Consider the following 257,181-nt stretch of genomic DNA (forward strand, 5'->3'; position numbering starts at 1 on the left):
AGAAGACTGGAGTGAGTTGCCATTCTGTTCATAGGGTATCTTCCCAACCCAGGGATTGTATCTGGGTCCCTGCACTGCAGGAAGCTTCTTTACTGTCTGAGCCACCAAGATTGCCACACATAATTAGGAAAAGGTTGAACTATTTCAAGAATTACCAACATGTGACACAGAGACACGAAGTGAACAAATGCCAATGGAGAAATGGCTAGGATAGACTCACTTGACGTGGGGCACAGACCTTCCATTTGTACAAAACGCAGCAAAACCAAGTGCGGTGAGGTGAGGTACATGTGTGTGGTCAACTTGGGCAGAAAGGGGAGACCAGGTAAGTCAGCCTGATGGGGAGGCAGTATGGGAGCTACAGCTCCTCCACTCGAAGCCAAACACGTTCCTCCCTTTTCAGGAAAGGGCTGGCTGTCTCCCCAGCAGTGAGCACCAGGAAGGCAGCTGCTGGCGGGCTTCTCTTCTGTGTGCTAACACTTGGACTCAGATCACACTGGGCTGAGGCCTGTCGATGCTTTCATTCCTTTTGGCTCATCCCTCACATAACATAATCGCCTGCTGTTTAAGGTTCTTAGGATTCTCCAAAATGTCCACGTTCCTTCTCAAATGCAGAGCCCAGGCCGCCATCCACAGCCAGTCCACTCCAGACTTCTCACCCTTATTTGTCAGACTTTTAATTCTGCCTTGGGACACTGCTTGTGTTCAGTTGATGGCTTCCAGGGAACAATATGCCTTTCTCAGCAGTCTAGGAACTGAAACCTTTCTACCGCCTTTCTTATCTGGGTGGATTTTTCTCCTCACTTAATTAAACTGGTGTACGTCAGATAGCGTTCCAAATTTCCCCAGCTGTGCTTCTCAGAGCAGGAGTACTATCATATGCTCCTGGCTCACTGATCAAATAAGTTCAGTTCAGTCAATTCAGTCGCTCAGTCGTGTCCGACTCTTTGCGACCCCATGAATCGCAGCACGCCAGGCCTCCATGTCCATCACCAACTCCCGGAGTTCACTCAGACTCACGTCCATCGAGTCGGTGATGCCATCCAACCATCTCATCCTCTGTCGTCCCCTTCTCCTCCTGCCCCCAATCCCTCCCAGCATCAGAGTCTTTTCCAATGAGTCAACTCTTCCCATGAGGTGGCCAAAGTACTGGAGTTTCAGCTTCAGCATCATTCCCTCCAAAGAAATCCCAGGGCTGATCTCCTTCAGAATGGACTGGTTGGATCTCCTTGCAGTCCAAGGGACTCTCAAGAGTCTTCTCCAACACCACAGTTCAAAAGCATCAATTCTTCGGTGCTCAGCTTTCTTCACAGTCCAACTCTCACATCCATACATGACCCCAGGAAAAACCATAGCCTTGACTAGATGGACCTTTGTTGGCAAAGTAATGTCTCTGCTTTTCAATATGCTATCTAGGTTGGTCATAACTTTTCTTCCAAGGAGTAAGCGTCTTTTTTTTCATGGCTGCAGTCACCATCTGCAGTGATTTTGGAGCCCAAAAAAATAAAGTCTGACACTGTTTCCACTGTTTCCCCATCTATTTCCCATGAAGTGATGGGACCAGATGCCATGATCTTCGTTTTCTGAATGCTGAGCTTTAAGCCAACTTTTTCACTCTCCACTTTCAGTTTCATCAAGAGGCTTTTTAGTTCCTCTTTACTTTTTTAACAGCCAGCATCAATTTCTGACCTCCCAAGAGTGAGGGCTGTCCTGGTGGTAGATTAACCCTTTCACACGCACATCTTCCTAAGTCCCCAACATGGCAAAATAACAACCTCCCACCCATGTGACTGATGACAAGTGTCAGGCTTTTTTTGTCCCCTAAATGAAATGTCTTTAATTGCTTTTTATGAGTATTGCTATTATTACAAATATTTTCACTCTTATTATAAATTACATATTAATTACAGACAACATAAAGAAAAGAACCTAAAACACCTGCTTTCTCAAGGAAAACCACTGTTGACATTTCCTTCTAGATTTTTCTGTGTATTGATATATATACATAATATCAACACATGCACTTCTGTGTTTTTTAATGAGATCATATCATAATGTATTTTTATACACATAAATTGGTAACATCTTTCCACATCAATAGTTACATTTCTGTAATGTTATTTTAATAGCCACATAGGATTCTTTTGTATGGCTGCACCACAATTTATTTAATTAATCCCCTATGGTAAGACATTCATATTGTTTCCAGCTTTCGTTTATTCCAAACAGCACTGTGGTAAATATATTTAGCATTAAATCCTTGCATGTTTTCTTAGTTATTTCCTTAGAATAGATTTCCAGAAGTAGAATCATAATGTTCCTTTTAACATGGGGCTAAGATCACTGGTGTACACCAAGAATGGGTAGGTTTCAGGGTTAGTAACCTGCAGCATTCACCACTCCCATCTTTTAGGTATGCTCAAATGCCTCGGAATGGTTCTAACTAGTTTCCTGTGACTGCTGCAACAAACCTGGAGGCTTGTGCGCAACAGGAATTTACCCTCTCAATTCTGGAGGGCAGAGGTCCAAAATCAAGGGGTCACCAGGGCAAGGTTCCCCTGAAGTCTCCAGGGGAGAGAATCAATTGATTCCTTGTCTCTTCCAGCTTCTGGAGGTCAGGCATCCCTGAGCTTGTGGCTGCATCACTCCTGTCTCTGCCTCTGTCTTTTCATGGCTTTCTCCTCTGCTCTCTGCATCTGTCGTCTCTTCTGTCTTTTGTAAGGATAGTTGTCCCTGGATTTAGAGTCCACCCAGACAATCCAAGATACTCTCATCTCCAGATTCTTAATTATTTCTGCTAAGATGCTTTATCCAAATAAGTTCACATCACAGGATCCAGAGGTTAAGGCAAGGGCATAGGTTTTTTGGGGGGGTCATCATTCAATCCATTGCAATGTTCTTCCAGACCATAAGGAGTGGTCTCCAAATTGGCACACACATTCAGTTAGCACTGAACTATTATCCTCCTAACCCTGTTGGTGGCGAGGTAAGTTGGTGCGCCACTGTGGAAAACAGAATGGAAGTTTCTCAGAAAACTGCAAGCAGAGCTACCATAGGACCCAGCAACCCACTCCTGGGCATAAGTCCAGACAAAACTCCAATTTAAAAAGATACATGCAGCCCTACATTCATAGCAAAGCTATTCGCAATAGCCAAGACGTGCAACAACCTAAATATCCCTGGACAGATGAATGGGTAAAGAAGATGTGGTGCATACATAGAATGGAATACTACTCAGCCATAAAAAAACAATAAAGCCATTTGCAGCAACATGGAGGAGGCTAGAGATGACCATACTAAGTGAAGTATGTCAGAAAGAGAGCAAACACCATATGATATCACTTACCTGTGGGATCTAAAATATGACACTAATGAACCTGCCTGTGAAACGGAAGCAGAATCATGGACACAGACAAGAGACTGGTGACTGCCTGTTGGGAAGGAGTAAGGGGAGGGATGGCGTGGGAGACCGGGGTTAGCAAACGTCAGCTCTTGTGTATAGAATGTATAAACAACAAGGTCTTACTGTATAGCACAGAGAACTATATTCAATGACCTATCTGACACCATCCTTATGGCAGAAAGTGAAGAGGAACTAAAAAGCCTCTTGATGAAAGAGAAAGTGGAGAGTGAAAAAGTTGGCTTAAAGCTCAACAATCAGAAAACGAAGATCATGGCATCTGGTCCCATCGCTTCACGGGAAATAGATGGGGAAACAGTGGAAACAGTGTCAGACTTTATTTTGGGGGGCTCCAAAATCACTGCAGATGGTGACTGCAGCCATGAAAAAAAAGACGCTTACTCCTTGGAAGAAAAGTTATGACCAACCTAGATAGCATATTGAAAAGCAGAGACATGACTTTGCCAACAAAGGTCCGTCTAGTCAAGGCTATGGTTTTTCCTGTGGTCATGTATGGATATGAGAGTTGGACTGTGAAGAAAGCTGAGCACCGAAGAATTGATGCTTTTGAACTGTGGTGTTGGAGAAGACTCTTGAGAGTCCCTTGGACTGCAAGGAAATCCAACCAGTCCATTCTGAAGGAGATCAGCCCTGGGATTTCTTTGGAGGGAATGATGCTGAAGCTGAAACTCCAGTACTTTGGCCACCTCATGGGAAGAATTGATTCATTGGAAAAGACTCTGATGCTGGGAGGGATTGGGGGCAGGATTAGAAGGGGACAACAGAGGATGAGATGGCTGGATGGAATCACTGACTCAATGGACGTGAGTCTGACTGAACTCCGGGAGTTGGTGATGGACAGGGAGGCCTGGCATGCTGCCATTCATGGGGTTGCAAAGAGTCGGACACGACTGAGCAACTGAACTGGACTGATGGTAAACCATGATGGGAAAGAATATTTTTTTTAAAAAAAAGAATGTATATATGCATGTCTAAGTCACTATGCTGTAGAGCATAAATTAATACAACATTGTAAATCAACTATGCTTCAATTAAAAATTGATTTAAAAATGCAATCTTATGTGGAACCTCAATGTGTAATGTTCATTGGAAGGACTGATGCTGAAGTGAAGCCCCAATATTTTGACCATTTAATGCAAAGAGGTGACTCATTGGAAAAGACCCTGATGCTGGGAAAGATTGACAGCAGGAGGAGAAGGGGACGACAGGAGATGAGATGGTTCTGTGACATCACTGACTCAATGTACATGAATTTGAGCAAACTCAGGGAGATAATGAAGGACAGCGAAGCCTGGCGTGCTGCAGTTCAAGGGGGCGGGGCAAAGAGTCGGACACAATTTAGCGACTGAACAACAATAATATGTAAAGCGACGAAATTGAGCTGTGGGGCCAAGGTGGGTGCCGGGAGGTGAACTGCAAGGACACACACTGCTTCAGGAACGCAGTGGACTGTAGGTTCAAGAACTCAAGCTCTTGCTGTCTCTTCAAGGAGGTCAGAGAGAGCACCAAGTCATACTTGCTTTTCTAGGGGAAGCCTCTTCACACCCTCCCTCTCTGGGTCTGGGTCCTAACCTATGCAGGCCCTGTCTGCTTCTCCCCTACCGAAGGAGACTCAGGCCCCAGAGAACCCCTGTGCGTGATGAGCTGCTCTTGTGCGAGAATCACATGGAGGTCCTGATTGACAGTTCTTTGAAAAGCAAATCATTCACTATCTCAGCAAAAGTCCTCCAAGGACATTCCTGAGTTTCAGTGGGAGGAAAAATGAGTTGCTTTATGAGCTCTTTCAGCATGTTTCTGAGCTGTTGAATGTTACAATATGCTGCAAAGTTATAGCCTTATCTATGAATTGGGCCTGAGAGTCAAAGACAGGCTGTTCCTAAACTCACAAATGATCGTGTTCCCAAAGTTCACTTGCAGGTGAGTTATTAGCAATTCAGGATGCCTTTTATCCATGTAGGCTGGGCTAGAGCTCCCAAAGCATATTGATTCTTACCATAAGCAAGACAGAACTCTGGTCGCTTCCTGAACTTGACCCTGGACCTCAGAGACCTCCCAAACTCTGAGTCCTGAGCTCTATTGTGCCTGAGAGCAGGACTGGAAGGAGAGGAAGAAACCTGGCGTAGAGTCTCCCAGGGGTTCAGCAGCCATGGGCAATGCTGGGGGTGTGGGGCCACCACGGACCAGAGCATCTGGGAATGAGATTGTCACCATATGGGTGGCTTTAGAGGGCCACAGATACCAACTGGCCAGACACAGCCTGTAAGGCAGGCCTATCTATATTATTGCTATCTGACTAGTAATGATTCAGAGACAATAAACAATTCAGAGGCCACGAATTTTTGAAAGGTGTATTAAACACCCAGGCCGGCTGTCACAAGTACACAAACTAGGTGGCTTAACACAACAGAATTTTATTTTTATTTTTTGACCATACCATGTGACATGTGGGACCTTAATTCCCTGACCAGGGACCAAACCCTTGCCCTCTGCATTGAAAGGTGGAGTGCTAACCACTGGACAACCAGGGAAGTCCCAAAACAACAGAACTGTGTTCTCTTACAGCTCTCAAGGCTAGAAGTTTGAGATCAAGATATTGGCAGAACTGACTGTTGCCTGTAATCTTGGCCTTCCTTGGCTTGTAGCTGCATACCCCCCGTTTCTGCTTCGGCTGTCATTTAGCCTTCTTCCTGCTAAGCATCTGTGTCTTCACACAGCCTTCTCAGTCTCTGCTGCTGTCTCTTCTTTATAAACCATAACGTGATTGGAACCATTAGATTATGGTTCACCCTAATGACCTCATCTTAATTTTTTAAATTTTCATTTATTAATTTTATTTCATTTTGGCTGCACTGGGCCTTCATTGCTCTATGAGAGCTTTCTCTAGTTTCGGAGAGCATGGGCTTCAGCGGTTATGGTGCACAGACTTAGCTGCCTCACAGCATGTGGGATCTTCATGGACCAGGGATCAAATCCACATCCCCTGAGTTGGCAGACAGATTCTTAACCACTAGACCACCAAGGAAGTCCCTCATCTTAATTTGATTACATCTGCAAAAAGCTTACTTCCAAATAAGGACATATTTACAGGTACCAGCAGTTAAGACTTCAACACATCTTAAAAAAAGAAAAGACATCAACATATCTTTGCGGGGGGAGCGCATAATTCAACCTATACTAAAAGGCATATACTCTATCATCCCATCCCCCCAAAATGTCTTCTCCACAGCGCAGGATACATAACATAAAGCCTCTGCTTAAACTCTGCCACTGACAGACAGGCAATCCATTCTATTTTCAGGTTACCTCAGTCATGAGTAACTTCATTCCTTAATATGATCCAAAATGTCTTCCAGACTTTCATCTATTGATTCCAGTTTTCCCTTAGGAAACTACATAGAATAAATCCAATCACTCTTGACAGAATCCTTTTATATCTACTAAGCCCTGCCAGTTGGCCTCCATATATTTTCTTAAGGCTAAATTCTCCAGATCTTCACATAACATGGGTTTAGTCTGTTCTTAGCATCATAGCCATGGAACTCTGTACCTGGTCATTGATCTCAGCCCATCTTACAGGCTTTCAAATGGACTTCCCTGGTGGTCCAGTGGAGAAGGCAATGGCAACCCACTCCAGTACTCTTGCCTGGAAAATCCCATGGATGGAGGAGCCTGGTAGGCTGCAGTCCATGGGGTCTCTATGAGTCGGACATGACTGAGCGACTTCACTTTCACTTTTCACTTTCATGCATTGGAGAAGGAAATGGCAACCCACTCCAGTGTTCTTGCCTGGAGAATCCCAGGGATGGGGGAGCCTGGTGGGCTGCCGTCTATGGGGTCACACAGAGTCGGACATGACTGAAGTGACTTAGCAGCAGCAGCAGCAGGTGGTCCAGTGATTAGGATTCCACACTCTTACTGCTAAGGGCTCAGGTTCAATTCCTGGTCAGGGAATTAAGATCCCACAAGCCATGATGCCTGGCCAAAAAGAAAGAAAGAATAGGCTTTCTTGACCAAAAGCGCATAATACAGATATAGGAGTCAATGGGTTCATTTACCCTCCAAGATCTGAGTATTACACATCTGTTGTTGTTGTTTAGTTGCTAAGTTGTATCTGATTCTTTTGTGACCCCCATGGACTGTAGTCCACCAAGCTCCTCTGTCCATGGAGTTTCCCAGGCAAGAATACTGACATGGGTTGCCATTTCTTTCTCCAGGGGATTTTCCCAACCCAGCGATCGAATTCATCTCTCCTGCATTGCAGTCAGATTCTTTATCACTGGGCCACCAGGAAAGCCCATTACATGTATACTGAAACTCAGAATTGTGTTGAGATTTCTGTTTTGTCCTAGCTGGTTTGGATTTTATTTGCTTATTTGTTTTGCAGAAGGACATAGAGCTTAGGGACCAAGTTAGACTATTGACTCAGATCAAGTTTGCAGTCAGCTGAACCCTCTGAGCTTTTTCATAACAGCACATTTCTCACTCTTTACTGCATTGCTTCCTCCTGAACATCCTGCGTATTGATTCCTGTTAACTTTCCTCTTAATTCTCTTGTTTCTTCAACACAGCACATTTAGACCTTTGCAAATTTTGATCTGTTTTTCCCACATTAACTACCCAACCCAGCTCTGGGTTGTCTGCCCTCCAGCAGAAAAGGAGAAAAAGGAAAGACAACTAATATTTATAATATTTATCAAGACCCTGCTAAGCTGGACTAGACAGTTGTTTCTTTTTCATTGACGTCAACACACACATAGAAAAGCACACAAACATAAATACACAGTTCAATGAATTATCACAAAGCAAATGCCTGTGTAACCACCCATGTCAAGAAGGAGAGCATTAAGCTGGAAGTGTTTTAAGAAGCACTTTTCTCTTTAAATCCTCAGGCCTATTTGGTAATTTTTAGTAAACCTGGTTTACAAATGATAAAACAGACTCAGAAAGGTGAAGCAGCATGCCAGCCTCCCACGGCTGGGAAGTAATGAAGCACAGAATGGCTCCCCACAATTGCTCTTCCCACAGTAGGTGGTGGACTTGAAGAACGAGGGATGTGACCAAACACTCACACAGGGCAGGCAGAGGAGCATCTCGGGCAGGAAAAACCAGGAGACAAAGACGGGTGGGAGGAGACATGCCCTGAGTCAGACAGTGCAATGTTCCCGGAGCACAGGCTCCTTCCTGGTGGGAGAACAGTGGCTGGAAATAGGCATGTTGGTTGATAGACTCACAAATCTGGATGCTATTTTGCATCAGTGAAAAAGCCACTAAAGCTTTTCAGAACTCTGTTTTAGGATAAAATAGTTCATTTTGCAGAGCTTTGTCATATTGGCAGGCTATATTGCTCAATCAGATTTCTTGAAGTCTTGAAAAGCTGAGATCCAAATTTTAGGGGATCCCATATTTAAGGGTTAAAGCCAGCAGAAAGAAACAACAGGACAAGCCCTTAGGAGACTGGCCAAAAAGGCTGCCTAAGGGTCTATAGAAGGTGCCCGTGGAATTTTTGCCTCCTTCCTGGAAGAACAGAGCTGTGACAAAATGGACTAGAAGATCCCTTTAGTGATCTGGGGCAGCTGACCATTTATCTATAGGCTGGTTTGAAGATTAGTCATTTTCTGGGTAGGTTGGGGAACTGATTTTTGAAAGGAAAGAAATAAAAAGGCATTTCTTTGAATATACTAAAAATAGAGACCAGTGATACAATTGGGTATTTGTGAGTGTTTAACAATTTCACAAATTGTGGAAGTAGCCAATCAAATAAGAAAAGTGGGGACTTCTTTGGTGGTCCAGTGGTTAAGACTCTGAACTTCCAGTGCAGTGGGTGCAGGTTTGATCCCTGGTGATGGAACTAGGATCTCACATGCTATATGGTATGGCAAAAAAAAAAAAAAAGAATGAGTAAATAAGAAAAGCAAAAGAAAGCAAAGGCTATTTATTAAGAGCTTGCTATGCCAAAAGAATCGGCCACCATCACTTACATTTGGCAGAGACTCAAAGGCAGGCAGAAGAGGAGGAAGGCTTCAGTTGTGCCCTGGTGGAGACTTTTGTTCCAAAGAAGTTGTAGGTGGCTAACTAGAGCCGGGCATCCGTGTGGTCAGCTAGGAGTACGTATTTGGTTGTTTCTAGTAGATCCTAAGCCGGAAGTGGAAAAAAAGTTAAAGATGCTATCAATCATCACTGAAGTCCTGGCCCCTCGGGGTCCATTGTTAAGAAGTTATTGTTCAACTCCCTGAATTGTCACTAGAGATGACACTTGAGTTTCCTACAAGTTTGACTTACAGCAGGGTGGCTTCCTGGCCAAGCTGTTGAGACAAAGTGTTGGTTTCCTGAGCAGGTTGCTACAGGTGCTGGGTCAGGGTTCTTGTTTTAGACTCTTATCTGGCCGTTGTGCGTTTGTCTCTTGAAATGAAAGGTGAAGAAACGAACTATTAAAAATGAGAGTGGGCAAAGCAATAAAGGCAGAAGAATAAGACAAAGGAAAACTGAAAGAGGAGGGGCGGGAACCGTCTTGGAGAAATGAGATCACAGCTTTTTAAAAGAAAAGCCCATCATCCACTGTGACCAGAGTACAGGAAGGGAGGAGAGGTGATGATGATAAAGAGAGGCTGAATCACCAAGGACCTTGAACAAAAGACCACGGAGTTAGGAGCTGATGTCCAAGACAGTGGAGAACCACCCAGAGCTTTCAAACAGGGCTGGCAGAGGTTCTGAAGTGTGGTTCCAAAAGAAAGTCTGGTAATAAATCTAAAACACCACTCTATTTGTTTTATTCCCCTGCTTACATTGTCTAGAATATCCTCTCCCTTCTTCCCTCTCTGAGAAACTCATCTTAATCCTAAATTCAGCTTCATTTTCTCTGGGAAGCTTTCCGAGTCCATCTAAGGTTGAGTCAACCAGTCTCACTTTGGGGTCCTCAGGGTACTTCCTATTCTCCTGGTTAGAGCACCGATCTCATGAACAGAATCTGATTTCCTGGATCATTTCCCGCACTAAAGAGTTGTCCTGAGAGGAGGGATATGTTTGATTCATCTTTGAGCTTCCGCTGATTGGCAGAGTGTCGGGGGAAAGTAGGCATTTAAATGCATGTGTTGTCATGGATGACTGGGTTAGACGGTGGATCTACATGGGCATGTGGGGCTAGAGCAGTGGGGGCTAAAAGAGGGTAGTAGCAGTGTGAATGGAGCTATTTAGGACTAAATCCTGGGAGTCACCTGGTCACCTAGGAAATGTACTTTTTAAATTTATTTTTATTTCAGCTGGACCGGATCTTCATTGCGGTGCCCGGGTGCTTCATTGCAGCATGCAAGTTTTCTCTCCTTGAGGCACATGCAAGCTCTCTAGTTGTGGCTTCTCTTGTTTCAGAGCAGCATGTGGAATCTTAGATCCCCAACCAGGGATCGAACCCTCGTTGCCTGCATTGCAAGGTGGATTCTTAACCACTGGAGCCCCAGGGAAGTCCCAGGAAACGTACTTTAAAAGCAGATCTTCAGGACACTTCTAGATCTGCTGACTCAGAGTCTCCAGAAATAAGACTTCAAATCTAAATTCATTTAACACTCAACCAAGTTTGGGAACCACTGATACAGGCAGTATCATGGACCAAATTCTGGCGACTCACAGAAGACAGGGGGAGGGGAAAGAGTTGTCTCAGCCTTGGACTTGATGTTCAAGGAAGACAATAAACCCATGTGAGGGAAGGATTCCTGGAGAAGGCAGAGAGTTATGTTGCTTTTGCACAAGTTGGGTGTGGGGTGTCCACTTGGATCCAGATGAAAATGTCCTTTCAGCAGCTGGGATTCAGGTATGGTGCTTGCTGGAGACATCTGTCACTTATGATCTTGAGAATTTGACTTTGGCAGGGAAATGATCATGCTGCCATAATCACTGGTCTTGGTTGTTTGGCAGAAGGAGGTTAAACTTGCTTTTCAGTTCAGTTCAGTCGCTCAGTCATGTCCGACTCTTTGTGACCCCATGAGTTGCATCACGCCAGGCCTCCCTGTCCATCACCAACTCCCGGAGTTCACTCAAAGTCACGTCCATCGAGTCGGTGATACCATCCAGCCATCTCATCCTCTGTCGTCCCATTCTCCTCCTGCCCCCAATCCCTCCCAGCATCAGAGTCTTTTCCAATGAGTCAACTCTTCGCATGAGGTGGCCAAAGTACTGGAGTTTCAGCTTTAGCATCATTCCTTCCAAAAAAATCCCAGGGCTGATCTCCCTCAGAATGGACTGGTTGGATCTCCTTGCAGTCCAAGGGACTCTCAAGAGTCTTCTCCAACACCACAGTTCAAAAGCATCAAACTTGCTTTTACCTTTTATAATTGATTTAGCCAAAAAACCAGTATTGATAATCTAGGAGGAAGCAATACATTCAGTGTGCTCTCTATAGTCCAGGAGTGAATTGGCATTTGTATAGCTGCTTATTTCTCACAGTTTAAAGCTTTAAAAGGAATTAAAGGAAAGATATCTTTGCTAAAATAGACTTTAAAAGAGATGGCTTTAAAACTCTAGTGAGTGTTACTAATTGACTTGAAACTTTATTTTTACAAATAAATCTTGGATGCATAAATTGATATTAAAATGCCACCTCGACCGTAAAAGGACAAAAACCATGTATGCAAAGACATGTGACCTAATCAATTTTCAAATTCACCTGAAATTATTATTTGAATTCAGATTTTGTAAATGTCATGGGTCCTTGCCCCAGGGCACAGATAGAAATCTGATCTACTGAATGACATGAAATAGATAATGGAGTCATTTCTCTGGTGAATATGAACCAGCATTGGGACCCATCTGGATAATTTACATAAAAATTGGACTTTCCTGTCTTGAATTATCTTTTACAGTGGACATCTGTAATACCTCTGCTTGGTCCCATTCTCCACTTGTCCATATCTACATGGCTACCACAGGAACTACCTTATTTTTATCGAGACTCCATCCCACAGATCAAAGTTCATTGGTCCACGGCAAGGCACCCCTGTCCCCATGGGCAGTTGCCTCTCTCCTGCAGGGTGTCTGACCCTGACATCCAGCCCTGAAGTCAGTCCTTTCTAGTGCTAAAAAGTTGAAGGGTAAAACTTAAAAACAGACAGCAGCCATGTTACCTACCATGTGAGCAATACTTTTAATGGAAAGAATGAAACCCAAAGTAGAGAAGAAAAGAAATCCCCATGCATTCTAGCCCCTTCTTCCAGTAGCTTCTGAGATGGAACTGGAACTCTGACCTCTCACAGTCTGGTTGGTTCAGTCTTCTTTCATCTCTATAAGCCAAGAATTCCTTTCAGCCTAATCTAGAGGAAGATAGGTTTCAAGAGTAGAAGATAATACAAACTTCCTGCAAGTTTACTCCCCAGCTCAACATCAGAGACGCTAACTTCCCTTAGAAACAAACAGCTGTAAAGGTTGGTGAGAAGATATGGCCTCTGTTATGGGTTGAATTGTATCCCCCAAAAGATGCGAGCTCAGCTGTGTCCAACTCTCTGTGACCCTAAGGGCTGCAGCCCTCCAGGCTCCTCTGTCCATGGGATTTTCCAGGCAAGAATCCTGAAGAAGGTAGCTATTTCCCCCTTCAGGGGTATTCCTGACGCAGAGATCAAAACCATGTCTGACTTTTGCATTGCAGGCAGATTCTTCGCCTCTGAGCCACTGAGGAATCCCCCAAAGATGTCAAGTCCTAACACACAGTATCTCAAAATTTGACTTTCTTTGGAAATAAGATCTTTGCAAATGAGTTAAGATGAGGTGATTATGGAGGAATAGTAGACCCTTAATCCAATACAATTCAAGTATTTGAGTTTCCCAGGCAACACTAGTGGTAGAGAACCCACCTGTCAATGCAGGAGACCCAGGAGAAACAGGTTCAATTCTTGGGTCAGGAAGATCCCTCGAGAAGGAAATAGCAACCCACACCAGTATTCTTGCCCAGAGAATCCCACAGACAGAGGAGCCTGGTGGGTTACGGTCCATGGGGTCGCAAAGAGTCAGACACGACTAAAGCAACTGCACACAAGCATAAGCCAGAGACACACAAGGGAGGAGATGGCACGTGATCACAGAGGCAGAGAGCAGAGCGAGATGTGCACAAGTCAAAGAACGCCAAGGGTTGCTGTTGTTCCAGAAGGCAGAGGAGAGGCAAGAAAGGATGCTCCCCTGCAGGTTTCAGAGAGACTATACCCAGAATCGTAATTTCAGATTTCTAACTTCAAGATCTATGAAACAAAAATTTCTGTTAAATCATCCAGTTTGTTTGGCAGCTCTAGGAAACTTGTAGTCTCTGAGATACTTCCTGTCTAAATTCCACTGCTTCTGTGCTACTATGAGGTTGAGAAGGGGCAAAAGGTACCAAGTTCTTTCCTTTTCCACGTTCAGGAACTGAAGAGCTAAATCAATAGGGCTGGAAGGGAGCAATGTTGAGGGAGGGGAACAAGACTGTGGGATTATAGACTTTTCTAATAATGCCTTATACCTGGGAGGTGCCAAATAGAGCTTGTGTACTAACACCTAGCTAGGGGGTACTTCACACAGTACCCGACATGGAACAGACCTCAAAAAAGATTATTCTCCTAGATACATATACTATACCAGGAACAGAAAAAGTACATTCAAATGATTTCTATGAGCTTTACCTCCAACCCCATCTCACCCCCCAGCCCCAAGGATTCCACTTCTTTTTTGGATTTTTGGCCAAAGTTTCAGGATACTGAGGCCTCCTCCTTAAGAAACATTTATTCAGAATGTCTCACTTTACCCCCAAACACAAATCCTTCTTTCTGTCTTAATCAGAAGAAAAATTAATTGGCAATAAATGAATAGATAGATAAAATCCTCTTTGGCCTCCATAGCTGCCACACTGCCCCACAAAGGGGCAATTCTTCACATGTTTTCCAGTGTTGAGAGACTGTGTGTGCTTGCAAGTAGGTTTTCACACAGCTATAAGGTGAGAGTGCAGTGGTTTATCTTCCTGTGAGCAATTTCTCAAATTCATGCCTTGTCATTCACTCTAACGTAAAAAGTCAATTGTATTTATACAGGATAAATCTGTGTGTTTCAGAAAACTTTAAAATGTTCATTCCAGTTGAAAGTGGGTGTGTCAGAAATATAGATCTCCAAAAAAATGGGGGAATAGATGAGTAAAGGTGCTAAAAGTTTTAAAATATTTTAAAATAAAATATAAAAATATTTCAAATATTTTCATTGAGATATGGAGTTTTACTTATACCAGAAAACTATCAAATGCTTTAGCTGTATTTTAATAGCACCAAAACAAACAAGCAAATAAATGCACTTCTTGTTCTATGCTTGCTATTTGTTATAAATTTGTTCATTTAATAAATATTTAAAGGACATATACAATATATAATAGTGAAGTCGCTCAGTCGTGTCTGACTCTTTGCAACACCATGGACTGTAGCCTACCAAGCTCCTCTGTCAATGGGATTTTCCAGGCAATAGCACTGGAGTGGATTGCCATTTCCTTCTCCAGGGGATCTTCCCGACCCAAGGATCGAACCCAGGTCTCCCGAATTGTAGACAGACGCTTTACTGTCTGAGCCACCAGGGAAGTCTATTTAAAACACTATGTTGCAATAGATATAAATTTAAGGTTCTTGCTCTCAAAGTGCTTATAATCTAATTTGAAATTTCAAGGCAAGACTTGGGTAGTCAGAGACAATACAGAGCTTATTTGACTTACAGTGGGGTTATATTACCATAAGCCCACCATAATGTGATAATACCATTAAGTTGAAAATGTATTTAATACATTTAACCTACCGAACAGGGCTTCCCTAGTGGTTCAGTGGTAAAGAATCTACCTGCAATACAGGAGACAAGGTTTGACCCTTGAATCAGGAAGATCCCCTGGAGAAGGAAATGGCAACCTACTCCAGTATTTTTGCCTGGAAAATCCTATGGACAGAGGAACCTGGTGGGCTGCAGTCTATGGGATCACACAAGAGTCAGACACAACGGTAGTGACTCAACAACAACAAACACTGAATATCATAGCTTAGCCTCACCACTTTAAACGTGCTCAGAGCACTTCCATTAGCCTACAGTTGGACAAAATCATCTAACACAAAACCTATGTGTTAAAATATCCGTGCAATTTATGGAATGCTGTCCTGCAAGGGAAAAGCAGCATGGCTGAATGGATACAGGATGGTTCCAAGTGTGTTGGCTGTTTCCCTTCGTGATCACCTGGCTGACAGCTGTGGCCGCCACTGCCCAGCAACACAGAAGGGGATCTATCACACCTCTCTAGATAAGGAAAAGATCCAAATTCAAAATTCAAAGTACAGTTTCTACTGAAGGCATATCGCTTTTGCATCCCTGTAAAGCTGAAAAATGGTAAGTGGAGCCAGGATAAGTTGGGGACTGTCTGTGTATCACTAGATGCCAAAGCAAGGGAGGGCCTACCAGCAGCTCTGGAGAGGCTGGGTGAGGAGCAACAGAGGGGCATGAGCTGGACTAGGGGGCAGGCTCAGCTCACATCTGGAGGGGCACCCTCTTCAGGCCGGAAGAACACTCCTAGCAAAGGCAGAGGCAAGACGGCTCCAAGCTTTTATGAGATGGCAGAAGCAAGACTTTTGGGATCTTAACATATTGACTGGATCAGTAATTCTTCAAATAGTGTTAAATCACAGGATCCTTTATTTAACTGAAAGAGTATTTGCTTAGTCGTTAAGTCATGTCTGACTATTTTGCGACCCCATGGACTGTAGCCCACCAGGTTCCCCTGCCCACGGGGTTCTCCAGGCAAGAATACTGGAGTGGGTTGCCATTTCCGTCTCCTTGTTATCAGATTAATGTATAGCTTTCACGCCATTTCAACTCAAATCTCAATGGAAGTTTTGTACAACTGTATCTTTTCTTTTTTTTTTTTAGAAAGAAGAGTATAAAATTAGGGGAATAACTCTAACACTTAAAATATATTGTAAAGCTGTAATAATTTTCATTCTATAGACTTTATAACACTACAATGCTTTATAATACAAAGCTATTAGATTTTATTACCTAGAAAGTATGATAATGGCATTCAACTGAACAGACAGACTAAAAGAATATTACATAAAGTCCCATGATAAACTTTAAATATCTGGTAAAAAAAAATTGTCAAAAAAATCATTGGGAAAGAGAAAGATAGGGTTTTCTTTGGGAGTAATTGGTAAGTCATTTGGGAAAAAAATTATATTAGCTATGGTATATACAAGTTTGCTCAAAAATAAATTCTGGGTGATTTATGATTTTAACATATTTAAAACATAAAATATAATAAAATAGAATTAATTAGATAGTAAACATCTGGATAGAAAAATGACATTCCATACTGAGAAGCAGTTTTTAAAAAATCAAAAGATGAACAAATTTTACAAGATATAACGTTAAATTGCAATGAAAAGTGAAAAAATGAAAGTCGCTCAGTCATGTCTGACTCTTTGTAACTGTTTAGTCCATGGAATTCTCCAGGCCAGAATACTGGGGTGGGTAGCCGTTGCCTTCTCCAGGGGATCTTTCCAACCCAGGGATAGAACCCAGGTCTCCCGCACTGCAGGTGGATTCTTTACCAGCTAAGCCACAAGGGAAGCCCCATAAATAGGTCAAAAATAAAACACCAACAGGCTGGAAAACATAAATAACAAATGTGACACAAAGTTAATAGCTGTTTTATACAAGTTCATAAATAGATAAAAGAAAAATCACTAACACATTACCACTAAAAATAAATGGACAATTTAGAAGATAAAATTAGTAAGCACATATGTGAAAAGATAATCAAACATATTAGTAGTCACACATAAACTTAATCTTTTTCTTTCTAGTCAATTAACCTTTTTATAAAAATTAATATGAAGCTCCATCTACATGAAAATTAAAATAAATAATGCTAAAACTTGAGAATAGCTTGATGCACAAATTCAGACTTAAATTGGAGAAAGTAGGGAAAACCACTAGACCATTCAGGTATGAACTAAATCAAATCCCTTATGATTATACAGTGGAAGTGAGGAATAGATTTAAGGGACTAGATCTGATAGACAGAGTGCCTGATGAACTATGGATGGAGGTTCGTGACATTGTACAAGAGACAGGGATCAAGACCATCCCCATGGAAAAGAAATGCAAAAAAGCAAAATGTCTGTCTGAGGAGACCTTACAAATAGCTGTGAAAAGAAGAGAAATGAAAAGCAAAGGAGAAAAGGAAAGATATACCCATTTGCAGAGTTCCAAAGAGTAGCAAAGAGAGATAAGAAAGCCTTCCTTAGCAATCAATGCAAATAGAGGAAAACAATAGAATGGGAAAGACTAGAGATCTCTTCAAGAAAATTAGAGATACCAAGGGAATATTTCATGAAAAGATCAGCTCGATAAAGGACAGAAATGGTATGGACTTAACAGAAGCAGAAGATGTTAAGAAGAGGTGGCAAGAATACACAGAAGAACTGTACAAAAAGATCTTCATGACCCAGATAACCACGATGGTGTGATCACTCATCTAGAGCCAGACATCCTGGAATGTGAAGTCAACTGGGCCTCAGGTACCATCACTATGAACAAAGCTAGTAGAAGTGATGGAATTCTAGTTGAGCTATTTCAAATCCTAAAAGATGATGCTGTGAAAGTGCTGCACTCAATATGTCAGCAAATTTGGAAAACTCAGCAGTGGCCACAGGGCTGAAAAATGTCAGTTTTCATTCCAATCCCAAAGAATGCCATTCTTTGGCAATGCCAAAGAATGCTCAAACTACTACACAATTGCACTCATCTCACATGCTAGTAAAGTAATGCTCAAAATTCTCCAAGCCAGGCTTTAGCAATACATGAACCGTGAACTTCCTGATGTTCAAGCTGGTTTTAGAAACGGCACAGGAGTCAGAGATCAAATTGCCAACATCTGCTGGATCATGGAAAAAGCAAGAGAGTTCCAGAAAAACATCCATTTCTGCTTTCTTGACTATGCCAAAGCCTTTGACTGTGTGGATCACAATCAACTGTGGAAAATTCTGACAGAGATGGGAATACGAGACCACCTGACCTGCCTCTTGAGAAACCTGTATGCAGGTCAGGAAGCAACAGTTAGAACTGGGCATGGAACAACAGACTGGTTCCAAATAGGAAAAGGAGTACGTCAAGGCTATATATTGTCACCCTGCTTATTTAAGTTCTATGCAGACTACTGGGCTGGAAGAAGCACAAGCTGGAATCAAGATTGCCGGGAGAAATATCAATAACCTCAGATATGCAGATGACACCACCGTTATGGCAAAAAGTGAAGAGGAACTAAAAAGCCTCTTGATGAAAGTGAAAGAGGAGAGTGAAAAAGTTGGCTTAAAGATCAGCATTCAGAAAACGAAGATCATGGCATCTGGTCCCATCACTTCATGGCAAATAGATGAGGAAACAGTGGAAATAGACTTTATTTTTGGGGCTCCAAAATCACTGCAGATGGTGACTGCAGCCATGAAATTAAAAGACGCTTACTCCTTGGAAGAAAAGTTATAACCAACATAGACAGCATATTAAAAAGTAGAGACATCACTTTGTCAAAAAAGGTCCATCTACTCAAGGCTATGGTTTTTCCAGTGGTCATGTATGGATGTGAGGGTTGGACTGTGAAGAAAGCTGAGTGCAGAAGAATTGATGCTTTTGAACTGTGGTGTTGGAGAAAATTCTTGAGAGTCCCTTGGACTGCAAGGAGATCCAACTAGTCCATCCTAAAGGAGATTAGTCCTGGGTGTTCATTGGAGGGACTAATGTTGAAGCTGAAACTCCAATACTTTGGCCACCTGATGTGAAGAGCTGACTCATTTGAAAAGACCCTGATGCTGGGAAAGATTGAGGGCAGGAGGAGAAGGGGATGACAGAGGATGAGATGGTTTGATGGCATCAGTTTGGGTAGGCTCTAGGAGTTGGTGATGGTCAGGGAGGCCTGGCGTGCTGTGGTACATGGGGTCACAAAGAGTCAGAGACGACTGAGTGACTGAATTGAACTGATGCACAAAGACATTCAAGGCAATGTTATTTACAATAGCAAAAAAATCAAATATGTAAATAAATGAATAAATTAACTCACAAGCGAAGATTAAGTAAAATGGAATATACCAACTTGATGCAGATCATGCATTCATTTAAATTGTTAAACTAAATTAAATTTATTTACATTATATAAATTTAAATTTATATAATGTGCAAAACTGGACTGTAAAGAAGGCAGAATGCCAAAGAATTGATACCTTCAAACTGTGGTGCTGGAGAAGGCTCCTGAAAGTCCCTTGCACAGCAAGAAGATCAAACCAGTCCATCTTAAGGGAGATCAACCCTGAATATTCACTGGAAGGACTGATTCTAAACTTTCAGTATTTTGGTCATCTGATGCGAACAGATGGCTCATTAGAAAAGACCCTGATGCTGGGAAAGACTGAGGGCAGGAGGAGAAAATAGTATCAGAGGGTGAGATGAGTGGACAGCACCACCGATCCAATGAACATGAACTTGGGCAAACTCCAGGAGATGGTGAGGGACGGGGAAGCCTGGTATGCTGCAGTTCATGGGGTTGCAAAGAGTCGGACATGACTGGGAGATAGAACATATAGTGTACTAAAAACGTGGTAAGCTCCTTTTGGGCTTCCCAGGTGGTCAGTGGTAAAGAATCTACCCATCAGTACAGAAGACACAGGTTGGATCCCTGGGTCAGAAAGATCCCCTGGAGAAGGAAATGGTAACCCTTTCCAATATTCTTGCCTGGGAAATCCCATGGACAGAGGACCCTGGTGGGCTACAGTCCACGGGATCGCAAAAGAGGCAACATGACTCAGTGACTAAACAACACAACATGAAAATGTAGTAAATAATGATTTTATATTTAATGGCAGCAAAGTTAATGGTGTATGTTCCTAGCATATTCCTTAACATAGTGCCTAATCCACAGTAGGAATTCAACCCAAATTTGGTAAATGAAGGAAAACTGTACACGGTATGATTTCTGGCTATGTGAAATAAAAACCTACTTAGAAAAACAAAAAAGAAAAGCAATATAAATAATGGCAGGAGCATTGGCTCTTTTCTCTATAAAAAAGAGAACAGGTGATGTCTCCAAACTGCATGAGATATACTTATATTGTTTATCAAACTTCAGATTTAACTGAATATCCTGCATTTCAATTTGCTATATCTGGCAACCCTAGGAGACATCATATTTCATATCTTTAGTTACTTTTTTTAGAGTTAATTTTTAAAGTCTGTTGAACAGAGCAGTCCTTTTGATGAACACTTAATTGAAAGTAGGTGGTTATTCTTTTCTCATATATCATATGTGTATATGCACATTTTTCTGCATAGGAAAATATAAAGAGAGAAAAAAAATCACCCCAAGTTTCGCAATGTAGTGATAATCTCCACTTACATTTAATATATTCTATACATATATGTTCATACGGATGTACATATGTAATTTTACATACATGTGGAATGATACTATATATGCTTTCCTATTATCCTGCTTTTTTGCAGCTTATGCTTTTCTTGACTGCCAATTTCACTGCCTATCCAAAAGTCCGACTTCCATAAATTCTCATTTAGTTACCATCCCCAGGAGGCCAATATATATGGGCTGCATATGCAGATGATTAACTAGTAGTTTGTTATCTTTATGGCAAGCCACACAGTGCAGGCTCATAGAGAAGCCCCAGTAGGGAGGGCAAGTCCAGAACCTATTATCTAAGCCCTCGAGGAGTCACAAAAAAAGACACAGTTTTGTGAGAAACACATTCACTATGATTGGCATTTACTAAGCTTTACTTCATCTCTCTTTACTAATTTTAATCTAAAACTTACTAAATAGCTATGAAAACATGAGACAATGAAGATGGATATTTGGGAGAGTTGTTTATGACCCAGTGTGATCTTAACAGCTGAGTTCAATAGTTATTGAATAGCTATGACCAGCAAGGCCCGAGGGTTAGTCATTCAAAGATTATAAAGGCCAAGGAAATTCACTCCTGTCCAGGAGGAAGCTTAAAATTACGAAACAGGAAATGAAATAGACATCCATCCATGATTCTACCACTCAGAAATACTACTGTTCACATTTCAGTGTATGTCTTTCCAGATGCAATAGTTATAATAGTTAACTCTACTGAAGCGCTTATTGTGTGCTGGCTTTGTTCTAAGAGTTTTGCTATTCACTCATTTAATTTTCCTTTTTTTTTTTTTTTTTGCTATGCCGTGTCTTTGTTGCTGTGCACAGGCTTTTCTGTAGTTGCAGCAAGTGGGGGCTACTCTCTAGTCGAGGTATGCGGGCTTCTCATTGCAGCAGCCTGTGGGGCACAGGCTCTGGACTGCAGTTCCGTTCAGTTTCAGTTCAGTCACTCAGTCATGTCTGACTCTTTGTGACTCCATGGACTGCAGCACGCCAGGCCTCCCTGTCCATCACCAACTCCTGGAGCTTACTCAAACTCATGTCCATTGAGCCAATGATGCCATCCAGCCATCTCATCCTCTGTCATCCCCTTCTCCTTTCACCTCAGTCTTTCAAGGTCTTTTCAAATGAGTCAACTCTGCATGAGGTGGCCAAAGTATTGGAGTTTCAGCTTCAGCATCAGTCCTTCCAATGAACACCCAGGACGGATCTCCTTTAGGAGGGACTGATTGGATCTCCTTGCAGTCCAAGGGACTTTCAAGAGTCTTCTCCAACACCACAGTTCAAAAGCATCAATTCTCTGGTGCTCAGCTTTCTTTATAGTCCAACTCTCACATCCATACATGCTACTGGAAAAAGCATAGCTTTGACTAGATGGACCTTTGTTGGCAAAGTAATGCCTCTGCTTTTTAATATGCTGTCTAGGGTGCACAGGCTCCAGTAGTTTTGGCGTCTGGGCTTAGTTGCCCCAAGGCGTGTGGAATCTTCCCAGACCAGGGGTGGAGCCACTGTCCCCTGCACTATAAGGTGGATTCTTAACCTCTGGACCATCAGGGAAGCCCTTCACTCATTTACTCTCAAGACAGTATTCTTACGCTGCAAATGAAGACACCTACAGCAAGATTGTTTAACCTGCCTGAAATTACATGGCTAGAAAGTGGCAGGACCAGGATTCAAATACAGTGTCTCTCAATAGATCATGATAGATAAATAGGTCAGATCATGTTGTTTTGGAAAACAGATTTTGAAACAAATTGTATATAACATTTATTATGTGCCAATCTGCCAGCAATGTGGGACACCTGGGTTCAATCCCAGGGAACATTCGCTGGAGAAGGGAAAGGCTACCCACTCCAGTACAGCCTGGAGAATTCCATGGGCTATATATAGTCCATGGGGTCGCAAAGAGTCGGACACGACTGAGTGACTTTCACTTCACTTCATTTCAATCATGCTTCTACATATATTGATCCTACATGTGTTGATACATTTTGTATATAATGGTTCCCATATGTTGATTTATTTTATCCATCAAGTCAGCACATTTTCTTCATGCAGACATTTTGAGGGATGGCAAGTGACAGAATGCCAAGGAAACCTGGGGCTGCCCTGCATTTCATTAAAGTTTCTATCAGTAAGTTCAGAGAGTTCTGCCTCACCTGAAAAGCAAAGCTGCTTCAATAAAGCTATTTGAGTCTGCTTTCTCAAGCTAGAATTTCATGATCATATCTCAGTTCAGTTCAGTTCAGTTCAGTTCAGTCACTCAGTCATGTCCAACTCTGCGACCCCATGAATCCCAGCACTCCAGGCCTCCCTGTCCATCACCAACTCCCGGAGTTCACTCAGACACATTGAGTCAGTGATGCCATCCAGCCATCTCATCCTCTGTCGTCCCCTTCTCTTCCTGCCCTCAATCCCTCCCAGCATCAGAGTCTTTTCCAATGAGTCAACTCTTCGCATGAGGTGGCCAAAGTACTGGAGTTTCAGCTTCATCATCATTCCCTCCAAAGAAATCCCAGGGCTGATCTCCTCTGAATGAGTTTATTTCTGAACCCATCTCCAAGAAGTCTCCTGCACAACTGATAAATGCCCACAACTCGGGTGAGTGATAGTCCCAGACCTTTAGATATAGCGTTTCATCCAGAGATCTGAAAAACGTGAAAAATTTTGCTCCAAGCCATGAGATAGTTTCATGTTAGCAGACTCTCAGTTGTTGATGAGCCAAGAACCTTTGAAAATAAGATCATCAGCCTCCAGAGAAATGAGCACGCTCTCAGAGAAGAACTGACCAGTGAGGGGGCGCTGTCTTGACCACAGGAATCCATGTACATCAGCAGTCTTGACTGAGGCTCCACCGCACGGTCCATTGTGCCAGGGCACAACTTTAATTTCCTCTCATCCTTTTCCTTCCTCTTGGGCAAAATGAATCTTAAAGTTTATATTCACTGTAGTATATACATTTTAAATACACTCCATAAAGCCATAGGCGTAATGAATTCAAGATGCCCACATCATAGAAATTCTGCATACAAGCTGTGTTTTATGCTTTTGACCCAGGCTTCCTAGGATTTTCAATAGGGGCAGACTTCAGACTCCCAGGGACAGGAACAACAATGATAGGGAGCTTCAAATGACTGCTAAGTTTCAAACACCAGTGTCCCTGTGCCCGGGGCATTGTAACTGGTCCCCGGAGCATGTGGCCCTGTGCATATTTCTTAGCTTCTGGGGAAGCCCCACCCTGCAGGTGCCAGAGAAACATTCTTCAGAGAGGACGGACTGGCCAGAAGTCCTGCTCATTATTGAAGAAAGAGGAGTGCCTTTGGGAAGAATTCCAGCGTGCAAAGGTGCTTTCAAAACACAGTGAGCTCAGGTTGCTTACCACCACTTACCATCTCGACCCCCACCCATGCCCCAATTCTTCCTCTGGGAAAATTTTCCAACCAGGCCGGCTGGGACCGTTCACTGTGAACCCAGAGCACCAGCCCTCAGAACTTCTTTGCTCGCACCAAAGTGGGGTTCACTTATTCTGTTTCAAGCAGCAGGACCATCTCCAGTCTAGGGGAGCCTTTAAGAAGTGGGGGCAGGGTGGGGTCACATTTTCAGCCTGGCTCTGGCTCTGCAGCTTTCTCATGAATGCAGACCAATTGTGCACAAATGTGGCCAGGACACATGCAGAATATTCACATGAAATGTAAGGATCTCTTGTTCTCTGTAACATTAGCCGAGGTTTCAAAACAGAGAATCCAGGCTGGAACCGCCAGGCCAGCAGCGGGAGGCAGGCTGTCTTAGAAGCAGATGGAACAAAAGATTGGGTTCCCGAGTTCCTAGGGTGAGGCAAAGGGCAAGATGTCAACCCAGGACCACCCAGGCAAAATTAAATACAGATCAACCCTTGATGGCTTATGTTAACAGAGGGGAGATGAAGTTTTGATTTGGGGAAAAGCAACATGGTAAGTTGTACCCGGAATTGCTGTTTACAACACGCCTGCTCCACTGCAAAGGAGCCACAAACGCACAAGTGGATGGAGGCTTCTGTCTCTTCCTTCCAGCATCCAGCCTGTCCTCCGAGGGCTGGAGAATAGGGTGTAACACCAAAAGGAGGAGGAGCCTTGGGATTTTCCAGCCTTTGGACAAATAGGAGAAGATGGATCCCACGGGGGTCAGCTCCTCCTTCTCAGCTTCAGGTTGGGGCCAGAGGCCACCCTGACTCCGTCTAGGAATGGGGGCAGCCCACCCACCTCCATCAGATGTGCTCCCACCCAACCTACCTGCTGCCACAGCCGTGTCACCCTGGGCTCTTATTTCCCTGGGATTGCAGATGGAATCAACCTTTTAAACTCTACTCTTAACCCCAATCTTTTGTCAGCTGTTATTTTTTAAAATTTAGATATTACGAAAAATGTCAAACCTACTCAGTAGAGAGTACATTGCAACAAACCCCAGACAGATTAGCAATTATCAAGATCTGTACATTTCCTCATCTAGTCCGTTTTTCCTGGGTTTGTTTTGCTTTTGTTTTGTTTTGTTTTTACATCAAATCCTTTTGGTTCTTCATACTCCAGGAAATATCTTTCAAAATACAGACATTCTGTACATAACTATACCATTGTCACTCTTAAAAAAAAATACCATTAATTCCTCAGTATCATCAAAATCACAGTTCATGTAGATTTCCCTTGTTCCACAAAACTGTCTTTTCTGTTACTTTGTTTGACTCAGTAGCCAAAAAAGAGCCAAATAGTTCATCTAATTGTTATGCCTCTTAAGACTCTTTTGATCTATAGCAGCTCCTCTTGCCTTTTTCTTTCTTTTTAAATATATATTTATTTTTCTGGCTGTGCCGAGTCTTAGTTGTACCTTAGTTCCCTGACCAAAGATAAAACCCACATCCCTTGCATTGGAAGGCAGATTCTTAACCACTGGCCCACCAGGGAAGTCCCATCCCTTGATTTTTCCTTAAATGCCATTGCTGCAGAAATCAGGAGAGCTGGCCCTCAGCCTGAATCCTTTGGTCTATCTCTGTGATCTCTACCCCGAACTTCTACCTCTGACAGGTGGTTGGACTTGAACAAGAAGATGTTATTAGCACTGGGTGCAGACACAGCTTCTCCAGTTGAGAAACTTGGCAAATCTGGCCCCAACTTACCTTTTCCAATATATGTCCCAAAATAACCTATATGTAGACCTTCCAATTTAACCAAGTAGGATTATTTAACATTTCTCGCCCACCCTTTACATTTTCCCACCTCTTTTCCTCTGCTTTTCCCATTTCCCTCACTTGAGAGCTACTTAGCACTTGCTTATGTGAATATATGATGGTTTTTTATGGCAAGGCCTTCAAATTTCACACTTTTGGAACTCGCCCTTGGACCAGAAGCAGAATTTCATTTCACTCTGCTCTCCCACCACCCACCCTCTTAAACCAAATCCAGAGCTCTTGCTGTTCATGGCCTCGGTTTCCCCCCTTACCTGGCTGCTCCAGCTCTTGCTCCCTTCTCCTCCTAGCACCATTTTGCTTGTTGCTGTCTAGCCCTCAGCTCCAGAGCCTCTAGTCCATCTGTTACACACAGTATACAATCCAGGATCTATTCACCCATCTATCTTCTCTGCTCCTACTACAGGCTGCTTCGAGAAAAGAGAGAAGCACACAGATGGCTGCCACTGGAAGTTCATAGTTGCTGGTCCCAGCTAGGCCTCATTATTCCCCATTGATCCTCTGACTTGCCCCTGGTCAGCTCTTTTTGTCCCTTCTCTCATTAGCTCCTCCTTAGAAATATACAGAGAGGTGGTTGTTGTTCAGTAGCTACGTCGTGTCCAACTCTGCAACCCCATGGACTGCAGCATGCCAGGCTTTCCTGTGCTTCACTACCTCCTAGAGCTTGCTCGAACTCATGTCCGTTGAGTCGGTGATGCCATCCAACCATCTCATCCTCTGTCACCCCCTTCTCCTTTGCCTTCAATATTTCCCAGCATCAGAGTCTTTTCCAATGAGCTGCTTCTTTGCATGAGATGGCCAGAGTACTGGGGTGTCAGCTTCAGCTTCAGTCTTTACAATAAATATTCAGGGTACTGGTCAGGTACTCATAGAAAGTCCCCCAATTGGAATTTATCTGATGTTTTTCTTATGATTAAACTGGAGTTATGTGTCTTGGGGGAGGAAGGTCACAGCAATAAAATGGCATTTTTTTTTTTATCACATCCAAGCAAGAGTACATACTATCAACGTAACTTACTGCTGTTGATGTTGACCTTGATCATTCAGCTGCAGTGGTATGTGTCAGGTTTCTCTAAAACCACTCCCCACCCCTTTACTCTTGGGCGGAAGCCATGATCATGCAGCCAATGGTGAAAGTTACATCCTACCTCCTTGAAGGCAGAATTTCTGTATAAATTACTTGGAATTTTTCTGGGTGGAAATTTGTCTCTTCGTCCTATTTATTTATTGACTTACTTATATCAATATGGACTCATGGATGTTTATGTCGTACTCTAGGTTATAATTCCAACAGTATTTTATTTATTTTATAACTCAGGTTGTTCAAGTTTTGGAAACTCTTTCCATTGGCTCTTCTGTCCCTTTGATGTTAAGTGTGGAATACCATCAAATGATCTTCCATAAATGTTTTACTCATGTATATTCCCACAAGTAATACATGTGATAGTGTCTTTTTCCTGATCCCTTGCCAACACAACGGTTGCCAAATTTTATACCTCTGTCAGTTGAAGCTAAGCCATGCCATCTCATTTTAGTTTCCCATGGATATCTCACATTATGAATCAGGTAACGCATAGTTTCACGGTTTAGAATCCTGTGCGTTTCCTTTTCCGGGGCTTGTCTCTTAATAGCCCTTGCAACCTTTTCACTGGGAGGTTAGTCTTTTGCATTGATTTATAGAGATTCTTTATACATGAAGGAAATATTCTTTATACATGAAGGAAATATTCATGTATATATTCTATCTACTGTAGGTCTGCCCCTCCAAGACCCTGAGACATTCTGCTTCCCTGGGTGGTTGAATCCAACAGAGACATGGAGGTCAGCACAGTGCCAGATTACCAACGTTTAAAGAAATCAACCATTTATTTTAACTGTGCCTGATCTTAGTTGTGGCAAATGGGATCTGGTTCCCTTGCCTATCTGCTTCCCCTACTCAAGTATTATCTCTGGAGTCAAGAACTGTTCCACACATGTTTTTGGTCTCAGCCAAAGCAAAGAGCTTGGCAGGTGATCTCTGGTCAAGAAATATTCCTCTTTGAAAAGCTCTCATGTATCTTGGGTTTTCATCATAAGGAAAACAAAGCTGCACGCATTTTCTCATTTGGACACCAAAGGAATAGGAAATATTGGGCTTCGGGCTTCTGAGGAGAGCAAAAGGCAGAACTCGTGCCTACACTCTAGGGTGATTATTGGTTCTTGGTGGAGTGTAATTTTTAAAAGCATCTTCGACATACCACTTGCTTTCCTTTTTCCTTATACACACCAAAGAAGGAAAGTACAAAGAAAGGTTGTTTTCTTGGTGAATAGATAAGTTTTAGGGGCTTCCCTGGTGGCTCAAACAGTAAAGAATCAGCCTGCAATTCTGGAGACCTGGGTTTGAGCCCTGGGTCTGGAAGATTCCCTGGAGGAGGGCATGGCAACCCACTTCAGTATTCTTGCCTGGAGAATCCCCCTGGACAGAGGAGCCTGGAGGGCTACAGTCCATGGAGTCACAAAGAGTTAGACATGACTGAGTGACTAAGCACAGCACATTTAAGTTTTAGACAAAACAAAGTATAGAAACTGCTCTAGGCCAAATTTTAATCCTTTTCTCTTTCTTTTTGTTTTAGATTTTCTTATATGTGGACCATTTTTAAAGTCTTTATTGAGTTTGTTACAATATTGTTTCTGCTTTATACTTTGGTTTTTTGGCCACAACGTATGTGGAATCTCACCTCCCTGACCAGGTAACAAACCCACACCCTCTGCAATGGAAGGCAAAATCTTAACCCCTGGACCACCAGGAAAGTCCTTTTTTCCCCTTTCTTAGTGCTTCTTAATCTTTTGTGGTTACAACCCCCTAGAAAATTTGACGAAACTTGTAAACTCTCTCTCCAGAAATGTTTGCATGAGATGAAAAACTTCACATGCAATTTCATGGAGTTTGCAGGAACTCTGAAGCCCACCCATAGATGATCTGAATAAGGATTCCTAATTTGAGGAAATGGACAGTTTGTGGAAAGGCTGCTGCTCACTTCCTGTACAGCTTTGCGTGAGTTTTGTATCAATAATAAAATTGATAGCAATAATGTTATGGTTTCATAGGACTGTTGTGAGAATCAAATGAGACCATATACACAGACTCCTAGTCCAGTGCCCGGTCAGGAGGCCACTAACTTCATGACTATCATTTGTGAATTTCTAGGTCAGCAAGAAAAGAGATGATTACAGTTCACAAGCACATCTTCAAAGAATCTTAGTCTAGGAAAATCATCATGATCCAAGTGGACCACACTCCTCACCAACTACTGCAAATTGCCTGTCATATTTAGCCCAAGGGGATTTATCTCCTCTTTACTCTTTGGCAAGACCCAGGCAGACATGATCAATCTTTACCAGGGCCATATTTCAGATTCCAGTATTCACTGTTCATCTTTGCTGTCTCTCTCTCCCAAATTCATCAAACAAATCAAGTTTGCAGTCAAGTTTCCTTGAAAAAGAGACCTTTCCAAGCCAATCCTGAGATGGTTTTCTTCACCAGCTTCCTAAACAGGTTGGTGAGACGCAACCAGAAAAGATGATTTCAAATTCCTTTGACACCACCCAACTGGCAGAGCATCTGAAAATGGGGTTTTTGAGCCAGAATGCTATAGAATAATATTGCTTGTGGGTGTCATTAGGGAGAACATTCTAGACACAGAGGTTCAGCAGACCATCCATGCTGCCTGCTCTGCTTCACCAAGGCAAAGTGTGCATAAACTCAAAGGCCATTGCATAAATATTAATATATATTCTATCTACTGTAGGTCTGCCCCTCCAAGACCCTGAGACATTCTGCTTCCCTGGGTGGTTGAATCCAACAGAGACATGGAGGTCAGCACAGTGCCAGATTACCAACGTTTAAAGAAATCAACCATTTATTTTAACTGTGCCTGATCTTAGTTGTGGCAAATGGGATCTGGTTCCCGGACCAGAGATTGAACCTGGGCCCCCTGCATTGGGAGTGCAGAGTCTTAACTGCCGGACCACCAGGGAAGTCCCTATCAGCTATGCATTTGTTAAAGTGAGAATTATTCATTCATTTATTTCCAGATTTTTATTAAGCACCTCAGATTCCAAGTAAGCTCTAGTTACCCAGTAAACAAGACAGATGACATTTTCTGTCTCATGGAACTTACATTCTAACTGGAGAAAACAGAAAATCTAAAAAACCAAACAAAAAATACTCAAAATAATGGCAACTAATGATGAATTCTGAAAGAGAGGGAAGCATCACTTTAAATGAGAAGGTAAAGCAAATCTCCTCTAAGGGAATATAATCCAAGCAGACACTTAAATGACAAGAAAGAATCAGCTGGGAATTCCCCGATGGCCTAGTGGTTAGGACTCCATAGTCTCACTGCCGAGAGCCTGGGTTCAATCCCTGGTCAGGAAACTGAGGATTCCACAAACCACACAGAGAAGCCAAAGGAAAAAAATTAGCTGAATCTGTATCTGGGGAGAGGGCCTTCCAAGCAGGCCAACAGCTGGCACAAATGCAGGACTGAGCTCAATGTGTCCTGGGAACAGAAGACTCAACACCTAGTACCCTGAGAGAAAGAGAGGCTGTGCCAGATGATGTCACAGGTGGGCGGGGCCTGCTCGTCTCAGCCTGATGGACTTCTAGAGTGTCATTCAGTCTGAGCTCAGTAGGAAGCCATAGCAGGCTTTCAGCAGAGTTCAGGTCTGTAGGGTTTGAGCTGTAGGTGGTAGCTATATTGGTCAAGATGGGGAAGATGAAGAAAAAACTTGTTTGTGAGTGGGGCAGTTAAGATGGGGAAAAAGTTCTTTTTTTAGATCTCTTAAATTTGAGATGCGTATCAAATGGTCTTGGAGAAATTCAGTCGGCCACTGAATTTATGAGTCTGGTGTTCAAGAGAAAGGTCAAGACTAGAGTTATAAATTTGAAGTCATCAGCTTATGAATGGCATTTACAGCTGTGACGCAGGATGAGATCATTGAGGGCAAAAATATAGAATAGAAAATGAGCTTCAAACTTTAGAATACCAGAGAAGCAGTCAGCAAAGGAGATCGAGAGAGAATGTCAAAGCCAGGAGAAGACACCAAAGGAGCCAAGAAAAGATGGTGTGTCAAGAGGAAGTGGTCACCACTAGACGCCAGAGTGAGGCCAAGGAAGGTGGGCACTGACCCTTGGTCTGAGCAAAGGGGGAATCACTGGTCCTCTTGACACCAGTCATTTCAGCTGTGTGGTGGTGAGGGAGGCCAGATGGCAGTGGTCAAGGACAGAGTTGAGTAGAAACAGGACAGGCAGTTCTGAGTTGGGGCAGTTTCTGGAGGAAAATATGGCTTCAAGGTTTTTTGTTTGTTTGGTTAGTTGGTTGGTTTTCTTAATGATGAGGCCCTCATGGGTCTGTGGTTGGGAAAATAGAGAGGGGGACCCTGATGACAACAGAGACAGAAAGGAAACTCTTGGAACTGAGTCTCGCTTTGCAACCTCTTTCAAGGATCTTTAAGAACAACTTTCTCCAAAGTAAGAATAAATTAAATATATGGAGGTGTCCTGGAGCATCAGTTATTACCTAAGAGCCAAGAGCGGGGAATGCGGGGGGTTGGGAGGGTGAGGTTAGAGAAGGAAGAGAAACTAGCATTTATTGGGAGAATCACTGTGTCAGGCAGACGAGGGAAAATTGTGGCAATTTTAAGTTTTGAGTATTACATTGCCTTTTATTTTGTTTTTGGTTTTGATTGTGGCAAAATATACATAACACAAAATTTGCCGTTTTAGCTACTGTAGGTGTGTAGTTTGGAGGCAATAAGTACTTCACAATGCTGTACAGATATCACAAAAAATAAAGTTTTTTTCATTTTCATCACGCTAAACAAAAGCTCTGAACCAGTTTTTTTCAAGGCAAAAGCACTAGTATAGCCAGCTCAATTCTTTTTTTTTCCTAAATATCTATTTTTATTGATGTATTTGGCTGCCCCTGGTCTTAGTTGCGGCATGCAGTGTCTTTTAATTGCAGCGTTCAAGATCTCATTTTTAGTTGCTGCGTGCAAAATTTTAGCAGCACCATTTGGACTCTTAGTTGTGGCATATGTGATCTAGTTCCCCAACCAGGGATCAAACCCAGGCCCCCTCCACTGGGAGCATGGAGCCTTAGCCACTGGACCACCAGGTTAGTCCCAGCTTTGTACATTAAACAGTAATGCCCCATTATGCACTCCTCACAGTCCTTTCTCTACTTTTTGCTATGAATTTGCCTCTTCTAGGTACCTCATATGGGCTTCCCTTGTGGCTGAGACAGTAAAGAGTCTGCCCACAGTGCAGGAGACTCAGGTTTGATCCCTGGGTTGGGAAGATCCCCTGGAGAAGGAAATGGCAACCCACTCCAGTACTCTTGCCTGGAAAATTCCTCAGACAGAGGAACCTGGCAGCCTGGCGGGCTGCAGTCCACGGGGTCGCGATGGAATCATAGTCATCCTTTTGCATTTGGCTTATTTTGCTTAGTGTGTTTCCCAGGTTCACCCACAACAGTTAGATCAGAATCTCATTCTCTTTGGACGGCGAGATGACACTCCATGTGTACATCTACCGTGACTTGTATATTCACGTGTCTGTTGACAGACGTTTAGATTGTTTCCACTATTTGGCCCGCGGGAAGAGCCCTGCTATGAACATGGGTGTTCAAGTGTCTGTTGAGTCCCTGCTTTCAGTTCTTTGGGGCCTAGATCTAGAAGTAGTCCCATTGATTTTTTGTTTAAGACTTACCGTAACCCAGAGAGAGAGAGACTGGGGCTGATTTCCTTTCTGAGAACCCTCAGTGGGGATCTGTATGCTCCCAGCTCCTGTGACAATCCTCCAAACTGAACATTGGCCAGTGCTTTTGCTCTCAGTCAGGCTCAGCTTCCAGGTAAACTCTAGTCCTCAGTCCCCATCTCTTAAGCTCTATTTCTGCAGAAGAGAATCCATTCAACACATTCTGGTGGAGAAGGACAGGGAGGCAGGCCACCTCTCTCCATCTTCCCATAGGGACCGCAGTCAGGGCTGGGGTGTAGACTTACTGCTCTGGAGTGGTTTGGTATAAATTCTCAACGCACATGCTTGTAAATGACCTTCTGTCTCATTCTTCAGACCTTTTTAAATTGGAAAGAGCATTCTCTCTTAAAATTGTGCTCCTTTCTTTCTTCTTCTTTTTCTTTTTTCTTTTTTTTTGGCCACACAGTGTGACTTGCGGGATCTTAGTTCCCCAGTCAGGGTTTGAACCCAGGACCCAGCAGTGGAAGTGCCGAGTTCTGACCACTGGACCATCAGGGAATGCCCCTGGGCTCCTTCTTTAAAAAGCTAAAACCTGACTCTTCCAAGGAAAAACAAGTCCTCTGATAGCAAGCAAGTCACAATACTATAGCCATTGGTATATTTTAGACATGTTAAAGCTTAACACTTTATCCACCAGAAGATAAATTATCATCGTATCATGATAATAGACTGAGCTGAGAAAATTATTTGTAGAAAATAAGTAAAACAATAGAATTGTAACAATTTTTAATAGCTAGTGTTTCCCATCAGGGGCTATACAGGAAACAGAATAGTCTCTCCTTAAAGATATGAAAGTATTTTGTGATCCAAAAATAGCTGGTCTCTGCATTGTTTCAGCAAGTTTCCCTTAAAATAGAATTTCACTTTCCTTTTAAAATGTTATGATCTGCTTGATTCTACAGAGCTTAGTTCTGTCCAAACAAATCGTCCTGGAGGGAAGGGCAGCTTAGTGGCCCAAGGGGTAGGGATGGTGAGGGAAGTTTACGTTTTTTGTTAGTGGTTCTGGCTCCCTTCTGGATTGCAACATGCTAGTGAGGACCCTGGGGAAAGTCCCAGTGCTGGGGGAGAGGAGGAGGGGTCAGGAGTTGGGATTTGAATCTCAGAGACCGGACACCCCAGCATCGCTTTCTCACACATCAGCAGGTGTGGTGCACTTGGATACACAATTCCTTTTTTGTTGTTGTTAGGGGCTTGGTAGAGTGGCTTTCTCTTCTTTATTTTCTCTGTATTTATTTCAGTCTTTTCTCATAAATTTCAAACTGATCCTGAATGTATTTTTTCTCTCCTAAAACAGTTTTGATATGCTCTGTTTCTTTGATATACTCTGTTTGATATACACCTGTTTATCATTTACAGGTGAGATATTTTCCCCATAGTTTTGTGGGGTTTTGTATATTTTGGTTATTGTTTGTTTGGTAACTCTTGTTGGACTCTATCTATAGCTTTTTCTGACTCTGATTTTTTTTTGGCAGGTTTCCCAATGATCTTTCTAAAGTACTCTATTGAAGGTATATTTTTACTTTTTCTCCCATTCCTTTTGAATATTTTAGCTTTCATGTTATATATACATATTTTTTTTCAGGTTGTATTTTCTTGAAATTACTGCTGGATTGAACCCACATCTACTGTGTCTCCTGCATTGCAGGCAGATTCTTTATCCACTGAGCTATTCTTCAGAGCATAAAGACTAAATCAGTCTTTAGATAATCATTGGCTTTATATTTCCATTCCAACTGTCAATCCTTTAGAAAATCTGTGGTGAAGATTATAATTGTAAAATAATTTGTTACACCCTTGTCTGGATCCATCCATTTACTTAGACAGATCTTTTATTAATTCTGTAAATGTCTTCTTTGTTTTGGGGGGGAACCCAAATCACATAAGAAAAAGGGTAGAAAAGATTCATTTTATAACATTTTGAAAATGTTTAAGTAGAAGAGCTTCTTGGATTTCCCTGGTGGTACAGCGGATAAGAATCTGCCTGCCACTGCAGGGGACATAGGTTCGATCCCTGGCCCATGAAGATGCCACATGCCACGGAGTGACTACGCCCATGGGCAACAACTACAGAAGCCTGTGTGGGCCAAGAGCCCGTGCTCTGCAACGAGGGAAGCCGCTGCAGCGAGAAGCCGCCGCACCAGTGAGCCTCAGCGCATCGCACTAGAGAAAGCCTTCACAAAGAAATGAAGACCCAGCTCAGTGAAGAAGCAAATAAATAAACAAGCTTAACTTTTTAAAAAAAGAAGAGCTTCTTAATATTATGCGGATAGTTCTTATAATCCCCTAGAAATTAGAATCATTAGTATTTACATTTTTACAGCCGCAAGTTAATAGGTACATAGACGTAAGCAAAATGACCTCTTTTCTCTAGATGCTACTGTCATAAATTAGCACAACACACCCCTAATATGTTCTTTCCTGCTGGAGTCAGGACTAAAGCAAGAATGGTCCCTGCCGCTTATTACTCAATACCCTTGTAATCCTGGAAAATGAAATCAGACCGAGGAAGCAAAGGCGCCTAAATATTCAAAAGTAAGAGTGATGAGGGACAGATAATAGGGACACAGACCCTGATGCCCAATTCTAAACCCTCAGAAGTTCCAAAATACAAAATTATTTAAAGACTCACTTGTTGGCAAACCTTGACCCATAATAATATGAGGTTATTCAGTCCTCATTTACTCCCATCAGTGTTAATATCACATGCAAATATAGCACTGCATTTAGTCACAAGAAACTTCCTGAGACCCCCTGGGGACTTTGATGCCCTGTGTCACCTTTCTAAAATTGGAAATATTCTGAATTCTGAAACACAAATGACCCCCAAGACTTTGGATAAGGGATTTTGTATCTGCAATATACTGGGCAGTGTCCAGGGACACAGAAAAGATAGAAACATTCATGTTGTGATTCAAGAGCTCCCAGTCAAAACTGAGATGGCAAGATACATGCGTAAGAAAAGCTTTAAAGCTTTCAAATTTGACTTGAAACAAATACATGGTCCTAGTCTGGCTCATGGAGAAGGCAATGGCACCCCACTCCAGTACTCTTGCCTGGAATATCCCATGGATGGAGGAGCCTCGTAGGCTGCAGTCCATGGGGTCGCTAAGAGTTGGATACGACTGAGCGACTTCACTTTCACTTTTCACTTTCATGCATTGGAGAAGGAAATGGCAACCCACTCCAATGTTCTTGCCTGGAGAATCTCAGGGACAGGGGAGCCTGGTGGGCTGCCGTCTATGGGGTCACACAGAGTCGGACATGACTGAAGCGACTTAGCAGCAGCAGCAGTCTGGCTCAGGGGTTGGTTGAAGTGAAGAGATGCACAAGACTGCTTGTGAATATTTGTTCATTATTTCAGTGCCCCAACATTGTACCAGCCTGTGTTTGGTGGATAAAGCCTTGGCCCCAAGTATGGAAGAGATGTGCTTAACAAAGAGGGGAAAGATGATTTTAAGCCGTATATTTTAGAGTTTTCCTGTCATAAACATCAGAAACTTTTCTTAAAGTCCAGGCTTGAGTGAACCTCCTGCTGGTCGCTGAGCTCTCTCCTGCCTCTCTGAGCTGGCTTCCTTCTCCATTATTTCACTCTCAGGCAAGCTCTTTCTGCACAGTGGGAAAGATGGCCACTGGAGGTGTTCATTTGTGATCCCTCCAGACTGCAATCCCAAAAGAGAAGAGAGAGGTAGTCATTCCTCCTGCATCCGTCTCAGTCCCTCATAATGATCTAGTCTAATCATGTTGGCATTTCGACCCAGACACTTTTCTCCTAGCCTGGAGTAACCCTGATCTGCTGACTTAGACACTCACAAAGCTGGATAGCATCGAGCTGTAGCGAACCCTCAAGCTGGTATCACTTGCTGAAGATTAAAGAGCGGAGTGAATGAAACCCATCATGTGCTGGGCATTATAAATCATCTTTGGAATTCTCACAACACTGAAAGGGAGGTATCACAGTTCCCACTATAGATAGGCAAAATAAGCTTTTCCATAATCTTCCAGCTCACGAGGACACTGACCAGCTTGAATCACATCTTAGGCTTTTTTTTGTTTGTTTGTTTACATCTTAGGCTTTGTAATTGACAACCACACTATAGTCATGAGCCTGTCCAGTCTCCCTTGGATGACCCCTCCCAGCCCCTGTAGCAGTGGACGCAGACGGCAGACCTGACTGCCTGGGAGGGGTGATGCTGCAGACCAGCCATGCTGGCCATATGCCAGCTGGCCCACCTGCCCACCGTGGTGCCCGACCCGTGCCCAGAAGTGCTGAAGGGCTCAGCCCCTTTAGACCCTGAGGCATGTCCCTTCACAACTTCCGTCTTTCTATCTGGAGCATGTGTCCTACCCAAAGCCATGGAAGGTATGTCTGTACACCACACTCCAAAATGTTGTTTGGTTTTTTTTTAAATAAAGGAAAGAAACATTAAAAAAAAAATACATTACATGATAGTATAGGCTTAAGCAATTACAAAAGCAAGGGATGCATGCTGCTTGAAACCTCTGAAGATGAAATATACTAAAATTTAAAACTTCAGAAGAATACAGAGCCAAGACAATGGCTGCTGTTCCATTCATGCCCAATACATTTCCTCCTATTGAGAATGCAAAAAAACAGCAAGGAGTGCTGGGGCAGATTAATGTCTTAAAAAGGAATAGATGTGTGCAGTCACCCTAGAGTCTTTCTCCTAAACAGGACTCCTTTGCTTTGCTGAGGAGGATAAGCAGGCAGGAAGGGGGGCCTGAACTGGAGCAGGGTCACAGCATGACAACAGAGGAGGAAGGGTGTCAAGGAGCCTGCTGACTCTCTGGTCACAGGTGTTGATGTCTGTATATCTAAAACAGGGACAGTATTTACCGGTGGATGTCAGACAGGAAGCTTAGGATGCAAGCTCGGGAAGGAGCTTTAAAAGTGAGTGCTTCATGATAAGTTAACAGACGCTTAAGATGGGCTTTCCTGGTGGCTCAGACAGTAAAGAATCTGCCTGCAATGCAGAAGACCTGGGCTCAATCCCTGGGTAGGAAAGATCCCCTGGAGAAGGGAATGGCAACCCACTCCAGTATTCTTGCCTGAAGAATTCCTCAGACAGAGGGACCTGGCGGGCTACAGTCCATGGGGTCGCAAAGAGTCAGACACAACTGAACACACACAGATATTTAAAGGAAAGAAGAGAAGTGCCTTGCTAAAAATAATGAAACAGAGTATTATAGGTAGAAGGTGTAACATTTATTTGGATGAAATATTTTGCTCCTGCTGAGTCTGGGTTGGAACATCCTTCCCATCAGTAGGTGCTTGCTTTTTCCTTCTAAATATAAGAAATGTCTGGGTCCCTTCTGAACTGAGGTAAGTGTGTGAAGACAGGCTTATGCTTGATGGCTATTCAGTCATGTCCTACTATTTGTGACCCCGTGGACTGTAGCCCACCAGGCTCCTCTGTCCATGGGATTCTCCAGGCAAGAATACTGGAGTGGGTAGCCATTCTGTTCTCCAGGGGATCTTCCCCACGCAGGGATCCATCTCCACATTCCAGGCAGATTCTTTACCATCTGAGCCACCAGGGAAGCCCTTAAAGGCTATGGTCCTGCCCTAAAATACAGGAGAGATGTAGGTGAAAAGGGGGAAGATATCATTTATAATTCTTATGTATCAAACCCTTACAGTTGCAAACCTCAGAAACTGAACTTAATATGAAAAAAAAAAAAAACTGGACTTAATATAAGCAAAAAATTGACCTATTGGCTCATTTAGAGAAATATTTTAAAAAAGCAGACTATAGGCATTTTCTGATCAGTTGATCCTTTAGCAAATATGATATTTTGGGACCAAGTATCCTATATCCAAGTTGGAATAACCTTCTAAATAACTTGCTGAAAGTCGCCCAAGGATTGATTTGTCAGTGTTCCAGAAGAGGGAGGTACAAAGGCAAAGGAGCTGTGCCTGGAACTTCTCTGAATAATTAAGTTACAGTTGCTATTTGCAAGTCACTGCAGAGAAAATCGTCCAAAAGATGCTATTTATTCAGCCATGTGTGCAAGCCTAGATACTTCTTATATTAACATTGTAATTATATTTTGAATCTTCCTTTGTTGTGCTCTTCAAGGACAAAGATTGAGTCTTAAATGCAGAAGTCAGAGAAAGAAAAGGCACTTTTCTCCTGGCGGGAGTAATCTTGAGCTGCTGACTTAGACATATACAAAGCTGGATAGCCTCCAGCTGTAACCAACCCCCAAGCCATTATCACTTACTGAAGATTAAAGAGAGGAGTGAATGAAACCCATAATGTGCTGGGTATTTTACATAAATCATCTTGGAATTCTCGCAACACTGAAGGGAAGGTGTCACAATTCCTATTTTAATAAATAAGCAAAATAAGACACAGAGTCCTTTACTCGCTTTTCCATGAACTTCAGCTCACAGGAAGTAAAGCCAGGATTCTAAAACTGAACTGTCTGATTTCAAAGCCTGGGCAAGACTGTAGACTTGACTTCTTGCTGGGTGATGTCTTTGAGGAATAATTAAGCTGTATAACACATAGCTTTTTGTTTCCTGTTAACAAATCCTTCTCTCCTTACAATATATCTATGAATGATTATCATGCTGCTGCTGCTGCTGCTAAGTCGCTTCAGTCATGTCCGACTCTGTGCGACCCCATAGACGGAAGCCCACCAGGCTCCCCCGTCCCTGGGATTCTCCAGGCAAGAACACTGGAGTGGGTTGCCATTTCCTTCTCCAATGCATGAGAGTAAAAAGTGAAAGTGAATTCATTCAGTTGTGTCTGACTCTTCGCGACCCCATGGACTGCAGCCTACCAGGCTCCTCTGTCCATGGAATTTTCCAGGCAAGAGTACTACTGGAGTGGGGTACCATTGCCTTCTCCGATGATCATCATGATATACTGTAAAAAGCTCAATCCTAGGAGCCAGAGATGCAAAGAATTGAATACAACTTTAGCCCATGGAGAGCTCACAAACTATCTGGGGAAATGGAACCCAAATATGAAGCAATAGACAACAACCTAGGGGTGGGACTGGGCTGAACAACCGGTGAGCAGAAAAGACTTAGAGGACGTGACCAAGGCTGGAATTACTCCTCAGCGTCCATTTCCCCTTCCTTGGTAAGACAGCTCTGCCCCCTACTAGCTGGGACTACAGCCATCCAGTATGTAGACTACATTTCCCAGTCTCTCTTGCAGCTTAGTGTGACTAAATTCTGTCCAATGGGACAAAGGCAGAAATGACAGGTGCAACTTCTGCCAGGGATTCTTAAAGGGAAAAACAACCTCCTCTCCTCCTCCCTGCCTGCAGGTGCTTCAGCAGCCATCCCGCCTCATGAAGCAGGTTTGGGAGGAAGTCACTGGTGGCAGAGCTACAAGAGGGGAGAGGCAGAGGTCTGGCTCTCCTAGTGGTGCCTCTACTCCAGACGGCCAGCCTTCACTCTTTCACGCGAAAGAGAAGGAAAGTCCTGTTTCATTTATGTCACAGTTATTTGATTTAGGTCATACTTGAATGGTCTAGAGGTTTTCCCTACTTTCTTCAATTTCAGTCTGAATTTGGCAATAAGGAGTTCATGATCTGAGCCACAGTCAGCTCCTGGTCTTGTTTTTGTTGACTGTATAGAGCTTCTCCATCTTTGGCTGCAAAGAATATAATCAATCTGATTTCGGTGTTGACCATCTGGTCATGTGTAGAGTCTTCTCTTGTGTTGTTGGAAGAGGGTGTTTGCTATGACCAGTGCATTATCTTGGCAAAACTCTATTAGTCTTTGCCCTGCTTCATTCCGCATTCTAAGGCCAAATTTGCCTGTTACTCCAGGTGTTTCTTGATTTCCTACTTTTGCATTCCAGTCCCCTATAATGAAAAGGAAGTCTTTTTTGGGTGTTAGTTCTAAAAGGTTTTGTAGGTCTTCATAGAACCGTTCAACCTCAGCTTCTTCAGCGTTACTGGTTGGGGCATAGACTTGGATTACTGTGATATTGAATGGTTTGCCTTGGAAACGAACAGAGATCATTCTGTCGTTTTTGAGATTGCATCCAAATACTGCATTTTGGACCCTTTTGTGGACCATGATGGCTACTCCATTTCTTCTGAGGGATTCCTGCCTGTAGTAGTAGATATAATGGTCATCTGAGTTAAATTCACCCATTCCAGTCCATTTTAGTTCGCTGATTCCAAGAATGTCGATGTTCACTCTTGCCATCTCTTGTTTGACCACTTAAATTGAAGAAAGTAGGGAAAACCACTCGACCATTCAGGTATGACCTAAATCAAATCCCTTATGATTATACAGTGGAAGTGAGAAAGAGATTTAAGGGCCTAGATCTGATAGATAGAGTACCTGATGAACTATGGAATGAGGTTCATGACATTGTACAGGAGACAGGGATCAAGACCATCCCCATGGAAAAGAAATGCAAAAAAGCAAAATGGCTGTCTGGGGAGGCCTTACAAATAGCTGTGAAAAGAAGAGAAGCAAAAAGCAAAGGAGAAAAAGAAAGATATAAGCATCTGAATGCAGAGTTCCAAAGAATAGCAAGGAGAGATAAGAAAGCCTTCCTCAGTGATCAATGCAAAGAAATAGAGGAAAACAACAGAATGGGAAAGACTAGAGATCTCTTCAAGAAAATTAGAGATACCAAGGGAACATTTCATGCAAAAATGAGCTCGATAAAGGACAGAAATGGTATGGACCTAACAGAAGCAGAAGATATTAAGAAGAGGTGGCAAGAATACAGAACTATACAAAAAAGATCTTCATGACCCAGAAAATCACAATGGTGTGATCACTCACCTAGAGCCAGACATCCTGGAATGTGAAGTCAAGTGGGCCTTAGAAAGCATCACTATGAACAAAGCTAGTGGAAGTGATGGAATTCCAGTTGAGCTATTTCAAATACTGTAAGATGATGCTGTGAAAGTGCTGCACTCAATATGTCAGCAAATTTGGAAAACTCAGCAGTGGCCACAGGACTGGAAAGGGTCAGTTTTCATTCCAATCCCAAAGAAAGGGAATGCCAAAGAATGCTCAAACTACCACACAATTGCACTCATCTCACATGCTAGTAAAGTAATGCTCAAAATTCTCCAATCCAGGCCTCAGCAATACATAAACCGTGAACTTCCAGATGTTCAAGCTGGTTTTAGAAAGGGCAGAGGAACCAGAGATCAAATTGCAAACATCCACTGGCTCATCGAAAAAGCAAGAGAGTTCCAGAAAAACATCCATTTCTGCTTTATTGATTATGCCAAAATATTTGACTGTGTGGATCACAATAAACTGTGGAAAATTCTGACAGAGATGGGAATACCAGACCACCTGACCTGCCTCTTGAGAAACCTATATGCAGGTCAGGAAGCAACAGTTAGAACTGGATATATAACAACAGACTGGTTCCAAATAGGAAAAGGAGTATGTCAAGACTGTATATTGTCACCCTGCTTATTTAACTGATACACAGAGTACATCATGAGAAATGCTGGGCTGGAAGAAGCACAAGCTGGAATCAAGATTGCTGAGAGAAATATCAATCACCTCAGATATGCAGATGACACCACACTTATGGCAGAAAGTGAAGAGGAACTAAAAAGCCTCTTGATGAAAGTGAAAGAGGAGAGTGAAAAAGTTGGCTTAAAGCTCAACATTCAGAAAATGAAGATCATGGCATCTGGTCCCATCACTTCATGGGAAATAGATGGGGAAACAGTGGAAACAGTGTCAGACTTAATTTTTTTGGGCTCCAAAATCACTGCAGATCGTGATTGCAGCCATGAAATTAAAAGACGCTTACTCCTTGGAAGAAAAGTTATGACCAACCTAAACATCATATTCAAAAGCAGAGACATTACTTTGCCAACAAAGGTCCATCTAGTCAAGGCTATGGTTTTCCCCGTGGTCATGTATGGATGTGAATGTTGGACTGTGAAGAAAGCTGAGTGCCGAAGAATTGATGGTTTTGAACTGTAGTGTTGGAGAAGACTCTTGAGAGTCCCTTGGACTGCAAGGAGATCCAACCAGTCCATTCTGAAGGAGATCAGCCTTGGGATATCTTTGGAAGGAATGATGCTAAAGCTGAAACTCCAGTACTTAGGCCACCTCGTGTGAAGAGTTGACTCATTGGAAAAGACTCTGATGCTGGGAGGGATTGGGGGCAGGAGGAGAAGGGGACAATAGAGGATGAGATGGCTGGATTGCATGACTGACTCAATGGACGTGAGTCTGAGTGAACTCCGGGAGCTGGTGATGGACAGGGAGGCCTGGCGTGCTGCGATTCATGGGGTCGCAAAGAGTCGGACACGACTGAGGGACTGAACTCACTGAACTGACAGTTATTTGGGGCTTTTGTCATTGTAGGCAAATTTAATTCTAATTGCTAAAAGAGCACAGTGGGCAGCCACAGTCACCAACACCCCCCAAATCCTACTATGTACCCTTTAGCAAGTCACTTCGTTTCCTGGGGGGCCTGGGAGAATCCAAAGAGAATAACCAATGAGAGAGCAGGAGAAAGCACTTGGGGGTTTTTAGAGGGTCTGTTGTGATACAGTACAGCTGGGTGGGGAGGGATGAGGCTGCGGTCCATAGGGTTGCAAAGAGTTGGATACAACTGAAGCGACTTAGCATGCACACACACCACTAATCACCTCACTATTTTCCTGAGTCTTTTTTTTTTTTTTTTGGCTGCACCACACAAAATGTAGGATCTTTGGATGGATGGAACCTGCGCCCCTTGCAGTGGAAGCGTGGAGTCTTAACCATTGGACTGCCGGGGGCAGTCCAAGAATTAGTCCAGTTTAGTTTGTAAGTCTTGACTCTCTTAGCTACAAGTTAAAAAAACTCAATTCAACCCTGCTTTTAAAAAAAAAAAAAAGTGGGCAGGGTGAGCTTTCGTGGTTGGTTCATGTAATTAAAGAGGCAAGAAATAAGCTCAAGGAAGTCTGGATCAAGATCAGATGATGTCATTAGGATGTGGTCTCAGCCCTGCTTCCCTGAGCTCACTGCATTGTCATAAAGCTGCTGCTGCTGCTGCTGCTGCTAAGTCGATTCAATCATAAGGCAAGTGGTGACCTCTGGCAGAATGAATTCTCAGCCTAGCCACTTCACAGCCCAGGTGGAAAACATCTCCTCTCTTAGGGCTGCAGAGAATCCCTCAACCTACCTGCCTCCCTGTGACTCCGCTTCTGCAGATCTGTATGTCCCCATCTCTGGACTGGGTGGGGATTCTGCCCCAAACTGTGTGGATTGAGAGTTTGAGAAGGGTGGTTGTTTTGGGTTTTTTTTTTTTTTTTTGCCATGTCATTCAGTATATGGAATTTTAGTTTCCTGACCAGGGTCCAAACTCGTGCCCCCTGCATTGGAAGCACACAGTCTTAATCACCCAATTCCCAGGGAAATCCCAAGAAGGGTAATTGTTTAAAGAAAAAGTGAGGTGCAACTGTCAGTAGTAGATAAACGGATGCTGGGGAAAAATTTTAGGGCAGAGAAGAGAAATAGCAAAGATGTGAAGTCTGAAATGAGTGAGACAGGATGGACTGAATAGAAAAGTCCTGTAGGCAGGAAATGTGTTGCAGGGGCCTCTGTTCATTTTTGCTGTATTAGTTCGCTGTACTGTGTTGTGCTTAGTCACTCAGCTGTGTCTGACTCTTTCAACCCCACGGACTGTAGCCCGCCAGGCTCCTCTGTCCTTGGAATTTCCCAGATAAGAATACTGGAGGGGGTTGCCATGTCCTCCTCCGGGGGATCTTCCCAACCCAGGGACTGAACCTAGGTCTCCCGCATGGCAGGCAGATTCTTTACCAGCTGAGCTAGCCTTAACAAAGCAGATGGCTTAAATAACAGAACTTGATTTTCTCACAGGTCTGGAGGCTGGAAGTCCAAAATCAAGAGCTGGCAGAGCCTGCTTCTCCCAAGGCTCTCTCCTTGGCCTGGCGGTGGCTGTGCTCCTCCTGCCATCTTTGCCCATGGCCATCCCCCTGTTCACTGACCCCACTGTGCTGAAGCCAGATCCCCACTGTGACTGTATTGAGAGATGAGGCTTTAGAGCCGTACTTTATTCTGCCCTCATGAATGGGATTATTGCTCGTATGAGAGAGGCCCCAGAGAGCACCTTTGCCCGCCTGCCACGTGAGCACACAGCAAGAAGATGGCCATCTGTGATCCAGGAAGCAGGCTTTCACCAGACACTGAATCTACTGATGCCTTGATCTTGGACTTCCCAGGCTTTAGAGCTGTGAGGTGTAAATTTCTGTTGTTTATAAGCCCCTGGGTCTAGGGGCTTCCCTGGTGGTACAGATGGTAAAGAATACACTTGCAGTGCAGGAGACTTGGTTTCAATCCCTGGGTCTAGACAATCCCTGGAAAAAGAAATGGCAACCCACTCCAGTATTCTTGCCTGGGATAATCCCATGGACAGAGAAGCCTGGCAGGCTACGTTGCATGGGGTTGTGAAGAGTCAGCCACAACTGAGAGACTAACACTTTCAGGCTATGGGGAGTCTATTATAAAGCCAGAGCAGACTAAGATAGGCCAGTACATAGCCAAAACCAAGCAAGTAAACAGAAGAATCCAACCAAGAGACTCACAAATCTAGGTGCAATAGCACAAATTATTTGCAACTAGATGGTTACCTGTGGGGAAGGACCTTGATACTCCAAGCCTTACTAGGAAATGCCAAATGTGTCGAGTAGGGTGGAATGGAAGACCCAGCACCTAATAAAGTGTTCTGTCCAGAGAAGACACACAGGTAGTAATGGCTAGACTGAAGTACAAAAAAGAACAGGAAGAGAAAGAACATTTATGATTTCGATGAGTTGCCTTTATTCTAACTACAGCCTTAGAACAAAAAACCCTCAACATCTACGGCAGTTATATGGGAGAGAAGGGGCAAAAGCTACTTTCAACTTCATTCAGAAGCCCTTGAAGCCCTAGGCATGAAATAAGATCACCCCAGAATCTATCCAGAGAGGAGTAGACGTGGGAGGAGGAACAGGCAATGGATTATATTCATTGGTTATCAATCAAAACTAGTTCTCCCCCAGGCCTCATTTATGTACCTATTATCTCCCCAACCTATTTAGTTTTTTCTTAGTACTCATCACTATACGAAATCGTCTTATATAATTGTTCGATTACTTTTTTTAATAGTCTACCAACACCACCTCCAGAATATAAGCTCTAAAACAGAAGGAGCTTTTTGTGGTCCTTGCTGTGTCTTCAGTACCCAAGAAAGTACCTAGCACATACTAGGTGTTCAAAAAACATTGTTGAATGAATAAAGGAGAAAGAGTAAAGGATCTGAGGGTTTTAAATAAAATAAAGATATCAGAGATTTAAAAATAAAAGTGACTTCAGTTCAGTTCAGTCACTCAGTCATGTCCGACTCTTTGCTACTCCATGAACTGCAGCACGCCAGGCCTCCCTGTCCATCACCAACTCCCGGAGTCCACCCAACCATCGAGTCAGTGATGCCATCCAACCATCTCATCCTCTGTCATCCCCTTCTCCTCCTGCCTTCAATCTCTCCCAGCATCAGGGTCTTTTCCAATTAGTCAGCTGTTTGCATCAGGTGGCCAAACTATTGGAGTTTCAGCTTCAACATTAGTCCTTCCAATGAACACCCAGGACTGATCTCCTTTAGGATGGACTTGTTGGATCTCCTTGCAGTACAAGGGACTCTCAAAGTGAGTACAGCCAAGGTAATAACTTCATAGAAGCTGGGCAATTCAGAATGCTTCATTCCATAAAGATTATGCACAATCATGGGACTTTCCTTGTGGTCCAGTGGTTAAGACTTTGTACTCCCAACGCAGGGGTCATGGCTTTGGTTCCTGGTCAGGAACTAGCTCCCACATGCTGCAAGTAAGAATCTGCATGCCGCAACTAAAGCTCTTATGTTCAACAACTAAGACCCAATTTTTTTCTAAGAAAAAAATTATGCTTTTAGGTCAGAAAATCTGTGGTTGCATCATGAAAAATCAGCTTTAGTTGTTTCTCTGTTCTTTTGCAAAAGCAACAGTAAAAGCATAATCTCTTAAGTGACTTTATTTTTAGTGTATACTATATACTAACCATGGTTTTAATTTCCGTGTTCTGATGTTTTGACATCTGGGTCCTTGCTGATCCTGGAGGGACTGCTCCTTCAGGGTGAAGCAGTTCCTGGAGACAGTAAACAGCTTACTTGTAAGTGTGCTTTTTAAATGCAAAACAACCAATCCAGAATTCACACCCCAACACCTGCTTTATCAGGCCCTCACACTCCAGGTCACAATCTATTGCCATGAGTACCTCAGGTCCAAGTACCCAACACCTACAGACAGCTGCTGTGCTCCAGGGCCCCCTGAAACTATTCACACTAACCACGCTGACCTAAGTAAGCCCATGTGCTGCTTGAGCGGCTGACCATGCCTCACCTGTTCCTCCCACAGACACCATGATAAAGGCCCCTGTTCACCCCTCCCTCTCTGGTCCTGACCAATCCTGGTGCTTCCCCAAGTGGACCCTCCAGGGGTGGCATGTCCCTTTCTCTTGGGAATTGTGAGTAACAAATTATATGTTCATGGCCACCACTTGATCTCCCAATCTTACTAACCCTCAGATTTTCTATGATTATATTGTATTTAAAACAATATCTCAGTAAAGATGCTTTCATCTGTAAGTAACAGAAAAGCCAATTCAAACTATGCCTTCAGTCTTAAAGGAGATGAGCTGTGAGTGGAAAGTCAGAACAGCCTCCGATAGCCTCCGGGTTGGTTTTATTTCAGTCTCTGATGATGTCCGAGGGCTCAGGGTCCTCCAGTCTCTCACCCACGCTCTGCAGCACTAGGTTCATCCATCTATAGTCAGTCCCACAGGCTTCCTAGTTTAAGTAGAGGGGAAGGGACCAGATCTCTTCTAGAATCTTTCTCAGGAGAATGGGGCAGCTTTATCCCCAAGAGTCCCTGCAAACCTCTTTGCAAAATTGGGGCGTGTGTCTCTCCCTGGCAGAGAATGAGATTCTGTAGATGAGTTTGGACCTGAGCCTCTTGTTCTTCCTAGATTCCGGAGGGCTCAGGGTCCGGGAAGCACATGAACCGTATCGGGGCGAGGTGGGCCCTGAGCAGTGTCGTTACAGGAAACAGAGTGAATGCCGAGTGGTTCCACCAAGTCCAGTGCAGTAACCTGATAGCAACTGAAACACGAAAAATAAAGAAGTAACTTAAGGTGACAATCTGCATGGGGGTCAGCGGTGGTTTAAGAAGACGGAATGCAACTGAACACAGCTGCTGTAGGTCACACATTTGCAAGAAAAACCTTCTATCCTTGGTGGCTTTTACTGAGATGAGGAGAGAACTTCACTTCTTATGAGATATGATTCTGATTCTGAGATGGCTGTATAAAGAAAAAAGTCATTAAATTTCTATGTTTCATTTCATTCTTACATTGGCCTGTCTTATCTTGTAGGCTGCAAACTTGATGGGGAAAGAGATTATATATTTTATAGCACAGTGGTATTTAAAATGTCAAGAAGTGGGAAAAAAAAAAAACAAACGCCAGGGTACCTTTTAGCCTGAGAATTTTAATGTCCGCTCAGTGCTTTTCTTCAACAGTTTCTCTCATTTTACACATGCGCACAGATATGACTGCCCCTGCACGCCCTGCCCCCAGACACACACAGTCTGAGAAAGATGTGACATCAAAACAGTAGCACAATTCTTTATAAGAGCATCAGGGTTAAGAGAGCTAATTTAATTAATGTCTAGTCTGGAATGAAAAAAAAAAAAAGGCATCTGTAATGTAGAAAGGTTATTTGTGATCTGCTTCTTGAAAAAATGTCTGCCTGATTTGTGTCTTTCAGCAGCTTGCAACAATGGAGGTTTGCTCCCAGTCTCTGCAACAGACACATTTCCAATCACCAGGCTTCTGTGGATTTATGCCCTCTTCCTGACTTAAACAGCAGCTCTCAGAAAGCAATAGCTTTCTGCTTTGAGAGCTGGAGGGTTTTTTAGACATTCTGCAAGCATATATCAGATGTATCACCAAATTAGAGATAATTGTGAGCAAAGAAGAAAAATTCTCAAATTCACAAATTATGCAACTGATTACCCCAACGACAATTATTTTTAATACATGCATTTTGCCTTGATTTTTGCATTTGGGGGAAGTAATATATAGTATGAAAACAAGACTAGCAAGCAACATTTCATTTGTTCCTTCTTATGAAGCAGAATGAGGAAATGCATCCGAAACCACTTTGTGAGTCCTAATGCACATGCAGATGTGAGTTTCTGTTGCTGATTTCATTATACTAATAGGTTAAACTTTACTTACAGGGAAAAAAGCAAAGTGTTCTTTTGAACGGCATAAGGTACTTTTACTGGATGAAATTCTAAATGCATTCAAATGATCTATTTTACTTTCTAAGCATTTTAACACCATTCAGATGGAAAATCCCACTGTAATGAATGTTTTCACAGTTCAAAAAGCGATCTGCTTCCAATCCAGTTCTTTAAATGGGCAAAAGGCTTGAACAGGCATTTCACAAAAGAAGTCAAGCAGGGATTTCCCTGGTGGCCCAGTGGCTAAGACTCTATGCTTCCAATTCAGGGGGCACAGGTTCAATCCTTGGTCAGGAAACTAGATCCCACATGCCACAACTAAGTCTGAGCATGCCCAGCTAGAGGCTCCCACGTTGCCACTAAGCTCAGGTGCAAGCTGATAAATACATAAGTATTTAAAACTAGACAAACAAACAAGCCTCAGGATATGTCATTTGACCCCTAGCCTCAGTTTATAAAGAAAAAAGAAAAATAATACAAACTACTGTGTATAATGTTGTAGTGCATAGCACATGGAACGTAAGCAAAAAATATATATATACCATTCTCTTTCCCCAAAGATGTCTCCTAATCTTGGGAACCCAAGACAATATTACCTTACACAGTAAAAGGTAAATTGCAGATATGATTAAGGTTACAGACCTTGAGATGGGAAGACTGAAAAAAAAAAAAAAAAACGTGAAAGCGTTAATCCCTCAGTTGTGTCCAACTCTTTGGGACCCCGTTGACTGTAGCCCACCAGGCTCCTCCATCTATGGAATTCTCCAGGTAGGAATACTGGAGTGGGTAGCCATTCCCTTCTCTAAGCGATCTTCCCAACCCAGGGATTGAACCCAGGTCTCCTGCATTGCAGGCAGATTCTTTACCATCTGAGCCACCAGGGAAGCCAATGGGAAGATTAACCTGTATTAAATGGGTGGAACCAATCTAATCATGTCAATCCTTAAAACTCAGAAACCTTTCCCATTGTGGTTGGAGAGAGCTGCCTGACAGAGACACAGAACAGGAGAAAGGTCAGAAGCCACCGTTGTGGTTTTTGAAGATGGAGAGTCATGAGGCAAGGAAGGCAGAGGCGTCTAGATGCTGGGAATGACTCAGCTGAAAGCCAGCAAGAAAATGGGGACCTCAGTTCTCCAGCAGCAAGAAACTGAGCTCGGCCTACAGCCCGAATGAGCTGTAGATAATGGATGATGGATCCCCACCTCCATAAAAGAAGAAGTCCTGCTGACATCTTGATTTCAGCCTGGTGAGGTCCACACCAGACTTGTGACCTCCAGAGCTAAATGATAATAAATGTGTGTTGCTCAGTGCTGAGCACTTTGTGGTAATTTGTTCCAGCAGCGATAAAAACGAATTCAATACCCAATGGAAATGTGTCTGTCTGTGCAGCAGTAACTGTGTACGATGATGTTCACATCAAGAGCCCCAGTGTGGAAGTAGCCCATGCGGCCTTTAACAGGATAGATGAATGAAGTGGCCTGGGCACACGGTGGGCTTGGGGAGCAGTGGAGATAAGATGGTGATGGTCTCACAGCATGAGGGGTGTCGAGCGTGGGTGGAGACAGCCTGCGTGGTTCCATGGATGGCAAGTTCACAACTGGGGAGAACAGTATTCCCCTTACAGAGGTCAGAAGAGTGGTTGTCTTTGCGGAGGGGGAAAAGACTGAGATACCTTATCTTAGTTTGGGGAGTGCTGGAACATTCCATGTCTTGATCTAGGTGCTGTTTACAGGGTGTGTTTACTTAAATGATGAGTGAGTTTTTCTTTATGCATTTTGTACTTCAGTTAAAAAGTTCACGTAGTAAGAAGTGGTCTGTTTGGATTAGTAAATGTTTACAAAGTTTACGCTGAAGACCACTTTGTAATGGTTATCTTTTTTCTCTCATTTACTTTTTGGCTTCCCTCTGATTTTTCATCACAGAATATTTTCCTTAGTCCACGAGAGTAGAAAAATCCAGTGAAATGCCACTAAACCTCATGGCATACTTGGATGAATTTAAACATACATACCTTCACACATTCTGAAATTTCATTTATTTATTAGTTGTTTGATCATTATTTAATTGAAGATCATCAGTTTCTTCTCCCTGGAAGCAAATATTGTAATTTATTCTATTTCTTTTCAGAAATTTTTATCACATTGTGTGTGTTTGAGTTCATGTGTATGTGTAAAGTTTTTCTGTTTTTTCATGAATGACAGCAAACTATACGCATGAGTCTGTCCTTGCTTTTCTCAAACATGGACCAAAGTTATAATTTTTAATAGCTGAGTAGATATTTGGACTTCCCCAGTAGCTCAGACAGTAAAGAATCCTCCTGCAATGCAGGAGACCTGGGTTTGATCTCTGGGTTGGAAAGATTCCCTGGAGAAGGAAATGGCAACCTACTCCAGTATGCTTGCCTGGAGAATTCCATGGACAGAGGAGCCTGGCAGGTTATAGTTCGTGGGGTCGCAAAGAGTTGGATGCGACTGAGTGACTAAGCACAGCACAGATACAGAATGATCAGTCATTTGACTAATTCCCCTGTAAATGGACATATAGGTTATTGCCAGTCTTTTGCTAGTGTAACAGTGCTGCAATAAATCTCTCTAAATGCCTGTCATTTTGCACAATCACAATTTACTTTTCAGTAATTTACTTCAGATCAGTAAGTGTTGATGGTTACTTATAGATTTGAGACAATGGCAGATGTTAACATTTTTTTACTGAGAAGAATACTCAGTTCAGTTCAGTTCAGTTCAGTTCAGTCGCTCAGTCGTGTCTGACTCTTTGCAACCCCATGAATCGCAGCACTCCAGGCCTCCTTGTCTATCACCAACTCCTGGAGTTCACTCAGACTCACGTCCATCGAGTCAGTCATGCCATCCAGCCATCTCATCCTCTATTGTCCCCTTCTCCTCCTGCCTCCAATCTCTCCCAGCATCAGAGTCTTTTCCAATAAGTCAACTCGGCCAAAGCACAGGAGTTTCAGCTTGAGCATCATTCCTTCCAAAGAAATCCCAGGGCTGATCTCCTTCAGAATGGACTGGTTGGATCTCCTTGCAGTCCAAGGGACTCTCAAGAGTCTTCTCCAACACCACAGTTCAAAAGCATCAATTCTTCAGCACTCAGCCTTCTTCACAGTTCAACTCTCACATCTATACATGACCACAGGAAAAACCATAGCCTTGATTAGACAGACCTTAGTCGGCAAAGTAATGTCTCTGCTTTTGAATATACTATCTAGGTTGGTCATAACTTTTCTTCCAAGGAGTAAGCTTCTTTTAATTTCATGGCTGCAATCACCATCTGCAGTGATTTTGGAGCCCAGAAAAATAAAGTCTGACACTGTTTCCACTGTTTCCCCATCTATTTCCCATGAAGTGATGGGACCGGATGAATACTCAGGGCTCAGTAATTGCAGCTCCCGGGTTCTAGGGCACAGGCTCAGTAACTGTTGCGCATGGGTTAGTTGCACACAGAATACTCCCGGACCAGGGATCTATCTCGTGTCTCCTACATTGGCAGGTAGATTCTTTACCACTGAGTTACCAGGGAAGCCCCAAGGATGTATTTTTTTCTTAATGGTTTTTGTTTCCTAGGGCTGCTATAACAGTACCATGGACTAGGTAGCTTCAAACAGCCTAAATTTGTCATCTGATAGTTCTGGAGGTTAGAAGTCCAAAATCAGAATGTTGTCAGAGCCATGGTCTCTCTCCAAAGGCTCTAAGGACACATCTTTTTATTTTGCCTCTTCCTGCTTCTGGTGGTGCCCAGCAATCATGGCATTACTTGGTTTATAGATACATCACTACAATCTCTGCCTCCGTCTTCACATGGCTATCTCCCTGTGTCTCTGTTTTCACATGTCTATTTTCTCATAAGAACACCAGTCATATTGGATTAAGGGGCATCCTTCTCCCCCATATAACATCTTCTCTTTTCTTTTTTTGACTGCGCTATGTGGCATGAGGGATCTTAGTTTCCCAACCAGGAATTGAACTCATGACCCCTATAGTGAAAGCATGTAGCCTTAACCACTGAACGCCAGGGAAGTCCCAGAGGCAACTATTAAACAGTTGAATGCAGGTACCGAGAAGGCAAGCAGGAATCTGGAATCAAGGGCAGCCAGTCTGGCTAGAAATACACACTTTGAAGTCATTAGGCTTATGAAGAGAATTTAAAGCCACAGACTGTAGAAATCATGTAGGCAGTGAGCACAGGTTAAAAAAGGAAAGTGAATCTGGTTCCTGAGTTTGAGAAACTCATGACGCATCCAGGTGGAGACTTAAAATACTTGGAAGAGCAATCTGCCTGAAAATATAGATTTGGAAGACATCAGCAAATAGGCAGTAGTTGAAACAACGAAGTGAACGGTCAGAAAAGTAGTGAGTAGAGAGCTCGTGTCGTGGGTAGAGAGCCAGGAAGTTCAGACTTGGGAGTGGACCGGGAAGGAAGGGAGATGAGGGGCCAGAAAAAGTTTCCCGAAGGAGAAAAGTATAATTCTTCAGAAAGGTAGGTGGGATGCAAACTGAATGGGGACCACTGACTTTGGTAAGGAGGAGGTCTTGTTGACTTTAGAAGTCCAATTGCAGTGGATGGAGGAATGGATGGGAAGTGAGCAGGGTAATATCATCTGAAAGGAAAATAAACTTCATCTTCTGGCTTAATAATACGTTTCAGGTTGATAAATCACGGTGCTGACCTCTTTTCCCCTCCTGCTGTTTGGAGACGTCTGGGCCCTCATTTAGTGCTTCCTTTCGGAGGACACTGGGCCTTCCAGGACTGTGTGACCCACACAGCATGGTTGCTGATCTGCGCTCCTGAAATGACCTTATCCTTCACAGGTTTAAACACTACTCATGGCTCAGGTCCCAGCTAATCCCCTCCTGAAAGTCTTCCCCAGTCTCCCCAGCTGCAAATTATCTTCTGTTCCTCAGAATCTCTACAATGTTTATCTGATCATCTCTCTCTCTTTTAAAAAAAAAATAATTTATTTTGTTTTATTTTTGGCTGCACTGAGTCTCTGTTGCTGTGTGCACTTTTCTCTAGATGTGGTGAGCAGGGGCCCCTCTTCCTTGGGGTGAGCAGGCTTCTCATTGCAGTGGCTTCTCTTGTAGAGCACAGATTCTAGGGTGAATGAGTTTCAGTAGTTGCATCATTTGGGCTCAGGAGTTACAGATCCTGGGCTGTAGAGCACAGGCTCAATAGTCATAGCTCAGTTGGTAGAGAATCTGTCTGCAATGCAGGAGACCCCAGTTCAATTCCTGGGTCAGGCAGATCTGCTAAAGAAGGGATAGGCTACCCACTCCAGTGTTGTTGAGCTTCCCCTGTGGCTCTGCTGGTAGAGAATCTGCCTGTGTTGTGAGAGACCTGGATTGGGAAGATTCCCTGGAGAAGGGAAAGGCTACCCACTCCAGTATTCCAGCCTGGAGAATGCCATGGATTGTATAGTCCATGGGGTTGCAAAGAGTCAGACATGACTGAGTGACTTTCACCTCAGTAACTGAGGCTTGAGCTTAGTTGTGCCACCGTATAGGGGATCTTCCCAGATCAGGGATTGAACCTGTGTTTTCTGCATTGGCAGGCGGATTGTTTACCACTGAGTCACCAGGGAAGCCCTATCTGTATATCTCTTAAAGTACAGAGAAATATTCCCAGGTGGCTCAGTGGTGAAGAATCCATCTGCAATGTATGAAACGTGGGTTCGATCTCTGGTCTGGGAAGATCCCCTGGAGAAGGAAATGGCAACCCACTCCAGTATTCTTGTCTGGGAAATCCCATGGACAGAGTAGCCTGGCAGAGTACAGTCCATGGGGTCGCAAGAGTCAGACACAATTTAGCAACTAGACAACAAGTCTTAAAATGCACTTTGCTTTAACGTTTATTCCTCTTATTATAACTATTGGGTTATAGTTTCTTCACTAGATGAAAAGTTTTCATCTAGTGATGAAAAGTTTCTCATGGTTCTCAAGATCAAGGTGTCAAGAGATTGGATTCCTCTGAGACCTCTGGCTTGCAGGTGGCCACATTCTCACTAGATGAAAAGCGTCAGGCAGGATTCACAGCTGATTCACCTTGATATTTCCAAGAATATCGTGTTTCTTCATTTTTACACTAGATGTTCATGTTTAACACACGCAGACTGTTCAATAAATATTTTAGTGTGTTAATAAAAGGAGGCTCACTGGACCCAACGAATGACATGTAATGGAGTCCTACAATGCGACGCAATGTGCATATCTTTAGTTTACATGCTCTTTGCGTTTGCAGATGAAAACAGCAATTTTGAAGTCAGCAGAAGCAAAGTGTTAAAAGCCAAATATCAAGCCCAATCTGAAGCATCCAAAATCCAGGAGGATAACTGTCAGCCAAGGGTGGAATTGCTGTAGTAAATCACATTATAGGCTGAATTGTGTCCCTTTGAAATTCATGTGTAGAAACCATAACCCCAGGTACCTGGGAAAATGACTGTATTTGGAAATATTGATTTTGAAGAGGTCACTGAGTTAAAATGAGGCAGTTAGGGTAGGTGCTGAGTGGTACTATTATAAGAGGAGATTAAACACACAGCTGGTAAAGAATCCACTTGTCATGCAGGAGAACCCCGTTCGATTCCTGAGTTGGGAAGATCCCTTGGAGAAGAGATAGGCTATCCACTTCTTGGGCTTCCCTGGTGGCTTAGACAGTAAAGAATCCACCTGCAATGCAGGAGACCTGGGTTCCATCCCTGGATCAGGAAGATCTTCTGGAGAAGAGAATAGCAACCCACTCCAATATTCTTGCCTGGAGAATCCCAAAGACAGAGGGGCCTGGAGGGTTACAGTCCACAGGGTCGCAAAGAGTCAGACACGACTGAGTGACACAGCACAGCACAGACACCCAGAGACACCAAGGATGTGTGTCCAGAGAGCAAAGACCATATGAGGACTGGTGAGAATGTGGCCACACGCAAGCCAGAGGTCTCAGAGGAATCCAGTCTCCTGACACCTTGATCTTGAGAACCATGAGAAAACAATCGCTGTTGTTTAGTTGCTGAGTCATGTCTGACTCTACTGCGACCCCATGGACTGTGGCCCACCAGGCTTTTCTGTCCATGGGATTTCCCAGGCAAGAATCCTGGAGTGTGTTGCCATTACCTTCTCCAGGGGGATCTTCCCAACCCAGGGATCCAACCTGTATCTGTTGTTTAAGCAACACAGTCTATGGTATTGTGTTATGTCAGCCTAAGCAGACTAATCACCATGGCAGTAAAATGCCATGTTGCATAGAAAGAAATAATGGCTTTGCAGTGGAACAGACCAAGACTTGGTCTACTACTTTCTATGTGACTTGGGGCATGTAGCATTGCCTCTCTGAGCCACTTCTCATATCACTACACTAGAAATAATAATTCCTCCCTGTTGCTATGAGGAATATGTGTAATATATATAGTACCTGAAACAGAAGGAACACTCAAGAAAGGATAACTTTTAATTGTCACAGATGTAATATTCCTTAAGTATGAAAATTATTATTCTGGGGACTACCCTGGTGGTCCAGTGCTTAAGAACCTGCCTTCCAATGCAGGGGATGTGGGTTCCATCCCTGGTCAGGGAATGGAGATCCCACATGCCACAGGGCAACTAAGACAGCGAGCCATGACTACTGAACCTATGTGCTCTAGACCTGGTACTCTGCAACAAGAGAAGCCCACGTGCCGCAACTAGAGGAAAAAGTCCATATGCCGCAATGAAGACCCAGCACTGCCAATTTAAAAAAAAAATTTTTTTTAATGATCGCTCTGTATAAAATAGATAACTAATAAGGACCTACTATATAGCACAGTGCACTCTACTCAATACTCTGTAATGACCTACATGGGAAATGTGAAGTCGCTCAGTCGTGTCCAACTCTTTGTGACCCCATGGACTGTAGCCTACTAGGCTCCTCTGTCCATGGGACTTTCCAAACAATAGTACTGGAGTGGATTGCCATTTCCTTCTCCAAGGGATCTTCCCAACCCAGGGATCAAACCCGGGTCTCCCACATCGTAGACAGATGCTTTACCGTCCGAGCCATCAGAGAAAAGAATCTACTAATAAAAAAGAGTGGATATATGCATATTCATAACTGATTCACTTTGTTGCACACCTGAAACTAACAAAGCATTGTAAATCAACTGTACCCCAAGAAAAAATTTTTCTAAAATGATTACTCTGAATACCGTGTAGCAGGATACCTTTATATTTTTACTGACTAGTTACTGTTAATGTATTAAGATATTTAATGATTTTAAGATATTTAAATATTTAATGTATTTAATATATTAATGTACCAAATATAATAATATTAATTTTTAAACATATCAAAATTTCATAACTGTTAAATACTGGAGTGAGTAGCCTTTCCCTTCTCCATGGGGTCTTCCCAACCCAGGGGTCGAACCCAGGTCTCCCACATTGCAGGTGTATTCTTTACCAGCTGAGCCATAAGGAAAGCCCATCAACACTGAAGTGGGTAGCCTATCCCTTCTCCAGGGGATCTTTCCCACCCAGGAATTGAACCAGGGTCTCCTGCTTTGCAAGCAGATTCTTTACGAAATGAGCTGATATCAGGGAAGCCCTAAGTAAGAGAAAGCAAGATAAAAATTATATAAAGCTTCGCTAGTTACAACTGTATAAAAATTATGCATACTTGTTGACAAGGTAGAGAGGCAATGTGTAAGTAAGAATGTAATTTTTAATGTTAAATCAGTAGAGACCCTTTTTTACAAGGGGAAAAAAACTGAACTTGAGGTAACTTAGGCCACAACTGAAATTTATTTGCTCCCAGATCCCAAGGAAAGATTGAGCAATGGAGCTGTAGAAGAACAAGAATCCAGCTGGTCCCTTGGAACAACTGGGACCAAAAGTTTCAACATCTTCAGGACTCTCTTTCAATCCCTAGGTCCTCTGTTGGCCTCATTCCTATTCCCCACAATTAGCTGTGTCTACATGCAGAAAACATGGCTTCCCAAGTAACGCTCAACAACTTCTGCCTCTGAAGAGGGACTCCCCATCTTCCCTAGTCTCAAACTGGGCTGTTGTGCAGCCAGCATGCCCTGGTTTTGGATACTCACGATCATCCCTGGAATTAGTTTCAAATATCCCAGGGAAGGGAATCGTTGGTGTTACCTTTCATTCAATAAACTACAGGCAGGGGGCCAGGTTCCTTAAGAGCATGGCTGCTCCCACAAGCATCACAGGTTTGATGTGATGGAAGATACACTTCCCAAGAATAAGGGTTGGTACTGGGAAGATGTCTTCTATATGTGCAGTTCTGGCTTTAATCTTCCAAAATGGTAAAATACAGTAACTTTTCAAAGGAAAAGAATAAATTGAGGGTGCTCAAAATCATCTTTCTTTCTCAATTTTATTCCTACTCTGTCTCCATTAGAATGCATTTCAGCGTGTGTGTGCTAAGTCACTTCAGTTATGTCCAACTTTGTGTGACCCTACAGACTGCAGCCTGCCAGGCGCCTCTGGCCATGGGATTTTCCAGGCAAGAATCCTGGAGTAGGTTGCCATGCCCTCCTCCAGGGAATCTTCCTGACCCAGGGATCAAATCCACCTTTCTAATGTCTACCTGCATTGGCAGGCATGTTCCTTACCTCTGGCGTGTCCTCGTTAGAATGCATTTCAGCATCTCTGTCTAATTCATGGTTGAATATTGTCACTATGTATTGGAAATCCTTGCAGAAAAAGGGGGTGATTGATATCCACCTTAGGGTCACTTTTAGTTCTCTCCTGGTTGAATATCAAAATAATTCATTTGTTTGATGATAGAACAGGTTCATATATTATATTCAGTTTCCTCCAAGATTTTCAGCATTTGAATCAAACTTCATTCAACCTTATACCCACACATTAATTTCCCCAAAGCACCAACCAGAAGAAAAACAGGCCCCCAGTTTGCCGTATACACGCACCTAGGCATCGTCATCTTCTCCCTCAGCGTATGCAGATAAAATTTTAAAGAGAAATTTGCATATAAATGCAATAACGTGTTTTAAGGTCTTATGTAAAGTCTTTTAGAAGAGCTTCCGAATTCTTCTCTTGAATATTCCCCTAGTAGCAGGAGATGATTTGACTCCTGTGATATTCACAGAAGAAATAAGAAAAAAATGATTAATTTCCAGACGTGTTTAATTTCATACAGTCTTAGGCTCATAATCGAGTGGTTGATTTCCAGTTCTTCCAGGTGCAACCACACCATGGAGAAATGATTTTAAAAGATGAAGCATTAGTGAGAACCTAATAAATTTTTCAGGTCAGCCTTCAAGATTCTCTCAATTTCCTAGGTACTATTAAAGCGTAACACGTCTAGTGGTTAGAATGCTCTTAGTGCACCTGGGGACCGAAATGACTGGATAACACAATAGGATCTGCCTAAGTGTCCAAACAGCAAGCAAATAAAAGCAGAAATGAAAATCGGCTGAACCGAACAATCCCAGGGGAATAGCCCTGACCCACAGTAAGCCACTGCCGTGGGGACAAAACGATCACAGAAATTTCCAAAGGGTGCTCAGTGCACATCCCCAGCAGAAATCCTTGAGCTCTCTGTGGTTTGCTTCTTTCCTTGACTCATGGTGTTTGTGATAGACTGCATCCCCAGGCTCAAGGGTCTTCTGCCTATCCATAGGGCACAGCATGGCAGAGAAAGCATCCTATTGCACACTGCTAGTTTTAAATGGGACTTCCCAGGTGGCACAGTTGGTAAAGAATCCCCCTGCCAATACAAGAGACACAAGAGATGTGGGTTCAATTACTGGGTCAGGAAGATCCCCTGGAGGAAGAAATGGCAACCCACTCCAGTATTCTTGTCTGGAAAATTCCGTGGACAGGGGAGCCTGGTGGGCTACAGTTCATGGGGTTGCAAACAGTTGGACATGACTGAGCACAGCACACACACACAGAGTTCTAAATGAAGGCTATCCTGGGACTTCCCTGGCAGGCCAGTGGATAGGGCTTGGCACGTTCCCTGGTGTGGCCCCAGGTTCAGTCCCTGGCTGGAAAAGTAAAATGCCACAAGCTCTGTGGCATGGCCAAAAAAAAAAATGAAGACTCTTCTAAAAAACATACTAAGAAGCAAAAATTGGAAATAGGTGCAATTGAACCTGCCAGAGAAATGGGACCATAAATGTAACGAAGAGTTATAAAATAGGGTCATTTTATAAACACTGAAAATTTCATTCAGAGCGAACTAATTTAAGATTTTTATAAGGTTCCCTCAACACTTGTGTTTTACACTGTACTGGTACCTAATTCTCCTTGGGGAAAGGTGACTTGATCTTTCATGAGCTGAAAGCACATACGATATAGATTTCTAGTCAATACTCCAGAACGTTGCCTGAACACTCTAATTCTCCTAAGTGTTTGGGAATTAAAGTCATTAATCTTTTTCTTTTTTTTTTTTGGTTTTGAATCACAGGGGCCCTACTGGCATAGTAATTAGCAATTGTAGCCTAAAAAAAAAAAAGAAGTTTAGCACAGCTGCAAAAAAAAAGAGAGAGAGAGACAAACAGAACAGCTGGAAAGACCTGGTCTATTTTTATTTTCCATTTAGTTGGCAAAACAAAATTCCCTCTTGGAAAGAATTCCCCCACTCTCCCTGCCTAAGTTCACTTTATTCCACTACATATTTCCTCTCTCTTTTCCTATATTTTTAATTTAATTTTATTTCCTTAATGTTGCTGTCTTTCTATTTCCTAGGCATTTCCTTTTTTTTTTTTTTTAATCCGTTTAACAAATACCCATTGCATGCCCAGTACTGCTGAAGTATTGTGCTGGGCACCCTTTGGCCATACAAAGATAAATTAAACATGAGTATTGACATCAGAAAGTTTGTTCTGCTAGTAAAGCATGTGAATGGTACACAAATAAGGTGTAAAAGATGGTAAGGAACAAAATAAATATAAAGTGACTTAGAAACTCCGAAGGAGAGACATTTCCTTCCAACTTGAAGGTTCAGTGAAAGTTCACAGAAGAGGTGTGTAGACAGAGTATTCTTTTTTTAAGAATATTTTTTGATGTGGATCATTTTTAAGATTAATTTATTTTTTATTGAAGGATAATTGCTTTACAGAATTTTGCTGTTTTCTGTCAAACCTCAACATGAATCAGCCATAGGTATACATATGTCCCCTCCCTTTTGAACCTCCCTCCCCAACCCACCCCTCTAGGTTGATACAGAGATGTGGACCATTTTTTAAAGTCTTTATTGAATTTGTTACAATAGTGCTTCTGTTTTATGTTTCAGGTTGTTTTTTTTTTTTCTTTTTTTGGCCCAGAGGCATGTAGGATTTTAGCTCCCCAGTTCAGTTTAGTTCAGTTGCTTAGTCGTGTCCGACTCTTTGCGACCCCATAGAATGCAGCATGCAGGGCCTCCCTGTCCATCACCAACTCCCAGAGCTTGCTCAAACTCACGTCCATCGAGTTGGTGATACCATCCAACCATCTCATCCTCTCTTGTCCCCTTCTCTTCCTGTCTTATCTCCCCAACCGGGGATCAAATCCAATGCTCTGCATTGGAAGGCAAAATCTTAACCACTGAACCGCCAGGGAAGTCCCTGAAGGATATTCTGGGGAAAGAAGAACCGCATGAGGAAAGTTGTGATGGCATGACAGTAATTCCTAAAAAAACATGAAGGGATTGAGTCTGATAGAGAAACAGTCCTCAAGGTGTGGTCCTCAGGCTATCCGCATCAGTAGTTCCTGAGAAATTGCTAGACTCAGCAATCCTCAAGATCCAGACTTATTCCATTGAAAACCCTGTTCGGAACTCAGCAAGCTTTGGTGTTACAGGCTCTCCCGGTGATTCTGAGGCATGTTTGAGAGTCATGGCATAAAGTTGGGTGTGCCTAGGGGTGCATGAGGTGAGAAACTAGCTTTAAATGTAAGATTGGAGGACTTCTCTGGTGGCCCAGTGGTTATGACTCCACATTTCCACTGCAAGGGGGCGTGGTTTCGATCCCTGGTCAAGGAAGTTCTGTATATGCAGCAGTATACCCCAAAAGGTCCGTCTAGTCAAGGCTATGGTTCTTCCAGTGGTCATGTATGGATGTGAGAGTTGGACTGTGAAGAAGGCTGAGCGCCGAAGAATTGATGCTTTTGAACTATGGTGTTGGAGAAGACTCTTGAGAGTCCCTTGGACTGCAAGGAGATCCAACCAGTCCATTCTGAAGGAGATCAGCCCTGGGATTTCTTTGGAAGGAATGATGCTCAAGCTGAAACTCCAGTACTTTGGCCACCTCATGCGAAGAGTTGACTCATTGGAAAAGACTCTGATGCTGGGAGGGATTGGGGGCAGGAGGGGAAGGGGACGACAGAGGATGAGATGGCTGGGTGGCATCACGGACTTGATGGACGTGAGTTTGAGTGAACTTCGGGAGATGGTGATGGACAGGGAGGCCTGGCATGCTGCGATTCATGGGGTGGCAAAGAGTCGGACATGACTGAGCGACTGAACTGAACTGAACCCCAAAACAAAACAAAACCAAAAAAAGTAAAATTGAAAAAAATGGGACTATATCAAATTCAAAATTTTTGGTGTGTCAAATAATGCAGTCAATGGAGGGTAACAGCAACTTATGAATTGGAAGAAAACATTTGCAAATCATATATTGGATAAAGAGTTAACATCCAGAATGTATAAAGGATTCCACAAGTCAACAACAAAAAATCACATAATCTGATTTAAAAATAGGCAAAGGACTTGAATAGACATTTTTTCCAAAGGTGATGTGTAAATGACAAACAAGTATATGAAAAGATGGTTAACGTTAGTATCAGAGAAGTGAAAATCAAAATCAACAATAAAATATAACCTCACACTCATTAGGCTGGCTAACTGAATCTGAGTCTCCTACACTGCAGGTGAATTCTTTACCACTGAGCCACCTGGGAAGCCTAGGATGGCTACTATCAACTAAAAAAGAGAGATGGAAAGGGAGACAATAACATGTTAGTGAGTGTGTGGAGACATGAGAACGCTTGTGTACTATTCACAGGATTATAAAGTAGTGCAACACCTATGGAAAGCAGTGTAGAGGGTCTTCAAAAAATGAAAAACAGAGGTACCACAGCATTCAGCAATTCTAATTCTGAATATAGATCCAAAAGTGTTGAGAACAGGATCTGGAAGAGATTTTTGCACACTGCTGTTCATTGCAACACTACTTACAATAGCCAAGAGGTAGAAGCAACCCAGATACCTATTGTTGGATAAATGAATAAACAAGATGTCGTATACACATACAAAGAAATATTATTCAGCCTTAAAAATCTTAGGATACTCTGGGCTTCCCTGGTGGCTCAATGGTAAAGAATCCAACGCAGGAGACAGGTTCGATCTCTGGTCCAGAAAGATCCGATGTGCTGTGGGACAGCTAAGCCCATGCACCACAGCTGCTGAAGCCCACACACTCTAGAGTCCATGTTCTAAGTGAAAGTGAAGTCGCCCAGTCCTGTCCGACTCTTTGTGACCCCACGGACTGTAGCCTACCAGGTTCCTCCATCCATGGGATTTTCCAGGCAAGAATACTGCAGTGGGTTTCCATTTCCTTCTCCAGGAGATGTTCCCGACCCAGGGATTGAACATGGGTCTCCCACATTGTAGGCAGATGCTTTACCATCTGAGCTAGCAGGGAAGTCCATGTTCTGCAAGAGAAGTCTGTGCACTGAGAAGCCTTCTCCCTTCAACTAGAGAGTATCCCACACTCGCAGTAATTAGAGAAGCCTGAGCAGCAAAAAAGCCAAAATAAATGAATAATAAACATTTTTTAAAAATCTAGGATATCCTGTGTTTTAGTCACTTAGTTGTGTCCAACTCTTTGCGACCCCATGGACTGTTGCCTGCCAGGCTCCTCTGTCCGTGGGATTCTCCAAACAAGAATACTGGAGTGAGTTGCCATTTCCTTCTCCAGGGAGCCTTCCTGACCCAGAAATCAAACCCAGGCAGATCTGCATTGCAGGCAGATTCTCTACCATCTGAGCTACCAGGGAAGCCCGAAGGATATCCCACCACATGCTATAATATGGATGAAACTTGAGGACATTATGCTAAATGAAGTAAACGATCAAATAGACAAATGTTGTATAATTCCTTTTATGTGAGATATTTCTAAAAGTAGTCAAATTCATAGGAACAGAAAGTTGAATGGTAGTTGCCAGGGGAGGGGAGGAAAAGGAGTTTTTAATGTGTATAGAATTCCAGATTTGGAAAATGAGCATTTTCTGGAGCTCTGTTTCACAATAACATAAATATATTTAACACTACTGACTCTACACTTAAAATTGATTAAGATGGTAAATTTTATGCATTTTTCATCATAGTTTTGTTTTTTAAAAGGGAGTTTAGGATAATTGAGGACTTAAATTCTCCCTCCTTTTCCTTCCTTTGGTCTATTATGAGTCTGTTACCCTTTCGTTAGAAAAAAAAAAATAGTAGTTGTGAACTCTTGTTACTATGACCCTTCACAGCCTGTGTTAAAACCATCTCTTGGCTGCATTGTCATTAATCTAGGTTTCTTTGGTCAGCTTTCTCGTCTCTTAGTCCCTTTATTCTACTTTTGATGATCCTTTGCCCTCTTCTGTGCTTCTCTTTCTTCCATCTCTTCCTGTGTGTATTAATTGATGTGTTTTGTAGGTCACTGTGTTATTAAGGTCAAGGTCTGTGTCTCTGGAACTTGGATTCAGCTGTCAGCCCTCAGCCTCTAAGACAATTCCCGCCTGAGCTGAAGCTACACCCAGAGGCTGAAAGACTGCAAGGGAGACAAAGACTGGACCGGGACAACTGGGGCAGCTGGAGACAACAGAAACGGTTTCTTTAGGCCTATTTTCCCCAGGTCAAGAAAAATGGGAAGTCAGGTAGGGTAAGGAGTGTTCAGAAATAACTTGTAAACACCAGCCTTGCACAACATAAAACATGGGTCAGGAGATGCTGAGTCTATTTCATTATTTTTCACAAAAGGTTCCCCCAGACTTTTCAGTCTCTTGCTAATAGATGCCTTGTCCTAAATTCCATTCATTCGCTCTGCATTTGTTTAGTTTTCATTATCTCCTCCACCCGATTGATTACCCTCTTAATTGCCATATCCCTTTTTCTTGCTGGTTCCCTCCGCATTTTTCTGACTCGTTAGTCTTGTCCTCATTACAGACCTTTCAAGGTCATTTATTTGATTGTAACGGAAAGAATGAGATTTGGAATCTAAAGATTCAGCCCCTGGGAGATGCACAACTTTGAACCAGTAACAATGGGCCTAGTTCACAGTTACCTCCCTGAGTTGTCAGAAAGATGAGAAATTCTTATGCATATGCAAAACTGGAACATAATAACAAGTCAAAAAATGATAGCTATTATTGCCGTTTTATAAAACTCATGCATTTAACTTGTCTATTTCTTTTATTGGGTTCCATGAGGTTATTTGGCTATAAATAAGGACAACTAAGCCTCATTAGGCTTTCCTAGAAGCTCAGTGGTAAAGAATTTGCTGGCCAGTGCTGGAGACACAGGTTCAATCCTTGGTCCTGTAAGATCCCCTGGAGAAGGAAACCTGCTCCAGTACTCTTGCCTGAGAAATCCCATGGACGGAGGAGCCTGGCGGGCTACAGTCCATGGCGTCACAAAAGAGTCAGACACGACTTAGCAACTGAACAATAGTAAAAGCCCTTAGTCAGCGATGCTTGCTCTTGAAGTTATTTTTCAAGAATAAGGATGGGCTGGACTGAATTGGTCACACTCGCCATTTTCTTCACGACCATTGACCAGCATTGTGAGAATGGAGATTTAGATTATTTGTGGCAAAAATCAGGGCCAAACTAGCCAGATACTGTAGGGTCTTATCCAACTTAACATAAAGATTTCCAGCAGAGCTGTTTTCTGTTTGGTTTGTTTTTTTTAATAACTCATGCCCAGAGAGTCTGTGATTTGGGCCTCTGGCAAGGCTCAGTCACCTACATTTTTAAAGGCTCCTGAGTGATTCTAGTTGCTTAGTCAGCTTTCCCAAATTAGGTAACTCGAATTAGATAACCCCATTCCCAGATGTCAGGCTTCCATCCCATTCTCCCCTTAGAGTTTGTGCACATTCTTCCCTTTAGATGAACTGGTTATCTACTCCAGACTAGCATGCTCCTGATGCCAGAGTGAAACTGTTGTCCCTCCCAGTTGATAATCTGCAAAGTAAGTGGTTCCACCTGGAAGACAGTGTTTTTCTTAAAGGAAAGATTTTGCATCAAGTGTTCAGCCACTTCCTCCTCCAGGAAGCCATCCCTGATAGCCAGGGCTCAGCTCAGGGCCCTTCTTGCATTCTTTGGAAAATGTCCAGTACGCATCTCTGGTTTAGCACTTGTCACAGTTCTATGAAAATCAGCCGCTTTCAGAGCTGACTCTTTAGGGTCAGGGACCGTGATATTTTCATCTCTGTGCCTCCAGCACTAACCGGTGCCTGAGACACATGAGGTTCCTGGTTTGTGCCCTTTGTTGAGCCTCTGCTGTGTGCTACGAGCACATTTCCATCCTTACATGAACGGCTTCCATAGTGAGGCCAAAACTGGGCCTCTGACGTGATTTGCATCATGCCCCTCTTCCAGCGTTCTCTCATTTGTAATCCTAATTATCTTTCAAACCGGAAATCTGGGCTTCATCCGGGACTTGTCTTTCTCCCTCCAGCTCATATCCAATTACTCATTCATGCCCTGCTCATTTTCCCTCTTGAAATCTCTCTACCTGTCCCCTTTTATCCTGACCTCGTGGCCACTGTCTTAGTTTCCTGAAATAGTTCCCTTTCCTGAGAGCGAAAAACTCTTCAATGAAATGTCCTTCTCTGCAGGATGGAGAAACAAACTGTTCTATGTGCGTACAATGGAACACTACCCAGAGATAAACAGGAAAAAGTACTGACATGTAGGGTGACTCGGAGGAATCTCAAAGACATTTGGGCTGAATAAAAGAAGCCAGTCCTGCAAATGTGTATGCTGTAAGATTCCATGTCTAGGGCATTCTCAAAAAGACAAAACTACAGTGATGGAGAACAGATCCATCTCTGCTGCCTCCAGCACGTAGCTGCTGGTGGCTGGGGTGGGGAATGGGTGTGCCTACAAAAGGGGTAACACAGGGATTTCGGAGTGTGTGTAATAGAACTCTTCTTAGCTTGACTGTGGTGATGATTACATGAAGCTCTATGTGTGTTGAAATCCATAACACCATACATCCCCCGAAAGATCCATTTTGGATATTATAATTTAAAAAAATAAAAATAAACAATTATAATAAAAATCCAACCCAAGAATTTATTTAGTTATTTGGCTGTGTCGGGTCTTAGCTGTGGCAGGCAGGATCTTCGATCTTTGCTGCAGCATGTGGGATCTAGTTCTCTGACCAGGGATCAAACTCAGGCCCTTTGAATTGGGAGCACAGAGTCTTAGCCATCGGACTACCAGGGAAGTCCCTGAAAATCCTATTTGTTACTCAATTAACGAATGAAATACATGCATTAAAAATCCTTACAAGTGCAAAAAATACAAAACAGAAACTTTTCAGTAACTCCTTAAAGGCCATCTGAAAATATCCTAACCTTTATAAGATCCCTTGGGTGTAACCCTGGCTTGCCTCTGGGGCCACCCCTCTAACACCATATTCAGCCTTTACCCTAAACACTCCCAGAACAAGCCCTGTGTGCTCCAGTCCTGCCAGTCTGCCTGAAGCTCTGAGATGCCCCAAGCGCTCTCTCATTCGCTCGTACCTTTGTCCACACTCGTCCCTACGTGGGTGCCCTCCCTCGTGGCCGTGCCGCTGTCACTGACTTACCCCTCACCCTATGACCATTCTGGATTCAGCCTGCAACCTGGCCAGGCCCACTTGCCCTGACCCACCCTCCTCCGCCCTTCCTCAGAAATCAGGGGTACCCCAGGCCTGTCTCCAGCTATTTGTATTGTAATCTTCTCCTTCTGCCTACTCCCCACGGATGGTAAACTTCCAGGGGGCAGAAGCTGTGGCTTATCATGATACTTCCAGTGTTTCACCCGAGGCATGGGAGGAGTAAACTGTTATAGCTTGAGGAATGAATGAATAAATGATCTACCCTCATCAGTTCAGTTCAATCCCTCAGTCATGTCCGACTCTTTGCAACCCTAGACTGCAGCACGCCAGGCCTCCCTGTCCATCACCAGGTCCCAGCATTTACTCAAACTCATGTCCATTGAGTCAGTGATATTATCCAACCATCCCATCCTCTGTCGTCCCCTTCACCTCTTGCCTTCAATCTTTCCCAGCATTAGGGTATTTTCAAATGACCTTCAAATGACCTTCAAATGGCCATCCATTTCACATCAGGTGATCAAAGTATTGGAGTTTCAACTTCAACATCAGTCCTTCCAATGAACATTCAGGACTGATTTCCTTTAGGATGGACTGGTTGGATCTCCTTGCTGTCCAAGGGACTCTCAAGAGACTTTTCCAACACTACAGTTCAAAAGCATCAATTCTTCAGCACTCAGCTTTCTTTGTAGTCCAACTCTCACATCCATACATGACTACTGGAAAAACCATAGCCTTGACTAGACAGTCTTTGTTGGCAAAGAAATGTCTCTGCTTTTGAATATGCCATCTAGGTTGGTCATAAATTTTCTTCCAAGGAGTAAGTGTCTTTTAATTTCATGGCTGCAGTCACCATCTGCAGTGATTTTGGAGCCTCCCCAAAATAAACTCTGCCACTGTTTCTCCATCTATTTGCCATGAAGTGACAGGACCAGATGCCATGATCTTCGTTTTCTGAATGTTGAGTTTTAAGCCAACTTTTTCACTTTCCTCTTTCACTTTCATCAAGAGGCTCTTTAGTTCTTCTTCACTTTCTGGCATAAGGGTGGTATCATCTGCATATCTGAGGTTATTGATATTTCTCCTGGCAATCTTGATTCCAGCTTGTGCTTCATCCAGCCCAGTGTTTCTCATGATGTACTCTGCATGTAAGTTAAGTAAGCAGGGTGACAATACACAGCCTTGACGTACTCCTTTTCCTATTTGGAACCCTTATGGATATGAGCAAAACACTTTATCAGGAAATTTGAAAATAGTGTTTAAAGTATTCCATGGCCAGTCCATTTATAAGGTTCCAAATACAATGGCTACCAATTCTAGGTAATTCCAAAAATTTAGGCAGAATTCCATCTAATTCTGAGTCCACAGAAGGATCAGGGTGGGAAGAAGGGATCAAGACTGACTAATCACATGCTATGAGTCAGGCACTCGGCTCGTACACTAGTCTCTCCATTCATTCTCACGGTGACCCCAGAAGCAGGTATTAACAGCTCCAGCATGCATGTGTGGAACCAAGTTTCCTGCTGGCTTACCCAGCCTTCCAGAGTCAGTAAGTGCTGCAGCTGGTGTTGCAATAATAATAGCAGCTAATGTTTATCTACTGGACTTAAAAGCCTTGCACACTTTATCTCATGGAATCCTTTGAACGATCTTGTGTGAATTGGGTTTTATATCCCAGTTTCACACGTGAGGACACAAAAAATGAAGACTTAGAGACAAGAAGCAGTTCTTCTGAGAGCACACAGTGATAGCACTGGGTCTGACAGCAAAGGCTGTGCTCTGGGCCCCCGTGTGACAGTGTTAGGGGAGACACTGACTGAAACTGCCCACCCTGGCCAGCCACCGCAGCAATCGTTTGCATGAGTTATTTTAGAACAAGAGGTCCTGGTAAGGAACACGGACCTGACAAGCTAACACCAACTGAAAGAATTTGGAAAAGGTCAAAATGAGACACCAGTCCATATGTCCTACCAACCTCCCTGAATTCTTCTTGCTAGAATCTATATTGGCTAAGCAATGAGCACACCACTAGGAAGGAGCGTGAGTCAGAATTGGCCAGAGACAACCCAGAAACTAAGCTGATCACCATAAAACCCGATGCTGTGAGCCACACGACCGAGCAGTTCTCCTGGGTTTCCTTACCCTACTTCTTTCTGCTGGGACACCTCTTCCCAATAAAGTCTGCTGCTTTGGCAGCACATGTTTCTCCTTGGACAATTCATTTTCAAGTGTTAGACAAGAGCCATTGTATGTACCTGCCACCCCCTTAAGACTCAGCTGCCTTGTCTCACACTGCTGTTCTTTCTGCCCTCTGACTAATGAGACACAACCAACCTGAACAGGAAAATCCCAGAAAAATCTCATGAATTCACATCACTGTTTTTACTGATGAAGAAAGAACGCTTTCCACAAAGGGGATCATAAGCAAAGTTGCTGGCATGCTCAGTTGCTCAGTCATGTCTGACTCTTTGTGACCCCATGGACTGTAGCCCAGAAAGATCCTATGTCCATGAAATTTTTCAGGCAAGAATATTGGAGTGGATTGCCATATCCTCCTCCAGGGGATCTTCCCAACCCAAGGGATCAAACCCACGTCTCCTGAGTCTCCTGCATTGGCAGGTGGATTTTTTACCACTGAGTCACTAGTTAATTTACCTATGGGGACACATTCCTGTTGGTTTCTGAACATTTTCATTTAGAAATTACACTAATTTAAAGGGAGTGTTTATAGTCATTGAAACCACAGAGCGAGGCCTTGAATGTGTTGGTAGATGTGAGTTTCAGTTATTCTACACATTTTGCGGGGAAAAGCTTTACCCAGTTTGAATTCAAGAGGCAAAAAAAAAATAACACCCCATAGCTACTTAGGGTAATCAGTAAGAAAAGGAGTTCAGACTTTCTAAAACAAAGAAATCCAGTTTTGACCTCCTTTTACCCTCTGCTAGTCATCTTAATAATGGCAGTGCTTTGCCAGCTCCCAGCAAGCTTTTGCTTATATGAATTAGCCATATTTTATTATGTCCAAAACACATGCTAATAAAGACTGCAGAGCAAAAGGTAAAAATCAAGAGATAAAAGAGGAAGAAGAGACAGTCACGTGTTATAGGCAGAGATGTCTTTTAATGTCTACTCCAGATTGGGTTGGGAAAAACCATGACTAAGAATAGCTACACAGCAGGGCTTGGTCAGAAGAGCCTGCAGGCGTTGGAAGATGAGGAGGTTGCCTTCTGTTTTAAGTTTCCCTCTTGTGGCTGACACTTAACTGTAATTGAGACTGAGTTCAGGTTTATTTTTTGCTCGTTCCCTGCATCTCGCCCTTGTTCTTGATGAGCTCTGCCCCCACCCAGTGCCCATCTCACCCTCCTCTCCCAAGGAGCCCGGCTACCCTGCAATCTGGTTCCGTTCCAGCAGGACATCTGCTCAACGCCTCTCTGTCACTGGCAAATCAGCTTGCAGGCCACAGGTAGGTTTCTGGAGGATCAGATGAGGATGCTACGACTTTGCACAGCTGGGGGAATGTTCATCAGGTAAGGCACCTCTTGTTCTCGTGTGAAGCTTTATGGCAAAAAGTCCTTCCCTTTCTCATTGGAAATCAGCTGCCAACACAAGTCCTTTAAGAATATTAGTATTGACTTCATCAAGATTCCATTCTGGATCTTTCTGCTGTTATTAAATCAAATCCCCAAAGTGTTGCTTACTCACAGTTCCAGTTTTATATAAGTTCCTAAGAAGCGACTTTCACTGAAGCATAAATGAATGGAGACTCTAGAATCAAATGCTTTTCCAGAACTAAAGAGAGGTCATGTGAACATCAGCTTTTTTGTGTTGGTTCAGCTCAGTGTGTCCCCAGCAAAATATCCTTATAGTTTCTGCAATTAACTTTCCTCCCTTTTGTGGCTATATACGCTCCTCTTGAAGAAATTATTAGCAATCTATTTCTGCTTTTAAAATTCTTTCATGAAGCTCTGGAACGGCATGGACTGACCATCCCACTCTCCATGTGGCAGTTCTTCTAATGTGTGGGTGGGGCTGACTTCACCCCAGGAAAAGGTAGTCCTGCAGCCCTGGTAGCCTGGTCAAGACTCAATTGACTGTAAAAGAGTTTTCAGACTGGCCCCCAGGACCAAGGTGCGGCTGCTCAATTGCTTCTCAGGGGGAAAGGGAGGCAGGAACCAGACCAGTTCAAGAATGAAGGAAGTTCCCCCGGATCTCTGTCTCTCTTCAAGGCTGGCCCAGGGTCTCTGTGTCTCTCTGTTGTGTCTAATTCATCATTTTCTTGAGGCAAAGGTGGTGATTTCATTGCTGCCAAAATTACTGTGGAATAAGGTAAAATTCCAGGCACAAATGCTGTCATCTTAGGCCAAGACTTGGTGCCTCCTGAACTTGGCTGTGTTCTCTGAAATAACCAGAGTGCAGTGGCAGGAAGAGCTTTTCAGGCAGAATAAATGCACGTGCAGAAGTACGAAGGTAAGAAAGACAAGAGCGAATTCCAGGGTTGGTATGTTAAGGTTGGAATTTGGCCTAATGGGTGGGGTCCAGTGTGAAGGTAGAGAAGAGAAGGGAAAAGAAGTCAGGGCAGACCTGGAAAGGCCTGTGTGCCTGGCTAGGAGTTGAGGGTTCACGCTGCCAATAGTGGGTGGGGGAAGGGGAAGGGTCCATGGCAAACTGTTGAGTAAGAAATGTCATGACCTGATTTGCATCTTAGGAAGATTTCCTGCAAAACTTCAAGGCCTCCAAGGCTGAGAGACAGTCAAGAACTATAAGTCTCCTCCCCCAAGCTCACATCAGATTGTATGTGACAGTGAAAGCAGCTTCCCCAGAGCTCTAAATAGGCACAGACGCTACCGTGTAGCACAGGGAACTATACGATGTGTTGTAGTAATCTATTAGAGCAAAGAATCTGAAAATACATATAAATATACATATATACATATATATATGGGGCTTCCCTGGGGAACTATACTCTCAGTGTTTTGTAATAATCTATAAGAGAAAAGAATCTGAAAATACATATCCATCCATATATATATATATATATATATATACATACACAGGGCTTCCCTGGTGGCTCAGTAGTAGAGAATCTACCTGCCAGTGCAGCAGACGTGGGTTCAATCCCGGGGTCAAAATCCCCTGGAGAAGGAAATAGCAACCCACTCCAGTATTCTTGCCTGGAGAATCCCAGGCACAGAGGACAGTCCATAGGGTCGCAAAGAGTCGGACACGACTGAAGTGACAACATGCAGGCATATACATTCTTTTTCAAATTCTTTTATCATAGGATATTGAATATAGTTCCCTCTGCTATAGAGTAGGACCTTGTTGTTTATCCATCCTATGTATAACAGTTCACACAGACTGAGGTATTTGAGGTGTCTTCTGGACGTAGACTTCTGGTTAGGGCTTTTTTTCCTCCACTTTTAAAATTTGTGTATTTAAAACATACAAATACCACCGACCATTTTAACCATTTTAAAACCATTCATAACCGTTCAGTGGCATTGAGTCCTTCATAATGTTGTTCAACCATCACCACTATCCATTTCCAGAATTTTTTCATCATCCCAAACTGAAACTCTGTGCTCACTAAGCAAGACCTCCACTCCCCTCCACCCCTCAGCCCTGTATCATTCTAACATCAAACATCCACTAACTGATTCACTTTGCTGTACAGCAGAAACAAACACAACATTGTAAAGCAGCTCTATGCCAATAAAAATTAATTTAAAAAGAATAAAAAGATAAGCATCCACTATGTCTAGAATGTAGAGTAACATTAATTTTCACAAACATGCAAATATCCAACTGTGTGTGGCTCTGCCGAAAATGGACATTAGGGCAATTGAACAGGATAGAATGGAAAGAACCTAAATGATAAGGGCATAAGTGATAACCAGTGAAATGCTGGAGGTGAACAAGTACTAAACTCTCCCAGGAGGCAGAAGTCATCAAGTTTGGTTATTGGATGAGGGGATGGGAAGACAGTGCAAGTTTGCTTGACTCACAGCTTTCTGGCTTGATGAACCAGTAAGCTATGAAATACAAGAAAAATATGAACTTTTCAGGAAAGAGAAGTTAGATCGTTTCGAAGTACAGGCATACCTTGTTTCACTGCCTTTCAGGGAGATTTCATTTGTACAGAAGGAAGGTCTGTGGCACCCCTGTGTCCAGCAAGTCTGCTGGCACCATTTTCCCAACAGCTTGTGCTTGCTTCTGTGTCTCTGTGTCACATTGCAGTAATTCTTGTAATATTTCAGTTTTCTTTATTGTTATGTTTGTTACAGTGATCTGTGAACAGTGATCTTAGATATTATTATTGCAAAAAGAGCATGCTGAAGGCTCAGGTGATGGTAGCAGTTTCAGCAATAAGGTATTTTTATTTATTTATTGTTTTATCTTTGGCTGCACTGGGTCTTTGCTGCTGTGCCAGGGCTTTCCCTAGTTGTGGCAGATGGGGGCTACTCTTAGTTGTGTTTGCGTGGGCTCCTCATTGCTGTGATTTCTCTTGTTGTGGGCCACAGGCTCTAGGTATGTGGGCTTCAGTAGTTGCGGTGCCTGGCCTTAGCTGCTCTGTGGCATGTGGGATCTTCCCGAAGCAGGGTTCAAACCCATGCCCGCTGCATTGGCAGACAGATTCTTAACCACTGGACCACCAGGGAAGTCTAATAAGGTGTTTTTTTTTTTTTTCCCAAAAAATCTTTATTGAATTTGCGACAATGTTGTTTCTATTTTATGCTTTGTTTTTTTGGCCACGAGGCATGTGGGATTTTAGTTCCCTGACCAGGGATGGAACCACCTGCATTGGAAGGTGAAGTCTTCACCCCTGGACCACCAGGGAAGTCCCCCAATAAGATATTTTAAATTAAAGTATGTACATGTCATTTTTTAAAAGACATAATGCTATCACACACTTCATAAACAGTGTAGCATAAACATAACTTTTATAGGCACTGGAAAGCCAAAAGAAGCATGCGATTCATTTTATGGTGATATTCGTTTCATTGCGGTGATCTGGAATAGAGCCCAGGATATCTCCATGGTCTGACTGTACTTGTTGATGTACCAAATGGCAGTCAGATCATCTGTCCTGGATCACAGAAAGGGCCTGGGCTTAGGGCCTCATTCTGACGTGAAGAGGCCACTAAAGCCGTGGGTGGACTGAGGCACTCAGGACAGAGTGGTGTGTGAGACAAGATCAGGAAAACCCAGCAGAGGCCTGGGGCGGGCCTGGAGGAGCAGCTGCATAGGACAGCGGTCCAAAGTATCTCTGCAGGAGACCAACACGCAGTGGCCTGAGAAAAAACGCCGGGAGGCCACAGAAGAAGAGATTTCCCAAGGGGGTGGGGCGGGGGGCAGTCAACAGTGTCAAATTGTACTATGGGAACAAAGATAGGGGCTGAGGTCTGGTCTCTGCGGCAGGCGACCAGGACAAGCAGAGAGCAGCCCGCTGCCATGGTGGGGACAGACGCCAGATGGCAGAGAGTTGAGGAATGAGGGAGAGTATGGTGATGAGGAATGTGCTATAGAGACTGTTCTTCCAAGAAAGTGGATTGTGCAAGAAAGGCCACGTCTCAGGGCATTGAGCAAAGCTTAGAGGTTGTTTTAAGTGTCAAGTAGATTTAAACATTTGTATAAAAGGAGAAGTCAACAGAGGGAAGAGAATTCAGATATGCTGGGGCGGGGGAGGGGTACTGTGTGTGGAACCCACAGAGTGGATTATAGTGAAAGTGTTAGTCGCTCAGTCGCATCTGACTCTTTGCAACCCCATGGACTGCAGCCCACCAGGCTCCTCTGTCCGTGGGATTATCCAGGCAAGAATACTGGAGTGGGTAGCCATTCCCTTCACCAGGGGAATCTTCCCAACCTAGGAATCGAACCTGGGTCTCCTGCATTGCAGGCAGATTCTTTACCATCTGAGCCACCTAGTGTTCAAATAGGAGCCTCTGTCATCTCCCTCTGCTAGGATGCTGGGAGGAGGTGCCCAAACAGCTTAGTTGGAGAATTAACGGAATCTCCATGACGAGGAAGGATAGGAGATGCTGTTTTGGGGAGGGGGAAAATAGGAAAACTCTGATTCTTTTGCAATACATTAACAGTCCCCACCTGGGGAAGTAGTGTTGGACATACACAAGACACACACCTCCTTTGGTGGGTGGGCACCAGGGTGGTCCATAGGCAGTTCACGGGGGCAGCAGGGACCATGGCCTCCTCATCACAGCTATCTACTGTAGGGGATGCAACAGGAGACAAAAGCACAAGGTCCAATGTTTACAAATGAAAATAGCAGTTTCATGTCAGAAACTTACTATTTAATTTTGCTGTGAGAATCAAAATGTGGGTCATCTATTATTAAAGATCACAATGCCCAGTAAGGTCATATCATAGAATCATGGTCTTTGTTAAATTAAAATTGAATATGATTGATATCTCCCATTTAGGGAATTTCCTGGCGGTCCTGTGGTTAGGACTCTGTACTTCCATGGCAAGGGGCAGGGGTTCAATCCCTGGTCAGGGAACTAAGATCCCACAAGCCACTTGGGAAAGAGAAAAAATAAATCTCATATTGGGGTGGGGGTGGTGGGAGCCAGAGATGTTGAAAATCACTCCTTTCAATGAAAAGAAAGGAGCCTGCACATTTCCACCTAGACCTGGGAGACCTACTTGAATCATCTTCAAGTCAACTTATTGTGTTTTACAAATATTGATTTTACTTGCTGCACATATACTGCTTCGTAGTTCTATCCATGTGGAATAAATGAGCAGCTTCTGCTTGGCCTTCTTGGCAATATCACCCCTTTCACAGCAGACTCCTTACCTTTCCTGATAGCTACTCCATACGCCTCCTATACCTCCAGGAGAACACTTCGGATCTAAGGCTAGTCCACGTTAGAATTGGGTCCTAAAGTGCTGTGCTTAGTCACTCAGTCATGTCCAACTCTTTGTGATCCTGTGGACTGTAGCCCACCTGGCTCCTCTGTCCATGGGGATTCTCCAGGCAAGAATACTGGAGTGGGTTGTCATGCCCTCCTCCAGGGGATCTTTCTGACCCAGGGATCGAACCCAGGTCTCCTTCACTGTAGGCAGATTCTTTACCATTTGAGCCACCAGGGAAGCCCTCAAATATTTGATTTCTCTTTTTCTGTCTGACTCCTCGCGATCCCGTGGACTGTAGCCCGCCTACGAGGCTCCCCAGTCCTTGGTATTCTCCAAGCAAGAGTACTGGAGTGAAAGTAAATTGGGTATTTACTTGCTTACTTTAATTTTTAAACTAAGTTGTAGTTATTTGCAACATTATATTAGTTTCAGGTGTACAACAGAGATTTGAAATTTTTTTAGAGATTATATTCCATTTAAAGTCATTATAATTAAGAGGTTGGGGTTGGGGGCTTCCCTGGTGACTCAGTAGTAAAGAATGCACCTGCCAATGCAGGAGACATGGGTTGGATCCTGATCTGGTAAGATCCACACGTCTCCCGTGCACCGCAACTATTGAGCTTGTGCTCTAGAGCCTGAGAGCCATAACCACTGAGCCCAGGTACCATAACTACTGAAGCCCGAGAGCCTGTGCTCCACAAGAGGGCAGTCCCTCTTGCCACAACTGGAGAAAGCCCTCACAGCAACAAAGACCCAGCATAGCCAAAAATAAATAAATAAATACAATTATTTTTTTAAGAGGTTGGGATCAACGTATATACACACTACTATATATAAAATAGATACGCCACAAGGACTTACTGTGTAGCACGAGGAACTATACTCAGTATTTTGTAATAACCTATAAGGAAAAAAAACAGATATATATGTATGTATAACTGAATCACTTTGCTGTACACCTGAAACTAACACAACATTGTCAATCAACTATGCTTTAATAAAAAAATAATTAAAAACTATTATAAAATATTGGCTATGTTTCTTGTGAGTACACTGAATCTTTGTAGTTTATTTGTTTTATATGTACTAGTTTGTACCTCTTAATCCTCTACCCCTATCTTGCCTCCATGTTATTTAAATGCACATATATTTTCACTCCACTATGAGGTCTTAGGAGAAGGCAATGGCACCCCACTCCAGTACTCTTGCCTGGAAAATCCCATGGACGGAGGAGCCTGGTAGGCTGCAGTCCATGGGGTCGCTAAGAGTCAGGCACGACTGAGCGACTTCACTTTCGCTTTCCACTTTCATGCATTGGAGAAGGAAATGGCAACCCACTCCAGTGTTCTTGCCTGGAGAATCCCAGAGACAGTGGGTCCCCGTCTATGGGGTTGCACAGAGTCGGACACGACTGAAGCAACTTAGCAGCAGCAGCAGCATAAGATCTGAAAATAGGTATTGTTTAAGTGTCATCTTATAAAATTCTGGAGCCTCTCAAACAGCCCCTGGGTATAAGAAAAAGGCCATTATACCTGCAGTACTATGTCAGTTGGTTTGAAATGAGCATTGTTTTTTATTTGCACAGGGAATGAGCACAGCTGATCCTGCCTCTGTGGCCACTGCACAGGTCCGCTCTGCAGCCACATCTTTGTTGGGAAATTTTTCTGGAACTCTGCCTGCAATTTGATAAGCTCATTTCCTGGTTGTACATCTGCCTCTGAGAGTTCAAGCTAGATTTTATTCAGAAACTAAATGACGTGGCAGCCTTGTAGAGTGTGGCCGTCACCAAATCGTGACATGAGAAACACTGAGGCCTCAACTCAGGTAGATCAAGTGATCACTAGGAATATACATTTGTTAAAAATCCTAAGTATCTACCATCTTCTCGTATAAGCATCTAAAAATTCGTGAGCTTGCCAATTCAAATTTAGTTTATTTGGGACTTCCCTAGCGGTCCAGTAGTTAAGACTCTGTGCTTCCACTGCATGTGGTGAGGGTTTGATCCTTGGTTGGGGAACTAAGATCCTGCATGCCACACTGTGCCACCAAAAGAAAAAAGGAAAATGTAATTTGTCCTTTATTCACATAGTATTTTTTAACACCTTAAAGCAAGACATTCATTATTTCCTACCGTTTCTGAGGATCAGGAACCTGGAAATGGCTTAACTGTGTGGTTCTGGCTCAGAGTCTCTCGTGAGGTCACGTTGAGGCTGTTGGTCAGGGTTGTCTTCATCCCCAATCTCATAGGAAGCTGAAGAATCCACTTTCAGCACCCTCTCTTGGTAACTGGTTAGCATCTTCAGTTCTTAGCCAGTGACTGGCACAAGACTTCAGTCCCTCAATTCAGGGACCCTCCATTGGGCTGTTCACAAGATGGTGGTCTTCTTTCCTCAAACTGAGACTTGAGAGAAACTGACTGAACAAGAGGGTGGGAGCCGGTAGACGTCCACGATGGAAGCCAAGGTTTCTCATACACTAAATCTAAGGAGCGACACCTTCACTTCTGTCATATGCTACCAGGCATGCAGTCCAATCATGGTGAAACTGCAAATAGCATTTTGCCTTGTAGTACTAGTGCTCCAAAGTGGTGATTAATAGAAAGAATATAAAGATTAAAATATTTAAATAAATAATGTGCATGTATATTGAAACTGAATGCTTTTTTTAAATGTAATTGATAAGAGTATAATCAAAAAGCCTGGGCCAGGGGTAGGGGGTAAGGGGGTGGAAAGGGCTGGAGATCACTGTACCAGAAAAGAAGAAATCCTGCTTTGGAAATATTTCCCAGGTGCCGTTGTTCTTAGTCTATTATATGTATCCCCACAATTACTCTTTATGACCCTATAAGTCAGGAATTAGTATTATTCACACTGTAGAGCTGAGCAAAGCAAAGCAGAGAGGTTAAATAACTTTTCTAATGTCACACAGCTACCAAGTCTTGCTGCTGCTGCTGAGTCGCTTCAGTCGTGTCCGACTCTGTGCGACCCCATAGACAGCAGCCCACCAGGCAAGTGTTGAACAAGACGCAAATCCAAGTAAACTAAGTTAAGAAAATTCTCCTCCTCTCCATTCTTCTCAATCTCCTCTAACAACCCAGTTTTCTCTCCCATTAACTATTCTCTTAGACTTTCTTGGGTGATGATAAGTCATGGGGAAACAAAAAGGTATAAAATGTGGTCTCATTCTTGGGGAGCTTGTGTGATGTGTGAATGAATTAATAACCAGCCATTTAATGCCAGTTATGAATTTCTAGTTATAAAGCACAAGTCACTTTCTATGGACTTAACTGAAGAAAACTGATTTTCCTTACCTTTGTCAAAGAGGTCTCCAGTCTTTTTGATTGTATGTGTGCTTGTGTGCTTAATCGCTTCAGTCATGTCTGACTCTTTGTGACCCTAAGGACTGTAGCCTGTTAGGCTTCTCTGTCCATGGGATTCTCCAGGCAAGAATACCATGCCCTCCTCCAGGGGATCTCCCCGACCCAGGAATCGAACCCACATCTCTTTTGTCTTCTGCATTGCAGGCAGATTCTTTTAACCACTGAGCCACCAGGGAAGCCCTCTTGATTGTGTACTCCATCAATTTTTAAAACTTGCACATTCAGATTCGATATATTATACACATTTATACTAATTCATAAATATTACACTTACATTGCTATAGAACTTATATGTTAGGTATTTCATATCGTGTACTCAAATTAATAATTTAGATAGGGTGAGCTTAAATATATGTAAATAGAGGTCTCTCTGTTTTCTTCCTGCACTTCATGAGTCCTGAGAACCCGCCTGTTAAGGGCAGGCCTCAGAGATGCATGTTTGTGTCACTCTGAACAGTTGCTCACGGAAGATTCCTGAAGAATCTCAGTCACAGAATTCCCGAATTTGTAACAGGAGGGAAAGGGGCAGGGCGAAACTTTTGAAAGAAAGACAGAGCCCAAGGACACAACATAAACGGATTAGAATCAAATGGGACTAAGTTGGCAGACAAAACTAGACCTTGATCCTCAATCAGCAAGTGAAAAGACCCACCAGAGGTGCCATGACAGTTCAAAGGCACTGTTAAAAGACAAAAGTGTGGGCAGTGGCCCAAGCCTGGAAATCCCCACCCCTTCCCCAAAATAGTTGCAATAATCCTCCTACTCATTCAGTTCAGTTCAGTCACTCAGTCGTGTCCAACTCAGTGACTCCGTGGACTGCCGCTCGCCAGTCCCACTCATTAGCATATGAAATTACCCAGCTTATAAAAACTAACCGCGCCAAATTTCAGGGCACACTCACCCTCTTCGATGGCCCACACTCTGTGGAGTGTGCTTCTCTCTGAATCTGAATAAATCCACTTCTTACCTATTACTTTGTCTCTCACTGAATTCTTTCTGTGATGAGACATCAAGAACCTGAGCTTCATTAGGTCCTGGAACCAGGTACTGTGGGTTTTGGCTGGGTCTGAGTCCCAGCCATGTGGGTTCAAGTCCCAATCTGAGGTAAACAGTTTCAAGTCTGTGGGAAATTATGACTCTAAGGTTCACCTGGAAGAGAGAATCTGAAATGAAGGTGCCCTAATGATCAGATCCTTAAGATTACTTTCCAAGTAGTTCTCCTCATTCTCTTGGTCTTAAGGGCAGTTTCAGTTTGTTTATTACTATTGTTTCTGTCAATGCTTCCTCTGGAAAAAAAAGTCCTCCACGTGGAAGCCTGTAATACAATTGATCTCATTCTTGTTCGTCTGTTACTGCTCCACAGACAAAATTGCCACCTACAGTTGGTCAAGACAGCTTTTTTTGACCCTACAATGGTTGGTGAAATAAATCACTTTCATTTTTTTATTTTTCAAATGTCTGCTTATTTATGTACTTATTTGGTTGTGCCAGGTGTTAGTTGCAGCATGCTAGATTTTTAGCTGTGGCATGTGGGATCTAGCTCCCTGAGCAGGGATCGAACCTGGACCCCCTGCATGGGGAGCCCAGAGTTTTAGCCACTGAACCACTAGGAAAGTCCATAAATCACTTGAAACAAAAAACCAGGGGAAAAGCCAGATGTGCCAGTTTATGTGTCAGATTTATCAAAAGTATAATTTCATTATCCTTGGGCCCTGCCCAGGTCAGCCCCTTCTCCTCTCTAAGCTCCCCACTTCACCCCCTCCAAAGAGACCCATCATTGTGCTTGCTTCTCTGAGAGACTAGGGGTTCCAGGACACTTGGCTCAGGCTGCTGGAGGTGCCAGGAAGAGTGAGGAATCCTAGGTAAGTCTCCCCCCAGTGAAGTCCCTCCCCGTCCTTGGATTCCCTGGGCTGGCAGAGGAATTCTGGAGAACACCAGAGAGGGGAGCTCATGGGGTGGGGCCGGATGGGGACAGATAAGGGACTTCAAATCAGAACAGCAGTTTCTACAGTGAATTATGAACCAGACCAAAGAAAGTTATAAAGAGGGAGTGACAGGACACAAACTGGAACTGCAGTTTAGGAAAGAACTCAGATCTCAGAGCCAAGGCCAAACATTTTTATCAGCTCCACCCACTTTCGCTTCCACTGTGGCTTGGGTGGGAGGGAAGAGACTCCCATTTAGCTCTCTGCTTGGCTTTGACTTTTATCTGATAATGCAGTTAAAAGGAGTTGCTTTTGCAACTTACGCTGAGAAAAATCAGTAACGGATTATCTAATAAAAGCAATCAGTCTTCGACTCAATGGCTAATTTGTTCAGACCAAACCCATCTCCCGGAAATCAAAGAAGCCTGGGAGTCAAGGGCCAACTGGAAATTAGCTCCTTGAGCCGTTTCTCTTCAGGAATAGGGTAAGTTCAGTGTCTTCCTTCCCACACTGGCAAAGGAACTATTCAAACTGTCCAAATCTTTAAAAATCCTCTTACCTCTTCTCTCAGCCACCAAATTTAGGCATACCATTATTACGAAAAGAGGTTAAGATGGGATTTTTCTTTGCAAATCTCCAAAGTGTCCAGAAACCATTTCGCTTGAATACAATGAAATGTAGGAAATAAAAAGTCTCAATTGGACGTTTCTGGGATAAGTCTAGCTCCACTGCAAGGGTCTGAGTCTTACTCTGCTAAAGAAATCAGCTTCAAATATTTGTGGCTGTCATGTGTTGGCTGAGAGCTTTACCATTACTGGTGCTTTTAAAAGATATGATTCTAAAGGGTTATTAATTTCTTAATCTTAGGGAGTGTTTTGTTGCATTGCCTTGCATGTTGCAAATGTTTATACAAAAGCAAATATATAATGTATAATAGTATTTTTAAAATATAGGCCAAAGAAGGGTGTGGATTTTTCTAAATACAGAAACTATAAACCGTTTAAAGTTCAATTTTGTTTGAGTTAAATTTACCCTAGGAAATTAGCATTTTAAAACCCAAGTGCCTCTCCTCTTTTTTCTTTATCTGACATCCAATATAATATTGCTGGATTCCTATACGTACTTCGCTCACTAAGGCCATGCTAAATGCTGGTGATGAGAGAAGCAGAAAAGGAGGGACCTTTGCAGAAACTATCCTTGAGACTAAGATGTTCCTCTCAGCTTATCTCATCTCCCTTGCTTCATTTCTTGTTTGATCTGGTTCCTGTGAGGCCCTTCACAAGCAGGATAATTTGAAAATGATATTGGCCAGGATAATTCTAGGTGGATCTACAACTTCAGGGGCAGGTGAAGCTAAGGAGTTAAAAGAACGTATTTACACAGCAGGACACAGTCAGGAAATCTATTGTTTCTGTATTTTATCAAGTCTGATTGTCTGAGTTAAGCTTAGAAACAAAACAAAATACCAACCTACTAATACCATGTGTTAGTCGCTCAGTTGTGCCTGACTCTTTACAACACCATGGACTGTAGCTACTATGTCCATGGAATTCTCCAGGCAAGAATACTGGAGTGCGTTGCCATTCTCTTCAGGGGAACTTCCCGACCTAGGGATCAATCAAACCCATGTCTCCTGCATTGCAGGCAAATTCTTTACTAACACTGAATTGACATCTAATTTGTCTTAGTTTTTATTTTACAGGGCATTTCAAAGGGGCTGGAAAGTTGAGGAAACTGCAAATTAAATAAAACAGGTATCTTGGACCTTTATTTTAGCCCATTTGAGAACATATATTTTATAATTTTTTTAATTAAAAGTTTTAAGTTAATTGTAGACATGCAGCAGTTGCAAGAAATAGTACAGAGAGAGCATATATACCTTTCACCCAGTTCCCCCATGGTAACATCTTATAAAACTGTAGTACACATCACTCAGGATATTGACATTGATACAGTCAAGGTACAGAACATTCCCAACCCACAAGCAGACTTTTTGTTGCAGATAAATACTGCATATGGCCATAAATAGGCCATACCCACTCTGTCCTCCCTCACCCATGCTTCTCTAACCCTCGGCTACCCCTAGTCTCTTCTTCACTTTTACAATTTTGCATTTCAAGACTGTCATATGATGGAGTCAAACAGTATATAACCTTTTGGGAGGTAATTTCATTGGGACTGGTGGTTTTCTTTCAGCATAATTCTCCGGAGATTTGTCCAGATGGTTGCACGTCTGGGGAGTTCGTTTCTTTTTACTACTGGGCAGCATTTCATGGTGTAGAGACGTACCACAGTTGATTTAACCATTGAATATGTTAAAGGACAGCTGGCTTGTTTTCCTTTGGGGCTACTATAAACACTTATGCACAGGTTTTGGTGTTAACCTAAGTCTGTAAAGGTCCAAAGTGCAGTTGCTGGGTCCATGTTTTCCACAGAAGCTGGAACATTTTACATTCTCACCAGCTATGCGTGAGTTCTCTAGCTTTCTGCATCCTCACCAGCATTTGATGTTGTCGCTATTTTTTATTTCAGCTATCCTCACAGTTGAATGATAATATTCATTGCGGTTTTAATTTGCTTTCTCCAAGTTGTACATTTTTTAATGTACTTATTTACCAGGTGTATATCCTTTTAGGTGAAATGTCTCTTCAATTCTTTTGCCCATTTTCTAGCTGGATTTTCTTTTTTTTTAAGTGTTGAGATCTGATAATTCCTTATACAAGTCTTCCTCAACTCACAATGAAGTTACATCCCAATAAACCCATGGTAAGTTGAAAACATCAGAAGTCAAAATTCATTTAATACACTTAAACTATAGAACATAGTTTTATCTTGTTGTTCAGTTGCTAAGTTGTGTCTGACTCATTGCGACCCCATGTCTGTAGCACCCCAAGCTCCACTATTTCTGGGAATTTGCTCAAATTCATGTTCTTTGCAACCCACTCCACTACTCTTGCCTGGAAAATCCCATGGATAGAGGAGCCTGGTAGGCTTCAGTCCATGGGATCACGAAGAGTCAGACATGACTGAGCGACTTCACTTTCACTTTTCACTTTGATGCATTGGAGAAGGAAATGGTAACCCACTCCAGTGTTCTTGCCTGGAGAATCTCAGGGACCGCAGAGCCTGGTGGGCTGCCATCTATGGGGTCGCACAGAGTAGGACACGACTGAAGTGACTTAGCAGCAGCATGTTCTTTGAGTCGGTGATACAATCTAACCATCTCATCCTCTGCTGCCCCTTCTCCTTTTGCCTTCAATCTTTCTCAGCATCAGGATCTTTCCAGTGAGTCAGCTCTTTGCCTCAGGTATCCAAAGTTTTAGAGCTTCAGCTTCAACATCAGTCCTTTCAATGAATATTCAGGGTTGGTTTCCTTTAGGATTGACTGGTTTGATCTTTCTTTAGTCCAAGGGACTCTCAAGAGTCTTCTCCAACACCACAATTCGAAAGCATCAATTCTTCAGTACTTGGTCTAACTCACCTTAAATGTGCTGGGAACTGTGGCTTCCTGCCACTACCCAGTATCACAAGAGGTAGGTACTACATATCACTAACTTAGGAAAAGATCTTCCTGGTGGGAAGGAAGGCTTCCCTAGTGGCTCAGACGGTAAAGCATCTGCCTGCAACGTGGGAGACCCGGGTTCGATTCCTGGGTTGGGAAGATCCCCTGGAGAAGGAAATGGCAATCCATTCCAGCACTCTTGCCTGGAAAATCCCATGGATGGAGGAACCTGATAGGCTACAGTCCATGGGGTTGCAAAGTGTCTGACACGACTGAGCGACTTTACTTTCACTTTCAGGAAAAGATCAAAATTCGAACTACAATTTCTAATGAATGAGTATCACTTTCATGCCACCATAAAGTCCAAAAATTGTAACTCGAAACATCTTAAGTCAGTGACCTTCATACATCTAAATACTAATTCTTTATTGGATCTGTGATTTGCAAATATTTGCTCCCAATCTGTAGCTTATCTTTTCAGTCTTTAAAGTTTTTAATTTTGAAGAAGCGTAATTTATCAGTTTTTCCTCTTACAGATGATGCTTTTTGCCTGGGCCTAGATCCCTAAGATTTTCTCCAATGTTTTATTCTTTTCCCTGAAAGTATTACAGTCTCATATTTTACATTTAAGTTTCTGATCCCTTTTGAGTTAATCTTTTAAAATAAGATGTGTGCTTTAGGTCAAGGTTAGTTATTAGCCTATGGAGGTCCAGTTGTTCTAGCATTGTTTGTTAAAAAGACTATTTCCCTCAATTGAATTGCTTTTGAACTTTTGAAAAACTCAGTGGTTCACATTTGTATGGGCTTATTGAAATTTTTATAAAATTATTTTACATTTATTCTAAAAACATTTAGCAAGTCAACTTGAAAGAATGCAAAAAAAAAAAGTTAGCTGAGCTTATCTGCCTTTCTTCAATTTATTCCTAGTTAAGATGCTTATCAGTTCACACTGATTATTTTTATGACTTGAAGGCATGTGAGTTTTGGCTGATCAAATATTTTTCTATAGTGGTTAAATTCTGTATTTAAGAGCAAATATTCAACATTTCATAACCTAAAGGTTTTCTGCCTAGGAATATGATAAGTAGTCTATAATTGAATATAGATGATTTTATATTTATCTATAACTATATACTGAAATAACCATCTTCTTTGGCATGATTTTTAAAAATACAGTCTCACTATAAGATATTCCCACTGTAAAACAAAATTCATTATGCCATGAAACCCTATATAGGGATCCCTTCCAAGTGGATTGATTTTCTTGGAAGAATTAGATTGAATATATATAATTATAATGGTTCTAAAACATAGACTATCCCGTCTCATAATATCACTAAAAAAAACTGTGCTGAATGGAAATTGCTTTTTTCCCATATCCTTGCTTATTACAATTGACTATTAATTCCCATCAGGAAGCCAGGTGGAATCAAGAAAACCAGTTCAATTTCAAGATCCTAAAGCAGTTCTCAACCTCTGGCTACACATTAGGATAACCTGGGGAGTTTTCAAGGGCCCCTCTCCACCCCCCATCCCCCACCAATACCTATGCGGCACCCTGGGCCAATTAAATCAGAATCTCTGGGTTAGGTATTAGAATTTGCTTGAAGTCCCGTTATTCCAGTCTGCAGCCATGTTTGAGAACTATTCGTCAATGGTTAAAATCTCTTCTTTTGTTTATTTCTTTATGAAACACTGTATTACTGTAATTATCACTCTGTGAATGCAGTATACTGGGTTGTCATAATCTACTATGTGAAATTACATCTTTCAGGTTTCACTCTTCCTTGGATAATTTAAAATTTTCTATCATTCTTTTTATTCTGTTGGCAAGAGTAACACATGTTCAATGTAGAAAATTTGGGAAAAGAAACAGGCAACCATATTGAAGGAGGGAAAAAGTCATTTTAAATTCCATCATCCAGAAATAATTATTATAATATTCTAGTTTTCTTATTAGGCATATCCACATACATTAACATATATATTCAGCTTTTATTCTTTCAAAATTGAGATGTTACTGTAAATACAGTTTTATAAGTTATTTTTAAAAATCTAATAAATGCAAAAAATAGTATTAATAGCAAAAAGTATGAAATTAATATTGTTTTTGCAATTGTCATAATTTTTACAATTTCACACACACACCTTGATCTAGGTCATGGATATAAACAGGTAATGCATATTCTTTAATAAGTCATTTCACATTGCTATTAATACAAAACAACATTTAAGGCATATGACTACACTTTCCATAATATGTTTCCCTCTAAATTGACAAATTACTGCAATCATATGTAGATTTGGAATTATGGCCAAAAATGCATCACTCCTAGCCAAACTAACAGCTATTATGTAAAGATGATAAATCAATCTTTTTCTAAATCCTTCAACTACTCAGACTAGAATAAGGATATGAACCAGGAAAAATATACAAAGTGAACATAGATTTATTGAATACGGAATAAAACTATCTTTCTCTAATTCAGATTCAAATGCCAATTTAATTTTTAGTCTCTAGATTTCAATGGGAGGAAAGAATATTTGCTATTGAATACTTAGGAGTCATATAAGCAAAAAAAAAAATTGTTTTTAATAAAAATCACCTGTTAGTCAACTATACTCCAATTTAAAAAAAAGCAAAACTATTCCCCAAAAAAGTACAGAGGGAGAAATACTTCTGAACTCATCTCATGAGGCCAGAATCACCCTGGTACCAAAAGTAGACAAAGATATTACAAAAAAAAAAGAAAATTATACGCCAGTATCACTGATGAACATGATGCAAAAATGCTCAACAATATATGAGCAATCTGAATTCAGTAATACATTAAAAGAATCATACAGTATGATCAAATGGGGTATGTAGTTAATACTTCTGTATGTTATATATGAAAGTTAAAGCAGTAGATCCTAAGAGTTCCCATAACATGGAAAAATATTTTTTGTTTGTTCTTTTAAAATTCTGTATCTGTATGAGATGATGGAAGTTCACTAAAGTTACCGTGGCAATCATTTCATGATGCATGTAATTCAAATCATGCTGTACATCTTAAACTTACACAGTGCTCTATGTCAATTAAATCTAAATAAAATTGGAAAAATTATAAATCAATCAATAAATAAAAATTAAAATCACAGCAACTAGAGAAAAGCCTACAAAGGAATGAATACCCAGCACAGCCATAAATAAATAAACCTTAAAAAAAAAGAATTTCCAAGAGCATAATAACATTCAAAACAATATATCCAAGTGATTGTTCCACTTTTCAAAGTTTCCATTAATTTGGTAGCATAAGCAGATGCAGATTTTGGAATTTTTTAATGTAATTAATTATGCGCCTGATGAACTGGAGAGAAGGAACGAGAGGTGTGTCTAGTTTCACTACTGATTTTCTATCTTTTATCCTGATTTATCACAGCTATCCCTTGTAGACATAAGGCATTTGTAGGAGTGACAAGAAGTTTTTTGTTTTTTTTCTAAGGCAGCTTATAGAATTGAGATCAGTCCCCGAGAATACAGAATCTAAAGACATGGACCAAGATTAGGATGGGAGTGCTATAAAATGGAATAAAATAGTCAATCTGTCTTGTACACAATTTTAGTAATTCTTGTTTTTTCCACTGGGTTCTTAATCACAAAAAAATAGTTGAAGTATCTTTTAATGTCAAAGACAACGTATAGCAGGCTACTATTAAATATTCACAGAGATTTACGTTAATAGAGGAACATAAAAATCTGTCAGTAATTTACAATGTATGTCTCTGTAGTGTCTTTTCTTGAGTAAATGGTGTTGACTTAAACCAGTTTTCAGCTTTAAAAAGTCCCAAGCATTTTGCCTGGCACTTAACTCAGTACGAGTTTGTTGAATTAATAGGTCAAAATACATTTTTTAATGTTGATTCTCTGGCGGCTCAGACAGTAAAGAATCTGCCTGCAATGCAGGAGACCTGGGTTCAATCCCTACGTTGGGAAGATCCCCTGAAGGAGGGCATGGCAACCCACTCCAGTATTCTTGCCTGGAGAATCCCATGGACAGAAGAGCCTGGTGGGCTACAGTCCATGGGGTCCCAAAGAGTCAGACACAAGTGATAGACTAATGCTTGATCTTCCCTGGAGTGAAGAAACTTTCCAGATGCCTTCAGGTACCCTCCATAAATGTGTCCTGAGAAATTCTCTCTTCATATTGGGGAAATCATTTACTCCATCTGGGTTCTAGTCACTCCATGGTGGGTGAAGAGCAGCTCAATTCAAGAAAACTGAGAAACGAAAGCTATATTGGCTTATTGGGGACTGCTTTTCAATTACATTCATTTATTTATTCATTTATAGTTAGACACATCTTGAGCAAAGTAGTGGGAGCTATGTTAAACTAGTTCTCTGTAAATAATTGCTTCTATAAAGTTTTCCACAGTGGCTGGTACCAGTGGGGGAGATGTGTGTTTGTGTGGTCATTTCAGTCGTGTCTGACTCTGTGAGACCCTATGGACTATAGCCCACCAGGCTACTCTGTCCACGGGATTCTCCTGGCAAGAATACTGGAGTGTGCCATTCCCTCTTCCAGATCTTCTAGACCCAGGGATCAAACCTGTGTCTCTTATGTCTCTTGCATTGGCAGGCAGGATCTTTACCACTAGCACCACCTGCAAAGCTCCCTGGGAGTGGGGTATACGTATATATAAATGATATGAATGAAAGAATTAACCGCTCCCTCAAACAATGCCCCTGGGAAGCCTCATCTCATGGTTCCCTTCCTTTGTTACTTTAGAGTAATCTTGATTTAAGTCAGTTTTAAATCTTGGCCGGTTTTAAATCTTGGTAAATGAAACAGGGACTTCTCTGATAGCTCAGTTGGTAAAGAATCTGCCTGCAATGCACGAGACCCCGGTTCAATCCCTGGGTCAGGAAGACCTGCTAGAGAAGGAATAGGCTACCCACTGAAGTATTCTTGGGCTTCCCTTGTGGCTCAGCTGGTAAAGAATCCGCCTACAATGTGGGAGACTTGGGTTCAATCCCTGGATTGGGAAGATCCCCTGGAGAAGGGAAAGGCTACCCACTCCAGTATTCTGACCTAGAGAATTCCGTGGACTGCACGGTCTATGGGGTTGCAAAGAGTCGGACATGACCAAGTGATTTTCATTTTCAAATGAAACAGACATATGAATAGCTGGCTTAATACTTAACCCCAAAGCAATATATTCCTTAAAAGTTAGAATAGTAACAGTTGCCTATATATATAATGTATACCTACAGGAGGTTGGCCTTTAGCTGGGGGTGCCATGCTGTGAAACCTGGGGAGTGAAAGTGTGGAGTCCTAACCACTGGACCACCAGGGAACTCCCTTGACCTTTAAGCTTAATCTGTATGTTGATCTTTTTCTGTAGTTTCTACATGAGTGTTGGTTTATTAGCTACTCATGAATTGAATACAATTATTAACTTTTCTAGTTTTCTACTTAATAATCAGCAAATGCAGGAGAGTAGGAGTTGGGCTCTTAAGATGACTTAGGAATCTTGATGTAAGTAATTGCTTCAGAAAAAAATAGACTTTAAGGAAAATAAGTCATAAGCAGTAGTTTCAGGGAAGAAGAGGTGCTAGTGTTATGTGAAATTGTCTGAAGGTTTTGTACGGAGGAAATGATCTGTGGGTTAGAGTGTTGGTTTTAAATTCCGTTTTAAACACTCTAGTAATTATTTTGCTTTCAAGGGGCTGGAGTCAATGTTAATACTTGCGAACTATATTTCGGTGTGCGCACAAGATGCCCAGCTATGACTCTAACTTTTATTGGCAAATCTTGCGTGACCTGTCTTTCTGGAGAAGTAAGCATGCGACGGGCATACAAGTTCAGCCTGCTGTAACGGCAGCGTGAATTTGTTTTTGAGACCTCTCAAACTGTTTTTATTAACTCTCTCAGGGAAATGACTACCACCAACTGCCCCCATGGGAGGAGTTGCACAGGGACACCTGCGTCCTGCTGTTTGGAGGAGACAGGCTTGCTGGCGAGAAAACTAGATATCAAGGTAACTGACAGCCGTGGACTGAGAAGTGCAAACTAAAGCCCAGCTGCCCGCCTCTCCACGGCTGCCACCGATGCCAGAAATTCTGAAGGCATCTCCAAAACTCTTGAAAAGAAAAGCTTGGTGGCTTGACTTGGAGTCTTGAGTGAGAAGCACAGTAATGCTGTGGTAGGCATATAATGGGCACTTGCTAAATACGTGTTGAAAGAGTGAAGGAGTGAATAAGATTTGAGTACTGTTTTGAAGCACTAAGTAGCATGTCCAATAGGTTGGGACATCCCATTGCTGGGGATAAGACATAACAAAACCACTCTTCTTTACAAAAATAGCAAAGAGCAAATGCACACTACTATGTACAAAATAGATAACCAACTAGGACCTACTATATAGCATAGGGAACTAAACTCAGTATCTTATAATAACCTACAATGGAAAAGAATCAATGAATTACTTTGCTGTCAGTTCAGTTCAGTCGCTCAGTCGTGTCTGACTCTTTGCGACCCCATGAATCGCAGCACGCCAGGCCTCCCTGTCCATCACCAACTCCTGGAGTTCACTCAGACTCACGTCCATTGAGTCGGTGATGCCATCCAGCCATCTCATCCTCTGTCGTCCCCTTCTCCTCCTGCTCCCAATCCCTCCTAGCATCAGAGTCTTTTCCAATGAGTCAACTCTTCCCATGAGGTGGCCAAAGTACTGGAGTTTCAGCTTTAGCATCATTCCTTCCAAAGAAACCCCAGGGCTGATCTCCTTCAGAATGGACTGGTTGGATCTCCTTGACACCTAAAACTAACACAACATTGTAAATCAACTTGTAAATAAAATTTTTATTACATTTCAATAACATTTTTCAAAATTGATGAATAAATCAAAAAATAAAATTAATGAAGCATCTAAAAAAATAACAAAGAGTAATTCCCCAGTCTGTGAGTAAAATGGAAAGGATTCTTTGGTCAGTCTTAAAACCAAAGGAACTTAATGTGTGTGTTAGTCTGAAGCTCTAACACTTTGACCACCTGGTATGAAGAGCTGACCCACTGGAAAAGATCCTGATGCTGGGAAAGACTGAGGGCGAGAGGAGAAGGGGACAACAGAGGACCAGATAATTAGATGGCATCACCAACTTAATAGATATGAGTTTGAGCAAGCTCTGGGAGATGGTGAAGGACAGGGAAGCCTGGCATGCTGCAGTCCATGGGGTCACAAGGAGTTGGACACGACTGAGCAACTGAACAACAACAATTTAATGTGTGTTTGTGTGAATCTACAAAGGAGCCCATTATTCTTAATACCTCCTTATCATGGTGCTGTTTCAGGCAGAACAGGAAGTACTAGAACATGCACATTTCTTAAAGTAAGATTTTGCATTTAAAAGCTAAGAATCTGAGCATTTCACAGCCTGAAAAATAAACACAAAGCAAACAATGCTAGTCTAATCAGACATTGGCAGTGTCTTACTTTGCATATGGGTTGTATGTCGCTGGCTTGAATTTTTGACCTTGCAATCTCTTCTGAAAATTCAAAGACTAAGTGAGATGTGAAAAGCTTCAAGATTTTCCTAGGAACTGAATAAATATACTCTCACAGAATGGAAAGTTTTGATAGTATTTGTACTACCTAATGATACATTTTCATATGTGCTGACATTAATCATTCTCAGATAGGTTTTAACAGCATTTTTCCTTCTTAACATCCTAGGTGAGGCCTAAATGCACTTTTCACCCACATCCCTGAGAAGAGAGAGCACGTTTGAAGCTTCCCACAGACGGGGAGTAACCTGTTGGGGAGTGGTTCCAAAAGAAGGAATCTGCTCTTCCAACTGCTGCGAAGTCGCTGCAGTCGTGTCCGACTCTGTGCGACCCCACAGACAGCAGCCCACCAGGCTCCCCCGTCCCTGGGATTCTCCAGGCAAGAACACTGGAGTGGGTTGCCGTTTCCTTCATTGCTCTTCCAACTATCAGCTGTGAATCTTTGAGGGCCTGATATAACCTTTCTGGGCCTATTTTCTCTCACTATATTGGTAACCTGAGAACAATAGGATCTACACTGTAGTACTGCTCTGAGGATGAAATGTGATTGTACATACAAAGTACATTCACAATGTCTGGTACAGAGTAAGGACTCAAATGTTTCCTCAATAATCCAAAATTTAAGTCAAAATGGGTGAAATGCTTAAAAATTCGGAAAACCAACCATTTTGGAAATAGACTGCTTCTTAAATGTCAGATTCCAGAGAAAGTGGCCGCTATGTACTCTTTTCAGATAAAATGATAAATTCAGAAAAATTGTATGTTGGATAACTAACCTATGGTTCCCTGGCCGTTTTACTACATGTAATTAATTAGGCACAGATATTCTGGTGCCCAACTGCTGTTTACATCAATTCTCCTGTCACTGAGTCCCAAATCTGGATATGTATCTAGTATTAGGGGCAATATTCCACAAGTTTCTTCATTTGTAATGAGATTCTGTGAAAACCGAAGCGCTTAGTGGCGGGTAAAAACTGGGCTAATTTTTTTTTTTCAGCCCCACTGTCTTCATGCTTACCTCCCGGGTGATTCCGTTAACATTTTCATTTAGTTCAAATATATACCGACTGCCTGCTATATTCATACAACAAGCCTTCTTTTCAGGAGTAGGAAGGGACAGAATGCAAGGCCCTGATGCTGTTATTATGGAAAGCCTTTATCTACGGAGAAACACTGACGGCAAATGAACAGATCCGTGTGATCCTGTTTCAGCCGTGAGCAAGCGAGAGGTGGCCTGGACTCCAGCATCATGCTGTTAAGGACAGGCACATTTCCAGTAACAGTCTCACTTCCCCAATTTCCCCGGGGAAGGAGGGGAGCGGTGTTGCCGATGGCATCGCCTGATATCACTTGTTCTGGGTGATAGGAGAGCGTGGGGCCGCCTGGCCCACCTCATCCGTGGTCTGATTGCATTAACCTCTTGGTTCCCTGCTCCTGCCACGTGAGGTGCCCTAATATGGTCAGACTCCGGCGGAGCCCAGGAGCGCTTGCCTTTCTCCGGCTCCCGGCGAGGAGGCAGGAACGCATGTTCAGTGGCAAGCAGTCCGAAGGAAGGAAAACGGGGATCTAGGTTCGCATCTGGGCGAGTTGAGAGTGGGCTGCAGCAGAAGCCTTGCCTCAGGTCATCCATCATTTAATAACCACCCCCACCCCCAGAGACTCCGATCTCCCCTGGGGGGCTCCTTTTTCTCGTTCTCCCCTCACTTTCGGGGAGGCCCCTCTGGGTGGACCCCTAGCTGCAGTCCTGATAGGAATGGGAGGCTCCCTGGGGGTCGAGGTGGGCGGCTCGCCAAGGCTCCGGCTGCTCGTCGGGTCCTAGCAGCCTGGGGGGAGATGCTGCTGCAAGGCGTGTCTGGGGCTGCGCTCATGTGATGAAGCGAGGGAAAAACAAGGGGGAGGAGGGGGAGGCAAAGAGGTGGCTTTTTTTTTTTTTTTTTTTTTTTTAAGGAGTTTGCCGCGAGCGCGTCTCCTTCATTCGCAGTCTGGGCGGGTTTGGAGGAGCACGGCGGGAGACTGAGGCGCTCTTGGGACTTTGCGAGTGCACGGCTTCTGGCTCTTCTCCGCGTCCCTGCGATTTGGGGAAGGCGTTCACCAAGCGGCTAGCCACCGGAGAACCGCAGACGAGCCATGGGCGCCGGGAGCTCCACCGAGCAGCGGAGCCCGGAGCAGCCGGAGGCGGGGAGCGCGACGCCCGCCGAGCCCGAGCCCAGTGGCGGCGGCTCTGCGGCGGAGGCGGCGCCCGGCACGCCGGGAGACCCGGCCATCGCCCCTGCGGACCCCGCCACCAAGGTAGGGGCGCTCCGGGCCACCTGCCCGGAGGAGGAGGGGAGGGTGGGGCGGGACGGCGGGGGTCTTTGGGGGGAACGGGAGGGGGGAGGTACACTCGATCTCCGCCTGCAGTAACTTAACGGCCGGTCCAGCCCATCTGCAAACTCGCGAGCCTGAATCCCTCTTTCTAGGCTTTTCAGGGTTTTAGCGCCGGGGCGGGACCAAAGGATCCGCGAGCGCGGCGAGGGGGGCTCGCATCTTTGTCGTGGGTCTCCAGGGGAGGCGACTGCGCCATCCGCAGTAATAAAATTCGCCCGCTGCCCGCGGCTGACCCTTTCTCCACGCTCTTCCGGTGGAGCGACCCAACCCGACACCGGCGAGCTGCCTGTGGTGGGGGTTGGGGTGCGGGGGTGTCTGCGGAGCCCTGACCCCCGGCCAAATCTGTCGAGCCCCCCACCCCGTCTCCCTATGCGGAAAGTCAGCTGTTGGGCCGTGACGCGTGTTGCAGCCTGGCGACTCCGCCACCAGTGGGTTCCCCGCAGCGCACTGTCCTTGCTGCCGGCTGTGTTTGGAGCGACCGGGTTTGGTACCCAGTCCTCCTGCGTCAGGCGGCTGAAGCAGACAACACTGTCTTCCCGATGCAGAGAAAGCCTGGGGTGTAGCTCACTCGCCGCCAAAGAAAACCTGAGCCGACGCGGCATTTCCAAAAGGAATGACAGGGTTCGCAAACACGGCGGCGTCCTCCTTTTCGCTCAGTTCGCTGGACTCAGTGGGATAAACAAATACTGGAGGAGTAGTTAGAAGTTCTCAAAGGATGCAGTCGAAGGCGTAAGGGAGTAGTCCCTGTCTATTCCGGTCTATGGAGGCAGTGCTGAACGTCCTAGACATTTTGCATATTATAGTCTTAGGTCTTCGAAATATTTATTCTTGGCAACTGCAGCCGCCAAGATTGTGACTTGTCCAGATCGTTGATTTTTAGATCTGTTTTCCAGCATGTATGTTCATTAGCCAGGCTTCACCCCACCCGTTTTGTGATACTTTTATGGGAAGATGTGGGTAACCATACTTAATACTTAAAAAGAAAAAAGAAACGTGTCAAGTTAGAGAATATACAGAGTACCTGAGGACCTTTAAGAGTTATCTCAGGAAGTATAGATACTTACAGTGTAAGGGGGAAAAAAAAAACCCTGAAATCTAGGTAAAAATCACAGAATTATGACCTCATCGCCTTGACCTTTTAGCTGTGGTAGTCTAGCTTGGATGGAGAGACTGCTTTTAACTAGATTACCTCTAGTCATTAACATACCTCCTTGTAAAACCCATGGTCCCTAGAGCAGTAGATGCTTACAAGTAGCTACTGTGCCTGGAATGCCTAGATTCTCTAAGATATGCTTAAGAAATATACTATCCTTTTGAGATCTCAGTTATGTATGCACCACGTCTTAACTGCAGCATGTGGGATCTAGTTCCCTAACCAGGGATCAAACCCAGGGTGCACCCCCTCCCTCCTCTGGCATTGGGAGCTCAGTGTCCAGACTTCACTGGACCACCAGGGCAGTGCCTCAGTTATGCTTTAATATTTACTGTATCTCACTTTTTGATGTCAACTGTCAAAATGTCTGCATAATCAGTATTTAGAGTCCATTAATGAAAGTAATTTTAAGGCATAATTGCTAAAAGCTTGCAGTTGGGGAACATTTTTTTCTTTGGCTTTTACCAGCCCTTCAGGTCTTAGTAACAGTTCACACTAAAATATGGTACTTATTCTCTTCCCAATAAACTTCTGTATATTCATTTAAAATATTGCTTCCTTTCTATTCTCTATCTTTTCCATAACATCATCCTTCTTCCTCTTTCCTAGTCACAACCATCTTGAAACAGTGAGATGACCTCCTTTAAAAAAGTACTTAAATGACATCCTGAATATCATTGAACTTTCTGGCAGACTGCCCAGTTATCAATTTGTAGACAAATCAATACACTTACATGTACATGTTAGAAAACGTGTAGTTTTTCATTGAGACTAGCAAAATTTATTACTCAAGATTTGAAGACCTAAGTCTTTTCAAAAGGACTCTCTAATTAAGAATGATTCAGCATGTAGCTTTTGTCTCCTTTCTTCACCCTGTTCAACCCTAATTTCGGACCTCTGAGTAATTTCATCTGCCATTCTGGGTTCCCATAGCACCATGGACCTTTCTTGCCAGCAGTTTCCATGTTTGTGGGTTTAGTGACTTGATGAGTAAGTGTTCTCCTGGCTGCTGTGAACGCTCTGCAAAGGCAGGCATCGAACCTGGGTTTGCTTATAACAGGTGTTGCTCCGAGTATGGAGTGTGTGGCCGGCATGTAGGATGATCCTGGCACCTTGATTTTGATTGGAGAGCGTCAAGTTGGGGAATACCTTGGTCCATCTGCTTTCTTTTTTAAACTTGTAATTTTGTATTGGGGTATAACAGATAAACAACCGTCTACTTTTTCTTAGACTTTATCATCATGATCTGTCTCACTTATCAGGTAGTGACTCAGTCAACGTCAGTTCTGGTTATTCTCATACCAGGTGAATATCTAGCAGAAAACTAAGATTTGGGAACTCACCTTTCTTTTTCTTTAGAATGGCTTGTTTACCATTGCATTGCAAATTGCCTTTAATCTCAAGGAGACAAATGCGTGATAAATGCAAGTGGCTCAAATGAGACCACTTCATACATTGAATTCGTGATGAATTACATCTTGAGCTTTTTTGATTGGGTCTGTAGACATCTGGGGAGGTTTAGACTAATATATCCCCCTCCCACTAGCAGAATGCTGATCATTAATTAAAGGCTATTAGCAGGTTCCGCCCCCCCACCCTCGCTGCTGGTAAAACTTGATTACACAAGCCTAACATTTAGATGCATTGAGACAAATCCTGATTTTATCTGTGATGTATTTTAATGGAAATGGAAGGAATCTTATCTTCCAATCAATCTTTTACAATCCTAATATGTTAATTGTGAGGCAAAATGGCCTGATCAGTTATTTTCCAGGTTAAATTGTGAGAGTTTGCAGGGTACAGGAAGATTAAACAACCTGAACACAGGTGGTAAACAAAGCCTCTTGTTATTCCTCAATTGCCTGCTTTCATTTAGGTAGCAGTATCAGGTGGGGTTGGCCAATGATGAACTTCCTTTTCTCTGACACATCTTGATTTCTGGAGCCAAGCTCCAGGCTAAATCTGGACAATCACAATCCTCTAAATTAACCTTTTCTGTTTCGTGACTTAGAGCTGGAAATGAAACAGTTCTCAGTTCAACAGTGTAAGGCCTACCTCCCTGGCAGGTGGGGAGACTGAGACCCTTGTCAATTTTTCAAGCTGTGGTTCCATTTGGCTGCAAGAGCTGTGACTCAAATAGATGTATGCAAATAGGAGAATCTATTGTCCTGATGAATAGAGTTAAGGATGTCGCTACCTTTTGTGCATTAAACAGACAATTGAGTCGGCCAGCTGCATTTCCTAATTCCCGTCCCAGCCTAGGGTATATGCTGTTTCCCACTTGCCCTGTGTTTACTAAAGATGGGACTAGAGATGGCTGTCATGTGATTATGTCATTGGTTTTACACGGAAAGGGCCAGAATTTAAGATTTCAAGAGAATTATATGTTAACAGAGTGATGTTTTCTGGGTGTGACTGCCTGTATTCTTATGAATTTCCCTCAGATTATAAGAGGTGCTACTTGCTGATTAGAACATAGTCTGGAGATTGGAGTTGGGGGTGTGAGGATGGTCACTTAGGTTTGAGAGCCAGTGGGGGCTGCATTGCCTTCCCTTGAATCCATTATAGGCTTTTAGGCTCTTAGATGTGTCAGATCAGCAGAGATTTCCACTTGAAATACTTCCCTGGACGAAGGACAGCCTCCAAATGTCCATCCTCTCTGAATTCACTGTGTGTCCACTAATCTCTGTGCAAGGATCACTTTACATTAAAAGGATGATTCCAGTTTGGTATCTTATAGGATAATTAATAAAATGGAAAGAAAATGTTCTGTTTTAAAAGGCATTAAGAAATGATTTCATTTTCTTTATCATTTTAACACCAGTGTTACAGAATACTAACGAAAGGAAAATCAGCTAAATAGTCATTCTTTGTTATAGTTATTCAAGAAGTGAGAAATTAGAACTTACAGCACTAAGTGATGTGAGAAAAATACATTGGTACTTTTAGCGCAAGAAAACTATAAAACTAAATATCCTTGAAGCTAATTCTTCATTTTCTCATACCCTAAAAAATTATAAATTAGGAGAAGTTTCATTTTAAAATAATTTAATAGAAAAATATGAAAAAATCTGGGTTTGGGAGGGAGATGAAAGCTTATTTTCAATAAACTATTTTAAAATCTATAATTATAATTGTCTTGTCTGTTTAGATTTTGGGCCATTTTCCTGCAAGTTAGTACCTTATTAAAGAATGTAAGAGTAGGGGTTTATACCTGTGATCCTACCTGTTAGTACATCTAATAAAAGGATTAAGGTGAAAAGATATTAATCTGTAATAATTTCAGTTATATATACATTTATATTTCTTATTATGAATAATTAAGTTTGCTTATTTAAATCTGACTGTAGGCCTGACAGCATCATTCTTGAATCAAAGGCTTTATTAAAAGATGATCAAAAGCCTTGCTTACTCTTATTAAAATTATTTATTTATTTATTTGGCTGGGCTATGTCTTAGTTGCGGCACTCAGAATCTTCCATCTTTGTTTCAGAATGGAGGAACTTTTTTTTTCTAGCTGCCGCCTGCAAACTCTTGTTAGTTTCGGCTTGTGGGATCTAGTTCCCTGGTCAGGGATTGAGCCGGTAACCTCTGAGTTGGGGGCCAAAGTCTTAGCTACAGGTTCACCAGGGAAGTCCCTAAAATGATTTTTATTTCAAGTCATTGCAAACAAGATTCATTTAATGTTTGTTTTTCTAAAAATGTTAATGGTTGAGAACTTATAATTTGTAGAGAATGATGAAAAGGGAACATATCCTATTCCTCCCACCCCTCAAGTACTCACTGTTAACAATTTGAAATCAAGATTGGTTGTTTCTTGCATATTCTTCAAAAACTTTTATGCCTGTGCACATACATGAATAAGAATAGCCCTGTTTTGTCCTTTTAACAAATGAGATCCTAACAAATTCTGCAACTTTAGGGTTTGGCTGTCTTTTCATATCAGGATATAAAGATCTCCCTTCGTTCTTATTGGCTACATGAATTTCTCATTTATGTATGAATTGAAGTACCACAATGATTTAACCAATCCCCTGTGTGTATATTTAGATTTTCCTAGTCTTGTTATACTAAATTGGCACAGGAAATATCCTAGTTCAGATATCTTTGTATGTGTGCAAATGTATCTCTCAGAGAGATTTCTGAAAGTAGGGTTGCTGGATCATAGGATTTCTATGCATTTTAAATTTTGATAATCCTTGCTAAATTTACTTTCCAAAGAGATTCAGCCACTTTGCATTCCTATTCTGGAGATCGACACTCACCTTCCCATGTCTTTGCCTCAGTGGATAGCAGATTTTCTAGTGTTTGCCAGGCTGTACCTCAGTCGGCACCTTGGAGTCCCTTGGTGCATTTTTAGCTATGAAGTTGAGTGCCCTGTTAGGTGTATTGATTGTATGCATTTCTTCTATTCAGCACTTCATCAGGAACTGGACTGGCTTTCAGAACATTATAGGCTATAGTTTATTTACCTGTTGAGTTCTTAGTTACTTAGATGTGTCTGACTCTTTGTGGCCCCAGGAACTGTGGCCCACGAGGCTCCTCCATCCATAGGATTTTCCAGGCTGGAATACTAGAGTGGATTGCCATTTCCTTCTCCAGGGGATCTTCATGAGCCAGGGATCGAACCTGCGTCTCCTGCACTGGCAGGCGGATTCTTTACCACTGAGCCACCTGGGAACATAGTTAATTTTAAAAGACTTTCCCCTCCCAGAAATTAATCAGAATTGGGAAAAAACAAGCTTAGACTAAAAACAAGGCTGAGGTATTGTTCCCTTTCCTTCCCAAATTAGTAAACTGGCTTTAATTTTATTTGCTTGGATCGACTTTGCAATGACCTACTTCTTTAGCTATCAATTTAAAAATTTCTCCTCTGGGAACAATCTAAAATCATCCAGTTGCCAGAAATTTCTTCATACATCTGATCCATGAAATGTTGGAATCACGAATTGTGGGCAGTAGAAATTCACTTCCTGGGAAAACAGTAGTCCCCTCCCCTGGGCGCTGTTCTCAGTTCTCATAACAAATGACAGCCTGGCTCTGTTAACTGGAATAAATGTTTTCCCAGAAAAACGTAGGTGTTCAAAGCACTGGAAACTACAGCGTCTTTCCCGGACACTTAGGTTTCTCTTAATGCAAGTATTCATTCAAGATCAAAGGTTTTCGTCTTCCCTGCAGTTTCTTCATGATGTTGTGTAAATGAGAGAAGCCAAATTTTAGGAAGGGAAGATTACTATAAATCAGTGGCCCATCTGCTGTTTGTTATATGCAGGCATGCAAATTGTGGGCGTCTGGAGAGATTACGTTTTCTGTGGTTCCCAAACCTGGTTGTGTAGTTGAATCACCTGGGGAGCTTTTTAAAGACCCCACTCGGCCCCCTTCTAGATTATTCTATCAGAATCCCAGGCCGTTCCAGCATCTGAGATTCTGTAGCCCTGATGCTAATCCGGGGTCCTGATTTGTCTGGTGTGGTCTCCGTTGTCTGGAGGAAGTGGTTACGGGGTGTCGGAGCTGAGGGAGGCAATGGAGAGGTGGCTGCAAGCACACTCTGAGCGATGTTGGCGCTCGTGTGGGTGGCAGAGAGGGTTCCAGAAGAGCAAGGGGGAGAAAATAAAGGGAAACCTCTCCCCGACATAACCTCACTCCTTTATTCTGCTGTCTTCAGACTGTACATGCTGCTAGTATTAATAGTATTCTTCTTAATGGAATGTACTCTTCAAGGTAAACAGGTATGGAATCCAATGTTCTTTTCTTTTCTCTGAGCCAGGATCTACTTGTCAACATTAACTGTTTTGTTCCCCCCTGATGCCTCTTAACCATCGACCCTCATTTATCATGTTGAGAACATCACTTGAGTTAGTAGGACATAGCTGTTGGCTTCATTTATGGCCTTTGGCTGGTCTGAATGTTGGGTGAAGAGATCTTAACACCTAACCAAGTCGTTGAGGATGAGCCCAGAAGAGGGGCTGTCTGGCTTTCTGCACCATGTAGTTGCTGTTCTGTCTTGATTTCATTAACATTTCTCTGCTGGCTCCTATACTCCTGGAACTGGGGATACAAAGAAGAGAGAAATCCAAGAGCTTGGTGCTTAAAAAAGAGTCAAAGTGCTCCCTTTCATGTATTTGTCTCTTCTATCCATTAAAATGGATTATTTTCTGTCTAGAGGAAAAGGTCTAAATTCATTTTCCATACTGGTCACTGTTGTTCCAGTACCATCGATTAAACAGTCTCAAGTTTCCGTATTCACATATATGTTTATTGATTTTCTTTTACTTTAAAATTTTTCCTACTCTGTTTATTTGTACACATAGTTAAAAGCATTAAGAGAGTGGCTAAAAATCTAATCGATTCTAATGGCAGATCCGTGGTTTGAGATATTTTTATATTCTACATCTTCAGGCACTGTTAGGGCTTGCCCTGGTCTCATGGCTATGGTAAGTTTAGTGAAAAGGAAAGTGTTAGTTGCTCAGTTGTGTCCAACTCTTTGTGACCTCATGGTGTATATCTTGCCAGGCTCCTCTGTCCATGAGATTTCCCAGGAAAGAATACTGGAGTGGGTTGTCATTCCCTTCTCAAGGGGATTTTCCCAACCCAGGGTTGAACCCAGGTCTCCTGCATTGCAGGCAGATTCTTTACTGTCTGAGCCACCAGAAAATATATACATAAATACTAAAAAGTGGGGAGCCTGTGTTGTCTTCAGAAGTGAATTTATTTCCTTGGTATGTAATAATATTATTCATTAAAAATAATCACTCGAGTATTTTCTAACCATTTACGCTATGAAAGGCCCTGGTTCTAGATGCTTCAGGAGGTGAATAACACAGAATTACCCTTGAGCACCTCATGATCTAGGTGAGGTAAGGGGTCCCCAACCTTTTTGGCACCAGGGACTGGTTTCGTGGGAAGACAGTTTTTCCACCAACCAGGGGTGGGGGATGGGGGTGGTTTGGGGTGATTCGAGTACATTACATTTAGCGTGCGCTTTATTTCTAATCTAACGCCATCACTGATGTGGCAGCAGATACCGGTCCAGGGCCCGGAGGTTGAGGACTCCAGCTTTAGAGGAAAGATTCAATAACAAAGATTCAAATAAGTTGGGCAGGCAATAGAAGAACTGCCATTAGTTGGTACTTGTCTGTTCAGTGAATTGTCTGGATAGCTGATGAACAAAGAAAAGACGATTTTGCCAAGTGTCACAAGCAGATAAATAGGCCATAATAGTCAGGAGGCCGGAAGGCACAGGGCATATGAAGGAGCTGAATGTTTGTAAGAGGATAATGGGAAGATGACCGTAGAATTGCAGGCAATTATGGTAAGAGCTCGGAGAAGGCAATGGCACCCCACTCCAGTTCTCTTGCCTGGAAAATCCCATGGACGGAGGAGCCTGGAAGGCTGCAGTCCCTGGGGTCACTAAGAATCGGACACGACTGAGAAACTTCACTTTCACTTTTCACTTTCATGCATTGGAGAAGGAAATGGCAACCCACTCCAGTGTTCTTGCCTGGAGAATCCCAGGGACGGGGGAGCCTGGTGGGCTGCTGTCTATGGGGTCGCACAGAGTCGGACATGACTGAAGCGACTTAGCAGCAGCATCATGGTAAGAGCTGGACAGGCTGCAGAGGGCTGTCCCAGTGGAGGCTTCTGATAAAAAGAAAGCCAAGAGGCAGGCCCTTCCACACTCAGCAGAGAGGACACCCCCAGGAGCGTGGGGGCGGATATTAACCTGTGCGATGGGATGGGTGCAGAGTGTAGGCTGAGCTCAGGGGCAGCCAAAAACAGCTGAGACTTCAAGACTTGGAATATGGAGTGCTCCAGTTTCTCCAGTAGACAAGGATATTCCCCTCCTGATGTCAGTTTCAGTTGTCAATTGCTGTAGCCAACCGTGCCAAACAAGGACACACCAGTTTTATCTTTAGAAGAGAGAACGTCACTTGACAGTTATAGCCCCCCCCCCCTTTTTTTAATGTAAGGAAGAAGTTTGCATCAGAGTCTAGGAAAACGACAGAGAGCATCCGTGAGATCAATAGCGCGTCTCTGAGTAGTGACCTGCGTTAGCCCAGATCACAGGCACTGTGAGCCACCCAGATTGGCGGAGTGGGGAGCCCCCAGGGAAGGTGAATATCACAGGATAAGAGCTGATGGCACCAGAGGAGCTGAGAGTGGTAGCTGGGGAGAAGGTGGAACCAGTGAATGATAATCAAAGAGAAGACTAGATAAAACAGATGGCATTGGGTCACTGCTTCAGCAGGCAACAGTGACTAGTATATCTCCGCATCTGAGTCTACCTAAAAATGAAAGAGGCTGATGGTTGACTAGCATCTCTTCCATTTGTAGGCAAAGAATCTAGGTGGCTTGGGGAATGTTTATCTTCACTTTCAAAGAAGACATTTCTTCTTCGCAATTTTTTCCACCTCCAGCATATGCCCTCTGGTGTGTCGTTCGGAGGACGATTTATGGTTTGCTATTTTTCTTCATGTCTGAGCGTATGATTTCTTATTGAATCGAGCCATTACATAAGGCTCTGGGTTTTGTCTGCCTCGTTATCAATTTTTTGTCCTTACTCCTGATATTGACCATCCTTATTGAAGACATGTTTCATTACATCCTTGATAGTTTTACTTGCTGTTTGAAATACATATTGCTGTGATGCATAGAGCAATAACAAAACATAAAACAATGTTGGTGTATGTTATGGTGCTTAGCCTTTTTTAATTTTTTTACATTTTCAGTTCTGGGTGCTACTTTTTCACTATGGTAACAAACTGCTTGTATAATGCTTCTTAAGGAACATTTATTTGAAATTATCCTTCACTTGGGTATGTATGTAAAACAGTCTTATTCCACACCTGTAACCCTGAATGCTATGCAAAGTTCAGCCTTAGATGTGGTTAAATTTGCAATGACTATATGCTGCTATACCGACTGGGGTGGAAATGAGGGGATGGAGAAAGGATTGCAATCTACAAAAAATTGCTAAGGATTAGACCGTTTTTCGGTGATTAATTTTTCTTAATTATTTGAGAGACACATCTAACCAATATTTAGGCATGAGTTCATGACTCCTGTAGTGTTAATCTAAATATCTGAATGGAAAATTTTGTTTTTGTTCTGCTCTGTTTTATATGAAGTCAGTTACTGAAAAGCAGTGGAAAATGTTACCAGTAAACTACTAAATCAGTCCTGATTATCAAGGTTTTTTCCCCTCCGATCCTGACAAAAGCTAGTATATGAAATTTATTTATATTTTTTAGTATATGAAATTTAAATAAAAAATACTTGACAGTCATGAGGGCAAAACTCAAATTAATTTGGTTTTATAACTGATTTTTTTTTTTTTTTAACCTTTAGGAGTTTGTTTCCTTTAAATTCAGTTTGATGGCAGTGTTAGATCTGTTTTGCTTACAATATAAGAAATTTGTTTTGCTTTGATTAAAATGCAGATTGATTGTTCTTTTGTTATTGATTTTTGCTATTAAAGACACACTAAGGTCTTTCAAAATGCTCAAAAGCTTTTTGTCCTAAATGGAGCTAAGAGCACCCTCAATGTTATCTAGAATTGCAACAGTGACAGAGGTTTCAAGTCACTTCTGGAACTGTGCCTGATAAACAGTCCTCCAGGACAGAGAGGAATTCAAAGAATGCTGAAGTATTCAGGGAAGTAGGTCATGGTTTAAAACATAACATTTGTCAGAGAAAGTTTCTCAAGCAGTCCCTGTGATCACTGGATCCCTGCTAATTTCTTACTCAGGGTTCTTGAGTCTTAGGCAAATTAGGTGGCTAAATTAACTTGTTAGTCTCTAGGAGGGCGGGACTAAAAGTAATAGATTCCCCCACATGCGTGTGCTCTCCCAACACCAAAAATAAAGAGCTAGGACTATAGATGGGCTCAATCAGTAAAGAATCCCCCTGCAATGTGGGAGACCTGGACTCGATCCCTGGGTTGGGAAGATCCCCTGGAGAAGGGAACAACTATCCACTTCAGTATTCTTGCCTGGAGACTCTCATGGACAGAGGAGCCTGGTGGGCTATAGTTACGGTGTTGCAGAGTTGGACATGACTGAGCGACTTTCACAGGGCTATATATGAGTGACCAGAAAATCCCAGAAGTGATAAGTGTTTTTTCTTAATTGCACAATCCTGGAGTAAAAATGTTTCGAAAATGCAAAATAAATAATGCAAAAATTATTTTGCATTTAAATGTTTTAAAGATGCAAAATAAACAAATATTTATTTTGCATATTTAAAAAATGTTTTAAGAAAAAAACAAATTCCATACAGCCAGATTAAAAAAAAAAAAAGAGTCAATAGGCAGATGATGTGTAAGTATATTTAGGAAAATTGGAGTACCTTTTAAGTGAGCTGGAGGTCTGTCTTCGCCACCAGGATTAAGGACAGTGGGGACCTGCTGATCCCCTAAGTGTGGCCATAGTGCCCACAGTCTCTTGTGGACTTAAATTTGTGGAAACCATTTCTTGCCGTGAATTGTAGCTGAGTGCCAGACGAAGAGGCACTAATAAGACAAGGTTCAAAGGCAAGAGAAAGCACATACTAGGGCACCAAGAAAGGCGGCACAGAGGAAGCTGTGGACTGAGTGTGTCCCTAAAACTCATATGTTGAAACTCTAATCCCCAGTGTGATAGTATTAGGGGATGGAGTCTTTGGGAAGTAATTAGGTCATGAGGGTGGAACCCTCATTAAGGAATTAGTGTCCTTATAAGAAGAGACACCAGAGCTTACATCCCCTCAAGTGGTACCCTCTGCAAAGCAGATGGAGAACTCTTAGGAGAGCAAAATCAGCCTGCACCCTAATCTTGGACTTCCAGCTTCCAGAACTCAGAAATAAATGTTTCTCATCTTGGCCACTCAGCTTATGGTAATTTTTCATAGTGATCAAACTAAGAGGAAATGGAATTTATGGTGAATTGCTGAAGAATGGAGATGCTTAGGAGAAGGAGGCAAGGAAATAATTAATAATTTTTAAATAATAAAAGTAATAAAGGGGCAAGAGAGAACCTCACCCTCTTGGAAGAAATACTGAGTGAAAAATAGTCTAGGAGAAGTTGGGTTAAAGATTTCTTTTTGGAGGACTTCCCTGGTGGTCCAGTGGTTAAGACTTCGCCTTCCAATGCAGAGGGCATCGGGGTTTGACCCTTGATTTAGGAACCAAGATCCCACATGCCATGTGACCCTGAAAACAAAAAATAAAACAGAAGGAAGCCATATTGTAACAAATTCAGTAAAGACTTTAAAATGGTCCACATCAAAAAGATTTCATTTTTTAACTACAGAACTTTTGCAGAAACTTTAATACGTTATTTATTAATTATGCCTCTCCTAAAGGGGACATATAATATGCGTCTTTACCCAAATGCAATTGGGAAATGCCAGGCTAGTGAAGACACAGAAAACAGTGATTGTGAGAAGCCAGGAGGGGTATCTGTGGCTCCGCCTTGGAGAATTTGAATACCAGCTTGTGACTTATGCATTAAATGAAATTGGCAGTGTGAAACCAGTAATTAATTGAGATCTACATCTCCATTGGTTCGGATGGAGGTTAGGACTTAACTTTATTTCAAATCTGAGACCTAGAGAATAATTCTGAGATATTAAGGAAATTTGTTCTCTTTTGGGGGAGGGGAGGAAGCAGCGTGGATTTTCATTTCATTCATATAAAAATGATTTCCTTTTATATCCAATGTTTAAATGAAATAAATGTAGAGAGATTCTTACTCTGATTAAAATGAAAATAAAGGATATATCCCAGCTTTTAAAGGGACATTATTTGGGAAATGTCTCAGATTATCCTAAGATGAAATATTTCATATTTTTATGTCCTTATTAAGTTATATCTAGAATTCCTGATGTATTTGGTGGGGGTGGCAGGGAAAGAAAAAGAAATAGAAAATTGAGCAACAGTAGGATCATTGAAAATTTGGAAATTGAATATACTTTGGGTTCACTTCATTTTTCAAATAATCTAGATAGTTTGTATATTAGATTTAGTTTTTATTTTCAATGTGTGGTGAGTCCAATAACCATCGACTCAGTTTCTGTAGCACTTAACTAATTACCCATAGGGCTGAACATCCTAGCACAAGCGACATTATGTCCTAAAACTCTCCCTTAACTGTATTTTCTGGGGCCAAAGACAATTGGACTACTGTGGAGTTAAATGCTGTAAATTATTGTGTTCCTCAAACCCTCTCCAGCGCCTGCAGTGAATACTGGAGGTATTGTAACTGTGTGTGAACTTGAACGAAGATCAGGCGAAGGTCAAACAGAGCCTTCTTGAATGGAGCTACAAATTCTTCTTCTGGCAAATAAGAGTAAAGGGAAATGTCACCCGCTTGTTGCTTTTTATGGTCATGAAGAGGGAAAAAATCCCCGAAGCCTCTGATTCCTTTGCTATGAGCTGACCAAGCTGGCTTATTTCGGCTTCGGATAAGAAGCTGAGACGCACACTGATTTATTTTTTCCTTGAGTCTGATCAAAGCAAATCAAAGCAAATAACAGCATCCTGGGAGTGTAACAAAGCTAAAGTTTTAAGAAAGTCGCTCCTTTGGAAAACCTAAAAGTCAATATTCTTGTAAGATTGCTTCAGGCCATTTAAGTGGGAGCAACTCAATCTAGGCATAAAATGATGATTCCGGCTTCTTAGTAAACATTTACTAATACTGGATTTATTTTAAAAATTAGTTCACATAGAAATATGGTTAATATCCCCAGGCAGTGGCCCCTTTCTTCACTGTGACTTTTTGTGCTTATGCTCACACAAAGCGTGAATGTCCTGTGAGTGAAAGGGGAGCCTGGCTGTGTCAGTTTTGTGTCCTCTGCCCAGGTTCAAGGCTCTTCCCACAGTTATTTGACTGTGTTTCTGGGTTGATTACAAGGGTGAAAACTGTAGAGGATTAACTAAGGCATAAACTTTAAGGATCAGGCATATGTAGAAATATGAGAAAAATATAGTCCCTTCTCTCACTGTCAGCTCACTGACGCTTGCTGGGTTTGAATACTGTTAGGTATCAGACGGTTTTGGAGGGCACTTGCCCATTCTTTTTCCTGTCTTATTTTTCAGTCATAACTTCTATGAGGTAAGTGGTATCATTCTCACTTTAAAAGGGTGCCAACAAAGTAAACATTTATGAATCTTTTGATTCACTAACTCTTAAAAAAAAAGATTATTTATTTGGCTGTTCTGGGTCTTAGTTGCAGCATGGGGGACCTAGTTTCCCTGATTGGGGATTGAACCCAGGCCCCCTACACTGGGAATGCAGCATCTTAGCCCCTGGACCACCAGGGAGGTCCCACAGTTTACTGGCTCTTGAGGTCCTCTCCTGGTTTCATCAGCTCCTTGGGGTGGGGCTGGTGGGAATGAAACCACTGTGATGCGAACCTGGCCTTGGCTGTGATGCTGAGGAGGAGACAGCTCGTGATACACTAGACCCTCCTCAGATCCTGGGACTTTCTGCCTCTCTAGGTATTTTAGGATGTATCACCCTGTCTGCTGTCAAGTAAATGGCAAATGATTTATCTCTGTGGGCAATCCAGTTATTTCAAAGCTTGTCCTCATTCCTCCCATTCCCTCCGGATGGGAAGATAGCTGATGCCAGACTGTAAGAGCTCCTTGGGTTTGGAGGCAAGTAACGACCTAAAGACTCATCTCCGCTCATTTTTCTCTTCCATTTAGGTGTAACTGAATGCCAGGTACCTACAGCCACCATCTTCTCCCTTCCCGGTTTGCTCGGTCATCCTGACCTCCCAGCTTATCATCTGTCTGTCCTTTCGTACCCGTGTAAATCCTCTTCCATATCCTCCCTAAGGATCATCCCCTGGCTGATTCATCCGTCCAGATTAGGGCTTTGTCCTGCTGGGATACTGTCCTCTCCCAGGGTTTTAACACCCAGTTATATCCACCAAGTGTCAGTCCCACACATGCGTCTATCTGTTGGACAAGTTCACCTCAAAAACAGTGTTTTCTTCTGTCCCCTTTGCCTGCCTCTTCTTCCCATAAGGGAACTCTCTCTCTAGTGCCTTCAGCATCTTATAGAAGACTGAATGGTATCACTGTCTTACTGGCTGTTTCCTTTCATTTGCCAGTATCTAGGCCATCTGGGGCTTCCTAGGTGGCTCAGTGGTAAAGAAACTGCCAGCCAAAAAAAAGAAAAAGAAACTGCCAGCCAGTGCAGGAAGCTCAGATTTGATCCCTGGGTGGGGAAGATCTCCTGGAAAAGGAAGTGGCAACCCTCTCCAGTGTTCTTGCCTGGGAAATCCCGTGGACAGAGGAGCCTGGCAGGGTACAGTCTATGGGGTCACAAAGAGTCGGGCATGATTGAGCAACTAAAGAGCAACAGCAGAGCATGCAGGCCATCGTGAGGTCCCACTGGTTCTAGAGCTGCTCCTTTAGACCTTTGCCTCAGCTTCCTTGATGGCTCAGACAGTAAAGAATCTGCCTGCTCTGCAGGAGACCTGGGTTCAGTTTCTGGGTTGGGAAGATCCCCTGGAGGAGGGCATGGCAACCCACTCTAGTATTCTTGCCTGGAGAATCTGCATGGACAGAGGAGCCTCACGGGCACAGTCCATGGGGTTGCAAAGAGTCAGACATGATTGAAACTAAGCCCAGGCACATGCAATGTACTGCAACATTAGTCTTCAAACTAGTCTTCCTGCTTCTAGCCATTTTTCTGTGTGTATGACTGCTTTATAGATATAGTTAGATGGTAGAAGTACCTGGAATTTGTATTTGTCCTTCTAGACTTTTCCTCTTTGCCCCACTTACACACCTATGTATTTATTATCCTTTATTCCTCATGTTGCATCTTGAGGGTTGGAAAAGATAAAAACCAACAGTTTGTTAGCTGCTTTCTGTTGCTCTTTCATATATTTTTCTTTCATTCAGTCAATGAATGTAGCCATACAAGGAAGCTCTTTTCATTGCCTTTGTTTGATTTTAAATATTTTTGCATGAACTGCAATAACGTGGCCTCCGAGAAATGTCTACATAACTGAAGTCAACTTTCTACCACCGTGGGTATCTTAAGATAAATGCAGACTGTGGCATCTTGATCATATTTATATAGAAACATAGTTTGGGCTATACAGTTATTCCATTCTTAGGTTGGTTTTTATTTTGGGGATTCTATCTGAAGCAGAAACATATCCAGTTGACTTAAAAATTTCAACCATTTGATTTATTGGCATTTTCAACAAGCAAGTATCTGGTATGAATTAAATAAAGTTTAGAAATTCTTTGTTTTCCGTTTCCTCTCCCCACCTCCAAAAAAGAGAAAATTTCTAAAGAATGTTATAATTTCTATCAGTTGAAGCCATCCTTTTTTTTTTTTTAAATGATTTTATTATTTATTTTTGGCTCCACCGGACTTCCGTTGCTGTGAGGGGTTTTCTTTAGTTGCGTGCTTCTCATTACAGTGGCTTTTCCTTGCAGAGCATGCTCCCGAGGGCACTCGGGTTTTAGTAATTGTGGCATATGGGTGCAGTAGTTGCGGTTCCTAGGCTGAGGAGCACAGGCTTAGTAGTTGTGGGCTTAGTTGCTTCAAGGCATGTGGAATCTCCCCGAGCAAGGATCAAAGCCTTGTCTCCATTGGCAGGAAGATTCTTTATCACTGAACCACCAGGGAAGCCCAAAGCCAGTCTTTATCAGGACTGTTTCTCAGGTAGAAACATCACACAGGGTGACCTCAGCCCCTCCCACAGTTTTTTTTTTTTTTCCTTTCTTTTTTTAAGCTGAAAAGACCTTTCACAACTTCAAGTCTAAGGCTTTAACAAGTTTTTTGGGTCTCAGTTTCCTTGTTCTTCAGAATCTAAACTCATTTTCTTTGCCTGAATATAAAAGATAGTTTATTTATTGAAGTTATTCGCCTTTAGATTTCCTCTTTATAGGTGAAAAATGTATTCACGCGACTTTTCCAGAGTCTTCTCTTAAATTTTCTCTTTGACTCACATAGCGATTCTCTGAGAGTCTGGATAACTTACTGGCAGGAGAATTACCATTACTTCCTGAACTAGAGTCACCCCTTACTTCCTGGGCTTGCTTACTAACTCGGATCTTTTTTAGCTATTTCTACGCAAGGCTGGTCATTGGTGCATCTGTTCAACACAGACTAAACTCCTGTTGCTGTTTATTTCTTCAGTCACTTTTGCTCCATGAATTCTTGGAAAACACGCAGCATCTTGGCTTCCATTACATCTACATGCTGTCGAATCCTGAAATTGTCTCTCTGCCAGGGACACCTCTAGTTCATTGTCTTTTATCCCTTCAAGCTGAGCCCACCTACCTCAACTCTGTATCTGCCCTGATGTCTTCCTGGATGGTCCATACAGTCTCCAGCTTAGGACAAGTGGACAGGAGACGGTTCTGGGAGAAAAGCTAGTGGGAGACAGAGGGACTGAGTGACAGAGAGGAAGGGAACAGAGGACTTGAGTTTGGAGGATGGCCCAACAGCTTAAGGGCACCAAGAAGGAAGCTTGAGCCAGGAGCAGGCCTGCAAGAAGACTGAAATGAATGGCCGGCATGCCTTAAGGACAAGAGACAAAAAGCCTATTAGTTTTATAATATACATTTAAAGCAGCTAACTACTTTTGCTTGCTAATATTATGAAAGAATAAGATCTATGTTTAATGCAAAATTCTAGATGGTTCTTTTGCCAACAAATTCTTCATCAAGATAGCAGGAATCACAAATGCATGTTAAAGATAGATTTTTATATAATACAAATATGTATGTAATATTTCTGGTTTTTAAAAAAAAGCTATTTCCAATTCAAAAATCTCATTTATTTGAATGATATAGACTCAATTTGAGTATAGTAAATAGAATCTGTAATAAAAGCTTATGTTTTAAGGGCAAAGTTAAATTTATACATGTAAATGAAAGCATGCTTTTCTTTCTGCACCAGTTTTTAATAACATATAATTAACCTAATATACATTTTACTCATTTAAAGTGTACAGTTCAGGAGACTTACCTGGTGGTCCAGTGGTTAAGACTCCACCTTCTAATGCAAGGGCATGGTTCAAGGCCTGGACAGGGAGCTAACAGGGGCCTGGACGTGACATAGGATACAGAACAACAAATGGTGGAAGAAAATTTGAATACTTCTTTATTTTAAAAAATAGTAATAACAACTGATCATACCTTGCACCATATATAGAAACTAACTCAAAATGGATCATATATTGTAAAGCAATTATCCTCCAATTAAAATTAGATAAATTTTTAAAAACGGATCACAGATGTAAATGTAAAACCTAAAAATAATTTTAAAAATAATTAAGTGATGTCTTTAAAAGAATAATAGTGTTTATTAAAAATCTATTAGTATATGCATAGCTGTATAAAAGCCATTCTTCTCCTTAGCCATTCGTCCCCCTCAGTCAGCCTCCCTTATCATAGAAACCACAGATAATGGTGATTATTCCTGGCCTAGAATGGATTGCTCAACAGTTGTGTGAGAAAAAATTGGTGATCGTTAGGGGTCAGCTTGGGTTCACTTAAAAATAAATCTAATAATCAACTTTCTTTTTCTGTTCTTTTTTTTTTTTTTTCCTTTCTTGGTCTTTTATTGTTGTTCAGGTTCCTAAACTATAAGATTTTGGGGGGATGGACTGATGGTGGTTCTGGATTTTGTGAGAGATTTGACAAAACTAAGTCATTCAGCCCCTCTCCTTGTAAACGTGGTCTAATCATGCAAACAGTTGAATGAACATAATTGATTGATCCTCCTGTAAGGGTTGCCTGCTGTTTTATCACATTGCATCAGACGTGAAGGCAGATGTCTCAAACTGACTGAAGCTAAAAGAGTTAGACTAGAAAGCAAATGCTGGATGACGTCTTTTTTTCAAATGCAGGTATGGTGACAGCATCTGGGGATAAAGAGGAGAGCCGGATTAGCTCGGTGCACTGGAGCAGGCAGACACACGGCTTCCAGTAGAGACAGGAGGGCACTGAATCTATGGAAGGACAGGGAGTAAGGAAGTCCTCTGATAGAATAGAAGGAAAACACCCTGATGAATGCTTTAAAGTCCATTCCTGTGCTCAAATATATATATAGAACAGTCTGGCAACACATGGAACCCTGTGAGTATTCACATCCTCTGTTCCAGTGCACCTGGTTCTGGAAATTAAAATAATACAAAGGAAGATAAACTGTGTTCCATAAAATGTGTTACAAATGTTTATCTGTGTCTTGTTTGAGATTTCGAAAGACGGGTTAAGTGAATTACGTGTGGTACTTACACCTGATCCTTTGTCTCTGAAGAACACAAGAGAATTTGTAGCAACTTGGGAAAACGGTTATGGTTTCAAAATGTGGGAAACATGCAGAACCTTGTCTAATACAAGTGTTTGTATGTGGCTAAACAATGAAGGGATCGCAAGAAAATGAAGAGGTGTTAGGATGACTGTTTTAGATCATTTCAACTTCTTTTTATTTGAAGATTTTTTTTTTAAGTCTTTTGCTGAATTTCTGAATTTGTTACAATATTGTTTCTATTCTGTTTGGTTTTCTGACCTTAGCTCACCTGTACCCCCTGCATTGAAGTCTTAACCCCTGGATGACCAAGGGAGCCTCAAGATCATTTCAACTTTTTAAAACTTTCTTTAATATTTTCCCATTTTAAGCTTATTGAGAAACTTCTAGGTCAACATGGGAGGAATTTAGGATGAAAGAGAATTAGTTTAAAAACAGAAAGTAAGTAAAACACTAGAGGTTTAATTTGTTTTTTGTTAGCTCTTATATAAAATGAGAGCAGGTGGCTCATACTGAATATACTCCACGCTATATTAATAGAAGTAGTATATGTAGTTTGCACTGGTCAGTGTCCACTTGGATTATTGTACAAATTCAATATGCCAAAGCCTTTGACTGTGTGGATCACATTAAACTGTGGAAAATTCTGAAAGAGATGGGAATACCAGACCACCTGACCTGCCTCTTGAGAAACCTATATGCAGGTCAGGAAGCAACAGTTAGAACTGGACATGGAACAACAGACTGGTTCCAAATAGGAAAAGGAGTACGTCAAGGCTGTATATTGTCACCCTGCTTATTTAACTTCTATGCAGAGTTACATTGTGAGAAACGCTGGGCTGGAAGAAGCACAAGCTGGAATCAAAATTGCCAGGAGAAATATCAATAACCTCAGATATGCAGATGACACCTTCAGAAAACAAAGATCATGGCATCTGGTCCCATCACTTCATGGCAAATAGATGGGGAAACAGTGGAAACAGTGTCAGACTTTATTTTGGGGGGCTCCAAAATCACTGCAGATAGTGACTGCAGCCATGAAATTAAAAGACGCTTACTCCTTGGAAGAAAAGTTATGACCAACCTAGATAGCATATTGAAAAGCAGAGACATTACTTTGCCAACAAAGGTCCGTCTAGTCAAGGCTATGGTTTTTCCTGTGGTCATGTATGGATGTGAGAGTTGGACTGTGAAGAAAGCTGAGTGCCGAAGAATTGATGCTTTTGAACTGTGGTGTTGAAGACTCTTGAGAGTTCCTTGGACTGCAAGGAGATCCAACCAGTCCATTCTGAAGGAGATCAGCCCTGGGATTTCTTTGGAATGATGCTAAAGCTGAAACTCCAGTACTTTGGCCACTTCATGTGAAGAGTTGGCCCATTGGAAAAGACTGATGCTGGGAGGGATTGGGGGCAGGAGGAGAAGGGGACGACAGAGGATGAGATAGCTGGATGGCATCAGTGACTTGATGGACGTGAGTCTGAGTGAACTCCGGGAGATGATGATGGACAGGGAGGCCGGGCGTGCTGTGATTCATGGGGTCACAAAGAGTCGGACACGACTGAGCGACTGAACTGAACTGAACTGAACAAATTCAATAAAGACTTTAAAAATAGTCTCTAGAGTCCAGATATTGCTGCATTAAAATCAGAAGTGTAGATTTTGTTCCTTAAAAGACTATTTTCAGGTCCTTGAGAGAAAGCTATCACAGCAGAACCCACAAAACCCTGGTGAACAGAGAGAAGGTGGGGTTTGGAGTTGGGTTATTTTGAGAAGAGTAATGTTCAGAGTGCCAGCTTCGTTTCCTGTGCACTTCATTTTGGAAAGTTAGTGATAGATTGGTAGAACAAAGGGATTGATTTTGTGTCTGTAGCCACTGTATACCATTTTTGATTCCTGTTATTGGGGACTATTGAATGTCTAAAATGGGACTTCCTTTGTGGCTCAGCTGGTAAAGAATCCGCCTGCAATGTGGGAGACCTGTGTTCGATCCTTGGTTTGGGAAGATCCCCTGGAGAAGGTAAAGGCTCCCCACTCCAGTATTCTGCCCTGGAGAATTCCATGGACTGTATAGTCAATGGGGTCTCAAAGAGTCGGACACAACTGAGTGACTTTCATTCACTCACTCAAATGTCTAGAATGCAACCGTGGAAAGACATGTCTGTTCTCACACGTTGGCGAGATGAAATGTGCTGTGCTTAGTCGCTCAGTTGTGTCCGACTCTTTGACTGTAGCCCACCAGGCTCCTCTGTCCATCGGGGATTCTCCAGGCAAGAATATTTCAATGGGTTGCCATGCCCTCCTGCAGGGGATCTTCCCAACCCAAGGATCAGACCCAGGTCTCCCGCACTGCAGGCAGATTCTTTACCAGCTGAGCCACCAGGGAAACCCAAGAATACTGGCGTGGGTAGCCTATCCCTTCTCCAGGGGATCTTCCCAACCCAGGAAATGAACTGGGGTCTCCTGCATTGCAGGCGGATTGAGATGAAATGTATCAGTGTTAAATTAATGAGGCTTTTTCACAGGCAAGAATATAAGGGATAATGGCAGGAACGGTAAGTGAGAGGTTCCAGGGAAGGTGCAGGGTGTGGTTTCTTTTTAGTGGCTGTGGAGATAGTTCAAAAGCAAAGTCTCCAGGCTACCAGTTTTTTCCATTGCCAATAGGGAAACACCCATTCTTCGTACCTTTAGATTTTGCTGATGGAGACAGCTGCCTCCCCAACTGGTCTGATTCCTATCCACACTCACTGGGCATCACCTTCCTTCCTGACAGAAGCCACTTAGCCACCCCTCTGAACAAGACCCAGGAATATATATATATATATTTTTTTTCCCCCAAGTGAGACCCAGGAACCTTCGTGTGGGACCAGGCTAGTAGTAACTATTAAAGCAATGGGCAGGACTTCCCTGGCAATCCAATGGGTAAGACTCCGAGCTTCCAATGCAGGAGACACAGGTTCAACCCCTGATTTGAGGACTAAGATCCCACATGTTTCAGCACAGCCAAAAAAAAAACCAAAAAAAAAAAACAATGGAACATGTTCTCAATACATATATTTAAAACAAAAATAAAAATTTGGCAGCTGTATATATCTAACTAAATTTAGTGCGAATCTGTCAATATTGATCTTTTTTTTTTTTTTTTAACAAGAGAAGAGAAGATACGGCATCTAATCAAATACTACATTATATGGAAACTTTCAGTTTTGGAACAGACCTGTATTTATAATTTGCAGGATATTTGACCAACTTTCAAACCCTTGTTTTAACATTCTTGTTGTTGTTCAGTTGCTCGGTTGTGTCTGACTCTTTTCGACCCCGTGAACTGCAGCACACCAGGCTCCCCTGTCCTTCACCAACAGAGCTTGCTCAAACTCATGTTCTTTGAGTTGGTGATGCCATCCAGCCATCTCGTTCTCTTCTCCTACCTTCAATTTTTCCCAGCATCAGGGTCTTTTCCAATGAGTCTGTTCACATCAGGTGGCCAAAGTATTGGCGCTTCAGCATCAGTCCTTGCAATGAATATTCAGGGTTGATTTCCTTTAGGATTGACTGGTTTGATCTCCTTGCAGTCCAAGGGACTTTCAAGAGTCTTCTCTAACATTTTCTGTTTTAATATTACAGAAAAAAAATTGGAATTTGGGGCATATCAAGGTTTATTGTAATAAGAATGCTGGAAGGAAACTGTCCCCAATACTAGGTATGTGTTACTCGCTCAGTCGTGTCTGACTCTCTGTGACCCCATGACTGTGGCCTGCCAGGCTCCTCTGTCCATGGAATTCTCCAGGCAAGAACACTTGTGTGAGTTTCCTTCCCTTCTCCGGGAGATCTCCCCAGCCCAGGGATTGAACCCGGATCTCCTGCATTGCAGCAGATTTTTTACCATCTTAAGCCACAAGAGAAGCACCAATGCTTTCCATACCAATAGGTATGGAAAATACTTAATATCTAATGACTAAATCTCATAGTCAAGATAAAAAATGTTCCATCTTAGGTGAAAAGATTTCTGCAGACATATGAATATAGAAGCTACACATGGCTTTTAGATTTCACTGTCTTTTAAAAGACAGCTATAACCTGTCAGTCAGCCTGTTAAAAGATGGATGATAGTATCAAAATGTCACCTGAGTTTTAAGATTTTTTTCAAGTTTTATATATATATCCTTCCTAAAATTTTAAAATTTAGTAAAGACTATCTTTCAATAGCACTTGAGACTTATTTGTTATTCTATTCAGTTTTCCCCTCCAAATTTAGTGGAAAAGGAGCTGATTTCTATCGTAAGAAGTGGCCAAAACATCTGGGGAGGCCTACATAATTAAAAGGATGTATTTTATTTCCTTCAGGAACCAACACCACTTAAATCTGATTTGTCATGACTTTTACTGTTGCTCAAGAAGCACTGTAGATCTTGTTTGTGATTAACAGGAAATGAACAGATATGTTTACCCCAGGAAAATATCCACAGGTACCTTTCCCTCTGAGTTATTTCCCAATCTCAATTTCTGGAAGAATTTATTAAGATATAATTCACATGCCCTACAATTTATCATTTAAAGTGTATAATTCAGTGGGGTTTTTTTTTGTGTGTGTGTATTGGGTTGGCTAGAAAGTTCATTTAGGTTTTTCTGTAATGTCTTATGAACTTTTTTGCCAACCCAATATAGTCACTGAGTCGCATACACTTATCATCAGAACAGTCAATTTTAGAACATTTTGACCCCCTAAAGAAACCTCATACCCGTTAGCAATCATTCCCCATTTTCTTCCCTGTAGTCCCTGGTAACCACTCAGCTCCTTGCTGTCTCTAAAGATTTTTCTATTCTGGATGTGTCATACAAATGGAATCACATAGTATGTGGCCTTTTGTGTCTGACTCTTTTCACTTAGTATAATGTTTGCAGAGTTCTAATTGCCAAATAATATTGTACTGTATGAATAGATCCCACATTTTAGGGCCTCTCTGATGACTCATCAGAATCCACCTGTCAATGCAAGAGACGTGGGTTCAGTCTCTGGGTTGGGAAGATCCCCTGGAGAAGGAAATAGCAATCCACTCCAGTATTCTTGCCTGGGAAACCTATGGACACAGGAGCCTGGAGGGCTATATATAGTTTGTGGAGTCGCAAAAGACTCGGACACAACTGAGCGACTAAGCAGCAACAACCCCACGTTTTATTCATCCATGCATTGGTTGGTGGACATTTGGGTTGTTTTTCCCACTTTTTGGCTATTTAAAACTGCTAGGAACATTAGTGTACAACTTTTTGCCTAGACATATGTTTTTATTTCTCTTGGGTATTTACCTAAGAGTAGAATTGCTAGTCACAGATCACAGCCTTGGGGCGAAGGGGCTTGCATAATTCAGTGAAACTAGGAGCTGTGCCGTGCAGGGCCACTCATGATGGATAGGTCGTAGTGAAGAGTTCTGACAAAACACGGTCTACTGGAGTAGGAAATGGCAATGTGTTCCAGTATTCTTGCCATGAGAACTCTGTGATGACTCTGCCAACACCAGATGGTCAATACCAAAATTGGATTGATTATGTTCTTTGCAGCCGAAGATAGAGAAGCTCTATACAGTCAGCAAAAACAAGACCTATAGCTGACTGTGGCCAAGATCATGAGCCCCTTATTGCCAACTTCAGGATTAAATTGAAGAAAGTAGGGAAAACCACTCAGCTACTCATGTATGACCTAAATCAAGTCCCTTATGATTATAACAGTGGAGGTGACAAATAGATTCAAGGGATTAGATCTGGTAGACAGAGTGCCTGAAGAATTATGGGCGGCAGTTCGTAACATTGTTCAGGAGGCAGTGATCAAAACCATCTCAAAGGGGAAAAAAATGCAAGAAGTGGTTGTCTGAGAAAGTTTTACAAATAGCTGAGGAAAGAAGAGAATCTAAAGGCAAGGGAGAAAGGGAAAGATATACCCAGCTGAATGCAGTGTTCCAGAGAACAGCAAGGAGAAATGAGAAGGGCTTCTTAAATGGACAATGCAAAGAAATAGAGGAAAACAATAGAATGAGAAAGACTAGAGATTTCATCAAGAAAATTAGAGATATCAAGGGTATTTTCATGCAAGATGAAGACAATAAAGGACAGAAACAATAAGGACCTAACAGAATCAGAAAAGATTAAGAAGAGGTGGCAAGAATACACAGAGCTATACCAAAAAGATTGTCATGACCTAGATAACCGTGATGGTGTAGTCCTCATCTGGAGCCAGACTTCCTGGAGGGTGAAGTCAAATGGACCTTAGTAAGCATTACTACAAACAAAGCTAGTGGAGACAATGGAATTCCAGCGGAACTGTTTCAAATCCTAAAATATGATGCTGTTAAAGTGCTGAAGTCAGTATATCAGCAAATTTGGAAAACTCAGCAGTGGCCATAGGACTGGAAAATATCAGTTTTCATTCCAATCCTAAAGAAGGGCAATGCCAAAGAATGTTCAAACTACTGTACAATTGTGCTTATTTCACATGTTAGTAAGGTTATGCTCAAAATCCTTCAAGCTGGGCTTCAGCAGTATATGAACCAAGAACTTACAGATGTACAAGCTGGGTTTAGAAAAGGCAGAGGAATCAGAGATTTATTGGATCATGGAGAAAGCAAGGGAGTTCCAGAATCTGCTTCATCAACTAGTCAGCCTTTGACTGAGTGGACCACAAAAAACTGTGGAAAATTTTTATAAAGAGATGGGAGTACCAGAGCACCTTACCTGTCTCCTGAGAAACCTGTAGTCAGGACAAGAAGCAATAGTTAGAACTGGACATGGAACAACTGACTGGTTCAAAATTGGGAACATAGTACAACAAGGCTGAATATTGTCATCCTGCTTATTTAACTTCTATGCAGAATATGTCATGCAAAATGCCAGGCTGTGTAAAGCTCAAGCTGGAATCAAGATTGCCGGGAGAAATAGCAACAACCTCAGATAGGCAGATGATACCAGTGTAATAGGAGAAAGTGAAGAAGAACTGAAGAGCCTCTTAAAGAGAGTGAAAGTGGTGAGTGAAAAAGCTGGCTTGAAACTCAACATTCCCATCACTTCATGGCAATTAGAAGGGGAAAAAGTGGACGCAGTGACTGATTTTATTTTCTTGGGCTCCAAAATCACTACGGATGGTGACTGCAGCCATGAAATAAAAAAATGCTTGCTCCTTGGAAGGAAAGCTATGAGAAACCTAGACAATGTATTAAAAAAGCAGAGACATCACTTTGCCGACAAAGGTCCATATAGTCAAAGCTGTGGTTTTTCCAGTAGTCATGTAAAGATCAGAGTTGGACCATAAAGAAGGCTGAGCACCGAAGAATTGGTATTTCTGAACTGTGGTGCTGGAGAGTCCCTTGGACAGCAAGGAGATCCAAACAGTTGATCCTAAAGGAAATCAACCCTGAATATTCATTGGAAGGACTGATGTTAAAGCTCAATACTTTGGCCACCTGATAGGCAAAGCCAATTCACTGTAAAAGACCCTGATGCTGGGAAAAATTGAAGGCAAAAGGAGAAGGGGGAAGCAGAGTATGAGATGGTTGGAGGGCATCACCAACCATGTCCATGTCCATTCACTCAATGGACATGAATTTGAGCAAACTCTGCGATACAGTGAGGAGTTAGAACAGTCTGGCGTGCTTCAGTCCATGGGGTCACAAGAGTAGAACACGACTTAGTGACTGAACAACCAAGAATTGCTAGGTTATATGTTAACTCTAGGGGCTTCCCAGGTGGCACTGGTGGTAAAGAACTTACCTGCCAGTGCAAGAGGCACAGGAGACACGGGTTCGATCCCTGAGTTGGGGGATCCCTATGCTCCCCCTTGGAGGGGACATGGCAACCCACTTGCCATAGAGTATTCTTGCTTGGAGAATCCCATGGACAGAGGAGCCTGGTGGGCTACAGTCCATAGGGTCGAAAAGAGTCGGACACAACTTAGCACGCACGCACGCATGTTAACTCTATGTTTAATCTTTTGAGGAACTAGCAGACTGTTTTCCAAGACAGGTTTTCCTTTCCCATGAGCAGTATAAGAGGGGTCCAGTTTTTCCATATCTCCAACACTTGTTAACTTCACTCTGATTGTGGTCATCATTGTGCATGTGAAGTGGTATGGCATCGTGGTTTTGGTTTGAATTTCTCTGATGGCCAGTGATATTGATTCCCCCCGCTTTTTTTTTTTAGCAAACTAAATATCTGGTATTCTTTAAAAAGCCAGGTAAAGCTAAACATTAAAGATGCCTTCTGAAGTGAATGTTTGTATGACAAACATCACAGGGGTTCCAAGGAAACAGTCTGCATTGTACACCCGTAGCAATTAAAGCATGTGCTCTTCTGGCTTCTGAAAAATGATTCTTTACGGTCCTGACTTAATAGATAAGAAATACTGTGTCTAGATGGGGGAGTTGCTAGAATAATGAAATGTTTCCATGGTGAGGAGGTGGTGAGAATTTCTGTTGGTTAAATATGTTTCTCACCAAACACACAGAAGCAGCTTTTTCTGTAAAATTCACCAGTCATCAACATTTGCCAGATTTGCTTTCCTTCTTTTGTTTGTACGTTGTATGTTTGTGTGTGTGTGTGTGTGTGTTAAACTTGTTTAGACATCAAAATGCTTCTAAAGACTTTAGCACTTCTCCTAAGAATACATTCTTGCATTCTTCTGCTTAACCACAGTATCATTATCACACTTCAGAAATTTAAGATAAAATTGGTGATATCATCTAAGATAGAGTCTGGATTCAAATGTATGCTATTTTTAAATTTTATACCTGCATTAAAAAAAATTGGATCCAAGGTCTAATCAAAGGTCTCAAATTACATTCAGTTATGGGCTTCCTTGGTGGCTCAGACAATGAAGAATCTGTCTGCAGTGCTGGAGATCTGGGTTCGATCCTTGGGTTGAGAAGATCCCCTGGAGGAGGGCATGGCAACCCACTCTGGTATTCTTGCCTGGAGGATCCCCATGGACAGAGAAGCCTGGCAGACTACAGTCCATGGGGTAGCAAAGAGTCAGATGCAACTGAGCTACTAAGCACACCAAGGACAGAGCATGTTTCTTTTAGTCTCTTGAAGTGGAATACTTCTCTCGCCTCTTGTTTTCTGTGTGATTTATTTTTGTGATGAGTCCAGGCCAGTTTCTTGCATCGTGGATTTGTCAGATTAGTTTTTCTGTGATTGGATTCAGGATCAGTGTCCTTGCACTTGGTCGTTGTTGTTGCACGAGGACTGCTCTTAGTTGCAGTCTGTGAGGTTTTCTTTGCGGTGGCTTCTCCCATTGCAGAGCGTAGACTCTTGAGCTCGCCCTCCGTGGTTGTGGCGCACGAGCTTAGTTGCTCCGCAGCGGCATGTGGAATCCTCCTGACCAGGGATCAAACCCGTGTCCCCTGTATTGGCAGGTGGATTCTTATCCACTGTATCACCAGGGAAGTTCAGGCTGAACAGTGTCAACAAGAATATACCTAGGTGATGTTGAGTACTGACTGTTATATCACACCTGGAGTCATACAACTCCAGGGAGATGCTGATTTCGATCGTTTGATTCAGAGTTCCCACCAGATCTCTTCACAAGGAAGGTCTGACTCCCCTGTGGGATAATGTGAGAGTTTGATCCTGATTATTCTGTTCCCAAACAATATTTTAGAATCCATTGATGGTCTTCACCTGAATCACCTTCGGGGGTTGCAAAATGGTAAGGTTCTCATCCCTCGTTTTTTCTGCATTTCTCCATCTGGCATTCCTCTGTAGAAAAGAGTTTTTCCTTTTTACCCTCTTCTCTCCCTTTGTTTTCCCCTTAAAGTTAAAAGAAAAACTTTGGTGGGGGAGTGTTCCCTAGTGGTCTAGTGGTTAAGAATTGGTGATTCCACTGCTGTGGCCTGAGTTCAGTCCCTGGTCAGGGAACTGAGATCCTGCAAGCTGTGTGGCAAGCCCAAAACAGAATTTTTCTAACAATAATGTTATGAGCATATGTCCAATTTTTAAACTTACCTCAAGGAAAGAGACATCTAGTGGGGCTAATCATAACTCTTCTTGGTAGGGACATTTAATAGAACAAGAGAATGGGTAGATAGTATTGTTTAGACTGGTTTGCTCTCATTCGAGAATGGGATCAAGGTGGTGGTTACCCTCCGTTCCTGATGATTATCTGCATGTGAGTGGTGGCGGTGGAAGTGGGGGGCAAAGCAGTTGACTAGAATAATGACTCTTAATGTCATTAAGGTGAGTTAGAAATATTTTGTCAGAAATGTTCTTTTTTTTTTTTTCCTTTTTCCTGGAGGAAGTTGTGAATTTATAACAAAAAAGTTCCTTGACCAATAAGGGTCTTTACACATTATAAATATGGAAATTAGAAATTAAAGAAAGTAAAAAGTAGCAGAGGCGGGGGAAAGGTGGAAATTCCAAGTTAACACAACCATTATCTCTTTTGTATATTCTTAAAAAAAAAAAAAAAGGAATGTTGTGACTTGGTGCCATTTCACAATTTTTTATAGTTTCTAACTTCAAAAGCATTAAAAATGCACACACACAAACTCAGGTTCATAGAGACAGTGGATGAAAACAGAGGTAAAAATCCTAAGCTAGTTCTCATAAACCTGTTTGACCCATAAATGGTCAACCTGTGGTGCTCATGGAGCCACCCTGATGGCCATTCTGAGCTTGGCAGCAAGAGTACTTAAACCATCATCTTCCCTCTTAAAGACTGCATGTACATTTTCATCTAGAAAAGGGAAAGACCCACTGAACACTGTGCTCAGATGCTCAGTCGTGTCTGACTCTTTGGACTGCAGTCCTCCAGGCTTCTCTGCCCATGGGATTTCCCAGGCAAGAATACTGGAGTGGGTTGCCATTTCCTCCTCCAGGGATCCTCCCAACCTGGGAGTCAAACCTAGGAGCCTCTTCTGTCTCCGGCATTGGCAGGCAGATTCTTTAGCACTAGCGCCACCTAGGAAACCTTTGTTGAAGACTGCTGCTGCTGCTAAGTCGCTTCAGTCGTGTCTGACTCTGTGAGACCCCATAGATGGCAGCCCAACAGGCTCCCCCGTCCCTGGGATTCTCCAGGCCAGAACACTGGAGTGGGTTGCCATTTCCTTCTCCAATGCATGAAAGTGAAAAGTGAAAGTGAAGTCGCTCAGTCATGTCTGATTTAGCGACCCCATGGACTGCAGCCTACCAGGCTCCTCCGTCCATGGGATTAGATTTTTGCAAAATGAATCTACCCTCCCACAAGGTGTTACCCAAAACCGCCTAACTCCCTTGTAAGAGTCACATTTCCAAGGCTCATATTTTTCTTAAAGAAGACATTTGAAGAATCAGTAACAATATTTTTCTTTTTTAAAATCAGAATACTTTATACATTTTATATTGATTTAGTGCTTGGAATGTTAACAATAAGAAATCTTATACTATGACTCACTGGAAGGAGTAAGATTTTAAAGAATTATTTTCCTGCCATCTGTCTCAAAAAGACCACCTGCATTTTGTTGTCTGTCTCTAAATTGTGCATCCGTATTTTTCACTCCAGTGTGGGATTGCAGAAGGGCTGTTTCTATTCTTTTGTCCAATGACTTTATGTAGGTTAAACCAATAAAACGCCTCATTGACTTGGAAAACTGTTCTAATTGTCTAGACATCTATACAGGTTTTAAGTGTCTAGCATTCATCTTTGCAGGTAGGAAATAGCTAGTAAAGGGTAAAAATTAGACTGACCATAATTATTAATTGATGACACTCCTGACCATTTTTCGTGGTCTGATTGTCAAATTGATCAGAGTGAAATTTTGTGTATAAACGGCATTAGGGTAGAAACAATTTACAGTGTAGAACAATGAATCTCCTGTTTTTTAAAAATCTTCTCCTGTTTTTTTTTAAAATCTTCTCCTGTTTTTTTAATCTTCCTGTGTTCCCAGGACACTTTTAAAAAAAATCATGCACAGAATTTAAATGTAGCAAAGCTACAGCTGAAAATGTTCATTTTAATAGCATGGTGTTCTGATGGTTAGTCATTGTTGCAAAGTCTTGCTAGGGGAGCCAGGAAGGAATTGAAAATGTATATTTCTTCCTGCAAGTGTTTGCTTCAGGTCTGAAGGTGTTGGAGACATTTTCACAGATGCCAAAGCCTTGAACTGCGTGTTTCTGGTTTTGCTTAGAGCGTTGGTGGCACTGAGGATGGCTAATAAAACGGTTAGCTTTGTCAGCAGTCTGGGCAGCTGAAGAGATAGGGTTCCCTCCAGCTCTGAATCTGCCTCCCATCCCTTGCATCCTCTCTCCCTGTGGACACAGCTCCCGGTGCCTCACACAAAGGGAAGCCTGGGAGTGGCTCCTGGAGCACAATACACCCGGAGATCCTAAGATTTGGAGGAACCTGTTTTATTTACTTATGGTTTATTTTCCCTTTTCCCCCTAGGAAGTCGCTGATTATGTTTGATCACAATCCTGTCTTTTATGAAGGGTTTACATAGGGTTCTGTTGATTTATCCAGTTAGTAAGACTACAAGGGGACCTGTCCTTTGAAAGACTACCCTTTAGGGATTGATATGAAAGGATCACCTTTTTCTTGGTGGTTTTGAGGTGGCATTCCTCTTGTGTGCATTTCTACAGGCGCATACTTGACTTAAGCCATTTTAAACAGATCTTGCTCGAGGTCATTTAGTGAACAGGAAAAACAAGCAAGCCTAAAAACAATTACAGCAACTTACAGAATCTGGAAGATAACGGAAGAAAATGCATCCATCCTTTCCTAGGGATCATTACTTCTGCAGCTGCTTCAAGGTGGGTACTGTGCACTGTGGCTCCAGATTTCCATTGGAGCAAATGTCTGAGCAGTTATTAATCAATCGATGGGGCTGCAAAAACCATTTGTCATTTACAGATGTTACATAGACTGGAGAGCTTCCCTTAGCACTGTGTATGTTCCTAATTTAAGAGAAAGCCTGGATTTTTTTTTCTTTGCAAATGGAATCCTTCTAATATAACCACACCCAGACAGATAAAGCTCCTTTTCTGCATCTGCTCCTCTTGAGATAAGAGTTTTTCAAATGCATAATGAATGGAAAGAAGACCCATGTAATTTCTAAGCATCTGTTGGTTTACAAGAGAACTTTGTAAACTGAAATACTTTGAAAAAATTTCCAGTTAACATTTCTTTAGCTCAGAATTTGATGCTTGATAAATAATAGAACTTAGTAGGTGTTTATTGAATTAATTAACTCTTAGGTCTTACAAATAAGCTGTTTCCTGATTAAAACGAGCAGGCTTAACCTGCAACTATGCTATTGCCTCCTGTTTAACTATTTTCTTTAGTATAAACTGTATTTTAACAGAGCTATAAATCCTACTTCTTTTTAGTGTTTCGCTTCTGTTCTTTTTGAACTGACTTAAAAGGCATTTTAAATGCTAATAAGAATATATATAGGAACAGATTTTAGGAGTAATGTGAGAATTTTGTAAGAATTTGTTCTTCAGCCGTATTGCTTCACCTGGCATTGGTGTTTGTTCCTAAAATTAAATAAAGCATTAATCACTGGAATATATGAGACATGTTAAGCTTTCCCTTTCAGATCCTTAGGGAATAACTAATAGGGGTGTGTGTGTGTGTTTCTAGTAGAGGAGAAGCATTTCTTTCTTACTACTATGAAAGGGGGGAGTCAACACCGTTCCTCTTCCCTTTCATATTTTATTTGAAATCTACAATGATGAAAACCTGTCACTTCAAATAGCATTTGAAAATTTCATGAGTTAGTGTTATGTTAATTTCCACATGGAAGGAAATCTTTGAGTCGGCAATGTATGACTGCGGATAGGGAGAATCTAAGTGCTGTTTTTTTAATGTCAAAGAAGGTCATAAATCGAGTTGAACTCCAGGATTGGGAAAGGTTCGTTCTGTGAACACATTTGTATTGGAGATCATTTTTTTCTCTATAACGATATTATTAGTATTGCAGTGATTGAAGGATAATGTCTAGTTCATAATTTAGCTTGGAACCTTGAGTTTAAAAGGGTCCCTTCATCAAAACAACCTCATTCTTATGTTCTAAAAGTCTTGAAGAACTTTGTAAGCAGGTGTAGTGGATTTGAACTTGAAAACAACAACAAACCCTGAGTGTCTTACAGCCTACACACTTCTGTGGTATAGAGGACCTACAGCCAGAACCTTATTCTAACTCTTGGGAAGACATATTATTGTTTTAAGAGATTGTGTTACTTGGTAATATCTTGCAAAAATGTTATCTTTTAAAAAAATGTTGAAATAGAGAAAGAGATGAGAACAGTGGCTAGAAGCTGAGAATTTTTTACCATCATTTCTATTCCTAACGAGGTCTGTGACCTTGGACATAATAGCATTCTTTCAAGGCTGGGTTCTCAGCAGACTGTTCTAGATGGTTTTGAAGATGAACACATCAAGCTGTAAGGCTTCATAATTGTACTCTATGTCTCCCTCCTTCTTTAAAATATTGTAATACTAGATAGTTAACAAAATACTCAGAACATTCTCTACTTTGGCATATTAATTTTAAATGCATATGTATTTAATTCAATATATTTAATCCATAATTTGTGATTCATAAGCATATGGATTTTTATTGAGCTGCAGTTAGCTTGAAGCATACTTGTTTTGCTTTCACTTATGGAATGCCTTGTGTTTCTATGTCATTAAAAAAAAAATACATTGCAATTAACTAGGTCATTCTTTTTAATGCCAGTGAACACACTGATTTCCATTCTGTAGGGAGTGTCTTTGTTTCTGTGACCTTTTCCTCTCATTTCCTGAGGGTAAACTTCCAGGTTTCTCCGCTGGTACAAACAACAAGTGTTTTGTCATCAAGATACAGATTTGAATCCTCAGTCTTCCACTTACTCCAGATAAGTGGCTTAACTTGTGAGCCTTCCTCTACAAATTAGTGGTTAGGGTGTGTTTCATAAGTGAAGTGAACTCGCTCAATCGTGTCCGACTCTTTGCGACCCAGTGGACTGTAGCCCACCAGGCTCCTCCATCCATGGGATTCTCCAGGCAAGAGTGTGTTTTCATAAGTTATGCTAATTTTGGTGCCACTGGAACAAATTACGTGCTCAGAGTTTATCGCTGCATCGCTGATATTGCTAGTTTACTTTGACAGGTGAGGGATGGTATCTTAAGTTTGCTTTGGTTTTTGTATTCTTTTACTTTATTAGAGCAGATGAGTATATTTCCGTGTGTTAATTTCTGCTTTAGTTTTGTGTTATAGCATGCTTTGCCCACTTTATGTATTGAGGTCTTTCTAATATGCTTCAAAACTCACCGTATTTATATTCCCATATGTGGGTAGTCCCTCAGCAAACCGTTTTTTCTGATTTTTTTTTTTTTTTTTTAGCGAGTTGAGTTGTCGGAAGTGGCTTCCCTTAGAAGTTTCCTACATGTAGGGGTTGGGTTTCCAAGCCAAGCCTAGAAGCCTGACTTTACCCATTGTATCCTCATGAAACCATAGAATTTTAAATCTTGGATTTTGTGGGTAACGTGTTCTTAGTGAGGTTGGTACAGAATTTCCTGTGGCTCCTTTTCTCCACATATATTTTGTTTCTTTAACAAACACTTACACAGTGCTTACTGTGTCCCAGGGGTTGTCTCAGGCACTTCACAAATATGAACTCATGTAATCTTTTCAACAGCCTTTTCAGGTATAGGCACTGTTAGCTCCATTTTACAGATGAGGAAACTGAGGCACAGGCTGACCAGTGAAGCAGCTTAGCTAAGGTCACCCAGCTCCAGAAGTGAACTTATGTGGAGAGAATGGCCAGAAGAGGGCCAGAATAGACTCTGCAAAGGGAGAAGCTCTTTGGTTTGGGTCTAATGGTGGTATTTGTTGTTGTTCAGTTGCTAAGTCATGTCCAAGTCTTTTGCGACCCCATGGACTATATAGCCCGTCAGGCTCCTCTGCCCATGTGATTTCCAGGGAAGAATACTAGAGTGGGTTGCCATTTCCTTCTCCAGGAGATCTTCCCCACCCAGGGATTGAACCTGGGTCCCCTGCATTGGCATGCAGATTACTTTACCACTGAGCCAGCAGGGAAGCCCTGAGGGTGGTATTGAAACCGTATAACACAGACTGGGACTTGAACCCGTGGTCTTTTAGCCAAGATCACACACCTGGTTTCAGGACTTAATGAAACTGAGGTTCTTGATGTCTCATTGCAGAAAGAACTCAATGAGAGACAGTGATAGGTAAGAAGTGGATTTCTTTAGAGAGAAACACTCTGCAGACATGAGAGTGTGCTGTCTCAGAAGGCAAGAGTGGCCCTGAAATATGACATGGTTAGTTTCTATAGGCTGGCTAATTTCATAGGCTAATGAGTGGGAGGATTAGGGGTGGGAGGAATTGGGTCACTGTCCACTTTTTGATATTTGATGGTGGGCCTCAGAATTGTCATGGTGCTGGTGGGTGTGTCACTTAGCTTGCTGATGTGTTACAATGAGCATAGGTTGTTGGTCTTTAGTTGTTGCTATTCATTTGCTAAGTTGTGTCCGACTCCTTGCAACCTCATGGACTGCAGCACACCAGGCTTCCCTGTCCTTCAGCTATCTTCTGCAGTTTGCTCAAACTCATGTCCATTGAGTTGGTGATCCAACCATCTCGTCCTCTGTCACCCCCTTTGCCTCCTGCCCTCATTCTTTCCCAGCATCAAGGTCTTTTCCAATGACCTGGCTCTTCACTTCAGGTGGCCAAAGTATTGGAGCTTCAGCATCAGTCCTTCAAATAAATATTAAGGGTTGACTTCCTTTTGGATTGAGTGGTTTGATTCCTTTCTGTCCAAGGGACTCCCTAGAGTCTTTTCCAGCACCACAATTTGAAAGCATCAATTGTTTGGTGCTCAGCCTTCTTTATAGTCCAACTCTCACATCTGTTCATGACTACTGGAGAAACCATAGCCTTGACTATATGGACCTTTGTTGGCCAAGTGATGTCTCTGCCTTTTTAATACACTGTCTAGGTTTGTTATAACTTTCCTTCCAGGGAGCAAGTGTCTTTTAGTCTCATGGCTATAGTCACCATCTGCAGTGATTTTGAGGCTCAAGGTCTAGTGGAAATCTACTTATCTGTCATCTTGGACCTATTTGATTCTAATCAGTTTCTACTGTGTCCTTGGGACATGTCATTCTTTTAAAGTTCGTGCCTACCGCCTTCCCTCTTGTTGCAGTATCACTCTGATGTAATTGCTTTTCCCTTTTGCCTCTTGTCTGTTGACTTGATCTGTTTCCTCCTATCTATCTCCAGTTTCTGTTCAAGCTAGTCACACCTGAATTCAGCAATTATTTACCTAAAGCATATTACGTGTAAGGTGTTGGGTGTGTCCCCACCCTCCTAGAGTTTAGATTTTTTATCTTGATTTAGCCCTGAAGCTTCCTACAGCATAGCCTGCATTGGGTAAAAATGCAGAGGTGACTGGCAAAAGAACGTTGAGAATTTCTTCCTGATTAGCCCAGGACTGAGCCTTTAAGGAACAGGGCTATGGGAGATCATGGGAACGTGGAAGCTTCTAGTTAAGGAGCCTGGGCCTCGTGTAGTAGATGACGAGGAGTTACAGTTAGGAAGTAAAAGAGCCTGGCATGGCAAGTTGAGTTAGAGAACTAGCATTATCAGGGAGATCAGCTCTTAGGATATTGCAGTAAATCAAATATTGGTTCAATGAAACGCTGATGCCTAAACTAGGGTAGAAATCAAGGAATGGGTACAGAGACTTCCCTGTGGGAAGTCCCTGTGGGTTCGGTCCCTGGTCAGGGCACTGCTAAGAAAGATCCCACATGCTACGAAATGCGGCCAAAAAAAAAAAAAAAAGATGATTATAGATAGTACTGAAGATGTAAGGAATGATGGTGCTCGATGGAATATTAACGTGGGGACAGACAAGGAGGAGAAAAACACAAGATGATCTCCAAGTACCTAGGAGCTTGTACCTGGAATGTTAACCCCTGTCCTGGAGAGGAATAGTGTCAAGAAAAGACACGATCAAACAGTCGGCTAGCAAAATAGAGGGAAAGAGTAACAAGAATGGTGATTTGGTTTTTTGTAATACTAATAGCTAATTGAGTGCCTGCTGTTTTCTAGACACCATCCTAGGCAGCTTGTACAAGTAACCTTGTAAATCCCCTTTCTGCCCATAAGGAAGAAGCCACCATGTAGAGATGAAGGAACCATGCAGCTCAGGTCTCTTGTCGGGAGTAGACATTCTGGCTCAGATAATGTGTGTGTAAGAGAGAGGGGGAGGGAGAGAGAAGTTCAGTGTAAAGATGGAAAGCTCAGGGTTCTAAGTAATGAACGAGGAGCCATCACTGACATAACCCAGCCTCAGATCTGGGAGGCCTTCTTATTTCATTGGCAGGTCCAGTTAGCTTCATGTCCATTATTTCAGGTTGCTCCTTCCTGTCCCCAGGTTCTCCTCCCTGCTCCAACTCTGCATTGGATGCAGCTGCAGCCCCCTGCCTCCATTCTTGGCCTCCTTCATTCCATTGTTCACTGGGCAGCCAGACTGATGGTTGGAGGGGTTTTTAGGTTTGTCTGCTAATGGTCCACTTCAGTTCAGTTCAGTCGCTCAGTCGTGTCCGACTCTTTGCGACCCCATGAATTGCAGCATGCCAGGCCTCTCTGTCCATCACCATCTCCCGGAGTTCACTCAGACTCACATCCATTGAGTTCGTGATGCCATCCAGCCATCTCATCCTCTGTCGTCCCCTTCTCCTCCTGCCCCCAATCCCTCCCAGCATCAGAGTCTTTTCCAATGAGTCAACTCTTCGCATGAGGTGGCCAAAGGACTGGAGTTTCAGCTTTAGCATCATTCCTTCCAAAGAAATCCCAGGGCTGATCTCCTTCAGAATGGACTGGTTGGATCTCCTTGCAGTCCAAGGGACTCTCAAGAGTCTTCTCCAACACCACAGCTCAAAAGCATCAATTCTTCGACACTCAGCTTTCTTCATAGTCCAACTTTCACATACATACATGACTACTGGAAAAACCATAGCTTTGACTAGACGGACCTTAGTCGGCAAAGTAATGTCTCTGCTTTTCAATATGCTATCTAGGTTGCTCATAACTTTTCTTCCAAGGAGTAAGCGTCTTTTAATTTCATGGCTGCAGTCACCATCTGCAGTGATTTTGGAGCCCCCAAAAATAAAGTCTGACACTGTTTCCACTGTTTCCCCATCTATTTCCCGTGAAGTGATGGGACCGGATGCCATGATCTTCATTTTCTGAATGTTGAGCTTTAGGCCACCTTTTTCACTCTCCTCTTTCACTTTCATCAAGAGGCTTTTTAGCTCCTCTTCACTTTCTGCCATAAGGGTGGCGTCATCTGCATATCACTTACATCCAGTGAAACCCTACAGACCTTCAAGTGTATAGCTGGAGGCCTTCTTACAAGAGCACACCTATGCAAAGAACTCCTCCCATGTCAGTTTGTAGACCATTCCCAGTGCCCCAGAAACCTCCCTGTGGCCCCTTGTAGTGATTATTTCATGCTGTGGACAAATTGAGTCCCTCTCAAATTCATGTGTTGAAGCCCTGGCCCCCACTGTGACTGTATTTGGAGAGAAGTACTGGAGAAGAAGCATTAAGGTTAAAGGAAATCATGGAGCAGGGCCTGAAAGGATTTGTGTCCTTATAAGAAGAGACACTAGGGAGTGCTCTCTCTTTGCTATGTGAGTGCAAGGTGAGAAGGCGTCCATCTACAGGCTGAGAAGCAGGCCCTCACCAGAAGCCACATTGCCTAGGACCTTGGTCTCGGACTTCCCAGCCTCCAGAAGCACAAAAAATAATTTTCTGTTTTTGTTTTGGCCAAGCCATGCCACTTGTAGGAGGTTAGTTCCCCGACCAGGGTTTGAACCCTGTCCCCTCACAGAAGAAGCTGAGTCTGAACTGCTGGACTGCCACAGAATTCCCAGATTTCTGTTATTTAAAACAGAAAATCTGTCTGTGGTCTTTTGTTACAGCAGCTAGAACAGACTCATACAATGAGTTTGGAGTGTGAACTTGGAAGGTCAGTCAAGAGACTGCAATGGAAAAGGTGTGTGTAATGGTCTTACATTATGAGAATCTGTGACTTTAAGAATACTTACTGTGAACAACCATTTATGAAGCATTGGAACAGGGAGTCTTTTGAGTTCAAGTAAGACTATTCCATCATAAAAACATATTAAAGCAGAATGTTGTCCCCTATTCCCCAGAGGCTATAACTAGAGACATTTTTATAGAATATTTGTTAATCTAATTGATATAAAAACTTTGCACTCTCAAAGCAGTTTTCCCCATTATAATATGAATGGATATCAAATAATATTTTCCTCTCTTGGCAGTGACTCACATATTGTTTGCTATTGAACTATTTTTCCTCCCTGGGAGGTGGTCGTACCCGTCAGAGAAAACTATTCATTTTCTGTGCATCATTTTCAAACTACTGATTACTGGAGAGCTTCCAATCCTTAATGGAGAGTTTATGGAAAAGATGAAAAGAAGATTTTTTTAAAAACAAAGAATGATGCAGAAGTTAGAGATGAATGAGTATTAAGACAATCAAAAGTTCTTTTTTTACAGTAACCTCTTCAGTCACAGACTACTCTTTTTCAGGGGAAAAATTATAGTTTCTTGCAAAAGGGGAGAGCAGATTATGTAAAGAAACAGAAAAATATTCATAGTATTATAGTTTACCTTTTGGGTGAGTTGTAAGGGGAAGGGGAAATTGTTTGGACAGTCGATATGATGAACATCAAATATATTTTCCAGTCTCTAAGACAATTTTTGTATGCTTGATATAACGCAAATTGTTTCATGGAAGTTAGGATTTAATCCAAAAAAAAGCAATGGGCTTGTGATCATTCGCATGTATAATACGATCATCTTTTGTAAGCTGTAATTTAGAAACAATGAAGGCAATTTTGAGAGAGAGTCACTGAGTGGACAGTGTTTAGACACAGCCCTCTTCCCTGGAGAAGCAAACTTGGTGAAAACCAGCATCGAGTTGAAAGGAGTTTGTTCATGTTTCAAATAAAGTCATCGGGGAAGGCTGGCACCTGTCCGCCCAGCTCTATGTCCTATAGCCGAGTAGTTTTCCCCCACTTGCTCTCAAGGTTCAAGGTCAACGGCAGGGTGGGTGAGCCTTTTCCTAGAAGCCCTCACTGCTTCTTGAGGGGCCCCTTCCCCTAGTGAGACAGGGTGTTCCTTGCATTCTAAAAACATGAGCACAAAGGAGCTTTCCTCTCTAGTCACTCAGATGGGAGTTTCACCAGCAGGTAAAGTCCATACTTCTGGAAATCCTTGTCTGCTTACAAGTCTTTTGCCAGATGGTTAAAAGAATCAGTCGTCTCCACTGAGATGCTCATTTTTATTTATTGAAGTGCTTGTGGAAGAAACACACCCTTTTCTCTTCTTTGTCTATTCTATCCAGGTCTCAAAGCAGAGTAATTTTCTTCTCTTGACTGAGAGTCCTGAATAGGAGCTGATTCAAAGGTTAGAACTAGAGCTCAAAGGAAGTCAGAGCTTTTATTTTACAGAACAAAACAATCAAGCAAGAACCGGAACTGCAGCAATTGACCTGACCAAGACGCCACAGTGGTTGGCGTGGCTGAGCCAGCCGAGGTGGGGCTAAATATATTTTTAGTTTAAAAAAAAAAAAAATCGGAGGCATGCTCTTCAAACTGACTTTCAAACGGTAGGAGCTAAAATAATAGGTGCTATTCTGAGTTCGGTGGTTGCAACTTAGAAGTACAGAGATCTGCTGAAATAGTTCATTCATTTTGTTGTTGTTGGGTTTGGGATACACCTGAATTTCCCCTCCCTGTTCCCATCCCCACTCAGAATGGAGAACAGAAAGAGTTTCTCCCAAATGAAGACTGCATTCCTCCTGCATCAGATGCCTTGAGTATGTTTATGTGAGGGATGGGGCCCATTCTGTGTTCCCCTGTATTACTTATAAAGCAGAAAAAAATTAAGGTATTAGTGACATTATTACATGTTCTCTGTAATAGCTGGCAGCTCTAAAAGCTATTTTGACAAGTATAACTTATGATTTATAAATTGGGCTAACGGATTCCTTTTTTTTAATGGGAATTGCACCTGTCTTAGATCACTTATTCAAGTAGTAATTAAGTACCTACTGCAAGTGCTTTCCCCCTTCAACTTGTATTTTTCTGGATGATTTTTTTTTTTTTTTGTAAACTAGGCATGAGACCTTTTCTTCTCTTCTTCTCCTTGAGTGCAGTTAAAGAGATGCAAGCTGATATTCTCCACCCCCAATGCTAAGAGAGGGGGTTAGCTTTAAGTTCCTCTGCAGATTCAACATGATCATTTGTTGGACTGTGAATGCATTTTTAATTAGGTGATGGTTTTTATAGATGGTTGTTATAGAGTGTTTACTTATATTTTGCAGAATATTCGAACCACCTGTGTGTGTCAGAAGCTGAAGTGTGAGGATACGATGTGGTAGCAAAAACCAACCAAACCAACAAAAAACTCCCTGACACCTCGTAGTTGATGTGGCATTTATAGGGCTTTGGACAGGCTCTGTGCAATGCCCACTTCTTTAGAGATGTCCTCCCTCTTCCTTGTGTAGAGTCAGATCCCCTAAAAAAGTTGGTGTTACGTTCAATGTACATACCTTATACGTTTATTGAATACTTTTTAAAATATTTATTCATTTGGCTGCATGGGATCTTCGTTGTGTCCTGTGGGATCTTCTATTGTGGTGCACAGACTCTCTAGTTGTGACTCCTGGGCTTCAGTAATTGCAGCATGGAGACTCCAGAGTTGGAGAAGGCAATGGCACCCCACTCCAGTACTCTTGCCTGGAAAATCCCATGGACGGAGGAGCCTGGTAGGCTGCAGTCCGTGGGGTCGCAGAGTCGGACACGACTGAGCGACTTCACTTTCACTTTTCACTTTCATGCATTGGAGAAGGAAATGGCAACCCACTCCAGTGTTCTTGCCTGGAGAATCCCAGGGACGGGGGAGCCTGTTGGGCTGCCGTCTATGGGGTCGCACAGAGTCGGACACGATTGAAGCGACTTAGCAGCAGCAACAGACTCCAGAGTGCGTAGGCTTACTTGCCCAAGGCATGTGGGATCTTAGTTTCCTGACCAGGGATCAAACTTGCATCCTTTGTATTGCAAGACAGATTTTTAACCACTGGACCTCTGGGGGGGGGGGTCTCTATTGAGTAATTATTAAAAACTGGGAAAATGAGAAAGAAAAGAAATGAGAGCTGCTGTTTTGCAGTCTCAGCCTTGTCTCTCAGAATAACTTCCATAGTACAGACAAGGCCAGCCGAGGTTTTCCTAGAGAAAGGAGGTACAAGGGCTGTGGAGTGTAGATGCTGCAGCCAGGCCAGTTTTGTAAGCAAGGTTGGGGCTGCCCACTGTCACCTTCCTTCGTGAGGTTTTAGTAGCAGGCTTGACTCTTTAAGAGACATTGGTTATGTGACCCAGGCTGTGACTCTTTACTCCTTAGGTAACACAATGGTTATGTGTTTAGGGTCTGCATCAGTTTGGTTTGGTTTTGCTTTGGTTTGGTTTTAGGATGCTTTCATTTGTCCAGAAGGCATCCTGGGAAGAGGCATATGAATAAGATGGTTTGGAAGCCTACCTGTGAGACTGAAGAAGCATATGGACCAACCTCAACCTGTTCTTCGAATAGTGACTATTTCTTTTTTTTTTTAATTAAATTTTTTTAAATTGCAGTGTAGTCAATTCGAAATAACTGTGTTACTTTCACGTGTACAGCAAAGTGATTCAGTTATACATATATGTAAAAATTTATTCTTTTTCATCATAGGTTATTAGAAGATACTGGATATAGTTCCCTGTGCTATACAATAGCTCCTTGTTTACCTATTTTCTATATAGTAATTTGTATTTGTTAATTCCAAACTCCTAATTTATTCTCCTATGGTAACCATAAATTTGTCTTCTGTGACACTATTTCTGTTTTGTAAATGAGTTCATTTGTATTATGTTTTTAGCTTCCATGTACAAACGATAGCATACGATATTTGTCTTCCTCTAAGTTATTTCACTTAGTATGATAATCTCCAGGTCCATTCATGTTGCTGCAAATAGCATTACTGCATTCTTTTTATGGCTGAATAATATTCCATTGTCAGACTTCCTTGGTGGCTGAGCAGTAAAGAATGCCTGCCAGTGCAAGGGATGAGGGTTCGATCCCTGGTTGGGGAAGATCCGTTGGAGAAGGAAGTAGCAAGCCACTTCAGTATTCTTGCCGGGAGAACCCCATGGACAGAGGAGCCTGACAGGCTACAGTAGTCCATGGGGTCGCAAGAGTTGGACACGACTTAGCAATTAAACCACCACCACCAGGATTCTTGCCTGGGAAATCCCATGGACAGAGGAGCTTCACAGACCCCAGTCCATGGGGGTCACAGAAGAGTCAGGCTCGACTTAGAGACTAAACAACAACACCGTTCCACTGTATGTACGTACCATATCTTTATCCATTCGTCTGGAGGACATCTAGGTTGCTCCCATGTCTTGGCTGTTGTAAACAGAGCTGCTGTGAGCATTGTCATTCGTCTGGAGGACATCTAGGTTGCTCCCATGTCTTGGCTGTTGTAACAGGGCTGCTGTGAGCATTGGAGGGCATGTGTCTTGAGTTTTCTCCAGATAGATGCCTCGGAGTGGGATTGCTAGATCATGTGTTAATATTTTTAGTGTTTTTTTTTTTTACAAAACCTCCATACAGTTCTCCATAGTGACTGTACCAGTCTATAGAGTCACTATTTCTTTATGGAAAAAATTATTTTAGTGCCCAGGAATGCTTACAGGACCTAGTATTAGGATGGTCCTTCTCCACCAATCCCTGATAGCCTGCGCAGGGTCATCTGGGTGACAATGACGCAGGCAGTGTCTGGGAGGCCACAGCGCCACGTTGGCTGCACACCTCCAGGAGGGCTGGGTGCGCTGAGTCTCAGGCTGAAATCATGGAGAAGCAGCACTCCCGCCGCCTTGCTTCTTCATCGTGTCCCTAGCTAGGGTTGAGTGCTCCCCAGGGCAGTCTCCAGCCATCCACGTTGGTCCCTGGCACTGAGGCCTGAGGGCTCAGTTGGGACTTCTCACCACCTTATTGCCAAATGTCGCCTTCCTCTTTCGCCCTCAGCCATGACTCCAACTGTCACCAATTTCTTGTTTTTACCTCCCTTCGTCCCCTCGGCAAGGAACTTCCCACCCCCTTCCTTAGGAGTTACTCCCAAGGGACTTCCTGGCAGTCCAGTGTTGAGACTCCTCACTTCCACTGCAGGGGGCCAGGTTCCATCCCTATTCAGGGAACTAAGATCCCTCATGCCGCGTGGCTTGGCCTGGGGTGGGGGTGGGTTGTGTGGGAAGAAGTTTCTCCCGCTGTGTCCCTTCTACCAACTTAGCTGCCAGGAACCTCCCTCCCTGTGTGCGGAAACTTCAGTTCAGTTCAGTCGCTCAGTCGTGTCCGACTCTTTGCGACCCCATGAATCACAGCACGCCAGGCCTCCCTGTCCATCACCAACTCCCGGAGTTCACTCAGACTCACGTCCATTGAGTCAGTGATGCCATCCAGCCATCTCATCCTCGGTCGTCCCATTCTCCTCCTGCCCCCAATCCCTCCCAGCATCAGAGTCTTTTCCAATGAGTCAACTCTTCGCATGAGGTGGCCAAAGGACTGGAGTTTCAGCTTGAGCATCATTCCTTCCAAAGAAATCCCAGGGCTGATCTCCTTCAGAATGGACTGGTTGGATCTCCTTGCAGTCCAAGGGACTCTCAAGAGTCTTCTCCAACACCACAGTTCAAAAGCATCAATTCTTCGACGCTCAGCCTTCTTCACGGTCCAACACTCACATCCATACATGACCACGGGAAAAACCATAGCCTTGACTAGACGGACCTTAGTCAGCAAAGTAATGTCTCTGCTTTTGAATATGCTATCTAGGTTGGTCATAACTTTTCTTCCAAGGAGTAAGCGTCTTTTAATTTCATGGCTGCAGTCACTATCTGCAGTGATTTTGGAGCCCAAAAAAATAAAGTCTGACACTGTTTCTACTGTTTCCCCATCTATTTCCCATGAAGTGATGGGACTGGATGCCATGATCTTGGTTTTCTGAATGTTGAACTTTAAGCCAACTTTTTCACTCTCCTCTTTCACTTTCATCAAGAGGCTTTTTAGCTCCTCTTCACTTTCTGCCATAAGGGTTGTGTCATCTGCATATCTGAGGTGATTGATATTTCTCCCGGCAATCTTGATTCCAGCTTGTGATTCTTCCAGTCCATCGTTTCTCATGATGTTCTCTGCATAGAAGTTAAATAAGCAGGGTGACAATATCCAGCCTTGATGTACTCCTTGTCCTATTTGGAACCAGTCTGTTGTTCCATGTCCAGTTCTAACTGTTGCTTCCTGACCTGTATACAGACTTCTCAAGAGGCAGGTCAGGTGGTCTGGTATTCCCATCTCTTTCAGAATTTTCCACAGTTGATTGTGATCCACACAGTCAAAGGCTTTGGCATAGGCAAGAAAGCAGAAATAGATGTTTTTCTGGAACTCTCTTGCTTTTTCCATGATCCAGCGGATGTTGGCAGTTTGATCTCTTGTTCCTCTGCCTTTTCTAAAACCAGTTTGAATGTCAGGGAGTTCACGGTTCACGTATTGCTGAAGCCTGGCTTGGAGAATTTTGAGCGTCACTTTACTAGCGTGTGAGATGAGCGGGGAAACTTACCTGCACTTTGCCTTGTTTTTCTTGTGTGTGTGCTCTCTCTCTTTAATACGTAGTTTCTATTTATTGACAACTCTCCAAGTTTTTAAAAGAGCTGTTTTCTTTCTGTTCAATTTAGTTAGGTAATTTTAAATTGAAGTATGTTCCCTGGCGGCTCAGATGGTAAAGAATCTACCTGCCATGCAGGAGACCCTGGGTTCAGTCCCTGGATTGGGAAGATCCCTTGGAGGAGGGCATGGGAACCCACTCCAGTATTCTTGCCTGGAGAATTCCATGGACAAAGGAGCCTGGTGGGCTATACAGTCCATTGGGTCGCCAAGAGTCAGACACGACTGCATGACTCCCACACACGCATACACGTAGTTGATCTACTGCGTTATGTTAATTTCTGAAGTACAGCAAAGTGATTCAGTTATACATGCATATGCATATTCTTTTTTATATTCTTTTCCAGTGTGGTTTATTACAGAATATTGAATATAGTTCCCTGTGCCGTACAGTAGGACCTTGTTGTTTATCTGTTTTATGTATAACAGTGGTGGTGGTGGTGGTTTAGTTGCTCAGTTGTGTCTGACTCTTGTGACCCTGTGTACAGTAGCCCACCAGGCTCCTCTGGGATTCACGGGATTTCCCAGGCAAGAATACTGGAGTGGGTTGCCATTTCCTTCCCCAGGGGATCGTCCCAGCCCAGGGACTGAACTTGGGTCTCCTGCAGGCGGATTCTTCATTTTCTGAGTCACCAGGGAAGCCAATATATAGTAGTGTGTATCTGCTAATCCGAAACTCCTAAATTATCCCTCCTGCCTCCCTGTTTTCCTGGATTCCAGTCTCTGCAAATGACCCAAAACTGGTGTCTCCATTCACCAGTGATCAGGTTCCTTTGGTCAGTATTATGCTCCTGGGTCCCATTCCCAGAGATTCTGGCCTAACTCTGTTGGGGTATGGACACAATGACAGCTCTGCCTAATATTATCCCCATTGTACAGATGAAGAAACCAAGGCTCGGAGGAGGGCAAATGTGCTCAAAGGTCTCAAGGCTAATAAGCAGCTGATCTGAACTTCCCTACGGACCTGTCTGCTAGTAATGCATGGTTTTCATTTACTGCACTGCACTATGTGGGTCCAGAGGAGCTTTGAAGCCTTTCTTCCAGTTAAGGGTCCTGCCACTACCTGCCTTGTGAATCTGTGGGCCTAGAAAAGGCCTTGTTTTACTCCAGCCAGACTTACTGATAAACACTGGCCAAGCTGCCGGACTGGATCACGTCACTGCTGGTATGCAGCAGGCCATTTGAATTCCGGGGAGTGCAGGGCTCAGCACACACGTCAGAGAAACCCATTTCCATTTATCATTTTAATTCTGCTATCAACCATCCACAGACCCTAAATGGATTCCTCCAAAATGTCATCTTCAAGCCCATTATCAGAGCTAAATGTTTAATAACTTTGTTAAATAATCCATGCCATGGTGTACAAGAAACTTTTCATTTTGTGTGTGTGTTTTTTTTTTTTTCCCACATAGGAGGAGGTGTTTCTGGACATCCCTAGGGATGGCTTAACATAGCTCTCAGGGCCGTTGGCTGGCCCCTCCCCTTCCTTCCTTGCTGGGTTCCTTCTTTCCTAAAAGCTCCAGGCAGGAGGGGTTCTGTGCGAGGAAGCCCCCTGCTTAGCAGGCTTGAGAAAGAAGCAGACGTGAGTCAGGCAGACAGTTAATCGATGGAAAAGCAGTTTAAAATTCAGCCCAGGAAGCAATAGAAGCTTTTCAGCAAATGAAGCTCGGCTCTTTTTGGAGTAGCCGTTGGCATATTTTCTTTTCTGGATCTTTTCCAGTGATCGTGCTAGAAATATGTGGAAAAGAAAGTGTGAAGTTGCTCAGTCGTGTCTGACTCTTTGTGACCCCATGGACTGTAGCCTACGAGGCTCCTCCATCCATGGAATTTTCCAGGCAAGAGTACTTGAGTGGGTTGCCATTCCTCCTCCAAGAAATATGTGGAGTAGAACATTACAGGATAGCCATTGTTTACTTTTAGGTAAATCCCATTATCTTAGATGGGCCATCTTTGCAAATTAAGTCCATTGTATTGAAAATAAGACAAGCAATGTTGCCTGTTTTTTTTCTTTTTCAGTCAAATGGATCACAGAGTTAGAACTAAAGTAGCAATAGGCTGATCAATAATTTTTAACTGGATTTGTGTGTGTGTGTGTGTGTGTGTGCACCAAGTCGTTGTTGCAACATGTGGGATCCTTAGGTGTGGCATGTGGGATCTAGTTACCTGACCAGGGATGGAACCTGGACCCCCTGCATTGGGAGAGTGGAGTCTTAGCCCCTGGACCACAAGAGAAGTCCCTCCAACTGAATTTTTTTTTTTTTTTCCAAAAAATTAGCAATCATTTTAAGCAGTGTAATTCAAAAGCAGTATGGCCTCTAAGTTTGCATACTGATTATGTTATTTAATTTTGACAGTGATCTCAATTATGTGTGTATATGCACTCAGTTTTCAGCCTCATAGAAACAGAAATTAACTCTAAGTATTAAACTTGAAGAACTGTATTCTCTTTTCCCCAACTTGCCTTAAACCAAGAAAATACAATCTTACTTCTGTCATGTTGGGAATGGTACAATCCATCCTACTTGAGTAAAGCGTGGCTGAATCAAAGTGTCCAACTTGGGGGAAAGAGTATAAGCATAAACAGCCCAACAATTGAAAAGAGCCTCGTGTTAGGACAGGCAACAAGCCCCACACAAGTTACTTACTCCTGAAGCTACGAAACGTGCTGGAGCACCTACCATCTGCTGGTTGGTTATTGGACTGTGGGCCCCAGGGAGATGAACCTACAGATAGTGTCAAGTTAGACATGGAAGGATACAGACCAGCAAAGCTTGCATGCTGGTGTTATGACAGAGCACCTGTGTCTAAGAGAAGCTACTTTGTTCCTTCTGAGCTATTGTATCTACAAGATGTGCTGGGCAAATCAACTGCCTCCACAAAACCCAAATGCAAAAAAAAGCAAAATATTACCGTGAAGAGAACAATAAAAATGAGAAGCCTGAAAACACAAGACTGGTGTTTTGAAACATGTCTCACAATTCTCACACCTAGTTCCTTTGGAGCCCTTGCATCAGTTTCATTCTTGTAGAAGCCACAATCTTAATTCCCAACTAATCCCTGGGCTTCCCAGTTGGCACCAGTGGTAAAGAACCTGCCTGCCAGTGCAGGAGACGTAAGAGACGCTGGTTCAATCCCTGGGTTGGGAAGATCCCCTGGAGAAGGAAATGACAACCCACTCCAGTATTCTTGCTTGGAGAATCCCATGGACAGAGGAGCCTGGCAGGCTACAGTCCATGGAGTCACAAAGATTCAGACACGACTTAGCGACTAAACAGCACTTTATTGAGAAATGATTGACATGCAGTAAATGGCAAATATTTAAAGTATGCAATTTGATACCTTTTGACATCTATCTTCATCTGTCCAATCACCACCATGATCAAGATAGTGAGCATACAGGACTTCCCTGGCGATCCACTGGTTAAGACTCTTCGCTCGCAATGAAGGGATCATGGGTTCAATCCCAGGTAGGGGAAGTTCTGCTTGCCTCACAGCATGCCCCGCCCCTCACCAAAAAAAAAAAAAGGTAGTGATTATATCAAGCACATCCCCAAACTTCATGCCTGTTTGTAATCTCCTTTCTGTTATGTTGATCTTTTTGTTACTATGATCAGTTTGGATTTTTTAGAGATGTATATAAAGGAAATATGCCGCATGTATTATTTCTCTTGCTTTTTTCACTCAGCATAATTACTTTGAAGTTAATCCATGTTGTTCAGTTTAGGAGTTTTTAAGCAATTTGCATGTATACTTAAAATATGACCCAGGAAATACCCTTAAGTATTTATCCAGCAGGAATGAAAGCATGTATCCAAGCAAAGACTCATACATGAATGTCCATGCAGCTTTACTTGAAAGTGAATATCCAGTTTTTCCAGGATCATTTGTTGAAAAGACTCTTTCTCCATTAAATTGCCTTTGCTCCCTTGTCGGAGATCAAAATTATATCTGTGTGTATCAGTTTCTGAGCAGTTTTTACTTGCAAGCGAATATCCAGTTTTTCCAAGATCATTTGTTGAAAAGACTCTTTCTCCATTAAATTGCCTTTGCTCCCTTGTTGGAGATCAAAATTATATCTGTGTGTATCAGTTTCTGAGCATTTTTTTTTTCTAGTTCTATCATTTGTTTGTTTTTTTTTTTAAATTTTGTTTCTTAAAATTAATCAATTAATTATTGGTTGTGCTGGGTCTTGTTGCAGTGCACGGACGTCTCACTGTGGAGCGTCTCTTGTGGAGCACACGCTCATGGGCTAATAATTGTGGAATCTGGGCTTAGTTGTCTAGGGGCATGTGGAATCTTCCTGGACCAAGGATAGAACCCATGTCCCCTGCACTGGCAGGCAGATTCTTATCCACTGTTCCTGCAGGGAAGTCCAGGTGATTTTACTGTCTTTCAGTGATCTGTTTGTCCATTCTTTCACCAACACTACACTGTCTTTTGATTACTCTAGTTGTATATTAAGTTAGGTAGTGTCAGTCCTCTGACTTTTTTTGTCTGCTCAAGTTTCTTTTTGTTTTTAAAGTTTGTATTGTCATACAACATAAAAGAGAAAGGAACCCTTATTATGAAAACCTCTTAAAAAAAAAAAAGTTTGTATTGAATTTGTTACAATATTGCTTCTGTTGTTTTTATGTTGGGTTTTTTTGGGGGGGAGCGGTTAGCCTTAGGTCATGTGGCGTCTTAGCTCCCTGACCAGTGATCAAACTGGCACCCTTTGCATTGACAGGCAGAAGTCCTAACCAGTGGACCACCATGAAAGTCCCCACGTAGGTTTCTTAAATTTTGTTCATCAAGCATCTCTCTGTCCTAAGTATGATACAGACTTCAATGTTGTGGGGGCTCCAGACAGCACCAGGTAGCATTTCACATAATGATTGTGGTCGCCCATCTTCATGCAGTGAATTGCTGTCATTGGTTAGCGTTACTTTTTATTTTCTTCATCTCAAGCAGAGAGCTTATAAATTCCCTTTGCTTGAAATCAGCATGGCTGATCTCCTATCTCACCAGATTCAGAGCTCTTTGTTTTCTTTCACATACTTTCCCAGAGAACCCAGGAGTTTTAATACTTTTTAAAACAACTATAACTTTTTAATGTAGGGGAATATTTGACTGAAACGTTTGTTAAAACATATTGCGTTTTATCTTGGTGTCTTTACTTAGCGTGGATGTTAATAAATGTGGTTCTAAAAGGGTTCTGGGGGCAAGTCATTTTAGAAAATACTATAATGATTTCTTTCTTAGAGGTTCAGGATGCGCATTGAAGAGTCTCTAAATTCTAAGTCCCTTCCAAGGGGGACTTAGAATTTAGATCAAACCTGTCAATCCTAAAGGAAATCAACCCTGAATATTCATTGGAAGGACTGATTCTGAAGCCAAAGCTGAAGCTCCAACACTTTGGCCACTTGATGGGAAGAGCCAACTCACTTTTAAAGACTTGATGTTGGGAAAGAGTAAGGGCAAAAGGAGAAGAGGGCAGCAAGGGATGAGATGGTTGGATGGTATCAATGACTCAATGGACATGGAATTTGAGCAAACTCTGGGAGATGGTAAAGTACAGGGAAGCCTGGCATGCTGCAATCCATGGGGTTGCAAAGAGTTGGACACGACTTAGCAACTGAACAACAACAGATTCTAAGTAAATCTACTTAACTTTATCTAGGTCAGTGTTTCCCAAGCTGATCTGAACCCAGAGCACTTCTAAGAGAAGCCTGGTGTACAGACATTGATACATGTAGTATACTGATATTCTCCAATACCAGTTTGAAAAGTGCTGATCTTTGATGAGATTTAGAGGCCTAAATTGTAGACACCACTCCTAATAAGTTCACTCCTAATGAGTTCACCTGTAGTGTCCAAGTCCTTTGGGATTTAAATAAACAATGTGAGACACATTACTTTCTAAGACATTCAACAATTTGAATATTAGAGTAGAAACATTCAGTTGAATTGAAATTTAATTTTGGAGGCTAAAAGCGAACTAGTGACATTAGCATTCTTTCTCGTATCTAGGGGTTAGTCTGTGTTATTCCTTCTAAAACTGTGTTACAGAAATCTTCACAAATTTTACTGAAAACTATGAGAAACAGGAAAATTAGTGATTGGTAGGCAGTGCCCAGAGACTCTCTAGCTGGTGTATACACGCTTCCCCATGTGGCTGTCATGTGCTGTGCTGGTAATGTCCCAGAAACTTTTCATAAATAGGGAGCAGTACAATTTCAAAAGCAAAATAAGATTAATCTTTATATCCTGAACGTGAGAATCTTTTACACTTGGATTAAATGGAATGAATAAAATTCAACAGCAGCACAATGAGACTACTTAAGCCAATTAGGTCCATACTTGGTGAAATATGGCTTTTTGGCCAATATTTTCACTTCTGGCTGTGGGTTGGGGGACATTGTCGAGTTGAATAGCACCTCGGACTCAGTCGGATTTCTAAGTGAAGACCAGTAGGGTGGAGGGGGGTGGTGTATGCAGGGTTAGACCACTGGACCGCGGTTGTGATTGGGTGGAGCTGGAGGGGAGGGGCCGCATTGATTGGTTGATGGTGAAGAGATGCTGGTCTCTTATGGTCCTTTGAATTAACTCACTCATGTTTAAAGCAATGTTGCCAGCCAGTAAGGGGATGTTTTGGTATGCTGGTTTGGTTTTGCTGAATATATGAGTGGAAAAAAAAGTAGCATGAAATTTAAAACAAACAGGTTTTATTTAAAGATGAGAGGCTTTAGGGCATCAATATTTTAAGAAGTGGGGCGACTGCCACACTGACAGGAGGGTCTGTCCTCCTTCAAGGAGGAAAACAGATCAGAAAGAGATCTCTAAAGGCTAGTTTCTTGAAGACAAGGACGTCTCATTTTTAGAGGTCACTGGAAGCACTCCTGACCTGGGGTACATGCTCTTCTCTATTTCATGTGGTTTGAGAGAGCTTTTGGCACAACGTTTTGACAGTACCTCTGAAATTTGATAAGTGGTTCATATTCTTTCTTTGAAAAGCTTTGCAAAGTTAAAAGTTCTCCCATTTTTCTTTCATGGAATGCCTTAAGTATTTTGTTTTTAATTCATAGACTAGAAATATATCTGTGTTATTATTTGAGAATTGCCTTAGCCCTGCTTACTATATGAAGAAAGTGAAAGTGTTAGTCGCTCAGTAGTGTCCAACTCTTTTGTGATCCCAGGCTCCTCTGTCCATGGAATTTTCCAGGCAAGAATGCTGGAGTAAGTAGCCATTCCCTTCTCCAGGGGATCTTTCCGACCCAGGAATCTAACCCCAGGTCTCCTACATTGTAGGGATATTCTTTACCATCTAAGCCACCAGGAAAACCCCGCTTACTGTATATCTTGAGCTAATTAGAAATTTAATCCTTGCCAAGGGGTGAAACATTCTACTGTTTAAAAAATTTTTAATTTTCTTGACGGCATTGAGGTTTTCTTGACTATACAGATTTTATCAGCAATACCTCAAAAAATTCAGAGAAGCTTCACTAAAGAAAATAAGTTTTTTGTTTTAATTCTGGAAAATTTCAAAATATATACAAAGGTAGAGAATCACAACAAATGCCATGTACCCGTTACCCAACTTCAACTGTAATGAACATTTTGCCAATCTTATTTTGTCTAATTGTATTTATTTATTCTATTTTTTGGCTGAACCACGTGGCATGCAGGATCTTAGTTCGCTAACCAAGGATCAATCTCACACCCTTCCATGGTGGAAGCACTGCATCTTAACCACTGGACCACCAGGGAAGTCCCCTTGGAGGATTCATTTTAGAGGGGAAATGAGTAGGGGACAAGTCATCCCCATTAGACTGAAGTTATTGAGCGAACGGTAGAGCAAAAATTGCTAAGCACTTACATTAATAGTTGACTTATTAGCAACCTAACGTGCGGGGTGATGTTCCAGATACTCACTGTGGTGAGTGAAAATGAATTTACATCTCATTTTACAGAAAAAGAAAAGAGCATATGAGAGGCTAAATAACATTGCGAGGCCACAAATTAGGTAAATGGCAGGTGTGTGACCCTCTAGCTAGCTCTCCTAGCTCCTCCTGTTTGCTGACCTGGAATCACCAAGGGTCAGCCTATGACAATGATGGGACAGTTATAAAATCCTAGATTTGAAGTATTTCATCATGCCCCAGAGCACCCAGCCCTTCTCTCTGCTTCTGAGCACACCATGTCACCCAGGGTTGAGGAGTGAATAGGGGTTAGTTTCTATGAAAAGGCTCCTGAAATATGATTTTTCACTGTCAAGTTTTTATCTTAAACCAGTTCTCTTTTCCCATGAAAATTCATGTGACTGGCAGAAATTAGAACTAAAATACTTCACAGTAAAACAAAAATTTTCTTAACTGTCTCCCAGCCATACTAACAATAAGCAAATTAAAACGTAGTAACTTAGTGAAGGAAAAGCTTCTTCCCTACCACCCACTTGTAAAAGTGATCAGGAAAATTAGATACAGAACCCAGAAAAATAAAAAGATATAAAAAATTCATAGTTTCGTCCCCAATGATTATTTGGCACATGTGGTTTGGTAATATTGATATTACCATATATTTGGCTATTTAGGGGTATGTTCTAGTGTATGTTTGTAATCATATTGAATATATAATTGTTTAGTTTGCTTTTTCAGTTTAATGTCACAACATAAAATGCATCTCTATTTCATGAGCTTTGTTAATAGCATTTTTAATGCCTGGAAGACATGCTGTAACCACCCCCTCCCCCCGTATTTGGGGCATTTAAAAATTGTTTCTGACTCTAAACTATAATTTTTTTGTTTATCCTCTGACTTTTTTTCTTTTATTTTTCCAGTGACCTTAAGGGTCATTAGTGTTAGAATCAGACTTAAGTGTTAAGAATTGGACCAATTCTATTAAAGTAATTAAACCATTCCCTCTTCTCTACCTTTCTGTGTTCTAAAGATTTATACCATGTTTAGACCTGAATTTTACAAAACTTTCTGCCTGTAATTGGGTTTCGCAAAGTTTTCTGCTTAGATTCATTCAAAATAGAAATGGTTACTTTTTAAAACAAAAGCTCACCTTTTGAAATCTCTCATTCTGATAGCGTTCAGCAAATTGCACCTAAATTAGAGGGGAAATTTTCGCATAAACATAACCTAGGCTGGTTGGTATTGTCATGATGGTGACTTAGACCTTTGTTCTGATAGCCTGAGCCATTGTTGTTTTCTGACTGCACAGTGTGGCTTGTAGGATGTTAGTTTCCCGACCAGTGATCAAACCCACGCCCTCAGCAGTGAAAGCATGGAGTCTTAACCGCTGGACCACCAGGGAGTTCCCCAATATTTTCTGTGTAATGGCTTGACCGAGGTCATTAATATGCTAATCACATTTAGAGGAACAATGAACAGAAGAGTTAAAGCTCCGTGAGGCCAGTTTGGTCCATTGGCTCAGATGATCTGAAAAGATTTATGAATCCTGGAAAGCTAGGATCATAGTATCCTGATAGCTTTTGAGAACCTGTGGAGTTTAGGCCTGAAAGTATTAATATTTTCACCTTTATAATGATAGAGTGAAGTTAAGGGAACGTCTGTTCCCCTAACTGCTCTCTGAAGAATAAAGCCAAACAACAACAGAAATTCCACAGAGATGGCCATTAATAAAGTTTTAGAATATATTATTCCAGACTTAAAAAAATATGCTTGTACAAACATTGGAACAAACACTCTTCCTCTCCTCTGCCCCCTTCCCTCCCTGTTAGTGAGTTATTTTTGTTTTATTTTAAACACTTAAAGGAGTCAAACATTCTTTAGCAACTTGCCTTTCTCTGCTTGAATTGGGGACATCTACCCCTTTTAGCAGATTTACTGCTAAAATTTACCTTATTCCTTTCAACGCTGTTACATGGATATCTGATATTTTAACTCTTCCTTTCTACTGATGGGTTCTTAAGGTTTTGTGCTTTTATAAATTATCGGGTATGTAAAGCTGTATCTATTGGCATGGGGTGGTGGAGCCAATGGTTATGCACACTTTAATGTTTTTATAGCTGTTTCCAAATTGTTCTCCAAAGCTATTTACTACTTTATTCTCTGGGTGGTTTTTTTTTTTTTTTTTTTTTTGCTTTCTTCTGTTTGACCTTTTAAAATTAAGGTTTGCTTTCCAAACACTTTCTATGAGAATTGAAGGAAAAAACACATTGAAGAGTTTTCTTTAGAAGTTTTGTCATGGGATTTAAACTCCTTTCCAGTTATCTTTTTTATTCTCATCAGTATGCATGTGTCCTCCTTGTATTGACAAGATGCTGGCTCTTTCCTAGTGGCAGCCATGTAACAGTTCTCCTTCTTGGGTGTTGCTGTCATTATTGGGAGCAGTTGTACTGCCCAGAGCCTGTTCTGCCACGTGGACTGCAGGACTCTGGGCACTCCCACCTGTGCTGGTCTTCCAGTGAGAACGAGGAGCCACATGGAGCCGCTAGCATCACTCCTGTGAAGGAAACGGTTCACAGGCTCACCCTCTCTTCCCCAGTGTCCTGATAGCTGTCAAAGTTTCATCTGTTTTGTTCATGGCTCAGCATGTTCTTTAAAGAGCTTGACAATTTTACTCTGCCAGAGCTTTCAGGGCAAGCTGTGGTCCATCCTATGGAGAAAGAAAGAAAAGGAAGCGGAAACATCGTGTTCTGCCACGCCTTCGCGTGCTGACGCTCAGCTGTGTCCAACTCTTACTAGCCCCATATACTGTAGCCCACCAGGCCCCTCTGTCTGGAATTTTCCAGGCAAGAATACTGGAGTGAGTTGCCGCTTCCTACTCCAGGGGATCTTCCCAACCCAGGGATCAAACCTGCGTCTCCTGCGTTGGCAGGCAGATTCTGTACTTCTGAGCTGCCTGGGAAATCCATGCCTTGGTTACCATTTTGATATTTTCAGTTGTTGTTCTTGGAGGAATGAGAGGAAAACACTGTTGTTGGAAGCATTCAGGATTCTTTTTTTTCTTTCGAAGCTTGTTTAGTTGTAATGTGGTAATACTTTACGGGAATAAACTCTGGCTGACCCACTCAAGGGATATAAGCTTGAAAACATTTAGGGTTTTGATTTGCTCAAAGGAGGCGTTTACGGTTTTTGAAGCACAAATCCAGTGGGAAAATAAGTTTTCTGGTGCTATCTGTGTTTTAGTGCAAAGAGCATGCCTTTGAAGTCCAGTTCTCATCTCAAAAGACATTAAGAACTAGGTGGATGGATAAAGCTATGTGAGGAAGCTTCAGAGTGAATGAGTTTGAAAACTTCAATCTCACCCGTTTTTCTCCCTAATTTAAATACCCTTCTCATCTCATCTGGCTCCAGCCCTTCCCATCCTGTGGATCATTGACTTGTGTCTGTATGTCTTTCAGGGTTTCTTCGGGCTTAACTGAAAGCTTTGTCATCTATGCGCATTCGAGTTACAGAGAAAAGAAAGATCGAGCACAAGTCAGTTGCGTGTTTAGTGACAAAGAGATGCCTCTGCAGTGTACGAAGCAGTCAGGTTATAAAAGCGCATATCCTCCATTTAAAAATGTTAATTTTATTTATTTGTTTTTGGTTGTGCTGGGTCTTCATTGCTGTGCTGATTTTTCTGTAGTTGCGGTGAGTGGGGGGCTACTTTCTGGTTTCGGTATACTGGCTTCTCCTTGCACTGGCTTCTAGTGTTATGGAGCATGGACCTAGGGCGCACAGACTTCACTAGTTGCATCCTGTGGGTTCAGTAGTTTTGGCTTCTGGCCTCTAGAGCACAGGCTCAATAGCTGCGGTGCGTGGACTTAGTTGCTCCTTGGCAAGTGGGATCTTCCTGCTTCAGGGATCGAATTTGTGTCTCCTTCATTGGAGGCAGATTCTCATCCACTGAACCACTAGGGAAGCCCTCTTTTTTTTTTTAAAGAAAGCTTGCGTGCATATAAACACTCATAGAAAAGACAGAAGGAACTTAAACATTAAGGAACCATGGGTTAGATTTCTTGTGATGCAAGGTGATTTTAACATACTGATAACTCTCAGAAATGCCTGACCTCTTCATGATAGTATGAATTATTAGCTGGTTGAGAATGGGAGAAAAAGAAATCAAAAACACTACATATACATATTTTGGATTGCAAAAATGTGAATTACCCGTCTGTAAGAGCACATGCGATTGTGTAAAAAGCATCCCTAAGTGAAACACGGAGTGGTGAACATGTCTGAACGTGGCTGCATGGAGTGGAGTCCCTTCGTTGTGTGTAGCTAGTGTGTCTCAGGCTTGCATGTGCCAGACAACGCCCCCTTGCTGGGCCCAAGCTATACATATAATAAAATAAGCTCAAAACTCAAGTTTGGTACTATCACTGTTGTAAATTGTCACCAAATTTATCAGCGATTTTCTGAGGTAGAGACCGTTGCCCTGTGGTCACTGGAAATAAGAAATCCACACAATTTACCTATCACACTCGATGATAAAGAAGGATAGCAGGTGATCTCAAAGATACATTTTATTTTATATCATCTACGGTGCATCATGACATATGTGTAACATTTCTAAGAGTAGATGAAATGTGTGCCTATAGAATCTCTCAAGTTTAAAGATACTCAGTTTGGCTCCCTCTGAAGATGTCTTGGATTTGACAGTTCACAAAGAATGATGAGAAATCTTTCAGAATCATAGAAACTCTGTATAACTCTAGACTTTATCATAAACTTCAGAGTTCTGGATCCTAAACTAGAAGCACAGTTAACCAACTTGAAAGGTTAACCACAGTTAACCTCCCTTGAAAGCGAGATATTAGAATAACTATCTCTTATTCCCCCACTTAGGTTGCCATGTCATGGTGTCTATTTAAACATTTTTTAGGTTGATCATGTGCTGTGCTCAGACACTGTCACGTCTGACTCTTTGAGACCCCATGGACTGACAGAATCCTCTGTCCATAGGATTCTCCAGGCCAGAATACTGGAGTGGGTAACCAGCCCCTTCTCTAAGACATCTTCCCAACCCAGGGATCACACCCATGTCTCCTGCATTGCAGGCGGATTCTTTACCGGAAGCCTAGTTGTTGACCATGTAGCCCACAATAATATGCATTTCTTGCTTTCCCCCACTGGCTTTTAATCACATTATTAATGAAATCTACGTCTAACTTGTGCATAGGACCTAGTGAAATTTACTTAAAATACTCTTAAAGGCCAACATTTTTGCTGATGAGCATTGTGGAGAGCCCATCCCCACCCCTCTCTCCCATGCTTTTGTCTTTAAGTTTCATTTAAAACCACCATCTTTCATATTTTGTTAAGAGAAGACTTTAAGTGGAAATGTAATCTGAGCATCATGTCTAATATGTGGACTCAGCATGGGCATTTTGAAGCCAGTGATCCCATCTGTAGTGAGAGCATTAAAGTACAGTGATATTATTTCAGGAGGCAGCTCTCACAGTTGAAGGGCATCTTGCTGGGAGCAGGGAACAGCCAGGTGAAATCAGTTTCAGCACTGTGCTAGCCTTCTGGATTGACTGTCTTGAATTGGATCCAGTCCCTTCAAGACTCTGATAGAACTCAGTGATTTGGCCAGGGTACTCCACTGGCCTGTAAACAGCATGAAATGATGCATACAAAGTGACCAGCTTTGAGATTTCTTTGGAAAAATCAGGTCTGGGTATTAATGGGATAATTTTGTCATTTGGCATTTTGTCATTGTGCTTGGTAACAGGTCCTCCAAAAATTTGTTGTTGGAAATTCCCTGGAGGTAGTTGGTGGTGAACCTGGCCTTTGGGCAACGGCTGAGCTGTGAGACCTGTGGTCAGCCAGCTTTCCCTTCTGTAATCACTTTGATCCTCAGTGTCCTCATCCGTAAAATGGAACAGTAGCACCTCCCTAAGTTGTTGTTGTTTGGTTGCCCCTTGACTTGTGGGATCTTAGTTCCCTGACCCAGGGATTGAACCCAGACCTTTGGCAGTGAAAGCTCTGAGTCCTAACCACTGGACCGCTGGGGAATTCGCCCGAAGTTGGTTTTAAGGCAAATGAGAAATAAAGCATTGTTGAAATCCTTAGGTTCCTAATGGTTATTGTGCAATTTTCATTTGGCTTAAAACTTTATTTTTAAAAAGTATTTATTTATTGATTTGGTTAGTTGAAGCATACAGGATCTTCGTTTCATCACACTGGGTCCTTTGTTGTCGTGCATGGGCTATCCATATGGGGATGATTGCAAGCAAGCATTTTAGTAATATTTTTAAGGACAATGACTCATGAACAGACATGTTTGGTGTCTCTTCTTTGTTCACTAGCCTTTGAACCACAGGGCCTTCTCACTTGTCTCCCCTGTACCTTTTGCTCACATACCCCTTGCTCTGGCATCTTAGAGCTCAGCTTTCCCTTTACTTCCTTTAAGAAGCCTTAACAAGCCCCCTGTCCCCAGCGTAGGTAATGGCCTTCTGTTTGTTGTCATTTGCTGTATGTATTCCTCCTACATGATAGCTTCCATAGCTGTAATTTATTTAAATGTCTGCCCTCTTCCCTGAGAAGGACACATTGTCACTTAGGTATATTCCAGCCAAATATGCATAACCTGCGTCTAATCACAAGGAGACATTATTTTAAAGTAAAAAATGTTTTTCAGAAATCTGCCTTCCATAGGTCTGCCTTCCAGGGCTTCACTGGTGCCCCAGTGGTTAAGACTCTGCCTGCAAAGCAGGAGACCTGGGATTAATCCCTGAGTCAGAAAGATCTCCTAGAGAAGGAAATGGCAACCCACTCCAGTATCCTTGCCTGGAGAATCCCATGGACAGAGGAGCCTGGTGGGCTACAGTCCATGGGGTCGCAAAGAGTCGGACATGACTAAAGCGCCTTACCGTGCACACGTGCATGTCTTCCATAGTAGTTTGTAAGCTCAAAGCATCTGGGACCACACCTGACTTAGTCACTGTGAAATCTCAAGTAGGCCTGGAATGATGAGTATCTGTATCTTGCCTATGAGTGGTTTCCAGAAGAATGAATGAATGTGTGAATGGTGTGTACCTTTACCCAGATACAAAGCCCTATCTGCTGACTTATAGCTCCCTGTATCTTTTGTAAGATAGCTCGATCATTCCAATGGGGGAAAAAAGAGAAAAACTTAGATTTTCATTGTCACTAACTCTCCATTTCTCTGCATTTCTCCTCCAAATGATTTATATTCTTGAACTTACAGTTTTGTTTCTAACTTGGTCATGAAGATTGAAATCAAGTTTACATGGTTTTGTCTTCCCTGTAGCTCCTGCAGAAGAATGGCCAGCTGTCCACTGTCAACAGCTTAGCTGAGCAAGGTGAACTCGGCCTCCAGGAGGAAGCCCTGATTGGCCAAGAGGAGGAAGTGACTGTCACAGATGGTAAGCTGCCTTGCCCGGCTCTGGGTAGAGCCAGGGGATGGAAGGCAAACAACACCTACAAGGAATCCTTAGAGGACAATTAAAAACAACCTGGGCAGAATTTGCCCTGTCATGTTACCTGTTATTATACACTGTCAATATCATACTGATAACAAAAGCATTCCATTGTAGCCCCTGTATTTAGGTATAGGAGGTTATAGCAATGCTTATAATGAAATGAAGTCTTTTTTTTTCCTCATTTTTCTTTGACATTCTTATCTTGAAACCATGATTTGGTTTTTGTTGTTATTGCTGCCTTGTTCCAACCACTTGCCTGGTGTTGGATTCTTGTTGAAAATGCTGGGGTCTTGGTTGCTTTAAGAGTCAGTATTTCTCACTCTAGAGCAGCCTACTGCCCTTGTGAAGATTTTTCTGGTAGTCTATATTGCTTTCTCTTTGTTAATGTATTGAAATATTTTATATTTATTTATTTTCAGCGGTGCTGGGTCTTTGGTGCTGCACAGGCCTCTCTCTAGTTGCGGTGCCTGGGCTTCCCACTGCAGTGGTTTTTCTTGTTGGTTGAGCACTGCCTCTAGGGCACACAGGCTTTAGTAGTTGCTGTGCGTGGGTTTAGTTGCTCTGTGGCATGTGGGATCTTCTCACATTGGGGATCAAACCCATTTCTTCTGAATTGGCAGGTGCATTCTTTCCAGTAGTGTGTGTTTCAAGAAGACGTTTGCTTCTTGGAAGGAAAGCTATAACAAACCTAGACAGCATAGTGTAAAAAGCAAAGACATCCCTGCAGACAAAGTCCTTACAGTCAAAGCTGTGGTTTTTCCAGGAGAAGGAAATGCAACCCACTCCAGTCCCATGGGCAGAGGAGCTTGGTGGGCTACAGTCCACGGGTCGCAAAGAGTCGGACACGACTGAGCGACTTCACTTTCACTTTCACTTTCATGTACGGATGTGAGAGTTGGACAAAGAAGGCTGAGTGCCAAAAGTTGATACTTTCGAACTGTGGTGCTAGAGAGGACTCTTGAGAGTCCCTTGGACAGCAAGGAGATCGAAGCAGTCAATCTTAAAGGAAATCAACCCTCAATATTCATTGGAAGGTCTGATGCTTGAAGCTGCAATACTTTGGCCCCCTGATGGGAAGAGCTGACTCATTCAAAAAGACCCTCATGCTGGGAAAGATTGAAGGCAAAAGAATAGGGTGGCAGAGGATGAGATGGTTGGATGGCGTCACCAACTCAATGGGCATGAACTTGAGCAAACTCTAAGAGATGGTGAGGGATGGGAAAGCCTGGCAACCTCTAGTTCATGGGGTCACAAATAGATGCAACTTAACAACTGAACAATAACAACATATTTCAGGGTGCACACCTCTTTGCCCCAACTATAATATACTGTGTGTGTTATAACCTTTATCCCAGAAATAATAGAGGGGTGGTTATTGGAAAGCAAATCTGTGAGACCACATTATCACTGGTTTGATTTCAGCCCATGGAGGGGGTGGGGACCACACCTTAGGGTCTAAATCAAGCACCTTGACAAGTCGGGCTCTTGCAAGAGAGGAAGAACCCTCCTCTGTTCTTGTTTCTTGTCTCATCATTTTGTTTAGTCATAAAGGAATGATTTAACAACTTCTGTGGGTGTGCAGAATGATAGCGTATGGTAAACTGATGCTTACATGTAATGTGAAAAAGACAGATGAAGGGAAAAGTCTTGTGAAATGAGACTGGCCATTGCCTCGGTGAGATGAGGTTCATCTAACATGTGGAACCTGTTTCTCCTTGTGTTCAACGCCCCTGTGGAGCTGCTGCAAGCAGGGAGCTGCTTTTGAAGTTGGTGGGAATTCTGATCTTTCTCTAGCACCACAGGCACCCTGTAAAGTTAGAAATACATAGTCTCACACAAGGAGGGTCTGCACAGCCTGTGTCAGAGTTTCAAATGATCCCTACCAAAATAATTGGAACAGCCCCAACTCAGATTCCAAGGTCCCACGCTCTGTCCTTCCCATGGTTAACCTTTGAATCAAATCAAGCCACAGCCTTTTTGGAGCCTTCCATAGCCAAGTCACTGTGCCCCGTGCTTCAGGAAAGATGGTAAAAGCTAAAATGGCCCATCAGGGGAGACAAGCGAGTACATGGAAGGATCCATAAGATGAAAATGAAGTTAAGACCAGGCAACATGGTGATTAATGAATCTTGCAAGAGACAAGAGCTCCTTGCAGCTCTGATGAAACCCTTGTTTCATCAGAGATCAGGGAGTGGGATGAAGTCTGGGGCCTGAGGGGAGGTTGGGTTTAGATTTGTTGGGACAAGGGCTGCCAGCCAAGCGGGGGGAATAAAACAGCTGACACTTAACAAGTGTTTACTGTAGGTCCCGGTTCAGTTCAGTTCAGTTCAGTTCAGTTGTTCAGTCGTGTCCGACTCCTCGACCCCATGGACTGCAGCATGCCAGGTCTCCCCGTCCTCCGATATCTTTCGGAGTTTGCTTAAACTCATGGCCATCGAGTCGGTGATGCCATCCAACCATCTCATCCTATTTCGCCCCCTTCTCCTCCTGCCCAGTCTTCCCCGCCATCAAGGTGTTTTCCCATGAGTCAGCTGTTCATATCAAGTGGCCAAAGTAATGGAGCTTCAGCTTCAGCATTAGACCTTCAGGGTTGATTTCCTTTAGGGTGCTGGGTCCTGGAGGTGCACCTTTTGTGCAGAATGGCCTCTAGCAGTAACACGATGAGATGGGTTCTGTCTTGATTTAAACCCAGACCAGCAGCTCCCCAAGCACGAGCTGTGCAGGACACGTCCACAGGCTGGTCCACTGAGCAAGGGGCAGAATGGAGACCCAGAAGGGAAAAGGGGCTGGGTCAGAGAGCTCTTCTGAAAGCTGAGGGGAGTTTAGAAAGTATTCCGGCAATGCAGATCACTGAAATACGCCCCGAGGGGGCTTTCCCATCTGTCTGGTGTGGAGTGTTGATAAGAGAAGGGAGAGGCTGCAGCAGACGCCCATGTTCCCAGAACATCCCAGGTAGCCTGGAATCCTGTCTAATCTGTGGCATGTTTACTAGAGATCTGGCTATCTTCCTTTAGTCCAGATGGGATTTCTTTCACTTTTCAGCCCTGTGATTGAGTTCAGTTCAGTCATTCAGTCATGTCTGACTCTTTGCAACCCCATGGACTGCAGTGCACGCCAGGCCTCCCTGTCCATCACCCACTCCTGGAGTTTACTCAAACTCACATCCATTGAGTCGGTGATGCCATCCAACCGTCTCATCCTCTGTCGTCCCCTTCCCCTCCCGCCTTCAATCTTTCCCAGCATCAGGGTCTTTTCCAATGAGTCAGTTCTTTGTATCAGGTGGCCCAAAGTATTGGAGTTTCAGCTTCAGCATCAGTCCTTCCAATGAACATTCAGGACTGATTTCCTTTAGGATGGACTGGTTGGATCTCCTTACAGTCCAAGGGACTCTCAAGAGTCTTCTCCAACACCACAGTTCAAAAGCATCGATTCTTCTGTGCTCAGCTTTCTCTATAGTCCAACTCTCACATCCATACATGACTACTGGAGAAACCATAGCCTTGACTAGATGGACTTTTGTTGACAAAGTAATGTCTCTGCTTTTTAATATGCTATCTAGGTTGGTCATAACTTTTCTTCCAAGGAGCAAACATTTTTACCGAAAGTGATTCTGTCCCCACTGATTCATTGGAAAAGAGCCTGATGCTGGGAAAAATTGAGAGCAGGAGGAGAAGGGAGTGACAGTGGATAAGATGGTTGGATAGCATCACCTGACTCAGTGGACATGAGTTTGAGCAAACTCCATTAGATAGTGGAGGATGGGGAAGCCTGGTGTGCTGCAGTTCATGGGGTTACAAAAAGTCAGATATGACTGTGTTCTACATATCAGCTTACTGCAGTGTAAATAAAGACATAATTTGGTATGCAATGCTTAGCTGTAGGATTTTGGGTGCCTTGGTTTCTGCTCTTGCCCATTTCAGTAAGAAAAGATCTGAGCCATTTTGGTCCCTAGGAGGATTGGTTCACAGTGGAATTTGCTCCTGCCTTAGGCGCACCAATGGACAGGAGAGGAGAAAGCTACAAATGAGGGGCATTTCTCCTAGAAAGATTTTGATTTAAATTGACAGACAATATTTAGACCCAGCCAGAATGCACAATGTTTTCCCACTTTGACTTGCTTGCTTGCTTTCTGAAACCAGAAATACTGGTAATTCAGAACCAAGCCTCTTCCCATAATGAAAATGAAATCCTGTTTCCTTGTAACCTTTCTTTAAATGATAGAAAATGAGATCTGCTTATTAAATATTTTCTAAACTATGCAATAAGGTTCAGATATATATGTGTGTGTGTGTGTTGAAGGAAGCTTGAAGATTATATAATTCTGGGGGCTTTCTTTTAGAGCATATACAATTAGGCATGAAAACAAATATTTATTAAATTTTTTAAAAAAAGCAATTTATAGCAAGTTACTTTAGCCTTGGAGTTAGTCCCTTCTGAGTTCTCTTTTAAGTGATTTATCATTCATCACAACTGCTTATATAGAAATACAACTTTTTTCCAACCAGAAAGCTCTATCTAGCCATGCCACACCCAGCATTCATAGGAGCTTCACAAGTGCCATTAGTTTAGTGGAAAATCTTCTTCTGCTGATTTTATTTTGCCCTCACCTAGCAGCATGTGGGATCTTAGTTACCTGACCAGGGATCGAACCCATGCCCCTGCAGTGAAAACACAGAGTCCTAAGTACTGGACCACCAGGGAAGTCCCTGATTCTACCGATTTTAACAAAGAACCCTCCCAACTCAGATTGTCATTTGTTCTATAGGCTATGGCTTATATGGTTTTCTGCGAGTCTCTATGAGTGCCTGAACAAGAAGGAGTTTTAAAAAATTCTGTCTTGATCTGGGTCCAACTTTAAATTTCAACTTTCTACAAATTAAAATTTTAGATTTTCTTTTCAAGTATCTGTTGATGCAAAGAGCTGACTCATTGGAAAAGACCCTGATGCTGGGAAGGATTGAGGGCAGGAGTAGAAGGCAACGACAGAGGACGAGATGGTTGGATGGCATCACCAACTTGAGGGACATGAGTTGAGCAAGCTCCAGGAGTTGGTGATGGACAGGGAAGCCTGGGGTGCTGCAGTCCATGGGGTCCCCAAGAGTCAGACTGAACTGATAGCTGAGCAGATTATTTTCTTTGCAAACAGATGAGGAAAGTCAGTATTGCAAAATCAAAAAACTTAAGACCTCTTTATTTTGATAATCACATACTTGTTAAAGCCTCCAGAACTCATTGCCGTGTATGAGTAGTCACGTGACTGTGCTCTGAGACCATCTGAATGTGTCATTTACAAGGCATTTGTTTCTGGGGTTCTTGGAGATTTGTCTTTCTGCAGAGTAGCTACAGCAAACATGATAAAGCCTGTGGATGTTATGTTTTCTCCGTCCTTCCCAGGCCAGATTTGCTTGTGTGAAAGAACACACACACAGTGGTGATCCTCTCCTTGGTTTTTGAATTTTCGTTCACATATCCCTTATACTGTTTGCATACCCTGAGTGTATGTATTTGCACCAGAAGCGATGGAGCTGCTATTGGAAGCTCTGCCCTTGCCATTTGCTCCTCTGGGGTCAGCTGCAGGTGTCAGCCAGCACCCTGGGGAGCAGATTTTGCTCTGCTGAACAGCGAGATGAGGAGGCTTCTGCCGGAACCATGCACGTGGAACAAAGCTCTGATCCCTCTGACCTGGGAGTGGTCCTAGAAAATGCCTCCTCATCCCCAAGAAAAATAACCCCCAACGCCCCCCCCCCCCAAACTCCATCTTGTCACTTAAAGCAAACGTCTTTTTTTAACTTATTTATTTAGTTTTGGTTGTGCTCGGTGCTTGTTGCTGCGTGGGCCTGTCTCTAGTTGCAGTGAGTGGGGGCTGCTCTGTTGTGGTCTGCAGGCGTCTCCCTCTGGTGACTTCTTGCATTGCAGAGCACAGGCTCTTGGGTGTGTGGGTTCAGTGGTTGCGGCTCCCGGGTTCTAGAGCAGGGGCTCAGTAGCTGTGATGCACGGGCTTAGTTGCTCTGTGGCACGTGGGATCTTCCCAGATCAGGGATCGAACCCGTGTCTCTGCATTAACAGGCAGATTCTTTACCACTGAGCCACCAGGGAAGCCCAAAAAGTCTTATTTATTCATCTGCGTTGGGTCTTAGTGGAGGCACGCGAGATCTTTGATCTTCGTTGCGTGCAGCTGGGATCTAGTTCCCGGACCAGGAATGGAACCTGGGCTCCCTGAAATGGAAGCATGGAGTCTTAGCCATGGGGCCATCAAGGAAGTCCCAAAGCAGAAGTCTTTAAGAGACTGTGTTCCTTACCTTTCTCAAGGTTCTACTTTTCCTACATCCTGATATTTTCCCCACAGATATAGTAACAAATATGGAGGTTATCAAGAAGCTGAATTTTCAGCACTGTGAAGAATTTCATGTCTCTGATGGTGCTGATGCCACAGTCCTGGCCAAACTGAATTTGCTGTTTGAACCTTCCAGCTTCTGGTGTTTGGCACCTTTGGGGCACTGAAAGGCCAGAGGTTATTTCCAAGTGTTCACAACTCTCCCCATGGAACTTGTCACCTTATAGAAAATCCATTCTTGGGTTACAAGTTGTTGTTCTTTGCTTTTTGATCATTTAATAACTTTATCTGGAGACTTGAGTACCCCAACCACTGCTCCAGGTCGGTGTTCAAAGATGACCCCCTCCCCCCTGCAAAATACTTGTTTTTCTGTGAGAGGTGGCTTTCCTAGCCAGGAAGAAATGTTCTTATGAGTTAGTCCCTTTTGTTCTTCAGTTTGTGACATGACTGGTACCTTGTTAGTATTCTTATGAAGGCATGCCTGTTGCTCAAATACTACCCTTTTTCCTTTATTTTTCTCTATGTCAGATGTTGTCAACATCTGGCATTCAGTATGCCTGTCTCTACAAAAGAAGAACCGTGAGAGCAGAGATTTCTTGGCATGGGGGGTGGGGATGGGATTTGTATGTTTCTGTGTTGAGTCCCCTGAGCATAGAACAATGTCTGATGCCCAGTAAGTGCTCAAAAAAATATTTTTTAAAGATTTTTTTAATGGGGGCCATTTTTGAAGTGTTTATTGACTTTGTTACAATACTGTTTCTGTTTTGATTTCTTGGCTGCAAGGCATGAGGGATCTTAGCTGCCCAATAGGAGATCGAATCTACCCCCCTTGCATTAGGAGACAAAATCTTAACCACTGGACTGCCAGGGAAGTCCCTCAAAAATAGTACTTGGATAAGTGAAAACACAGTTTTCAATTTAGAGTTAACAAGATTACACTCATATGGGAAAGGAGGATCTGTTTGATTTTCCCGTTTATATCAATTCATTCCCTGCATTCCCAAATGCAGAGCTCTTTAGATGTATCCGAGGCTCTGTTTCCTTTGTTGCATCAGCGCTAACAAAGCTACTTTTCAGTGCTGGGCTCTGAAGGTGCCCACCATTGGTTATCCAGGTGTTGTTGCCTGGAGACATGGAATCAGACCCTGACCTGCCTGCAATTAAATGATAACTCCCAGTGATGCTATCATATATGAGGGCTGGGTAGACAAAGAGAGAGGTCTCCCTTCCAACACTCTGGTATTTCAAATACAGTATTATTGCATGACATTTTCTCAAGCTGTATCCTGTTTTGTAATGTTTTGAAACACTCACAAAGTAGGCCTTGAACTTAGGCAAAAGTCCTACAGTCTGCAGTTTCTGGGAACTGGTTTTAATTCAGTCCTCTGCTCTGCAGTAATATTTTTAGCGTGCCTCTCTGAAATTACTTATGTCATTGACAAATTTCTGGTACAAATACTCTATTGCTTTCATCTTTAAAGAAACACAGATTTATTTCTCAGTAACTAACAACCAAGCTATATAGAGATTTTTTTTTTCCCTCTCTGAAGTATGTTTAAGTCTGCCAGTGTGATGAAATTTGGCTTTCATTGTAACTTGAAAAATTTGGTGTGAGAGGGAGTAAGAAGGAGTAAGACTTCTGTCCATCCTCCCTTTATAATCAGTTCATTGCAGGAGAGTAAAACCCGGGCCAGGCTGCCTTTCTCTTTTTCTATGACCTTGAGTTGAATACATCTCATTGAGCATCAGTTTCCATCTGTAAAATGAACATCCTCATCCATCTCTGAAATTCTATGACTGAGTCACGTCAGTCGTGCTGGAAATATAGGCATTAAAACAACCAAATGATGGATGAGTCATTGAAGATACACAGGTGACTTCGGGCAGGTAGGAATCTACTTGGCAATTTCATTATGCCTTTTTATAACAACACTTTTATGCTCTTCTTTGCAGTCTGATCTTAAAAGCGGTTTTATAGATTTGAAGCTTTGCTTTTTTATTTTAGTGTTTGGTAGGTTTTCGGGGAGCGGAGGGCGTGTGTGACTGATCAACAAGAAAATGCAGCATGTGGGATCTTAGTTCTTTGACCAGGGATCAAACCCGTGACCCCTGCATTGGAAGCATGGGGTCTAAAACAGTGGACCACCAGAGAAGTCCCTGAAGTTTTACTTTAATGAACAAAAAGTTCAGCTGGGAAAACATTCAAGAAAGTCTCCATATGTAATTATTTAGGTATGAAAGAAAGATAAGAGCTTCCTAAGTGTGGCCACAAAGTAAGATGGGAATCATGTAATAACAGCTGGTTCTGGCCCAGTAAGATGAGTGAAAGATGTTGATAAAGGCCCCTAAAGACTTGTCAGTCAGTCTTAAATTACTGCTAAGATTTACCTACAGATGGCTGTAGTTTTCTGGGGCGCCCGTGAATAGGGTGAATGCTCTGTGCACCCATGAATAGGATGGATGCTCTGGCACAGTTGAGGAGGAGCCTAGGTAAGATGGCCTATGGACTTGTCACATAACCTGCCAAGGCGGGACCATGGCAATAAATGGTTTTTCTAACGGTGATGAAGCCATGAATGGAAACATTAAATTTAGCATTTATTGAATAAAAATCCTTTAGATGTTTTCTCAAAGACATTCTTAAAACAGCCCCGGTTTCACCTGATAAAGCATCCCCCAGATGGTTCTGGCGTTGTATGTTCCAAGCATAATGTCCCTCTATTATATGAAAGGATGCTTTGAGAATGTACATCCTCTGATCTATATTTGTATGTATCTCTGGAAGAGCTTAAGTTCTACAGCTTTTTAGCCTGTCACTCGAGCCTTGCTCTTAAGCACCATACTTTGAATGTTTGTTAACTGCTTTTATAATTAACGAGTAGGTTCATTGTGATACCTGGAGAAGCAAATGACAACCCAGCCCAGCATTCTTGCCTGGAGAATCGCATGGACAGAGGAGCCTGATGGGCTACAGCCCATGGGGTCGCAAAGAGTCAGACACGACTGGTGACTGACTTTCACTTTCACAGTATGATATCAGGCAGCCTCCCCACCCCCCCAGTTAACAATGCACGCCTTAGTTACTTTTGGTGAAAACTGATATATGCTAGATTGAATTAATTGAATGAACCGGTTGCTTTAATGTGTCTTAACATGGACCTGTTTCAGCTGACGTCAAAGCACGAGGCAGTTATCCTGCCGTGTTAGTTTGCTGGGGCGGCCAAAATGATACATCACAGAATGGGTGGCATAAATATCAGACATTTATCTTCTCGCAGTCCCGGAGGCTGGGAAGTCAAGACCAAGGTGCCGTCAGGTTTAGTTTCGACCTTGGCTTGTCGATGCCACCTTCTCGCCCTGTCCCCGTGGCTTTGCCCATCCCGGGTGTCTCTGTGTGTCCTAATGGCCTCTCATAAGGCACCAGTCAGATTGCGTTCAGGGCCACTCTCATTTTAACTTAGTCATCTTTGTGAAAGGTTTCTCTCCAAATAAAGCTACATTTTCATGTGTCAAAAGTTAGGGCTTCAATGTATGAATCTGGAGAGTATGCAATTGAGCCCATGACACCTGCCTTCATAATTGACAGCTGGAAAGCCGGATTGGGGACCCAGAAGCCTCAGGGGGAAGGAACTTCGAGGCTGCCTATGCCAGGCTCCTGCTCCCACATAGGAGGCTCTTCTGCTTAAACTCTGAAGGTTTGGAGTTTCTCCATAAAAGGAAACCCGTTATTCCACTGGAGTGAAAATATACCCCCTCCAACTGCCGCCAGCTCCTAGTGCTGCCTTCTGGAACTACAAAGCACAAACTCACCTCCCTTTTCCACATCGTGGCCCTCTAAGACACGTTTATCGTGTCTTTCATCTTTTCTCCTGCAGGCAGAACATCCCCAGAGAAAACAAGCTGCCTCACATTGAAAGAAAAATGCTAGGGCTGATGTATATATTTCAAATATGGATGTCCTTGATGGAAGCTTGCCAACCATAACTAGGTTTTACTTTCAATATTCCCACTTTTAAAGAGTAGTTTATTTCTCAGACTCTTTACAAACATGAGAACAACTTAGTTTCCTTTAAACCAAGGATTAAGTACTGAAAAAATTGATTGGTGTAGAAAAGTAAATTGATACAGAAGCATAGAAAGGATTTCCCGTATCAAGGATGTTGCTAGAGGAACTACCGTCAGATAGAATGAACACCATATCAATGAAAGAAAAATGACAAATGGCACGTGACGAATTGTTAATCATCCCTTTTGATACTCCACTCAACGTGATGGTAAGCAGACAGCCTTACATGATGGAGCGGTTAGAGATACGAATAGGAGAAACCCCACCTTTCAAGTCATTGTTGCTGTTATTTAGTTGCTAAGTTATGTCCGACTCTTTGTGACCTGGTGGACTGTAGCTCGCCAGGTTCCTCTGTCCATGGGGTTTCCCAGGCAAGAATACTGGAGTGAGTTGCCACTTCCTTCTCCAGGGGATTGTTCTGACTCAGGATCTCCTGCATTGGTGAGCAGATTCTTTACCACTGGGTCACCTGGGAAGCCCCAAGTCATTGTTAGTTGTAAATAAAGTGGAAGATTTCCCCCACCCCTACCCCCACCCCCACCCCTACATCCCAGGCATTGTTAGTTGTAAAAAAGTGGTTGTCAGGATTTCCCTGGCGGACCGGTCCAGTGGCTAAGGCTCCATGTTCCCAATGCAGGGGGCCTGGGTTCAATCCCTGGTCAGGGAACTAGATCCCACATGCCGAGATTAAGAGTTCCCGTGAAAGAAAAAGTGAAAGTCGCTCAGTCGTGTCCAGCTCTTTGTGACCCCGTGGACTATACACTCCATGGAATTCTCCAGGCGAGAATACTGGAGTGAGTAGCTTTCCCTTCTCCAGAGGATCTTCCCAACCCAGGGATCAAACCTAGGTCTCCTGCATTGCAGGTGGATTCTTTACCAGCTGAGCCACCAGGGACGCCCCCCCAAAATGTGGAATGCTTCATGAATTTGCGTGTCATATGTGCTGCCGAAGCGAGCACAAGAGTTCCCATACCGCAACTAAAAAAAAAAAAAAAAAGATTCGAGTACCTTAAGGGAGATGGAATATCCTGTGTGTCACAGCTAAGATCTGGTACAGCCAAATAAATAAATAAAACATAGCTTAAAAAAAAAAATAGTGGAAGTGGATGATGTAAAACAGTAATCTCCATCAAAAAGCTTCGTGGCCTTCCTTTGTAAGCTCGGTGTACAGAAATCCAAGGATTTCCTCAAGCTCATCAAGCCTTGGCCCTGAGTGTCCCCCGGTTGTGTTCATTTCTGCTCTGTGTTCTGGCGCACTAAGATTCCATCACTGTCATGTCGATAAATGTATTACCATTGGCACCTGATACTGTTCTGATCTTAATCCCCTGGGTAGCTCACTGGCTCACAGAGTCCTTTTCGTACTCCGTCTCGTGAAGATTTTAGAGTGATGAATCTTCATGTGAAGCCACTGACTCAACATACTGGGTTCACATGACCTCTTCCGGCTAGAAACTTCATTCCTGGGAAGCTATGTCTTCTCTTCCCCTCTTTTTCTTTGATCTCTTTTGGGGATTACTATTCCAATTTTAGAACTTCTAGAATGGTTCTAAGGAAAGCTTTTTTCCCCCATGTAGTTTGCATCTCTTTATTCTTGAAAAATGTCCTCAAGATTAGATTTCATCTTTTTTTTTTTTTTTAATGCTTTTATTTGTTTAGCTGTGTGGGTCTTAGCTGTGGCATGAGGGATCTTTTTTTTTTTTTTTCCCCTCAGAATTAGTAAATTATTTAATAGTTTCAGGAAGAGTATAATTTACAGAAGTACATTTGAATGATGTTGTTAGGAAGATAGCAAGAGGAATTATTTGCTTAGCACAAAATGATTTCTTTAAATTAAACTTGATAATGTTCTTTCCACTGCAAGTATTTTCTCCCCAAACTCCATAAACGTCCGTCCCTTACCTTCTTCCACTTTGCCTGCCCACCCCCGCCACCATAAGTTCCTTCTCTGTGAGTCTCCTTTTGTTTTTTAAGTAAGTTCATTTGTATCATTTTGGATTCCACATATAAGGGATGTCATATGACATTTCTCCTTGTCTGCCTGACTGCCTTCACTCAGCGTGGCATGCAGAGTCTTTATTTGTGGCATATGGGATCTAGTTACCTGACCAGGGATGGAACTTGGGCCCCCTGCTTTGGGAGCGAAGAGTCTTAGTCACTGGACCATCAGAGAAGTCCCTAGATTTCATCTTGTTACTATATTTTTAATTTCTAAGAACTGATATGTGTTCTAAACATTCCATTCTTTTTTTTTTTTTTTTTGGCCAAGCTGTTCAGCTGGTGGGATCTTAAGTTTCTCAACCAGGGAGACAGAACCTAGGCTGTTTGCAGTGAAAGTGTGGCGTCCTCACCGCTCGACTGCCAGGGAATTCCCATGACCTTGGAATTTATGCAATAAATTTTGGTGAGCAGGACTTTGTTTTCTGGAAGGATCAGAAGTAAATTCTGTCATCCGGATTTTATTCTTCATCTAGGCAGTGGATTCTGTCACACTCTAGATTTTTAGAAAAGTTGTCTTTACAAGTAAATTGTAATTCATGTGAATACAGGTTAAATAAATTTATTCCTACTGCAAGTGTAAATTTTTGCTTTGCAAGTATTTTTGAAGCCAGTCTAAATAGTCTAGTTGACCTTGTTTTTTTTTGGCTGCACTGAGTCTTTGTTGCTTCCTATGCACTTTCTCCAGTTTGGTGTGTAGGCTTCTCACTCACTTGTTCCAGGGCATGGACTCTAGAATATGGGCTCAGTAGTTGGGACCTACAGGCTTCCTTGCCTTGCCGCATGTGGGTTCTTCCTGGACCAGAGATTGAACCCATGTCTCCTGCACTAGCAGGTAGATTCTTAACCACTGCTCCACCAGGGAAGTCCCTAGTTGACCTTTTAAGTTTTATATATATATATATATAAAACTTATATAGTTTCAGACTACCAGGGAAGCCTGGTAGTTATATAACTATATAACTATATATCGATTTTCACTTTCACATTTCATATATATATATATATTTCATTTTAAACACTTTATTATTATGTGTGATTATAGTGAAAGTTGGTGGGAAAATAATAGATTTCAATATGTTTGTTTGTTTAAATGTTTAAAGTCACTCAGTCGTGTCTGACTCTTTGTGACCCCGTGGACTGTAGCCCACCAGGCTCCTCCATCCATGGGATTCTCCAGGCAAGAATACTGGAGTGGGTTGCCATTTCCTTCTCCAGGGGATCTTCCCAACCCAGGGATCGAACCCAGGCCTCCCACACTACAGGCAGACGCTTTAACCTCTGAGCCACCAGGGAAGCCCCCAGATTTCAATATATTAACTCAAATTAAGAAATTGTGAAAGAGACAGCTGCACCAATTAAATCTATCAATGGGAATTTAGTTCCTTGCCACTTAGAGGCCACCAGGAACTCGTGTGGTCAAACCAAGTTAGGTTTCTTTAGCCTGTTATACTAAGGGAGGATTCTAGCATGGGTGACTCAGTAACAGGGAGGTGGGAGGGCTTTATTATAGGATTTGTGCTTATGCGGGTGATTCTTAGAAAACAAAGGAGTCATCACTAGACTGAATGCTGAAGAAGTGAGGGCAGTTCTGTCAGTGGACAGCTTGGTGGTTTCTGTTCAGGAGGCAAGGAGATGGAAGCTGGGTGGAACTGTCCTGAGAGAAGCAGGAATTATCCTTAGGAGACAATTCAGTCCATGGAGACGTTCAGTTATTTCTACAGTTTTAGAAGTTGTGCTTTGGCCATATGAGGCTGTTGAGTACTTGGAATGTGGCTGATCCTATTTGAGATGTGTTCTTCATGTGAAATACTCAGTCCAAAAAGGAATGTAAAATATTTTCCTAATATTTTTTCATTTTTAGCACATATTGGCATAACTGAACTATATAAAATATAGATATAGGGTTAGATAAAATATATTAAAATGAACCTCAGCTGTTTAGTATTATTCATTTTAATGTGATTACTAGAAAATTTAAAGTTGGGAGTTTCCTGGTGGTCCAGTGGTTCGGACTTAGCACTTTCACTGCTAAGGGTGAGGGTTGATCCCTAGTTGGGCAGCTAAGATCCTGTAAGCCACATGGTGCAGTCAACAAGAAAGAAAGACCAAAAAAAAAAAAAAAGGAAGTGAAGGAGAGAGAAAGGAAGGAAGGGAAGAAGAAGAAAACGTGACAAAAGAAGGAAATTTAAAGTCTTGTGTGTGGCTTGCTGGTGGGCGCACATCAGTTTCAGAGGAGCAGCTGCAGTCAGCCAGTGGGTCTTGGGTAGGTCATTACTGTTAGTTCTCTCTTCTCAGTGCGAACCTTCAGCTAGCCTCTCCCTCCCACTCCTTTGGAGAAGGACTTTCCAGGCAAATCAAAGATTGTCTCATTCTCTTCTGAAAGATCCAGAGGAGCCTCAGGTTAATTACTGTTAGTGCAAGATGGTGCTTCTCTTGTCAGGATGCATTTCTGAGAAATTGATGATAAAAGGACATTCTTGCTTTGTATAGACATATTTTTTCAAGGGATTCTTTTAAAATGAGACTTAAGTATATTTAAAGCAGTATTTCACCACTACCTTGACCAGCTAAGTCTTTTTTCTGCAACTCGTCACCCCCCCAACATTTTTATAGCAGAGATATACTGTGCACCAGTTTGTATAATACGGTGCCTCTGTTTATCTGTCTCTATATATTGTGCTGTGCTCAGTCTCAGCCATGCAACCCCATGGACTGGAGCCCACCAGGCTTCTCTGTCCATGGAATTTTCCAGGTAAGAATACTGGAGTGGGTTGCCATTTCATCCTCCAGGGGATCTTCCCGACCCAGGGATTGAACCCTCGTCTTCTGGGTCTCCTGCATTATAGGCAGATTCTTTACCTACTGAGGCATCAGGGAAGTCGTGTGTGTGTGTGTATGTTTAAAATCTATGCTTCATATGTAAAAGAATAAGGTCAACCATGAACCAGTTTTTACCCCATTGGGAAGTGGATAGTTTAGGCATAATAGCTAACATTTATTATGTTTCTCAAATACACTTGGTAGTGCTTAAGATAACATTAGCACTAGTGGTATCTTTATTCTCCCATCAGTTGAAGCCCAGAGAGTTAGAAGAATTCCTTGCTCCTGGCCACACTGCTATCAGAAGAACCAGAACTACAACTCGTTTTTAAGACTTTGCAATCTTCTTTAGACCAAACCAAATAGGAGTGTTCAGAGTCTTCAGAAGAATCAAGGATTTGAACACAAGGCACTCAGGAAAGAATTTGATTCCTGTGCCAACACCTGACCAGATTTGGTAGTGAAACACCTTTTTGTTTATTTGCTAAGTTTTAGAAGATTATACTTTGACGTGAATCTGCTTTCAGCTTGCTAGTTTATATATTCCATGATTGGGAGTTTAAGATCATGACTTAGACTGCCTTGCATTTTAAAAATTTATTTTATTTTGGGGCTGCGCTGAGTCTGTTGCTGTGAGAGGACTTTCTCTAGTTGTGGCCAGTGGGGACTACTCTCTAGCTGCAGTAGCTTTTCTTGTTGTGAAGCACAGGCTCTAGGCGGACCGGCTTCAGTAGCTGCTACTCTATGGGGCTCAGTAGTTGAGACGCATGGGCTTAGTTGCTCCGGGGCATGTGGAATCTTCCTGGACCAGGGATCGAACCCATGTCCCCTGCATCAGCAGGCGAATTCTTTGGACCACCAGGGAAGCCCCAAGTCTGCCTTGCATTTTTAATGGAATCGGAGGTATCGCTGGAAGGTTCAAAGATCTGGCAGTGCGGGTCCCCTCTGTGCAACAATCACAGCTGGTTATCAGATGTGCTTGCCTTATAACCGTGAGAGTAACAAGAGCTTGTTGTAGAAGATTTGTAAAGTGTAGGAAAATATCAGGACAGAAATTGCCCATAATTCCACTATGGTTGGGTTTTGATAGTTTTCTTTTGGGGCTCTTTTTTCGCTCAGCCTCACTTATGTGAACATATTTTAGAAAGCAAAATCAAGATTGTATTGAACATATAGTTTATATACTGAACAAAGAGGAGGTGTGTGGCTTTCTATATCAATGTAAACATTTCTCCATGTCATTAACTGCTTCAAACATGTTGTTTTGCAAGATAGTCCAGAGTTAAATAAACTATTTTCCTAGTATTGGGACACTTAAGTTCTTTAAATATATTATACGTCCCAAGCAGTTAAACTTTTCATATATAAATTTATACTTTGATTTGGTATAGCTAATAAAAGTAGAATTGCCAAGTCGAATATTAAAACATGTGAACTCAACAAGAGGAGAAATAAACTTATTCTATATCACTTTTATTATTTGGATTGAGTTTTTTCTTTCCTTTTTTTTTTTTTTTTTTTTGATAAATTGTCTTGCTAAGTGACTTTTAAATCCCCCTTAGCTTTTCTATTGTATTACAATAGTCCCTTTGAGGAACTAGTCTTCAGATTATTTGTCTTGAGGATTTTGAATCAAAATAACCATGTCTACACAAACATGTCCAATTCAACTGGACCATAAAATTCAATTAACTGGTATTTGCCTGTGTTCGTAGCAAAGGAGCAGAGAAGACTTGAAAATACACTGAGCCCAGGAGAACCTGCCCGATGTCATTTAATTCAGTGTATAGTTTCATCTTCATGGTTATTAGTTGGCAGCAACTTCTAACTCAACCCAAGATGATCTCTGTGAAGCATTTTAAAGGAGCAACAGTGCATAGAGGCCCCTTCAGATTTCATCTGCCGTTTGCAGCCAGAGGAAAAGCAACCTCATTGGGTTTGGGTTTATTTTCCACTGAATGTAAAGCTGGGGTGAAAAGAAAAATGAAAGGAGGGGTGATGGGTGTTAGGAGTGGATTTGGGGTGAGTCCAAGTCTCCAGTTCCTGATGCTCGATCCCTGGGTCAGGAAGATTCCCCTGGAGGAGGAAATGGCAACCCACTCCTGTGTTCTTGCCTGGAGAATCCCATGGACAGAGGAGCCTGGCGGGCTACAGTCCAGGGGGTCGTAGAGTTGGACATGACTGAATCGACTTAGCATGCACGCACAAGTCCCTAGCTCCTGATGACACTCACGTGTAGGTTAAATGCCTCCTTGGAGGAAGTTAATGAACCTCGCGTCTGTGCTGACCCTGGTGTTTTGGTCTCTTTTGCCCACTTGTCCAGCCTCGCTGAGCTGCGAGGCTTCCTGAGTTCTTTCTGAGTCACCGCTTTGTGATGTGCAGGCATCCCACTATTTCTGCTATTTCCGTCTTCGGGTCCTCTCCACCTTGGGCTTCCTTTAACCTCTGTCCATCCTCAGAGCTGTCGTTCAGATTCGTCTTCCTCAGTGTTCCAGACCTTTGACTTCTCCTGCTGCATCCCATTCGGATGATCTCAGAGATGTGAGTGCTGCCGGCTTCTGGACTCCTTCCTCACCTTGGTCACCGTGGTTTCCGTCGATTTTATTTCTAGAGCGTCTTTCTCATTGTCGTTACTGCCCAGTTACTTTTTCTAAATCACAGTTCCAACTGTGTGACACTAGCTGTGCTCCAAAGCCTCTGGTGGTTCCCTGCAGCCTCCAGAACTCATACGAAGTTCTTTTTTCTTGAAAAAGAAAAATAAGGTTTCATGAGCTATCATCCACACATCATGCCGGTGACCCATTTAAAGTATACATGTTTTTGGTTTTTAGTATATTCACAGAAATGTACAACCATCAGCACAGTCAATTTTAGGACGTGTTTGTATCATGGCAAAGAACCCCCATACCTGCTAGCAGCCTCTCTCTCCAGCTCTCTGGGTCTGAGTAACTGCTAGTCCATTTTTCTGTCCTCATAGACTTGCCTGTTCCCGATATAATCAAATAATATGTCAATACACCAGTGTACGAGGGTCCAGTTTCTTTCTTTGTTATCTTGTCGGTCTTTTTGATTATAGCCATTCTAGTGAGTGTGATGGAGAAGGCACTGGCGCCCCACTCCAGTACTCTTGCCTGGAAAATCCCATGGATGGAGGAGCCTGGTAGGCTGTAGTCCATGGGGTCACGAAGAGTCAGCACGACTGAGTGACTTCACTTTCATGCACTGGAGAAGGAAATGGCAACCCACTCCAGTGTTCTTGCCTGGAGAATCCCAGGGACGGGGGAGCCTGGTGGGCTGCCGTCTATGGGGTCGCACAGAGTCGGACATGACTGAAGCGACTTAGCAGCAGCAGCAGTAGCAGTGAGTGTGAATTGGTATCTCATTGTGGTTTTGTTTGCATTTTCCTAATGGCTCATAACCTTGAGCATCTTTTCATGTGCCTGTTTGTGTTGTCCTCCTTAGAGCAAAGTACATTCAGATCCTCCATCATTTTAAAAATATATTTATTATCTTTGTTGTGGTGCATGGACTTTCCAGTTGTGGTGTGCAGGCTTTCTAGCTGTGGCCCAAGAGTGAGATGTTAGTTCCCTGACCAGGAATTGAACCCAGGCTGTGGCAATAAAAGAACCGAGTCTTAACCACACGACCACCAGGGAATCCAGATCCTTTTTTTCTTTAATTGGGTTATTTGTTACAGTGTTCTTAAGATGTCATTCAGGTCCCTTCATACTCTGGCCTCCAATGTAATATGTCTTGTCTCATCTCTAGTTATCACTTCTGCCCCTTCCTGCTCCTGGTCTCCCCAAGATGACTCTGAGCTTGTGCCTGCCTGAAGTCACATCAGTCGTGTCTGACTCTGTGCAACCCCATGGACTCTAGCCCACCAGGCTCCTCTATCCATGGGATTCTCCAGGCAAGAATACTGGAGTGGGTTGCCATTTCCTTCTCCAGGGGATCTTCCCAACCCAGGGATAGAACCCTCATCTCTTAAGTCTTGTGCATTGGCAGGGTGAGTTCTTTACCTCTGGTGCCACCTGGGAAGCCCCAAAGCTATAAAGAACTCACTAATGCCCCCTAAGTGCCCCATTCCTGCCTCTCCCCATGCTGCCCCTCTGCAGGACTGCCTTCATCTGCTCATCCTCAGGTCGGGCTGCCCCCTCGAATCTCCCATCATTTCAGAGGCTAGCTCAGACATTACCTGAGGTGGGCTATATTGAAGTGACCCCACTTCTTCCCTTGGGTGTGTTTACTACCCAAGACTGAGGTCCCCAAGGGTAAGGACAGTATCCAACCGTATCCCCAGGGGCTTAGCACAATTAACATGGAGCTAAAACCTGGTAAATATTTGTTGAATGGACCAGGAAGTTTGGGGAAAACACTCCCCACCCCCAATCATCCACTCATTTAGGATACTGGTAAACGTTTTCCCATCATTTTTGCTTTGGGTGATGATGTATTCCTCCAAAAATTGTGATGTAACAAAAAGAAGCAAATAAGGAATGGAAGTGATAACCAAAGGTTGCCTGCATTGTATACCTACCTGGGGTCTGATCTTTACTCCATCCAGCTTTTATCCTTCTTGATGACTTTTCTCTGTAAATCCAAGACACACAGAGGCTTGTCGGGCCGCTGTGCCACATGCCCTGTCCTTGATTTCTCTTTGAGGTGGAGGTCCAACAAGGGGTGTCTGCTAAGAGAGGTGACAGCTTGCCACATGATCTCTTGCTTGGCCTCCAGGTCTAAACTGCCTCTTTAAGAATATCAAGTCCGCTGTGTTGGTGTCTTCACCAATGTCATAAAAAGAAAAAAAAGAAAAAAAGTTCAGGCACCAAAGCTGAATAGCAATACATTCACCTTTTAAATGTTTTAAGTAGACCTCACATTTGTGATATTTCTCCATCCCGATGATGTTTCCTCCATCCAGATGATGCCTTGCTGTTGTTAGAATTTGGGCTTCTATTTTTATTTCAAAGAATTATTTCCAGCCACTGCACAGGTACAGGAGGACCTTAGTTCCCTGACCAGGGATGGAACCCATGCCTCCTGCGGTGGAAGCGCCAGGGAAGTCCCGGAATTTGGATTTTTAGAAAGGAGAGGAGCTGGTGGCACAGCCAAGCAAGGTCAGAATCGACAGATCGACGGTGATAGTCGTCTGCTGCCCCCAGCAGCTGGTGCTGAGAAATGACGCCTCTGAGACCTCAGCTCCCCGGGGAGCCCAGGCTGGTGCACACATTTTGGAAGCTTGAATGTGGACCACTCATTTCATGAGGCCAGCAGAGCAGCCCGCAGAGCTGGCTTTCTCCCTGATTTTGCACAACTAAGGGACTCTCCAGGGTTGGGGGTAGGGGGAAGCGGGGATAGATAGATAGGGGCGGGGAGCAGAAGAATGCAGAGCTGCTCTGACCCCTTGGCTACGAGGACTCTGGAGGGACAACAGGCACCAGCAACATTTCACACGCACCAGAGGGACTGTAATTGAAGCAATTTGTGAACCAAAGTGAAGGCTCCTGTAGGGAAGATAAAGGGTTAGGAGGCTGTTCAGTGGCTCTCTCTGGGAATCAGCTCCCAGGCGTCTTGAAAAGGCGCATCACTGCTGTTCCCAAGCGGACGTATGGCTAGGCTGGGTGTTCGCGGAAATATACGGGGAAGTCGGATCTAGAGAGAGGCAGAAGATGGTTTTTTCAACGAGGTCTGATCGCCGGCAGCGGTGCCGCCTTAACCTTGCTCAGTGCAGGCCTGATATGGTGCGTGGCGCCCCCTCGCGGCCAGAGGGAGCAACGACATGTCATCCCTGCCTGCCTGTCGGTGCTTTTTGGATTTTTTTTTTTTATATAATTCTGTTCCCCTCCTCCCTCCTCTTTTTCTGTGCCCACTCTGGTCAACCCAAGTCCCCCACTTTTCTCCCTGGGCCCTGGAGCAGGGATGAGCAAGAGCTTCACTGTCTGAAGAAAAAGTAAAACCTATCTTTTGTTTACTTAGAGGGAGAGCCTGTACTAATGGGGTCAGACAGGCAAGGCATGAAGTGATAAAGAGGAAAAGGATGAAAAAAAGGGAAACAAACTCCAGGGGACCTAAACGGACCTGTGCTAACAGAAAATTAACATGGGAAATAATGTGTCACAATTATAAGAACCCTCCAACTTATCACTTATCCTGTGTCTTTATACAGAATAAATCTGAAATTGCATTGAAAAAAAGATTTTACAAATGTAGGGCTGCTTGAAAATTTCTGAGTTTTAAATATCGGCTCTGACTGATTTTCATGCTATGTGTCTGTTAGCTAACTTCTACCATTAAAAAAAAAAAAGTAATGTTCAAATACTTGGGTTTTTTCTTTTTTTTAAGTTGCCTTGATTAAGTGTTGAAGACACATGTTCGCCTTGTAACAGCCCTTCTCAAAGGGTTCAGGAAACAAGACAACTGAGGGTTGCCAACCCCAGATCAGCGCAGTGCGTGTGTGAAGCAGATGGTGAAAATATAAAATACTATAAGTGCTAAAAGGGAACAGCATTTTTGCACCTCATCAGCCTCTAAACAAACATAAGGATACAGAACACTGTGTGTGTGTGTGTGTGTGTGTGTGTGTTTAATGGCGGTAGAATTTAATGTCTTTCTTTAAGTAATATTAAAAAGCTGAGCCACAGAAGTAAATCGGTGCCAGGAATGAAGTAACGGTTTAGATAAAATGCTGCTGACTCTGGTCTTATTCATCCCAGCAACTCTGAAACCCTCCCCGGTTCTCTGCAGAGCCTTACTGACCACGAACAGAGGCCAGCTACGGGGAGGGTTCCTCTCCTTTAAAGCGAAACACATGACTCGAGAGCGCGGTGCCAAGTCCCCAGAGCGCAGGGAGGGCGGGCCAGCCCCCAGCCCCCCAGCCCGCCGGCCCGGATGGGTGGGTGGGTGGAGGGCTGGGTGGGTCCTCGTATAATTAGCCAGGGAAAGGCAGCCTCAGTCCGCTTCTGGCTGCAGCTCCGACGGCACCTCTGGTTTTCCCTGATCTTCCGAGGGTGGCCTGGCGCTCAGCTCTTTGCTGATCCCAGGGTAGGCTGCGGAGGGGGGGGGGGCCCCCCCCCCCCCCCCCCCGCTGACAAGACCCCCTGCGGCTCCGGCCACCCGCCCTAGGAGGTCGAGGCTCGCCGCTCTCTCCGCTCGGTGCGCTGTGCGATGATGCTGGGCGTCCTCACGATCACAGGTAAGGAGGAGGCTGGGTCTGCTGTATATTCTGCCTCCCTGGCAGGTGGAGGAACCTGCCCTTGGCCTGGGGTGGGGATGAAGGGTGGTGCTGGGCAACTGGCTCGACGACGCACCCTGATGGACCCCTACTTCTCTCGCTGTGCTGACTTTTTGATCCGAAGAGCATTCTCTCTTTGGCTCAGCAGGGCCACGCAAACCCAGCGCTTTCTTCTTGCCCCCGTGCAGGAATCTTCCCGATGCCCAGGGGAGACCTGGAATTTGTGTGTGTGTGTGTGTGTATGTGTGTGTGTGTGTGTGTGTGTAAGGGATTGCACCTCTCGCCTTGGTGGAGGGAAAGGACAGCCCCACCCAAACAGAAGATGCACGTTGGAATGGGGTGAATTTGAACATAGATTGTGACAGCCTAACTGCCCGCTATAGTCATGAGAAAAAAAGTAAATTCTTGTTGAGAAATTGCAGTATTTGGCATTTTGACCTGCTTATTAGAACTTTCAATGAAGGATCATCTAGGGGACTACAATGTTAGCTCTGGTTTATGTGGTGGTTTCAATAAAGCCATAGTTACTATAAAATTAGTGACTAACGTAAGCTTGCTTTCTAGAAATCTGGCTGTGAATGTGAATGATAATACATCATAGCCATCCCTAGCAAATAAGTTACAGATATCAAACTTTTGGAATGTACTCAGGACTCCTCTAACTTGTCATTTGATCTTTTCATGCAATTATACTGTAGCTTCAGGCCTTAGGAATTTGCTTGTTTGCTCCTCCTTTCTGCCTTTTCTCCCCTCATCAAAAATTAAACTCCATCTGCTAATTTAGGTTTATAAGATCAGGTCCTCTCTAAATGTTTGAGATCATTGCTCTCCAAATAAATGTTTTCTTAAAAGCACAGTGTAGTATTTCTAAGACTTAAATTTTCTCTCAATGCAATTGCCTCTGCAAAGCCTTCTCCTCCTCTGGAATTTGAAATGAATGTGAAAGTTTAGTGAAACAAAAAATACCTTTCACTTCCTATAGATTAGCTTGTTTACTTTGAGATTTCCTTAACATTCCTTCCCCAAGTTAACTAGCCTTTAACTTGTGTGAAAATTTACCTGATACCTAAAAAAAACTTTTCAAAATTATTAGACTATACAACATTTGAAAATTAAAAAAAAATACAAAATTCATTTTTTTCCAGATCATTAAGTTTTCTGTGAATGAGATATAAAAATGCTCAACCCTGGGTCTGCTGCCTGGGAGTGTGGTTTGTGGGGTGTCACAGCCGGAAGTGGAGTTTCCATGATGATGACTTTTTCTGAGTGCTTTTTGTGCGTAGTACCATCTTTATCATATTCACTATTTGATGAGTTTATCACATGCTGAGTTTCTTATGGGGAAGAAATGTTGTCCTTTTTAGCAAAAATTGAGTTCATCAACTTGATATGCTTGTGAAGTGAAAGTCACTCAGTCTTGTCCGACTCTTTGTGAGCCATGGACTGTAGCCCACCAGGCTCCTCTGTCCATGGAATTCTCCAGGCAAGAATACTGGAGTGGGTGTTGCTTGAGGAGGCTTTTAAAAATTGGTTCAGATAATCCTAATGGAATGCTTCTAATGGAATGCCAAATGTTGGAAGGACTGTCTAATTTTTAGAGCAACTTTAGGTAGCTGGGTTGATTGCTTCCTGAGTTTTACTTTTATTACAATGTTGATATGAAGGATGTGACAAAATATGGTACTTTTTCCTGGTTAAAACAAAGTATGCAGAAAATCTTAAACTCCAAAGCTTTAATCGAAACAACCATTTTATAGTAGAAGTTAAAATTAAAAAGGAATTTTAGCTGTCTTCTTAAAAATAATTTTATTTATTTATTTTTGGCAGTGCTGGGTCTTCCTTGCTGTGGTGGCTTGGATTTTCTCTAGTGCGGGCGAGTAGGGGCTACTCTCTGGTTGTGGTGTGTGGGCTTTTCAGTTTGGTAGCGTCTCTTTTTGTGCAGGTCCTGGGCTCTAGAGCACAGACTCAGTAGTTGTGGCACATGGGCTTAGTTGCTCCTTGGCCTATGGGATCTTCCCAGATCAGGGATGGAACCCATGTCTCCTGCATTAGCAGGCAGATTCTTTATCACCAAGCCACCAGGGACGCCCTCTGTCTTTTTTTTTTTTTTTCCCCTCTGCAAGTTATTTTACCGAGGAAGATTTGCAATCAATATTCTTTAAATAGCTGGTCAGAATCCTGAAAAGCAATGTAGACTTTTAAAATTAGCATTCAGCATTGATTGACTAGCAAAAGGTTTCTTGTCACGTAGGCATTGCTCATTTAAATAATGTAGGAGAAAGTTACTCTCGGCTTCTTTAGTGAGGAGGCCTTAACGTGAGAAGGTATTTCAATTTCACACTTAATAGTAATTGGGCAGGATTGATGACATTTTTAATAGGAATTGGACAGGTTTGCTGACATTTTTGTAGAACTGGTTGGGAATGAGTTTTCATTTTGTAAAGGAGGGGAAAGCTGTCAGCTAATACTGACCATTATTGTCCCCTCCCCAGACCTCGTGCACACACCCTCCTGAAATGAATACAACAAACTCTGAAGCAGGAGATGATTGATTCTTCACATCACATGCTATTGCCTTTCCTGAAGTCTTTCGCTCACATTGCGTTAGCAGTGGCCTTGGTTTAAAAAAGTAGAAAAAAAAAATAATAATAATAAAAAAGTAGAAAATAGAGACTTCCCTGGGGGTCAAGCGGTTAACACTCCGTGCTCCCAATGCAAGGGGCATGGGTTCGAGCCCCAGTCAGCAAACTAAGATCCCACTTGCTATGTGGCATGACCAAGAAAATGAAGTAATTAGCCTCCAATTAAAATAAATAAATTTATATTTTAAAAAATACTAGAAAATACATAATTGAACACACCCGTATATCAGTGATATGGTAGCAAAAAAAAAAAAAAAGACTGTTTTGAATTAGGAAAATATCTTTCCTGTTTTCCCTAACTCACACACATTGTTGAGACTAAATGAAGAATATCATGAGGAATTAAGGCAACAGTATTCTTGATCTCTAAAGCAGAGTGGGAAGACTCCTCCAGTATCACGCCAGTTCTCGATTATTGTTAATGCATATCTTTATGCAAATCATTTAATAGGATTAAAAAAATACCATCCCCCACCCCCCCGCCCATACACACGGCTGCTTCTCTCTGCCAAGGGACTTGTGAAACATGAAATCAATTACCTCACAACTCTGGCTCAGTAACTGCCTTGTACCAAGTACCCACTCTGGTGGCTATTATCATTATTTCCCACAATAATCCTGCAGAAGGTGGTTACCTAATAATCCCCTTTTTATCACGGAAACTCGTTTTCTCTTGGTATCCCCAGCTACTAAGAAGCACAGCTGTGGAGTTATTTATTAGGGACCTCTTCCCCTCATAAAGGATGATACTGGTTTTGTGGTGCGCACAATTTCACACACCAGCTCAGGTGTAAAAGGGAATGTCAGTATCCAAGCCTGTATGCTCCTGTCCTGGCCTTTCCTTCTCTGAGTTTTAAACCCAGTTACACATCTCCTGGAGGCTTTTGTGGTTGATGAGGATTAGAATGAGGGGAGTTGGTTCAGTGTGTAAGATATAAGGGATGGATTTAGAATGTGGAGAATTCCTGGAGAAATTCCAGGACAATGCTGCAAATCGTGGGGGAAAGCTAACTAGTTCCAGATGTCACAGCACGCAGTCCTGAAGTGCTCGGGGACTGCACAGAGCTGGTTATACTAAACCAAAAAAAAAAAAAAAAAAATCAATGTTATAACTGTATTCGAGATGCACTTTTCCTTTGTCAAACACAGTTAAGTTTGGATAAAAACATTAACATTTTGTAATCTATAATATGGCATATCCCTTAAAAGTTTTTTTTTCTTTTAAACCTCTGAAGTAAAAGAAAATAAGTCATATTTTCATCACTTAATCACTGAGTATTTGGAAGAGAAAGAAAAGAAAGTCGATCATGCAGATTTTGGACTCACAACTGGTTGTTGCATTTTCTGGAGATTGGGGTGGGAGGTGTCTGTGTGGGGCTTAGGGCAGGGGACTGTATCTTTAAACCTTTTGGGATCAGGGACCCTTTGAATCTTGGGAGGTGGGGGATTATATTTTTGCAAGAAAAATGTATATTTGCTCATATCCATCAAAGACCTCTTGTGAGTAATTTTATAAATTGGGATTGACTGGATTTTATCAGCAGATAAACACAGTTTGGTAGAAGATGACACCAAAATAGGAAAAGCTGTGACAATTCTCTGCCAAAGTTGAATTTCTATCCAGGAAATGCTTTCAAATTTGGGTTTCTTTTGATATTACTAAAGATACAACTGTTCATATATTTTCAAGTTTATTTCACTTCACTAAAGTTCAGTTGCCTTTTCTTTTAAGCCTTGGAAGGGTTTATTAAACTGTTCAAACTATTAAGCAACTCAGATTATTATTGTCACAGATTTGAAGTATTGTCCTATAAAGTAGTAACTGAGGCTAGTTTATACTTTTAAAAATTAAAATGCAGCAGCAGAGGGATGTGCTACCAGCTGTCACTTTTCTTCTCCATTTCACTTTCCACACTGTTTTCTTTAAGGCGATCTTTCATTCGTCTTAGAAAAACCTAGCAACAAACAAAAAGCTTACTCAGAGTCTTTGTTTTGACAAGACAACTTCAGAAACTGTACTATCACTTCGCCTGGGACCTCCCTTTATCCTTCCTGCATCTATAAAGCTATACATTCACCCAAAGGAAGCTTCTTCTGGGTCATATACAGAGGTGTCTCAGACAGTAAAGAATCTGCCTACAATGCAGAATACCCAGGTTCGATCCTTGGGTTGGGAAGATCCCCGGGAGAAGGAAATGGCAACCCTCTCGAGTATTCTTGCCTGGAGAATCCCATGGACAGAGGAGCCTAGTGAGCTACAGTCTATGGGGTCACAAAGAGTCTGACATGATTGAGTGACTAACACTTTCAAGTGAGTTAAAGCACTTTCTACATCATTTTTTAAATCATCTTTTTCTTTTCCAAGTAATGTTTCCAGCATATTGACACTGTCTCACAAAGACATGACTAGAATCTTCTCCCAGGAAAGAAGAATAGAAATATTTTATTTTTATGCTAATGTTTACTTAAGAAGCAAGACTTGTATGATGTTGCGTCCCTAAGTGGCTTTAGTGGAAAAACATGTTGACACACACTGCGTAACTGGTAAGGCTGTGTTTAGTGTGCTGCTGATCAGTGGGTGGGTCAGGAAGGACTGTAGTCTTTCCTCATCCTTTGAAGTGACTGGGGTGGGACCATTGATGAGCAGGACTGCATGAAGATGAAAGTATCTCCCAATCCTGCCCAGAGCCCTTCCCCATTGACACTCGGGCCAACTCCTTTCCCCAACCTTTTGGCCATCTTTGATGCCCAGTGAGAATGTGGAGTTTCTAGGTGAACTGTAGCATCACCAAATATGTGAGCATCTTGTTTGGGCTTTATGGAAATTCAAGAGACTTTCAGTATTAATAACAGCATTCTGCAAAATGGCTGGATAATTCAGCATTCTGCAGGAGGGACAGTTATGCATTGTATCAGAAAAGCACAACATAAAACCAGGTATCCTGTGGAAGGACTTTTTGGATGCCAGGAAAGTACATTTCCAAATCAATGGTGCTTAGATAATCAAGCTTTTTTTGATTTTCCTCTTCCTATCCCATTGGATGAATCTAAAGGCAGACCGTAATTCCATAGGGAGCTGATGTCAAATTAGAGCAGGGTGGGACTTCCCTGGTGGCCTAGGGGTTAAGGATCTGCCTGCCAATGCAGGGGAAACGCTTCGATCCCTGATCCAGAAAGATCCCATGTGCTGTGGAGCAACTAAGCCCCAGTGCTGCAACTACCGAAGCCCGAGCACCTAGAGCCGGGGCTCTGCAACCAGAGAAAGCCAGTGCGCAGTGAGGAAGACCCAATGCAACCAAAAGATAAATTCAAAAGAATTAGAGCCGAGATTTTGAAGTCATTTAACAGTGAATATATTAATGGGGGGGGGGGGGGGGAATTGTGTTAATGAAATGCTAGTTAGTGTGGTCGTGAGTAGATTCTGCCATGCTCTGTCCAAATAGGCAGACACTGGGTCTTTCCTGGAAGCTGCCACCGCCCCCAGCCGCACACACCCCCGCCCCGCCCCCCCCCCCCCATCACAATCTGCCTCCTTTCACTCAGCAGCTTCCCTGACTCCCAAGAGCAGAGCTGCTGGCTTGGTCCCTTTTCTCTGCCACCCCACATTTTGGGGCGATTCTTTTATGTGGGTAACAGCCACCTGGTTTGCTGACCAAGTAAGATCTTTGAACTCGCTGAGAACCTGCATGCAGACTAGAAGTGTTTCTCCTAGAAACACCTTAGAGGAGCTTTCTGCTAACCACGAACTGGAAGGTGGGCGTGACGTTTGGCAGTCTCCCAACCTCCACCTTTAGCCTGAACCTGGGAAATGTGAGGTGCTGCTGCTGGATACTGTGTAGATTTGGGGGCTGGGAAAGCAGGGAGGGTGAGGAAGGGAGGTCCACACAGAAAGAAAGGCTTGGTCACCTATGATCCTTCACTTGGTCCAAAATGGGGTAGAAAGATCTAGATCTTCTCATGGTGCCAATAAAAAGAACAGGTAGAGTGCTAACTCCAGAGAAGGCAATGGCACCCCACTTCAGTACTGTTGCCTGGAAAATCCCATGGATGGAAGAGCCTGGTAGGCTGCAGTCCATGGGGTCGCTAAGAGATAGACACAACTGAGCGACTTCACTTTCACTTTTGACTTTCATTCATTTTAGAAGGAAATGGCAACCCACTCCAGTGTTCTTGCCTGGAGAATCCCAGGGACGTGGGAGCCTGATGGGCTGCCGTCTATGGGGCTGCAGAGTCAGACATGACTGAAGCGACTTAGCAGCAGCAGCAGAGAGCTAACTCAGAATGCACTTTTTCCCCCTCGAAGTCCTTGTGTCGGGAGTCAAAGAGATAAAAACAGGTGCGATGTGGCATTCGACTTCGCAGAACTTTAAAGAGGAGCTGAACTTGATGTATTGATGGTTTCCATAGCATCCTGTGGTCCTGAAGTTCTAGGAGTGTCTCAATGCTACCAGTTCTGGAGAGCTGAAGGCTGCTCACGACTGCCCTCTTCTGTTCAAAAGCTCCTTCCTGGGTTTGGACAATGACTTTATACACACGAGTGCAATAAGGAAAAATGGAACCAACAGAAATTGTCTAAAAACAAGGAGACATAAAAATGCAACCATTTGAAGACTATTAAATAATTTATCCAGAAGAAGATAAAGATATTAATAGCGATTATCACTGGACATTCCCTCGTGGCTCAGATAATGAGCCACCATCCCCTGGTGGTAAAGAATCTGCCTGCAATGTGGGAGACCCGGGTTCGATCCCTGGTCAGGAAGATCCCCTGGAGAAGGGAATGGCAACCCACTCCAGTATTCTCACCTAGAGAATTCCATGGACTCGGGAGCCTGGCGGGCTTCAGTCTGTGGGGTTTCGAAGAGTCAGACATGACTGAGTGACTAACACTTTCAACGGTTACTGCTGGACATTGTCTTATGGATGTTACTCCCAATTTTCTGTATTTTTAAATCTTCAGCAATTTATATAGATGATTGTTGGAACTGATAAAAAGTAATTAAAACTTCTGAGGAAAACAATAAAGCAAAAAAAAAAAAAAGCCATTCTAATGGCTTTTGTTTTATTTTTATGTGTTACCCTCCTAACCGGCCTTTTCAGGGAGTAGTTCAGGGCACCCATGTTATAGGTGAGGACGCTGAGGACAGAAAGTTCAAGAATTGTGCCCAAGGACCCAGTGCTAGTAAGTGGTGCAGCTGAAATGGAACCACCAGTCTGTCTCCAGAACTTCTGGTCTTTGATCTCCTTCCTTTCTACCTGAATTCTCTGCTTTGAGAGATGGGAGAAGAATTTGGCGGTTACTTAATCATTGATAAATGTTTTGCCCAGAGTCCAAGTCCCCAAAACTGAGAGAATAAGACGTCCACAGCAATGCAAAAGCATAAAGGGGTTTTATTTCTAGCTCGAGCCAGGGCTCCCGTCTCATCCAGCGCAGTGGAGTCTTGACGAGAGCCCCGAGCCCAGATTTTCAGCAGTATTTATAAGTTTAGGACAAAGACAGAGAGTTGGCAAGGATTGATTGGCTGCAGGGGTTTCCTGGTATTTATTGATTGGCCACTTATCATCCCTCTGATTGGCCAGAGTTACCATCTCTCTGAAGCCCCGGAAGCATGACTCAGGGATTATTTTTGGCCTAGTGCACCTCTCTGAGCCTGTCATGGCTCTGGTGAGGTTGTAACATTCCCCCCTGTCTTTAGGTTATATAGAGGAATCTTCCTCTTTGTTCTGGGGTACAGTTTGATATTGTTGTCTAAGCACAAATAGTTGAACTGTATTAATACGCTCTTTTATAAACGTAATGAGCCTGTTGAGGATGCATGGGCCAATGGTGAGTATTAGTAAAAGCACCAAAAGAGGTCCCACCAGGGTGGAAATTAATGTTGTCAGCCATGGAGATTGTTGAAACCAAGATTCAAACCATCCCTGCTGGGCTTCTCGCTCTCTCTTTCACTGGGCTAGTCTTTTTCTCACTTTTGCCATAGATTCTGTTATTATCCCAGTGTGGTCTGCATAGAAACAACATTCTTTTCCCAGGGCCACGCAGAGCCCCCCCACTGCAGAAAAATTAGATCTAGCCCTCTTCGGTTTTGCAAGACCATCTCGGATAGGGAGGTCAGCGATTTTTTTAGGTGACTAATTGACTCTTCTAGGCGGGTAATGTCTTCATCTATGGCCGTCCACAATGAAGTATATCGCTGGCCTTGGAGGGACAAGGCTGCTATTCCAGTCCCTGCCCCAGCGATTCCCAAGGCCGAACATGGTCGCTGTGGTGATGGCTGTAATAGGTTCTCTCTTGGTTCCGCCTTGTATCATTTGACCGGGTGTTTGTTTTTGGGCCCAGTAGTCGTACATTATCTTTTCAGGGTGGTACAGGATTTTGGGCATTATAGTCACTATTACACAGAACTCTCTGTTTTGATTAAAAACTGATGCATGTAAACATGGAGTTAGCCTGATGTGTGAACAAACCCACCATCTTCCTGCCTCAGGCACAATCCAGTCTGTCTTATTTAGTCTTGTAATATTGGCCACCTGGGCACACAGTGGGGCTTTTAATCTTCAAAGATAGGGCATATGGGAGGGGGCCTCCCATACATAACTTCAAAAGGGATTAAGTCCAGCTTGTAGGGGGTATTACGCACATGGAAGAGGGCGAAGGGAAGGAGAGTCACCTAGTCTCCGTCAGTCTCTATCGCCAATTTTGCCAAAGTTTTTTTTAGAATCCAGTATATCTTTTCAACCTGTCCTGAGCTCTGGGGATTGTATTTACAATGCAGCTTCCATTTGGTCTCCAGAGCTAAGGCCAGTCCCTGAACAATCTGACTCGCAAAAGCAGGTCCATTATCAGAGCCAATAGTCACCGGCAGCCCAAATCTAGGTACTACTTTTTTTAGGATCTTTTTAGCACCCACCCAGAAAAAGTATCCACCAAAACTAACAGATAACGGTACCCATACTTGCCTGGTCTTACCTCTGTAAAATCTATCTCCCAGTGTTGCCCTGGCCTCTCTCCCCGGTACCTCATTCCCGTATGTTGTCCTTTTCCCGGCTTTATCATCTGGCATGCTTTGCAGGCCTGGACTATGTTTCGTACAGTCGCCTGTTGTCGGGGAAACCACAAACGTGCTGTCTGTAAGAGGGTTAGAGTCTTTTTTTCTCCTGGATGGGTGGTCAGATGTAGGTGCGTACAGGAGTGTTGACCCAATTGGCTGGAAGTATCAAGTTGTCATCCTGGTCCTGATACCATCCGTCTTCGCCCTCCTGAGGGCTGGCATTTTTTTTTTTAATCCAATTGAGATCAGAAGAGGAATACTTGGGGGTTGGGGGCAAAGTTCCCATACCTGGGGGTGGCAGCCCCACAGTTAGTATAGGGGCTGTGCAGTCCCTATCAGCGGCTCGGTTGCCTCGAGCCTTGATGTCTCTTCCCTTTTGATGTCCAGGGACATGTACTATTGACAGTGCTCGAGGCTGTTGGACGGCTGCTAAGAGTCTGTGGATCTCAGGCAGGTTTTTAACTTCTTTTCCCTCGGCTGTCAAAAACCCCTGCTCTTTATATATTGGGCCCTGGATGTGTACGGTGCCGAATGCATACTGACTGTCGGTATAAATAGTGACTCTTTTTCCTTTTGCCCTCTCCAGAGCCTGTATTAAGGCTATTAGTTCCGCTTTTTGGGCGGAGGTACCCGGGGGAAGGGCTTCAGCCCATATTATCTTCCCAGAGTCATCAACTATTGCGGCTCCAGCCTCTTTCTGTCCATCTTTTATAAAACTGCTTCCATCTGTAAACCATATCAGCTCACTGTTATTTAAAGGCACATCTGTTAGGTCTTTTTGTATTGCCGTCATCTCAGCCAGTATCTCACCACAGTCGTGGAGGGGGCTGTCTTCTTCTGGGTTGGGTAAGAGAGTAGCCGGGTTTAGGAAGCAGGGCGTCTGGAAGTGTATCTGGGGGGTGTCCAGCAGCAAAGCCTGATAATGGGTCAAACGGACGTTAGAGATCCATTTACCCGGTGGCTGCTTTAGAATCCCTTCGAAGGCATGGGGAGTGTAGACCAGGAGTCACTGTCTGTAAGTCAGCTTGTCAGCATCATAGACCAGGAGGGCAGTAGCGGCAATGATTCGGAGGCACGGTGGCCACCCCGCAGCCACTGGATAGGTAGGCCACTGGTCACCTCCAAGGCCCCCACTGCTGCGTCAAGACTCCTTTACCCACTCCCCTTTTTTCATCTACGAACAATTGGAAGGGCTTGGACGGGTCAGGGAGAGCAAGGGCTGGGGCTTCCAGCAGAGCCTGTCTGAGTTCTTGAAAAGCCCGTTTCATTGGTTCAGTCCAAGTCCAGGTTTTATTCTTCTTACTTCCTTCATATAGTGGCCGGGCCTTTTCAGCAAATCCCAAGACCCATAGCCGGCAATACCCAATAGTCCTAAGAAATTCTCTCACTTGTTGAGGAGTTGCCGGCTCAGGGATCTGCAACATGGCCTCTTTTATGGCTTGCGTCAGCCATCTCCGTCCTTGTTTTATTTTATACCCTAGGTATGTGACTTTTTGCTTAGCAATTTGGGCCTTTTTTGCATTAGCCCGGTACCCCAAGGTCCCCAAAGTTTGAAGGAGGTTGCCTGTTGCTTTTAGGCATGCTTCCTCAGTGGTTGCGGCTAGCATAAGATCATCAACATAGTACAATAGAACAATGTTGGGGTGATCAACCCGGTACTCATGGAGGTCTTCACCCAGAGCCTCATTGAATAGCATTGGTGAATTCTTGAAGCCTTGCGGAAGTCGAGGCCAAATTAGCTGTCCTGAGGTCTGGCTGCCTTCTTCTATCCATTCAAATGTGAAGATCTCTTGGCTCACGGGGGCCAAGGGTAAACTGAAAAAGGCATCTTTCAAGTCTAGGTCAGTATACCAGACGTAGTCTGGCGGGAGGCCACTCAAAAGGGTATACGGGTTAGGGACGGTTGGATGTATATCATTCACCTGTTTGTTGACTTCACGAAGATCCTGCACAGGCCTAAAGTCCGTTCCCCCTGGCTTTCTCACAGGTAGCAAGGGAGTATTCCATGGAGATTGGCACCTTTTAAGAATTTTTGCCTCCAAAAGCCGTTGTATATGTGGTGCGATTCCTCGCTGGGCTTCTAGGCTCAAAGGGTATTGTTTTACCCGGATAGGGGTGGCGTCCGATTTCAGTTCAACAATGATGGGAGTCCTCTCTGCTTGGCTAGTCCTACCCCTGCAGTTTCTGCCCAGGCTAGAGGGTATTTTTGGACCCAAGGTTGTACATTGGAGTCAATGGCCATGAGCGGCTTTGGCTGATACAGTCTGTATTCATCCCTCAATGCCAGAGACAAATTGTGTATGGGATGTCCAGTCCCATCTAGAACTGATATCTCTCCGTGGTCAAAGTGAATTTGGACATTGACTTTAGATAGTAAGTCTCTTCCCAACAAGGCTGCTGGGCATTCTGGTATCACAAGAAAAGAGTGGGTCACCTGCTGGGCCCCCAAGTTCACTTGATGTTTAGTAGTCCATCCATATCGTTTAGTCCTGGTGGCCCCTTGTACCCAGCTGGTCTTTTTAGACATCAGTCCGTCTTTCCGGTTAAGGACCGAGTATTGAGCTCCCATGTCCACCATGAAGCCAACCGGTTTCCCCTCCACATGTATAGTTATCCAGGACTCGGGGAGGGGTGCCGGGCCCTGACCCCCCTAATCGCTATCCTCTCCTGCATATAGGATGTGGGCCCCCATGGAGGACGCGGAGGATACCTCCTGCTTGGTGGGTCTTTCCCTTAGGTTTTTCTTGGGGCACTTACTTTTCCAATGTACTATCTCCTTGCAAAACACAAGGGGCAGCAGAAAGGCAGCAGAAAGGTGACCCACTCTTTTCTTGTGATACCAGAATGCCCAGCACCCTTGTTGGGAAGAGACTTACCAACTAAAGTCAAAGGCACATTGGTCCTTTTTAAGTCCTTGCCTTGCTGGCTTTCCTTCACCCTTCGAATGGACTTTCTTTGTTCTCCGAGAACTAGCTCCCTGTTCCACCCCTGCAAAGAATATCTGGGCTAATTTTTTCTGATTTCTATGGTTTTCTTCGGCCCTGAATTTTCTTTCTTCTAGCCTAATGCGTTCCTCCCTTTCCTCTGGAGTCTCTCTATGATTAAAAACCCTCTCTGCTGCCCTCACTAGGTCTTGCAGGGATTGCTCTCCCAACCTCTCTCTCTCTTTTTTTTTTGGTTTCCTCCTGATATCTGGGGCTGCCTGATTCACGAATGCTAGCATGACTGCTGCGTGCAACTCATCGGCTTGTGGGTCCATGGGGGTGTATTGCCTAAAAGCTTCCATTAATCTCTCAAGGAAAGCTGCCAGGCTCTCATTTGGCTCTTGTCTAACCAGATTTACTTTAGCCAAATTTGTTGGCCTCCTGGTGGCCGCTCGGAGGCCGGCCATGAGAGTCTGGCGGTACACTCGGAGACGTTCCCTACTTTCAGCACGCTCGAAGTCCCAGCAGGGCCGTGTCAGGGGAAATCCCTCATCAATCAGGTTAGGCTGCATAGTGGGTCTCCCATCTACCCCCGGCACATTCTTTCATGCTTCTGACAAGATGTGTTCGCATTCCTCTGTAGTAAAGAGCACTTGTAACAACTGTTTACAGTCATCCCAGGTGGGGTTATGAGTGAAAAGGATAGATTCTAAAAGGTCAGTGAGGCCCTGAGGTTTTTCAGAGAATGAAGGGGTCTGAGTTTTCCAGTTGTAAAGATCACTGGTGGAAAAGGGCCAGTACTGGTATGTCCGTTCTCCGTCTGCTCGGGCAGGCCCCGCCCGAACTGGAAATGCCTGGACTGTGGAGGAGGGGGCTTCCGGGTTGTTTTCTTCCGCCATATTGGTGATGCCCCTGGTTCTTCGCCAAGTCCCTTGGACGGGGCTTCCTTCCCGGGCTGGGGGCAAAGGCTCGGTGTCCCTTTGTATCCCTCCAGAAGAGACCTGAGGAACCTGCGGGGGCAGAAGTGGATCCGCATAAGGGGCGGGGAGAGTTCAGTCTCCAGGTCGAGTAAATTGGGGTATAGTGAGGATTCCTGGAATACTGGTTTCACCCGGTTGTTGTGCTTTTTGTCCTCTTTCTCTTTGGATGCTTCCATGATTAGTACCTGTGGACGTAATGAAGCCGAGGATGGGGAAGAGGGGAGGGAATTGAGGGGCTGAAAAACAAAAGGTTTTAGCCAGGCCGGGGGGTTTTCCATTGAGTCCCCAAAACTGAGAGAATAAGACGTCCACAGCAATGCAAAAGCATAAAGGGGTTTTATTTCTAGCTCGAGCCAGGGCTCCCGTCTCATCCAGCACAGTGGAGTCTTGACGAGAGGCCCGAGCCCAGATTTTCAGCAGTATTTATAAGTTTAGAACAAAGACAGGGAGTTGGCAAGAGTTGATTGGCTGCAGGGGTTTCCTGGTATTTACTGATTGGCCACTTATCATCCTTCTGATTGGCCAGAGTTACCATCTCTCTGAAGCCCCGGAAGCATGACTCAGGGATTATTTTTGGCCTAGTGCACCTCTCTGAGCCTGTCATGGCTCTGGTGAGGTTGTAACAATAAAAATTTGTATTATGGTATATCATGTGAGGCAAGGAGCCGGGATTGTGAACCATTACCCTCTCCATTTTTGTTGTTTTATTTTTATTAGTCATCTGCACTTGTTTATTCTTCTGAGTGTTTAAAACAACTTAGAGAAAGAAACAAAATTAAAAATAGTTCAGGGCACATTATGTACCTTTTACCTAAATTCACTTCTTAACATTTTGTCTCATTTGCTTCATTATTTACTCTTTTCGTCTATGTTAGAAAACAAAATAAAGAAAAAATTGCATACAGCGGCTTCCCTGGCTCAGTGGTAAAGAATCCACCTGCCAATGCAGGAAACACGAGTTCAGTCCCTGATCCGGGAGGATCTCACATGCCTTGGAGCAACTCAGGCTGCAAGCCGTAACTATTGAGCCTGTGCTCTAGAGCCTGAGAGCCACAACTCCTGAAGTTTGCATGCCCTAGAGGCTGTGCTTCGCGACAAGAGATGCCACCACAGAGAAAAGCCCTCACAGCAACTAGAGAGAGATTTTCGCAGCAATGAAGACCCAGCAAACCAACCAACAAAAAAAAAAACAAGCAGCGTACGAGGACTTCCCTGGTATTCTAGTGGTTAAGACCCCGAGCTCCCAATGCAGGTGGCCCGGGTTCGATCCCTAGTCAGGGAACTAGATCCCACACGCCACAGCTAAAGATCCCACATGCTGCAACCAAGACCCAGAACAGCCAGGTAAATAGTTTTTTTAAAGCAGCATCCAGGTTCCTGTTAAGTATGAGATGTGAAGCTTTCTGAACCATTTGAGAGTAAGTTAAACACATCATGGTTCTTCACTCCTAAATGCTTCAGTGCGTATTTCCTAAGAATAGAGATAGTTCCTGTAGTAACCATAATACCATTATCAGTTTCAGATATTTGCATTGTCACAAGACTTATATAGTCTGCCATTTTTTTCCAGTCTTGTCAGTTATTTAATAGTGTCCCCTTTAGTGTTACAAGATCTAGCCTCAGGTGTGATATCCTCATCTCTTTGGCCTCTTTTAATCCGGAACATTTGTGTAGCCTTTGTCTTTTAGGTATTGACATGTTCACAGCATGTAGTCCTCCTCCCGCTTCTAACACCCTCATTTTGTGTGTGTTTTCTGTTAATTGAATTTAGGTTGTGCATCCTTCGCTACATGTGACATTGTGTCTTCCTGAGGGTGTTATAGACAGTGTTCATCTGTCCCTCATAGGTTGTTGTTAAGTTGACTGATTTCTCCATCCTTTCAACTACTAGGCATGTAAATATCCTGCCTAACTCTCCCCACCACCGCTCCTCCGTTTAGCTCCCACTGGTTCTTCCTTTATCCGGTTTTACCTTGACAAAGTGACGAAATGATGGTCAGGCGATCTTTAATTTTTTTTTTTTATCATTGAAGTAGAGTTGATGTACAAGATGACATAAGTTACAGGTGTGCTCAGGTGATCTTTTGAACCATTATCTGGGTCAGAAGAGTCAGTAGGATATATGTATTCTTTCTTTTTTTAAACTATGACCATAACCATGAAAAAAAACTGCTTATTATTCTGAAATAGAATTTGAACTGCTGTCCACATCAGACATACAGCAGTAGTTTCTTTAGATGTTCATTTCAGTTCAGTTCAGTCGCTCAGTCATGTCTGACTCTTTGAGACCCCATGAATGGTAGCACACCAGGCCTCCCTGTTCATCACCAACTCCTGGAGTTCACCCAAACTCATGTCCATCGAGTCAGTGATGCCGTCCAGCCATCTCATCCTGTCGTCCCCTTCTCCTCCTGCCCCCAATCCCTCCCACCATCAGAGTCTTTTCCAATGAGTTAACTCTTCACATGAAGTGGCCAAAGTATTGGAGTTTCAGCTGCAGCATCAGTCCTTCCAAAGAACACCCAGGACTGATCTCCTTACAGTCCATACATGACCACTGGAAAAACCATAGCCTTGACTAGACGGACCTTTGTTGGCATGACTAAATATTTTTTCTTATCATAAGTGGCATCTATAAATTATAACACTTATAATTAATGACATATGGAGAATAAGAATTTTAATGCTTTGAAAGTTCACGGGGTTTATTTTTCTTTTAGAAAGACTAAATAAATAAATAAAAAACAAACTCTGGGGACTTCCCTAGTAGTCCAGTGGCTAAGACTCCATGCTCCCGATGTAGGGGACCCAGGTTTAATCCTTGGTCAGGGAACTTGATCCCACATGCTGAAACTGAGTTTTCAGGCCAAAACTAAAAAGAAAAAAAATATTAAAGACAAACTTTGTTTATTATTTTGTTAATAATATTTTATATTATTGTTGTAATATATACAATATATATTTTTACAATAATATTGTAAAAAATAATAATTTCTTAGAGCAGTCTTAGGTTTGCAGCAGTGATGAGTGGAAAATACAGAGGGTATCTGTACATTCCTTATCCCCTGCCCAAGCATAGTCCCTCCCGTTATGAACACCGCTCACCAGAGTGGGACATTTGTTACCATCCTCGGCCTGCTTGGCATCATCATGACCCAGAGTCCTTCGTTGACATTAGAGTTCTCTCTTGGTGTGCACATTCTGTGGGTTTGAACAAATACATGATGAAATGCATCTACCCTTGGGGTATCATGCAGAATATCACTGTCCTAAAAACATCCTCTGTGCTCTGCCTGTTCATCCCACACTCCTCCCCACCTCTGGCAGCACTGATCTTTTTATTGTCTCCACAAATTGGCCTTTCCCAGAATGTCATGCAGTTGAAATTGTACAGTGTGTAGCCTTCGCAGGCTGGCCTCTTTCGCTTAGTCATATGGTTCCTCCATGTCTTCATTTGCTAGCTCATCATTAGTAATGAATAATATTTCATTGCCTGGATATACTAGCTTATTTATCCATTTACTCAGTGAAGAACATCTTATCTTGGTTGCTTCCAGGTTTTTGCAGTTAGGAATAAAGCTGCTAGAAACGCCCACCGGCAGGTTCTTGTATGAACATGGTTGCAACTCATACCAAATGTGGATATGAGTAAATACCAAGGATATTTGGGTAAAAACAAAGAAGCAGGATTGCTAGATCAAATGGTAAGAGCATGTTTAATTTTGCAAGACACTGCCCCGCTGTCTTCCAAAGTGGCTGTACCATTTTGCATTTCCCACAACCATTTTTGAAGTCAGTTTATTTCCCTGTAAACCAGTTGGTCTTTTCCACTGAGTTGGCTCTTCATATCAGGTGGTCAAAGCATGGGAAAGATTGAGGGCAGGAGGAGAAGGGGGCAGCAGAGGATGAGATGGTTAGATAGCATCATCAAATCAGTGGACATGAATTTGGGCAAACTCCAGGAGATAGTGAAGGACAAGGAAGCCTGGCGTGCTGCAGTCCATGGGGTCACCAAGTTGGACACAATTTAGTCACTGAACAAACAAAACCAGTTGGAGGGACCAGGTGACCTCTACCTTTCAGCTCTAAGGCTTTATGATTGGAAGTGATAGCTTGATAATGGGAACCTGCGTGAGGTCCTCACTTTTGATTTTAATACTCAGGAAATTAAAGCACTTACCACCAAAGCAGAGACATTACTTTGTCAACAAAGGCCCATCTTGTCAAGGCTGTGGTTTTTCCAGTAGTCATGTATGGATGTGAGAGTTAGACTATAAAGAAAGCTGAGTGCAGAAGAATTGATGCTTTTGAACTGTGGTGTTGGAGAAGATTCTTGAGAGTCCCTTGAACTGCAAGGAGATCCAACCAGTCCACCCTAAAGGAGATCAGTCCTGAGTGTTCATTGGAAGGACTGATGCTGCAGCTGAAACTCCAATCCTTTGGCCACCTGATGCGAAGAGCTGACTCATTTGAAAAGACCCTGATGCTGGGAAAGATTGAGGGCAGGAAGAGAAGGGGACGACAGAGGATTAGATGGTTAGATGGCATCAACAACTCGATGGACATGAGTTTGGGTAAACTCTGGGAGTTGGTGATGGACAGGGAGGCCTAGCGTGCTCTGGTCCGTGGGGTTGCGAAGAGTCGGACACGACTGAGCGACTGAACTGAACCACCAAACCAACCCATGCAGGGATCCCTGCCACGCCCTGGGCCTCTGTTAGGCAGTGTGGGTTTTGTATCAACTACTGGAAGACATATAGTGTGGATAAGAGAGAGGGGTGGTTCAGGAATGCAGCGGCAGTGAGTTTTGGGCGCCTCTGGCTGGGGAGATCTGGCGGGTTTTTGGTGTGTGTGCTGGAGTTTGTTTTGAGTGTGCTTGAATTGGAGGAGGGACCCCCGGTGTGGGTGATGGTGGGGGAGGGGGGGTGGCCCCTCGCAGGCTGGCGAGGAGGCTGCGCCCTCTGTGACGCGCGAGGCGGCCCCCAGGGGGCGCCCTCGTCAGCGGCGCGGCTCGGAGTCGGCAGCCAGTCTCCATCCAGCGATGGGGCAGCCGGGGGCAGACGGCTGGGCCTCCAGGGCCTCTGTCGGCCTGCCCCTGCCGGTCAGTGGCGCGCGCCATGCCCTGGTGGAGCAGCCTCTGCTGTGAGTAGCGCGCGCCCCGCGCCCCCAGTGGCGGTTCGCGCTGCGTCCAGAGGGCGGGATCGCGTGGAGCGCCCAGCGACGAGGCGGTTAGAGCGGTGTGTGGGTTTCCGTCCTTCCTTTGATCAAACCGCTGACCCGGGAACGCGCGTTGGTGGTGGTGAAGGCGCCACCCCAGGATGCCTGCATGCCCAGGGCTACAGAACCATCTTCTCGGTTCCACTGGGTTTGCCGAGGCCCCTGAGGGGCAGGGCTTCCCCTGGGGCCTGTGGAACAGGCGCCCAAACCCTCCGCTCCCACAGCCAGCATCTAAATTGGACAGTGAAAAACAACCGCAGCGTGAGAGAGGCCCCAGGCTGCAGGTTGCTTCTTGCCAGAAAGGGGCACCCCCGGGAAGACAAGGACATAGAAGAAATGGTGGTCAAGGTTGGGGAAAAGATTGTGCGGCGTGGAGTCCCCTGGGAAGGTCTTTGTCTGGGAGGTGGGCAGGAGGCGAGGTAGAAGACGATACATGCCTCCCCTCCAAAAAAAATCACAAGTTGCCTCCACTGGAGAGCCCAGAGGCAGCTGAGCAAACCTGGGGGTGCTGAACAGGATGGAAGGGGCCTTGCCACTTGGGCTGCGGCACGTGGCGTGATGGCCAAGAAATACCAAACGAGCTTATGAAAATGGATCTAGGTCTCACTCGCAGTTGAGTGGGCAGCCAAGTGGTCACACGTGGTATAAGTCTGGTTCCAGACCTCTGAATTGCAAGCCTGAGATCAAAGTTGGCTTATTTTTCTCTGGAATATAGTTGATTTACAATGTGTTGGTTTCAGGTGTACAGCAAAGCAAATCAGTTATACATACATGTATCCAATAAAATTTTTTTTTAAGTTGGCTTATGTGTTAGAACATAATTGAAGCCTTGGCTGGCAGCCTAGGTAGTTTAGATTATCCTATAGGTCCTGGAATCCTTAGGGAATTTTGAAACCTTACCTTCCTGATGTGATCAGAGGTGGGTAGTGGAATGGGGCCTCTCTGTAAGGACTGTACAGGTCCAGCTGGGGTGGAAGGCAAGTGGAGTTGGGTTTGTCCAGCCTTGTGCAGAAAGCAGAGAGGTACCATCTGGGTCCGCAGGGGCCCTGCCCAATCTGGAAGATTGTTCTGACAGTAGTAGTTCCTAGGATCACTTAGGTCAAAAGAGACTGCAGACCAGTTAGGATTTTAAAAATTTTCCTGTGATCCTAAATACTCTTCTTTTTTACTGGGTTCAGCCATATATCACTCTAACAAGAACATGTGAACATTTCTAGGCTGTAACAGAACCTTCAATAGCGATTTTGTTCTGCCATTTGGCTGCTGTTCTTCTTTGCCTCCCAAGTTTTGACTGTAAACATTCCAGTCATCCCAGAGTTTTATAAGAAGTGTTTCAGATTGAAATGCAGATTAGAAGCATGGAGTGGGGAAGTAGGGCAGAAATGATGTGTATAACACCTGCTGTCTCCCACTTTGTTAGCAGAGTGTCTCTGCATTTTTTAATGGTTTCTGGAGAGGTTAGTTAATAAGTATTTTTACCTCACACTTGCCGGCAGGAAAGTTATATGTGTATGTGTTGCTAGTAAAATTATAGTAGAATAGAGTTTATTATTGGGGTTTGACTTTTTCCTCCAGTATATTTCCAGTAATACCATCCACCTTTAAAAAAAAGAAGGTCACATCTCTTGTGTTGCATTCAAAGCGTTTGCAGAAAGTTCTCTTGTGAGTATGCTTTTATAATTGGGAAAAATTGTATAGTAGTTTACGGAAATCCACTTAACTTCAAGAATTTTTAGACTTTAAGAGCTGATTTATAATAGGAACAGATGAAAACTTAGAGCATTTTCTTCTTATTTCAGAAAATTATACATACTTTTAAAAAAATAATGGGGAGAGAGTGTTCCTAGAAGATTCTGACTTAAAAGAATGTCAGGGTTGGGTATGTTGGACAGTCTGTCACATATGTCTGGATTTTTCTCTGTCTTGGGATATTTGCCTCAATATTTAATGTGGGCTGTAATTTTTCCTTTATTGTTTATAAAATCTAAAGTTGGTCACCAATGTGTATTTTCAAGTGATTTTTTATCACCAAGGGAGCTTTCCCCCCAAATTTATTTATGAAAAAATTTTAAGGTATTATAATTAACATTTACCATCTTGCCTAATCATCCCTCCATCCCTCCATCCATTCATGAATCCATCCTTTTTTTTAATAATTTATGTATTTATTGGGTCTTCTTTGATGCATGGGCTTTTCTCGAGTTGCAGCAAGTGGGGGCTATTCTATAGTTGCAGTGCATGGGTTTCTCATTGTGGTGGCTTCTTTTGTTATGGAGCATGGGCTCCAGGGCGCACAGGCTTCAGTAGTTGAGGTTCCAGGGCTCCACAGTTGCAGTTCCCAGGCTTTAGAGCACAGATGCTATAGTTGAGGCACATGGGCTTGATTGCTCTGTGGCCTCTGGGCTGTTTCTGAACCAGGGATCAAACCTGTGTCTCCTGCACTGGCAGGCAGATTCTTTACCCCTGAGCCCCAGGGAAACCCACATCTTACTTCTTTTTTATGTGTTTCAAAGTAAGTTGCAGGTATCAGTATGCTTTACTCCTGAACACTTCAAGTATGCATGTCATTAACTAGAGTTTAGGATTTGTTTCTTAAAGTGATTCTTTTTCTTAAGAAAAGGAAAAACTACCCTTTAAGAAGAGCACTTGAAATTAATCAAACTCATTTGTCTTCCTAAAATGTCTATCTAAAATGTTCAGTTTGGGGAGTTTCCTAGTAGCCTAGAGGTTGGGATTCAGGCTTTCCTTGCCTTGGCCTAGGTTCAGTACCTGTTCGGGGAACTGAGATCCTGCCTGCATGGTGCAGCGCCCCCCCCCCCCAAAATTTTTAATAGTTAAGATGTTCATTTTGGTTTTATTTTTGTTTTTCTAATGCTGCTTTAGATTCTGACTGATATCAATGAGAAAAAAGTGAGAATTGCCTGATTCTCAAAACTCTTACAGAGACAACCGTGGCACGGTCACAAGGCCCCACCCACCCCTGTGGCGCGTGGTTAGGGCTAGAGCACCTCCTCGGTATCTCTCCTTCCTCTCGGCAGAAGCAGCAGCCCAGATGATCAGGGCTGCGATCATTATCTGGGACTATCCAAAAAACCTGGTCATGTTAGAAAAGAAAAAGCAAGGGGAAAAGAACTTACAGGTAAGGTGTGTGGGGGCGTGTGTGCTTAGTCACAAAGTTGTGTCCTCGCACTCTTTGCAAACCCCATGGACTGTAGCCCACCAGGCTCCTCTGTCCATGGAATTTTCCAGGCAAGAATACTGGAATGAGTGGCCACTTCCTTCTCCAGGGGATCTTCCCAACCCAGGGATCGAACCCAGGTCTCCCGCACTGCAGGCAAATTCTTTACCAGCTGAGTTACCCGGGAAGCCCCTAGGGTATAGCACAGTATAAAGCATGTTCAAACAGGACTCTGGTCTTTACTTGGGTGGTTCTTAGGACAGTTTTTCACGGAACTTTCTAGGCTTCACTTTCAAAACCAAACCCAATAAATACTCCGATGGAAATTTGTAGACATAGGTTAGTAATATTTCACATAAAGAATAAAATTATTTTCGTGGAAAAATAAGATGATGTAAATTGGATGATGGATTTGGAGATGCAAATTGTTTCTGTATTTCCAAAGAATTTCTGTATTTCAAATACTTATTGCTATGTTCCAAGCACTGGTATCTAAACTGGTAAATTGTTACAACATTATTGGGACCTTTTTGTGTGTCAATTTTAATTGACGTTTTTATTTATTACAGAAAGCAATCAGTTCAGTTCAGTTGCTCAGCTGTGTCTGACTCTTTGCGACCCCATGGACCGAAGCACGCTAGGCTTCCCTGTCCTTCACCATGTTCCAGAGCATGCTCAAACTCATGTCCATTGAGTCAGTGATACCATCCAGCCATCTCATCCTCTGTCTTCCCCTTCTCCTCCTGCCTTCAATCTTTCCCAGCATCAGGGTCTTTTCCAGTGAGTCAGTTCTTCACATCAGGTGGCCAAAGTATTGGAGCTTCAGCTTCAGCATGAGTCCTTCCAATGAATATTCAGGATGGATTTCCTTTAGGATGGACTGGTTAGATCTTCTTGCAGTCCCAGGGACTGTCAAGAGTCTTCTCCAACACCACAGTTCAAAGCATCAATTCTTCAGCACTCATCTTTCTTTATAGTCCAACTCTCACATCCATATGTGACTACTGGAAAAACCATAGCTTTGACTAGATGGACCTTTGTTGGCAAAGTAATGTCTTTGCTTTTTAATAAGCTATCTAGGTTGGTCATAGCTTTTCTTCCAAGGAGCAAGCATCTTTTAATTTCATGGCTGCAGTCACCATCTGCAGTGATTTTGGAGGCCCCCCCAAAAAATAAAGTAATACTAACTAGAAAAGCAAACAATAGCAATACTAAGTAGAAAATTTTAAAAATTTGGACAAGTAAAACTAAAGTATATTACATGCTCATCCTCCAGAAGTCATACGTGAACGGTGTGTTGTGTGTAAGAGAGAGACAGAGTTTTTAAACCAAAGTGAGGTCGTAGTATATAGACTGTTTGGTAGCCTGTTTTCTTTTTCAGTCAGAATTTCTACCCTTTCATTTCAGTTCATTTCGGTAAAAATGCGTCACCTCTAATCTCAAATCATTCTCCCAGGAAGATCCAGAAGTGTCACTGAGCTGACTTGCTCTAACAAATATCCAACTGAGGTCCACACCTGGCATCTCTGGTTGTTAGGTTTCTTAATTTTTTAGATGAAGCACATCCCACCCTTTATTAAATTGCATTGACTAGCTTCTTTAACCTCCAACAAGTTTTAGAATATAAACCTACAGAAAAAATAGAATAAGCACCCGTATACACGTGACTAAAGTCACCATTCACTGATGTTTGATCTCATGCTTTTTCTTCCTCTCTCTCTTCTTCTCCCTACCCCCTCATTCTGTCTCCTTAGTCTATTTGAAAGTTATTTGTAGACATCCGTTTGTATTTGTTTGATATTTGTCTTTTGTGACATTGTTATTTCAGTCCAGGCTAGTTATTTTATAGAATGTTCTTCACTGTGGGCTGTTGCCTGACTATTTTCACATGATTTTATTCTGTTAAACATTTTTGTCAGAAGTACTATGTAGGTGACTTACTGGCCTTCTCAGTGCCTCATATCAGGAAGCATGACAACAGTTTTATCCTGTTATTGGGGATGTTAATTCTGATGGCTTGGTTATGGCAGTGCCTGGAAGATTTCTCCATTGTAAAGGAAGTTGTTCCTTTTGAAATGAAGTCACCTGTGTGTTGATACTCTAAAACTGTAGATGTGCTGACAATGTTTCACCCAAAAGTTTTAGCATCTTTCGATCCTTGACTGAATGCGTTATTAGAATAGGGTTAGTAAATGTGATTTTTTTCCCTAAGTCTGTTGACAAACAGCCAACTGGGCATTCTCAAATAAGGCAACCGCTTAAGCTATAGCCAATCAAGTAATTTCCTTGCTTTGGTTTCAAACTTCATCTGTAAAAATGTTCCCCTTAACTATTGTCTTTTTTAAAAAACATTTTTTAGTTATTTATTTGGTTGTGCCTTTTCTTAGTTGTGGCATGCAAGGTCTTCTTTGGGTCATGCACGATCTTTTGTTGCAGCTCAGGACCCTCAGTGATGCTGTGGCCTCTTACCCATAACTAATTTTTTTTTTCTTTTTGCTAGTTGAATTTGTTAACTTTCCCTCTAAAAGGAACAGAAAGAACAGAGTAGTACCTTTGAACCTGAATTTTAAAAGATCATTTGAAAGCTGCCTAATGTGTTGAAATTTACAGATGCTGGTAAGACCCTTACCTGATCTTGATCTTGGAATTGCTGGACTGTTAAAGTATTCACTGGTCATGGTTTTTAAATATTTAATATTTTGAAGTATAATCATGTCTATATTTTTCTTCCCCACCACCCCCTCTTTCTGTTAATAGTTGGACAAAGAGAATCTGAAGATGTGAGTGAAAGGGACTCAGACAAAGAGATGGCTGCTAACTCACCGGTGGTTCAGGACATCACGAAGGAGGGAAAGGAGGAAATGCCTGAGATGATGGAACCGATCCCTGCCTCGGAAAGCAGTGTGGATGAGCTGATGCAACCCCCTGAGCCCCAGGCTAATGACGTGGGATTTAAGAAAGTGTTCAAGTTTGTCGGCTTCAAATTCACCGTGAAAAAGGATAAGACCGAGAAGTCTGACAGCGTGCAGCTCCTCACCGTCAAGAAGGATGAAAGTGAAGGGGCAGGAGAGTCCGACGGGGCTGGTGACCACCCGGAGCCCAGCCGCGAGACGGGGGATGCGACACCCAAAGACAGTGAACTGAAACAGTCCACCGAGAAACCGGAAGAGGAGCCCCGACGTGAGCAGAGCTGCACAGAAATCTCCCTTCAGACCGAGTCTGGTCAAGCAGCTGAGGAAGGCAAAGATGAAGGAGAAGAGAAACAAGAGAAAGAACCCGCCAGACCTGCAGACTCCCCGACTAGTCCCATGGCCAGCGAAACCGCCTCGCCCTTCAGAAAATTCTTCACTCAAGGCTGGGCCGGCTGGCGCAAAAAGACCAGCTTCAGGAAGCCCCGGGAGGAGGAGCTGGAGGCTTCCGAGAAGAAAAAGGAACAGGAGCCAGAAAAAGCCGAAGAAAATGAGAAGATGGAAGAGCCCTGCGAGCAGCCAGCTGCCCAGGAGGCTCCCGAGAGCACCCAGGATGCCAGGCTGTCGGCCGAGTATGAAAAAGTGGAGCTGCCCCCTGAAGACCAAGTGCACGCACCTCCTGAAGAGAAACCAGCCCCGTTAGCAACCGAAGTGTTTGATGAAAAGGTCGAGATTGTCGCCGAAGTCCACGTTAGCACTGCAGAGAAGGACCAGGAAGAGCCGAAAACCGAAGCGGAAGAAACAGTGGAGCTCTCGCCGCCGGAAAAGTCGACCGAGACGAGCGCCGACCTTCCGGAAGCCGAGTCGGCCGAGATGCTGAAGACGGAGGAAGATGCGGGCGCCCTGAGCGGGGACCACTCCCAGGCAACAGAGCTCAGCGGGGACGCGAAGTCGCCGTCCACGCCCCCCGAGGGCACCGTGAGGGAGGCCGAAATGCTGTCCTCGCAGGAGAGAATTAAGGTGCAGGGAAGCCCTTTGAAGAAACTGTTCACGAGCACCGGCTTGAAAAAGCTCTCTGGAAAGAAACAGAAAGGGAAACGAGGCGGCGACGAGGAGTCCGGGGAGCAGCCCCCAGCCTCCGTGGATTCTCCCGACAGTCCAGACGAACCGAAGGGCGGCGAGAGCTCAGCCTCATCTCCAGAAGAGCCCGAGGAGATCACCTGTCTGGAGAAAGAGGTGGCTGAGGCCCCGGGCCAGGATGGGGAGGCGGAAGAAGGGGCCACTTCCGACGGGGAGAAGAAGAGGGAAGGTGGTGTCACCCCCTGGGCGTCTTTCAAAAAGATGGTGACGCCCAAGAAACGCGTGCGAAGGCTCTCTGAAAGTGATAAGGAGGACGAGGCAGACAAAGTCAAAAGCGCCACCCTGTCCTCCACGGAGAGCGCGGCCTCTGAAGTGCAGGAAGAGGCGAAAGGGAACGGAGAGGAGCCGAAGCCCGAGGAGCCAAAACGCAAGGTCGACACCTCCGTGTCCTGGGAAGCCCTGATTTGCGTGGGGTCATCCAAGAAGAGAGCCAGAAAAGCATCCTCCTCCGATGACGAAGCAGGGCCGAAACCTCTCGGAGGGGACAGCCAGAGAGCAGAGGAAGCTGGGAGGGACAAGGAGCCGGGCCCGGAGGCGGCCGCTGCCGGTTCCCAGGAACACGAGCAACCGCCAGGAAGCTCCTCACCCGAGCCAGCCGGCAGCCCGTCCGAAGGGGAGGGCGTCTCCACCTGGGAGACCTTTAAAAGACTGGTCACCTCAAGAAAAAAATCGAAGTCAAAACTGGAAGAGAGAAGTGAAGACTCTGTAGCTGGGTCCGGCGCAGAACATGCAGCCTCAGAGGCTGAGCCTGGGAAAGAAGAGTCCTGGGTTTCCATCCGGAAGTTTATTCCCGGGCGAAGGAAGAAAAGGCCAGATGGGAAGCAGGAGCCAGCCGCCGTCGAAGAGGCGGGGCCAGCGGAGGCCAACGAGGACGATGCGGACATCCCAGCCGTGGTCCCTCTGTCTGAATACGACGCGGTGGAAAGAGAGAAAACCGAAGCCCAGCAAGCCCCCAAGAGCCAGGAGGGGCCCGAGCAGAAGCAGGTGGATGTCGACCTGTCAGAGGAGCTCAGTAAGAGCCTGGTTCACACTGTGTCGGTGGCTGTCGTGGACGGGACAAGGGCCATTACCAACATCGAAGAAAGGGCGCCCTCCTGGATCTCGGCCTCGGTGACAGAACCGCTGGAACCAGCTGAAGGCGAAGCCACACCACCAAGCGAGGAGGTGCTTGAAAGAGAAGTCGTCGCGGAGGAAACCCCCATCGTTACGAAAGCGCTGCCAGAGATCCAGGAGGCCAGTGATGACACGATGGCCAGCGAGGTGGAGTTAACCTCGGAAGCTGTGACAGCCGTGGAAACCACAGAGGCCTCTGGTGCGGAAGAGACCGCCGACATGGTTTCGGCTGTCTCTCAGTTAACCGACTCTCCAGACACCACCGAGGAAGCGACACCAGTGCAAGAGGTGGAGGGCGCCGTGCCGGACGCGGAGGCCCAGGCGAGAAGGACCCATGAGGTGCTGCAGGCCGTTGCAGAAAAAGTTAGAGAAGGGTCACAGCTGCCAGATGATGCCGTCCAGGAAGGACAAGCAAAAATCCTGGAGAAAGCGGAAGAGGCCGAGGAGGGTTCTCAGGCCCTAGATCTGAAGGAAATGATGGACGGAGCATCCAGAGTGCTTGTCCAAGGTACTGAAACTGAGACTTTGACACAGGAGAAGGTGGTTGCAGAGGCCACCGCGGAAAGCTTGAGAGAAGTTCCTCCAGGCACAGACAGTGCAGAGGCCGGGGAGCTGGCGAGCACTTGTCTGGCTGAAACCGGGACTGGGGTAGAAGCAGAGACTGCCCCAGAGCAGGCTGTTGCTCCTGACTCAGCTGAAACCCTCACGGACAGTGAGACCAATGGAAGCACCCCAGTAGCAGATCTTGACGCTTCAAATCTAAGCCAGCCAGACAAGGTCATGGGTGTCCGTGAAGATGGTGAGGTTCCAGCTAGCACTCAGTCCCAGGTCCCCGAAGGCGAGGTGCCTCCTGCACTGAAAGAGCTGCCTGCAGCATCTTCTGATTTTCAGTCGCAGGAGGAAAGGTCTTCAAAGATGGCAGAGGGTCTAGAACACACGGATGAAGAGGAGGGAACAGTGGAGACTGTAGCCATCCTTTCAAAGACTGAGGTGATTCAAGAGACTGGCCAGTGCACTGACGAGGAAGCCAAAGAAGAACCACCCATGGAAGGACTTGCCGTGTCTGCCGACACAGAAATAACTGAGAAAAAGATAACTGAAGTTGTCCTTGAGGAGGACATTACTAAGAAAGTTGAATTTCAAGAGAATGATAATATAGAACTCCAGAGTCCTGCTAAGTCTCTTCCAACCCCAGCAGAGAGAGAGATGGTAGTTGAAGGGAAAAGGGAGACAGTGGAAGTGGAAGTAACTGAAGGGAATGAAGAGAAACTTGAGCACGAACCAGCTGTGGCCGTATGTGAAGAGCTCAGTAAGCAATTGGTTCAGACAGTGAACGTCACCATCATCGACGGGGAAAAGGAAGTCATCAGTTTTGAAGGAAGTTCTCCCCTGCTGGCTTCCGAGGAAGAGGCATGCATGGGAATCTCAGTTCAAAGCTCTGAGGCAGCATTAGCTCTGATAGCTGCAGCCGTGGAGGAGAAGGTCTTAGGAGAAGCTATCAAGATTGTAGAAACAACAGAGGCTTTGAAATCTGCAGAAGCTCATCTAGTACTGGAAAAAGAGTCCTCAGAAAAAGACGAAGAGTTTCCTGCCCAGCCTGGGGAAGAAGATGTGGCATCCACAGGGACTGAGTCTCAAGCAGAATCAATACCGACGATAGTATCTATTACGCCTGGAAAAGGTATCAGCGCTGACCTGGAAGGAGACGAAACCACGTCACAGAAACGGGAGTTGGGTGGAGACGGCGAGCAGGCTGGTGGTCAGGAAGGCAGAGAGAGCAACGCAGGAGAGGAAGATGGCAAGGCGGAAAGTGAGATTTTGAAACTTGAGAAGGAGAGCTGCAGACTTGTACAGAGCGTGATTCAGACAGCCGTTGACCGTTTGGGGAGTACAGAAGAAACGGCCACCGATGTCCAGACCCAGGCTCAACTGGCAGAAGTCGACAGCCAGGAAGCTGGGCAGAAAACGGAGAAAGAAGAAAGTGAACCTCAGGCCTGCCCGGTGGATGAAACACAAGCCGTAGAAGCCAAAGAGGAGTCCCCACTAAGCACTGGGGAACACGCGCATCTCAGCGTTTGCAAAGATGCGATTGAAGCTTCAGAGAAGGTGGCGGCCACTAGTATGGAAGGTTCCAGGGTAGACGACCAGCGGCTTGAAGAGGTAGCTCTCCCATCCCAGAAAAAGAGAGAAATCCCTGAAACAGAGTCTGTGCTGCAAGATGATGGCAGTGCCGGGTTTGAAGAAAGAAAGAAGTCACCATTTGAATCCCAAGAAGATGAAAAAGGTGATGCTGCCGGTGATCCTGGAAACCAAACCTCAACCCCAGAGGATGCTGAGGCCTCGGGAGGCTCGACCAAAGAGTCCCTAGATACAAATGGACCCAAACTGAAAGAGAAGGGAGACAGCCAGGAGGGAAAAGTGCAGAGCGAGTCAGAAAAAGAGATGAAAATACAAACACAGGAGGAGACACAGAACCAAGAGAGAGATCTGGTGAAACCCGAGCCCACGGAATCCTAAAACATCACGTAAGTAACTGTATTTTTTTTTTTAAGTAATTTCCCCCTTCACCCCCCACCCCACCCCCCCATTCAGATGGCAGATTTGTTATGATAATTAGGATTTTATGGCGAACCTACATCTGGGGAAATAACCATCAACCAGACTAGGAGACCCAGGTTAGTTTCCTTTTTCTCATTGACATACTCATCAGTCTTACTGGTGTCCTAAGAGTAGTGGCTTCGTTTTACCCCCAGTATGACTGCTTTCTAAGAAAATAAAGAGGCCTGTGTGTGTGCGCACAAGTGTGCGTTTGTGTATATGTTTGGCCTGAGGACATAAGAAATATGTTGTGCTCACTCAGCACCATACCAACTAGTTGGTTGCATTTTTAAAAAAATAACTAGAAGTCCAAAGTAGGTTTATACACTGCTGCTTGAAATGTAATTTATAGCTCTCTGGGAAAACTATTGATTTCTTCCAGCATAGTGACAAGCACTTTAAAAACATTTCCAGTGCATATGAGAGCCTAACTGCTGCTGTTTGGGTATGGGTTGGCCAAAAAGTTCGTTTGGGTTTTTTTGGACCATCTTATGGAAAAACCCAAACAAACTTTTTGGCTCACTCAATAGCAAAGGACATTGTATTATGGACCCCCTCACCATGCTTCTTTCCTACGGAGTTCAGCCTGTGGTTTTCACCAGGGTTCCCATTGGCCGCATCTCACAACTCTTAGTGCTATTGCAGAAATGAGAGAGGAAAAGCAGATTTCATTTACTTTTGATTCTAACTTCCTTCCACAGTTACACTTGTGTACTTGCAAGACCAGAATGTGAAGACAAGTAGGGGAAGAAATGGAATGCTGCTGACGAGACCAGTCTTTCAGAACTTTGGAAACGGAAGAACAAACATGTCAACTGCTCATTTCCCGAGAACCCCTGACAATCCTGAGGCTTCATCGGGAGCTATAGCCAGATAACACTTCCTCTCGTCAAGACCACACTGACATTTTCCCTCGGTACCATATGATGTTTCTGATTCAAGGTCCTCAGTTCTTAGCCCGGAACTGGAGTTGGCAATTCTTGGTTCTGCTTCTCAAACTGGAGTATCATTCTTTATGTATTTATATGTATGATTCAAGTAACCCTCCTTCTGTATCTATTGTATAGTTTTTTTTTTTTTCTTAACGTCTAAGGAAATGTACAGCGTAGTGCAGTTCCTTTTGTATCACACATTATACGACGGGGCATGCCGCCACGGTGAAGTCTTGGGAAGCTTTCTGCTGCCTCAGTTATTATAGCCTTTGAAAACAGCTCTCTAGAAATAACATTCCTGATCAGAAGCTCCACCTCTTTTAAAATTCACTAAGGATTAGGTTCCATGTTCAGTATCACTCTGAAATAGGTCACTTTCCTATTATGCATATTATGCTAAAAATAAAAGGTGTTTGTTTTTTTTTTTTTTTTGCGGGGGTTGTTGGGGAGACATACAGAATGTCTCATTGTTACTGGGAAATTTTTCTTCCTAGCCCTGGGTGGAGGTTGGAAGGAAGTTTTTTTCAGGAGCAGATTAAGTTGGAGTCTTTTCTCCTAATTGTTACGGTTGTTTGGACGGATGCGTGTGCTTTCATTTTGAGGCAAAGTAGTGAAATGTTTTCACATTAGCAAGAAAAGAATTGACTGCTTTTGAGTCGACCTTACATGCTGGACCCCCATTCACACACAGCACGAAATAAGTCAGAATCTTTACAAATGGTATTTTGATAGATGCTGGATTGTTATCTGTGCCATATTTGTGCCCACTCTTTTAAGAACAATGTAGCATTATGTTCATTTGGATAAATTGTGATTTGACAACTGATTTCAATAAAACATTTGCTTCACTTAGATTTGCTGGATTTCTTAGATAATAGGAAGCCTGAGTCCTGTGTTTACTGCATCCGAAAAGCAGAGAAGCTAGAACTTTCTAATGTAGTCACTACACAGGGTCACTGCTTTACGTCGGTTTAAGTTTCAGATTAGGAGAAGTCAAGGGCAGAGAGGCCTCCACTGAAATAAACCAGGAGCGTTTCAGATTGAAGGTACTGAAACAATGCTACCATCTGGTGGTGCTTCCTGAAAAAGTTAGTTTTCTTTGTTAATATGTGTTAATGACAAATGTCTCTAGAAAGACATTTTAAGGCTTAGCAGTAAGAATGCCTTGCCTAACAGGCAATCTTGGAAAAAATTCTTTAAGTGTCAAAATGATTTCTAGTTCATGCTAATATACAAAAGATTCTGTCAGACAATTGCTACACACACAGAACCATCCCCTATCTACTGGAGAGTTTCTACTTTTTCATGGGTAGAGAACTGGTCTGGTGTATACACTTCTTAAATTTTACGTAAACTCAGTACTCCAGTTTGAGAACTTAAATTTCAACTGCCGATTAAATTATTTTAAAGCATAACACTCAAGCAAAACTAAACTAGAATAGTCCTTTTTTTTTTTTTTTTTTTTAGCCAAAAGACAGTTGGCTGTTAAAACTGGAAAGTAGTTTCTCATAAACCAACAAATCTGATTACAAAAAAAAAAAAAAAATTGGCCATATTAGAAATAACCCCTCATGTTAAGAGCATATGGCCTTGCAGTTGGAGAACATTTTAATATCTTTTTAGGAGTTATTTGCACATTTAATAGCCACTTGTGCTTAATTACTAAACTTTAAAATCTCCAAATTGAAAAACACTCTCTGATCTGAAGATCTTTCTTTTGCCAGCTTGAGACTTAAAAAAAATCTAAACACTGGTGTCAATTTCTGAAGATAACTGAAATTTGGAGATGACAGCAGTTTTTAAGGAGTTCATTTGACTTCTAATTATTGACTAACTTCCTTTCTATGGCAGGAAAAAGGTTTGTGCTGTTTTGAACAGATTAAAGATTTGTGTAGTTTATGATAATCATTTTCAGGGGGTTTAAATTCCATCCTGCCACTCATCCTATTGGCATTGGGTCTTGGCCAGGTCATTCTAGCCATCACTGTTGGTTTTTCAGTGGCAGTTGCTTGGTGACTGTGGTCTTTTGATGTGCCCTGGGTTACTCCCGTTCAAGTTCTGTACATGTGTCCCTTAAGCATCATTGTTTTATTAACAGGAGGAATGCTATTAACAGTAGCATGACATACAATTCTGTATTATAATTTTAAAGCTGCTGTTAAGTTGTGAAGTCCTTAAGCATCAAATGCAAACTGCAGAAGTTGGAGCAAGTGCCTAAACTTTGCTAATTTTTGCATTACTATGGAGCCATGTACAATAGAAAGGAATGCAAGATTTGTACACTCTTGCCGTTTCTTATACTTGAGGAATATAAAATGTTCCCCCTCAGGTTCTTTTGCTAATGGTACACCCGAGTTGCCTCTCTCTGCCACACAGATAACTTTGTTCCGATATTTTCCTTTGAGATATTGAAGGGCTGGAAATGTTAGCTTTCAGTGTAAGCTTCAAGCTTAGCGGTTTTCCTTTAATCTGAGACAATATTTGATTCTTACTTCTGTTTGGGGGTGGGGGGGATGCAGATTTTTCATTTATCTAAATAAAATGCAACCTAATTAAATACCATGGATTTTCTTTCTGTAATTTCACCTTAATTCAATTTTTATTGTTCTTTACCGTCCTGAGATTCATCACGCATTTCACTTCTACTTTTAACTATACTTAATCATCCCTAGTGACACTGTCCACAGAGCTTCCTGGGACTGTACGAGTGCACAGAAATCTCTTCAGTGATTCTTAAGCTTTTCGGGTTAGGGACCCCTTTGATTAGACGCTCATTAAGCCTCTGGCTGACCTCCAACCCCACAAATGAGCACGGTTTTATGCGGTTTTTGGATAGCCACACTCTGAAATCCCAACCGGGAACCAGAACCAGAGTTAGAAAACCCTTATCTGACAGCACGAAAGGAAATGGGCACAGTGCAAGGATTCTCAGGAAGAGGTTGCCACCTGAATGTGACCAGTGTTACATGGAAGAAAGAAAAGGAAGTCGCTCAGTGGTTGGTGTCTGACTCTGCAACCCCGTGGTGTAGCCCGCCAGCCTCCTCTGTCCATGGAATTCTCCAGGCAAGAACACTGAAGTGGGTTGCCATTTTCTCCTCTAGGGGATCTTCAGTCGAACACGGGTCTCCCGCACTGCAGGCAGACGCTTTACCCTCTGAGCCACCAGGAAGCCCCCTTAGCAATCCATATCCTATTGTTGGTATCACATGACTGCACTTCTAATGTGATTCTAGGGACGAATCTGCTGGGCAGCCTGGCACAATTTTTGTACAAATGCAAGTTCCTCCTTACCACCAAGTTCCTTACCATCTCCACCCCTATGGTATATCGCTGGAATTAGGTAAATGACTTGGTCCTCCTTTTATAAATTAGAAAATTGAGATATAGATCACCAGTCCTTATGTGATCACACAGTGTAGCTAAGGTGACCAGGACTTAGAGATGGCATTGTAGTGAATATAATCATGACTTTTTTTTAAAGTGCTGTCACAGCTTAGAAATCACCCCCCCCCACACACACTTTTTTGATGTTTAAATATTACAGGCATCTGTATAGTACATGCCAAGTTGATTCAGTCATGTTCGACTTTGCGACCCCATGGACCGTAGCCCGCCAGGATGGGATTCTCCAGGCAAGAATACTGGAGTGGGTTGCCATGCCCTCTTCCAGAGGATCTTCCCAACCCAGGGAGTCTCCTGCACTGCAGGCAGATTCTTTACCTACTGAGCTACCAAGGAAGCCCCCATCTGTACAGTATCCAAAGCAATCTTGTGACTTTTTGCATATTTTCCTATTTCTTGTTGACATGAAAAATTTTAACACGAGAGGTATTACATCCAGCCTTAAGAGAAACTTGCCTATAGATAGTATTCATATTTGGAAACCAGAGTTGGAATAATATTTCCTAAATGATGAAATTAGGACTCAATATGTTATTTTCCAACAACAGAATATAGTTTGCCAAGTCCTAGCACTAACTCACCCCTCTGCTTTTTCTTGTTTGTTCTAAAACTCCCAAATAACCTGGTATAATTAATAAGCACAAGGAGAATACTTTACATTAGGCTAACTTAAAACCACATTGTGTTTGATCCTAATTATGCTTGTTAGCCTCAGAAGCTCTCCTAATTCCAGGAAAAGCAGATGGGGTTTTCTTTAGGACTTGAAACTTGGACACAGATTTCCTTGTAAAGGCTTTATGGAAAGGGTACGGCCGCATTGGCCAGTAGACCATTTTAAAGAGTTGGATTTAAACTAAACTATTACTTACTAGTTTTAACAGAGAAGAGATGCTCTCCTATGATCCCCAAGGCAGTGTTGGGATTCTACCCCACTCCCCTGTCGTGTTTTGGTTAGGGTCTTAGGGGTGTGTTTAATGGTTAGGGTGTTAATGAGTTGGGACCAAAGATACTTGTGATCCTGCAAGGCCCAGGACAACCCTTCTTAAAAAAGGAAGTTTCTACCTAAAATGCCAATGCTTCTAGAGAATTGCTACTCGAGAATTATAGACGAGAGGTTAGGAGGAGACTAGCTAACATGTTACTATAGTAACAGCTATCATCACCACCACCATCATCATCACCAGCTAGCAAGAGATAATTGTTGTTTAGCCACTAAGTCGTGTCTGGCTCTTTGAACACATGAACACATGGACTGCATCACATCAGGCTCCTCTGTCTGTGGGATTTCCCAGGCAAGAATACTGGAGTGGGTTGCTGTTAGGGGAGTATATTAAACTAATGACACTTTGGCTTGGAGAGGTATGGGGGAAATCAAGAGATGGTTAGATGAATTTAACAGGACACAATACCTGATTAACTGTTGTGGGAATAGCATGGCGTGAAGAATGAAGTTTCTGGGGAATTCTCTGGTGGTCCGGTGGTTAGGACTTGGCGCTTTCACCGAGGTGGCTGAGGTTCAATCCCTGATTGGGGAACTAATATCCTGCAAGTTGTGCAGCGTGACTGAGAACAAAAACAAACCAACCAAACAAAACCCACACAAAAACAAAAATCCTTCAATCCCTTCCCCAAATAAAATGACAAGCCTTGAAAAAAAGAATGAAGTTTCTGCATTGCCAACCTGGATGTCAAGTCAGAAACTGACATGGGTGGGTAGCTAGATGGTAAAGAATCTGCCTACAATACAGGAGACTGGGTTCGATCCCTGGGTCCGGAAGATTCCCTGGAGAAAGAAACGGCAACCCACTCCAGTATTCTTGCATGGAAGTTCCCATGGATCGAGGAGCCTGGTGAGCTACAGTCCATAGGGTCTCAAAGAGTCAGACACGACTGAGCCACTGACACACACTGAAATGGGTAGAGGTGGCGATGATATTTGCTTGGAAAATGTTCAATTTGAGAGTCCTGTGAGATTCCCGAGGGAAAATGCAGGATCAGTAGCTGGATATATGGGTTTTAGAAAAAGACAGACATCAACGGCTCTCCTGTCCTCTCTCTGCCCTGGAAGGAACAGAAGGGAGAAAATAACCCTACGACATTGCTTGGAAATCTCATGCACAGACTCTGGTGGCAAAGAAAGATGAGGCTTACCCTGTCTCAGCAGTTTCCTCAGGTGCTTTGCAGGGTGCTTGATAAACTAGAGAGCAAAATGCACCATAGTACATTTACATCAGTAATTATAAGTTTTACTAAAACCACCCACCAGAAGCAACCTGATGACAGTTGTAATTTGATATATTCAGAATAATGACGTTGCTGTTTCTGAAATATTAATACCATAAACATCTTTTTTCAGAAATGTTCTTTTCGTGCATCATCTGCATTTCTTATCTTTCCTCCTCTCCCTGTTGCCTTCTCAGTTTCTGCGGTCTGCTAGCCCCTCTCCCTAGGGTGGAGGTGGGGGAGGAGCTCTGGCTGGAAGGGGGCCAAGCCTGCAAGGCCTCTCCCAGGGCTCCCTAGACCGTGCATCTTCCCGGTGCCCAGTTCTTTCTGGCTGGCTGCCTTCAGACCTCTGTCTGTTTCTGGGCATCTTCATCTAAATGGAAAGATAAAAGGATTATTTTGTCTTTCACTAATCAAAAAAAAAAAAAATCATAGAAATAAATTTAAATGGCTAACAGCAAGGAAGGATTTCCTAGGCAGAGAGATGGTAGCAGAAAGGACCCTGGATGGGGAGACCTGGATGCTGTAAATGACCAGCATTTGTTTTCTCACCCAGATCTTTGCCTTTCTTTGACTAAGGAAGATTGTCTAGGTGGCCTCCTCAAAAACTAGTTGGGGCATTTAATTACTTTGCTAACTCCTAAGTCACTTCAGTCGTGTCCGACTCTGTGCGACCCCATAGATGGCAGACCATCAGGATCCCCCGTCCCTGGGATTCTCCAGGCAAGAACTCTGGAGTGGGTTGCCATTTCCTTCTTCAATGCATGAAAGTGAAAAGTGAAAGTGAAGTCGCTCAGTCATATCCGACCCTCAGCAACCCCATGGACTACAGCCTTCCAGGCTCCTCCGTCCATGGGATTTTCCAGGCAAGAGTACTGGAGTGGGGTGCCATTGCCTTCTCCGTTTAATTACTTTGGCTGCATTCTTTTCTGTGGTCAGAGATTAGAGGCATTCAGAACGAGAACAGAGAGGTTTAGAACAAATCTTGTGCAATTGCTAAGGTGCGTCTGACTCTGCAACCCCATGACTGTAGCGTGCCTAGAATAAATCCTGTGCTGTGCTTAGGCGCCAGTCGTGTCCAGCTCTTTGCAACCCCATGGGCTGCAGCACACCAGTCTTCCCTGTCCTTCACTATCTCCTGGAGTTTGCTTAAGCTCCGGTCCACTGAATGCCATCCATCCAGCACATCCTCTGTCATCTCCTTCTCCTCCTGCGGGGTTCTCCAAATTTTGCTGCTAGCATCATCACCATCATCCTCTTGGGAATCTGTTCAACGTGCACATTCTTGGGCCCCACTCTGAACCGACTGAATCAAATACTCTTTGTTGTTGCTGTTGTTCATCAGCTAAGTCATGTCCAACTCTGCGACCCCATGGACTGCAGCCAGGCTCCTCTGTCCTCCACTATCTCCCTGAGTTTGCTCAAATCCATGTCCATTGAGTAGGTGATGCTATCTAACCATCTCATCCTCTGCTGCTCCCTTCTCCTTTTGCCTTCAATCTTTCCCAGCATCAGTCTTTTCCCATGAGCTGGCTCTTCACTTCAGGTGGCCAAAGTATTGGAAAGCTTCAACATCAGAAACTCTACAGTGTGTTTTATGAAGCCCTCCAGAAGATTCTGATGTGCTGAAGTTTTAGAACCACTGTGAAGAAGTGAAGTCGCTCAGTCGTGTCCTACTTTTTGCGACCCCGTGGACTTAGCCCACCAGGCTTCTCCATCCATGGAATTTTCTAGGCAAGAGTACTGGAGTGGGTTGCCATTTCCTTCTCCAGGGGATCTTCCCGACCCAGGGATTGAACCCGGGTCTCCCAGGTCTGCGGGCAGACGCCTTATCGTCTGAGCCACCAGGAGAAACACCATGGTAGAGGCAATAAATCAGATTTAAGTTCATCTCCTCAACAGCAGCATGAATAGGTTAACAGGTGAAAAAGTTTTCCCTTCCAGATACCCACCCCTTTCCTGACAACCCTGCCCCCAGTCGCTTCTAGTCCACAAAAATGTTTGCACATTTGGGAAGGTAAGAGTTGAGCCACATGGGGGTTTGAATCCTGACTGGGCAACCTCAGAAAAGTTGGTTAACTTCTTTGGGCCTCAATTTCTTTAACTGGAAACACAGCACATGTGTCTGACAGGACGACTGGGAGGAGTTACTTTAAACCTGGAGCACCCGGACAACCAACACAGGATCTTGCTTCTGCGTGCTCAGCCCTTCAGTTTGTAATGCCTTCTTCATGAGAAGTGATCTTCCCAATAATCAGGGAATTTAGGCAGGGCAGGTTTGATTATTTTCCAGACTAGCACAAGTTTGAGTCAAAAATTCATAGCTACTTTTTATGTTTAAAACATTTGTCTGAGAAGAATGAAACCATAGAACATCATTTGACCCTTGTCCATTTTTTTTTTTAATGCTATAGATTCTCAGTATAATTTTTATTTTATTTAGAGAGCTAACAGTTTCATTTAGAGACTTAACAGCTCAGTGCTGTTCTTCCAATTGTGTTTTGGGAGAGCTAGTTCTAGAAGAGGAAGTTTCATCGATCAGTATCTTAAGCTCAATAATTTTTTTAAATTTGCTTAAGGATTTCTAGGCCTACATCTTGCTTACCTGCAAGTGACATATAGCAATAACTTGTTCTGGACCAAAATGGAGGAATAAAGCAAAGATTGTCATAAAAAATGCAGTCAATCTGAAGAACAAGTTAAACTGCATGACAAGAAACTATACTCCCTGTTCTCATACTTTATCTTAGAATTAATTCCTAGTGGATTAGTAAGAGAGGGCTTCCCCTCTCCCATCACAATTCCCAGCCAAATTTCAGGAGGTACCACGTACATACCATCCTCTGCAACTATCCTTCTAAGTGCTTATATCTCTTTAAACACAGCAATTTGGTATTTTCCCTGAAATGTGTGACTGAGGTCTGACATTTTGAAATTGAAGCGTTCATTTTGGATGTCTCAGCCCTTCCCTTTCTGGCAAGGTAAAGTTAACAAACAAGAATAGTGACTGGTTTTGTGACTTTAACAAGGCTTGAGGTCCACTCTAGACTCCATTCTTCTGTTATTATCCAAGCTACCTTGTTAATTTATTTCTCAGCTTAATTGAAGGATAATTGATAAATACATTTTAATGGAATGCATTAAGGCCATATTTCCTACGGTAAAATAAAATCCTACAGTTCCTACAAATCTATTTTTTAGCAACATCTGTTGAATGAATCATTTATTGTTTTCCCCAAGAAAGGAAAAGTAATAGACCCAGTGGTGTTAATAAGGGCTAGAGTGTGGGGGAAGTGTCAGTTACTCAATCCTGTCTGACTCTTTGCAACCCTATGGACTGTAGCCTGCCAGGGCTGTCCATGGGATTTCCCAGGCAAAAATACTGGAGTGGATTGCCATTCCCTGCTCCAGGGGATCTTCCCGACCCAGGGATGGAACCCATGTCTCCTGTGGCTCCTGCATGGCCAATGAATTCTTTACCGTCTTGAGCCACCACAGCAGCTCAAATTCATCCTGAAGCTTAGGTGCTCAGGTTGTTCATATCTTCAACTGATATGGCCAAAGCTTATTTCAGCTGGTTCCATCAGACTTCCCTGGTGGTCCAGTGGTTACAAATCTGCCTGCTAGTGCAGCAAAATCCTGCTCCAGGAGGATTTCACAAGCTACGGGACAACTCAGGCTGTGTGTTGCCACTACTGAGCCTGCACACCCTAGAGCCTGTGCTCTGCAACAAGAGAAGACACTGCGGTAAGAAGCCCGTGTACTGCAACTAGAGAGTAGCCTCCCCCCGCCAAAATTAGAGAAAGCCTGCCAGCAGCAAAGACCGGTAGAGCCAAAGACCCAGTACAGCCAAAAACTGGATACATTTCTAAAAATTAAAAAAAAAAATGGTACCATCCAAAACTCAGAATAAATTCTTAGTTTATAACCTCTTGGGATTAAATGGGAACAGAGCATCCCAGGGTAGGGTTGGCTTCTTTATCTGTACTTGGCTTTTGGTTTAGGGAGGGAATCGGCATTGTCCAGGTCTGCCACATGGAAGAGGTGGCTGCAAGCTGCTAAGAGCGCCTGAACTCCAGCAGGGGAACAGAGTGCCTGCCCTTTTCTCTTCATCAGGATGTGGGCGTTCACCCCTCTTTCTTCACCTATCAGATCCTTAGTGATTCCCATGACTTCTGGGGCTTCAAGACCCCCTTGTCTGCCAGAAGGGCTGGGAGGCACAGTCTGATTTTCCCTTTCAGATAGTCACTGAAGCCAACTTGGCACAAGACTCATTTAAATTGTGAGATGTAAATATATAGCCCTTTTCCAAGGGCTTCCCTGGTGGCTCAGATGGTAAAGAATCTGCTTCCTATTCAGGAGACCTAGGTCCATCCTCGGGTTAGGAAGATCCCCTGGAAAAGGGAATGGCAACGCACTCCAGTATTCTTGCCTGGAGAATTCCATGGACAAAGGAGCCTCTCTGGTCCTCCATAGCCCTGCAATTCCATGGGCTACAGTCCATGGAGTTGCAGAGTCAGACACAATTAAGTGACTAACATACACACACAGCCTTATTGAAGGTTTCACTTTCTGTGGCCAACCTTCATCCTAATATATTAAATGGAAAATTCTGGAAATAAACAATTTATGTTTTAAATTGCAGCCATTCTTAGTGGTGTGATGAATTCCTGCACAGCCCACTCTGTCCCTCCCAGGTGTCAATCATCCCTTTGCCCAGCATATTCTGCCATTAGTCACTTAGTAGCCATCTGGGTTATCAGATCGACTGTCAAGAGTACAGCAGTGCTTGTGCTCAAGTAACCCTTATTTTACTCAAAATGGTCCCAAAGCACAAGAGCAGTGATGCTAGTAATTTAGCTATTTTCTTATGGTTTAATTTATAAATTAAACTTAAGTATGGATGTATAGGAAAAAACATAACTTCTATGGAGTTTGGTACTATCCATTCAGATTCTTGGAATGTATCCACTGAGGGTAAGTGGGGAGGGACTACTGTAGGTTTTTTTTAAAATATGGAATCAGTGGATTATTAGTATTTAATAATCTAGGTTGATATAGCCTGTATTTGTGTCATCTTTAGGCAAACACTTTGACCTCTTTTTTCCTCCTTTAAAAAAAAAAGTTGAATAAGTCAATATCCAGACTAACTTGTGATCAAACTTTGACTCTTCATAGCTTCTTCTTACATTGTTTACCCGTTTGATTCTCACAATCTTATGATCCAGTGCCGTTACTGTCTTCATTTTACAAATAGAAAAGGTGCCCCCCAGGTTAGGGGAATTGGCTCAGAGTTCAGCAGGTACAAGAGGAGATACAGCAAGAAAGTGACTTGGGGCAAGGTTCTCTAATAGCCCTTCCTGCCTCTTTTTTTGGCAGACAAAGTAATACAGCGATAAAATCATATACCCATTTAATCAAATGTTTATTCAATGAAAGTATGTATAAAAACTTTACAAATCTTAGAACTCAACTATACATGAAGTAGGATGACGGGATATTCAGTTTTTAACATACACATACAGCACAGTTATTAACTGTTCTTCCCTTTCCCCTTCGGTCCTTATTTCTGGCTTCTGTTTTATCCTGTGAGACCATTCTGTTATTGGCCTAAAGGAAGATTAATGGACAACTTTTACTGCTCTCAGGCCAATGGAGGAAATTTCAGGTGTGTGTTTTTTTTTTCTTTTTTAAGAAATGGGAGACTAAACATCAAAATTTTTTCCCAAACAGCAATTTTTTCTCCTGATTTTTCTCTGCCATTTTTGATGCTTCAATGAATGCTGCCAGTAAACTATCAGCATTAACATTTAAAGTCATTAAAGTTCATACATTTGCTCACAACTTTCCCTGTAAGATGCATATTCTTGTATCTTTCCCCCACCCCTGCATACTCACACTGATTTAAAAGCAGTTAACTGGTGCTAAAACCAAATTTACCATTGCCAACTGCTAGAATGGCATGTTGTTTTCTATTCAGAAAGACAATCTATAGAATGGTACTTTCAAGTCTGATTTTTAAAACAACCAACAAATTTGTTGGAAACTGAAACACATATTTTGTTGTTATTCAGCTTTGAAAAAAGCCAGCAATTAGATAAGGCATGTGCATTAATTCACCTGTTTACAGCAAGTATCCACACATTTTCTCTTCCAAACACACAGACCCACAGCTTGTCATGTTTTATCCCAAAATTAAGATTGCCATCACATTATTACTTTTTCTCTTTTGTGTTTTGTTCAAGTAGATTTCTCAACTAATGATTTTTCCTAACCGGACATAATCTCAAAGGATGCATTCTGAAATAAGACACCTGGAGGATAACTACTAAGAATGTTTTCTTGGGTTTGAAGTTTCCCCACACCTCTAGATTTTGCATAGTTACAGAGCCCCACTGTATCTCTAAGAAGCATGCTGTATTTTTCAGACACTGGCTTTCCGAGAAGGGAGACTTATTACCCAGGGAAAGTCATAATTTAGCTTGCCAACTTGCAATGGAGTTGTTATGTTATATACCCTTCATTAGTTCCAAGTAGGTTTTTAAATCATCTAAAACGTCTCCAAGTCTATGAGCTTATAAGTACTACTGACCATTATCTTTCCAATATCCCCTGAATTAAAGAAATATGTTCCAGGTTTATAATGCACAGAACCTTTAAGAGGAGGGGCTGGGGACAGGGCAGGAGGGGTGGGGGGACTGGGGCCGGGACCTCTCTGTATCATGCCACGGAGAACAAGAGTTCTGAATTGGGGGAAGGGAAGGAAGAGAGTCTTTGTAAAAATGACAGTTTTTAAAAAGGTAAGTAACATTCAGTCTAACAACACTGTTTCCTGTTCCTTTTTGATGGAAGCTAACACCGGGTGGTTGGGTTCCGTCACTTCCGAGTCCCCACTGCCCAGGAGAATGGATCGCCCCTCCTCCAGGGCGAACACGTCCGAGTTCTGGTTTTGGCATGAATGTTTAACCACTTCGTTGGGAGTGGAGAACGTTTTGTCACACAAGTTGCATTTGTAGGGTTTGTTCGTCTGTACCAACATGTTGTCCATCTGGCTGCCTTCCTCAAAGGTGCAGAGCTCCAGAGTCTGTTTGTCCACCATGGTGTAGGTGTCGATGCTCTGGTTGAGGCACACGTGGCGGGCCGCCTGGTTGGCCCTGCAGAAGCTCTTGTCGCACGTGCTGCATTTGAAAGGCTTCCCGGTGTGGATGTACATGTGCTCCCGCCAGTGGCTTTTCTGGATGAACTTGCGGCCGCAAATGCTGCACTCGTACTTGCGCCGCTTGACCTCCCGCTCCTGGTCCGCCTGCTCCAGGTTGTCAATGTCTGCGATGTCCGAGGGCGGCGGCGTCTCCGAGTGTGGCTGCCCATCGATGATGGGCGAGTCTGAGATGTGCTGGAGCTCACTGTCACTGATGATGCCCGCCTCTGGCACTTCCATGGCGTCCTTGCCGAGGTCCGCCGCGTTGCTGCACAGGGACAGGGGCACGCGGCTCTCGCCAGGCTGGCTGGCCGTGAAGGGGACCCCCGTGTGAATCTGGAGGTGCTCCCGCAGGCTGCTCCGCAGCGTGAAGCGCCGCCCGCACAGGTGGCAGGCGTAGTACTTGGGGAAGCTGCCATTCCTCTTCATGATGCTCGGCTTGACATGGGCGATGGTGAGGGGCGCGGGCTGCTCGTCCGACGAGGAGGCTTCCAGGTTGGTCTCCTCCCCGGGGGGTGGGGGAGGAACGGGCGTGGAGACGAGGTCGGGCGACAGCGAGGTCTGCAGCGGGTCTGAGGGGGTCATGGGTGTCCGGTTCACCTGGCTCAGGTTGGAGGGCAGCTGGGAGAGCTGGGAGGCCTCGGGCCCCTGCTCCTGGCTCATCCGGGTTGCCTGCGGCCGCGGCTCCCGGGCAAGTTTCTCAGGCGCCGAGGCGATCTTGGAGGCTTGTCTTAGCTGGTGATCTGCGATCTGAATGCCATACAAGGATGACGCCAGTGGGAAAACTTGGTCGGGATGAGAAAAGGCTCCTTGGCTGGCCAGGCTGGCCTCCTGGATCAGCGGGTAAGCGTGCAGGAACTTGATGCCCTGCTCCAGCCGCACCGGGTCGATCAGCTGCGGCGCCATCTTCCCTGTGTACATGAGATGCAGGAGATAGCTGAAGATGTCCGGCTGGATGTCGGAGGGCTTCAAGCGGACACACTCACTGGAAGAGACAGGAAAAAAGGCTGTCAGTGGATGTCGGCCCGTGACTCAAGGGATTCCATAAAACCCGAGGGAAAAACCAGGAGGGCTCTTACGGAGGCAAATGAAACAAGACCCATCTCCCATATCTTACTGTGAGCTTCATGAACTGGAACGCTCAAGAGGGTGTTCAACGGGAACCTATGCAATTTCATTCTAAAACTTAATAGGCTTCTTAATAGAACAGACAGGAATACAATAAAGATATTTTAAAGGACCAAGAAAGGGTAATTCATGTTAAATAAATATGGTATTTTAACTCATAGACTCTTGAAATAGTCTTTCTCCTAGTAACCTATGTAAAATTATATCGTTTATAAACAATTTTGAGTTTTATGGAGAGGACCCATTGCTGAGTGGCCCATAACCCAGTAAACGGTGAAGAATCCCTTATGTGCATATCTTTCAGCTAAATGTCTAGGACTTTATATTGATTCGATGCCATCTGGAGCTCAACAGATCTTTAAGTTAAGCGTCACACAACATAATGTAGGGGACTTAGACTGGTGCCTAAGAGCAAGACCACAAAACTAAGAAAAACTACATCTCCTGTCCCTGCTCTGAACCCCTCTGTTCTCTCCAGCACGAAGGGCAGAGTGCAGCGGGCCTAGGGAGAACCAGGAAGGTGAGCCATGTTCCAACTCCAGTGGAGTCTGATCACCATCTCAGTATCACTGGATCGCATGAAAAGCAGCTATGGGACAATTCAGCTGTTTATCAAATATAATCATCCTCATCATTGGAACTGCAGCTGGGATTTATAGGCATTTTCTCATTGAATTTCCATTAATTCGCATTTTGGAGCTTCCCAAGTGGCACAGTGGGAAAGAATCCGCCTGCCAATGCAGGAGACTCAGCTTCAATCCCTGGGTGAGGATGATCCCCTGGAGAAGGAAATGGCAACCCACTCCAGTATTCTTGCCTGGGAAATCCCATGGACAGAGGAGCCTGGCAGGCTCCACCAGGTCTCAAAGAGTCGGACATGACTGAGTGACTCAACAACAACAATTCACACTTTACAGATAAGGAGATGAGGCTCAAAGGGATTTATACCTTGCTCAGTATCAGTGTTAGTAAGTGGTGGGACTTAAATTTGAGTCTAACTTCGAAGCCAAGACACCAAGATTCTTTAGACCATTAAAACAATCCTGTGCAGAAGAGGCAGATCTGGAATGATCATTGATATGGAAACCGAGATTCCCCAAGGTTCAGTGGCTTATATAGGGTACCAAAAGGAATTGTGGCAAAACTGACGGTCTAACTTGCAGATTTCAGTGTTTGCATCATCCTAGAAACAGTACAGGTTCAAGCAGTAATAACAAAAAGCTCCCAAGAACCCTCCCTAAATCATCAATAAATAAAGAAAACCTGATACATCACCATAAATGAGATAAAGACCTACATGAGGTGTAAGTGCTGTCACCCACTGAGTGAATATATTCTGACAATGCATTTTTCAACCACAAAGACTTTTACCTTGAATGCTTTTAGAACTTATAATCATTTTTCATTATACCACTTATTACTATTATGACTCTTTTGGGGACCTTTAGCTATTTATCTTAAGTATTTTCCAATATGCTAAAATAGTAACAGTATAATCTGTTCTTCTAAATTTAGTATTTTATTCTGTTAAAAAAAGGGGGAGGCAAGTGACTATTAAATGGCTTTTAAAGCTATTTGTGATAAAATATACTTGAATAATTACTGTATTACCATCAATGTGTGTAAATTTCAAGATGCCTGCATACAAACAATCATGTGTAAAATGTCTGACTATAAAGTATGGAAGGCGTTATAGAGTATATTCTTTATAAGCAAAGATCAAGCATAAAAACTAGTACCCCTTTGACAACAGAAAGGCAAAGAGTTTTTGTGACTGTTTTTAAGACACAGAGATCACTCATGTCTTTATTTACAGACTTTTTTTATAGTCCTTTCAATTACTTATATTCCTTTAAATAGGAATGCCAATACAGGTGGCCCTTTCCTTTAAGCCAAGGTAAATGCCAACAATATTCTGTGCAGAGTCTTAACATATTGAGATGTCCTAGGAAAATTCAATATTCAAAATAAAGCTCCAGGGATTTGGTGTGGTGAGGAAATCTTTCATAATGTAAACAGTCAACTCCGGATTGAAGACTGAACTAGCGGGGAATCTTTCCAGGGCGAGGCTAGAGAATGGGAAGCCACAGGCCTTGAAAGATGCAAATCACCTCAGGAGCCTAAAGAGCGCCTTTTGTTCCATGGGGACTTGTGTGTTCAGTTGCTCAGTCATGTCTGACTCTTTGTGACCCCATGGACTGTAGCCCGATGGGATCCTCTGTCCATGGGATTCTCCAGGCAAGAATACTGGAGTGGGTTGCCATTTCCTCTTCCAGGGGATCTTCCTGTCCCAGGCTTGAACCCATGCCTCCCGGGTCAGAATTCTCTACTGGCCAGACACCGGGGAGCCCAGACACCGGGGAGCCCAGACATCGGGGAACGTTACCATCTGTGGGGATGGAATGTTCCTTCAATCAGGAGGAAGGATGGTGAGTCCCCCTGCCTCCACGGCAAAGAAAAAGGAAGGGTGGAAATCCCAAGCCTGGCTAGATTTTTCAGCCTCCATGAAAGGTAAATCCCGGCGGGGTCCCTTTCCAGAAAAACTCTGTTGTAAATTTTATTATTTCCCCTTGTTGGTTATTGTATAAGTTGAGTTGTCCTCTATTGACTGTGAATGGAGGGGACTGGATAGTAAGCCTCTCAAATTTTAAGGAACTTTGTGCAATTTCTGATGGCAAAGAAGGGATGGGGTTGGGGAGGCCCCATCCACACTTCAGCCAGGCTTACAGGCAGGAAAAACTCTGGGGCCCGGGGGACAGGTGAGGAGCCCCAGGCAGAGAGCAGTGGGGCCCTGGGGTTTGCGGTCAGCACCCAGGGCCCGGGGAGGTTGCCAGACACCAATTTATCTTGATTTGTTCATCTTCATCTTTTTTTTCTTAAAGCAGAAGCACATAGACACACTCAAGACATTTAAAGAGTCATTCTCAAAAGCTCCTTATGTCACATTCCAGCCATCAGTGTCCTCCATGGCTATCCCTCCCAGGAAGCCCAGACCTCCTGTCAATTGCTCAGCTTGCTCGAGGCCACTCTGGTCACGTCCCAGGCTTTGGGGAAGGAAACAGCTGTCTACGATATACTTACACGTAAGTGGTTTGGTTTGCAGATGTATGTTGGGCATAACACTTTTATGGAGGAAAAATACAGTTTTTGCACAAGCTACAAGCCCTTCCTAAAAACTTTCACAGTTATTTACATTTTTAATCTTCCCTTCACTAGACCCTTTAAGTAAAGGATGGGCTTAAAAGACTTTGAAAATAAGGATTTAAAAATAATGTTTTAAAAAAAGTAATGTGAGAAACTGTCAGAAGTTATACTTAGGAAGCATCCATGAAACAGAGACATCTAGTGGTAACTGCAGACATAAAACACTCTCTCAGTGTGAAAAACTATTCTTGGTCTCCCCTACAGTTGCTGCTGTTGTTCAGTTGCTAAGTCACGTCCGACTTTTTGTGACCCCATGGACTGCAGCACCCCAGGCTTTCCTGTCTTCCAGAATCTTCCAGAGTTTGCTCAAATTCATGTCTATTGGGTCAGTGATGCTATCTAACCATCTCATTCTCTGTCACCCTCTTCTCCTCCTGCTTTCAATCTTTCCAACATCAGGGTCTTTTCCAATGAGTCGGTTCTTTGCATCAGGTAGCCAAAGTATTGGAACTTCAACTTCAGCATCTCTACAGTAGTCAGCAGTTAAAAGCAGGGCTCTGGTCTTTGCCTAAGCACTCTCCCTTCCCAAACAGTACATGTCAGCTCCGGGGCAATAACACACTGTTGCTTAAACTTGGGGCTCCTCTCTGCACCGAGACCACACTCCTTTGCTAGAATGTTATTTGATTTGCTTGCTGCTCTACACTTATACTTCCTTGGGATCACAAAGAGTCAAGTACAACTTAGTTACTGAGTAACTACACTTATAGTCAGTTTCCTGCATCTATTTAAAAATCATTACACTGTATTCTTTTATTCCTCAAAATGAAAACCGGCCCCTTAGCAAGACAGTTTAATTCACTGTGTTGAGACTTCCGGTATCCATTAGCAATAAAGGAACAGGGGGCATCCTTAGGGTCCAAAGATAAAGCAACCTCCACCTGCCATTAATCCTATTAACCACCCATTCTGCTCCTCTAGACATCTATCAAGTGGCTATTAAACACAAATCCGTGAACTATAGGCTGTGACTTTCAAAACATTTGTAGAATGTCCTCCAGCATCTTATGATCGAGGAAGGGAGGCAAGTACAAAAGTAACAACAACAAAGGGAAGATATGCTGCTCTTACAAAATGGCATGAATAAAGTGCTCTGAGATGTAAGAGTGGAAAAGACTGATTGCCTGGATCGTTTCAGCTCACTTGATTGTTGGAGGGGTGGGGGTGGGGGTGATGGAGATGACCTACAGCTGCGGACTATGGCTCAGGGAGTGGGCGCAAGGCCAACAAAGTGTGGTCAAAGTGGGGGATGGAGTGTCCTGAGGGGGTGCCTTCAGAAACTGGCTGGAAGGAGGTCAGGCTCCCTGCCTGCTGGGCCTTGAAAGACAGAAAGAAGAATCTGTGTGCCACTTTGATGTGTGATGAGTGTCCTCTAGGTTTCCAATCAAAAGAATAACACAATCTGATAGGTTTTGGAACAAAGGCACACGCCAATCAAAGCAGTGTGATAGTCTGATAGTAATATGGAAAATGATTAGGAAATGGAAGTGAGAACAGAAGGAAAAAACGAATGTGAAAGGTAACTGTGAAGAAAACATGATTTGGGGGCAGTTTTAGAGAGATTTTAAGTATGGGTTACTTGAAGATGAAAAAATAAAATAGAGAAGCCAGAGGCACTTCTGGGCAGACTTAATTCAGCTGTAGTCATGCAAAGTGAGATAAAAGAGGATATTCAATTCTAGAGGTCCAGCAGACAGCCTGGGGCCTTGGGAAACAAAGAGTTCTGGAGACAGAGAAAGAGCAAGGCCAGGGCTGTGAACTGGTTTCCAGTAGAGGCAAGGTCCAGGAAAAGAGGAGCGCCTGTCAGGAGAGCCAGAGAGAAAGCAGTGAAGAGACTCAACTCACCAAAACTGCAGGAGGCGCCTGTGGAGAAGGCAGAAGAACAAGGGGGATTCAGAGTCATCAAAATGCAGACGACAACCCTGAAGAAGGAAAGAAGCAGGCGCAAATGCTGCAGAGGACACAGGCCACAGTGACTGGGAGGACAGTGGGGTTCTGATGAAGAGGTGACCTTGGAGTAATGAGGTCTGTGGGGCGATGGGGTGGAAACCGCAGTCCCCGTGTAGACAAAGAGTGCAGGATGAGGAGTGGGGAAGTGAGGCCACAGATCACCCTCTGAACTTTCACAGTGCAACAAGGAGAAGCAGCACCACCAGGCAGGTGACAGCAGTGTCGCCGAAGTGCTGAGCCTTCACAGACTCGGGGATGCCGGGGAGGGTACCAGTTAAAAATGAAAAATGCAGAAGAGAAACTACGGCGAACCTGGGAACACGAGGGCAGCAGGAGGATCGTCTTCCTTAGAAACCAGGGGCTCTTTTCTCCAAGACAGAACAGATGGGGAGAAAAAAAATAAGGAGATGGAGTCATTTTAGGGGAGAAAAGAAGGACACGGTGGGAATTCATGCTGCCAAGCTTCTCATTAGGAGACTAAAGATAAATACTCAAAGTCCAGTTGTGGGGAGGGGGAAGGGGAGACTCGGGGCAGGGCTGGAGGAGGAAGCTGCCTTGTTAGTGGACCCCAGGCTGCGATCTGGACTGGGCGGGGGGAGCTCCGGTGCGGCTGTTTGGAGGTGGAGGGGCTCCCTGGGGCAGGTGAGGTCACGAGGGACTGGGAGCCTAGGGAGAGGTCATGAGAACCATGGTCCTGATGAGGGCAAAGAGCAGGTTCAGTGGGAAAGAGGGCCGTGGAAGGTCAGAGGCTACATTCATTAGATTATCATCAACCACGTTAGTTACCTGGTCTGATGGACAAACAACATCTTAAAGTAATTGGAGAATGAAGCAAGAACTGATTTGTGTGCCTTGAAGTACACATCGCCGATGGCAACCGTGCAGTCACACAGGAAACCAAACTCTCGCTGAGCGTTTAACTGTTGCAGGAGAATAAGTCCATGGTTGGCCAAATCCATTTTTTAAAAAATCTGCAAGGCAAACAATTTTTTTTTTTAAGAAAGGTGGTTCACAAATCAGTATGTGTCCTTATAGTCACCAACAGTAATGATCACGGCTAATAGGTCAGGCACTGCTAGAAACGTGATATAAATTCAGTCTTCACAACAGCCCTGGCAAGTAGTTCCATCATTTCTCCCATCTTACAGATGATGAAACTGATGGGGAATTCGGGGACTGCATGCTTTGCCCGAGTTTATACAGATGGTTTAAGTGTGGGAACCAGGAACCGGACTTGGGCAGTCAGTCTGCCAGACAGCAAACATTTCTGGGTCTTTGGTCTTTAAGATTTCAAATGCAAATTCCAATGATCCATTAGAAGTTGTCAAACCTTCCAGAGAGATGAGTAAATTAAGGTGCTGGTCAGGGTACAGCAGAGTAAGACAGAAAGATCTCAGTAAGTTTGGGCAATACTCCAGATCCTGCTGTGTAGACAGGGAAGCCTTGGCAGGGCTATAATAACCCCCACATGCCTTATTCCTCGAGGGTGAGGACACAGGACAGGTGCTCTTCTCCCTCAGTTGTGGAGGAGGAAATGGGCTTCGAGGAGGGTAAGTAGTTATGTTAGCCAGGGCCATCTGGTCAGATGGTGAGGGGTGAGGGGGGAATCAAAATTTAAATCTGAATCTTCAAAATTCTAAGCTCATTATTCCTCCTTCACTCCAGCAAACCATGTAGCCTCAGTCTAACTGTATCAAGGGAACTGCTTCTGGGGGAGCGAGTGCATCGCATCAGGAAACTGCTCCTTCCCATGGGCAAATAGCATTCATAAAAGCCTAGCACACATACATCAACATTATACTTAATAACATAGTTAATGGTGAGAAAGAGCAAACGCTTTCTCCTTACACTTGAGGACAAGGCAAGGATGTCTGCTCCCACTATCCAATACAGTATACTATTCAATGTAATCGTTTTAGCCAGCGCAATAAAGCAAGCAAGGAAATAAAAGGCTTACAGACAGGAAAGGAAGAAACAAAATTGTCCCTATTTGCAGATGACATGACTTTTACATAGGAAATGCCAAAGTATCTACCAAACCTCCTGGAATTATTAAATGACTTTCGTCATGCCACAGAATACAAGACAAACATATAGGTCAATTGTAATTCTATATACTAATGCTGAACATGTGGACACAGATTTACCTCTTAGAAACAAATCATTTACAATTACAAAAAAATGAAATACATAAATGTTAATCTAACAAAACATGTATAGGATTTGCATACTGAAAATTGGAAAATGCTGATGAAAGAAATCAAAGATCTAAATTAATGAAGAGACACGCTGTAGGAAGACAAGTAGACATGTTTAGGAAGACATAACATAAATCAGTTTTCTATATTGATATATGGCTTTGCTATAATTCTCAAAATCCCAGCAAGATTTTTTTTTGTAGATACAGATGAGAGTATTTAAAATGTTTATGTAAAGGCAAAGAAACTAGGATAGCTAAAACAGTTCTTAAAAAGAGGAATAAAGTGGGAGGAATCAGTCTAATTTTGAGAGGTGTTACAGAGCTATAGTATTCAAGGCTGCATGGCGCTGACAGAGGGATAAACACACAGATCAGTGGAACAGAACTCAGGTGTAGACCCACAGAAATATGTACAGTAGACCTTTGACAAAGGCACAAAAATAATTCAGTGGAGAAAGAAAAATTTTCAAAAATGCTGTGGGATCCAATGGACTCCCATAGATGAGAAGAAAAAGAAAGCAAAAGGAAAACAGAAAAAGAATTTTAATCTGTCTCGTATCTTACATAAAAATAACTCAAAATGCAACACAGTTTCAGATGGAAAACACCAAACTGTAACTTTGGGGGAAAAACATGGGACAAAATCCAAAGAGGCTCTAGGATTGATCAAACATACAGCCTATAAAAGAATAAACTGATAAACTGGACATCATAAAAATTGAAAGGGCTTCCCAGAGGGCTCAGCAGTAAAGAAAGTGCCTGCCAACACAAAAAACTCCGGTATAATCCCTGGGTCGGGAAGTTCCCCTGGAGAAGGAAATGGCAACTAACTTCAGTATCCTTGCCTGGGAAACCCCATGGACAGAGGAGCCTGGTGGGCTACCGTACATGGCGTCCCAAAGAGTTGGACACAACTTAACAACGAAATAACAACAAGAAAAATTAAAATCTTTTGTTCTGAAGAAGACACTGGTAAGAGGATGAAAAGATAAGCCACAGACTAGGAGAAAAAAATTTGATAAAGGACTAATATCAAGAATATATAAAGAATTCTCAAAACTCAATAGTACAAAAACAATTGAATTAGAAAATGGGAGAAAGGCTTGAAGCACCAAAGAGGATACACAGATGGCAAAATAACATGTGAAAAGATGTTCAGTAGTGGTTAGGGAAGAGCAGACTAAAACCATAGTGACATTCACTACATGCCTGTCAGGGTGGCCAAAATATCAACAAGCAAATGCTGGCAAGGATGCAGAGAAATGGACTAACACCACTGCTGGTAAGGATGTAAAATGGTGTAGCCACTCCAGAAAACAGAAATTTCTTTTAAATCTAAGTATGTAACTACGATGCTATCCAGAAATTGTACCCAAGGACATTTATCCCAGAGAAACAAAAACTTAGGTTCAGCCGAAAACCAGTACTTGGATATCCACAGCACCTTTATTCCTCAGTCAAAACCTAGAATCTACCCAGATGTCCTTCAGTTAAACAGTGTGGTATGCCCAAACCACAGGAAACTACTCAGCCTTAAGACGAAATGAAGTACAAACATATGCAGCAACCTGGGTGAGTTATGTCCCTAAAGGTTACATACTGTATGATTCCATTTACGTAACATTCTTGAAAATTACAGAAATGGAGAACAGGTGAGTGGTGGAGGGTCAAGGGGAGAGGAGGCCAATGATGTCTGGCTGTAGAAGGGCAACAGGAGGGAGCCGTGTGGAGACAGAAATGTTCTGCAGCTCAACTGTGTCAACGTCGGTACCCTGCTTATAATGGGGGCGGAATTTTGAAGGTGGTTCCATTAGAGGAAACTGGGTAAAGTGTGCATGAGATCTCTCTAAATTATTTCTTGCGACTGCATGTGAATCCACAATTATCTCAAAAAGTTGAAAGAGAAAAGCTCATCACACATTAATTAATTAGATTAAAAATGGATAAAACTACGATGTTTAACTTCAGAATCAGGAAAGTGACACTGGACACAGAGTTACCAATAAACTTAAAGACCAAAACAGAAACTTCGGTTCTTGCTCAGCTGGTGCTCAACTCCCCAACCTCCTTCCTGTTCTAGAGATGATCTGGCAGATTCAGAAACTGACAAGTGTGCCCTAAAATAAATGAGCAAAGTGGAATGACACTTTAAGAGACTGATGTGGACCACAAAGCAAGACTCCAAAATGTCAAGTTTTGTGTTTCCTATCAAGAGCTTGATCCAAGCAGGAGAGGCAGGAGAGCCACCCATGTTGGCTGTAGCTCCTGACTGTGATAGCCTCACCTGCACGTAAACACTGATGGGGTGGATAGGGAACTTAGTTCCCCAGTGTCTTCTGCACACGTCAGAGAGGGCAAAAGCACTAAGATGCGAAAGAAGAGACAGGGAAAAGGCCCAGGGCTCATGATGAAAGCCAGAGATGCTGTCAGGGGGCAAAGTAACTGGGATGATGAAGAAACACACTCTAATCTGACTAGGATAGAACTCTAGAAACTAGTCTTCAAAGCTGTTCTCTGAAAAGTGCCAGAACACTAACTTGCCCTTCTCTGCAAAAAGTATCATACCTTTTAGAGAAAACTGGGCTGAGCTGCTTTATCATGGCCCCTGACTCTGATCAGGAACACATCCACGCTCAGGCAGCTTTGGGTGTCACTTTCATTGACAAGTATAGTAAGCAGTTACTATTTACCTTTTGATGGTAACAAGAGGTTATTGTTTATGGAATGTTCACCATTAACCATTCTCTTCATGCCGTTCATTTATTTTCACACTAACTTGAGCTATTTGAGGTCTTGCTACCCACTGGTAACTCAGACAATGAAGAATCTGCCTGCAATCCAGGAAACCCAGGTTCAATCCCTGGGTAGGGAAGATCCTCTGGAGATGGGAATGGCTTATCCACTCCAGTATTCTTGCCTGGAGAATTTCACGGGCAGAGGAGCCTGGTGGGCTATAGTCCATGGGGTCATAAAGAGTCAGACACGACTGATCAACTAACACTTTAGTACAGAGACGGTACCCACATTTTACAAAAGAGGAAACAGGCTTAGAGAGGTTAGGTAGCTAGCTTGCCTAGATTACAGAATCCAAAAGTACAAAAAGTGGGATTTAAACGAATTCATCTGATTTGTTGGAACATTCTACATACAAGTATGTTAGTTTAAAATTAATTGGAGATTTTTAATGGCTACTTTAAAGTGTGAACATTGCTGTAAGAGATTCAAATATTAAGGATACACACTAGCATTCATCCACTCCCAACTCTACTCATTTCTCCACATTCTAGCCAACAGTGGGTATTAACACTTTTTAAAGACTCTTTGCCAATATCACTTTTTACTTTCTATGAATTTGATGAAGTGTATTTTTTATTTTCTCTTATTTCTCTTTGTAAGTTTTGCCCACTGTCTATCAGGTTATTTTATTTTTTCCTTATCGATCTATAAAACTCTACTGTATATAAAGAAATGAGCCCTCTGTCATGGATGTTGATGATAACATTTTTCTTACTTTCTTTTGATTCTGTTTTAGAGAATTTTTGACGTATAAAATTTTCACCAAATTTATCAACAAATTTACAGGATGATTTTGAGGTTTGGGGTTTTTACATTAACGAATATATATCATCTCTCCAATTTAGCAAAATGTATGGCTCCCCACCTCATTCCATCAACAGACAAACGTTAAGTATCTTATTCAGATGATAAAATTAAAACTATGATAAAGCTGCAGAATGTTTCTTTTTAAAGAGGGTCTACTAGTTATTTTAGGGTCTCAATTTAGGACCATCTAGAATAGAAAAAGAACTGAAAGTGTTTTTCAAATACAGAAGGAAGAACATGTGTCTAGAATCTCTGAGAAGAGGAAAAACAAAGAAAATGTGTCATATGTTCATAATTCACATGGGGGGAAAACCCATATGCATCAATTTTTTAAAATCTTAGGGACCAAAAAAACCCGTCTTTCTCAGGGAGAAATCATACCCACCCCCCAACTCTTACATGTATGAATGAGCGTGAGAAAAGGGGGTAGGATGGGGTACTCGCCCCCCCGCCCCAACCCCGGCCCGGCTGACAGTACTGCTCTTGCCCCAGGGGCCCCCTTCATAATCATTTCCATGAGCCTTTACTTGCACAATGCTGCGTAGGCTGAGGACGGAGCGTCTTCATGGGCTGGCTCTGCTCCAGACTACCCTCCCTTTGTGGAAATGGACATCTGCTCTTCCCACCATCGACTGCTCACCCAACCGCATCACTCCTGCTGCCCTGCACTGCCCACCAAGGTCACCGAGGGCCTCTTCCCCAGCCCGATGCAAGAGTAGCTTATTCGACCTCTCTGCGGCATTTAATATCCTTCCCTCCTGCTCCATAAATATTCAGGCCCTGCTTCCAGGACCACGCACTCTGGTTTTCCTCTCACCTCTGGCTGTTTATTCTATTTTAACCCCCATCAAGGTTCCTCTTTTGCAGATGCTCGTCTGCCTTTGGTCCACAGCCCGCTTCTCTGCAGACTCTCTGTGGCGATTCAATCCACTCCCACTTGGCTGTCCCGCATGAGCCCTAAATTCAGACTAGGCAAATCAGCTCAAATCCCCAAAGGACAATAAAAGCCATTGACACAAACCCATTCCATCTGTATCCACAGCTCAGCGCATGGCGCCATCATCTACCCCTTGACCAAGGCAGGAACCCATGTTGGTCAGACATCCACATGCTGCCAATTAAAACTCTTCATCCCACCCCATGCCTTAACTCTACCTCCCTGCTCATCTCCGTTTCCAGCTCCAGCCTCTCCCATTTATCCACACGGAACAGGTTAGCTAGAACTGTCTCTCCCAGGGCAAATCTGATGTTACCGTCCTGCTGAAAATCCTCTTGAGTCTCCCTGCAGCTTGCAGGATGAAAGCCACATTCCTCAGCGTGGCTTGCATGACCCCAGATGACCCCAGCACTGCTCACTCTGCACTCCATGCTCTAGTGCTAATCTCAACTACTGGTTTCCAGACTTCTGGGCTGCCCAGACCTACTAAAAACAAACCAACCAATCCTGAAACTGGGGGTCTGACAGAGTGATCTCCCTCTTTATTTTGCAAGAAAATAGATCAAATATTCATATACCTATTAGGAATGGAGGGCTTTTCTACATAAAAAGGTGGACGTAATGACAGAATATACTTCTAGAGGAAGGTACTGTATTCAACATATGGAACATACGCAAAAAAATTGCATTATCACAAATCCAGTTTCGAGTGTGTTGATGACAAGGGAGATAAAATGATGTATTTTACTCACTTGGGGAATTCTGGATGAACTGGGAGATGAGCTGCAGTTTTCTTTGCCCAGAAGATCCTCAATGCCCAGGCCATTCTTGGGCTCCTAACAGTACATAATCCTCATTGCTCAGAGACCTCCCTCTCAAAGCTGAGCAGCTCAGCAACCTGATTTCTACTCTCATAGTCAGGAGATGGGACCAGTCTGAACTGGGCCTTGGAACGTGCCCCTTGCAGAGGGACCCACCACTGATGACCTGCCCCTTCCCTTACCTCTACTTGTCCTCTGCAAAATTCCCCTGACGTTCCAGACTGAAGGGTCTTTTTGCCTCCAGAGGACCTGTGAACCTGCCTGATGCTTTTGGAAAGTTGGCATTGAGTCTTATCATTTATTGTTTTATCTCATGTGCCTAAGCATACTGTCTGGTGTTCAGTATTCATTAAAGAAATGACTGTATGTTTAGAGAGAAGAAGAGCATTGAGTTCCAATTACAGGTTGGCCCCTGACTAGTTGTGTGATTGGGATAAAAGTTCAATTTCTATTTTTCCTAGATTAACCTAGAATTCTCATCAATTTAACGTGTGCTACATTTGGAAGAAATTTTCAATTTTAAAATGTCACCTCATGTTTTTCATGCTAGTAATTATGTTCTTAACAGTGCTTTATAGTTTATAATAACCCTTTACACACATAATTTAATCCTGATCAATACCACAGGATACTGTCTTCTTACTATTTGTTTCATTGCTAATTATAATGATTAATAATCAAAGCATGTGGACAGTGACTGCAGCCATGAAATTAAAAGACACTTGCTCCTTGGAAGAAAAGATATGACAGATCTAGATGTATTAAACCTAGTGAATTAAAAAGCAGAGACATCATTTTGCCAAAAAAGATATATAGTCAAGGCTATCATTTTTCTACTAGTCATGTACAGATGTGAGATTTGGACCATAAAGAACAAACACCCTCTTCCAACAACTCAAGAGAAGACTCTACACATGGACATCACAAGATGGTCAATACCAAAAACAGATTGATTATATTCTTTGCAGTCCACGATGGAGAAGCTCTATACAGTCAGCAAAAACAGGACTGGGAGCTGACTGTGGCTCAGATCATGAACTCTTTATTGCCAAATTCAGACTTAAATTGAAGAAAGTAGGGAAAACCACTAGACCATTCAGGTATGACCTAAATCAAATCCCTTACTATTATACAGTGGAAGTGAAATAGGTTTAAGGGACTAGATCTGATAGAGTGCCTGATGAACTATGGACAGAGGAGGTTCGTGACATTGTACAGGAGATAGGGATCAAGACCATCCCCAAGAAAAAATAATGCAAAACAGCACAATGGCTGTCTGAGGGAGGCCTTACAAATAGCTGTGAAAAGAGAAGCAAAAAGCAAAGGAGAAAAGGAAAGATATAAGCATCTGAATGCAGAGTTCCAAAGAATAGCAAGGAGAGATAAGAAAGCCTTCCTCAGTGATCAGTGCAAAGAAATAGAGGAAAACAATAGAATGGGAAAGACTAGAGATCTCTTCAAGAAAATTAGAGATACCAAGGGAACATTTCATGCAAAGATGGGCACAATAAAGGACAGAAATGGTATGGACCTAACAGAAGCAAAAGATACTAAGAAGAGGTGGCAAGAATACACAGAAGAATTGTACAAAAACTCTTAATGACCCAGATAATCACGATGGTGTGATCACTCACCTAGAGCCAGACATCCTAAAATTTGAAGTCAAGTGGGCCTTAGGAAGCATCGCTATGAACAAAGCTAGTGGAGGTGATGGAATTCCAGTTGAGCTATTTCAAATCCTAAAAGCTGATGCTATGAAAGTGCTTCACTCAGTATGCCAGCAACTTTGGAAAACTCAGCAGTGGCCACAGGACTGGAAAAGGTCAGTTTTCATTCCAATCCTGAAGAAAGGCAATGCCAAAGAATGCTCAAACTATCGCACAATTGCACTCATCTCAAATGCTAGTAAAGTAATACTCAAAATTCTCCAAGCCAGGCTTCAACAATATGTGAACTGTGAACTTCCAGATGTTCAAGCTGGTTTTAGAAAAGGCAGAGGAGCCAGAGCAAATTGCCGACATCTGCTGGATCATAGAAAAAGCAAGAGAATTCCATAAAAACATCTACTTCTGCTTTATTGACTACAGCAAAGCCTTTGACTCTGTAGATCACAATAAACTGTGGAAAGTTCTGAAAGAAATGGGAATTCCAGACCACCTGACTTGCCTCTTGAGAAATCTGTATGCAGGTCAGGAAGCAACAGTTAGAATTAGACATGGAACAACAGACTGATTCCAAATAGGAAGAGGAGTATGTCAAGGCTGTATATTGTCACCCCGCTTATTTAACTTATATGCAGAGTACATCATGGGAAACACTGGGCTGGAGGAAGCACAAGCTGGAATCAGGATTGCCAGGAGAAATATCAATAACCTCAGAAATGCAGATGACACCACTCTTATGGCAGAAAGTGAAGAAGAACTAAAGAGCCTCTTGATGAAAGTGAAAGAGAGTGAAAAAGTTGGCTTAAAGCTCAACATTCAGAAAACAAAGATCATGGCAACCGGTCCCATCACTTCATGGCAAATAGATGGGGAAACAGTGGAAACAGTGGCAGACTTTATTTTGGGGGGCCCCAAAATCACTGCAGACGGTGACTGCAGCCATGAAATTAAAAGCTTACTCCTTGGAAGGAACGTTATGACCAACCTAGACAGTCCTGAGTGTTCATTGGAAGGGCTGATGTTGAAGCTGAAATTCCAATACTTTGGTCACCTGATGTGAAGCGCTGACTCATTTGAAAAGACCTTGATGCTGGAAAAGATTGAGGGCGGGAGGAGAAGGGGTTGACAAAGGATGAGATGGTTGGATGGCATCACCGACTCAATGGACATGAGTTTGGGTAGACCCCGGGAGTTGGTGATGGACAGGGAGGCCTGGCATATTACAGTCCATGGGGTCGCAAAAAGTTGGACATGACTGAGCAACTGAACTGAAAGAATGAGAAGAGTTAACTGGGCAAAGATGGAGTATCCCAGGCTGAGGGGTCGGCATCTACAAACGCCTTAAGATAGGAGGGAACAAGATGCAACTGGGGAACTAAGAAAAAAGGTCAATGTCACTGAAGGGAAAAGAGCCAGAGAGGAAATAAGGCAGGCGAGGTGGGAGACCCTGGTCTTGTTAAGGATTCTGGTCTGTATCTTAACAGCAAGAGGAGCTGCCAAAGGGGACTTGAAGCAGGGTGACATGACCAGTTGCCCATGATGTACGTATCATTCTGGCTGCAGCTGGAAGGCTAACCAAATTGTGTGTGTGTGTGTGTGTGGGGGGGGTGTCGGCACAGTGAGGGCAAGAGGAGACCTGTTAGAAGTGGCTGAGAGCGGAGGTCTTCCAGTGGTCTAGAAGACAGATGACATATTGGATGGTGATGATGAAGACAGAGGGAGAGGGACAGAATTTAAAACACAGAAGATTAAAAAAATCAATAGACTGGTTGACTGGTGGATTAAACGGAGGAGGGTGTTGGAGGGGGGATCAAGGTATCTTAGACAACCCCTAGAATCAGCATGTGATTCTCCGCAGTGGAGGACACATGGGCAGAAACCCAGTTTTGTGGGAGACGATCACGAGGTTACATCCAGACATGTTAGTCCAGACATGTTGGGACTGAGATACTTTGAGACACTCCAGTCGGGACATAGAGAACTTGATGGTCTCTTTATATACACTGATATTGGCCCGGAGCTCCAAAATCTTGATTTATGTCAGAAAGTCTTTGGAGAAGCCAGGTGTGTCTGACTCCAGAAGTCACATCCTTAAATCACTACATGATAGTTCAAAGACGTTAAAACTAAACTAACAGGGGTCCACTGAACCCTGGTATTCTGGGAATAAATTCCACACTCTTTACACAATACTGCCTTGCTCTATTGCTGTTCAGTCATTAAGTCATGTCCGACTCTGTGACCCCATGAACTGCAGCACACCAGGCTTTGCCATCCTTCACTATCTCCTGGAGTTTGCTCAAACTCATGTCCAGTGAGTCAGTGATGCTATCTAACATCTCATCCTCTGCCACCCCCTTCTCCTCCTGCCCTCAATCTTTTCCAGATCAGGGTCTTTTCCAATGAGTCAGCTCCAATATTTTGGCATCAGGTGGCCAAAATATTGGAGCTTCAGCATCAGTCTTCCCAATGAATATTCAGGGTTGATTTCGTTTAGAATTGACTGGTTTGATCTCCTTTCTGTCCAAGGGACTCTCAAGAGTATTCTCCAACACCACAGTTTGAAAGCATCAGTTCTTCCATACTCAGCCTTCTTTATGGTCTAACTCTCACAACCATACATGACTACTGGGAAGATGATAGGCTTTACTATATATATACCTTTGTTGGCAAAGTGATGTCTCTGCTTTTTAATGTGCTGTCTAGGTTTGTCATAGCTTTTCTTCCAAGGAGGAAGTGTCTTTAATTTCATGGCTGCAGTCACTGTTTGCAGTGAATTTGGAGCCTAAGAAAATACAATCTGTCACCATTTCCACTTTTTCCCCATCTATTTGCCATAAAGTGATAGGACTGGACATCATGATCTTAGTTTTTTGAATGCTGAGTTTTAAGTCAGCTTTTTCACTCTCCTCTTTCAGTTTCATCAAGAGGCTCTTTAGTTCCTCTTCACTTTCTGTCATTAGGGGGGTGTCACCTGCATATATGAGGTTATTGATATTTCTCCTGGCAATCTTGATTCCAGCTTATGAGTCATTCAGCCTGGCATTTCGTATGATGTACTCCGTGTACAAGTTAAATAGGCAGGGTGGCAATACCTAGCCTTGACATACTCCTTTTCCAACTTTGAACCAGTCCATTGTTCTATGTCCAGTTCTAACTGTTGCTTCTTGACCTGTGTACAGATTTCTCAGGAAGCAGGTAAGGTAGTCTGGTATTCCCATCTCTTCAAGAATTTTCCATAGTTTCTTGTGATCCACACAAATGCTTTAGTGTAATCAAAGCAGCAGACTTTTAAAAAATTCCTTTGCTTTTTCTATGATCCAACGGATGTTGGCAATTTGATCTCTGGTTCCTCTTCCTTTTCTACATCCAGCTTGAACATCTGGAAGTTCTTGGTTCACATATTGTTGAAAACTAGCTTGAAGGATTTTGAGCATTACCTTGCTAGCATGTGAAATGAACACAATTGTATGGTGGTTTGAACAGTCTTTGGCACTGCCCTACTTTGGGATTGGAATGAAAACTGATCTTTTCCAGTCCTGTGGCCACTGCTGAGTTTTCCAAAATGGCTGGCATATCGAGTGCAGCACTTTAACAATATTATCTTTTAGGATTTGAAATACCTCACTAGCTTTGTTGGTAGTAATGTTTCCTAAGGCCCACTTGACTTCTCACCCCAGGATGTCTGGTTCTAGTGAGTGACAGCACCATCAGTCCCAGTCACAGAGGACCAACAACCTGATGTAAAACTGAAGACCTGTATAATAAAGCCCCCACCCATTCAACACTATAAATGGAACTCAAACAAACAAACAAAAAAAAAATCATTTGTCTTACCAAATCAGAATTGTGAGGAGAGGAATGAAAGAAAATTAGAGATAAAGAAGAGAGTCAATTCTTAAAAGTGGGATTTCATAGAATGTCTTCTTTATGTATGTATATTTGTACAAGGTGGTTTTTTTCCTGAAGTAAATTCAGAGACTGTAAGAGACAGTATGTTGAAACAGATTAATAACACTTTAATCCTTCAGCTTTTATCACTGAATCACTCTGAAAATGGGACACTACCTAGATGACCAGTACTCTTAGCTGCCATCACATAGACACATGGTGGGCTGATCCTTAAGTTACTCATCTTTTGGAGGAATAGCTGAATGGGATGAATATAATCACACTATACTCTGACAACTCAAGTTCCTCCTTCAGTTTTGGTATAAGAACAGGAGACCAAAACAGCTTTTGGGAATTGATGATTCACTTTTTAAAGATAACAGCCCTTCTAAGATACTAAATATCACTTAGACTACCCATTTCAAGGGCACTAAAAGGGTCCTCTGAAGTCTTTGATTTTATTTACGTGAAGCATAAATGAATATTGCAATGCAAAGGACACATCAGGAACAGAAAGGCACTATCCACAAGTAAGATGGATTCTCTCAAGTAGTTCAGACACTTACCAGGAAGAAAAAAATAGCTTTCTCAATTAGCATTATTAATAATTAATATTTGAAGACCTATAAAGTAAACTTGAATGAGGCTAGCTGTTTGAATTTTAATATATTTTAAGACTGTATTTCAAGGGAAGGAAATGTATCTTATTTAGTTGTGGTGACAGACTGGCATATTTTTCTTAACATTTCTTTAGTTAATCCTCCACCATAGAAATTACAAAAGAGGGGACATACACTAACCAATGGCACTTATTTTGACTTTGAATAGCAATGCACTTGTAAAACATTTCTTTAAAATTGTATTTTGCTTAAGTGAACATTAAAATTAGTTTTTAATTTGAGTATAAGGTCAGAAGGAGGCAGTTGATGGATGGTTTAGGTGTCAAAGAGAAGCAGGTCAGAGATTTATGCTGATAAAGAGTTGATATTAAAGTGATAATTCTAAGGGTATTATGCTACAATCAACTTTAAGGAAACCTAATATGACCATGCAGCAAAATTTAAAACCTAATTTAATTTGCTTCTAGTAATCCCAAAGTAGATTGCCATTCTTTTTCATATGCTCTATCATGACTAGGAAATATAATCTGAGGAATATATAATCTGAGGAAATCTGAGGAAAATATAATCACCTATAGGGATAGTTCAGAATATATACCTTCTCAGAAAGGAGCTCCAAATATATTTTTAGATCAGTCTTGATGGAATAATTTACTTCACTATTTTATTTCATGGTTTCTCAAATTTTTGGCATCAGGAACCTTCAGACTCTTTATAATTACTGAGTACATCAAAGAGCTTTTGTTTATATGGAAAATAAGTATTGATATTTACATTAGAAATTAAAACTGAGAAATTTAAAAATATTAATTCAATCATAGAAATAATAAGCCCATTGTACATTAATATAAATAACACATTTTTGTGAAAAAAAATTATATTTTCCAAAAGAATAAAAAAAGTGAAATGGCATTTTTAAAAAATTTGAAGTGGTATCTTTTTGTATTTTTACAAATCTCTGATAGAAGACAATTGGATTCTGCATTTACCCTGCTTCTCCAGTTGTTCTGTTATATCTGTTTTGGTTGAGTATTAAAGAAAATCTAGTCTCACCCACATATGCAGTTAAAAATAAAAAGGAAGCATTTAATAGCCTTTTCAGGTAATTGTGAATATTATTCTTTGATATTACACCAAAACTTGACAAGCAGTAGTTTCTTAAAGGTTAGTTGTGGGATCTTAAAGTGTATCAATGAATGAAATTTTCCTGCTCTGCTATGGCAAAATTCATTGCTGTGTCTTGCACTTCGAATCAATCTTTTACCCATTCAAGACAATGTCATCCACTGGTCATTTGGAAAATGTCAGCTCATTTGAATTATGCAGACCTCCCCAGTGTTGACACATTTTGTCAACAGTGAAAAAGGCCAGTAACATCTTAGTATCAATATGAAAATAGCTTTGACCTCATGGAAAGTGAAAAGATCCTGGGGATTCACAGGGGATGGCAGACCACATTTAAGACAATCCCTGTTCAGAATCACTTTAGGGACTTGGAGAATCTAAATGACTAGGAGGTGTGTAGGGAGAACGTGTGTATACTTTGATATTGTTCTCAGTTTTGATGTTTACACTTGCTTCATGCAGAACTCAGGAGTTCACACTAAAGAAACTGTACATGAAAGTGTCTTGTAAAGGATAAAATTTGTTTGATCAGTACTTAGCCAGATACAGTAAGGTGCTTTATAAATTATCTTTCTGCACAGTTTTATTGATGTGTGAATATCACATGATGCAAGCAAACCTGCTGCATGTGAGAAGATTACGCATTTGAGCCTAAAATACAAGTCTCAAACTTGGCCTTTGCACTAAAAAAAAAAAAGAAAGAAAAAACAAAAAGAAAAAGGTCTTAACCATCTTTCTTGGACAGCCAGCTCCTCATAAGTGTTCTCTCTATGGTTAATGACTCCTCTTTTAAGGGCATATTAGCACTGTAAAACACTGACTTTGATTTACTGTGGATTCAAAGCAATATTTAATTATTTATCTTGAATTTGCTAATAAAAATTATAACCTACTTGAGCATTAAAAAAGGTTGTTAGTAAGTGTTGATTTAATGGTTAGAATGTTAAAAAGTTTTTTTTCTTCAGGGAAAAAACAATTTGCAATTCTCTTTTGGAGTTTCAGGGCCATGCTTTATGACCCATAGATCATACAGAATTAGGAAAAGTAACAAATGCCCCTTTGTCAGGTGTATTTTGAAACTTATGGTAAAGTCTCCAGTTGACCTGCGGTTCCTCCCTAACTGTGATGGCGTGGCAATGCACTACTTGTCCAAAGGTTCAAAGTTACTCAAGAGAAAGGCGAGTAGGTCCAGGGGTGAAGCAGCAAGACACAGGTTAAGAAATGGCAGGAGAGTCTCCAACATCAGCAAAGCTGATCCCAAGCAAAGGCTGTATCCCAGCCTTAGCTGTTTCCTTCATGCCCTGCTTCTAAGTCCATGATTCCAAAGATGGGGAAAGCACATCTCCCTATACAGGGCCATGTATACAGGGCAACGTATCTTCTTGAAGGACTGGGGTAAATACAATTTTATATTTAATAAAATTTTTATATTACAAAAGTGCAGGTTTTGGAGGATAGTGCAAAGTTCATATTAATCATCAGAGAAAAAAGAAATGGTCATGGTGGCAGATTTATTCTGTGACGTAATACATCTAGTGTTTATTCTCTGCTGCTGGAGGATTCCAGTAGAAGAGTTTGGGGAGCACAATTTATTTACACCCTTTTTGAAGAAAAGCTTTAAAATTGGCAAGCAGGCAGCTGGTCTGTGCAGCAAAGCTCTAGCGGTGGTTTCTCTGCCACCCTCTACCAGGACTCCACTGGTGACTGCTTTCAACACTAATACCACTGTTATACCACTTCTTGTACTCTGAGATCTTGCGATGGTTTCAATAGCAGGTCAATTCTTTGGCTAGAAAATAAACTTCTACAAACCACAAATTAAGTGAGAAACGCCCAGTTTAAAGGAATGCAGTATTAGTCATAAGCGTCTTTAAAATTACTTTTAGCAGTTTGAAAACGCCCTGGACACACAAGATTACTTGGAATGCAAAATAAAAATGTACTTTAACAATTAATTTTGGTTTGTAATAAAACAGAGAAATGAGGGTTTAAAACTTAGTTCTGATTTTCTATTAAAATGTCAAGCCCCTCAAACTAAAAATGATGTTGGTATTTACACCCTACTTCAGTGACCCATTAGGGTAATGGGTCAAAACAGAGATCCATCCTAGAGAGGACTGGGCAGCCCACTTAAGGAAATCCAGAGCACCTTAGAGTTCTGCTTGAGCCCCGGGGCGCCGATCTTTTAATGCTTTATTTTACTAAAACAATAACCTATGAAAATGAATAGACTTATGAGAGTCACACTCTAAGTGGGCTGTAAGATGAAGAGCTAATGAACACTGCAGACAGCGGGGGGAGCAACGGGTCTGGGTTATTTCCCTAGGGCATAATTAGGAGTTCAGCAGATGAAGTTCGTGCAGTAAATGGCGTAGCAATAACTGCATTTTCACTCCACCCAATCACTTTGCCTGCTCTGCTGCCCTTGCCTTCTTCATTGCCCTCTTAATTCATTACCAGCTAAAAGTGACAACACCGTTGCTTCTTAAAGCATTTTCGGCCATTACCAGTTCTCAGCCTTGTTTAAAAATTCACAGTTTGGGGGTTTCGCCACAGAGAAAACGACTCTGGCCCCGGGAAGTAGACTCCGAGCCCCAACCTCCCCTCCGCAGAGCCCTATCCGGGTGTGACGGCCACATCTGCGGGGAGCGCGGCTCGGAGGCCGGTCCCACGGCCCAAGGCCAAGCAGCCAAGAAACCACAGCGCAGCCCTGGGTGAGTCTCGGCTTATCCGAGGCGCTGATCGCCCGTGGAGCGGAAGCTCGAGGCCGCCGCTCAGCGAGCCCCCACCGGCTGCAGAGGCCGCAGCGGGCGGCCCTGGGCAGCGCCCAAGGAGGCCCGCATTCCCCCGCCCGCCCGAGAGCGGCCCAACGGCCGCCCCGTCAGCCTCGCTCCGCCCCGCTTCAAGGGGCGGGGGCCGGGCCGGGGCGGGACCGCCCGGACCGGAGGGGGGCCCCGGCAGGGCCGCGGCGCCGGGCACTCAGGCCCCGCCCCCAGCCCCGAGGGAGCTAGAGGGGCGGGGAGGGGAGAGGAGGAGCGACGCACTCGGGCCGCGCCTCACGCTCTCCGCCACCCTCAGTCCCGCGTGCGCGCGCGCGCTCGCCCAAGTCCCGCGGAGTTTAACACAATGCCGACGCCTACGCCGTGCGCAACGCCCCGGCCGGCGCAACAGCTCGGCGCCGGGGGCGGGGAGGTGGCCAGGCAGGGCGAGGGGAAGAGCGCGCGCGAGAGCGGGAGACAGCGCGAGACCCGAAGAGGCCGGAAGCGCGCGTGCGCGCCCCCGCCCGCGAGCGGGGAGGCGGAGCCGCAGCAGTAGCGGCAGCAGCTGTAGGAGCCGCTGCAGCTGGGAGAAGCGCCAGAGAGGCCGGGCCTGCTCCGGTCCGACCGGATCCCTCCCCTCCCCCTCCCTCCCCCCTCCCCTCCCCCAAACCCACTTCCGCAGCTCGCGGCCTTGCCGCTGAAGAAGCAGCGGCAGCGGCGGCAGCAGGAGGCGGCGGCGAGGCGTCGGAAGGATTACGCACCTGACGGGCCCGCCTCTCGGGGCTCCAGCGCGGGACGCTCACCGGCCGCCGCCGTTCGGGACGCGCTTCGCGGTGGCGGCGGGAAGGGAGGGACCGGCGACGGGGAACGGAACGCGAATCGCCCCCCTCCCCTTCCTCCCTCCCTCCCTCCCCCGCTCCGCCGCCCGCCCTCTCGGCTTCCGTCCCCTCCCCCTCCCGCAAAGCCCCGGATGGAGCCGCCGCCGACTCGCCGCCGCCTGGCTCCGGGGGATGGTTTTGTCAGGCGGCCAGAGCCCCGGCGCCAGGCGCCGCCGCCCCCGCCCCCCGCGGGGCACCCCCTCGCCCTCGCTTCCCAGAACCGGGTCCCCGTGTGGCCCGGGCCCTCCGCCTGCCTTCACCCGAAGCCCCGGGACTGGGGGGTGGGGGTCATTCGTCTTCTTTGTTGCCACCGCCGCGGCCGGAACCGTTTGCGCGCTCCGGTGGCCCCCGCCCTCCGCCTTCCCGGAGCCTGGGCTGTGGGGGCGGCACGTGGGCACCGGCCCCGGGAGGCGGCGGCGGTGCGCGCTTACCTGTCGCCGGTGCTGCTGCGGCGGGGAGGGGGGGCGGTGTGGAGGAGGCACCGCTGGGCAGCTTTGGCCGTGCTCCCCGCCGCCGCCGCCGCCTCTGCTTCTCGCTGCTGCTGCTGCTGCCGCCGCGGTCGGTGTCTCCGGCGCGGCGGCGGCGGGGCTTTTCCTGTCCGGTTACGTTAAGGTCACATGACCGAGAGAGCGGAGCGACTAGTGCAAAGAGGCTGAGAGCGGCTCCCGCCGGGGGGGAGAGGCGGCGAGAGAGCTGTGGCGGCAAGAGCCCCCTCCGCCCCCCCACCCGCCGCCTCCCCCCCCCCCCGCCCGCCTCCGCCTCCTGCTGCTCTGCCGCCGCCGCCGCCGCCGCCGCCTGCAGCACTAAGTACGCTGCCGCTCCCACCCAGGCTCCGCGCTACGCTCCAGCCAAACTTCTGCAAACCATGTGCAGCCAAGGCGAGGAAACTTCTCTCCACCTATTGGGGCTTGAGGCTTGAGTCACAAGCCCCATGTTTACATAAAGCGTTAGGTAGGACGCTCCTGGAGATGCTCCGGCACGGCTCGGAGAACTCCTGCTGGGATCTTTCTACAAGCGGCCTGCTTGACATCTCTGCCCGCACCTTTGTCCCTCTGCTGCCCGAATTAGCATACGTTTTAAGCCTTAAGTCTTGCAACGGACTTGAGAATGAATCAAGGAGCTCATTGTGGAACTAATACTCTTTTTAAAAAAAGATCGCCAGTGATAGTCAGGAAGTCAAGCTGGAATAGAAATGCTTGTTTGTGGTGTCTCTGGAGATAGAACTGCTTCCTTACTGACCGGTGTGAGACATGTCTGTTAGGATATAACTTGATGCTTGTGGCAGCAGTTGGGTTTTAGCTGGTGAAGCTTTGGTCCAGAAAAATCGAAGTCTGCAAAGCATGTTTGTTACTTAGAAACTATTTAGATACTTAACTTTTGGTCTCTGAGATACTGTTAGAGTGGATTCTAGAGTTGGCCATTCTGTCAAATGTATTAGAGGTCCTGAAATCTTTTTAACAGGGAGTTACTGAAACATGGCAACTAGACAGGCATGGAATTTAGTATTGTTTGATGGTGATTTTTAACATCTTAAGATTTACTTTTGCGTCATTGCCATTTTGCTAGAATTTTATTTGTATCTTTAGAAGTATGATATTGTCTTTTGAGGAATGCATTTAATGATTTCTTTGTTTTACATATCTAGGAGTTTGAAGACTTAAGACTGTGGCTTCATTTGTTTGGGAATGGAGGCGGCAGTTCCCTAGGCTTCTTTTTGGCTTTAAAGCTTGCTTTCCTGATTATAAGCTCCTTGATTTGATGTGGAACCCATTTTGGTTTATTTTATGTAGTGAGACCTACGCACAGTGCCCTGTAACATAGTTCACAAAATACTTCTGGCAAGCTTACTATCTTAATACAGAATTAATTTAACATACACAAGTGTCCCTGCTAACTGAGTGTGATTTGGTAACCGGGTTGTACCTGGTGCTGCTGATGACTAATTTCTTCTTTCTTGAAGACAATACACAGCTGTATAACTTTAGTGGTCCAAAAGTGAGTAATAGATTTAGTACATACCTGCCTTGACCTTTCTCATTCTTTGATCAGCTAGATAAATGACTCGTTGAGTGGCTAAATGTCTGCCTTGCAAAACCGAATTCTGACCCTGGTGTAAGTATTTCTCGTGCACTATCACTAAAACATCAAAAGTTGGCCGTTAGACTGGCATGTGGGGTTCCTGGGATAGGCTCTGCAGTTGAAATCTGTTTCATCTCATTTGGAAACTACAGTGATTTTGATCTTGGTTTCTTAATACTCTGAGACTGAAGTTTCAAATTTATGGTCTGATGAGTGCTCACAGGGAGAGTGAACTGATTTAAGTAAAAGGAAAAACTGGACAAAATTCTAAAGTTTCAGATGAAGCCATTGGGCAGAAACTTGCCTATGTGTCTCAGGTATTTGGCCTTCAGTCAGAGTAACAATGCTTATTCTCAAGATCAACAGATAATTTCCCAGTATTGTACTCCATATAGTTGTATAGAAATAAATTCAGGGCTTATTCTGAATCTTTTTCCTAGAGAAGGTGCTGTCAGGAGCATCCTAGTCTTTTTCAAAGATGGTGCTCTTGACTTAGAAGTGGGCTGCTTTGTTGCTAGTTCTTTGAAGGCATAATCATAGGTACTTGGATTTTGCCAAATACGCCAATTATTTTTAGTCATCATCAAGTATTAGCATTAAAAGGAAAATATACAGATTATATTTGTTTTCTGCAACTGGTTGAAGTAGAAACATTTAGATGGATTCAGATGCAAAGGTTGGGGAGCAAACATGGTTCTTGCAGAGAAGGGTTAGTGTAGTGTATGTCAGGATTTGGTCAGGGAAGCTGTCAGTCTGGTGGTGGGAGAGCCACAAATGCCCTGAGTTAAATAATAAGAAAAATATGTTATCTGTTTATTTTATGTACTGATTTATTTTGCATTTTGAAAATAAATTTGGCCAGTTAGGGTTTCAAAAATAATTTCACACATTTTACCTCAAAGAAAATCACAGTGCAAGAAAATAATCTGAATGGATTCATTAGAAGTTATGCATAAATATTCTGAAGACTCTTGTGTTGCTAAAAGTTTTGGTATATGTTATACTGAGGTGCAGCCAGAGAAATAATACGCTTGATTGTGTTCTGAAGAGAATAGTTCCAGTGAGACAGTGGGCAGAGAGCAATTTAATAGTACTGTATTTCACTGTTTTTTTCAGGGGGTGGGGGAAAAATTTGTGTGCACTCAAGTTGAAGATAGACTTTCCTTTAACACTGAGGATGAAAGTAATATTAAGAGGAAGTAGTACATGTGGGTAGATCCCAAAGCTTTTTTATTGCACACTTTTTTGAAGGATGTCCTATGAGTAATCTCTTATATTAGAAAAATGATATACTTTTTTACATGGTAGATTTATAAGTCTAGGGTAGATACCACACCTTCTGTATTTACAGGCTTAACATATCAGTCAGAAAAGATGTATTTTGAGTGTCTCCTATTTTGTTTTTGTAATTTATAGAAAATGCTTATTTTATAGTTGGTTGTTATTTAGACTATGTTTCTTCAAGGATTCCCTATACTTTAGGAATTTTGTTGTTGTTGTTTAAAATCTATTATTGTAGGCACGTGGGTTTCAAACTTTTCCGGTTGGGGGCCTAAGAAATACATTTTGTTAAGTGCTACCTGGTACACACATAATGGGTTTCCCAGGTGGCTCAGTGGTAAAGAATCTGCCTGCCAATGCAGGAGACCACTGGTTCATTCCCTGGGTTGGGAAGATCCCCTGGAGAAGGAAATGGCAACCCACTCCAGTATTCTTGCCTGGAGAACCCCATGGACTGAGGAGCCTGGCACGCCACAGTCCATAGGGTTGCAAAGAGTTGGGCATCACTTAGCGACTAAATAACAACAATACACATATTTGTAAAGAAACAGTCGTTTTTAGGAAATAGTACTTGTTATTTTGAGTATATATTCTCCTGCCTTTTCTAACCGTTAGGTTTTTGGTAAAAAATAGCTAATTATGGTGCTTTACATTGATTTCATAAATCACAAATGGATCAGGGTCTACTGTTTGAAAAACACTAGTATTTTAGTTTTTAGTATTAGTTTCTGTTACAAATTACCCCAAGTCTTAGTGGTTTAAAATAGTAAACATTTGTTTATCCCCGAATTTCTGTGGGTCAGGAATCTGAGAGTAGCTTAGTTTAGGTAGTTCTGGGTCGGGTCTTTGATGAGGTGTGTTTGGCTTTTTTTTTAATGTCGGGATGTTGACTGAGAGGATCTGCTGCTGAGGTGGCTCCCGCTCGAGCAGGTCAGCGCTTCGTAGCTCTCAGTCCTCTGTTGGGCTGCTTGAGTGTCCTGTCGACAGGGTGCTTGTTGGCTTCCCCCAGAGCCAGGGACCCAAGCAAGAGTAAGGAGGAAACCACATCAACCCTGCCACAGGCTGTTAGTTAAAATCAGGTCACTTGTTCCAGCCCACAGCCAAAGGGAAGAGTATCACAGAATTTATGACATTTTAGTAATTACCACAGTTCTGTCTTTCTGTTTATGGATGAATCAGGATGAGCCGGAGTTCCTGCTGAAGTCGGTCTGTAAGTAACGATAGAGGCCCGGTTTCCTCTTCAGGGCATCTAGTCTTGCTCCTTCCTCACTCTTACAATTTATGGAAAGAGTCTCAAAGAAGTTAAGCATTAGCCAAGTCCATTCAGTCTAGGAAAACTAAACAGATTTTCTTTGAGTTTTGTCATGAGAAAATAATAATCTTTGTGTTGATAGAGGTGAGAAAATTGGCTGCCTTAAAAAAAATCTTGCCTAAAGAGTTTATAGTGTAGAACTTTTGTTCTCTAGTTTTCCAGCTTGAACTCTTATATGTGATTGTGGTTGTATTTTCAATTTATTTGCCCTCTGAATAATGCTTGATGTCTTTATGGATTTGCAGGCACCTCATGCCAGTACCTCCATCCCAGCTGATTTTAGAGGAAACAGAAAATGTACTAAATGAATTTGAACTACTTTACTGTTAGCTCTTGTATTGCTGACTGTGAGACTGTGCTGTGTAACTCTTCCAGTTAGCACATTTCCAGGACCTAAAAGACAATGTTAAAACTACAGGATAATCAGGGTGTGCACGTAAAGAAAACTATACTATGTTTTTCTGCTGTGACGTTTTCATGGAAACTTTTGGCGATGAATGCTTTGTTCTAAGACTGGTTTTGGCTTACTGGTACAGGAGTTGGGTGAGTCCCTGATGTTGCTAGTGTGAGTGAAGCCAGGAGAAATTACCAAAGCCTGCATTGAATTTTTTTTTTTTTAATCCATTAGGCTTTTCTAATACATGGGGATATAGTAAATCATCTTACCCTCTTGCTCTTACAGAATTGGCTAGTGGCTTTTTTCTTCTTAGACTGCTTTCAAGTTTATGTTACCACCTGACCATTCAGTTGTGCCCTAAAGCACTGATTATACATACCTCTGTAATTACTCTTCTTGGTGTCTGTTTTCCTGTGTCATGTCCCCCATCACACTGTAGGATTCCTACAGGGACTTCCTTTCATACATACTGCTGGTGCTCAAGTACCTGCAGAACTGAATTTGTAGTTGAAGGGACCCACGGTGATTTCTTCCACCAGAGCGGAATGAAAAATGTAGAAAGCTTCTGGATATAGGTGGCACACGTGGCTGGTGTGTATGTCACTCACCGGCTGTTCTTCAGGCACCCAAAGTTCATTGGGGAGAATACCATCATCTACTAAGAGACAAGGTGGAGGGTGCTCTGCCGGGGCAGTGAAGCGGGTGTGAAACTGAATCTGAAAGGGTGAGTGGATGTTCCAAAGAGAAGATACAATGGTTTTATGAGAGCTATGGGGTTGTCCATTCTTCAGTATACATCTGCCTGAATTGTTTTATGGTTGGCAAGTTGCCAGCATATTTTGATAAGTTGCTTCTTACCAAGAGCATGCATGCTCTTGGTGTATTATTTCTCTAGAACTTCGCCATCCATTTCAATAGCTCCTAGCTAAATGTGGCCACGTAGGTTAAGGTCACCATACCACATGCGCTTCAATAGTCACATGGGGACAAAGGCTACCATGTTGGACCACACAGATATTATTGAACATTTGTCACAGAAAGTTCTGTCGGACAGTGCTGCTACAGAGTCATGTTTTGTTCGTCTGCATGTTTACAAGAGAAACCTTAATAGCTGCCTGACATTTGGAGAGACGGTGATTGGTATTTATGAATAGACAGAAGGGAGTATATGTTCCTGTGGTTAAGAATATATAGACTTTGGAGTCAGATCTGGGTTGGAATCATACTCTGTCCCTTATGCTGCCTGGCCTTTGTTGTGTTATGCATTTAATGTCTGAGCCTTAGTTTTTTGTTTTGTTAAACAGGGATGATAATACAGGGTTGTGTGAGTGTAAAAATATGTCTGTAAGGGGACTTCCCACAATGCCTTAGTAAGTGATAGGATCATTAATAACTTTTAAAATAATCACTGATTTGAAAAAATTTTGAGTTATCTTACAGTAAAAGTCACTCCCCCCCCCCCCTTTTGGTGTACAGCTCTGTGAAGTTTGAGTATGTCTGCGTTTGTGTAAACACAATCAGGACACAGGACAGTTCTCTCTCTTCACAATCTCCCCCAGACAGACAGTGCTTTTACATGCTGACCTCCTCCATTCTCCCTCCTCCCTGGCAGCACTGATTTCTCCTTCATCACTCTTTATGTCTTTTTCTAGTATGTTATATAAATGGAATCATGTAGTCTTTTGAGACTGATTTCAGCCAGCTGCGTGAGTCATAAAAAGTTGTAACATTAATAGTACAACTGATTTTTAAAGATGTTGGTTTTGAAATGTTTCTTTTAAAAAAACAAAAAAATGCAAGTCTGAATTTTTGCTTATAGAATTGTTGTGTGACTGGAGATTTTATGTTTGAAAGTGAAGTAAATGATGAAATTTATAGGGAAAAACTGCTCCCCCAGTTGGTGACAACTGTATGTGTATGATCTTGTTTATGAAGGTGGTTGGTTAGGGGAAGTTGTTTTTTAAAGATCGGTAGAGTTGCAGCACAGTCCTAATATGAGAAAAAGTGGCTGTTAAGACATCATTAATTTACAAAATGTGGTGTGAAGGTAGGTAACAGCTGGTTGCTTTGCCCAGGCCTTCCCTAGTTTAAGGCTGAAAGCTTGGCTGCCTCCCAGAATCCCCCCGAGCCAGGGAACACAGGATCTAAAAGGGCCACATGAAGAAAATTTGAGGTTTACAGCTCAGATTTCATTAGTGAACCATCAGGTATTTGATACTAACTTGTTAAACCCCACAGCAGGCATGTGGGGTCTTGGCTTCCTCACTGGGGATCAGACCTGTGCGGGAGGACCGCCAGGGAAGTCCCAGGTCTGAACTTTTCTGTTAGCAGTGTTTTAAGAAACTGATGACAAGCAGATTTGCAAGTCTCATGTATAGAAGCTAAATTAAAAGTCAAATTTTATACTTAACCCACAGTCTTCTGTTTGGAGTTTTTCAATTCACACAGTGAGGTCTAAATCTGAAGTAAAATTTGAAGTTCTTCAGTTGACGTAGCTATTGTGTTCCCCTCTCTTAGCTTTTCATACCATCTCTTGTATAGATTTCTTCATAGGTTAAGGAGATTGCTTAGTTGTTACCTGCTGCCTTCATGGAAATGGAAGTAGGGCCCTTAATGTCTTATCACTGTATGTGGGAATCCAGAGTTGCACATCATAACTTTCGAATAAGTACTGGGTGAGATTTGTGAAAGAATGACCATCTTTGTAAGCTTTACAGTCTTGCATGCATGCTTTCCAGCCTGTTGTTACAAGGGGATGTTGAAACATTTTGTTTTTAAGGAAATGTTTAAATCTGTTTTAAGGAAATGTTTCTTTCAAATTGTGCAAAAGGAGTAAAAATGTGGCCTTTGAAAAGTTGTTTTGTTACGCCTCTGAGAGGAAAGCTCCACCGAGGAAAGGGAATTTGGAATAGCGACTGTATCTATTCCTTAAAAAATGGCAATTCAGAAGCAGTGGACGGAGTCAAAAAGTAAACACAGATTTGGATGGGAAGTATTCGTAAAACCTTCCTCTATTTCTCATCTTTAACCACCTTCTCCCAGCACACATCTCTCTCTCTCACATACACTTGATAAAGGCAGGAGATAGCATGAGAAAATGGGTTGGATTGGAGAAAGAATCAAGTCTTCTGAGATTCGGTTACTTAAAATCTATCTATAAACCTGAGTAGAAATTAATAACTAGGTTCTAACTTAGTGGCTCTGAGTTGAGTGAGCCTAAGGATTTCTTCCTTGGAGTTGTAAAAAAAAAATTTTCCCAGCAGCAACCTGGTTCTGATTGTGGAACACAGGAATCACTCATTGTGAAAGCCTGAGGACCCTATTGGGGAAAAGGGGTAGACAATTAAAAATAAATTAATATGGTTAATTTTTGTCAAAAGTTTAGAAATAATACTGCCTGGTATATGTAAGATGTTAGAGTTTAAAAGGTCTTTTTGGGCTTGCATTGAAGAGACAGTTTAAACAGTGGAAATGCTGCTTTATATTTAAATGAACCACTTTATGTGGATGCAGCATACCCTTCTAAGTTTCAGACATGTTCCTTAACCAAGGGTTCCAAGGGGGATGCTGGCGCTTTGAGTCAGTCTTCATTTAATCTGAGAGTCTTGTGGGTTTTTACCCAGATGTACTAACAGTCAACTCATAGCTTGACATTTGTTAAAACTCCATTAACCCTCACAGCAGCCCTAGGAGGTAGTGCTACTGTTACACCCATTTTACAGGTGAGGAAAGAGGCCCAGACAGGCACTGTGATTCGCCCAGCATGACACTGCTGCTGGGTGGTGTGGTGTGTCCTGAGGATTCAAACCCAGGTGAGTCTTAACCACTGTGCTTTTGTGACAGAAGTTTGGTGCCATTTTTGAGGAGTGCTTCTGGAGCCACTGATGAATATTATCAATATTTTTTAGGCTCTCAATATTCTAGTGTAATCTCATGGACATTTTGTTCTGAGAGAAGCTGTGATCTTCAAAAACTATTTTGCTTGTATTAAACCTAAAATAATTTTAAAACTTTCCTAATAACTTAGGTTGAAACTTTTTATCATAAATTTAAATACTTGAAAAGATATGATTTCTGACATTGATATTTTAAAAATACTATTGTAAGCCATATAATAAAGTAATATAAATAGATTATAACATATCAATCTTTAGAATGTTTTAGTGGAATGTAATACCATAATGATGTCCAT

General features: G+C 43.1%; 2 protein-coding genes across 4 annotated transcripts; one reads left to right on the forward strand and one right to left on the reverse strand.

Annotated features, from left to right (window-relative positions):
• The first annotated feature begins 94,730 nt into the window (after positions 1-94,730).
• AKAP12 (A-kinase anchoring protein 12) lies at positions 94,731-212,059 on the forward strand. 2 transcript variants are annotated; one of them, XM_040238683.1, is made up of 5 exons: positions 94,731-94,823; positions 95,150-95,491; positions 157,006-157,120; positions 204,383-209,312; positions 210,087-212,059. In XM_040238683.1, exons 2-4 carry the CDS (start codon positions 95,330-95,332, stop codon positions 209,302-209,304), a joined length of 5,199 nt encoding a protein of 1,732 aa, XP_040094617.1. In that variant the 5' UTR covers positions 94,731-94,823; positions 95,150-95,329; the 3' UTR covers positions 209,305-209,312; positions 210,087-212,059. The 2 variants fall into 2 exon arrangements, with proteins under 2 accessions (XP_040094617.1, XP_040094618.1); XM_040238684.1 differs by lacking the exons at positions 94,731-94,823; positions 95,150-95,491; positions 157,006-157,120 and adding an exon at positions 179,355-179,593.
• Positions 212,060-221,343: 9,284 nt separating this feature from the next.
• On the reverse strand, positions 221,344-248,610 carry ZBTB2 (zinc finger and BTB domain containing 2). 2 transcript variants are annotated; one of them, XM_040238685.1, is made up of 3 exons: positions 248,352-248,610; positions 230,209-230,393; positions 221,344-224,125 (listed from the first exon to the last, which is right to left on the reverse strand). In XM_040238685.1, exons 2-3 carry the CDS (start codon positions 230,379-230,381, stop codon positions 222,754-222,756), a joined length of 1,545 nt encoding a protein of 514 aa, XP_040094619.1. In that variant the 5' UTR covers positions 230,382-230,393; positions 248,352-248,610; the 3' UTR covers positions 221,344-222,753. The 2 variants fall into 2 exon arrangements, with proteins under 2 accessions (XP_040094619.1, XP_040094620.1); XM_040238686.1 differs by lacking the exon at positions 230,209-230,393.
• Positions 248,611-257,181: the final 8,571 nt, after the last annotated feature.

The sequence above is a fragment of the Oryx dammah genome, unplaced genomic scaffold (genome assembly GCF_014754425.2).
Source record: "Oryx dammah isolate SB20612 unplaced genomic scaffold, SCBI_Odam_1.1 HiC_scaffold_4, whole genome shotgun sequence".
NCBI classification, from domain to species: domain Eukaryota; kingdom Metazoa; phylum Chordata; class Mammalia; order Artiodactyla; family Bovidae; genus Oryx; species Oryx dammah.

Coding starts and splice junctions, on each gene's coding strand:
- ZBTB2 (XM_040238685.1), bottom strand. CDS start 230,381: ATGGATTTGGCCAACCATGGACTTATTCTCCTGCAACAGTTAAACGCT. Junction 224,126..230,208: donor TTGTTTGTCCATCAGACCAG/GTAACTAACGTG, acceptor TGTCTCTTCCAG/TGAGTGTGTCCGCTTGAAGC.
- AKAP12 (XM_040238683.1), top strand. CDS start 95,330: ATGGGCGCCGGGAGCTCCACCGAGCAGCGGAGCCCGGAGCAGCCGGAG. Junction 95,492..157,005: donor CTGCGGACCCCGCCACCAAG/GTAGGGGCGCTC, acceptor TCTTCCCTGTAG/CTCCTGCAGAAGAATGGCCA. Junction 157,121..204,382: donor GGAAGTGACTGTCACAGATG/GTAAGCTGCCTT, acceptor TTCTGTTAATAG/TTGGACAAAGAGAATCTGAA.